Source organism: Cavia porcellus, unplaced genomic scaffold, assembly GCF_034190915.1.
Source record: "Cavia porcellus strain 051 isolate PalLab524CR breed Dunkin Hartley unplaced genomic scaffold, mCavPor4.1 scaffold_34, whole genome shotgun sequence".
NCBI lineage: Eukaryota > Metazoa > Chordata > Mammalia > Rodentia > Caviidae > Cavia > Cavia porcellus.
This window is the reverse complement of record NW_026947517.1, coordinates 7455987-7744344: the sequence shown is the minus strand read 5'-3', so window position 1 is coordinate 7744344 and position 288358 is coordinate 7455987. Positions and strand designations below refer to the sequence as shown.

General features: G+C 40.7%; 1 protein-coding gene across 1 annotated transcript; it reads right to left on the bottom strand.

Annotated features, from left to right (window-relative positions):
- Positions 1–80077: 80077 nt before the first annotated feature.
- Positions 80078–270640, bottom strand: LOC134474652 (zinc finger protein 709-like; the record flags this gene model as incomplete). The annotated part of the gene is made up of 3 exons (XM_063243157.1): positions 80078–82115; positions 267764–267773; positions 270130–270640. Coding segments are annotated over 3 exons (942 nt in total), but the record flags the coding sequence as incomplete, so codon positions are not given.
- Between the last annotated feature and the right edge of the window lie 17718 nt (positions 270641–288358).

Genomic DNA, 288358 nt, shown 5'->3' with positions numbered 1-288358 from the left:
AGAAGAAAAAGGAACCACCTAACTCTGCTCAAAACAACTGCTTCTAAAGATACTTTAAGAAATTCTGTTAGCTGTAAACCAGCAATATGATCCATTAATTTCACATCTAAGAACTTTTTCCTTTAAAAAAAAGTTCTGTATACACTTAAGCCCATGTATAAGAATGGCTGTGGCAGCTTGCTTTCAAGGGTTGATCCAGAAACAGAACAAATGGCCATCAGCAGATGAGTGACTGCTGCATGAACAATTCACACTTGGTTGGTTCAGCCCCATAATAGCATGTGGTGGCAGCAAAGGGGGAGCCCTGCAAGGAGACACTGCTTGAAGGAGACCAACCAAATAGCTTTGCAACTGAACAGGCTCAGCGCCATCACCTCTAGGAAAGGCAAACTACGCAGCAGGGACACAAAGCCCATGGTCGGTTTGGGATGGGAGGACAGGAAGTGACAGCAGTGGCTAAGAAACAAGTTCCTCAGTAGTGATGGGCATGTGTCCTTCATCAGCCCAGGGTGGTGATGTCCACGGCCCTGCAAAGCCTCCCCTTGCACTCACCACCTGCTCTCCCCCTCACAGGATGTCAATTATGGAGCACTCCAGTGTGTGGCTGAGTTGAACATCTAAGGATGAATAAGTAATCATTCATAGACACATGAGAGTAAAACTTGCAATGAATCCTGCTCCTCTAGACCCACAGGGGCTATAACATAAAACATTCAAGGAACATTATTATGGATATTCTGGGAACATCTCCATGCTCACTTTTGGAATTGAAATGAAACTAACATAATCCCAGGAAACAAAGTCACTGTGTGACAGATCTGAAAGTGAAGGCACTGAGTCCCTCATCCTCAGAGACAATGGACCCTTTGGATGGAAATGTGTACTTGGCAACCAGCCTGCCACATCTGAAGTATCTACAGGTTTGTTGCATTAAAATCTTCAAAGTACAGCAAAGTCTAAAACCACACACAGTTTTCTAGTTCTTTAACTTGCTGTTTCTAAGGAGGACACAGATTTGTTCCATAACAAAAAGAAAGGGGGCATCAGAGAGGGAGGCCCAACTGTGCACCTCAGTGTATGACCTCACTTCTTTAATGACAGGTCCAAACAGAACGCTGAAGGCTCAGGTCACCAGACACCTTGGTCTGGCAAAGACAGACCTTCACAGACAGTTGGCTGTAGAGAGTGAACAGGGAACATGTTGTGCTGTTTTTGCAGGACTTGAGGTCCCCTGCATCAGGGGACCACGTGGGAAAGACTGAAAAAATGGTTCACTCATCCCAGAGGCTTCAGGATGATTGCTGGGAAATGTCCAGCTGACAAGGGCAGCTCACTGTCCCCATCCCTCAGGCTCCCAGAGACAAGAGGGAGCCCAGGACAGCTGTCGCTAGGCTCAGTCACCAGCCACTCAGAGACACCGAGAACAGCACAGGTACATTCAGGCCTGGCCACCACTGTGAGTCCCCCTGCATAACACCTGCCCTCGGGCATCAGTGTGCGGGCTTCTGAGGGCAGATACTTCTAGGCAGGAGCAGGGGCTGGGAAGCTGTGAGCCAGGGCCACTGTCACATTCCCACCCAGGACAGGGCTGGCAGGAGGAAAAGGGAAGTGCCCACATTTATCCACAGTCTCCAGTCATCTCCTGTCCACTTGGGTAGAATATGGGACACAGGAAAATAAAATTGATCTGGAGCTGCTTGCTGGGCCCTGGGTGCCATGGTCCTGCCCCAGACGCTAGGAGGAACTACAGGTGCTGGCTCGGGTGCAAGGTGTGTGGGCAGAAAGGACTGTAGAGACCCACAAATGAAAGAGAGGATCTTGGGGTCAGATTACCATTTCAGCACCGTCCTCCAAGGCTCAGCAAACACTAGGCCCATGGTCCTGCTTCCAAGGAGTCTGGACTGCAGGTCCTCAACTGCCATATCCTCTCTACTCAGCCTCTACCTTATCACAGGCAAACTACCTTGTTCACAAATCGGTGGGAGCAGGAGAATGGGGACATAGGCACAAAGTGACTCCATTTCTTTCATGATTTAGTTCTGCCACTGCACTTCATTGTCAGTTCTGGGGCTCAGTCCATGGACCATTAGCTGGCGTCTTTCTACTCTTACACAATGTGACCTCACCAGAGATGTGCTCACCTCAAATGTCAGGTCCATGCTATTCTATTCATTCTCTGGCACTTGTCTCAGAGAATTTTTCCATGCAGCTCAGTTCCTAATGCAGGAGATTCTGGGGTAAATGAATTCCAGAAGAGGGCAGTGAACACAGCTGCTCTCCTTCCATGGCTATGGAGGAGGAACTTCCTTCCTTCCTGTGGACTTTTTATCAGAAACCTGGGGAACATTCTGTGGGGCCTCATTAATGGACACGGATATCCAGAATGAGCCTCCTTTTCTCACCTCTAAAATGGGAGGCTGTCTTAGGACTCATAGGTTTTGTTCCTGCATAGAGCTCTATTCAGCCTCTCTTTTATCAAGGTGATCTGAGCATGCTAGAATTCCTTAGTGTCCCTTGTGAAATGTAACTGTTAATATGAGATCCCTTTTCTGCTGGGCCCCCCCTAACCCCTGTACCATGAGCCTCTGTGGACCATTTGGAGTGTGGGTTATGCTTCAACCCCAAACCCTGCTGAGAAACCATGCGCAGGACACCAATTCCATGTTTCCCCAATATCTCATCACAGATTGGAAGTCAGCCTGCAGAAAACCTGGCAGAGGTCTGTACAGCAAGCACGATACAGGCAGATGGGCCTCACAGCCTGATGGAGCCTCTGGAGCCAGGTTTCCTGAACAGCTGTTCCAGGACTGGACTCTCCTCCCTGGACTCCTCTAGGGCCAAAATCTCCACCCCACATGCCCCGATGCTGGGAAGATTAGTTCTTACCTTAGCAGTCCTATGGGACATGGTCACCTGCAGATTCAGGTCCTGACCATGTGCACAGCCTCTCTCAGCTTCAGTTTTGAGTGCTGAACTCTGGGGTGATGAGTGGATCGAGACTGCAGGGTCAAAGAAGGTGAAATGGGGGCTCCACAGGAAGTGGTTAGCTGTGTCCTTGGCCCCATGAAGACTGCTTCAGAGGCAGTGCTGATTTCCAAGGATGACTTTCCAACCTCTCATTGACCCCTACTTAGGAGAAGCTGCTCTGTTCATTGGAAAAGTGATTGGAGAGTCACTCTACGGGGTTCAGGGTATGTTCAGAACAAGAAATCTTGGCTATGGCAAAGTATTCATGGCTGTCAGATGTCATGGAAGAGCAGGTAGGTGTCATCAACCCACAAAGGTACATGAAGACACACTGTGTGCAGATACTTTTCTGAATATTGATCATGATCCAGTAATCAGAGCAGGTGCAACCACTTCCAGTTGAGTTTCAATGTTCTTTGGAGGCCACAAAGTCAACCTTGGCAGCAGAACAGGTTTGTCTCACATCAAGGAAACTGTTTTGTTTCCCAGCTTTCCTAGATGTGGGTACAGACAATGGATGAGGAGTTCTACAGAGGCAAAGAGAACTGGGCAACACATTGCTGCCTGAGCTAGAGACTGCAGAGTGGAAGGACAGATATGGACTGACCCCTCAGTTCTCAGATGTTCATGGAACAGGATTCCTGAGCTCTTTAGTGCAAAGACACAGCAGATATCAGTCTCTGCCTTCCCCAAGCTGAGCTGCACTGGGGAGGGGCAGGGAGGGGCTGTGTCAGGCTTCCCTGAGAAAGGCAGACGTGTGATACAATTAACCAACATATCCTTCCCATTCAGCCTCTCATGGCTCCTTGGGCCAACACTGCCCCCACTTTGGGTGGAAGAGGAAGTAGTTGGACACTGTATAGACTGGGCACAAGGCCCATGCACCCTTCACTATGGGTGAGCTGCACATGAAGTGTGAGAGGAAAGGCCAGGCCTCTCACTCTGCTCCCTACCTCTCAGCCCCAGGTCCACCTCTTTTGTGCTTGACTCTGCACTGCAACTCTGCACTCATGGGATCACCAGGGTGAGCTTCTCTGGAACAGCTGTCCTGGGCTTCTCTGGAATGAATTGGAGCCTCCTGAGGCCACCAAGCCTGAGTCCAAAGGTAAGGAGCCCAGTGGTGTGGTGGTGGGCTTTGGGGGAGGAGATGGGTCTTGGAACTCAGCAAACCACACAGATGCTGGGTGTCCCAGGAGCATGAGACACTCAGCAGTCAGTGTGGGGATGCAGTCTGGGAGGCTTTACTGGGGTTGTGTTGGTGCACATGGCTGCCTCTGCCAAGCAGTGGGACAGTTTTGCCCCGAGAAGTTCATGGACAGTTGGTGATCTTTTCTCCTCCTGAAACTAACAGGGGCAGTCTCAGCCCATGCAGAAGATGAACCTTCAGAGCTCATGCCAGCTCCACATGCAGCTCCCTCACCTGTTCTGACCCCACAGCAAGAGCAGGCACCAGGATTCCCTTGGTCACCAGCTGCAGAGCAGGAGCTCCTGGTGGCTCCCCAGCAGGAGTCATCCCTTCAGCTCTACCTGCAGGCAGCTCTTGACCCACACCTGCCATTCCCCTCTCTTCCAGATTTACCTATTATTGTGTTCACTGCTACCCTTATTTCCCAGAGATATGCCAGTGATACAAACAATATAAATAAAATTTAAGATTTCAGTGTTGTTTAAAATAATCACCTTGGTTCATTCCATGCATGCTCACTGTTGTGCAAATTTCACCACTGCCCATTTCCACCACATTTTTGTCAATATTGTAAACATAGCAGTTTTGTTTTCTTTCCCCTCCTGCTGTATCCCAGCCACTATTCATCTTATGTCCTCCGAATTTACCTCTGCTATATTTTTCACATCAATGCATTCAAGTTTCTCTTCAACCAGAGGATGCTGTATGTGACTGCTTATTATTGTTTTTTGTTACAATCATAAGGTTAGATAAATGTCCTTGATTAGTCTTTCACATATTCAATTAATTAACCAATATTTTCTTGGACCAGAATTACAGTTAAATATACAACACAATGTGAGTGAATAATAAAAGAAACAATATAGTGACTGTTGTTCTATTCAGGAACAGTGGCCAATCTCCCAGGTGCTCTTCCTCTTATCTCATTTTAGGGTCAGGCCAGGTGTTTAAGTCATTAGGTGGGGAGTGTGTGTATGGAACAGCTCCTTACGGATTACATGTAGGAGCTGGGTACACAGTACTGTCATTTTCTATCCCATAAGAAACAGTCAACTGTTGTCCTAGCAGTGATGTTTCTAAGTCTCAGTTATAGCAGCTGGATTAGCACCTGTTCCTGTCCATGGGATCTGAAGATACGCAGTGTCTGGGCACAGATCTCCATGGTGGCCTCTGACAAATGCAGCTCTACCAGCTCCTGTATTTCCATGAAGACAGCGCATCCCCGTGACATCTCAGCAGACAACTGAACAGCATGGCACCACTCTGTCTCTGCTTCTTACAGATGGATGAACATTCTCTACATTTTGATGGCATTTCTGTTACTAATACAAAATCTCAGAACATTCTGAACACTGGGGGAAGTTTGGTTCAATATTCCCTCATGGAAGTTGTAGCATTGTTTTGAATCAGCTTCTTTATAGGTGTACAAATTTCCTATTTTTACAGGAGGATGTATTGAGGGCCTTCTAACAGAGCTACATTCCATCCCTTTTTACTTTTTGATTCTTAAATTTGACACTTGGTCTCACTGTCCACCTAAATTGCTGACTTCTAGCTCCAGTGTGTGACCCTCTTGCCCTAGTCTGGCAGAGTATAGGAATTACAGAGTCTCCACACCTCAACCAGATTCACTAGGCATTTAAAAAAAAAAACACTAAATCTACTGCTGTGGTCTGGCAACCATCAGAACGTGGTTGATTCATCTCTCTCTCTCTAACTTGTACCCAGGGGTCATTCTATGAGATGTTAATAACTTTCTGTACTTGTGTCAAATGAGTGACCTTTCTTTCAGGGCCACCCATCCTTTGTGTCTGACACAGGCTCTGCACTGAGCTCCCTACCACACTGGACTCTTAGAGTCAGACACCGCACATGATTTGCCAACATTCATCAAGGTGAGTTGGGAAGGTGATACACAATAAACCTCTCACAGTGATCCCTGCTCCCGCTCCATTCCCAAATAGTATGCACAAGGGGTAGGGGCTTCAGACTGCTCCTGTGCTGAGTCTGTGCCCACCAACACTGTTGGAACCATCTCATCAATGTCCTCGCACAGCCTGAGTTCATGACTTCAACCAGCCTGCCCTGGGCTCCCTCCACAAAGCACACAAACACCGTCCATTTGCCAAATCCTGCAAGCTCCCAAATTTGTGTCACTATAAAAAAGGATAATACAGGTTGAGCAGAGCTTTATGCTGGCAATGGCTGGGGGCTGAAAATGGGTGCTCAATGCAAGCAAACATGGTAACAGTTACTGGTTGATATATTGCAACATAATGTACCAGGCAGGGCCTAGTTTGCACTTGGCACATTAAATGGACCATGTGTCGATCATCAATGTAATCAGTATGTACTGTAAATAGGCACTAATAAGAATATATTATAAATTATAAACAAAATGCACAGAAAAGAGACCCACTTCTGACATATGAGAAAAAAAGAGCAACTAATGAAAAATTAATTTCACAGGAAACAGACGCTCTACCTGACTGGCAAGGAGTCCTTCAGGCAGAAGCAAGCTCCAGAACAAAGCACCAGCTGTCCTCAAACTGAGCCCTCACTAATGGAGTTTGAAGGGCCAATCTTCCTGTCACAGGAACATGCACTTTTATACTTTTCTCTCTCCATAACCTTACAGAGACACATAGAGATCTCACTTTGTCCTGACTGCCCAAGATCCCCAGAAGCAGCTCACTCTTGGGGAGGCAAGTGAACCCACACTGCCAATAGCTGTTGATGATTAAGTCATGGAACAGAAACTGAAAAACAGACACAGGCAAATCTTCTGGAGGAGCCCTCAGTCTGGCCCCCAAGCCCTGCCTTGGTAGCTTTTCCAGACCCCTGATTTCTAGCAAAGTGATCAAAACTGCTGTCTCCTCTCTGGCCTCAGGATACAGCCTCAAATGTGGCTCTGACAGAGACAGTCAACTGAGCCCCCTGCCCCTCTGTAACTGCTGTCTCCAGGAGAAAGCCCTTGGTCCTTCTCCACCTCCCTCCCTAGTTCTCTCCCATTGAGGTTCCATGTCTGAGCTACTGCCAGGCAGTCTGGGTGGAGATGCTTAACAAGGCCTTCAATATACATTATCCGGCACTGTCACATCTACACAGCCTCCCAGTAAATGGTCGTGGGAAGGAAAGAAGAGGTAAAAAGCAACAGCTGACAGGAAGGACCCCTGCTCTCTACTTTATGACCCCAGAATCAATGTGGTGGTGAATGAAATACATGGGGTTCTCTCCCCACTCTGCAGCCACTCAAAACAGCCAGCCCATTGTTGATTGCACAGATACTTGCCTTACCCACCACACTCATCTAAAGCCTCACTGAACACCTGGACCCAGGTCCTAGGTGCTGTGACTGTGTAGCCAGAGGGCAGGAAGGTGAGAACACAGTGGCAGTCTGGCAACTAGCTGGCCAGACAAAAAGCACTCATTCCATTGTTCTAGACCAGCACACCTGAGGGAGAGCCAGTGGGACAGAGGCAAATTCCATGTGTGCATTTTACACAGGTGGGCCTTGAGCCCATCTCCTGTCCAGGTGCTATACATCCCAGAGACACGCCACTAACATGCTGACTATACTGCCAGGTCTTATAACACAGTCAGCTGGTCTTGGGACAGGACAGAGATGCATGGCCCCAGTGTGTAGGAATTTGTCCTCAGATACAGTTGGGCTGGGGCTCCCTTAACTGCTTTTCAATGTGTGGTCCAGATCTGAAGGCCCTGCTTCATGATCTGGTTCACCCAGCCTTTGTCCTTGGCCTGATTCCATTTTTGCCCACGCCCTGAGTCATTTTAAAGGTACTGTGTCTACTTAGATTCAACCAGACAGCAGCATCTGCATTTGTTTCCCCATGTATCCAGGTCTCTCATGCATCACACAGGGACTCACACCTTAGGTCACCTCTGGGGTGCTCCATAGTCAGAGGTCTCCAAATTGCTACTCATGGTGCTCAGCTCCCACATGGCACCACACACGCGGAATTGGATTTTTCCTTGTTGTCCAGCACGGATCCTGTGCTTCAGCTTGCCATGTGCCACTGTACCAGTTCAAGTGATTCCCCTCAGTCTCAGGAAGTAAAGGAGGTGACATTCCCAGTTACTTGGCTGCCATGTGTCAAAGTGGGGCCAAGAGATGCTATTGCCTGTGTCTTTAGCCCAGGAATGACTCCTCTCAGACTATGAACAGAGCAGCAAGCTGGGGAACCACACATCTGCTGCTTAGAGAACCATATTCCAGTCCAGGTCAGAACACCTGAGACACTCAGTGACCTGCAGGGCACAGGGCTGGGATGGAATTGATGCAAATGTACATTGCAGGGCTTAGGAAATGACACCAGGGCAAAAGAATGAAACTCAGTCTCTTCTATATAAGTGTGCCCACCAGGGATTTGGGCTTTAGGATGTGATGAGTGCCTGGGGACAGGGAACAGGGCCTGTGTGTTGGTTGGTTATTGAAGTTCCCTGTGTCTGGGGCATGAGATTTTCTCAGAGTTGGGGAGGTAAAGTGGTATTTTGGCAGGTGAGATCGCCATGGAGAAGAAACAACATGCAACCATCATTAGCAGCATCAGTAAACAAGCATCTTTATTATCCAACCCATATATATCAGCCATTGTCAGGCATTACATTCTTGTGTACTGTCACAAACCTGAGCGCATGCATGGTTGTCTATGCTAACTATTGCTTATATAACTGTGACAATGGTGTGCTAATGCTAAATGTCGGGGACATGTCCTTACAGGTCCTCCAGCCCTCTGGGTTTGAAGCAATGTGAATGTTTCCCACATCCCACACCCTCAAACATTGGGAAATTGTGCTTATTGTAAGTGTCACATCGGGTGGACTCATGCACACAAAGACCATGGGAGCAATAAAGGTAACTGCTTAATACTACTAATGCAACCACAGTGCAGCTTATGGCCATCCAGAGCCAGGTGGATCCCAAGGATTCTTAGTACTTGATGAGTAGGTCCTACTGTTCCCCTAGGCAGAGAACTCCACACCCATTTCTTGCAAGGCTTCGTGCTTCTGCCCCTGGTGATGAGGGATATCCATTTCACATTCTACATGCAAGAGGGTCCAAGTACCTCCTTCAGCTGCAAAGCTGAAGGTTAGCAAAGCAAGGGTCATGTGGTTTAGCATTTCAGAAATTTTTCTATGAGCAACATCAAAGCCTGGCAGGTGAAGTTTAGGGCCTTGGTCCTGCGTTACCAAGAGTTTCAAGCTGGAGGGCTGGGTCTATAACCCTTGGTCCTGGTAGCAACCCAGCCACCAGATAAAACAACCAGGCATCCTGTAGAATATTGCGGCACCTGTTGAGGATGGTGGCACCTATAGTACAGTGTCCCAATAGTGTCCTAGATATGTGGAAATCCCCAGGTACAGTGTCCTGGTCAGTGTCTGATATTTATAGGCAGCTCATGGCCCATATTCATAGGAAAGCTCATTGACCTATTAGGCTTCTACAGTTAGCCAATCAATGGACACCAGCCTGGTGAGTGATTGCCACCCCAAGTGTTTCTATCATTTATCAATGATATGTGGCTGCACAGCTCAAGTGGTACCTACTCCACAGTGGCGTGCCCCAAGTCTGTATTTACCTGTTGAATACAGAGGGGTTGCATCCAGTTATGCTCCTTGGTTCCCAACCCCAGCCATTGTGCATAAGAGGCCCCAGTCCCTGTGGTGTAACCATGCCCTCTGAATCAGCACCTTGATGGCCTGGTATCTCTGATCACAGGCTGCTGCCATCAACCAGTTTATCAAAGTCTGCTTATCTGTTCACAGACTGTCCTGTGCACATTCTGTAGAACTTGTCACTTAGTGGCATTGCTGACTGGGGTAGCCTTTGGGACACCTCCTGTGAACTCAACCTTGTGTTATTAGGCCCATTGTCCTATACCTGTAACAGCCATACTGGGACAGTTTCACTCAACTTTTGCTTCAATTGTTTCACCAGTTTCCATGTTTCATGGCCATGTAGACTGCATACATGTGTTACAGGTAGAGATGGGCGGTCCTTAGAGTGCCCCTCCTTGGGCTGGGGGTTCCTCATCTTGCAGCTTCTGTCAAGTAGTAGGCCTCTCAGGCAATATCAAGGAACTCACATAGGGATTGTTCAGGTCATAGGGCCTTAACCTCAGGAGGAGGCGGTGCTCCCTGGGTCATGCAGTGTGACTTCTGTAGGAGCCAGCTATGATTCCAAGTCCTCCATGGCATTTGCATGTCTATCATTTCTAAGACCTTCAACATGTCCCAGAGTGTCAGATGGATCACTTTCCAGTCTCAAGTGCCTCCAACACCACCAAAAAGATGCCTATGGTTGACAGCAGGAGCCCAGATGAATCCTGTCTACAACCCACAGGGTTTTCCCTTGTGAGGTGCTGTTTATAGAGTCTCCAAGGGGACACTCCCTCCATCTTGCCCACTATGGCACTCATCTGGGCTGTGAGGCTGAAGGGTGTTTTCCAGGTGAGGTCCCCAGAGATCACAAAGCAGGCAAAGCCCACAGTAGCAACACAGCAGGTAAGTATCATTATTGTTTGCCCCATATTACTGGCCATTACCAGGCATTCTTTCCTGTGCAGGGCCTTCTCTGCTCATCTGAGAGCTCAATACCTCTGCTCAGGTCTCAGATGGTGCCCACTTTGGCTAAACACACAGCCATCTAGATGGCCAGGACTCTAATTTCTACTAAGGTGCCCTGTCTGTGTTCTCCTTGTACTCAGCCCAGATGTCTGCCACACAGGGTCCTTCTCATGATGCCATCTCAGCTGACATGGCAGCACCTTCTGACCTAAACCCTAGATCAATCAGCTATTTAATGTACCTGAATTTGTGAAACACTGCATTCTGGCACCCAGTCTTCAAAGCGAGGGTAAACTAGGTTTGCCATCTTGATTGCGTTCTGGAGACCATGAAGTATGTGTACCATGCTCCTTTGTTTTTCTTTGGTTTTCTTTCCTCACATTCCCTGAATGATGTTTGAGGATTTCTTCCCTCACATGCACACCACACTCACCAGGCCCTCTGTGCGAAACCATTTGTGGTATACAGCAGCATGAATCTGAGATCATTAGGCTGCATAATATATATGCAGGTTTTCTATCTCATTTTACTCTGTGTGGTTGTAGGAAATAATCCCAGTTTTACCCAACATATAGAGATCTACAAAATCTATTTCAGCCATACTTAGATATGTATGGTATAATGCTGAGGTCATAAAACAGGTAGCCAGTTTCTAAGAGCAACTGAAAAGAGATTTGGAGAAATTGTTTATATTCGAGGAACAGTAATGAAAGATTTCACCAAGAAGCTAGCCCTCCCTGGAATCCAGCACTATGTGTGGGACACCACCACCAGGGGCACAGCAAGACCATGAGTCACCACCATTTGCAGACTGTGGGGAAAGAGAACAAGAAATCACCAGGAAGCAAACCTTCCCTGTAAACAAGTGCTGTGCACAGGGCGCTGCCACCATAGGGGATAAAGGAGCAGACCTTCAGATCCCATGGTTTCCCCATGAGTCAATGCCACTCATGGACTGTGGGGGAAGAGAAAAAGAATTCACCAAGAAGCAAGTCCTCTGGGCAAAACTTTCCATGTGCAAGTATCTGCCACCAGTGAGGAGATAGCCAGACTTCCGTCTCTTCTGGCATGTGTGATGAGAAACAAGAAGAGCCAGCCACTCCACAACCACCACCACCAGTAAGGGACTGGCCAATCTGGAGAAACACAGGCTGTGATGAGATCTAATGAGGTGAATTGCATTTGGATCCCTGTTGTGTTTGGTGTTTCACTGACTTTGCAGGTGTAGGGCCAGAGGTCTGATTATCTACTCAGAGGATAAGGATACGCAGTGTGGCATCTATGGGGCCTCTCCTTGTGAAAGTGGTACCATAGTTAAATTCCATATTCTCATGTATTGAAGCCCTGTATGATTTCCATTATTTTGTTTGGTTGGGTTTTATTTTATTTCATTTTGTTGGATTTTCTTACATTGGAAGGCATGGGCAGCTATTTCAAAAATAACAAGATACATTATGGTAGCCTTTTTGGATTTATTCTTGCCTTGTTTTGAAGTCCTTTATTGCACTCTTTGTTTTGTTTTTATTGGTTCTATTCTTCTCTGTTTGATTTTTACCATGTCTGAAGGTATCTGCAGCTATTTGGAAGATAAGAAGCATTAAGGCAACTTAATTGATTTCCTATTGTTTTGAAGTCTTGTGTCACTTACACTAGTTTGTTCTCATTGCCTTTATTCTGCTTTATCTTGCTTGGTATTATTCTCTTCAAAATAAAATCTAAATATTTTTAAAAAGAAACAGTTATGATAGGTGAAAGGACAAAACATGGTACTACACATATGTGGAAATTGACTTTCTTGAAAATTCCACAGCATTTCAGTGGAAGAAGAGCAGCTTCCGTGATAAGTGTATCTGTACACATGTCAGATGTGTGTATGGTCCATAGAGAGCCACATACAAAGGAGGTTTTTTACCCTTATCTCTTACCATATCAGGATTAACTGAAAAATGAGAAAGGATCAAGGAACAGAACCAAAACATAAGTCTACGGTAATGATTATGGTTTAGATGTAAATTTTCACTCAAAGGCCCTTGTGTGTAGAGGGTGAATTTATCATAGGGGTTCTATGTTTCTCCATGGGTTTATCCCATGGAGAGTTCCCCAGATGGAGTTGTTAATGTCACTCTTTTGGGAGGTGGGTTGGGGGTTGAGGAGGGAAAATGAGTATCACCCTCCCTCCTGGTGCCTCACGTCCTACCTTGCTTCTGTGCCATTAGGTCAACAGCTTTCCATCTCTACCACTTCTACTAGGTAGTGCCTGCCCTGGAGTCAAACCTGGACTAACACCACTGACAGCCCATACAAACCTTCTGACTTTTAGTTGTGGAATTGGGTATCATACCCCAAGAATGTGTAAATAACAAATACACATTACTATGGGAACAAATTGGGTTACTCCAGGGATAGGTAGAAAATTCCAATGAGCAACACTGTAAACATGATCCATAACAGAACAAAAAAAAAATGATAAATTAGGTTTCATTGAAATTATGAAATGCTCCATAAAAGGCTTGTTACAAGACTAAAAAGACAGCTTGAGATATAGCTTGGTGGCACAAGCACCTGCCTGACAAGTGCGAGGTCCGGAGATTGATTCCTGATATAAAAATAAAATAAAATAAAATAAAAGGCCAATTGATAGAATGACATAAAATATTTGGATGATGTATCTGAGAAACACTTCCTTATATGCCATAAAAGAATAGAAAACACAACAGTAGTCAATTTCAAATTATGGAAAACACAGGCAAGAGAATTGGAGAAAATATTTCACCCAGGAACACAACTAGACTAAAAATAAACTCAGACATGATTCCTATCATTCTCAGTTACCAAGTGAGTGAATGTTCATCCCACAAGGAGATACCAGTGATTATCTTGGAAGAGCACTGAATAGCAGACTTTATCTTTTAGGTCAAAACACACTGGTGTTGGTGAGGAAGTGCAGGAAGGAGACTCCTTCTGCCTTGCTAGTGGTACATTCACTTCAGACATCATTTTATCAGTTAATTTATGAGTAACACATTTGTGTAGCTTACTATTCTGTGCATCCACTGCTCTCTACTTAATACAGAGAATTTTACAAGATAGTCACATCAACTTTGTTCCCAATAACTGAGAACTGAAATATAAATACCAAATATCAGCTGAAAGAAAAAACAAACTACAAATGTGCTGTGCATAAGGAATCCAGGAGACTTTGTTGAAGCTGCTACCGTAACAGCTTACTGAACTGAGCTATAGACTCAGTGGAGACATCACTGTAGCAGGATCTGCTCTGAGGCTCTGTCCCTTGCTTATAAGCAAGACTCAGGACAAATGCCTGGTGTCTCCTCTGCCTGTTTTCCTTTTTGTCACTCAAGGCTCCTTGACTCTCATCAGAGAAGCTGCAGAGATAGCAGTGACATCTCAAAGCCAGAGATCCAGAGAGTGATAAAAACCAACCAACCAAACAAACAAACAAAATGAAAGACAAAAATTCAGAATACAGGAAAGAACACAAGAGGGAACCAGCAGGAGGTTGGTGACAGTTATTTATGTGTGGACCTTAGAGGTCACATCACATGCCATCTGCCATATTCTGTTGGTGAAGCCTGAGGGGTTGGGGAGAAAGTTCCGGGTAGAGCACTTGCTTACTGTGCTTGGGGCCCTGGGCTCTCTTTCAGCACTGCTAATGCTAATTAATAATAATAATAATAATAATAATAATAATAATAATTGAGATCCATACTTAAAGGAACAAGGCAAGTTTTACTCAGAATGTGGCCATCAGAAGTCGAGCTCTCAGCTATTGAGCAAGAGCCCAAGTCATGGCTGTGGTGACTCACACAGGTGTAAATCTAGAAACAATGCCAGTAGATTTGGGAGTGCATCTCCATCCACAGTGCTTGCTGTGTAAGGTCCTGACTCAAGGCCACAACAACAATGCATAAAAGAAATTGTGATGCTTAGGGAACATAAGGATGGCTGAACTGATGAACTTCCACCCCTTCATGATACCTCCAGGAAAACAGGTCCAGAAGGTGATTGTCATTTCCACCACCACACAGCAGGAGCCAGGTCTGCATGCAATGTATTCACCTCCATACCAGCCCTATCTGGATTTCACCTCTGGTGCACATGACACCAGCCCACAGGTTTTACGAACATCATCTAACACCACTGATGAAGTCCTTAGCAAGCAGATGCCAGGATGACCTCTGTAGTGCCGGGGACATCCTCGGAAGGTCCTGAGAAGAATGGTATTTTGTCTAGACTTATAGAGTAAATCCGAGTGTAAAGTGAGGTCTAAAGCCAGGTCTTCTCCACAGAGCTGGGACCCTGGCTCTACTGTTGTTTTTTTTCTTTACTCATGGGCAAATTTTGCCTCCTGCCAAAGGCCAGTCACTTGGATGAAGCTGTGCTGTTTTTTTGTGAAGCCCACTCCATGGGCTTCTATGGTACCCCAAGCAGGAATCTCTTGGGGAAATCAGAGGGCCTGCTCCACACAGACATCATAAAGGGAGATGATTGTTGCCTTTAATCATCAATTTTGCAGGCAATGACCATGATGCAATGACCAGTGCAGAAATAACCACTGCTCTCTTGTGATTTCATGTTATTCAGGCCACACAATCACCCTGGAGATCACACCATGTACTATCCTCATTAGAGTGAATGTGCCTAAGTTTGTGGCCTCTGTGCATGTGAACATATAATAGGGAAAAGGGGTTCCCTGGAAGGTACACAGAATGGGGTGATGCATCAGTATATGAATTGAAGATGGAGGAAAGTTAGGCAGGATGCACTCCCTCTGTCCACTCACTTCTCAGATAGTTATAGCAGCACCCTGTAGAGTAGCCATGAGTAGAGTAACACTGCAGACTCCAGTCTCTTTCTCACAGAGACAACATGCAATGAGGGCTCAAAAGGGAGATATGCTTCAGGCTTCCCTGAATAGTGGAGGGCAGGAGGTCACAGCACTATCCAGAGACTTCTGTAAGCAGGTGAGGGCTGCCTGGACCAGTCTTAAAGAAGACAAAGAAAATGCTGGGGCTGGGCTCTCTGCAGTTGGAACAGGAGTCTGGTTTCCAGCTCCACAGGATTTCCGGGTGGGCAGTTGAGAGGCAGGCTAGACCTGCACTGCTTACTTCTGTCCTCCATGGAACAGACCCTTCCTTTTTGTCTCCTAGCAGGTGCTGCTGAGAGACATGGGACACCCTGCTCAAAGTATCCTGGCTGTGTCAGACCAATCTGAGCTCACTGAAGCTGAGAACGACAGTGCCCTGAGTCTGTGGGTCTCTGGGGAGGGCACAGGGCACTTTACACAGAGAAAGACCCCCAGACTTGGGGCCTCCGGCAACTCTGAAGCATGTAGAAATGAGTGGGGGTGGGGCAGAATGGGAAGCTTTGCTGGGCTGGATTTTTGCACAGTTGTCTCAGAAAGGGCCTGGGACCTTTTGGGGCCTGCAAGGAACAAGGATAGTTGGTGATCTTTTCTCCTTTTGCTGATGCAGGGTTGGTACCTGACTGAGCTCACATTCTCCTTGCAGGTCTTGTGCCAGCTCCACCTCCAGTGACCTCACATGCTCTAGGATCAATGTGAAAACTATGGCCAGGTACCCTGTCATCATGAATTCTAGAGCTGCGGCTGCTGCTGGCTTCACAGTAGATATTCTGAGCTCCAACTCCAAATTTTAAGATAATATTAATCAAAACATAAGATTTCCCTAGTTTCAACACGTTCAGTTCAGTAGCACCTAAACACATCATCAATTTGTAGAATCTTCACATTTGTCAAGTTCCAGCTTTCTGCTCAGTGTTGAACCCATCCATACTCCTGTACTCTCCTGCTAGTCCCCACCTACCTCTGACCTTTCTCTCACTGTGATATGCTACTCTGGGTCTTTCATGTAACTGCATCAGATTCTGTTTGGCCAAATGTTACTGGAGGAGACTGGCGGCTATTGCCCTTTGTTAGAAGGAAAAACCCCAGATAGACAAAGTCTACAGGGAAAATGTAGAGAGCATTGTGGATCTACTCATCTTTCTATGTTGGAAAAGATTTTCCCTAATTTCAGTGATAGAAGGGAAATAGGCAGGGCTGATTCTGCTTTAAAAACTGAAGCAAGATTAATGTAGAAACCACAACAGAAAATCTTTCCTTAAAGGAGTATGCAGATATATGGTTTGTATTACAGGTATAAAAGAGGTCTCATGTGTCTATTTTGTGAGACATATGACAAACTAATGTAATTCAAAAAAGAATCACCACACATGATCCACAAATGCAGAAAACACCCAGACTCCTAATGCTGATTTATGCAAGCATACATTCCATGGGTATTCTGTGTGCCTATCCTAGGACTGGTTTTAAGGCAGGTGCTAAACAGCACTTCAGAGATCAAGGGGGCAGAACAGAGTGATGTCCCTCAGTTCCCATCAGAACTCTACACAGGGGTCCCTGGACCTGGCAAGGCTAAGACCAGAGGTTTGTCCCACACAAAGAGCTACATAGCTTTTCAAGATTTCTTTTAAAGACTATCGTTGTTGAATGGCTGTGTCAATCTGAGACATTTAGAAGATTAAATAAATGGGTTTAACAGCTCTACACCCAAGGATGAAGAAGACCCACCCTAGGGTGGCTCATCATCTGGAGGCATAAAAAGGAAGGAGGAAAGACAAATGCATTCCATTCTTGGGAGAAGCTCCATTCTTCACCTTTGGATTGGAGGTTGTCTCCTGGCTTCCAGTACAGACTCTTCAGCTTTCCACCATAGACTCTTCAGCCTTTCATCTTAGAGCCTTTGGCCTTCTGTCAAAGACCCATCACCCTACAGGTATGGACTTGCATGAGACGCTGGGGTGAACCCCAGAATTTGGATTGAATCCTTCAGCCTCCAGTGTGTAAACACCTTCTGCAAGCTTCCTCATCTGACTGTGGCTGACCATCTTAAGCCAATCTTGTTACTTCTTTTACATCTGTATATCTTGTGTTATACTGGTTTTCTCTAGTAAAACCCTAACTAACACAGATATAGCTAGCTAGGAGTGGGGACATTTGCTGTGACTATACCTGACCATGTTTTTGCGAGGCTTTGGAAATGGCTCATGGGTAGAGTTTGGAAAGGGTGGGACATGTCGCTGGATTCATAAAGCTGGAGCAGCTTAGGCTGTTCTGTAGATGAGATTCTGGTCAGAGGTCAGGAGACCAGAAGGCTGATAGAAAGCCTGATGCTAAAGACCAGGCTTGAGAAGTTTCCTCTGAGAAAGACTAGACTGGTTCTTGGACTCCACACAGTGAATGTTCTGGCTTAGCACAAAGTTTGTCTGCATTTTGCTCATGCGCAGTGACTTTGCCTGAGAAAGGGCAATGAACTGATTAATCTGGAAAAGGAAATTTCAAAGCAGTCAAATGGAAATTTGAGGCTGTGGCATGGCTATTGTTGGGGCTTTCAGGCAGCTTTATGCTGCAAATCAAGAGCAAATAGCTGAGCAGGATAATATACAATTCTGTGAATTTGATCAGAAGGAAAATTCTAGGAAAGCTATGGATTGTAAAGACAGGTTTGAGACTTTGATTGCTGAGGAGAAATAGAGAGATAAGAGAGATGGCCATGGGAAGCATAAGGTCCACAGCCTTTGCAGCTTCAAAACTACAAAAGCGAATTTGCTTAGAGGAGAAAGCTGAAGAGCACCATGCTCCAAAATGGCAACAGAGGTCATATGAGGTTCCAGAATGGTGGCAACATAGAGAAGCTTTTCTTCAAAATCAGATTCACAGAGCTCAATGATCCAAGCAATCAACCCCTACAGACAAGAGAGAGAAAAGGCTGGCTACTGCTCCAGCTGGCAGCAAACCTTGGCAGCAGCATCCACCTGGTGATGATTTTATGTGCAAGGAAAATGTACAAATTCTGAGGTAAAATGCCTTCCACCTCCATTGCAAAGGGCCTGCGAGGCCAAGCAGTGTGTCCCTGAGAGGGCAGTTCATAAAGATGTAATGGTGAAGCCAAATGTACAGTGGAGAGCCTAAAAGTTTGCAAAATCCAGGGGAGTGTATCATCCAAGGAAAGCTGCAAGAACTGAGCAGAGAGGGTATAAGAGAGAAGCTTCAGGAGCTGATATCCCGGGAAGTGCCATGGGGGTGAAATCATCCAAACCTTTTGGAGCTTGAAGTCAGATTGCTTCAAATGCTGACCATGACACTCTAGGACTTAATGTTTGCCCTGCTGGATGTTGGACTTGCTTTGTTTCCAATGCTTTATATTGCCCTGCTTGTAACATTTTGAATGGTAATGTTTATGTTGTGCCTTTGTATTTCAGAAATGTTTAACCTTGTTTTGTTTGTACAAGGGGTTACAGTTAAGAGTTTGCCATAGATCTTGGAGGAGAATTGGGACCTGGACTTTTCAGCAATGCTGAAACTGATAGGACTTTGCCAAGTCTTAGAGATGGACCAAATGCTTTTTGTATAAAGGATGTACATGAGTCCTGAGGTCCAGGGGTGGAATGGTTTATGTCTGTGGCACCCAGGCCTCATGCATTTATATTATGCATTTGTGATTGGTTCATTGTTTAGCACTTGAGTTAGGGTGTAAGTGCTACACTGGTCTAGGGTTGGAGACAGGATATGATGTAATGGCAGGAAGAAGGCCTGTCTTGCTCATTTGTCTGTTTTCTCCTTGATGTTTGCAGCCACCATGAACTGCGGCCCCACCATTTCAGCCTGCCTTGGAGCCAATGAAGTATGGACTGAAACCTCCAAAAATCATAAGAAATAAACAATTCCTTTCCCAACTTTTGGCATCAGGTATGTTTTCTAAGCAAACAGTAAAAAGTAGCTAAGACAGCCCTGCATCCAATTCCCAGAATTCTGTTAAGGAAAAACAAACAAACAAACAAAAAACAAAAAACCTTGGAGCAATGTGAGGGGCTGCAGAATACCATTGCCTGGTCTTTCTGAAGAGCTGTGTGCCCCAAGTAGCTTGAACCTTCACACCTTTCTTGGGCACTTTGACTTTAAAAATGATCAGTTCCATGAGGGATGGGGAAAGAAGGATGTTCACCCAAGAATAGAAAATCTCAGTCATGGAGGAGTTGAAATTTTCAATTCTCTACTAAACTGCATGATGATTACATTTAATAAGAAGGACAGCTTTCAAAACTGCTAAACAATGGGATTTGTACTCCCAGTCACTGTGGTAGAATTTGTAGATTAGAAAGGTGGTAGATATATTAGATTGCGTCTTTCTACAAAGGAGCCATAGATCAAAAGTACATTTTATCACATAAACAAACATAACTATTGTGAATTTCTAAGTAAAGATAGCCTGTACCTGTACTCTCAGCACTCTGGGAGGCTAAGGAAGGAGGATCACAAGTTTAATCCCAACCTGGGGAATTGAGTAAATTATTTAGACCATGTTCCAAAAATTAAAAAAACAAATTTAAAACAAAAACAAAAAACAAATTTTAAAAGTGCATGGCTATATAGCTCATGCAGATATATACAATGCAGTTTCATAGTATATAAAGTTATATAAAGTTTTATAAAGTATACTATAGTATATATAGTATACTATACTTTCATAGTATATAAACTGCATAGTATGAAAACTTTAATCTATTCATAAGAGTTTTCATATTTTCTTTATTAATATCTACTTAAAATAAGAAAAGAGGAAAAAGGGGTTGTTTGTTTTGTTCTGAGACAAGGTCTTGCTATGTAATGCAGGCTGACTTTGAACTCAAAATACATTTCAGGCTAGCCTCCAACTCTCTGTTATCTTCCTGTCTAACCCTCCGAAGTGCTGGGATTACAGGCATGCACTACCATACCTTGCAAGAAAGTGGTTTTATTAAAAATTTTTATTGTAAAGAGGATAAAATGAAATTGAATAATCAAAAAAGAGTCAATCAAAACAAAAGGATGAACATGGTACATGACTTACAAACAAAATCTAGCAGTAGGATGTGTGGCCTGTCTCTCAGTCTGCACAGAAAATGACTCAACACTTGCTGAACTCCAAATTTGTCCAGATAATTGAGCAAATACCTATATTTTGAAAGATGTCTACTGTAAACATGACTTGTTTAAGAACCAATTCATATCAAGTACCAGGGAAAAAACAAAAAAATTTGATTTAGTATTTCCAATTTCTGGAATTTATCCAAAGAAAAAAAGATATATGTACAATGCAGTTTTTCTAAGAGGAACTAGATTTGTGCATATGGTCAGTAACAGGATAACTAAGTACAAGTCTACCTATGCGTATAATATAAATGTTCAACACTATGCAAATATATAAATGATATGAGCAGAACAGGGTAGTAATGGTTAGACACAGTCGAATATGGGCAAATGGGTATTCTGAGCAGGGTTCAACAATGTGGGTCAATTATTTTTATTTCTGGATTTAAATTTTTTAAACACTGTGATCACACTTTGCCTTGTCAAAGTCCCATGCTTCATTCAGTCTTCTCCCAAAACCTAAACACCCAAGTGGCACCAATATTAAAAGAAGCAGAAACCCCTTATCAATGGAAGGGACTTGAGCCAAAGCATGTGCAGGTAGAATAATAATTGCTATCTTACTGTAACATCTGGGTCCTCTCTCAATCTCTCAGGGAGGAGCTCCGAGTGGAATGAAATCATCGTTTTGGAGGTAAATGTCCATGGCTCAGCATGGCCAGCCTCACTGACAGCAGAGGCCAGGTGAGACCCAGAGCCGCCCCACCTCAGGTCCCACAACAGAGCTGGGCTCCCAGCAGCGCCTGGTGGGGGCCAGGGATCCAAGGCCATGACCCGAGTCTTGCCATGCAGACCCCCGACAGAGAGGAGGGAGGAAGGGAGAGTGGCCCTGAGGACCCAAGGCCAGGTAGCCCCAGCGCCATGCCTGCTGCCTCCCAGGGCCCCGGACCCTGTGCACCCTGCCTGGACACCCTGCAAGGGGTATTTCCCCGGTAACATTGGGGCCACCGGGCCGTTTCGCCACTTGCCACCGGCTCTCACCCACCTATCTGGCCCAGACCCCAGCCCTGGCCCTGCAGCCTAGGCAACCTAAAGAAGAGCGCTCAGGTCTCCAGAAAGCATGGCTAGCACTAAAATAGCGACTCCGTGCACAAGACTGGCACCCACTGAGAAGCAAGGTAGATGCAGGGCAGGACTGAGCTGGGATGTGGAGGCTTGTGGCTCAGGACTGTCAGCGGGCGGGAGCGGGTTGGTCCAGGTGGAGTGTAATCTTCCTTTAAGGTCAGGGGGTGGGGCCAGAAGCTGGGAACCAGCAGGTGTACAGCCCTCCTGTGAGGCAAGAATGAGGCAGTGGGCGTGGCAGTGGGGGTTTAAAGTTCCCCTGAGGCAGGGTGTGGCTGCAGGTGGAGGTCTCTGATGGGGCTCCTGGGAGACTCTGAGCCCTAGGCCCACTATGAGAGGAAGCAGAGGAGTGGACTGAGTCTGAGGCTTGGAATTTATAGATGTCTGGACTCAAATCTTCCTGGGGTTGACACCTTACCACACTGCTTCCCTAATTGGAGCCTCAATTTCCACTATTATTATTCTACTCTTATTTTGCTTTGAAATATTGTGGGGTTTTTTCCATTAAAAAATAAACCGTGATGAATGGCAATACTCTCTTGGCACTGCTGTGAAGATCCATTGAAAACCTGCAGAACTCTCCCCATGTTTCCTGGAGTATACCAAGTGCTCTTTTACTATTGTTAATTGCCCTGTTACCCTTCTGTTATTACAGAGAAATGAATGCTTTTGGTAAAGACCTCTGATTTCTTTATATCTTAAAAGTATGTTTACATGTTAATATAACATACTAACAAGCCTATGTAGCACATACTCGAGTCAGGCCAGGGCCTCTCTGAGGTGATTCACATATGTTAATTCCTACAAGAGTGTGAGTTAGGAATTATCTTCCTTTTCATAGCTGTGTGAGCCTAGACACCAACATTTAATACCTTTTCCAGTGACAAAGCAGTGTACAGAATTTTAAGCCAGTGGGCCTGGCACCAACACCTCCATTAACTAACCCATACATACTACAGCAACACTGCAGTTCTGCTTTGAATTTTTCACATGGGTGAGGCATGAAATTGTTCATGGGAGGCTGCACAGGTAGCTAGAGGCATTTTCTGTCAGGGTTCACTAGAGAATCATGTAACTTGTGTACATAAGGAGTTGTGTACATAATTTGTGTACATAAAGGATACTTGTGTAACTTGTGTACATAAAGGGTACATAAAGGATTTACAAAGGACGCTTAAGATGGCCATCTGCAGAGTCAGGTGGGGAACTAAAAAGGGCCAGGTGCTCATTGGAGATGCAAAAGATCCACTCACAAGTCTGAGGCCTGGAGCTCACTGCAGAGCCCCGAGAGAGTCTCTGGCAGGAAGCAGAAGAATCTGTGCTAGGATCCTGGAAATGACACCTAAAGTGATGGCAAGGACTCAAACTCTTCTGAAGAGGCAGAAGCCAGACTTTCTCCTTTCCCTTTTTACTGATTCCAGGATGCAGGCCACACCACACACAGGGAAGGTCTTCCATCTTCAGCGAGACAGTAATCTACACACAAATTCAAAACTGGGTTGAACCAATAAGATAGGTGTTCTTTGTTTGTTGGTTTTTGGTTTTTTGAGACTGGGTTTTGCTATGGAGTTAAGGCTGGCCTTGAACTCACTGTGTTGCCTAAGCTAGTCTCAAATGCAGATTTTCTTGCTTTAGCCTCCCAAGTGCTGAGTTTTCAGGTATACCACACCACACCTTGTTCCTTCTTCCTTTGAATACACTGATTGAATCATTCTTGCCATTTTCTTCCGAATCAATTCTGCAAATCCTCTTATAAGGTTCTTTAGTTTGCTGTTGTGGCTGCCTCACTGTCTTTAATCAGTTCAAACTATTTACCTTTCATGTTCACTTTGATTTGGGGGAAGAATCAGAAGTCACAAGAGTCCAGATCTGGTGAAACAGGTAGATGAGGACACACCATGTTATGGATTAAGAACTGGTGGTCAGCTTAACACCAGCTGGATTACATCAGCATGGCATTGAGAGAAGATGCTCAACCTGAGGAAAGTTGCCAGGATAAATTGGTGGAGAAGAAGGGAGATGTTGAGGGTTGAGGCATTAAGGAGCCATTGTGGGTTCTCCTAGGAGTTGCTGTCTGAGCTTTTGATTCTCCTGGAAAAGCTTTCATCCTCACATCGAGGATTGCTTCCTGACTCCGGAGGGGAAGATATGTGTTGCTTGGTCTCAAGGATGAACCCCGCATGCTACTTCCTGACTTTGCTTGTCCTTGGAGGAGCTGGGGGCCTCAGTGTCACTGAGGAATGCTGTTGTGCCTTTCAGGATAGAAATGGTCTTTGTTGTGAGTGTGACTTCTCGGCTCCAGCATAGAACCCTCATCCCACTAGCACAGCTCCTTCATCCTGCTGGCATAGACTTTCTGGCTTCCAATGGTGACCCTTGGGTCTTTTCAGCATGGATTCATAAAAGAGACTGGCATGAGTCCTTCTTGTGGGCTCTGGGCCTCCAGTTAGATTCATGGGATGCATTGTCCTGAGCTCTGGGTTTTTATCTGGACTCATGTGGTACAAGTGCTGTGGGGTTTAGGCTCTTGACTAAATCTATGTCTTTGGTGTTGTGGATAGATTTCCTGCATTTTCCTGTGTTAAATTCTGGTGACCATTATAAAAATATTATAAATTTCATGTCTTAATCCTAGTTGTTCTCTGTGTACAACCCCTGACTACACAATACAATGCATTTATGAGCCTTCCTTTCCATTGGATGGCACTCAGCAGCAGAACTCACTATATTTTATCTCAATTTGTAAAGACACTCCCACAACAGGACTTAGAAAACTGCTTTCAAAATTGCCAGAACAAATGGAGAAGTGTGTTTGAAGCAAGGAGGTGCATTTAATTTAAATTATTGTTAAGTAGGAGTTTTAAAGGAAGATTAATGGGCATGTACCTTTTATTTTAGTTAATTTAACAAGTTTAAATATTAGCTGAATATTTTGATCAGTCCTTGTGCTTCTTACATGAGGTTGTTAATTAAACATCTGCATATACACGGCCCCTTATACAAAATGATTGTGACAAGATGTGTTTGGAATTTCTGATTTTTTTATTGGAGGAATTGCATAGATTTCATAAGCTGTCTTGAGGATGTGACCCAAGTCTAAACATGAAATTTATTTATAGTTCATATATACTTCATACTCATAGCATGAAGATAATTTTATACAATATTTTCAATAATTTTGTGTTTGACACATGTAGTGTGTTGTTTCTTTGGTGTGAGACTCTGAAAATGTAGAAAAGGACAAAAATATAATAGATATTGTGAACATTATCTAATGAGATGGGGAATTAGGGATAGAGGAGGGAGAAAGAAAAAAAGAGACAAGAAAAAGAATAATGAGAAAAGGAGAAAATAAAGCTTTCATAAATAAGGAGAAGAAAGGACTTGAAGGAAAGTTAAGGGATTGGAGAAAAAAAGATTCATATCATGTATGGTACAAATTTCCCATGATTAAAATATCATTATTTACACCTAAAATGTGCCAATAATCTTAATTAAAAAAACATTTTTTATCTGAAAAAAATTTCTTGTTGAGGCATTTCCCACTTTTATCACTACATCAGTACTCAAAAGGCTTGGACATTGAAGCATTTCAGACTTCCCATTTCAGATTAGGAATGCTCAGCCTATACTTGGAAAGTGATTTGATAAATATCCCCTCTACCTTAGTAGACTGTAAGTTTCATGGTGAGTGTATGAGAGTAGGCTCTTTGACTGTACTGGTGTCATGGTTTATCTCAGTGCCCCACCCAAGCCTCATGCAATCATGGATGCGGCCAAATCCAGTATTTCTGATTGCTTCATTGTCTAGGGCTCAGATTGGTGGTATGTCTGCTATACCTGCCCAAGGGTGGAGCCAGCATACAGTATACCTGAGGGAAGAAGATGTGTCTTTCACTTTTGCTGTTCATGCTTGTTGTTTGCAGGCCGCATAAACTGCTGCTTCTAAGCCATGTCATTTTGCATTAGATCCAGCTGAATATGGACTGAAACTTCCAACCTGTAAGAAATAAACCTTTCCTTCTTTCATGCTGGGTGTCAGTTATTTTGTCTGAACAACCAGTGAAAAGTAACTAAGACAACTGGTAATCAGTGTGTCTCAGTACCCAACTCAGTGCCTGGCACAAGAATGGTGAGCTCTTGTTGACAGAAAGAAAATAAGCAATAGCACACAATTATAGGTTTGTATCACACAGATTTTCACTACTTCCAAGGCTCTGCAGTGAAATGAGGTCTCATCAGTATTCCTCTCTGTTGGCACTAAGCTTGTCATTTCTTTTGCTTTATTATAGCAAATAATGCTCATCTATACAGTTTTCATTTACCCTATGATCTTAGAAATCAATTGTAAGCCGTTATACAATCTTATGCCGGGCATGTAACTCAGGACCTCCTTCATGCTAAGCAAGTCCTCTACCTCAAGATACATTCCAGCCCTCCCTTTTTTTATTGCTGGAGTTTAGGCCATGGGTATGTACCGTGGTGGATGTCCAGCCCAAATGACTCACCAGGGAACTGCAGTTTTAGCCGTAAGCTGACTGAAGTTTCATGACAGTCTACTGTAATCAAGAACTACCCAACTGAGCCTAGTCAAACCAGAAAATTGAGTAATAATTATAAAATTTTGCAATAAGGCACTGAGTTTGGGAATGCTTTGTTATACAACAATGGCTAATGAGCAAGAAAGGAGCAAGATAGGCACTATTCACAATAACCAAGGCAAGCAATCAGTCTAGGTATCTGTCTGCAGGAGAATGGGCATAGCAAACATGGCATGAACTTTTGCACACATGCGCACACACACATATACACACACACACATCCTGTTCAACCATAAAGTAGAATGAAATCTGGTCATATGCAGAAAAATTCAAGGAAGTGGAAGATATCATGATAAACAAAATAATTCAGACACAGACAATTATTGCATGTTTTCTCTCATATGTGGAAAATAGAAAAAAAGTAGAAGAGGGGCTACACAGGCCTGAGAGAACAGTTAAGAGAGAGGCAGATGGTAGGAGAGGGGCTGATGAACTTGATCAATGCACTGTATGTGCATAAATGAAAATATCATAGTGAATCTCCTTACTCTGTAAAACTAGTATTTGTCTATAATTAAATTTTTTAAAACAGAAAGGAGATGGAACAAATTTTAAAGCATGTGGGCAGTTACATGCTAATGCAGACTTTGCTTAGTAATCCCTTGCCCCTTTGGGGGTTTGCACGATATAGGAGAGCCTAGATTGCTGGGAAAACATCACTGGCCATATTCAAGGCTCAGACTCTTGCATGTGGAACATGAATCAAGAGGCCCAAGGCTAAGTATCTTGCTATCATTGACAAAAGGTTTTTTATTTTCCCCCAAGCAATGCATTGGATCAGAGTCATTCCCTGACTTCAGATGCCAGGGAGGTGGCTATCTGACACCTGGAACAGCATCTGCATTCTGACTCTACTATTGCAAAAATGATCTTGAACAGATTCTGTCACTTTTCTATACTTAGTTTTCTCACTTAAAAGTGATCATTAATTTTAGCAGCTGTGTAGAGACTGGAGATGAGAAATAGCATTTCCATGGTGTTCATGAGTTGGAAGTGGCCAGAGGAAACTGTTGTGAAGCTGTTGTTAAGCCTTGAATCTCTGGCTATCCAAGAAGAACAAGGTTCTTCCCTAGAAAGAAGAACAAGGTTTTTCCCTAAGGATAACAGGAAAACAATGGCTTGTCCTGCAGTGGGAGGCAGCAGAGGCCCAAAACAGCTCACCTTGCAAGGGGGGTTTTGAACATTTAATCATTGAATCCTTTCCCCATCCTCTAATTTTTATTTTTCTGTTTGCCCCTCAATCATTGTTTTGGTAATTATGATAATATTTACACATTTCCAAAGGTCCAACAATCAAGGAGGAAAAATTAGAAATATTTGTTCTTTTTGTATGTAGAGAAGTAACTATCATTGGTACATTTTTAGCCTCCCTTTTCCTCTTAACTATTTATTGTAGACATGGTTCCAGGGTGATTAATTTAGGACTACAGCATTTTAACAGGGATCAGTGAAATAGGAATCAGGATTCTACCAGGCATTAAGAACAGCAGCACCAAAATGGAGTCAGGATGTCCAAAATGGAGCCTGCTGATTTGTGACACTCCAGGGATCTTACAAAAACATCTGATGACTGTGCTTCAGTTGTTCAGGAACTTTCCAGAATATGACCAGGCAGGCCATTGGCTGAAGGGTACATGGGCTATGCATGGGCACTGTGTGAGTACATTTTGGCCTATTATGGGGACTCAAGGAAGATTTTCTTGGATGAGTTCCCAAGGTTAGACAATGTACATGTTCAAGACAACAGCAACAGTGGTAGCCAGTATGGAGCAGAGCAGAGAACCCCTGTTTATGTTGTAGAATTGTTACACAGGTTGTTATATCATATTTACATTCTTGTGTAGTGCTGTAAAGCAGGCCATGGGAGTTCACCTGTGCTAAGTCATGGTTACATAACTGTATCCCACTTTGTGCCTGTGCAGACAAGCATGGTCATGACCACAGTTGTCTTTACATGTCCCTGAAATGTGAAGTAGTTGGAGTGGCTCCCGACAACATGCATAGATTGAACCCTGAAAAGTAGTTGGTTTTCCATTGGGCAGCTCTTTTCTATTCCTATTAAAACTTCTAGACAGAGACTCCCTCATGGGTATCCTACTCAGAACCCTCTCCTTGCTGGTAGGAACTTTACTCCCTTGTCTTTATATCTATCAGATATAAAGGTGGAGGAGGCTAAGGGGTAAACTGCTTGTTAGGTTCCCTGAGACAGCAGGGAGGCAGACATCAGTACAGCAGCAGCAGGCAGCAAGCAGAGAGAACATCTGTGTCTTTATCATCCAGCCACTGTATATATTGTTATGTTTACAGTATTGCATGCTCGCTTCCCAGTGGTGCCACTGGCTGATGACCAAGCTTCTACCACAAGGATCTATTTGGGACAATTACAATCCAAACCACCACACACACAAACAAAAAAAAGCATTCCTCATGTATGTGTCTCTCATGGCCCAACAGTTGTGTCTGACTCACATGGCCTGCACTTTCTTCCCCTCAGTGGAACACTGCCTTTATTACAGCAGAGAAAATAGAAATGTACTAATTATTCAGTGATAACTACAAAAAAAAGTCCAAGGAAAGAGTACATGGTGTTGTACTCTAAGAAAATAGCTTCGTTTTATGTGTATTATAGCAAATCTGTAAAGTGGCTTAATAAATGTGTTTTTTATCCTTTTTCCCTAACTGATATGTTAAGTGACCTAATTGATATGTTGAGCAATACTCTCCTCTGTAAAGAACTGCAAGAATCTCACCTAATTGAGATGTTAACCAGAGCGGCCCTCTACAAACAAGAAAAGTGGTGCTAAAACAAGCTAACTAAGGTTGTTAATCACTGTTAGGCACCTCTGTTCTTCACTAAAGAGCTAAAGAAGACTAGGAGACCCACTAATTTACACATTGTTTGAAGTAACTTGTTTATATGCAGGGAGATTTGCATATGAGTTTAACCTTTTTACCTAACCTTAGTTACTTTTCCCACAAGATAGATACCCACCGTTTTCCTGTTCTGTAGTGCACCTTATTGCCTCCCCCACCACCTATCTGGGCCATAAAGAATTTGGGTTTCTGGTGACCTCTCCCCGACCTGGTGATGATATGTCATAAAATGAGCCTGCCCCAATTTTAAGAACTACTTAGCTTAAAAGAAATTACCGGGTAATACTATGGCCCAAACCCCGATTGGTGCTTTCCTTTTGTTCTGTATGTATCAAATGAGTTAGATATCAGATCTTTGTTTGTTTGTTTTTTTTAACACATCTTGGATTTTATTACTCCTTAGTGCTTATTACTTTCTTTGGGGGGGGGAAGAATACAGTCAAATATGGCAAAACAAAGCTGTCAGTCAATACCAAGGATAGACATAGCACATGGTGTAGAACAGAGTACAAGTTTATCAACAATGGTTATCAACGTTGTCCCTTGTTTCCTTAAGAAGAATTGTCTATCTTATTAGATATTATAAAGTTGGACAAAACAGTAGAGAACAAGACCAATAAAACTTAGGCATTGCAAACATTACAGGACTTCCAAAGAAGACAATAGTCAAACCAGAATGGGTATCTTAGTGAATCTTATTGTCTTCAAAGTAGTTGCCTATGTCTTCAAACTTGATACTATCATATAGAATGGAACAGAGTCTAATCAGTCAAAACAAGATCGTGGGAGTACTACAGGACTTCAAAACAAGTTAATAGGAAATCGAAAAGAGTTACTATTTATATATCCTAATTTTTTGAATTTTTCTTTAATTAAGACAAACATAAGAAATGACTAAATAATTTTTTTGAAACAATAAGGGGGAGATTGAGATAAAACAGGACATAACAATATAACAATAGAGGTCACAGCATGACTGTTTCAATAACCTAGTACTTCACCACCTTATAACCTGACTTAATAGTAGTTACCATAGTGTCTTTTTCCTTGAAATATTTGGGTAAAACTTCATATACTCCAGCTTCAAATATTTTCATATCAAGAAGCCCAGAATAAAGCCTTTCTAATTAATGAGTGAAAAATTTATAAGGCTTCAAGGCCACCTAATGTGGAATCATGATTACCACATATTTTTATATATTTGAATCATTACTTACATTAGGGAAACTATTCGGTATTCACACATGCGAGATTGATTTATTTCACTTATGAGTATGGTCTCAAGCTGCGCCCATTTATTGATAAATCTCTCAATGTGATCCTTCTTTATAGCTGAATAATACTCCATTGTATAGAAATACCACAACTTTTTTATCCATTCCTCAGTTGATGGGCACTTGGGTTGTTTCCAAGATCTGGCGATTACAAATTGTGCTGCTATAAACATAGGTGCACATATATCACTGTGGTATGATGCTTTCAGTTCTTCTGGGAATATGCCTATAAGTGGAATAGCTGGAATAAATGGGATTTCCAGTCCCAACTTTTTGAGAAATCTCCAGACAGATCTCCACAAAGGCTGTACCAGTCTACATTCCCACAAGCAGTGCAGGAGAGTTCCTTTTTCCCCACAGCCTCTCCAGCATTTGTTGTCGGTTTTCTTGATCCTGGCCATTCTTTCAGGAGTGAGATGGTATCTCAGTGTGGTTTTAATTTGCATTTCTCTAATGACCAATGATGATGAGCATTTTTTCATGTATTTATTTGCCATTTGCATTTCTTCATCTGAGAATTGCATATTCATCTCAGATGCCCATTTTTGGATTGGATCTTTGAATTTCGGAGGTCTGAGTTTCTTTAATTCTTTGTATGTTTTAGACAAGAGGCCCTTGTCTGAGAGAGAGTTCACTAAAATCTTTTCCCAGTTTGTGGGTTTTCTTTTCACTATGCTGGAGATTTCTTTTGACATGCAGAAACTTTTTAATAAGAAGTGGTCCCAGTTATTGATTCTGGGAAGTATTTCCCGTGCGGTTTGAGTCCTGTTCATGAATTCTTTACCTACTCCTATGTCTCCAAGGTTTCTACCTATTTTGTCTTCCAATAGATTTAGTGTTTCTGTTTTAATATTCAGATCTTTGACCCATTTAGATTTTAATTTAGTACATGGTGATAGACATGGGTCTAGCTTTAGTTTTCGGCAAATGGAGAGCCAGTTTTTCCAGCACCATTTATTAAAGAGACTGTCGTTCTTCCAGTGAACCTGCTTGGCTCCTTTATCAAAAATAAGGTGGTTGAGTGTGTTCGTAGTTGTGGTTGTATCTTCTAATCTATTCCACTGATCTTCAGCTCTGTTTTGATTCCAATACCATGTTGATTTTACTACTGTTGCTTTGTAGTATAACTTCAAGTCAGGGATTGTGATGCCTCCTGCTTTGTCTTTGCTGCTTAGAATTGCCTTTGCGATTCTAGGTCTCTTCTGGTTCCAGATGAAATTTAGGAGTGATTTCTCTAGATCTATAAGGTATGTTGATGGTATTTCTGTTGGGATTGCATTGAATCTGTATAACAGTTTTGGGAGAATGGCCATTTTCACAATGTTTGTTCTTCCTATCCATGAGCAAGGGATGTCTTTCCATTTTCTGAGATCATCTTCAATTTCCTTTTTCAGTGTATTATAATTTTCACTGTATAAGTCTTTCACTTCTTTCGTAAGAGTAATTCCTAAATATTTCATTTTTTTGCTTGCTAATGTGAATAGTCCAGTTTCTCTTATTTCCCTCTCTGTAATTTTGTTGTTCGTGTATAGGAATGCTATTGATTTCTGAGTATTGATTTTGTATCCAGCCACATTACTGAATTTATTTATTGTATCTAAGAGTATTTCAATGGAGTTTAGGGGGTCTTCTATGTAGAGTATCATGTCATCTGCAAACAATGATAATTTAACTTCTTCTTTTCCTATCTTTACCCCTTTTATTTCTCTTTCTTGCCTAATTGCTCTGGCTAGTACTTCCAGTACTATATTAAATAGGAGTGGTGATAAAGGACATCCTTGTCTTGTACCCGATTTTAAAGTAAAGGCTTTCAATTTTTGGCCATTTAGTATGATGCTGGCTGTTGGTGTGTCATAAATGGCCTTTATTATATTGAGGTAAAGACCATTTATTCCAATTTTCTGTAAAGTTCTTATCATGAATAAGTGTTGGACCTTATCGAAGGCTTTTTCTGCATCTATAGAGATGATCATGTGATTCTTATTTTTGGCTTTATTGATATGGTGGATTACATTTATTGATTTGTGTATGTTGAACCATCCTTGCATTCCTGGGATGAATCCCACCTGGTCATGGTGTATAATCTTCTTGATGATTTGCTGGATCCTATTTGCCAATATTTTATTGAGGATTTTTGCATCTGTGTTCATTAGGGAGATCGGTCTATAGTTCTCTTTTATAGTTGGGTCTTTCTCAGGTTTTGGTACTAGAGTAATATTTGCTTCCAGGAATGACTTAGGAAGGATTGCTTCCCTTTCAATTTCATTGAATAGTTTGAGGAGTGTCGGCATTAGGTCTTCTTTATATTTCTTGTAGAATTCTGCAGTGAATCCATCTGGGCCTGGGCTCTTCTTGGTGGGCAAGGACCCAATTACATTCTCAATTTCATTAGCAGAGATTGGGTTATTCAACAGTTTTATATCCTCTTGATCTAGCTTTGGTACTTCATATGCTTCTAAGAATCTGTCTATTTCTTTTGTGTTATCAATCTTTTGAGAGTAGAGGTTTTCGAAATAGGTATTGATGATCCTCTGTATTTCTATTGGGTCTGTAATGATTTCTCCTTTTTCATTTCTTATTGCATGAATTTGAGCTTTTTCTTTCCTTTTTTTAATAAGGTTGGCTAGGGGCTTATCGATTTTATTTATTCTTTCAAAGAACCAACTGTTTGATTCGTTGATTCTTTGGATTGTTTTCTTAGTCTCTATTGCATTGATTTCTGCTCTGATTTTTATAATTTCCTCTCTTCTTTTGGCTTTGGGCTTGACTTGCTCTTCTTTTTCTAGCTGTTTGAGGTGTAGCATCAAGTTATTTATTTGTATTCGTTCTGTTTTCCTGATGTGGGAACTCAGTGCAATAAATTTTCCTCTCAGAACGGCTTTCATTGCATCCCACAGATTCCGGTAAGTTGTATCTGCATTTTCATTTTCTTTTAGGTATTGTTTAATTTCTTCTTTAATTTCTTCTGTGACCCACTGATTACTCAAGAGTGTGTTATTTAGTTTCCATGTGTTTGCGGAATTTTTGCAGTATCCTTTGTCATTAATTTCTAATTTCAGAGCGCTATGATCCGATAATATGCAAGGGATGATTTCAACTCTTTTGCATTTGCTTAAATATGTTCTGTGAGCTAATATATGGTCTATTTTAGAAAATGATCCATGTACTGCTGAGAAGAATGTGTATTCTGATGTTGTTGGGTGGAACATTCTGTATATGTCTATCAAACCCATTTGTTCACAGGTGTGATTCAGTTCTGTTATTTCTTTGCTCATTTTCTGTCTGGTTGATCTGTCCCTTGGTGTCAGTGGTGTATTAAGGTCTCCTGTTACAATTGTGTTACTGATAATTTGAGTTTTCATTTCTGTTAATAATTGTTTTATATAACTGGGTGCTCTGGAGTTTGGTGCGTATATATTTAAGATAGTTATCTCTTCCTCTTGGAGTTTTCCCCTTACGAGTATGTAGTGACCTTCTTTGTCCTTTATGGTCATTGTTGGTTTAAAGTTCACGTTGTCTGCAAACAGAATGGCTACTCCTGCCTTTTTTTGGATTCCTGCTGCATGAAGAATTGTTTTCCATCCTTTGACTTTCAGTCTGTGAGTATCTTTCTGGGTTAGATGGGTTTCCTGTAAACAGCATATGGTTGGATTTTGTTTCTTGATCCATTCTGCTAGTCTGTTTCTTTTGATTGGTGCATTGAGACCATTTACATTAATGGTTATTACTGTTAAATGCTGGTTAATTGTAGGAATGTTATCTCTCTGCTGTTGCATCTTTATCTTTTGGTTCTGATTAATTATTTGCTTTGCTTAGTGGTTTTTTCCTTTGTGTATCTAAACTGTCTTTCAATATTTTTTGCAGGGTTGGTTTGGTGTTCATGAAGTTCTTCAGCTGTTCTTTGTCATGGAAGTATCGTATTGCACCATCTATTTTGAATGATAGTTTTGCAGGATATATCAGTCTTGGTTGGAAATCATTTTGCTTTAGGATCTGGAATACTTCACTCCATGCTCTTCTTGACTTTATCGTTTGTTCTGAGAAGTCTGCTGTGATTCTGATAGGTTTTCCTTTATAAGTGATTTGTCTTTTCTCTCTGACAGCTTTTAATAATCTATTCTTGTGTTGGATTTCTGGGATGGTGACTATTATATGTCTGGGTGTAGTTTTATTTTGGTTATGACTGTTTGGAGTTCTATATGCTTCACTGATCCTGATGTCAGTTTCTGATCTCATGCTTGGGAAATTTTCAGCTATTACTTCTCTAAATATCCTCCTGACATCCTTCATGTTGTCTCCCTCTCTTTCATTAATCCCTATCATTCTTATGTTATTCTTCTTTGCATCGTCTTGCAGTTGTTGAATTGTTGTTTCCTGGTTCCTTGTTATTTTCAAAAGATCTTTCCTTTCCTGTTCACTAGCTGCAATCCTGTCTTCAAGGTCTGAAATTCTATCTTCACTTTCATTAAGGCGGTTTTTACAACTTTCAGTGGAGTTTTTTATTTCTTGTATATCTCTGTGCATCTGCATTATGTATTCTGTTTGTTTCTTATATTGCTCGTCTAGGGATTCTATCTTTTTGTTTAGTTCCTCCAATTTTTTATCTGTGTTTTCTTTAGATATATTTAGAATCTCTTTCATTTCTTTTATCATTTCTTCTTTTATCTGGGAGATTATTTCGAGTTTGAATTTCTTTAAAGCTTCCTGGAGTTGCTTGTCAATTTCAGTGGCTATTGTGTCCGATATATGAGGTGGTTGGGATATATTTTCTTCTATATACATCGCTCTTAGGGTTTCTTGAGATGGGCTGGAGGTTTGAGGTTGTAATTTGGTCTTTCGTTTTGTCATTTTCCTATATTTCTGTGTTTCAAGTGTTATTTGAAAGCTTCTTCAGGATCTGTTGAAAATCCCCTTCTATGTTTGGAGCTACTGGGACTCTGGCGCCGCGCTACTCCAAGCCATTAGGCCTACAGAACCAGTGGCCCTCCTCTGCCTGCTCAGAACTCCACAGTTCCAGACAAGCTGGGCCTCAGGGACACTGTGCGCCCACCTGCCCCTTGGAAGCTCCACAGTTCTTCAATCGCAGCCGGGTTAGGGTACTCACCACAGGCCGTGGTGCTTCAGGAACCTGTGGACCCTCCCTGGTTGCAGAGATATCCACAGTCCTCCAGACATGCAGAGAGGCCAGTGAGGGCACCCCAGATCTGCCCAGCTCCTCCTCTGCAGACCTATGGCCAGGCGCGGCAGCTAAACAGGCTGGGCTAGGCTGGTAGTGTGGGCCAGCCCACCTATCGGGAGCTCAGCAGGTCTCCAAATGAAGCCGGGAATGGGGAGGCTGATGTGGAAGCCTCAAACCCACCTCTCTCCTTCACTGCACCTGGAAGCCTGAGGGAACTCCAGCAGTCTGGGCGCAGAAATCCAGAGTCCTCCAGACACGCAGAGAGGCCAGTGAGGGCACCCCAGATCTGCCCAGCTCCTCCTCTGCAGACCTATGGCCAGGCGCGGCAGCTAAACAGGCTGGGCTAGGCTGGTAGTGTGGGCCAGCCCACCTATCGGGAGCTCAGCAGGTCTCCAAATGAAGCCGGGAATGGGGAGGCTGATGTGGAAGCCTCAAACCCACCTCTCTCCTTCACTGCACCTGGAAGCCTGAGGGAACTCCAGCAGTCTGGGCGCAGAAATCCAGAGTCCTCCAGACATGCAGAGAGGCCAGTGAGGGCACCCCAGATCTGCCCAGCTCCTCCTCTGCTGATATCAGATCTTTGTAAAACTTAAGTTCCATTGTCTCATAACTCATGACCCCTTTGCACTCTCTAGCGAAGACAAGCTGTCCTGGGATAATTAACTCTCCACTTTCTTCTCCAAATATTGCTGCAGACGTGCCACTCTGAGATAATGTCAGTCTGCAGGATGGGAGTAATTTGAGCAACAACAGGAACTCCCGAGATTGTCAGAGCTAAGTGGACAGCAATACAGTTTCCAGATGCAGGTCAACAGGTTTAATGGCCTTGCAGGTCCCCCCCCCCACTTTCCCTTACTTTAAAAAACCCCTTTCCCCAGTCTTGGACGCGCAGTCTTTGGGTCGATCCGAGAGAGACTGTGCTGCCAGAACTGGCTCATTAAAGCCTTTGCTACTTAAATTTTTGGACTCTTGTTTCCTTGGGTTTTATACCGGGGCCCGAGTTATAACACATGGGAAACAGTGTTGCAATTCAGGTGCACCCTCTCAAGGCAGCCCCATAAGGCAGATGCAGTGAAGTCTGTTGTTCCCTGAGTCACACATACATCTGACAGTTAGTTATCCAGGATCTTCTTGGGTGAGAGGTGTTGGAGGAGGATGTGAAAGCTTCAGTTGTTCTCTAAGTCTAGGGAACATTCTGAAGTTTCACCTTCAGTGGGTTTGCATACTCTCCAGGAGCCATTTCCTGACATATTTCAGAAAGTCTTAGCATTCCTGACTTCATCTTATTTTCTTTTACAGCACTGACTCTTAAAGCTTCTAGTGGGTAGTGACATTTGTCATTTGCATTTGTGTCTGACAACTATTCTCTCCTTGCCCAAACCCTAGTCAGGATTCTTTGGTCCCTTGACAGGGACTCAGGTGTGTCCACAAAGAGGTGGGGACCTCCACTCATCCAAGGCCTGGTGCAGAGGTTCCTGTCTTCTCATGGAGGAAAATTGCTATGTATCCCTGTGAGAGGCTAAGGGAAATTTAGTAAACAGACTCAAAGAGGCAAACAGTCAGAAGTCAGTGTGGGTGCTCAGAGAATGAGGTACATTATGGTCCAGGGCTGGGGGCTTCTATGTTCTAGGGGATGGAAATCTGTGAAATTTGTGAGTTTATAGAAAGCAGGGGCTCAACTTTGAGGTGACAGGCAATGGCCCATTTTCTAGGTAAAAGCCAAAAGAAGCCCAAGTTTAAGGCTTTATTTTATCATTAAGATACTGGATTTTTTTTTTCAGTGAGTTTCTGGGAAGGGAAAAAAGACATTGTAAATTTGGATACATTTGTATCCTGAAGCTGGGATTTCCCAGGCACCATTTTTGGCTCTACCTGGCCTTCACATTTACAAGTCCTTTGAAAATATCTTAGCAAAGCAGTGGTGCTGTGCCAGCAGAATTCCTCTGAGACTCCAGGTTCTGCATTCTTACCTTAAACACAATGCATTTGTAAGACTTCCTCCAGAACAAACACTCATATGGCCTAGCATAACACAAAATCTCTGGGGTGACCAAAAGTTAATCTAGTTTAAGTTAATCTGTTATCCACCTCTGGGTCAAATGGGATCAGCAATCCTAGGTTTTAAGGAATCTCCACACTGGTTTCCATAGTGGATGCATCAGTCTACCCTCCTAACAGCAGTGGAGAAGGTTCCTTTTTCCCACACAGCCCCTCTAGCATTTCTTATTGGTTGAATTCTTAACATAGACATTTTTTAAAGGATGAAGTGGAATATCAGTGTTGTTTTAATTTTTCACCTATATTTATTTCATCTTCCTCACTCTGAGTTCATATCTGCATTGTCTAATTTTATCAAGTGCCTTGCTAAGGCAGTTGGCCACAAGCATCCATCCCTGATATCTGATCACCCTTAACATTCGATTGGCTCCTCATTCCTCCACCATCACAAAGCTCATGCCTGTTCAGCCTGGCTTGTCCTCTGCAATCATCCCATTAGGCTGGTTCAGGAAGCAGCTCCCTTCCATCTGCTGCTCACTCTTAGTGTTGTCAGATCCCTTGACCTGAACCTGCCCTGCAGTTGTGCATCCCTAATTTTCCTAGCTGCATGTGGAGTTCTCTGTCCTCCACTGTTGTACCCCTCACAGTGGCACCTGCCTCTCTCAGGATGGTCCCCATTTTGTGAGAAATTTCTTGACAACCAAAACAGGGCCCAAAGTGGTGGCACAGAAGACTGTGGCAACTTCCTGAATGAACTAATTCAAGAAAAGCCCTGGGTGCAGCTGCCTACTGTTTGGTGTTTTGTTGTTCTGTCTCCACCCCAGGACAATTTTTATTGAGATCAGCAGACTCTCAGTTACAGAATTAAGACTGCATATGTTTAGAGCATAGGAAAATGACAGGTGCTCTCTGTCACACAGTGAACTTCTAAAAGTTAAACAAAGTGGTAAAAGATTTCAACGTCTCTTTAAAGTTGATCATGGTACTTAATGCTTGATCTACATCTATTGGAATTTATTAAATAAGCATTTTGTTACTGCATAAATCAGATACAATTGTATTGGTTGATAACTATATATATATATACATATATATATATATATATATATATATATATATAGTCATTAACACTGTATCCTAAATTTATTAGATTTCTAGAGATGTGTGTTAAAAATCTAAATTTTGCTTTGAGTGTCAAATGCAAGTAAATGTATGCAACTTTTTATATGGCATTGAAATTAATTATTCCTAACTTCACAATATATTAAATACATTTCTTGGTGGAGTTCCAAGCAAACAGCCAGGTGCACCCTGTCCCTGGAGCCCAGCCTGTTTGGGACCCTCGCACTGTCTGGGTGCACTGGAATGGCTGGGCGGCTCTAGGGCACCTGCATCCATGTCCCCATGTGCCTGGAGGACTGATGATTTCTAAACAAGAAGGTAAGCATCACCAGTTCCACAGGCCCTGTGTGCTGAGGTAAGTGCCTCGTGCACTCTGCCACAGCCCAGCTTGTTCAGGACCCTTGAGCCTTCCAGGTTCAGTGAAACAACTTGGCATGTCAGAGGTGCCTACACCCACCTCCCCATTCCGGCTGCACTCAGAGAACTTGGAGTTCCAAGCAATCAGAGAGCCTCACACTGTCCCTGGAACCCAGCCTGTTGGGACCCTCGCACTGTCTGGGTACAGTGGAAGAGCTGGGCAGGTCTGGGGCACCTGCATCCACGTCCCTATGTGTCTGGAGGACTGTGGATTTCTAAGCAAGCAGGTGAGCATCACCAGTTCCAGAGATCCTGCATCCTGGGGTAAGTGCCCCATGCACTCTCCCAAAGCCAAGCTTGTTCGGGGCCCTTGAGCCTTCTGGGTGCAGTGAAACAACTAGGTGGGTGAGAGGTGCCTACATCCACCTCCCCATTCCAGCTGTGCTTGGAGAACTGTGGAGTTCCAAGAAAGCAGGTGGGTGCCCACTCTCCCCAGAGCCCAGCTTGTTTGGGACTGCAGAGTTCTAAGCAAGGAGGCGAGCACCATGGTTTGCAGAGGCCCAGTGGCCTGGGGGAACTGGGTGCAAGAGCCCCAGGAGCTGCGAACGTAAAAGTGGATTTCCAACAGAACCTAAGGAAGCTTTTGAATAACAATTGAAGCACAATAATATAGGAAAATAACAAAACGAAAGACCAAATTACAACCTCAAACCTCCAGCCCTCTCAAGGAACCCTAGGAGTGATGTATATAGAAGAGAATATATGACATACACCTCAAATATTGGACATAATAGCTACTGAACTAAACAAGCAACTCTGGGAATCTTTAAAGGAATTCAAACTCGAAATAATCTCTCAGGTAAAAGAAGAAATGATAAAGGAAATGAAAGAGATGCTGAACATATCTAAAGAAAACACAGTTAAAAAATTGGAGGAACTAAACAAAAAGATAGAATCCCTAGAAGAGCAATATAAGAAACAAACAGAATGCATAAAGCAGATGCACAGAGATATACAGGAATTCAAAAATTCCATTGAAAGCTGTAAAAACTGCACCAATGAAAGTGAAATAGAATTTCAGACATTGAAGACAGGATTGCAGCTATTGAACAGGAAAGGATGGATCTTTTAAAAATAATAAAGAATCAGGAAATAACAATTCAACAACTGCAAGATGATGCAAAGAAAAACAACATAAGATTGATAGGGATTAATAAAAAATAAGGGGACCACATAAAGGACGTCAGGAGAATATTCAGAGAAGTAATAGCTGAAAATTTCCCAAGCATAAGATCAGAAACCGACATCAGGTTCAGTGAAGCATATAGAACTCCAAATAGTCATAACCAAAATAAAACTACACCCAGACATATAATAATCACCATCCCAGAAATCCAACACAAGAATAGAGTATAAAAAGCTGTCTGTGGGGGTTTTTCAAAAATGGTGGCTTGCTAGGGGATTGAGCAGAGAGTTTGTCTGAAGAAATCATATTAAATGCTGGAATATGACAACATGGAGAGGGCCAGATGAATGGAAAACGATTCTTTTTAACCAAGACAGCATGGCTGGTGGATTTAAGGTCATGCTGAGACTGCAATGGCTGATAACAGGAGTCTGCAAATCCCGTGCCTTTAATGCAGCAAACTAACCAGTGGACCCAAGAGGAAAAGCTGTATTGGCTTTTGGTGACTGCTGGAAATTGAGACCCGGGACCCTGCGAAGCAGCCAAGGCTGTCCGGCTGCACTGGAGGAGATTGTGGGAAGCTCCGGAGTTCTGAAGCTGGGCACCATGCAGTTTTCTGACCATTCCATGCTGTGTTGGGAACTCAGTGAAGGCAAGTAGCATAGTGTGCAGTAGACTCAAGAAGGAGACCTGCACTGAGTCCTGGTGATTATTGGGGACTGGGTCCTGTGGCTGCTGTGGCTGGCTGGAAGACATCTTGAAATTGGGCCGAGCCCACCACCACAGCTACATAAATGACATGGAGAGTCTGGTGGAAGACATCTTGGAGTTGGGCAGAGTGCACGGCTCAGGGACATCAGACAGTCTCCCCTGGTGTAGAGAGATCTGGTGAAGGACATCTTGAAAGCAGGTAGAGCCCATCACCGTATCGGTGTCAGTGACATAGAGAGAACCAGTGGAGGACATCTTGGAATTGGGCAGACCCGCAGCTGCAGTGACATTACATAGTCACTCCTGCACAGAGAGTTCTGGAAGAGGGCAGCTGAGATTTGGGCAGAGCCCTGTGCCACAGTGACATTACCAGCTGCTTCTGGCACAGAGAGAATTGGCAGGACCTGCTGCGGCTGAACCAAGCCTCTGGTTGGGACCCAATAAGCAGATACAAAATAGTCACAATTCTGTGACACCCAGAAAGTACAGCCTAATCTGCAGATTAACTGGCACAGAGGCTGGAGGCTAGCCTGTACCATCCCTGCATCCCTGCCTACCCCAGATAACAGCAAATTGGGGAAGACAGCAAAAACTCAAGTCAACACACTTCTGAGAGGCCCTAAGCAATATGAAGAGGGCCCCAGAACACTCCAGTCTGAAAGAAAACAGAAACATGACAAGAGATAGAAATAAAAAAAAAATCTCCAGCTGCCCAACATGAGAAAATAAGTCCAGGAGAAGTAAATACTGAAGAGAACAAGCACAGTAACCATCCAATACTGGACACAGTATCGGCCAAAATAAAAAAAAATACCTCCATGACTGCATAGATGAATTTAAAGTGGTACGCTTGATCCAAGTGAGGCAAGATATAAAGAAAGTAATTGAAGAAATGACAAGCCCCGCCCAAGAGAACACAGATGGAAGAACTGAGGAAATCAGAAAAGAAAGAGATACTTCTGAAAAAGAGTTTAAACATAACTTAGAATACATGAAACAGATCCAAAGAGATTACCAGGAAACTAAAATCTCCATTGAACACTGGCAAAATGCCTGGGCTGGAACCAACGTCAGGCTTTTGAAACTTGAAGAGAGATTGTGAAAGAAAAGACCTCTGAAAAATAACCAGGAACCAGAAAGAAACAATTCAAAGGCTAGAAGATGACAAAGGGATACATAACTTAAGAATAAAGAACATGAGTGAGGAAGCAGGAGCAACCAAAAATGAAATACAAAGAATATTCACAAATACATTAAAGCAAAATTTCCCATGTATAGCAAAAAGAAATGATATGAAGATAAAAGAGGCATACAGAACACCAGATACCTACAACCAAAACAGATCTACACCCAGACACATCATAATCAAGATTCCAGAAATCCACCAAAAGAACTGAATATTAAAAGCAACCAGAGAAAAAAAGCAGATTACCTACAATGGGAAAATTATCAAAATAACAATAGACTTATCAACACAAACTCTTAAATCAAGAAGGGAATGGGGAGAAATATTTCAAGACCTAAAAGAAAATAATATGCAACCAAGACTCATATAACCATAAAAACTCTCTCTCAAAATTAATGGAGAAATAAGATGCTTCCAAGACAAGGAGGAACTGTGGGAGTTCATGGCCACCAACCCAACCCTACAGACGGTGCTGAAGGACATTCCAGAGAAAGAGAAGAAGGGATACCAGCATTCCAGCAACAGTGGCAGAAAGGCCTCAATGAATGGGGCAGACAGTGGAAAGAGGGAGTAAGGTGGACAAATTATAGCAGTAAAGTGGAGTAGGAGACATGAGGCAGAGAAAGTAAGCTATAGGCTTTAGAATAGATAGCTTTGATACACTATAAAAAAGGCAGAGGTCATTGTTAATAGTGTATCAGGATTTAAAAGTCACAGTAGTCTTATCGCCTTGTTTAGTTTTAATTTAATTTGTTCTGCTCTGTCCACTCATATTGGATTTGAGGTCACAGACATCTGACCCAAAAATAGCAGGTTATAGCATGGTAACTATCCTTAATTTCCTATTAACTTGAGCTGAAATCCTGTACTATTTATATTGTCTTACTATGACTGATCTTATTTGAATTCAATTCATAAGACCATAGTTTTGCCTTAGCTGATTTTATTTGAATTTGATATGCTTGATAGTATCAACCCTAAAAGTAGAGGAAACTACTTGGAAGATGACCTTTTGTAAAAGATATGCATACCAGTGTTAATTATTAACAGCTCTCAAGTCCTACAATTTTTTCAAAGTTGTGTTATTACAAAAATAGCTAGGTAATACTACGTTCAACTATATTAAACCCAATGATGTGGACAAGACTATGGAAAAATAACAAAAGAAAGCATAGTAACTATGGTAGATCACCTAATATTGTGGTCTTAGGTGTCTTTTTCACTGCATGTTTTTCTGGGAATTTGTTATGCTATCGTGTTATGATCTGTTTTCCCCTATAATACAGGTAGGATAGATATACATGTAGAAATTCACACATGAGAAGATTTTTTAAAAAAAACTATTTATGGGAACAGATTATATAATGCAATATGCAATTAACAGATACTCTGAAGAAGAAGAGACACTAAGAAACCCAATGCTAATTTTGTTATGCTATAAAATTTAGCAATACTATTATTCACTAATCAGAGGGATATTGGTCTAGTCTCTTAAGTTCAATATCAGCATATGTAAAGATAAGGACAGCTACTATGAAGAGAATGAGAAATGTGATGATTGTTATTATTGTCTTATCCTATGTCAGATCTTGAAGGCCTAAAAAGCCTTTATCATCCTGTAATGATTTGATTAGTTGTATAATATGCAGTATGTATTTAATGTGTGTGAAGATGAGGACAACTATTTGGAAGAAACTAGAGACAATTATATAGACAGTGAAGATCTACAGTGCAATTGCTTTGAAATCTGTTCTTTAAATTGTTTTTTTAAACTGTTTTGTTCTGTTTTGATATGTTTAAACTTACCTTCTTTAAGATATAAAACAAGTGTATAGGACTGATAAACATATTACTAAGTTTTTGTTAGATCATTGAACAGAACTTTTAGCAGTGTCACTATTTGAATGTCATTTCACATGCTTTAATTTTGTAACCTGAAGAGCTATTTCTAAGATGACAATATGTAACTTATCAACTGGCGATTTCTCACCATTTATTTTTATGTAATTCTGTATTATTTCTACCCTTTTTATCTCCATGTATTTTTTTTTGTTTCTTACACTTTAAATAAAGAAAAAAAAAGCTTTCAGAGAGAAAAGACAGATCACTTATAAAGGAAAACCTATTAGAATCAAAGAAGACTTCTCAGCACAAACAATAGTCAAGAAGAGCATGGAGTGAAGTATTGAAGATCCTAAAGGAAACTGATTTCCAATCTAGACTGATGTACCAAGCAAAACTATCATTCAAAATCGATGGTGAAATAAAATACTTTCATGACAAAGAACAGCTAAAGAACTTCAGGAACACCAAGCCAACCCTGCAAAAAATATTGAAAGACAGTTTAGATACACAAAGGAAAAAAAAAAACACTAAGCAAAGCAGATAATTAAATAAAACAGAAAGATAAAAATGCAACAGCAGAAAGATAATATGCCAACAGAAAGCCAACATATAACAGTTATAATCATTAATGTAAATCATCTCAATGCACCAATTAAAAAAAAACAGACTGGCAAAATGGATCAAGAAACAAAATCCAACCATATGCTTTTTACAGGAAACCCATCAAACCCAGAAGGATACTCACAGACTGAAAGTCAAAGGATGGAAAACAATACTTCACAAAATAGGAATCAAAAAAAAAAAAAAAAAAAAAAAAGAAAAGAAAGAAAGAAAAAAGCAGTAGTAGCCATTCTGTTTGCAGACAATGTGAACTTTAAACCAACAATGATCAGAAAATTCAAAGAACGTCACTACATAGTAATTAGGGGAAAACTCCAAGGGGAAGAGATAACTATCTTAAATATATACGCACCAAATTCCAGAGCACCCAGTTATATAAAACAACTATTAACAGAAATGAAAAATCAAATTATCAGTAAACACAATTGTAAACGGAGATATTAACACCAACGGACAGGTCACCCAGACAGAAAATCAGCAAAGAAATAACAGAACCGAATCATACTGTAAACAAATGGACTTCATAGACATATACAGAATGTTCCACCCAACAACATCAGAATACACATTCTTTTTAGCAGTACATGGGTCATTCTCTAAAATAGACCATATATTAGATCACAGAACATATTTAAATAATTGCAAAAGAGTTGAAATCATCCCTCGCATGTTATTGGATCATGGCGCTTTCAGATTAGAAATTAATGATAAAAGATACAGCAACAATCCCACAAACACACTGAAATCACTGCAGACTCTATAGAAACACAGAAGATCATCAACACCTATTTTGAAAACCTCTACACTCAAAGATTTGATAACACAGAAGAAATAGATTCCTAGAAACATATGAAGTACAAAAGCTAGATCAAGAGGATTTAAAACTGCTGTATAAACCAATCTCTATTAATGAAATTGAAAATGTAATTAAGTCCTTACCTACAAAGAAGAGTGTAGGCCCAGAAGGACTCAGTGCAGAATTCTACAAGAAATACAAAAAGACTTAATGCCGACACTCCTCAAACTTTTCAATGAAATTGAAAGGGAAACAATCCTTCCTAAGTCATTCCTGGTAGCAAATATTACTCTAGTACTAAAACTTGAGAAAGACCCAACTAAAAAAGACAACTATTCACCAATCTCTGTAATGAACATAATGCAAACATCCTCAATAAAATATTGTCAAATAGGATGCAGCAAATCATCAAGATTATAAACCATGACCAAGTGGGATTCATCCCAAGCATGCAGGGATGGTTCAACATAAGTAAATCAATAAATATAATCCACCTTATCAATAAGCCAAAAGTAAGAATCACATGATCATTTCTACAGATGCAGAAAAAGCATTCAATAAGTTCCAACATTAATTCATTATAAGAACTTTACAGGAAATTGGAACAGATGGTCTCTACCTCAATATAATAAAGGCCATCTATGACAAACCAACAGCCAGTATCATACTAAATAGCCAAAAATTTAAGGCCTTTAGCTTAAAACCAGACACAAGACAAAGATGTCCTTTATCTCCACTCCTACTTAATATAGTACTGGAAATACTAGGCAGAGCGATTAGACAGGAGAGAGAAATAAAAGGGGTAAAGATAGGAAAAGAAGAAGTTAAACTATCATTGTTTGCAGATGATATGATACTCTACAGAGAAGACTCCCTAAACTCCATTGAAAGATCAATAAACTCAGTAATGTAGTGGGATGCAAAATCAATACTCAGAAATTAATAGCATTCCTATTCACTAGCAACAAATTCACAGAGAGATAAATAAGTGAACCCACAATCTTCACACTAGCAACCAAAAAAATGAAACATTTACGGATTACTCTTATGAAAGAAGTGAAAGACCTATACAGAGAAAATTATAATACACTGAAAAAAGAAATTGAAGATGATCTCAGAAAATGGAAAGACATCCCTTGCTCATGGAGAGGAAGAATAAATACTGTGAAAATGGCCACTCTCCCAAATCTCTTATACAGATTCAATGCAATTCCAATAAAAATACCATCAACATACCTCATAGATCTAGAGAAATAACTCCTAAAATTCATCTGAAGTGAGAAGAGACCTAGAATAGCAAAGACAGTTCTAAGCAACAAAGGCAAGGCAGAAGACATGGCAATCCATGACTTGAAGTTATACTACAAAGCAACCTTAGTAAAATCAACATGGTACTGGAATCAAAACAGAGCCAAAGATCAATGGGATAGATTACAAGATACAACCACAACTACAAACACATTCAACCACCTTATCTTTGATAAAGGACCAAGAAGGTTCACTGGAAGAATGGCAGTCTCTTTAATAAATGGTGGTGAAAAACTGGCTCCGCATTTGCCGAAAACTTAAACTAGACCCATGCCTATCACCATGTACTAAAATAAAATCTAAATCGATAAAAGATCTGAATATTAAAACAGAAACACTAAATGTATTGGAATACAAATTGGGTAGAAACCTTGAAGACATAGGGGTAGGTAGAGGATTCATGAACGGGACTCAAACTGCACAGGAAATACTTCCCAGAATCAATATCTTGGGACCCCTCTCATTAAAAAGTTTCTGCATGTCAAAAGAAATCTCCAGCATAGTGAAAAGAAAACCCATAAACTGGGAAATGATCTTAGTAGACTCCCCATCAGACAAGGTACTTTTGTCTAAAATATATAAGAATTTTAAAAATGCAGACCTCCAAAATTCAAAGATCCAATACAAAAATGGTCAACTGAGATGAATACACACTTCCAGATTAACAAATACAAATGTCAAATAAATATATGAAAAAATGTTCATCATCATTAGTGGTTAGCAAAATGCAAATTAAAACCACATTGAGATTCCATCTCACTCCTGAAAGAATGGCCAGGATCAAGAAAACCAACAACAACAAATGCTGGAGAGGCTGTGGGGTAAAAGGAACTCCCCTGCACTGTCGGTGGGAGTGTAGACTGGTACAACCTTTGGGGAGGTCAGTCTGGAGATTTCTCAAAAAGCTGGGATTGGAAGTTCCGATTTGTCCAGCTATTCCATTTCTAGGCATATTCCCAGAAGAACTGAAAGCATTATACCACAGTGATGTATGCGCACGTATGTTTATAGCAGCACAATTTGTAATCACCAGATCTTGGAAACAACCCAAATGTCCATCAACTGAGTAATAGATAAAAATGTTGTGGTATTTTTATACACAGAATACTACTCACCTATAAAGAAGGATCACATTGAGATATTTATAAATAAGTGGACGCAGCTTGAGACCATACTCGTAAGTGAAATATATCAAACTCGCATGTGTGAATACAGAATAGTTTCCCTAGTGTAAGAAATGATCCAAATATATAAAAGTATGTGGTAAACTTGATTCCCCATTATGTGGTCTTGAAGCCTTATAAAGTTTTCACTCATTAATTGGAATGGGTTAATTTTGGGCTGCTTGATATTATTGCATGTGAACAGCTATTTAGAAGAAAACAAGACTTCATAATAGGTAGTACTGATTTAATATCATCTTGTTTTGAAGCCCCATCAAACTTGATCTTCTGTCTCCATTTGTTTTATCATGTTGTATCTTTCTAGATTTTATTATGTGATAAAATAAACAAAAATTTTTATAGGCAAAGAGGTAATATAGAAACCATTGTTCGTTTTCTGTTAGCTGGTTCTAAATACCCTGTGATACTTTCATCCACTTGAATTGTTTCACACTGTCTTACGTTTGATGCTATAGTATACAAAGTTACATTCAAATATTTCAAGGAAAAAGACACTATGGTAACTACTATTAAGTTGGGTTATTTGGTGGTGAAGCACTAGGTTGCTGAAATTGTCATGCTTTGATCTGGGTTATTATGTTATTATGTCCTCTTTTATCTCAATCTCCCCCTTATTCATTAAAATTTTTTATTATTATTATTATTTTTAATTAAGGGGAAAAATCAACAAAATTAGCAGGATATATTACAGTAAATTTTTTGATTTCCTATTAACATGATTTGAAGTCCTGTATTACACCCACTATCTTGTTTTGACTGATTAGACTCTGTTCCATTCTGTTGGATAGTAACAAGTTTGAGGGGATAGGCAATTACTTTGAAGATAATAAGAGTCCTATGATGCTCATTATGGTTTGACTATTATCTTCTTTTGAAGTCCTGTAATCTTAACAATGTTTGGGTTTTATTGGTCTTGTTCTGTACTGTTTTGTTCAACTTTATTATACATGATGATATAGGCAGTTCTTTTTAAGGAAGCCAGAGGCATTATGATAACCATTGTTGATAACCTTGTACTCTGTTTTTACATCATGTGCTATGTCTATCTTTGGCTTTGACTGACAGCTTTGTTTTGTCATATATGGTTATATTATCTTCCCAAAAAATGTAATAAGAACTATGTGAGTTGTAAATTTTGTTTTAAAAAAGAGAGGAAAAATGCTCTAAAGGATACAACTTCAAGTGTATTTAGGTGTGTTAGGACAGATGATCATATTACTAAGTTTTTGTTGGATCATTAAACACAACTGTTTGCAGTCTCACTGTTTGAATGTCCCCTTTGCATGCTTTGATCCTGTGACTTGAGCAACTATTTCTAAGGTGACAATGTGTAATCTATTACCTGATGATTTCTTACTGTTTTTATTTGTAGTTCCGTATTACTTGTACCCTTACACTGTTTTGTTTTTTATTTTTTTTCCTTTTAAATAAAATTAAATATTTTTTTAAAAAATTTAAAAATAAATAAATACATTTCTTTTCCCAAGGGTGTAGGGTTTTATAAGATATAGGATGTGCGAAAGACATCTTATCATATTGATGACTCTAAACTACAGTCGTAGGTGAGATCTGGGGTACATAGGAGAGATGGCGATCAGAGGGCAGTGACTAAATTGATGACTTTGTCCCACTCCATTTATGTGCACATATGGCTTTCTTTCTGAGAGATGCTGTGTGCAGAAGGTCCCTAAAGTGATGTTTGCACAGTGACAGGGCTTGGTTGGTTGGCTGGCTTTGTTTTCTGCAAAAAGTATTAACCAGCATCCCTATTACCCAGCCCAGCTGCACCAGGAGCCCTCTCTAGTCCAGCGTTGTAGTTCACAGAATGGCCATGAGGTGGCGGAGGAGCAGCGAGTCAACTTTGACAAGTTTTGTAGGAAGGTTGCAGGGAAAGTGAAGCTTTGGTAACAAGCAATAATAAAGGAAAATGCTGAATTCAATGAATTTTCATAAATGAAATGAACATTCACCTTTTATGCTCTTTTCTGGCTGCTTCTCCTCTCCTCCCCCCAAGATAAATCCTATCCAGAGATTAGTTTGTCCTGTTTTTATCAGTTATACATATGCATGTGCATTTATATCCATGTATGTGCTCTTACAGTTTGTGTTTTTTGAGGGTCTGACTTTTTCATTTATCTTTATGTTTGCGAGATTTGCACACTGACTCATTCACAAAGCCATTACATTATGACCTGCTTCATGTAGTTGTAGATGTCTTTCTTCTCATGGCTCTGTGTTTCTCACCTTCATTTGTTCCTTCTCCTGGCTGGTCTCTTCTACTCATAGGTTGATTGACATCGTGAACTTTATAGTAAGACTCTGTCTCAAAAAGACAAAAAACCATTAAATCAATGAAAGCACTGGGGATTGCATTTGTTACTGTGGATCATCTTATGCTTTTGGGCCACTGTTTTCAGCTTTGAATTATATTAAATCTGATACATGAAACAGACCAACAGATGACTTGAGTATTGCATGTGTTGCTCTGAAATGAATGCATTATGAGCCAACCTTTGACAAACTATCAGTGTGCATGCAACAGCAAAGATAACATTAATTGTGTGAAAGCATACCAAATGCAAACCTTCACTTTTCAATACAAGGTTGTATCCTTGAAAGCTTTGTGATTGTGTTTTTCTCAAAAACTCATCATTGACAAAATATGTCAATGGATGAGTACTTTTTTCTAAACTAAAACTTCAGTTCAGCATTCAGATCTAGTTGCAGTGTAGGCAGTACAGTAAATAAGTGGGTTTTGGGTTGCAGTTTGAGCCCTTGGTCTCTAAAACGTTCCTCATAACTGATCCAGGAGCCCTGAGGGGCGAGGATTCCATCCCCAGCTCTCTTGTGTGGCCTCTGGCACTTACTTGGGTCCCAGGCATGTCCAGGGCATTCAAACAGGGTCTGATTCCTCCAGCTCACACAAGGCAGACCCCAGCATAAACATCAGTTCCCTGGAAACTGTTTGAGTCAGCAACTAAGTTTGGGACACAGCCAGTCAGAGCTCTTCTGACCTTGTAGCGGCAACAGCTGATAATTCTAGCTCTTTCCCCTAAATCATAGAAAGTGAAGCATTCACACACTCACCCTCCAAAGGCCAGCTTTGTGGGGCATCTGGGCTTCACTGAGGAGTGTGGAGCTTCAAGGTGTGGGTCACCAGGCTACTGGTTTCCATGGTGTAGAAGGGGACAGTCCCTAAAGAGTTCACTTCACTGCAGAACTGACCCTAACTGGTATATGGCTTGGGCCCAGTCCCTCTTTGTTCCTACTGCCCCATGGACCACACAAACCCATCAAGTACTGTGTAGTCTGAGGCTCCCCCAGACCAAGGATCAGTACCAGCAGCTTGATTAGATTCTGTGACTGCTCCTCAGCCCACAGGATCTCAGTGAAAAACCCAAGCCTCATGTCCTGTTGGTGGAGAATTATCCAGTGATTCAACAATTCTAAATATGCTTATACAGCCTAACAGAAAACAGGAGCTCAAGATATTTGAGATATTTGCATTCTCATGTCACAATAGGATTATTCCTAAGAGCTAAAACATGTAAACAACCCCCAAAGTGTGGATGAACAAAAGGTGGTACGTATAGACCCTGCAATATTATGTTAAGTGAAATAAAACAGAGAGAAAAGGAAAATGTTAATGATTCCAAATATGTGATGGCCCAGAAGAGTTCAATTCATGGAGACCACAGTAGAATGGTGTTTCCAGGAGCTGAAGGAAGGGAAATGATCCTATTGTTGGGAGGGTTCACAGTTTCAATTCGCAAATAGAGATTTGGAGCAGGATCGTGCTGATTATTGCACAAGTTAAATGTTCTTAACTCACTGAACTGGTCACTGACAAAATTAGTGGATTTTGTGTTTTGCATATTTTAACTTTTTTTTTATTTAAAGAGAAAAAATAAAGGGAATAAAATTTTTAAAAAGCAGTAAAAGGGTACACACAATACAGAATTTCAAGGAAAAAATACAGTAAGATATCACTAGTTAATAGGTTACATATTGTCATCTTTAAAAGATTTGTCCAAATTATAAAATTATAGATAGTAGATAGGAGATGATAAACTGGACAGAAGAGATGAGTGGATTCAGGGACAATTTTGTGACACCCTGTTCACTTTTTGAGGAGTAATACTTTCCTGGGTCCTGATAACATACATCCCATATATCACTCAAAGGACAGATCTTAGAGTTAAACTTCCTATCTCTAGACCATGCACATCTGATTCTTCACCTACACTCAGTAACATCACTGATGGCTTCATTCTAAGGAGGGGGAGGAGAAGAAGCATTTGGGAAAGGTGTCCATGACCAGTGATGTCCTCAGAAGGCTGCCACTCTACAGGTCTGTAGTGGCGGTAGGGAGACTCCTCATCTGCTCTTCTTTCTTTATTAAGGCAAAATTCAATCTAAAATTCAGCATCTGTCCTGGAGCACACAGCTCAGTGGCATTTCTTGCACTCAGGGCTGTAAGACTCTCAGCATGACTGGTAAAGAACACCTTCACCATCCCCAGTGATAACCTAGGTTTATTAAACTGTCATACTCCATTCCCCACGCTCAGCCATGGACCACTGTTGTGCTTTCTAGGATTTTCCTGTTCTGCATATTTATAAAAATGGAAGTATAAAAATAAGTAAATATTTACTTTTGACAATAATTTAATTTTATTAGTCACCAAAGTTCTAAATCATGAAGAAAACATTTAACAGTATGTTTGTACACAGCTCATTTAAATGGGTAAAAAAATTGAAAACTATTCCCACAACTGACCTGAAAGTACGGGTGAAATTATGGTAAACTCAATAAAAGCTGTGTAGGTTGAAGCACATATGTAAACATAAAAACAATTTTCTTGGTCAAGGATTCCCATTAGTAGGACGCAGAATCCAAGACAGACAATTGGGAAAAGGAAAAGTTTAATCTGGCTTATGGTTTCTGGAGATTCATTCCTGCCTGCTTCCAAGGCAGGGACACCACAGCAGGAGGGTGATGGAGCAAAGCTGCTCAGTCCATGGTGACCAGGAAGCAGAGAGGAGGGACAGTGCCAGGAAGGAAGGGGCCGGAGACCAGATGGAGTGCCTAGGGTGACTCCTCCATGACCCGTACAGGTGAGCCCAGAAGTACACTTTACTAATCCCTGGACAGTTCTCAAACCCATCAGGTTGACAATGCAGATTAACCATCACAGAAGTTTTGTGATATTAAAATTATAGAGGATTTACATACATGCATACATACAGTGTTTTTACACCTTTAAAATTTTATCCAAAGTCCAAAAATGTTGAGTTTTATGTAATAGAAATAACCTTTCCTTAGGTAAATTTTATGAAAAACCTCAAAAGGACTGAAAAACATAAGAACAGGTTTTTAAAATACTCACAGGAATAGCCAGAAATCTTAATTCTGCTTTGAACAACTACTCTGAAAGACAAACATTCAAGGCATGAAATATTCAACTTCACACTAAGTACCTTCCCCGGGGAAATGAGTGCTACAGCTATACAAGCACAAGAATGAGTGGAAGTAAAAACTGGAAAAAATACATAGGGACTCAGCTGATTGACACATAAATCCACATTATGTGATGTGATGGCTCAGCCACTGACCAGGAGCAGCACTTGGGAAACCTAACATGGTTATGAGGATTGAAAAAACTCTACCATCTCCCCCCAAACAAAACAAAAGCACTCTGTATACTGGGCGGTTACAGACTTGTCATCTCTAGAAAATACAAAGTGTTTCCCAGAGACAAAAAAGCAGATGTATTGCTTAGGACAGAAGGAAGTAAATGTAAGGATCCATAAGGAAAATTTGAACATGATGTACACATCACCATTGGGTGATGGTTTTCAAGGAGATCATGTATGTCAAGATTCCTAGGGCATGTTTTGTTTATCAGTTTTATATTTGTTTTGCTTTGGGTATTTAGGAACCAAATTCAGGAACCTGTGCTTGCAAGAGAGCACTTTGTAGCTGAGCTATATCCCTGGCCCATGGTAAGATTCATCTAATTTTATACTTTAAACCAGAAAGTTCATTGTATGTCAATTATAATGAAATAAAATTGCTTTTAAAACACTTCTCATCTGAACTACCCACCCTAGATTTTGTTTATTGATAGCTTTACTTACAATCAATTTTGTTTATTAATAAATTTATTTCTAAGCAGTTTTGTTTATTTATGTATTTGTTCATAAGAAGTTTTGTTTATTTATAGATTTATTTATTTTTGTCAGTGTTAGGGATTGAATCCAGTGCCTTGGTCCTTTTATCATAATTTATTTGCAGACAGGGTCTTGCTAAGTTGCTAAGTTGTTTAGGTTGGTCTTGAATTTCATCACATTTATTAGCATTTTTGTATACTGAAATATAACAAAGATAACTAGATTAGTCTCAATTAAATCAACAAATACAAGTTAACAAACAATAGCTGGATGTGATGGTACATGCCTGTAATCCCAGCACTTAGTAGGCTGAGATAGGAGGACTGTTGTATTTTCTGGGCCAATCTAGTTTACATAGTGAGTTGAAGGCCAGTCTGAACTACATGATGAGAGTATCAAAAAATAAATTAATAAAATAAAATAAATAAGATAAAAACCTGGACTAAGGCAAGTTATTATATCCTACTCCAGAGCATGGGCATCTTCAGAGGATTTACTTTAGATGGTGTTATGGTATGTATCTGGGTGTCTCACCAAAAGCCTCAAGAAGTCACAGAGGCAGCTAAACTTAGCATCCATGACTGGTTCATTGTTTAGTGCTGTGATTAATGATGAAACTATTTCACCTTCCCAGGGTTTGAATTACCAGAGTAAAGGAGGTCTCACAAGTCCATTTTGTGAGAGAAATGAGAAAGTCTTGAAATTCACAAGGAAATCACCAGCTGTGGCCAACAGGTGCAGAAAACACTCAGCCGACTAAAGCTAATTCATGCAGGGGCAAATCACTGAGATGTGCTGTGTACCCATTCAATGGCACGTTTTAAGACAGGAGCTGAACAGTGGAGAGAACATGGGGGGCACAGCAGAGTCCTGTCCCGCAGCTCTCATCAAAGCTATATTTAGATCCATCCCTAGACCTCATAGGACTAAGAAGAGAGAGTTCTCCAACACTCAATGCTGCAAATATTTTCAAAATTTCTTTTCAAGAGTTTGATTCACAGTACTGTTTGAAGAAGGAAGGAACTGGGACCCTCCCTAGCCTCCACATAGAGCATGTACATGAGAGCTGTTTGGAGGATGCTGCCCATGGCTGTTGGAGAGAACTGTGCCCTGGGCGGTAGAGGTGCAGGTCTAGGTGTGAAAAGCTCATGGCACAGCAAGGTTTTCCAAGGGTCAGCCAGTGCCCTGGGAGTCTACACTGCAAACCAGTGCTTTCCAAACCAGGGCCAGCACTGGGAAAGGGCATTTGGATGGCAGAGTGGCCAGTCAGCTGAGGGTCAGCCCTGCCAGACACAGCTGAGCAAAGCATATCACTCTGGAGCTGAACCTCCAGCAGGTCCACCTCACTTCCTGCTTCAGGTATGTCAGCAAGGACTTCTCGCAGAAGCACAGCAACACAATTGAGGTTTGCTCAGACTAAAACGTTTAGCTTCCTTTGAAGACATGACTGAAAATGCACGTCTGAGAAAAACAAGGCTGAGAACAGCATTATATATGTTGTATAAATAAACTGACCCTTTACAAGTCATGAAAATAATGCCCATGAATGGGTCTGCTACGGCAGAGGTGTGACATCACATGCATGCAGGTTTCACAACTGCAAAAGAAAAAACTCCAAATAAATACTACATGTACATGGCTTCCCTTTGGCACTGCACTACAGGAAGGAAAATCCCAGCAGCAATCTAGATTTTCTGAGGCACCTCAGTAAACCCAGGGCAAAACCCTCCAGATGATTCTATCAGGCAACTGTGAAGGCTCAGCAGCTCTGCTCACTCCTTGAAGCTGCTGCTGGTTGACAATTTTGAGGTGTTTCTATCAGCATAAGCCATCTCCGCCTCTCTCAGCTCATGGCTGCCATGATGTGAATCAGACTATGTTTACATAAAGTCCCATCATGATTTCAGGATGGGTAGCAAGTTTTGGTTTACTGGAGACTATGTTTCAAGTTTATTCATAATAAAGCTTACACAATGCATTTAGCCAGCTGGTGGAAATGAGATTGTTTGAAGTAAATGCAGGAAACTCATTTGTCAGTGGCAGATTCAGTTGGTACTGCAGCCCATATTTTGTGGGTCAACAGGCATGAGTCAGGATTTGCTGTACAAAATGCTGAAAGGCACAGAAATGTCCCCAAGTTCAGTTTCTCCTTTGCTTCCCTCATTCTACCAAGCTGGCAAGTACATTCTGAGCATTCAGGCACATAGGGTTTGAGCTACAGTAGAAATCTGTAAAAACTTCTGTCAAATGAGTAGTGAAGAGACAAGGAAATTTTTTTTTGCAAAATGCAGTTCTAAATATATGCTTAAATAAACAGAAACCACAAAAAGAGGAGAAGAAAAAGAAATGTAATGACAATGCTGTGCTTTGTTTCAATGCCACAGTCTCAGAAAGGAGAGAAGCAAAATTTGCAGCCTGGAAGGGCCACTGTATCAGTGGTCTACCTCCCCTGAGGGCTAAAGGGTATGCCCAGCTCACTAAGCCAGATGAATGCAGGGCAGCACCTGCATCCTGGTGGAGGCTGAGACCAGGACCCCATAACTGAGGCCCCTGGGGCTGAGATGGCAGAGTCTTTGCTGCATCCTGGCTGCTTTGCATTCCCATGCCTGCAAAGCTGCAGCATGGATGCGGAGGGGGAAAGGGGTATAAGGCAGGCGGTGCTGGGCTCCTCTGCATGCTGCACCCTCCCTGCTCTGCATGAAAGCAGGAAGGTTCAGGACCTCTTTCGGGAAAAATAGACTCTGAAGAAAAACTCTTGCTGCCCTCTGGCAGTAGCAGGCACAGGAGAGCATGATGGCTTCTAAGGTAGGGAGGGCAGCAACACACACAACATTGGGATCCTGATGGCTTTATGAGTTGGAGTTTTTAAAAGTTAGTCATTAATGATGTGTTGGATTGCTGAATATCAAGCCTCCTTATTTTGTATCTACAGTTGTACTTGAAGTGTATGTATTGTGCATAATTTTCATTATATATAATGAAATTAAATCATCCATCTTCATATACCTATTCAAGACATTAGCCACTATTAAATATTAACTGAATTGAATAAAAGGAATATTGAATAGAATACTATAAATAATGAAATGGAGTGGAAAACAGAAAAAAATGCCACAAATGCATCGTTCCCAGGATCAGAGGGCTGCCCTGCAGGAGGTTCTCTTTCCTGTCCTTGCCTGTGATTTGGGTCTGTGTCTCTTCACTGCTGGGTGGAGAGGGGCCAGAACATGAGCTCTTCTATCATCTCGGGACATGGCCAAGAAATTGGCCTTCTTTCAACATTTTCAGTGGTCTAAGACAAAGCTATCTTTCAGCATTTTATGTGATTATAATTTTATAATTGACTCAACAGCTCTGCTCTGACACATTCATGGATTCTATCTATCCACACTCATAACTGAGGAAGAAGGGATTACAGGTGTCTGTCAATCTCATTTTATTTTAATGAGGCATTCGAAGTGGAATTTCAGGTTAAATATATGTCAACTGAATTTCCTGGTCTTAGAATTCACACTAGAACTAAGCACAGATTTGGAGCCTGGAAGGGGAAGCACCAGGATGCTCAGGTCTCTGTGGATTTCTGAAGTTTGGGGAAGATGGATCAGGCAGAGTTGGAGGACACCAGGGTATCTAGTAGGGAATCATGGGCAAGAAAGGCCCTGGTACAGGCCTCCTGATCCATCAGTCAGCTTCTCAGCAAAGCAGCACACACTGTACACCGGATAAGAGCGGGCTGGTGTGGCCATGCTGCCAGAGCTCCTCCCTGATGGCCTGAGACCCCCTGTCTCACTCAGGAAAGCTCTGTATGAGAAGGTCAGCCTGTTACAGAGCCTACCTTGACTGAATGTCTTCCACCCAGGTGAGATCTCAACTGCCGCATGTGGTATCACCACAACTGTGGAGCAGGACAGGTATTTACAGGGAGCAAATGAGGAGGTGGGGACACTCCTGAAGCAGGTAAGTGTAACAATACTAAAATAAGACACATGGCCCTAGCCTGCCCCAGTGTCCTCCAGGAGTAACTGCACCCTGAAATTATGTGCATTAAAGGACTTAATAATTTAACAGATTACTCACAAAAATATATACTGTAGGGGAAATTTGAAGATACAAAAGTAAATGGCTATGTCCCTAAGTAAAATGAGACATGACCCTTAATGTGTACATGATCTCCTTTGGTCTCCTGGACCTACACCCCCTGGAGAAAACACACCATTTGACAGAGCAATAACAAACACAGGCAATGGATCAATAATCATAACTGCTTAATAACAACAACAAATGCCAGGATACAAGAACTACCCTGCTGAGTTGTATGAAGTGTATAATAAAGAATGAATACTGGATCTGGCCATGTTGGGACTTAGGCAGCAGAACAAGAAAACAATTCTCAGCCCTTCCTGGCAAGCACCCCTGGAGGGATCCAGGAGGAGAACCAGTCACCATCTCCAGTGAGCCTACTGGTGCATGGACTGAGAACCATACATCCCATTTTCTCATCCCCTGGTGAGCAACAGGAGGCAGAGTTCTGAGCATCTCTTGGGCATATGACTGTGTGCAATATAGAAAATATAGGGAATTCCCTTGTATCTTCTGTTTGAAAACAAATGTTGTCTTTAATCTTCTGCTTTGTTATGATTAATGGTTTTGCTCTATTCAATATTCTCTTTTGCTGGTTTTAAAGTGTTCTTTTTTGGTTTGACTGTGCTATAATTTATTGACTGGAAATTTATTGTGAAGATAACAAGATATACTGTGGTACCTCTTACTTGTTATCATGGTACCCTGCTGTGAAGCTTTGTACCAACTTCACTGCATTGACTTTATTTGCTTTGTTCTGTCTTGTTCTTTTGTATTTTACTACATTCAAAATAAAATTCTGAAAAGAATAAATACTAATCATTTTTCACATCTTGCAAGGGAAGGGAACTACCCTCAACTCCTTTTAGATGATGAAGTCACCCTGATAACAAAGCTTGACCATAATGCATTAAATAATAGTAATACTCTAATGGCCAATATTCTTAATTAACATAAACAAAAAATATTCAACTAAATGCTCATCAGCTAAATTCACCAGCATATGCAAAAGTTAAACACCACAATAAACACTGGGTTCACTCTCAGTGGTACTAGAATGGTTCCACTTGCACAAATCATTCAGTGTCACTTGCCACATTCACAGCATGAGGCACAGCTGACCCCTCAAGAGATTTGGAAAAATCACTTTGAGAAATTCAAAAGCTCACCATCCTTTCATGATAGGAACCATTCACACACCATGTGTAGGAGGAAGGAATCTCAACACAGCAAAGAGCATAAATGACAAGCCCATCACTGACATCCTGCTCAGAGACTGACAAGCTGTAAGCTTTGCTTCTTGGGTCCTCTCCTCCCCTATCCTCTCCTTTCTTCTTCTCCCTTCCCTTCCTCCCTCCCCTCCACTTTACTTCACTTCCATTTTGTTTAGTTTTTTTCTTTTTCTTTTTCATTTTTGGTCAAAGTCTTCCTGTGTATCTCTGGTTTGAGATGAACTCAGAGTGTGTGGCAGGCTTGTCTGGAACTCCCAGGAATCCTGCTGCCTCCAACTCCTGAGTGCAGGCATTGCAGGTATTTTCACCATTCTTTGCACAGTCAATTTTTTAACAACACTATGATGAAACCAGGTCTGGTGGTGTGGCTTGTAATGCCAGTGGTCTGGAAGGCTGAGGCAGTACCATCACAAATTTAAGGACAGCCTCAGCAATGCAGCCACTTATCAAGAAACTGGAAGAAAATAATAAGAATTTTAAACATGGAAAGCCATGGAGCTAAGTGCAGACCTCAGTATTCAGTCCAGAGAAACTGAATGCAAAACAAAAAAACTTGGAAAGTCTGATGGTAGAGAAAATAATATTTTACACTGTCCTGGCTTCTGGAGGGCAGTGTCCCCCAAGTAGCTTTAGCTTTCACACCTTTCTTGGGTTTTGACTTGAACCAACCATCAAAATCCATGAGGGATTAAAAAAAAAAACAAAAACAAAAAAACAGAATGTGCTTCAAGGACACCAAGCCTCAGTTCCAGTGCAGAAGGCATTTGCAGTGATATTCTGAAGTGCATGATGACTACAGTTACAAAGCAGAGAATCTACCAACAGTGTTAATGGGATTATCAGTCCTACTCACTGTGAAAGACACTGCCAGTGAGGAAGCTGGTAGATAGTTAACTAGATCCACTCTTTCTGCAAAGTGTGATCTAAAGATCAAAGCCAATTATTTCATTCTATGAATGCACAAAATTACTGCTGATTACCGATTCAGGATAATGAACACCTGCAAGCCTAGCACTCTGGGAGGGGGATGGAGATTGAATAAGGAAAGTTTTAAGCCTGACCTGGGAAACTCACAATCTTAGTGAGATCATGCTTTAAAATTTATAAAAATATTAACAAATGTTACTAATGTATGAAAATATAGATCGTTAAGAAATCATTGTGCACAACACATTAGATAATATTATTCTTTTATTCTTATTCTGTATAATTTTTTTATCCTTTTATAAACTTAAAATAGCATCTTTGATGTGGTCCTTAATAATACGTACTTGAGTTACATTAAAATAAGACAAGAAAGATTTTTAAAAAGAAGTAATGTAACCCTTTTCTCAAATCTGACTTTTGTATATAAATTTAGTACAAAAATAAGAAGAACCATTAAATTCTCTTCATACCAAGCTCTCCAAATCCTGAGAAGGTATATTCAGTAGCATATCTATATTCATTTCATTTAAAAGGTCAAAAAATTGAAACAGTTCAACTTCTTGGCAGTAGATCAGTGTCTACTTGATGGTAAACCTAATACTCGGTGTGCTGACTAAAGTACATATGTAAGAAAAATTCACAAAGATTAGATTTGTCCATTTATAGATGATTTTTGTCTCTTTTTAAACCTTTTTAAATGTATTTTTATTTTGATTGATTTATTTATTTTTGAGAAAGGGTTTTGCTATGAAGTTCAAACTGCCTTGAACTCTCGTTGTAGCCCAGGCTGACCTTATCTCACAGCAATCTTGCTGCCTCAGCCTTGTAAATTCTAGCATTACAGACTTTTACTACTGAACCTGGCTCTCATTTCCTTTTTAAATTTTCTCCAAAATACAATTACCCAGAATTATGTGATATTCTCATATTTTATCATGTGAGTTACACAAAATGAAATCAGAAAGCACTGAAAATACACTGAAGGAGATTCAAAGTCCTCATGAACACAAAACATAGTGTAACATAACATAACATAACATAACATAATATAGTATAGTATAGTATAAAAGAATACAACAAAACAAAGCAAAACAAAATAAGAAAACAGGGATGGAGGTTTAATTCTGCAGTATAAGTGCCCACTCAGCAAACATGAGGTCCTAAGTTCAATCCCCAATACAAAAAAGCAAACAACCACCTAACTCTGATTATTAAAAATGCTTCCAAGGGTACCTTAACAGTTTGCAAGTTAACCATACACAAGCCAAATAATCTGGCAATTTCACATCTAAGAATTTTTCTTAAAATAAAAGTCTACTCAAGACCATGTATAAGAAGATCTGTGGCAGCTGGCATTCAAGGGCCAACCTGGAAACAGAACAAATGAGATCAGCTGATGGGTGAGAGATGCATGAAGAAGTCACACTTCTTTGGTTCAGCCACATGAGAGTGTGTGGTAGCACCAACACCAATAAGGAGCAGCACAGGGGAAGCCCAGCACAGAGATGTTGCTTGAAGGAGACCAACCAAGAGCACCTAAACTAAACAGGCTCAGTGCCATCACCTCTAGGAAAGGCACACTACCCAGCAGGGACACAAAGCCCATGGTCTGTTTGGGATGGGAGGACAGGAAGTGAAAGCAGTGTCTAGGAGACAAGTTCCCCAGTGGTGATGCCCATGTGTCCTTCATCATCATGAGGTGATGATGTCCACAGCCTTGCAAAGCCTCCTCTTGCACTCACCACCTGCTTTCCCTTCTCACATGATGTCAGAGTACAGAGCACTATAGTGTGTGGCTGAGGAAAACATCTAAGGATGAAAAGTGATCATTCATAGGCACATGAGAGGAAAACATGCTATGAATCCTCCTCCCCTGGACACATGGGTCTTATAACATGAAACATTTCATATCCTTCAAGGAAAATTATAATGGGTCTTCTGGGAACATCTCTATGCTCCTTAATGAAATTGAAATGAAACTAACATAAGCCCAGAAAAGACAATCAAAATAAAATTTGTGAAATCTCTCAGTGATGACACTGTGCACCTCATCTTCAAGGGAAAGATCTTTTGGATGGAAAAGTGTGTTTGGCACCCTGCCTGCCACTTTTGAAGCATCTACATGTTTATTGCACTAAAATCTTCAAAGTGCAGAAAAGTCTAAAAACACACATATTTTATAAGGAGGACAAATATGAGCTCACAATAAAAACAAAGGAGACATCATATGGGGAGTATCAATTGTGTATCGCAGCACATGAACTCACTTCCTTGGCAACAAGTCAAAACAGAACTCTGAAGGCTCTGGTCACCAGGCACCTTAGTCGGGTGACAGTTGGCCTTCATATACCGTAGGCTTGAGAGAGGGAATAGAGAACATGCTGTGCTGCTTTCCCAGGCATCACAGCCCTAGCATCAAGACCCCGTGTCATTGAACCACGTGGGAAAGTATGAAAGGATGGTTCACTTGGCCCAGTGGTGTCAGCAAGCTCACCTGGAAACACCCACCCATCATGGGCAGCTCAGGCCAGGACTCACCAGCCCCTGGCCAGAGGCTCCCAGAGACAAGAGAGAGCCCAGGAGAGGTGTCCTTAGGCTCAACCATCAGCCACTTAGAGACACTGAGTCCAGGACAAGTTCAGATACGGGGAAGGAAAGTTCTTACATGAGCAGCCCTGTGGAACTTGGCCACTTGTGCATTCAAGTCATGGCCATGTGCAAACAACTCAGCCTCGGTTTACAACACTGAATGGTGGGGTGCTGAATGGATCCAGAGTGCAGGGTCACTGAGGAGGAAATGGGGGCTCCATGACAAGGGGATAGCTGTGGCCTTAGCCCACTGCAGAGGCTATGCTGATTCCCAGGGATGACCTTCCACACCCCTCACTGATCCACACTTGGTGAAAGCTGTTCTGTTCATTGGAAAGGAGATTGGAGAGTCACTCTAGGTGGTTTGGGGTATGCTCAGGGCAGGAATTTTTTGGGATGGAAAAGTGTTCATGGCCCACAGGTATCATTGGAAAGTGGGTGGCTGTCATCAAGTCACCAATACACATCAGGACACCCTGTGTGAAGACACTTTTCTGGGTATTGTCCATGGTCCTGTAAGCAGAACAGGTGCAGCCACTGCCCTTTTGAGTTTTGATGTACTTTGGAGGCCACAAAATCAGCATTGGCAGCAGAACAGACATTGTTCACCTCAAGGCAGTTTTTCTGGGTCCTAGCCCTCTCTAGATGTTGGTACAGACCATGCAGGAGGAGTTCTACAGAGGCAAAGAGAAATGGGCAACAGGGTCAGGAAGGAGACAAGGCTTGCATCTCTTTCAACATACAGTACTCGAAGACCTGGCCATAGAATTTAATCAAGAATAAGAAAGCAAAGCCTTCCAAATCAGAAAGGAAGAATTAAGTTTTCCTGAGGGTGCAGCATTGTATGTAAGAAATTTAAACTCCATTGACAACCTTATAGAACAAATTCACAAATCACTTAAATTGCAGGATATCCGAGCAATATGCCCTAATCAGTTCATTACTATGTACTACAAGCAAACTGTAGACTCAAATACAAAGAACACAATTCATTTCACAAATCATCAAAAAGAACTAATGATTAGGATAAATTTAAGCAAACTCACCTCCTCTTGGAAAATTGTAGAAATTAATGCAATAAGTAGAAGAGCACTAATAGAAGAAAAGCCATACTGTGATGAGGGATGGGAAGAATTCATGTTATAATGTACATGCTACCCAGAGCAACCAGGAGTTTCAGTGCCATTCCTGTCAAAGTATCAGTGCCATTTTCCTAGAAATATAAAAAAAATATGAAAATTCACAAAGAAGTCCAAAGAGTCATCCTATAGCCACAAAAAGAACATTAAAAATAGAGGCATCAAAATAATAGTCTCCAGGTATTAAAAAGTAACAGCAGTCAAAAGAGTTTTACACTGGAAGAAAATGACCACAGACTAAAACATCTAGCACAGATGCAATCCAAGGCACATATTCACTAGGGATTTTATTTTCTTTCTTCTTTCCTTTCTTTTCTTTCCATTTCTTTCCTCTCCTTTCCTTTCCTTTCCTTTCCTTTCCTTTCCTTTCCTTACCTTTCCTTACCTTTCTTTTCTTTTCTTCCCTATTCTTTTCTTTTCCTATTCAGGGTCTCCCTGTATCATTGTAGCCTGAACTGAACTCAGAGTGTGTTGCAGGCTTGTCTGGAACTCCCAGGAACCCTGCTGCCTCAGCCACTTCAGTGCAGGCATTGCAGGCATTTCCAAGATTCCTTGCTCAGCCAATAAGTTTTTAATAACACTATGATGTGACCGGGTCTAGTGGTGTGGCTTATAATCAAAGCAGTCTGGAAGGCTGAGTCAGGAGCATTACAAATTCAAGGTGAGTCTCAGCAATTTAGCCATTTTTAAGAACCTGCTTCAAAACAAGAAAAGTGTTAAAAGGTGAAGACAAAGAAGCCAATGTAAAGCTCTGTATTTAAAAAAAAAAAAACTTTGCAACTGACACCAGGAGGGTAAATAATTTTTTACACTGGCCTGTCCTTCTGGAGGGGAGTGTGCCTCAAGTAGCTTTAACCTTCCCACCTTTCTTGTGATTAGACTTCAAACAATCATCAAATTCCATGAGGGATCAAAGAAAAAAAGAATGTGCTTCAAAAACACCAATCTTCAGTTCCAGTGCACAAGGCATTTGGAGTGATCTTCTGAAGCACATGCTGACCACAGTTAGAAAAGCAGAAAATCTACTAACAGTATTAATGGGATTTTCAGTCCTACTCACTGTGAAAGAAGCTGGAGGCTAGGAAGATAGCAGACAGCTTAACTATAGTGACTGTTTCTACAAAGTGTCTGAAGTCCAAAGCCGAACATTTTATTCCATGAATACACAACATTGCTACAAATTGCCAATTCAGGATAATATACACCTACACTCTGGGAGGGGGAGGAAGGATGAGGGCACATTTAAGCCTAGCCTGGGACTCTTAGAAAATTAGTAAGATGATGTCTTAAAATTTGTACAAAACCAAAGCGTTTACATATGTATGAAAATGTTGATCATTAAGAAATCTCAGAAGTCACTGAGCAAGGAACATTAACCACTATTAATCTATACTTACTTTATCATTTTATAGATGTAAAAAGTGTATCTTTATATGATTCTTATTATTATTTCAAAATAAAATTAGTAATCCATCGCTCAAATTCTGGTTCTAAATACAAATTTAGGACAGAAAAACAAAACAGAATGATCAAAATCTCTTCAACTACCCAAATCCTAAGAGGTTATATTCAGCAGCATATCTGCAGTCATCTAAGTAAAAAGCATTAAGGAATTGAAAGACTACAAACACCAGGAAGCTCATCAATGTCTCCATGATGGTAAACCTTATGCTAGGTGTGCTGACTAAACTACACATGCAAAAGAGTCTCACAAAGATTTGATTTCTCACTAGAAAGGTGATTTTTGACTTTTCATTTTATCATATTTTTTTATCTCTTTCTTCTTTCCTTTTTTCTTCAGACAGGGTTTTTTCATGCAGTTCAGTCTGGACTTGATCTTCCCTTGTACCCCAGGATAATCTCAAACTCACCGCAATCTTCCTGCCTGAGCCTTTGGAGTCCTGGAATTACAGGTGTGCACCAACATCCCTGATTGTGTTTTCTTTTTTTAATTTTCTCCAAAACAAAAGTGCTCAGAGTTATGTGATATTCTCAAAGTTCATCAGGTTGGTTACACAAAATCAAATCAGAAAGTACTGAAAACACCCTGAAGGAGTTTCAAATCCTCACCAACATATAGCATAATATAACATAACAGAGCATAGCATAGTATAGCATAATAACACAAAACAAAATAAAAAAGGAACCACATAATTCTGCTTTAAACATCTGCTTCCAAAGATACAGTAAGAATTTCTAAGTTATCCATACATCAGCAATATGATATATTTTCTTTGAAATAAATGTCAGTGTCCACTCAAATGCTTGTGTATGAATTGGTGTGGCATCTTGCTTTCGAGGTCCAATCCAGAAACATAACAAATGGCCATCACAAGATGTGTGACAGGTGCATGAAAAGTCACATTTGCTTGGTTCAGCCCCATAATAGTGGGTGGTGGCAGCACAAGAAGAGCCAAGCATAGAAACATTGTTTCAAGGAGACCAATCAAAGAGTAATACAACTGAAAAGGCTCAGTGCCATCACCTCTAGGAAAGGGAAACTACCCATCAGGAACACAAAGCCCATGGTCTGATTGGGATGGGAGGAAAGGAAGTGATAGCAGCAGCTAAAAAACAAGTTGTCAGGAGCTATGCACATGTATCCTTCATCAGTACGAGGTGATGATGTCACCTCCCCTTGTACTCACTACCTGCTGTTCCCCCTCACAGGAAGTCAGAGTGTGGAGCACTACACTGTATGGCTGAGTTAAACATCTAAGGATGAAAAAAATAATCATTCATAAGCACGTGAGAGTAAAACTGGCTATGAATCCTCCTCCCCTGAACATATGGTGGTTATACCATGAGACCTTCACATTCTTTAGTAAAATTATTATGGGTATTCTGCTCCCTAATGGAACTGAAATGAAACTGACATAAGCCCAGGAAAGGAAGTCATCCTAACATTTGACAAATCTTTAGCAGAAGACAATGAGTCCTTCATCCTCGAAAACAATGGACCCTTTGGATGGAAATTTGTGTTTCACACCCAGCCTGACACATCTGAAGCATCTACATGTTTGCTGCATTAAAATCTTCAAAGTGAAGCAAAGTCTAAAAGTATACACAGTTTTCTAGCATTTTAACTTGTTGTTTCTAAGGAGGACATAGATTTGTTCCACAACAAAAAGAAAGGTGATATCACAGAAGAAGGCCAAACTGTGGACCCCAGTGCATGTCTTCAGTTCCTTGAAGACAGGTCCAAACAGAACCTTGAAGGATCAGGTCACCAGGCACCTTGGTCTGGTGACAGTTGGTCTTCTCAGACAGTTGGCTCCAGAGAGTGAACAGGGAGCATGTTATGCTGCTTTCCCAGGACATGAGACCCCAGCCTCAGGATCCCACATAGGTAGACCATGTGGGAATGACTGAAAAAATGGTTCACTCATCCCAGAGCCTTCAGGATGATTGCTGGCAAATGCCAAATGACAAGGGCATTAAAGGACAGGGCTCACTGTCCCCAGCCTTCTAGCACCCAGAGACAGGAGGGAGCCTAGGACAGTTGTCACTAGACTCAGCCACCAGCCACTCAGACTCACAGATTCCAGCAGAGGTACATTAAAGCCTGGCCACCACTGTGAGTCCCCCTACACAATTCCTGACCTAAGTCAACAGTGTGACTGGGTCTGATGACATGCCCTGAGGACAGATCTTCCTGGGCAGGTGCAGGTCCTTAGAAGCTGTGAGGCTCGGCCACTGTCAGGTTCCCACCCAAGACAGGGCTGGTGGAGCAGAAGTGCAGCATCCCTTTTTAATCCACAGTTTACAGATGAATCTTCTATCTTCCTGGGTAGAAATATGGGACAGAGCTGTCTGTGGTACAGAAATATAAGATTATCTGGGTTCACAAAGTGAAACCTCTGTTGTCTCAGAGCCTCAGAGCCTCTGGCTTCCTGCCAGAAGCTGTGCTCTGCCTCAGAAAAGTGGTATATAGGACACCAATCAGGAGGCGGTCACCAGGCTATGTGTTCCATGGCCTTGCAGCAGACTCTGGGACTCACAACAGGTGCTGGCATGCTCAGGCATAAAGTGTGTGAGCAGAAAGGACTATAGAGACCCACAGATGACAGAGAGTATCTTCAGTCAGTGCTACACTCTACTTAACTGTGAGCATTTGCATGAAACTCTAGCCAGGGTTATTGACCCTCTGATTATCCATGGAAATTTTAAAAATCTTTTCTAAGGAAAGTAGAAAAAGAAACAGTTATGTACACCTAAGTTTCACTGCAGTACACTGACAGCTCTGAACCCAGCAGACAATGTCATGAGGCTGGTGACATGCACATCACCACCTCAATAAGGCCGAAGTTTCTACAAATGCTGGAGGTAAAATATGGAAATACTTTAACAACAAAAAACAGTTGAAATAAAATATTCTGAAAATGCACTTAATATACCAAATCTAAACTAGGCCTGGTGGCTCTTTCATGAAGCCCAGTACTTGAGACACTGAGGAAGGAGAATTGTTTGACACCACTCTGGGTTATAATGTGACCTCAAAGCCAGCCTGAACTTCATAGCAACATGCTTCCACAAAAAGATAAATATATCAAATCTAATGAATGTAATAGTGTACTAGTGATGGCCTTGTGATATTAGTATGACTATCATATTTATACTGACCTGTAGTCTACTAGGAAAACCTAAGATACAGCCCACTTCACAATAAAATATGACATCATTTATCAAATGGAGTACACTAGTGAGTATTTGTTGTTTGTCATTGGTATTTGGTGGTGATGGAGCAGTGCTTGCTGCTGCTCTCCACAGAAAAATGACTATTGCTGCAGTAACAGGAATCTGCATGGATCACTGCAATATGTCCTTAACTCTTTGAGGAAGAGACCCACTAAAGGAAGCACTGCACTAATGAGAATTACTAATTTTAGTCGTTTGAATATTTTAAACCTGACTTCAGTAGTAGTTGAACTACTTACCTACATTTTCACCAAAAAGATTAAATAGTTCCTTTTCTCCTGTAGTCCCATGAATGTTCTTTAGACCTTTTGGTTATTTGTTCTCTCTGCAATGAGATGATGTCCCTATTTGCATTTCTCTGTTGTGCAAAAATGCTCAATAGTTCTCCAAGTATTTCTTGGCAATTTGTACATATTCTGAAAAATGTGTGTTCCTTTCCTGTTCCTATTGGTTTTACATGTTAGCTGTCAGGGAGTAATAGGCAAAATTTCTCTCTTTCTGTAGTTTATTTCTTCATCCTTTAGGTTTGACTTTTTGTGGCTTCTATGTTTATGCAGGAGGATTAAAATCTTACAAAGTCCTTTTTGCTTGTTTTGTCACCCTATCTTATTTTCTACACAAAACTGAAGCAATAGCATTAAGAAAAAAACGTTTTTAATACCTCTTCATTCAGAACATGGAATGTCTGGCTCTTTAGTGTTTCACTATGTTTTACTCTAATAGAGGCATATATGAGACTGCTGCACAAATTACCACAAAAAGTACATTTCTTGAGTGATAGAAAAATCACAATTTGCAGTAGTGATTCTTTTATCCTATCATACATTTGTATTCTTGACTTCAACTTACTTGTTTCCTTAAACTTCAAATGCAGGGATAAAAATAACTGCTTCACCCTTTGCTAAATCATTTAGCCATTGCCTCCCAAAGTCAGCTTGAAAGCCATGATCTTAAAATCTCATTCTCTCCTGATGCTGGAACTAAAGAAATCACCGTTAGCCAATCTTTACAGTAACTCCTTACCAATGCAATAATTTAATTACAAAATGATCAAAAATTGCATACTTTTTGCTAGTTTTTATAAAATAACAAAGAATATAAAAGTGACAATTTTACTGTATTCAATACAAGAATTAATGGGTTAAATTGACAATTGCCCCAATGATGCTCAGGATGGTCACTACATAAACAAATGTGCTTCCCAAGTGATTCTCGGGCATAACTGCTAGGTGGCCAAGTGATAAAAGGACAACTACTGATGTTTAATTGTGAGCATTAAAAAATGTTGATGCCGGGGAAGAAAGGGAGGAGATCTAAAGCATTAAGCTACATCTGCAGAACTTGAAGATATATTTTGAGACAAGGTCACACTAATTGTGTAGGTTGGACTCAACTTCCTCTTCTACTAATTTAAGTCCCCTGAGATGCTAGGATCGCAAGCATGAATCAACAGGGCCTGCAAGATTTACTTCATGGTAAAATGAGAAAGTGCATGTACTCAGGATATATGTCTTATAGATTCAGTATTCTATATTAGTTGTAGTACAAACTCCAAATTTTCCCATTGATGGTAAGCAGAAATGTGCTTACCATCTAGCCACATGCTTTAGTGCACAGAGGCTGAAAATGCACTTCACAGTGTCTTTTACTTTGTGAAGTATATCAAGTTCTTCAGGTACAAAATAGACATAGATTTAGTGGTGATTACACAACAGGTGAGTAATTTATTTTCCCAAGGATAATTGAGACTTGGGCAAGCTATCTTCACTGGATTAGGGGTATTTAATGCAATGTATACTTGTATTTTCATGACACCACAGTTTTTAACAACATAATTCTATTGGAACCTAAGCATATTTTGTATTCAACAACACTGCATTAAACACTTTACAAATTTTATGAATGTTAAAATGGAAGTGAAAACCACAGGCCACAGGAAACCAACTGGGACTCATGGCCCAGTGTATGTGTTGAAAGATAATCACCACAAACATGAGACCCTGGTTCTTATAAATAAAGAGCTATCTGTATAAATTCACAAGTCAGTAAAACAGAACACAATCTGAATCTTAATTTAGCAAGTTTACTTTTTATTGTGTTGACAGCTCAAAATTTAAGTTTCCCTTCATGCCATTACTTCAGTGTTTTAGGAAAAAGCAGTTATAATTACAAAATATTTAATGCATTCACAGCATCAAGGAATAAAATAAAGGCATCTACATGATACATCCAATAACAACCTTTTCCCCCAAAACAACTCCACATTTAAGAAAAATTGATTTCAAAGTATGGTTACTCATAAATCATGCCAAATTTTATAATTTCTGGAGATATTACTATATTTTGTGGTGTGCTATTGGAGACAAGTTATGGTTCTGTCACTATGGAGCAATCAGAAATTCACAGTAGTATAGTTTACATTTGGTACATGTGGGGAAACCTTACTAGCAAAGTAAAGATGTAATATAAACATAAAGGTAAAATTCTGATGGTTAGAAAAACAAAGGTTTACTTAAATGACAAATATTGGCTCCACTGAAAAAGAAAATCAGCCAACACAGTGTACGTGGTATGATACCCAGTGATGTTAGGAAATCAGCAGGTATCTCGTCACAACATGGAAAACATAACATTCATTAATGTACAAGTTATACGAAAAGAACACAACTTTGTAAAAAAATCATGCACCAAGCCACTATAAATGTATATCTTAATGCCAAATATTGCATCAACTTCAGAAACATCATTTATGAAAGAGAAAATGACGCGTGTGCATCAAAAGATTAAAGCAAATACCGTGTTAAAATTACAATTCAGCAAAAAATAAGAAACTAGACTAACATCACTCTGCACAGTGAATAATAGTATTGCTCGATTTTATATCGTAATGCTACAGAATTAGCATTGGGTTTCTTAGTGTCTTTTCTTCTTCAGAGTATCTGTTCATCATATGGTGCATTATATTATTTGTTCAAAAAAAAAGGTGAGAAATGCATCCCAGGTGTGAATCTCTATGTGTATATCTATCCTTTCTGTATTATGGGGAAAAAACAGATCGAAACAAGACAACAAACCAAATTCATAGAAAATCATGATATGAAAAAGACATATAAGACCATAATATTAGGTGATGTACAGTACTTACTATGCTTTCTCTTGTTGTTTTCAATAGAATTGTCCACATCATCAGGCACTATACAGTTAAGCATAACATTACATAGCTACTTTTATAAAAACACTACTTTGAAGACATTGTAGGATGTGAGAGATGTTAAGAATCAAACCTGGGGTAGATCCCATGGTTTCCTGCCGGGACCAGCAAGTTGGGTTGAGGCACGGAATCCCATCCCAGTCTGGGAGAACTCCCCTACTCACTGGAGGACTAGCCTGGGGTTTCCTGCCAGGACAAGCGAGTCAGGCCTAGGCATGGAGTCCTGTCCATCTGGGGGAACTCCCTTCCTCACCTGGGGATCAGCTCATAGTTTCCTGCTGGGACCAGTGAGTCAGGACCAGTAAGTGGGGCCACAACATGGAATCCTGTCCCAGTCTGGGGGAACTCTCTTGCTTGCCTGGGGACCAGCCTGCAGTTCCCTGCTAGGACCAAAGAGTGGCGCCAAGGCACAGAATCCCGTCCCAGTCTGGGGGAACAGTCTTCCTCACCTGGGCCCCAACCTATGGTTTTCTGCCATGTCCAGTGAGTGGGGCCGTGACATGGAATCCCGTGCCATTCTTAAGAACTCTCTTCCTTGCCTGGGGACCAGCCTGAGATTTCCTGCCATGACCAGCGACTTGGGTTGAGGCACAGAATCCCTTCCCAGTCTGTGGGAACTCTCTCCATCACTTGGAACAACACTTGCAGCTCAAAAATACAGGAAAATGACAAAATGAAAGATCAAAATGCAGTCTCAAACATCCAGCCCATTCCAAGAAAGTCTAGGAGCCATGTGCATGGAAGAAAACACATCCCACATACCTGAAGTACCTGAAATAATAGAACTGAAATAAAGAAGCAGCTCTGGGAACCCTTAAAGGAATTCAAACTAGAAATAATCTCTCAGGTAAAAGAAGAAATGATAAAAGAAATGCAGGAGATGCTGAACATATCTAAAGAAAACACAGTTAAAAAACTGGAGGAACTAAACAAAAAGATAGAATCCCTGGATGAACACTATAAGGAACAAACAGAATACATAAAGCAGATAAAAAGAGATATACAAGAAATAAAAAAACTCCATTGAGAGTTGTAAAAAGTGCCTCAATGAATGTGAAGATAGAATCTCAGACCTCAAAGACAAGATGCAGCCTGTGAACAGGAAAGGGAAGATCTTTTCAAAATAACAAGAAATCAGGAAATAACAATTGAACACCTGCAAGATGATGCATAGGGATAAATGAAAAAGAAGGGGACAACATAAATGATGTTAAGAGGATATTTAGAGAAGTGATAGCTGAAAATTTCCCAAACACGAGATTGGAAAGTGATATCAAGATCAATGAAGCATATAGAACTCCAAATAGCCATAACCAAAATAAATCTACACCCAGACATATAACAATGACCATCACAGAAATCGAGCAAAAGAATAGAATATTAAAAGCTGTCAGAGAGAAGAGACAGATCACCTATAAAGGAAAACCTATCAGAATCACAGTAGACTTCTCAGCACAAAAAATAAAGTCAAGAAGGGCATGGAGTCAAGTATTTCAGATTCTAAAGGAAAATGATTTCCAACCTAGGCTGATGTACCCTCCAGAATTGTCCTTCAAAATTGATGGAGAAATCAGATACTTCCATGACAAAGAACAGCTAAAAATTTCATGATCACTAAGTCAAACCTGCAAAGAATACTGAAAAAAGTCTAGATACATTTAGGAAAAAACCACTAAACAAAGCAGAAAATTAAACACAGCAGAGAAATAAAGATGCAACAGCAGAAACATAACATGTCAAAAATAAACCAATATATAACAGTTCTAACCATTAATGTAAATGGTCTCCATGCACCAATTAAAAGAAACAGACTGGCAGAATGGATCAAAAAACAAAATCCAGAGGCTGAGGATTTAGCTCAGCGGCATAAGCATCTGCCTTGCAAGCAGGCAGTCGTGAGTTCAATCCGCGGTACCGGAAAAAAAGAAAAGAATGTCTAACCATATGCTGTCTACAAGAAACCCATCTAACCCAAAAGGATACTCACAGACTGAAAGTCGAAGGATAGAAAACAATACTCCATGCAACAGGAATCCAAAAAAAAAAAAAAAAAAAAAAAGCAGGGATAGCTATTCAGTTTGCAGACAATATGAACTTCAAGCCAGTAATGATCAGAAGGGATAAAGGAGGTCACTACATACTGATTAGATGAAAACTCCAAGAGGAAGGGATTATTATCTTAAATATATATGAACCAAACTCCAGAGCACACAGTTATATAAAATAAGTACTAACAGAAATGAAAAACCTAATTAGCAGTAACACAATTGTAACAGGAGACCTTAACACAGTTGACACCAATGGAAAGATCAACTGGACAGAAAATCAACAAAGAAATAAAAGAACTGAATCTCATCTTTGAACAAATGGACTTAATAGACATATACTGAGTATTCACCCAAGAACAGAATATACATTCTTCTCAGCAGTACCTGGATCATTCTCTAAAAATAGACCATATATTAATTCATAGAACATATGTAAAATGCAAAAGTGTTGAAATTATCCCTTGCATGCCATCAGACCATAGCACTATGAAATTAGAAATTAACGATAAATGATACTGAAAAAATCCCACAAACACATGGAAACTGAATAACACACTCTTGTGTAATCAGTGGGTCACACAGGAAATTAAGAAAAAATTAAACAATACCCACAGAGAAACGGAAACACAAATGCAACTTACTGGAATCTGAGGGATGCAATGAAAGCTGTTCTCAGAGGAAAATTTATTGCACTGAGTTCCCACATTAGGAAAACAGAATGAATACAAATAAATAACCTGATGTTACACCTCAAACATCTAGAAAAAGAAGAGCAAGTCAAGCCAAAGCCAAAAGAAGAGAAGAAATTATGAAAATCAGGGCATAAATCAATGCAATAGAGACTACAAAAACAATCCAAAATATCAACGAATCAAAGAGCTGGTTCTTTGAAAGAATAAATAGAATTGACAAGCCCCTAGCCAACCTTATTTCAGAAAGGGAAGAAAAAGCTCAAATTCATGCAATAAAGAATGAAAGACATGAAATTACTACAGACCCTATAGAAATACAGAAGATCATAAACACCTATTTCGGAAACCTCTACTCTGAAAGGTTTGATAACACAGAGGAAATAGATTCCTAGAAGCATACAAAGTACCAAAGCTAGGTAATGAAGATGTAAAACTACTGAATAACCCAATTTCTATTAATGAAATTGAAAATGAAATTAAATCTTTACCTAGAAAGAAGAGCCCAGGCCCAGATGGAGTCACTGAAGAATTCTACAAGAAATAAAAAGAAGACCTTATGCCAACACTCCTCAAAATCTTCAATGAAATTGAAAGGGAAGCAATTCTTCCTAAATCATTCCTAGAAGCAAATATTACTCTAGTACCAAAACCAGAGAAGGACTCAACTGAAAAAGAGAACTACAGTGCAGTCTCGCTAATGAACACAGATGCATAAACCCTCAATAAAATATTGGCAAACAGGATGTAGCAAATCATCAAGATCATACACCACAACCAAGTGGGAATCATTCCAGGCATGCAGGGATGGTTTAATATATGTAAATCAATAAATGCAATACACTATATCAATGGAGCCAAAAGTAAGAATCACATGATCATTTCTATAGATGCAGAAAAAGTTTGATAAGGTCCAACATTAACTTATGATAAGAACCTTACAGAAAATTGGAATAGATGGTCTTTACCTCAATGTAATTAAGGCTGCCTATGACAAACCAACAGTCAATATCATACTAAGTGGTGAAAAATTGAAGGCCTTTACTTTAAAATCAGGCACAATACAAGGATGTCCCTTATCACAATGCCTATTTAATATAGTACTGGAAATACTGGCCAGAGCAATTAGACAAGAGAGAGAAATAAAAGGCATAAATATAGGAAAAGAAGAAGTTAAATTACCATTATTTGCAAATGACATGATATTCTACATAGAATATCCCCAAAACTCCATTGAAAGACTCCTAGATATAATACATAAATTCAGTAATGTAGCTGGATACAAAATCAATACTCAAAAATCGTACACTAACAGCAAAGTCACAGAGAGAGAAATAAGGGAAACCACACCCTTCACACTAGCAACCAAAATAAATGAAATATTTAGGAATTATTCTCATGAAAGAATTAAAAGGTATATACAGGGAAAATTATAACACCTTGAAAGAGGAATCTAAAGATGATCTCAGAAAATGGAAAGACATTCTTTGCTCGTGGATAGGAAGAATAAATATTGTGAAAATGACCATTCTCCCAAAAATTTTATACAGATTCAATGCAATCCCGATTTTTTAAAAAGCCTTCAACATACCTCATTGAACTCGAGAAATCACCCCTAAAATTCATCTGGAGTGAGAAGAAACCTAGAATAGTAAGGACAGATAAAAGTAGCAAAGGCAAGCCAGGAGGTATCACAATCCCTGACTTGAAGTTATACTACAAAGCAACAGTAGTAAAATCAACATGGTACTGGAACCAAAACAGAGCCAAAGATCAGTGAAATGGTTTAGAAGATACAACAAAAACTACAAACACACTCAACCACCTTATCTTTGATAAAGAGGCCAAACATGTTCACTGGAAGACAGTCTCTTTAATAAATAGTGGTGAAAAACTGGCTCTCCATATGCCAAAACATAAAAGTAAAAACCATGCCTATCACTATGTACTAAAATAAAATCTAAATGGATCAAAAATCTAAATATTAAAACAGAAACACTAAATCTCTTGGAAGACAAATTGGGAAAAAACCTTGAAGACATAGGAGTAGGTAGAGAATTCACGAACAGGACTCAAACCAAATGGGAAATACTTCCCAGAGTCAACAATTGGGATGGCCTCTTATTAAAAATTTTCTGCACATCAAAAGAAATCTCCAGCATAGTGAATAAAAAACCCACAAACTGGGAAAAAAATCTTAGTGATCTGCCCCTCAGACAAAGGACTTCTGTCTAAAACATGTAAAGAATTAAAAGAAAATCAGACCTCCAAAATTCAAAGACCCAATCCAAAAATGGGCATCTGAGATGAGTAAGCAATTTTCAGATGAAGAAATACAAATGGCAAATAAATACATGAAAAAATTTTCACCATCAATGGTCATTAGAGAAATGCAAATTAAAACCACACTGAGATTTCATCTCATTCCTGAAAGAATGGCCAAGATTAACAAAACCAACAACAACAAATGCTCGAGAGGCTGTATGGTAAAAGCAACTCTCCTGCACTGTTGGTGGGAGTGTAGACTAGTGCAACCATTGTCAAGGTCAGCCTGGAGATTATTCAGAAAGCTGGGACTGGAAGTACCTTTTGAACCAGCTATTCCATTTCTATGCATATTCCCAGAAGAACTAAAAGCATCATACCGAAGTGATATATGTGCACCCATGTTTATAGCAGCACAATTTTTAATAGCCAGATCTTGGAAACAACCTAAGTGTCCATCAACTGAGAAATGGATTAAAAGCTGTGGTATTTTTATACAATGGAGTACTACTCAGCTATAAAGAATGATCACATTGAGATATATATAAATGGATGCAGCTTGAGACCATACTCATAGGTGAAATAAAGCAAAGTCACATGTATAAATACCGAATATTTTCCTTAGTGTAATAAGTGATAAGAATACATAGAAGTATGTGGTAATCATGATTCCCAATCACATTGGTTTGAATCCATATAATGTTTTCACTCATTAAGTGCAATGGTTTTAACGTGGGTTCTTCGATTTTAGTATCAGTGATAGTACGAATAGCTATTCTGAAGAAAACAACACATCATAAAAGCTAGGGCTGATTTAATATCATCTTGTTTTGAAGTCCCATCAAGCTGTTGTACATGTTTCCACTGGTTTTAACATGTTGTATCTTACTATATTTTACTATATGTGATAGTATAAACAAAATTTTATGGGCAAAGAAATAATATAGAAACCATTTTTCATTTTCTGTTAACTGGTTCTAAATAGCCTGTAATTCTTTCATTCTCTTGAATGGCTTCACACTGTCTTAATATGTTTGATGCTACAGTGTACAAATTTATACTCAAATAATTCAAGGAAAGAGGCACTATGGTGACTAATATTATGTTAGATTATTTGTGGCTGAAACACAATAATGCTTAAATTGTTCAGTTCTGACCTGTGTTGTTCTATTACAATGTCCTCTTTTATCTCAATCTCCACTCTTTTTCAAATATTAATCTGCTTACTTAACTTTTTTCAATTAAGGGAAAACTAGATTAAAAAATTGTGGGATATATTATAGTAACTTTTTTTGTTTTCCTATTAACCTGTTCTGAACCCCACTATTGCTCTCCCCATTTTTTGTCTGATTTTACTGTATTCTATATTGTTTGTTAGTATCAAGTTTGAGGTATAGGCAAGCACTTTGAAGGCAATAAGATTTACTATCATGCCCATTATGGTTTGACTGTTATCTTCTTTTGAAATCCTGTAAGTTCTCCAGTGTAGGTTTTATTGGTCTTGTTTTGCACAGTTTTGATGAATTCTATTATACCTGATGAGATAGGCAACTCTTCTTAAAAATAGCAAGAAGCACAATGGTAACCATTTTTGATAACCTGATATTCTACTTTTGCATCGTGTACTATGCCTATCCTTCTGTTCTAACTGAATCTGTTTTGTTTAGTCATGTTAGGTTTTATTCTCTTCAAAAAAAGTAATTAGAACTGTGGGAGTAAAAAAACACAAAAAGTGTAATTTTTATTGTAAAAAACAGAGGAAAGGAAGGTGGTATCAGGGATATAACTGCATGTTTGTGTGTGTAGGATGGAAAGCCATATTATTGAGCTTTTGTTGAATCATTGAATGGAACTGTCTGCAATCTCACTGTATGAATGTCTACTTTATATGCTTTAATTGTATAATTTGGACAACTGTTTCTAAGATGAAAATATGTAACCTATTAACTAGTGATTTCTTACTGTATTATTTCTCTTGAAATTCTGTATTATTTATACATTTTTTCTGCTTTGTTTTTTATTTCCTTTCTTTTTTCTCTTTAAATAAAAACATAATCAAACCTGGAATGGATATCTTTTATTAATTTATTTTTTGTTACTGGAGGTCAAACTCATGACTTCACATTTGCCAGGTAGGATCTTAAGCCACTGAGCTAAATCCCCAGCCCCCCAAAGTACATCTTTTGCATCCTGTCACCTTCAGATTAGTTGGCTCTACTCTTGGACTTAATATCAGCAAGCACACCAAATGTGAATAAAATCGGTCAAGGCCAAATAGCATTCAAACAAACCAGCTTCAAAGAAGAGTAGTCATAGAAGACAATGTAAGTAATACAGGGTTTCAGTTTAAGTTAACCGGTAATTAAAGATAGTTACCATGGTATAACCTGCTATTTTTCCATTATCTCTCTGTGCCCTCAAATCTAATATGAGTAGACAGGCTGGAACAAAATATAATCAAACTAACCAGAGCAATAAGACTACTGTAGCTTTTACAACCTGATACACTTTTAACAATTCCCTCTGCCTTCTTTTTTTAGGCAATTCCTCACCTTTCTCCTTCTCAGAAGGCTATTATTTACTGTTCAGAGTGATATTAGTCTAGTCTCTTATGTTCAATTTCAGCATACATAAAGATAAAGACAGCTACTACGAAGAGAATGAGAGACATTATTGTAGTCATTATCGACTTCTCCAAAATCTGTCTTGAAGATCGAAAAAGCCTACATCATCCTGTAATTATTTGATTAGTTCTATAACTTTCAGTATATATTCAATGCATTCTAAATGGGAGCAACTATTTGGAAGAAAACTAGAGACAGTAAGATAGACAGTAAACATCTCCAGTGGACGTGCTTTGAAATCTGTGTTTCCTTAACTTGTTTTCTTATGAACTGTTCTGTTCTGTTTTGTCATGTTTAATCTTACCCTCTTTAAGAAAAGAAAAAAAAAACAAGTGTGTAGGACAGTAAGCATATTAATAAGTCTTTGTTGGATCATTGAGGTGAACTGTTCACAGTGTCATTATTTGAATAGCACTTTGTATGCTTTATTTTGTAACATGAACAACTACTTCGAAGATGAAAATATGTAACTAATCAACTAGTGATTTATTATTATTTTTCTGAAATTCTGTATCATTTCTACATTTATTCTGTTTTTTCTCTTTAAATGAACATTACAATTTATCACAAAATATAAAAATTCAATTTTAAAGACAAAATATTAAGTACATAGACACTATCCATGCTTGAAAGTTAGCAGCCCATTTCAGTTTACCATGCTTAATTATAAGATGCCATGTTGAAGCACAAAGACATTTTAAAAAATCTAAAGAGGTACAAGTGGTTAACTGAAAACCATACAACATGTGCACTTGAGGAGAGCTCCACCTCAGATTTGTCATTTCTGGAAAATTTGTGAAGAAATATTGACATCAAACTTCTGTATTGGTTATTTCTTTGGTCTCCTTGGGATTTTTAAAGTAAACTTAAATCTAAATTGTCTGAAGAGTGACACTTTTTCTATGTATTTAACAACAAACATGGATTGCCATATTTCTCACATTGTTAATCCACATAGGATCTCTGCCCAGTGAGCTCTTTCATATATGTAACAATGATCATGTGTGCTGAGAGGATTCCCATAGCACATAGGATTTATCTCTTGTGTGAGTTTCTTCATATATTTCACTTACAATCTGGCTGCTAAAAGTGTCTCCACTTGCTTACATAGCCAGTGATTCTTCCCAGTGTGAATTCTTTCATCTGTTTTGCAGTGACTGTATGCGGTAAAACTTTGCTACGTTGTTATATACACAGGGTTTCTCACCAGTGTGAAGTAATTGATGTATTTTACAGTATCCATGAGTGGTGAAAGCTTTCCCACATTCTTCACATACACAGACTTTCTCAACAGTGTAAATTTTATAATGTATGGGACAATGAGCATTTCTGCTGAAACCTTTCGGACATTCCTTACATATATAAGTTTTCTGCCCAGTGTGAAAATTTTCATGCATTATGTAATAAATACATGTGCTCAAACCATTCTCATGATGCTTATATACACTGGTTTTATCTTGAGTGTGAACTTTCATGTTGTTTACAATGTCCATGTAGGGTAAAAACTTTCCCACATTGCTTATACATATGGTTTCTCTCCAGTGTGAATTATTTCATGTTCCTTACAATTTCCAGAATTGGTAAAATATTTTCCACATTGCTTACATATATAGGGTTTCTCTCCAGTGTGAATTCTTTCATGTTTCTTACAATCTCCCCATGTGTTAAAAGCTTTCCCACATTCCTTACATACATATGATCTCTCTCCATTGTGAATTCTTTCATGTTGCTTACAATATGCACGTGTGTTAAAAGCTTTCCCACATTGCTTACATACATATGGTTTCTCTCCAGTGTGAATTCTTTCATGTTGCTTACAATGTCCAGATTTGGTGAAACCTTTCCCACATTCCTTACATGTATAAGTTTTCTGCCCAGTGTGAAATTTTTCATGCATTATGCAATATGTACATGTGCTCAAAAAATTTTCATGATGCTTATATACACATACACTGGTTTTATCTAGTGTGAACTTTCATGTTGCTTACAATGTCCATGTTGGGTAAAAACTTTCCCACATTGCTTACATATATAGGGTTTCTCTCCAGTGTGAATTCTTTCATGTTTCTTAAAATCTCCCTGTGTGTTAAAAGCTTTCCCACATTGCTTACATGCATAGGGTTTCTCTCCAGTGTGAATTCTTTCATGTTTTTTACAATCTGCCTGTGTGTTAAAAGCTTTCCTACATTGCTTACATACATAAGGTTTCTCTCCAGTGTGAATTCTTACATGAACCTTACAATATGTACGTGTGTTAAAAGCTTTCCCACATTGCTCACATACATATGATTTCTCTCCAGTGTAAATTCTTTCATGTTGCTTACAATATCCAGATGTGGTGAAACCTTTTCCACATTGCTGGCATACATAAGGTTTCTCTCCACTGCAATATTTTTTATGGATCTGAACATTGTGGTGTGTTTCTGTTTCTTTCACATTCACATTACCTTCTGCAGTACAAAGGAATACTTCTTTACACTGATTCCAAGATGTATGTCCATAGGATTTCTCTAGCTTTTCATTTCTGTAAAGAAAAATATCACATATAGGATTGATAACCTAATTACTTAGTTTTTATTGGAGAGTTGAACAAAACTCTCTGCAGTCTCACTATTTGAATCACTACTTCATATGTTTCACTTTTGTATTTCATTAACTATTTCTATGAGCAGCATACATAATCATTGTCTTTAGATTTCTTACTGTTTATTTTCACTTTGAAAGTGGTATTATTTCTACTTATTTTGTTTTTGTGTGTGTGTGTTTCCTTATATTAAATAAAAAAAGAAAAATTCACAGTGAAATGGGTCTCAGTTTAATGACTGCATTAATGTCAAGTTCTCTTTTTAATGGCTGGTAAGAAATACTGACCATGAAGCAACAGAATGGCCTTGTAAGATATGTTGAAAACAACCATTCCCAAAAGACTGGTACACATTTGGAAATCATAAAATGTGGTACCTTTTGAAATGCAGAATATTTAGCTTCACTTTGGGCATGGGTACATATGTGTGTCACATACAGATCATTCTGATATGATTCCCCATCACAATCTCCCTTCTGTCCTTAACCTGAAGTTCCCTTTTCCATATGGTTCATCCTACTTTTCTCTATTAACTCTCTTTCATTTCATTCCACAATTTATATTTTGGTTTCGCATCTAAAAGGAACCCTGTGACCTTTTAGGTTTTATAACTGAGCTATTTCACCGAATTGATGGGAGAAAGCCCCATCGATTTCTTATGGCAAATGACATTATATTATTTATTTTTTGACATTATTTAACACATTTTTTTCTTTTCCATGCTGGAAATGAACAAAAGCTATTAGCATAAAATCTATAGCTTTTTAAAATCTGTTTTAAGAGATTTTCACTTATCATTAAGCTGTGAAGTTTGAACTTGAATTTGCTATTCTGCAAAATCTGATTCCGTGTGTGCTGGATTTACAAGAATGCACAACCACAGAGAGTCTATTAACATTTTCCTTTTCCACAAATCCAGTGCTAGATAGGTAAGATTCTTCAAGGCCTGATCTATTATAACTTGATCTGCTTTGTATATGAGTAAGCATGTATCAGTATTTTATGCAGATTTTGAAATTTTAAAAATATATCCAGGACAAGTATGGTGGGAACAACTTCTAAAGATAACTGCATCCTGATCTTCAGAATGAATGCACTTAACATTCCACCAGCCTACTTAGAATTTTAATCAGAATGGCTGATTCTCTAGAGCATGGCTTGGAAACACAAGCACTCCATTTTATTTCAAATTCTATTGCAAACTTAGCAATTTTTATAAAATGAATGTGTTGTATTCAAATGTATATATGGGTAGAAAAACTGAAGGGAGAATGTCATAACTCAAAGTGTTTGCCTTTCGTACACATCTATATGCAATGATATACATTTTCATGATTTAATTCACTCATTATACATACCGTAGCTTATACATTTTTGGAGAATATTACTGACAGTAAATTGAATGGTACCTCATTTCTTTAGTTGTCACTTTTCTGCTGACTCACTAATAACTCAGGAACATTCCTTCTCCTTGTGAGTGCGGATTACCTTAAGCATCTCCAGTAAATCTTGCATTGTTTTTCAGCTTCCTGGATATCCCCAAGTCCTCCTGAATTGTAGACATAGAAATACAAGCGCTCATTAGAATAATACATACAAATTAATAGATTTTCTTTAGATTTATGATATAATGTGTCCGGGTCTGAGCTACTTTTAAAAATATTTTCACATTGATTTTAATGCAACAGCACTGATGAGCAACATACAACATGCTGACAGCATGAGTGACAAAAGCATTTCATTCTTACCTGTTGCAGTCATGTTCCTAAAGGTTTCACCCATCACATCTCTGTAAAGGTTCTTTTGGGATGGACTCAGCAAAGTCCACTCCTCATTGCTGAAGTTCACAACCACATCCTCAAGGGTCACCACCTCCTAAAGGATCATACATATATTTCTCACATGAAGGTTGAGACACCAGGTGTGTGATATCTTAAATTCTCTCCTACAAATCTGAATCAAAAGCAAAGTGTGGTGGTATATATCTATAATGCCAGCACTCAAAAGGCTGAGGCAGGATGGTTTCAATGAGTTCAGGGCAATTCTAGGCTTCATAGGGTGTTCAAATCCAGCTGATATACATACAGAAAGCTTGTCTCAATAAAACAAAACAAAACTAAACAAATACAACCAAACAAAACAGCTGAATGAAGACTGATTTCTTCAAATTTAAATCCATGTCTTGGTCATTGATTTTGTGAATATACATATTTTTGAAGATAGCAGATTTGATGATAGATTGCAACTCACTGCTAATGTAACAGTGAAATAGGAGCACTGATTCTTGTGCTGAGTCACTGCAATATTCCCTGTGTACTGTCTCTAAAGCAGAGCTCACAGTGAGAAGCCTGCAGGACCAGCATCCTCAAAGCACAGGGACAGATAAATATCCCATCAATCAACTGGGAAGCCAAGCAAGCACCTCCCTTCCCTGGTAAGTGGTGGCAATGTAGCAGACTGTGGCCCATCCAGGGTGCAAATCAGCAGAAGCTCCTGAGATCCATGCCATGCTGGAATTTAGGACACTTGGAAGGCAAGCAAGCACCACTTCTCCCTGGTAAGCAGTGGCGGTCTGGCAGAATGTGGCCCATCCAGGGGAGAACCAGCAGCAGCTCCTGAGATCCACGCTGTTGGGAGCCGCGTCTGTGATAGTTCGCCTTACTCGGCGGACGTGCGGCCTGTGGTAAAGAGCAAAGCCTGAGGTAGATTACCCCTCCCATCGAATATGTTAGTTTCCTGCTTACCGCGTAAACAACCCGCTCAACAATATAGTCTGCCTGGCAACTGATGATGTTAGCCAATCAGCTTGCCTTGCTTACTTTAACATGATTGGACACTGTACCCGTATATATACCGGTGCCACCCCTGGGAGGAAGTAGAAGCCAGGTAGAAGCCCGGAAGTGAAAGCCCAAAAGGAGCCGCGGAGAGCGGACCGATAGAGGCTTCGGAGTGAAGCCCAAAGGGAGCCGCGGGGAGCGGACCAGAGGAGGCTTCAGCTGGGAGCGGCCCCAGGGCAGGCTGTACGGAGAAGGAAAATAAAAAAAAAAAAGGTTGTCCACTACCAGACTTTGTCGTGTGTCCTTCCTGCCGGCCAGAAGCGACATCGACATTTGGTGGCCCGTACGGGGACTGATCACCCCCGAGACGTGGAAGTGGACAACGCTCCAGTACAGAGCTGCGAGACAGGTGAGTTGGGGATAAGCCTGGGCTCTGGGTGGCGCGCACCTACAGGGCTTTTAGACTCCCCTCAGGCTCACGCATAAGTGGCGGATTCCTTGGGCCTCACGCGGTGAGTAACATATTAAAAAATGGGAAACATGCTAGGTAGCAACACTAAGAGCGAGGGTGGTTGTGGAGAAAGCTCTCAAGAGCTTACAAAAGTACGCAGGGTATCTGAGCAGGCCCAGTCAGGGAGCTCCCGAGAGGGGTCCGTCAAGGGGAACAAGGATGCTAAGGAGGAGGACGGGGCTCTAGCCTCGGAGTCGTCTGACTCCGAGGACGAGGGAAAGTTGAATGGCAAGGGGGCCAAAGAGACCAGCTGTCAGGAGCCTAAGTCGCTCAATAAGGAGTCGCAGGGTTCTTTTCCAGCGTTGCGCCGCGAATTGCGCTCTGCTCAACCTGGTCTGCGGAGGAGTAGAGAGCTCCTGAGCGCTCCCCGGCGCGAGAGGGAGGCGATCCCTCGCCACGAGGCGGCCGCCCGGGAGCTCCCTCCCCTTTCACCAGAACAGGAAGTGATGCACGAGCCCCCATTTTCCGCCCAATCACGGCCGCCGTCTTATGCTCCGCCGCCGGCGGATCGGTATTTTTACAGGCGGCTTTGGCAGGGGGGATGCTTGTCTCATGAGGTACATCCACCTGGGATAGATAGTGACCCCTACGGGATATTTCCTGTACAAGTAGCTATGGGCCAGGGACGCAATGTATGGGAGCCTTTTGAGATAAAGCAGATTAGAGAACTTAAAAATGCAGTTACAACCTTTGGGCCGACTGCGCCTTACACCATTGCCATGCTGGAGAATCTGTCTTCTGGGCCCCTCACCCCCGCGGACTGGATTCAGCTGGCAAAGGCGTGTCTGCCCTCGGGTAGTTACCTGGATTGGCGAGCCTGGTATGCAGAGTTCTCTGCAGAGCAGGCTGAGAAAAACGCCAATCGAGGAAACCCGGGGTGGAACAAAGAAATGCTTATGGGAGAAGGTCGGCACGCTGATGATCAGACTCGGTTCCCCGGCGCTGTCTATGAACAAATCAATGCCATAGGGCTCCGCGCCTGGAAGCAAGTAAGTGGTGCCGGAACAGCCTCCTTGTGTCTTTCAAAAATAATTCAGGGTACCACAGAGCCATTTGTTGACTTTGTGGCCCGAATGCAAGATGCTGCCGATAAGATATTTTCTGATCCGGGAGTGGCTCGACCGCTGGTAAGGCAGCTGATTTTCGAGCAACGTACAAAGGAGTGCAAGGCAGCGATAGCTCCTCATAAGAACAAGGACCTCAACGCCTGGATTAGGATATGCAGAGAGATAGGGGGGCCGCTCTCCAACTCGGGAGTGGCTGCTCTCCTGGCCGCGGCTGTACAGCAGAGGGGACCTCGCGGGTAAGGAGGGGAATGTAAGGCTAAAGGGTGTTTTGCCTGCGGGGAGCCAGGACACATTAAACGTCACTGCCCAAACAATGCAGATGCTAGGCCTCGTCCTAGGAATGAAGAACCATATGTTTGTGGGCGATGCAAGAAGGGATCACACAAAGCTGAGGAGTGTAGGTCGGTCTTTGATGCTCAGGGCAACTGTATTTGTGGACAAGATGCTAGAGAGCCAAAAAACGGCCAGAGGGGGCCCCCTTCACAGGCGGGCCCCCGCCCCAGAGACAGGACAGCTCAGGGTGGCAGCCTTCAACAAGGGCCACCCCTGGGTCAGCAGGTGTGGACCTCAGTGTCGCCTCAGGACTTATATTAGTGCCTGATATGGGTGTTCAAGTGGTTGAAACCACCTTTAAGGAACCGTTACCCAAAAATTCCGGGGGTCTGGTGATCGGGAGATCCTCCACGGCCCTTCGGGGTCTCACAGTAGTCCCGGGGGTCATAGACTCAGACTACACAGGACTTATTAAAATTATGGTTCAATCTCTTGTGGGTACTATGGTAATCAATAAGGGAGACAAGATAGCGCAGCTCTTGCTGCTCCCCAGTCTCCACAAAAGATTTCCCTCAAAGCAGAAAATTAGAGAAAGTCAAGGTTTCGGTTCCTCAGGGGAAGTCTTTGAGGGACTCCATATGACACTTGGTAAAAGGCCCATGCTCTCACTTAAGGTCAATGGCAAGAATATAACAGGGCTCCTAGACACAGGAGCTGACCGTTCCATTATCTCCAGAAAGGATTGGCCTTCCAACTGGCCCACCAACACTGCAGATAACACGCTGCAGGGCCTGGGGATGGTGTCAGCTCCTCAGGTTAGTGCTTCAACCCTGCTCTGGTGCGATGAGGAGGGTCATCAGGGCCATTTCCAACCATTTGTGTTGCAGTTGCCAGTGTCTCTATGGGGAAGGGACATCCTCACTCAGATGGATGTCACGCTTACGTCAAACTGCTCCCCCCAGGCTAAGGATATACTCAGGAACCAGGGATATACCCCCGGCAAAGGCTTGGGCAATGCCCTGCAGGGTCGGACATCCCCAATACCAGTAGAGAACAAAAAAGGTAGGCAAGGATTGGGTTTTTCTTAGGGGCCGCTGAAGAAGCTCTCCTACCCACTTCGATCAAAATCACCTGGAAATCAAATGATCCGGTTTGGGTACCTCAGTGGCCCCTGCCTAAGGAGAAGCTATTAACCTTGTCAGAAATAGTCAGTACACAACTTAGATTAGGACATATTAAGCCGTCAACCTCCCCATGGAACACCCCCATTTTTATAATTAAGAAAAAGTCTGGCAAGTGGAGGCTGCTCCATGATCTAAGGGCGGTCAACACGCAGATGCAGTCCCTGGGGGCGGTCCAGAGGGGGCTGCCAGCTCTCTCAGCCATCCCTCAGTCCTGGCCAGTTTATGTTATAGATCTTAGAGACTGTTTCTTCTCAATCCCCCTGCATCCAGAGGACACTCATAGGTTCGCCTTTACTTTACCCAACACTAGCAAACCATTTCCATGTTTCCAGAGCAGATGCACGAGATATCGTGCGACTATGTGACTCCTGTGCCACATACAAACCTGCCATACCGATGGGAGTAAACCCTCGAGGTTTGATCCCTGGTGATGTTTGGCAGATGGACATCACACATATACAGGAGTTTGGGACTCTTAAATATGTTCATGTTTCCACAGACACCTGTTCTCACGTCATATTTGCAACAGCAGAAACAGGTGAAAAAGTGTCTAATGTGATCAATCATTGCCTGGCAGCTTGGGCCGCATGGGGCAAACCAAAAATATTAAAAACTGATAATGGACCAGCCTATATAGGCAAAGCTTTCAATGAGTTCTGTAAAATGATGGAGGTTCAATTAAAACATGGTATCCCATATAATCCCCAAGGTCAAGGAATCATTGAGAGGGCTCATAGAAGCCTCAAAGAAATTTTACAAAAACAAAAAGGGGGAGTAGGCCAAGGCCTGGCCCCAAAGGCACGATTATCCATGGCACTATTCACACACAATTTTTTAAATTTAAATAATGATAATCGCTCCCCAGCTGTGGAGCACTGCAACCCTTCCCCCAACCATAAAGGGTGGGTGAAGTGGAAAGATGTCCTGACATGACAATGGATGGGCCCGGATCCAGTGGTCAGCTGGAACCGAGGCGCGGTTTGTGTTTTCCCACAGGAACCGGGACGAGAACCACTGTGGATACCGGAGAGACTGACACGGGCAACAAAGCCCTTGACTGAAGATCAGACCTGCCCTACCGGAGATCCATCACAGACCAACCAACAAGATGAATAGAAATAGCGGTAGCCCGAAATGGACAAGAAGATCCTCAGGCATATGCATGGCTTGCTCGATTGGCCCACGACCGAGTCTAGATATGGCGGGCATCCCTCATTCTCCTCCATAAGGTGACAATACACAGCAGGGTAGGTGAGTCAATGACGGGTAAGAGCGTGCCTCCCCAGCACGACTCGACCTAAGCCAGGCCCTACCCCATCCTGCACGTAAGCCGCTGGACTGTTAGATGCTGCCCAGGTCTAAATTTCTCTCCGAGGGGATTTCTTTACGGAGAGGAAATGAGTGCAAGCTTGTGTGCATCCAGGTTCCGTCCAGTTTGTGCCTGGCCCTAGAAAAAGGACGAGGGCCTCAGGGCCTTGGCAGACCATGGCACGGCCGACCAGGGTCTAAGCCAAGGACCTACGGTGGGCCTACGCATAGGGCATAAGCCTCTGCACCCAGTCCAGGAAGGGCTACGATGCACACATTCATAAAAAATAAAATAGGGGGAGATGTTGGGAGCCGCGTCTGTGATAGTTCGCCTTACTCGGCGGACGTGCGGCCTGTGGTAAAGAGCAAAGCCTGAGGTAGATTACCCCTCCCATCGAATATGTTAGTTTCCTGCTTACCGCGTAAACAACCCGCTCAACAATATAGTCTGCCTGGCAACTGATGATGTTAGCCAATCAGCTTGCCTTGCTTACTTTAACATGATTGGACACTGTACCCGTATATATACCGGTGCCACCCCTGGGAGGAAGTAGAAGCCAGGTAGAAGCCCGAAAGTGAAAGCCCAAAAGGAGCCGCGGAGAGCGGACCGATAGAGGCTTCGGAGTGAAGCCCAAAGGGAACCGCGGGGAGCGGACCAGAGGAGGCTTCAGCTGGGAGCGGCCCCAGGGCAGGCTGTACGGAGAAGGAAAATAAAAAAAAAAAGGTTGTCCACTACCAGACTTTGTCGTGTGTCCTTCCTGCCGGCCAGAAGCGACATCGACACCACGCCATGTGGGAACTTAGGAAGCTGTGAAACCAAACAACCGGCGTGTCTCCCTACTAAGCAATAGTGAACCTACTGGATGCACGGCCTAGAATCAAACATCCCACTTCCCTACCCCTCTTCTCCTGTCACCCCCCCCCTCCATTAGCAAATGGGAACCAGAAATCTGAGCATCTCCTGGGAAGCTGACCATAACAAATATGGGGGACTTATTTCTACTATCTCTTTGAAGGCAAATATTTTTATTACTGTTTTGGTCTATTCTGATTAATGGTATTGCTCTATTCAATATTTTGTTTTGATAAGTACTATAATGTTCTGTATTTCATCTCATTTTGATATATGTGTTTGAAAGAACAACTATTATAAAGATAATAAAATATACTGTGATACCTATTACTGTTATCCCACTAACATGTGAAGTTGTGTACCAATTTCACTGTACGATCGCAGTTGGCCTTATTCCGCATTGTTCTGTTGTATTTTACTACTTTCAAAATCTAAAAAAAGAAAAAAAATCTCATCAGTCACTTCGATAAGCTACAGATAATGTCTCTTCAAATCTCATTTAGGCCAGTGTGTACTTTGTTCTTAATATACTTCAGCAGCATTTTGAAACATGAATTTGGTTTCATAGAACAAAACATAAATAACACCCAATATGGTATACAAATAATAACTCAAATGTTAGTGGAAAATGCTGTTTTTAAAAAATAAGTATATAAAATGGAACCAGGCCCAAGCTATAATTTATAGCTCACTGTCACCAAGCGATCACTTTCAATTCAGATATAAGAAATGTATCTTGGGAAGTGGGTGAAGGAGTTCTTCCTTGAATTTGTGGCTATCCTAAGTTACAGAGCTGTCAAAAATAGAGAACACTAAATCTATTGGAAGACAAATTGGGTAGAAACCTTGGAGACATAGGAGTAGGTAGAGAATTCATGAACAGGACTCAAACTGCATGGGAAATACTTCCCAGAATCAATAATTGGGACCACTTCTTATTAAAAAGTCTCTGCATGTCAAAAAAAATCTCCAGCATAGTGAAAAGAAAACCCACAAACTGGGAAAAGATTTTAGTGAACCTTCTCTCAGACAAGGAAATCTTGTCTAAAACATATAAAGAATTAAAAAAAAAAACTCAGACCTCCAAAATTCAAAGATCCAATCCAAAAATGGGCATCTGAGATGAATACGCAATTCTCAGATGAAGAAATGCAAATGGCAAATAAATACATGAAAAAATGCTCATCATCATTGGTCATTAGAGAAATGCAAATTAAAACCACACTGAGATACCATCTCACTCCTGAAAGAATGGCCAGGATCAAGAAAACCAACAACAACAAATGCTGGAAAGGCTGTGGGGAAAAAGGAACTCTCCTGCACTGTTGGTGGGAGTGTAGACTGGTACAGCCTTTGTGGAGGTCTGTCTGGAGGTTTCTCAAAAAGTTGGGATTGAAAATCCCATTTATTCCAGCTATTCCACTTCTAGGCATATTCCCAGAAGAACTGAAAGCATCATACCACAGGGATATATGTGCACCTCTGTTTATAGAAGCACAATTTGTAATCGCCAGATCTTGGAAACAACCCAAGTGTCCATCAACTGAGGAATGGATAAAAAAGTTGTGGTATTTCTATACAATGGAGTATTATTCAGGTATAAAGAAGGATCACATTGAGATATTTATCAATAAATGGGCACAGCTTGAGACCATACTCATAAGTGAAATAAATCAATCTCGCATGTATGAATACCGAATAGTTTCCCTAATGTAAGTAATGATTCAAATATATAAAAATATGTGATAATCATGATTCCCCATTATGTGGCCTTAAAGCCTTATAAAATTTTCACTTATTAATTAGAAAGTCTTTATTCTGGGCTTCTTGATATGGAAACATTTGAAGCTATAGTATATGAAGTTTTATCCAAATATTTTAAGGAAAAAGGCAGACACTATGGTAACTACTATTCTTTAAAAAAATTATTTAGCTATTTCTTATGTTTATTTTAATTAAGGGAAAAATTTAAAAAAATTAGGATATATAATAGTAACTCTTTTCGATCTCCTATTAACTTGTTTTGAAGTCCTGTAATACTCCCACAATCTTGTTTTGACTGATTAGACTCTGTTCCATTCTGTGCAATAGTAGCAAGTCTGAGGGTATAGGCAACTAATTTGAAGGCAATAAGATTCAAAAAGATGCCCATTCTGGTTTGACTATTGTCTCCTTTGGAAGTCCTGTAATGTTCACAATGCCTAAGTTTTATTGGTCTTGTTCTCTACTGTTTTGTCCAACTTTATAATATCTAATGAGATAGACAATTCCTTTTAAGGAAACAAGAGACAACGTTGATAACCATTGTTAATAACCTTGTACTCTGTTCTACATCAAGTGCTATGTCTATCCTTGGTTTTGACTTACAGCTTTGTTTTGCCATATTTGACTTTATTCTCTCCCCCCCAAAAAAGTAATAAGAACTAAGGTGTAATAAAATCCAAAATGTGTAAATTTTGTTGTAAAAAAGAGAGGAAGGAAAAAAAAAGAGCTCTAACGGATATAACAGCAAGTTTGTTTAGGGGTGTTAAATAGCTGACTATATTAATGTTTTTGGAATATTGAACACAGCTGTTTGTAGTCTCTCTGTTTGAATGTCTACTTTGTATTCTTTGATACTGTGATTTGAGCAACTATTTCCAAGATGATAATATGTAATCTATTAACAGGTGATTTCTTACTGTTATGTGTTTTTTGTAGTTCTGTATTATGTGTAACCTTACACTGCTTTGTTTTGTTTTGTGTTTTTCTCTTTTTCCTCTTAAATAAAAAAAAAAAAAAGAAAATAGAGAAACCCTGACAGAGACACCCCACAGACAAAGTGTAAGCATAAGAGACCTTTGGTTTGTTTTTAAAAATTATAACCATACAATATGCAAAAATTCCAACAATATTCAACACGTTCTGAGAAACAATGTGGATATTTTCCATACAACAAAGAAAATGCTTTCATAGTTGGGTATTTATCTCAGTGGCATGAACACCTGCCTGGAAAGCATAGGTCATGAGTTCAATCCTTGGTACAAAAAAAATCCAAATTTTACTTTCATGACACTAGGGCATAATTAGAGATAATCAAAATTAGATCTCAAGTATGGAACACAAAATTCATGGGTTGACAGGGATGTGCAATACTGATTGTTGCCAGAGCTGGTGTTGATCACCTCAAGGAAGCAATCAGAACCCAACTTTAACTTCATACTTACTTGAAGAACTACCTGAGTTTCAGTGAAGACCCTCTCTGTTGTATGTCCTGCTATAGGCTTCCAGCATCCTGTCAGTCACTTGTATATCCTTTCCATGCTCCTCTGATCCATTCTAAGCAGAAAACCCTTCATGCCTAACTATTGATATCACTGCAAAATTTCTGTTTAGAGCTTCTCCTTTACACCACTTAGTAAAGTCCATTGCAGAGCATTTCCATATTTAAACTGTCTATGACCAACCAAGCCACTAAATCAGCTCTTAATTCAGAGATGACACCCCTATTCCTTTCCTTTCAGAAGGATATCACATGTATATGTCCATGCAAATGCCTAAATTTAAGAATTTTTCGATGAGAATTTAACAGGTAGCCCTTTCTGGAATTTGTCTTTCACAAATTTTTACCCTGTGCTTGATAACACTTTCATATTTGCTTCATTTTTCTCAAACTTCAAAACTCTATGGCTGTTCTCACAAACCTAGTCTGTCAGCAAAGATGCCACCTAAATAATTAAGAATGCTTAGAAATTATTTTGCACTGATCTGTATAATACACAGGAGTTCACCAGTTGTTTGGGAAACCTTTCTCCACTGAGGCACACTACTATACATCTATGAATTCTCAGGACCTTTGCCACTACCTGTCATGAGGATGGAAATATGAGAACATACTATAAATTGAGGAGATCACTATAAATACAAAAAAGCCCAAGTTTAAGTTGAGTCATTGTGGCTATGAGGTCCTGCATTACAGACATTAATAAACTCTGAACATTCCAGATCTGCTACTCTGAGGAAAGAGAGCATAGGCCTAGCTCATTACTGCTCTACAAGCTACAAAAATCATCATAGTCAGGGTCTTCCCAAGCCCCTTCCAATGCCTAAGATTGTGCAGTTACCAGGCCAGCAGTGAATTTCAAAGATGATACTTGAGTCTGCTGCTGTCATAGTGAAGCCAGGATACTGGGGACCCCAAATCTTGCCAACAGCAAGAGGCAAAAGTACAGTGAATGACCCATGGGCAATGCTGGAGGACCTCAGGAGCTGAAGCTAACTAAATACCTGAGGCTCCAGACACCACAACTACTCCTAAATACTTCTAACTGGTTTCACCCAATCCACCCTATCTCTGGGCTCCCATCCACAACCTCACCATTCCATGGCTCCAGGATCTCTCAGGTTCTTTGCTAATCAGGCCACAGGACCTCAAAAGTACTAAATGAGATCCAGCAAGCGTTTTTCTACTAGTATTGTACTCAGAACAGATAAATCATGATGAGACACCAGAAGAGACAGAAGTCACAGCCAGCAATGGCCCGCCTGATTGGACGTTCATATAGCCTGCCCCTTCATCACTGATTGACTCCTGCCCTACTGCTGTCTTTCTGAGTCAAGAATAAACAGGGAAAGGAACCCCTCCCTGCAAGAGAGGATCCCAAATGATAGACTGTAGTGCAGAGACTTCTGGAGCTGCCATTCTTCTGCAGAGGTGAACTCAGCTGGACAGAGGAGTGTTTGTATTGAAGAGCTTTACCTCACACTTTTAATTTTCAAATCCATTTTATTTCAAAGAAAAAAGAACACATCAACTAAAATTAAATTTCAAAACATGTGAATCAGGGGCAACACTGGTATATACATTGCACATTGTCATTGCAGATCATTCACCCAGAGCCCAACACATCTGTAATCAATTTTCCAAACAGTACTGTTACAGGCACCTGAGTCATTTAAATACTATTGGCATGAGACAGGGCTAGGTCCCCCAAGGAGCTCATTCAGGAGACCAGATAGCTTGCAACTATGGGCAAGACTGACACCTCCTGCTATGGGTCAAGTCTGAAGACAAAGGATAAGCAAATTCATCCATATCCTAAGGATTGATATTCTAAATAGTTCCCTAAGACTCTGAGGAAGTCAGGTGTCACCATTCAAAGAAATGTGTCCTTATCCTAAAGATTGACATTCTAAATAATTCCTCTCATCCTGATGACCTCAGTAGTTACCTTCCCAAACCCCTAAGGGAAGAGTCACAGCTGCCTAAGAATGCCTGCTTCCTATGTGACTCCCTTCTCCCTTTGTTCCCAATTTAACCAACTTTACATGAATTTATAATCTTATTGGCTGCCTTAGCTCTGTCCCATCTTATGCCCATCTGCATTGTGAGTTCCTAGTTTTCCCCACCTTAAACTCATTTCACCACATGATTTTACTCTATAAAGGTCCCTAGAAAGGACAGTGTTTGGCAACCTGCTCAGGACTCCATCTCTCTCTCAGGCAGCTTTTTTTTTTCTCTCAATAAGTATATTCTTCTCTTAATCTCTGTTGTTCCTAAAATTCATTCTTTGACTTTAAAGAACAAAAAACTCATATAAGACATAGTAGACCAGGAGATTCATTCTGCTATAGCAATATTAGTATAAACTTTTCTCTTTCTTGAAGTCAGAGAAAACAGTAGTAGTTTGTATTATACAATGTTGAACTCACCTTGACAGGGATACTTGCACTGAAGGCCTTTATCCCTGCCTTTAAGTGCTGCATCTTTTTCTGAAAGTGAACTGATCTGTAATTTTGGTTATAGTATCAACAATGCATTAAGGAATTGATTCAATATATTTCTTATGAATGGTTTACTACCAGCTGTGGAGGAAGACAGATAGCAAAAATTCTTTGTTTTGATTTCTTCCTTCAAACTGAAGGATGTACTTGAAAGAGATTTGCCCTAGAAACAATTACTGGACTTCATGGTGGTAGTTCAAGGTAGAAGAAGGTGAAATCAGGGATGCTTACTCATATGGACACTTCCTCTTTTTTCCTTGATTACAACTTCCTCTTTCTTTCCCAGGGGCCTAAAGAAAATTCCCATCAGCTCCTTGAATGACATCAATGTCCCCTCCAAGCACCACATCCAGTCAAAAGTCACATATACCCCATAACCCCAAAGTCAGTCAGAAAAAAAAAAGCCAAACTCTTGGTGGCTGTGGGCTCCTCTCCACATTCTTTAAATAAATACCAGTTTTACATTTCTTATATTCTGCTTCTCTACTGTGCTAATTTACCTTCTCAGTAATCTCAGTAATCTAACCCACTTTAAACCTATCTCATCACATGATTTTATTCTATAAAGTCCCTAAAAAGACAAAGTCCTTTGCTACAGGCTCAAACCCCCCCCTGTTTCTCTCAAACAGAAGCTTTCTGATAGGATTTTTGTTGTAATAAAGAAGAGACTATAAAGTCAAAGTGGCCTTTATTCTTAGAACATGGAAAGAACCCCATGACCACTGGGGAGCTGGCTTTTTCTTCTGGTAATATATGGGGGCATACATATAGATTTTGACTTGGGTGGTGCTTGAAGGTAGCATTGCTGATATGCAAGTAGCTGATTGAGATTCTTTTCTGGCCACAGGTAGGCCTTTATTCTTAGAACGTGGAGAGAACCCCATAACCACTGGGGAGCTGGCTTTTTCTTCTGGAAATATATGGGGGCATACATATAGATTTTGACTTGGGTGGTGCTTGAAGGTGGCATTGCTGATATGCAAGTAGCTGATTGAGATTCTTTTCTGGCCACAGGTACTTTGAATAGGGGAGAGGAAAGTGACTTCAAGGTAAAAGTCCCCTGGTTCCACCTCCCTCTTCCAAAATGTCCTATTTAGAGCCAAATATTTTCACTTTCCTTCTCTCAGTAAATATATTCTGCTCTTCAACTTTGTTGTTCCTAAAATTCATTCTTGCATTCTTGCAAACTCATACCAGACATAGAAAGTCAGGAATTTCATTCCACTTTCTCACGGTATGGCTGCTTGTATTTCTAACTAACTCAGCTGCCTGTAACTTTAAGAATTGTTTATCAATTTGACTTGGAGTAATAGTAGCAAATAAAATGTTCTTAATGGATATAGGGAAATATGTCATTAAATTGAAAAAGTGATTATCACAGTTTTTCTACCTAGTATCAGCCAACATTTTCAACTTTCAAGTATGTGGGAAAACAAAAAATAAAAACAGCTCAGAAAATAGCAACCTATAGGGGACAGTACATCATTCACTGTAATTGTCATGTTATCTGCAGGTATTTTGCAGACCACAAAAGAAACATTGAACCTATTAATTAACAAGTATCCATTTCAATAAATGTGCTCATAGCACTGCATCATTGACAACTGTGAATTTTTTTTTGTATGAGGGATTGAACTCATGACCTTGTGCTCTCCATTCAGCTCCTTGTATCACTGAGCTCAATCCCCAGCTCCAACAAATTTAGATACTAAATATGACTACTAACAATGTTTAATTTGCCATTGACATATTTAGTTATAAATTTTGTAAATCTACATTTTCACAAATGAAATTATTTTCTTTCCTTGCAGTTTAAATTACTTTTTTTTTTTAAGTACCAAGGATCAAAGTTACAACCTAGCACTTTCCAGGCAGGCATTTCTGCCTGCTGAGCTAAATCCCTGGCCTGTATTAATGAATATTTTTAAATGTATACATATCACTTTATTCATTCAAATACAATTGTGATTTTAGCAAAGGATGTCCATGTAGACAGAAATTGATATACACTCAGAGAGAGACTGGAACCTTAAAGAGTCAATGTAAAAAACTAAATACAACAATCACTGCTACAGGCACAGCTGAAGAAAGCCAGACCTGAAGGTGAAGATGCAGTGACCAGGTCTACATGCTCCTGAAGAGAAAAACAACAGCTTGAAATGTACTACAGTTACCACCACCTCCTCCAGGAATTCCTGATAGGCATCAATTACCATACTCAATGACCAGAACAACTGGACTATTGTTCCCAGAAAATGCCTTGGCTCTTTCCACATACCTTTTCTGGCTGACTTGTTCCCCTGCTGAATAATATTAGTTAAGCAGCTATAAGCTTATAGGTTGATTGTAGTTTGAGACCCACACTGTACCCACATTGTGACTTTCCTGTATAAATGACCCTGACAATAATTCTGTGGCCAAAACACGAAGGACAACTCCTGAAAATTCAGGGCTATTCTTCTCTCTTTTTTTCTAAGAAAATTTCTGAACTTCTTTTGGTTTGTGACTTCCTTTCTCAATGTTGTGAGACATTAAACTTTGTGCATTTGACATCAAACAGGGCAGAATTATATTTCTCTTATTTCAATTTAAATATGAAATGTCTGCTAAAGGCAATGTTCCAAAGCCTGGAGTTCAAGCTCCTTGTTTGCCATAAGCTTAACATTTCCATGAGCTTTTAGAAGTCCTCAGTCTAGTGAACTGCAATTGTATTGGAGGAAGGAGGTCACTGTTGTGCTATAGCACAATAGGTGCCATTCCTAAATCTGTGTTTGTCACTGTCTCCTGGATGCCACTACATGGATTTCTTTCCTCTGCATCATCATTCAATAATTCCCATCCACTTTCACTCAGCTCTATTATTGTTTTTTTTTAATAGTCTTTCTGTCTCCTTGGTTGTTTATTTTTTTCATTTTAGTTTTTTGATTTAAAGACATGATCTCACTTTGCAGTCTGAGCCAACCTTGCACTCACTATGTAGGTTAGCCTGTCCTTGAATACATGGCCATTGTACTGTTTCAACTTCTTCATTGCTTGGGAAAAGAGGTGGGCATTATAGCACATGGTGTTTGTCTTTTTTCTCCTCTCCTTTTCACAATTATTCTTTCATTTCAGTGGCACTGTCATTTAACCCTGGTGTTTGCTTGTGTCAGTAAAGGTTTCTGTAGCTTGAGATGAGTTTGTGAACAACAATATAGGAAGCCAAGCAACCCAATTGAGAAATGTGGAATTTCATTAGCTGGTCTAAGGACCACTTGTATACAGACCCCCACCTCCATTTCAAGATCTAAACAACAGGCTTTGAACTGGAAAGTTAGAGATGTTTTAAAAGATACAATCACAAAAAGATCTGTTGGAAATCATTTAGCTAGAATCTTATAATAATTTTTGGATGACAACTGTATTCTGCATCTGTTGTTAAACAGGTTGATTTTTTCTTTGGGTACAGCTCATTTTGCTTTTCTCCTGGGACTTCTACCCTGAGTGATTTTCCATTTTTCTGGGTGAAATACAGGGCACTAGTTAAATGCAAAGCTCAAGATGGCATCTATTATGACAAGCTACAACACAGCTAAGTTACAAGCCTCAATATTTTCTAGGGTAAAAACACACATATCTATAATCCCAGCACTCAAGTGGCTGACACAGGAGTGCTGCTTTGAGGTCAGGGCAATTCTGCACTCCATAAGGGGTTCAAATCTTGCTGAAATACATAGAGAAAACAAAACTAAATTAAACAAATAAAACTAAACAAACAGACTGATTTCTTTGAATCTTAGTTCCATATCTTGAGGATTAATTTTTTGTATATACACATTTTTTGAGACAGCAAATTTGATGCTATATTGCAACTCACAGCTAATGTAACAGCCAAATGGGAGCACTGATTCTTATGCTGAGTCACTGCAAGAATCACTGTGCATGTCTGTAATGTAGAGCTCATAGTGAGAGCCTGCAAGACCAGCATCCATAAAGCACAGAGGCAGACAAATATCTCATCAATCACTTTGATGTACTACAAATGATATCTCTTCAAATCTCAGTTAGGCCACTGACTCCTTTGTTCTTAATATATTTAAGCATCATTTTGATATTTGAATTTGGTTTCACAGAACAAAACATAAATAATATCAAATATGGTACATAAATAATAACTCAAATGTTCATGGAAAATTGCTGTATGTAAAAAAACTTATAAACAATGAAACCAGGTGCAAGCTTCAAATTATAGCTCAGTGTCAACAAGTGATCACTTTCCATTCACATATAAGAAATATATCTTGGGAGGCTAATGCAGGAGAAAAGCCTTGAGTTTGGGGCTAGCCTAAGTTACAGAGCTGTCTGAAATAGAGAAACCCTGACTGAGACACCCCACAGAAAATGTGAAACTTGAAAAGTGACTGTAAAACACACCTTTGGTTTGCTTCAAAAAATTATACCCATACAATATAGAAAAATTCCACAATATTCAACATTTTCTGAGGAACAAGGTTGATATCATCCATAATATACAGAAAGCAATTTCACAGCTGTGTAGTTAGCTCAGCAGCGTGAAAGCCTAACTGGCAAGCTTGAGATCATGAGTTTGATCCTTGGTACAAAAAAAATTCAAATTTCACCTTCATGATACTGGGTCATAACTTGAGATAATCAAAACTAGATCTCAAGTGAAGAACACAGAATTCATGGCTTGACCGGGATGTGGAATACTAATTGTTACCAGATTGTTATTCACCTCAAGGAAGATATCATAAGAGAACTTTAACTGCATGCTTACCCTAAGAACTACCTGAGTTTCAGTGAAGACCCTCTCTGTTGTATGTCCTGCTATTTGCACACTGTGTCCTGCTGGTCACTTCCACATACTTTCCATGCTCATCTGATCCGCCCTAAGCAGAAAACCCTTCATGCCTTAACTATTGATATCCCTGCACAATTTCAATTTAGGGCATCTCCTTTACATGACTTAGTAAAGTCCATTGCAGAGCATTTCAATATTTAAACAATGTATATGATCAATCAAGCTATTAAATAAGCTCTTAATTCAGAGATGACAACCATATTCCTTTCCATTCAGAAGGACATCATGTGTATATATGTTCATGCAAATGACTACATTTAGGAATTTATCGTGAGAATTTAACAGGCAGCCCTTTCTGGAATTTGTCCTTAGTGAGCACTCTTTACCCTGCCATTGATGACACTTTTATATCTGCTTCATTTTTCTCAAAATTCAAACTTCTATGGCTGTTCTCACAAAGATAGTCTATGAGCACATGTGTCACATAAAGTATGTTCAGAAATTCTTTGCACTGTTATTTATATTACACAGGAGTTCACCCCATGTTTGGAAAGTGTTCCTCCACTGAAGCACATCACTACACATCTCTCAATTGTCATGATTTTGTCAACACCTGTCATGAGGTTGGAAATGAGAGAACATACCATAAATTTAGGTAATCCCTATAAATACAAAAAAGTACAAGTTTAAGGAGTGCCGTTGTGGATATGAGGCCCCGCATTACATTACATACATTTATAAACTTTAGAACATCAAGATTGCTGATCCCTGGAATTAGAGCAGAGACCAAGCTCAGTACTGTTGCTCCAGCTACAAAATGCATCAGAGTCAGGGGCTTCCCAAGCTCCTTCCTCTGCTCCCTATGGTGGAGGTGCCAGAGCAGTAGAAAATTTCAAAGATGATACTCCAGTCTGTTGCTGTCATAGTTAATTCAGTGTTCTGGGGACACAGAATCATCCTTGCTCCCAGCAGGAGAAAAAAGGGAAAGTGGATGACCCAAGGCCAATGCTTGAAGACCTCTGGAGCTGAAGCTAACTAAATACCGGAGTCTACAGAAACCAGAACTGCTTCTAACCACTTGTAACCGGTTTCTCCCAATTCCACCCTATTTCTGGGCTCCCATCCAAAGCCTCACCATTCCGTAGCTAGAGGGTCTCCTAGGTTCTTTGCTAATCAGGCCACAGGACTTTGAAACCAGTAAATGAGATCCAGCAAGCATTCTGCTCCCAGTTTTGTGTTCCAAACAGGTTAACAATGTCTACACACCGGAAGAGACCTCCTGCCACGGCTCACCTGATTGGACATTTCATATAGCCCGCCTCTTCATCACTGATTGGCTGCTGCTCTACTGTTCTCCTTCTGAGTCAAAAATAAACAGGGAAAGGAACTCCTTCCTGCAAGAGAGGATCCCAAATGATAGACAGTAGTCAGAGACTTCTGTAGCTGGTTGTCTTCAATAGTATTGATCTCAGCTACACAGAGGAATATGTGTACCAAATTACCTTACCTCAGCTTTTCACTTCCAAATCCATTTCATTTCAAGGATAAAAAGAAAAAAATGAACTAAAACTAAATTTCAAAACATGTGAATCAGGGGGCAACACTGGTATATATATTGCACACTGTTATCCCGGATCATTCACCCAGAGCGCTAGACATCTGCATTCAATTTTCCTAAAACTACTGTTATGTGGAGCTGAGTTAGTTAATTATGATTAGCAATGAGACAGGGCTAGGTCCTCTGAGGAGCCCATGCAGAAACCCAGATACATTGCAACTATGGAAAAGATGGACAACTCCTGCTATGGAAGATCAACAAATTCATCCATATCCTAAGGACTGATATTCTAAATAGTTCCCTAGCACTCTGAGGAAGTCAGGAGTCACCATTCAAAGAAATGTATCCTTATCCTAAAGACTGACATTCTAAATAGTTCCTATCATCCTGATGAATAAGGAATTACCCTCCCAAAACCCTAAGGGAAGGTTCAGTGCTGCCTAAGAATGCCTGCTTTCTGTGTGACTCCCTTTCCCCTTTGTTCCCAATTTAATCAACTTTACCTGAACTATTAATCTTATTGGCTACCATAGCTCTGTCCCATCTTATTCCCATCTGCATGGCGAGTTCCCAGTTTTCCCAACCTTCCACCCAACTCACCACCTGATTTTACTCTATAAAAGTCCTTGGAAAAGACAGTCTTTGCCAACCCAGTCAGGACGCATTTGCTCTCTCTCACACAGCTTTCTTTCTCCCAATAATTATATTATCTTGACTTCTATTTTTTCTAAAATTCATTTTTTGACTTCAGAGAACACAAACTCAAACCAGACATAGTAGACCTGAGTTTCATTAATCTATAGCAATAACAGTGTAAATTTTTCTCTTTCTTGAAGTCAGAGAAATCAGTAGAAGATTGTAATCCTAAATGTTGATCTCACCCCTTAAGGGACATTTGTATTGAAGGGCTTTACCCCTGCCTTTTAGTGCTGCTTCTGTTTTCTGAAAGTGAACTGATCTGTAGTTTTGTTTATGCAATCTACATTGCATTAAGGAAATGACTGGATACTTTCCTTGTGAATTGTTTACCACTAACCATGGGAGAAGACACATAGCAAAAATTCTTTATTTTCATTTCTTAATTTAAACTTAAAGGATGTACTTTAAAGAGTTTTGCCCTAGAATAAATTACAGGACATCATGGAGGTAGTTCATCAGCGTGAAATGTCAAGTCTGGGATGCTTACCTATATGGCTACTTCCTCTTTTTCCCCTGAATACAACTTCCTCATTCCTTTCCCAGGGGCCAAAAGAAAATTCCAATCAGCTCCTTACATGATATCAGTGTCAGTGCCAGCACCACCAAATTTCAAATATACCCTATAATCCCATAATCAGTCAGAAAAAAAGGCAAACCATTGGTGGCTTTAGGCTCCTCTCCACATTCTTTAAATAGAAAGGACACTTCTACTTTTTCTTATATTCTGTGAAAGGGTTTTGGCCCAGATAGGACTTTGTAGCCAGGAAAGCATCAACCAGAAGCAGGAAGCCTATCTCCCTGCCTCTAGGAATTTAACTATGATGCCATCTTCCCGCCCCTGGAAATTTACCTATAGCGCCATACCTCGGACCAATGGGCTACCTGTGCATCCCCAATGCCCTCCTTCGGTTCCACCCCAAACCAAGTCTACTTACATACCCCAACCCATGTGTCTGCCAGAGAGATCACTGGACTCCAGAGGTGGGGGGTGCCAGTCATCTCTCTCCATGTTCTCAGAATAAAGACCTGTTTTTGTTTTATACTTCTCATCTTTTGGAAATATTTTTCATCTTTTGGAAATAATCCTATCATTGTGCTTCTCTATTGGGCCACAAAATCATAATAGTACTGATTCGTGTCCATGTATGAAGCTAATTTACCTCCTCAGTAATTCACATGCTCTATTCCATGAGTATCCAATGGAAATTAATGCAGTGGACTTTTGCTTACTCTATCAGTGTCAATACAGTGAGTTTACTCCTAAGATAAAAATAAATCTTCATACAAGTTTCAAAACAGAATTATGCATCAAATTATAGCCAAGGTCCTAGAGGCCTACAGACAGCTTTCAGTAATATAATAGAAGTCTTCTAGAAACTGAAAAAATACACATTTTATCTAATTAAAAATTGTTCAAGCAGACAATAGTGTAGAAATTTTTCTGGACAGTTATAGGTGAACCTTCTCTTTGGTAAGATATAACCTAGTGCCATGGCAAAGTCAATGTCTTGATGAATAATACAATCAAAACAATTATTTTACACTTATAATGACTGTTGTATACAATTTTAGATGTTGCCAGGACTATAATCACGGTGAGTTGTATTAATCACTTGAAACTGCAGGAAAAGGAACAAATTTCAGATATTATAAAGGTATAGTCATGTTAATTTGGCTCATGTTAATGGTATAGGGGAATGAAACACCTTACCTACTATATATCCGGTATGAGTTTGTGTTCCCTAAAATTGAAGAATGAATTTTAGGAATGATGGAGTTTAAGAGTGGAATATATTTATTGGGAGAAGGAAATCTTTTGTCTGAGAGACAGGAAGGGTCTCAGTTGGTTGCCAAAGACTGTCTTTTTGTGGAACTTGTTTAGAGTTCAATCATGAGGTTAGACGGGTCCAGGGGAGGGGAAAAATGGGAGAGTTACTGTTATGTAAAATGCCTGCTTTCTATGACCTTGCTTCCCCATTTGTCTGCAGTGTAAATGATTTTGCCTGACTATTAATTATATTGGCTAAACATAGTTCTGTCCAAAGTTATGCTCATCTGCCTTGTGAGTTCCCAATTTTCCCCACCTTAAACCCATCTCACCCCATGATTTTATTCTATAAAGTCCCTAGAAGATACAGAGTCCTTGACAACCCACTTATGACCCCTCCTGTTCTCTCAGACAGAAGCTTTCTGATAGGCTTTTCACTGTGGTAAAGGATAGAATATAAAGTAAAAATGGCCTTTATTCTAAGAAGGTAGAGAGTACCACATGACCACTGGACATCTGCCTTTTTCTGCTGGATACATGGTGAGGGGGTTCATATCTACTTTTTGACTGTGGTGGTGCTTAAAGGTGGCATTGCTGATGTGCCAGTAGCTGATTGGGACTCTTTGCATGCCATAGGTAAGTTGCCTAAGGGAGAGGTAAGTGACCTCAGGGTAAATGTCCCATGGCCTGCTTCCCACTGCTATAATATCCTATCTAGAGCAAAAATCTTTCACTTTTTTCTCTCAATAGTTATATTGTGCTCTTCAACTACATTGTTCCTAAAATTCATTCTTCTATTTTATAGAACACAAACTCCTACCAGACACAGTAGGCCAGGAGGTTCATTCCATTATATCACTATCTGACTGCCTATATTTCTAACTAACACAACTGCCTGTGACATTAAGAATTATTTATTTATTTCACTTAGCATAATTGTAGCAAATAAAATGTACTTAATGGATGTAGTGAAATATCCGATAAAATTGAAAAATTATTATCACAGTTTCTCTATTATCACCAATCATTTTCATCTTTCAACTATGTGGGGAAAAATAAAAGCAGTTCTCAGCAAATAGCAATGGTATAGTGCACAGCATATTATTCACTGTAGTTACCATGTTATTTGTAGGTTTCATAGATGACAAAAGAAACATTGAGCTTTTTAATAAACAACTATCAATTTCAATAGTTGTGCTCATAGCACTACATGGTGGTTGACAACTGTAGATTTTTCTTTGGTACCAGGGATTGAACTCCTGACCTTGTGCTTGCTAGGCAGGTGCTTTGACCACTGAGCTCAATACAGAGCCCAACATCTTTAGATTCTAAATATGACTGTTACCAATGTTTAATTTGCCATTGACATATTTAATTAAAAATCTTATTAATCTACATCTTCAATGAATTTATTTTCTTTCATTGCAGTTTAAAACACTTTCTTTTTAGGTACCAGGGATCAAACTCACAACCTAGCACTTCTCAGGCAGGTGCTTTTGCCTGCTGAGCTAAATCCCAGGCCCCCATTAAATAATATTTTATTAAATGTATAAACATTACTTTATCCATTGAATAGTGTTGTTATTTTACTAGAGGAGGCCAAAGTAGAGAGGAATTGATATACAGTCAGAGAGGAAATGGAACCTCAAAGGAGTCAGTGTAAAAACCTAAACACAACAATCCCTGCTAGAGGTACAACTGAAGAAAGCCAAAAGATGAAGATGTAGTGACCATGTCTACATGCCTCCTGAAGAGAAAAAACAACAGCTTGAAATGTACTACAGTTACCACCACCTCCTCCAGGAAGTCCAGAGAGGCATCGTTACCATACTCAATAACCAGAACAATTGGACTATTGTTCCCAAAAAATCGCTTGGCTTTTTCAACATAATTTTTCTGGTTGACTTCTTCCAAGGTTCAATAATATTAGTTAAGCCACTACAAGTTTTTAGGTCTATTGTAGTTTGAGACCCACATTGTACCCACATAATGACTTTCCTGTAAAAATGACCCCTGACAATAGGTCTGTGCCTTAAACACCGAAGAACATTCCTGAAAATCCAGGATTATTCTCTCTTTTTTCACAGAAAACTTTCTGAACTTCTTTTGTTTTGTGACTTCATTCCTCAATGTTGTGAGTCAACCAACTTGCTGCATTTAACATTAAACAGGGTAGGATTATATTTGTCCTATTCCAATCTGAATATGAAATATCTGCTAAAGGCCATGTTCCAAAGTCTTTGTGTGAAGCTACTTGCTCGCTCTGAGTTTAAGATTTCCATGAGCTTTTGGACCTCTTCATTCTAGCAAATTGCAGATTTATTGGAGAAAGGAGGTCACTGTTGTGCTGTAGCACTATAGGCACCATTTCTAACTCTATATTTCTCTCTGCTGCCCAAATGCAACTACATGGACAGATTTCCTCTGCAATATCATTCCATAATTGCCAATTTAGGTCCGCTTTCATTCAGCTCTATTGTTTTTGTTTTCCTTTGATAGTCTTTCTCTCTCCCTTGGTTTTTTACATTTTTCATATTTATTTTTGTTTTTAAAGACGTAGTCTCACCTTGTAGTTTTGGCTGGCCTTTCACTTTCACTGTGTAGGTTAGATTGTCCTTGAATACATGACCATTCTGCTGTTTTAGCCTGTTTAATGCTGTTTAAAAGAGGTGGGCATCATAATACATGGTGTTTGTCATTTTCTTCCCTCCTTTTCACTATTATTCTTTCATTTCAGGGGCACTGACATTTAATCCAGATGTTTGCTTTTGTCAGTAAATCTTTCTGCATCTTGAGGTTAGTTTGTGAACAACAGGATAGGAATTCAAGCATCCAAAGTATAAATTTGAAATTTAAATACCTGAACCACTTTTATATAGACACCCCTCCCCATTTCAGAATCAAAATAAGTGGCCCTGAAGTGGAAAGTTAAGCATTTTTAAAAGAGAGAATCACAAAAGACATCCTGTTTGGAAACAATTTAGCTAGAATCTTAAATGAATTTTTATTTGACACCTGTATCCTGCTTCTTTTTTTAGCAGGTTACTTTTTTTCTTTGGGTACAGCTCCTTTTGCTTTTCTCATGGGACTTATATCATGAGTGATTTTTAATTTCCCTGGGTCAAATACAGATCACGAGAGAGATGCAGGGTGCAAGATGGCATATTTTGTTCCAAGCTACAAAACAGCTGAGCTACAGTGCCAAGCCTCAATATTTTCAAGGGTAAAAAGTAAACAATGTTTGAATATTTCATAATTTGTGATGTTCATCCTTATAATAAAATGTGATCTATAGTCAGGACAAGCTAAGCTAACCAGTTCTCTCATTGCTTTCCACTGGTCTTTTTCTCCTCATCCTTAAATACAAGACTCTCTGAGTTCTTAATACTAATGCTCACATTTGATTCATATTCCTACCTGTGACATCTCCTGTTTCTGCATTAGTCTAGCCAGGCATCCCTGGCCCATAAGAGATAGAAACACATCTTGTGATTCCCTCACTCCAATGATGTTATGTGTTAAACACTTTTCCTTAAAGGGAATGGCAGTTAATGAATGCATGTGTATCTCATGACTGTTTCTTCATGTTTCAAATAACACCAGTAATTCTTTCAAGCGTTAGGTGCACACCTGTAATTGCAGGATTTAAGAGACTGAAGTAGGACAATCAGTTTGAATTTACTGGACTAAGAAGTGAGTCCACAGTCAGCCTGAACTGCATAGGGAAACCCTGCCTCAAACAAACAGAAAAAAATATCATATTATTGTGGATGTCCTTGGAAAGAAGAAATCAACAGTTTGAAACTCTTAGGATCTTACCTATTAGGTTTCATCTGGTGAGTATAAGAGACCAGTAAAACTTTCAAGGATATGGAGAAAACTAAAAACATCCTATTGCAAACTGTCATATAGATGTAATGCATTGCTCAACAAAATAACATTAGGATAGCTCACAAATGTAGAGAAAACATTTCTAAAATTCATTTGGAAACAGAAATGCTCTAGATCACCAAAGACATTGTGGGGCCACAAAGGCAAGTCTGGCAGCATCACAATTCCTGACTTGCTATAATACTAGATAGCTACTGTCAGAAAATCAGCATAGTTCTGGCAGAAAAACAGACCTGAGAATCATCCAAAAAGACTAGAAAATGCAAATAGAACTACAAACACATTCTGCTACTTTCTCTTTGATAAAAGAGCCAAATAGTTTCAATGGAAGAGAAATAGCCTCTTCAATAAATTGTGCTGAAGAAAATGACTTTCCTCATACTAAAGACTTAAACTGGACACATGTCTATCACCATGAAATAAATATAAGTCCAAGTAGATGAAAGATTTAAATATTAAAGCAGAAACACTAATGAGGCTTTGTGAACAAAATACACATTTTAAAGAATCAACCACTGGGACCCCATCTTATTAAAAATATTTGTACATCAAAAGAAATCACTAATAGTGTGAAAACACAATGCACAGAATGGGCAAGGGATATTTTTCTATTTTCTGATAATCTCTTCAATATCTTTTCCCAATGTACTATAATTTTCCATATGTAAGTCCTTTACTTTCTTTGTTAGGTTCTTTCCAAGTATTTCATTTTCTTACTGGCTATTGCAAAGTGTCTGGTTTCTGTAACTTTTCTCTTGGTGAGTTTTTTGATTGTATACAGAAATGCTATTGATTTTTGATTGTCAACTTTGTCTCCATTATAGAATTTGGTTATTAATTCTAGGACTGTTTTGGTGGAGTTTTTGGAATCTTCTATTTAGAATATCATATCATCTCTGAATAATGATAGATTAACTACTTTCTATTATATACTTATTCTTATTTCTCTCTTTTGTCTAATTGTTCTGCCTAATTTTTCCCAAACTATATTGAATAGGAGTGGTCATACTAGTCATCTGTGTCCTTTTCACAACTGTAGAATGAAAGTTTTCAGTTATTCTCCATTTAGTATGATGTTGGATTTTCTTTGTCATTGTCTGATTTTTTTTTTTGTCTTTTTCTTTTTTATCGGTGCTGGTGATTGAACTCAGGACCACACAATTGCAAGGCATTTGCTTATGCCACTGCACTAAATCCCCAGCCCTGTCATTGTTTGATTTTATCAGCTTGAGGTAAAGGTCATCTGTAAGTATTTACTGTAAAGTTTTTATCACAAATGAGTGCTTGACTTTATCAAAAGCTTATTGTGCATTTATTGAGATGATCACCATGTGACTTTTGTTTTTGCCTGTGTTGATATGACATTTAAATTTGTTGATTTGCATATGCTGAAACATCACTGCCTTCCTGGGATGAATCAAAGTTGTTCAGGTTTTAAAATCTTGATGATTTGCTACATTCACTTTGCTAGTATCTTGTTAAGGATTTTTGTATCTATGTTCATTAGGAAAACTGTCCTATAGTTTTCTTTTTCTGGTTGGGTCTTTCTCTGGTGTTAGTATCAGGGTAATTCTTGCCTCCAGGAGTCAGTTAGGGAGAACAGCTTCTCTTTCAGAATCATTAAACAGCAATGGCCTTAAATGTTTTTCTACATTTATTGTAGAATTCAGCAGTAAATCCATCAGGAACTAGACTTTTTTTATGTTGGTCATTTGCTTTTCTGTTGTCATAGTTTTTCTTTTTTTTTTTTAATGTGCTCGTGAGACAGGCTCTCATTATTCAGGCCAGGATGGCCTTGAGCTCACTTTGTAGCCTTGTTTAGTCTCGAACTCACAACAATCCTTGAACCTCAGCCTCCCAAATTCTGGGATTACAGCAATGCACCACCATGCCCAGCAGCTGATACATTTTTAATCAGATCTTCATTCTCATTAACTGACACTGTTTTTTCTAGAATTTTTATATCTTCTTGAATCAGATTTCACATTTCATATGTATCTAGAAATCAGTGCATTTCTATATTTTCTAACCTGTGAAAGTATAAACTTTTCAAGTAGATATTGATGCTCTTCTGAATTTTCACAGGGTCTGTAGTTATTTTATTCTTCTGATTCCTCAATGCATGGTTTTCAGTCTTTATTTTTTTCTTTTATGATATGGTTGTCCAAGGGTTTATCAATTTTGTTTATTCTTTCAGTGAACCACCTCTTTGATTCATTAATTCTTTGAATTTTTTCTTTGCATGAATTTCTTGCATGGTCTTATAATTTCCTCCCTTGTATGGGATTTGTGTTTGTCTTGCTATTCTTCTTCTGGAAGATTGAGATGCAACATTTCATTATTTGTTTGGGTTCTTTCTATTTCCTGATGTGAGATTTGACTACTATAAGTTTCCCTCTTTGGACTGCTTTCATTGAATCCCATAAGGTACAGGATTTTGCATCTATATGCTTGTTAGGTTGTAGGTATTTTTAAGTTTCTTCCTTTATTTCACCTGTCACCCACTGGTTGTTTAGGAGAGTTCTGTTTAATTTCCATATACTTATGAAGTTTTTCCAACTTCTTTTACCATTATTTCCCAATTTAAATGCCTGCTTAAGAATACTAGCCTTAGGCTGCAAACTCAATCAAGTAATACAAGGATTAAGTTGTTTTTATACTTCCATTGCTATTAACTCAGCATGTCCTCTAAGCTAGTCAGATGGTTGGTGGTGGGAGGAGGTGACTGTGGTGCTCTGCTCCCAGCCAATGCAGTGGTTAGCTCACAGGAAGTGTAAGTTATTTTCTTGCTTTTCTTCTAAGAACCAGAATAGCTTCCACAGAATCACAACATGGACACATTGGCTACTTTCCTCTACTATTCCCCACATGACTTCCACCAACTCACAGGAAGGGCAGATTAGCTTTCTATTTCTCCTCTCAGGTCTGGAATGGCTCAGGATTGTTAATTTTGTCATCAGCATGACTTAGTGGAGACATATCATAAAACCTGCATATTTATGTGTGTGTCCTACAGAAAATAATTCATATGTAGGTCATTGATTGGATTGGAAATGTCTTGAGTAAAGTTGTGTCATGTGAGAGGATTTGGCATTGGTGAACCAAAAAAATACAGTGGAATAGAACAGCATCTGTATACTTAAATTGTCTTAAACAGGTTTGATACTTGGTCCTGTCATCATCCAACAATACCAGATTTCAGTGCTGAGTCTTTAAAACAGATACATATTATGTTTCATGTTGGGGTGTTTTCTTAGACACCAAGACACCAAAAATGGGTAGCAAAAAGGCGATAAGAAATGAGAAATACAGCATGGTCTTCAGGGCTGCAGGAGGAGAGAGATCCTTGGCAGAACTCATCACTCTTCTAGGCAGCTGGCCAACTCATGCTGGCAGGAGTTGAGTGGACAATGGAGGAAACCAGATAAGGATCTTGGGAGAGGCTCAAGACTCACTCAGAGCAACAGATAATGCCAACTATCCCACAGAAAGTATCTAGGAGGCCTCAGCTGTGGCCTATCATGCCCCCTGAGGCATCTCTTCATTCTCAGTTCAATCATGCCTGTGCCACATCACAGCCCTGCATGAGTATTCAGCTTCAATGGCTCCAACATATCCCTCCTTTTTGTTTGGTTGATACACAGATGGGTGACCAGCATAAATGGAGAGGCTGTGTTAGAGCTCCCACCACTGCACAGTCCATAGGTTCATAATGGTAGTCAGTTACCAGTATAGCCAGCAAATGTCAGAGGCTGTGGGTGATCCAAGATTCACCCACAGACAATATTTTACATTGCACTGTACCTCCAGAGGCCAGACTTTTCTGCAGAAGATTTAAGACCAAGCTAACATAAGGACTGCACTAAGGACAATTGGTTCATTACTTCCTATCAAGGCCAGTTAGGCCTACTCAAGAACACTCTTATTACCATGCATATCTCCTCATATCTCTTCTGTCAGTGTCAGCCACCTGGAAGAGTTAGGGCCATTGCTTAACCACATTGATTTCTGGGAAAGCTTAGGAGATTTTTCTGGTGACTCATGACTCTCCTTAGGCACACCTTGCATGAAAGTTCACTTTCCTTTGTGGTCTCTTCATCTTCCTGATCAGAATAGTAGGTACTCACTGAGTATCTTTTGATAGGCCAAGCAGGCCAAGCAGAATTTCTTTTACATCTAGGGTCTCCTGCAAGCTTTAAGTGCTGGGGCCAAAATATTGGCTATCCATTTAGCCCATCTGTGTCTCTCATTTTTGGTCTCTAAACCTTAGCTGTTGGACATCCAGAAGAAAAGATTGATAAGAACACAGAATATTAGAGGCACTAAGCTTATTTGAGAGTATAATGAGCTTGTTCAATGATTGCTTGTCCAGTGGCATTATAGGGGATACAAGTTACATGAGAAACATTCCATGTGGAACAAAAGGAAGCAAAAGCCTGTGAGGTATAGGCTGGACCATTGTCAGTTTTAAGGAAGGAAGATACACCCATGACTGCAAATATAGTCAGGAGATGTTGAACTACATGTCAGGTATATTCACTGTGCAGTGGTGAAGCCCAAATAAAACTAGAAATTGTATCAACAGAAATATGAAGAAATGAAAAAGAAATCAAGGAACAGTGTGTGGCATGCTTACCAAGGGTCACTGGAACAGAGGCCATGAGAGTTGACAGCAACACAGGGAAAATGGTGAGCCATGGCAGCACAATGGAAACCAGTGGAAATAAAAGCTTTAGCTTCAGAAGTTGGAATGTGAAACAATTTATGCAAGGAACAAGCTTATTGTTGAAAAAAGGCATCGCTTTGCTTAATGTTATCAAAAAGATGGTAGACTATAGAGTAAACCCAAGGCCAGACTGAACTGCATAGGGATAACCTGCCTCAAAAAGGCCAAAGAAAAGGACTGGGGGCTGTAGAGTATCTGCAATCCTTGATCAGAAATAGCATTATCTTGTAAAAAGCCAGGTAGGTGTAAATGACTACATATATGTAAAGGAAAAAAGAGCAGCATTGTGAGGGCAAAGAAGAATCTGTAGATGTGAAAAAAGACACTAAGTGTGAGTCCATTGCCACAGGAGAGATAAAAACAGAAGATAACTTAGTTGAAAACAGAAGAAATAAAACAGAAGAAAACTAGCTCACTTCTTAAAATCCGTGCTCCCAGTGCTGGAACACCTGTTCACCTCCAGCACTCCATGCCCTCAGGACATTTCCCAGATGTTCTGTGCACCTTGAGCACTCCTGTAAGGGCAGTTTTGCTTTCTGCTTTACAGATATGAACAATCACAAGCTCAGCAACTTTCAGCACCTTCTTACAAGCCGACTGGACAAACAGGCAACTGATATGTGGACAGACTGACAAATATAAAATCAGAGTAAACTTGAGCATATCACTAATCACGCCAAATTATAATACCTTCTTATGAATTTAGAATTTCCAAGTACAAATAAACCAACTAGCAAAGATCTGGTACAAAAGGATCCAAGGCTTGATTCAGAGAGAGATGAAATTGTGGAATTATGTTGAGCAGCCTGTGGTACCAACTCATTCCATGCTGGGAAAACACAACAAGCAGAAATCCACACAAACAATAACATAGAAGCATCCCATCTTACCCAGTTCAGTAGGGGCACCTGACCCCGCCTACATGGCTCTTGGGGTGTTTTATATAATATAAAATGCTTTGTTAGAGGGATACCCTCATGAAAATGCATTTGAATCAGAGAAGAAGAAAGCCTTGTAGGGAAAGACAAGTAACAGAAAGTAAATAGCACCATGGACAGAATAGTAAAACTTGTGCAGGAAGAGCATTTTTCTCCTTTAATTGTTTCAAGAGAAGAGATTTGAGTGAATAATGATCTTTTTCAATGATAGTGTAGTCACTGGGATTAGAGGGGATACAAGTTACATAACAAATTTGCTATGTGGAACAACAGAAAGCAAAAGGCTGTGAGGTGTAGGCTGGACCATTGTCAGTTTAAAAAAGGAAGATATACCCTTGACAGCTAATGCAGCCAGGAGGTGTTGAATTACATGCAGGGCAGATTCATCATGCAGTGCTGAAGCACAAATAAAAACAGAAAATATATCAACAAAAATTTGAAGAAATGAAAAAGTTTTAAGGAGGAACACTGTGTGTAGCATGTTACCATGAGTCATTGGAGCAGAGGCCACAAGAGTTGACAGCATCACAGTGAAAAGGGTGAGGCATGGCAGCACAATGGAAACCAGTGGAAATAAAAGCTCTAGCTGCACAAGGTGGAATGTGAAACAGTTTGTGCAAGGAACAAGCTGATTGCTGAAAAAAGGTGGGGCTTTCTTTAGTGTTATCAAATGAGGATAGACTACAAATTAAACTCAAGGTCAGCCTGAACTGCATATAGAGACACTGTGTCAAAAAGTCCCTGCCCAAAAAAAGAGTTAACATAATATTCAGTGTTTGATAATAAGTAATAGCATTATCATATCAAACAACAGGTAGGGCTTAATGACTACCTACATGTCAAAGAAAGAGAGGGGCATGGGGAAGGCAAAGAGGAGCCCGTAGATGCAAAAATGAGACATTAAGAATGAGTCCATTGCTGCAAGAGAGATAACAGAAGATCAGTGTGGATAGCATTATGTACATAAAAAGAGGCAGTAACTAAGTTAAGGACTTGGTATGAAAAAAATTTGCAAAGCAAGGATAACACAGAGAGCTCACTGCATCGACAAGAGGTGTGTGGTAGTGAACCCAGGTGTTTCCAAGTATTATAAAAACATATGTTACAGCTTCATGATGGGGGGGTCCCATCAGTAAAGACAGTGAGGGCACTATTTAAAGTGGTGCTAAACAAAAAAGTTTGAAGAGAAAAGGGAACTAGGGTAAATAGAGACAAAAAGTGATCATGGGGCATATCAATAAAAATGGAACCAACATAGACAGCCAAAGTCCCTTGCAGAGGACTGCATATAGAGACACTGTGTCAAAAAGTCCCTGCCCAAAAAAAGAGGTAAAGCCAGACATGGTAAGTGGTAAGTGGTTTTGTTTTACTCCACTCACCTGGCAATACTTTGTAACATATGTTTTTATAATACTTGGAAACACCTGGGTTCACTACCACACACCTCTTGTCGATGCAGTGAGCTCTCTGTGTTATCCTTGCTTTGCAAATTTTTTTCAATAAGGAAAAGCCAGCCTTGGTAAGTGGTAAGAAGGTAATGATTAAATCAATTCCAAGGCCTATAGGTATTCCAGTACATCCTCAAGAGATGAGAGGAAATAGCATTGACAATGGGAAATAAAGTATTGCCAGGTGAGTGGAATAAAACAAAACCATCAGCTCCAGTGTGTAGCAATCCTGAAAAGAAAAGGTTGTCAATAGTTAAACAGAGGCTTCAGCATTCCTCTCCCAGGGGAATAGCAGGAGCCACCACAGTAGAGCCAAATGCTTGATTTCCATGAGTAACATCACAAGTTTTAGAATGAGACAAGGCAAGACAATTAGCTGGGTTACACATTCAAAAATATTAGTTGAATGGGTAAGAGAGATCACAGTTGAAGCAACAATATGCCTGCATAACCATCATCAATGAGGCCAAGGATAACAAAAGTGCCTCTTTTTTGATGCAGGTGAACAAGAAAGAACTGGAGAGCTGTCCTAGGAGGTAAAGGATTATGAAAAGAAGTAAGAACCTTCTAAAACATACCAGAGAATTCCAAGCTAGTGTCAGGTTTCATAGAAACATCTTTTAAAGCATTTTTGTATCCTTGGTTTGCATTTTTGTATGTTAACTGCTTTAACAAGACAGAGGCTACTGTCTTGTTATCCACCTGGCATTCAATAGCTTTATTTAATCTTCTATAAAGGCAAGGCAAGGTTCAGTGTCCTACTGTTTAATAGTACTAAAAATCCTTGTGTGTCCACTGCTTCAGAGATTCTTTTTTAAGCTTTCAAAGCAATTTGAAGATAATAGCCTGAGGGTGGCAATGAACTTGTTGACAAATGTCTGAAAAATCTCTCTCCCCTCATAATTCAGCAGCTCCTATAGGAATATAGCAATCAAAATTAATAATAGCTTGCATGTCCTCAGCACCAGAACGTTCTTAAGCCACAACTGATGTTGGGCTGGAGTGATAATAGTACGCACTGAGACTTTCCAGTCCAAAAGGATCATTTCACAATCATGAAGGATACCCTCAATAATGCCAATTACAAAAGTACTTTTAAATCCATATTCCTTGACAGCCATTTTAAACTCTTGATCTTTCTTGTTTTTGTTTTTTTTTTGGAATGTGGGATTGAACTCACAAACTTGAGTGTGTCAGGCAGCTACTTAGGCCACTGAGATTACCCCCTGCTCCTTTTAACTCTTTAAATAGAGTACTGCAAACTTTCAAAGTGGGGCTGTTTTCCTATTGATACCAAACAGGTCAAGCAATTAATTTGCCATATTATTTACCTTCTTGGGCCATCTTTTGCTTGGGAGGTCAAACAGGTGAAGAGTTGGCCAGGTGTTTTACAAGGTTTGTATATTTTGTTTTTTTTTAGCTTTTTTTTTTTTTTTCCTTTTTATCGGTACCAGGGATCGAACTCACGACCGCCTGCTTGTAAGGCAGGTGCTTATGCCGCTGAGCTAAATCCCCAGCCCCCAAGGTTTGTATATTTTGGAGGCAGCAGCAAGAGGAGGTGAGAAGCAGCACAAGTGAGGCATCCAGGAAAACTTGGAAGTGAACCGTGTGTTGTTCCATGTGCCTGCCTGCCAAATGTCACCACATCCCAGCAAAGATACCAAGTGTGCAAGACAGAGAACAGAGCTCAAGGTTCCTCAATGCAGCAGTTTACATATGTTTTTCCTGATCTGACATAATGACCACACCAACCTCAGAATAACAGAATGATCATGAATTTCCCACAAGAGGTGCACCAAACTATCCTTGAAAATCACATGGCCTGACTTCCTAAGGAAGTACAGTTCTGCATTATGTTTCTGTTGCACTTTAGACACAGAATTCTCCATGATTTAATGGATGAAGGGATTTTTTTCAAAGAAAATGAAAGGATTTTCCAAAGAAAGTGAAATAGACATGCTCTGGGGGTTGTTTCCACTCCAGGAATTCAGCAAAAGTAAGTTACACTCTACATCAGACATCTCCATTGTAGAGTCACATTCAGGCACCAAGATTTTGGAGTCCATTCCTGGATCCACAGCCCTCAAACAGGTTCATGGGAAAGGCCCAAAACAATGAAACAAGTGACACAATCTTTAGGGCTGCAGGAGAAGTAAAATTCTTGGCAGAGCTCATAAGTCTGCTAGCCACCTGGCTGAATGATGCTGGGTAGCAAGTATTTAATCAGAACCAGAAAGGAGTTTAGTGGACAATGGAGGAAACCTGAGCAGAATCTTGAAAGGGGTTCAAGGATCCCTCAGAGCAACAAATGATGCTAATTTATGTAAAATATCTTGCCCTATCTTTCCCCCTGTAATGTCTCCTCATTCTCAGTTCAGTCATGCCCAGGCCACGCCACAGGCTTGCATGTGTATTCAGCTTCAATGGCTCCAACATTTTTGCATATAATTGCATCAATCACCAGTGCACATCACTCCGGTCTCATTCATCACTGCCACTTTCTCTCACTCACAGATGTGGCCTTTCAGTTTTACTGAATGCTGATAGACATTTGCCCTATCTCATCACATTTATGCTTAGTCACCATGCTCCACAGAAGAGAATTTGTCAGTCTGAGCTATCAGATGCTGAGGACAGAGTAACACTTTTTTTTTGATCAATACTATTTCTCAGCGTGCATAATATTTTTAGACCAAGTGAGTATGAAAGTCACAGTGGTGATAATAAGGAAAAATTAAAAGTGCAAGATGCTGTAAGAAAATGAGAAAAAGCAGTGTGAAACTCACTAGTGCAAATGAAGAGTAAAATTGCATTTTACCTAGAGTTGCTTGAATAACACAAATAGCTTACCCAGACAATGTAAAAATAGCATTGATTGCAGAAGCAGTACTTTGAAGCAAAGACATGTGGATCTCCTGTCCATAGAGACATGGCATTGTTACACACTGTTTAAATGTAAACTAAAAAGGAGAAGAGAAGCTCTGTGCTTGTAAAACTCTAGTAACATGTTGCAGAACCACTTAGGTTCAAGGCCAATTCTAGATGGAACAGGGGGAACCTATAGTTAAATTTCCATGAGTTCATATATGTCTATAGAGCTGTAATAATTGATTATTGGGAACTCAGATTGTGCATCCTGCATTTTTTTCACATCAGCAAAATCAGTAAAAGATGTGGGAGACTTGAAAATTGTATTTTTTCCGAACAGAACAATTTAAGCAACACAGTATTTCACAAGACAACCCCATATATCAGTAGCTACCATAATTCCTCTTTCCTTGAAATAGTTGAGTATACTTTCATATACAATAGTATCAAACATAACAAAATAGTATAAAACCATTAAAAAGAATGAAATTATTACAGGACATTCAAAACCAAACAACACCAAATGGAAAATTGTTATCATATTATCTCATTATTTGTTGGGCTCAGCATACCATACCCCACCCGGGACTAAGGACCATGCCAGCTTCTGCAATGCGCTACGTCCCTCTCCAAATTAGCCACCCCGTACTCACTTCGTATTCACCACAGCTGAGTATATTAGCCAGAGCCCACGTCTCATTCCAGCCCTTCCTCCTCATGGCAGCCCTCGTGGCAGCCTGATTGGCTACAGTCAGGTATATAAGCCAGAACCCGCAACAATAAAGTTGGCAGTTCCTGTTACCCACCTGAAGCGTCGCCTGTCTCATTGGGGGGCTGCGCTGGTCAATTATTCATAAAAGATTTGTTTATACTCTCACACATAATAAAATCCAATTAGATAAAACATGATGTAACCAATGGAAACAGAAGAACAGAAGCATGGCAGCACTTCAAAGCAAGATGATATTAAATTAGCAGTGGCTATGGGAATGTCTTGTTTTCTTAAATATAGCTGTTCATACAATCACAAATAATAAGATCAAACAACCAAGGATAAAATTATTACAACTAATGAATGGGAACATTGTAAGTCTCCAAGCAATGTAATGGGGATTCATGATTACCATAAACTCTTATGTACTCTTACCAGTTCTTACACTAGGGAGAGTATACAGTATTTATATGTGTGAGTTTGATTTATTTCTCATATGAGTAAGGTCTCAAGTTGCATTCATTTATTTATAAATATCTCAATGTGATCCTTCTTTATAGCTGAGTAGTACTCCATTGAATTAAAATATCACAGATTTTTATCCATTCCTCAGTATACAGACTGATAGGCTGTTTCCAAGATCTGGCTGCTATAAAATTTGAGCTGCTATAAAAATGGGTGTACTTATATCACTGAGGTATGATGCTTTCAGTTCTTCTGTGAATATGCCTAGAAGTGGAATAGCTGGATCAAGTAGGACTTCTTATCCCAGTTTTTTGAGAAATCTCCATACTGATCCCGTAATGGTTTCACCAGTCTAAACTCCAACGAACAGTGCGGGAGAGTTCCATTTTCTCCACAGCCTCTCCAGCATTTGTCGTTGGTAGCTTTCTTGATCCTGGCCATTCTTTCTGGAGTGAGATGGAATCTCAGTGTGGCTTTAATTTGCATTTCTCTAAAGAGTAATCATGATGAACATTTTTTCATGTATTTATTTGCCATTTGTATTTCTTCATCTGAGAATTGTGTATTCATCTCAAATGCTATTTTTGGATTAGCTATTTGAATTTTGGGAGTCTGGTTTTTAAAAATTCTTTATATGTTTTAGACAGAAACCCTTTGTCTGAGGGATGGTTCACTAAGATTTTTTCCCAGTTTGTGGTTTGTTTTTTTCACTATGCTGGAGATTTCTTTTGACATGCACAAACATTTTAATAATATGTGATCCCAGTTGTTGATTCTGGGAAATATTTCCCATGTGGTTTGATTCCTGTTCATGAATTCTCTACCTACTCCTATGTCTTCAAGAATTGTACCCTGTTTGTCTTCCAACAGATTTAGTGTTTCTGTTATAATATTCATATCTTTGATCCACATACATTTTAGTTTAATACATGGTGATAGGCATGGGCCTATTTTTAGTTTTTGGCCTATGGTGAGCCAGTTTTTCAAGCACAATTCATTAAAGAGACTGTAGTTCTTCCAGTGAACATGTTTGGCCCCTTTATCAAAAATAAGATGGTTGAGTTTATTTATAGTTGTGGTCATATCTTTTAATTTATTCCATTGATCTTCAGATATGTTTTTATTCCAATACCATGTTGATTTTATTATAATTGCTTAGCAGTATAAGTTAGACTCAGAGCTTGTGATGCCTCTTGCCTTTCCTTTGCTGCTTAGAATTGTCTTTGCTATTCTAGGTCTCTTCTGGTTCCAGAATCATTTTATGAGTGATTTCTCTAGATCTATGAGGTATGTTGATGCTATGTTCATTGGGATTACAGTGAATCTGTATAACAGTTTTGAGAGAAAGGCCATTTTCACAATACATAGTCTTACTATGCATGAACAAGTGATGTCTTTCCATTTTCTGAGATTCTCATTGGTGTATTTTTCAGAATATTAATTTTCCTTATGTAGATTTTTTTAATCTTTCATGAGATTAATTCCAAAGTATTTCATTTTTGGGGTTGGTAGTGTGAAGGGTATGGCTTCTCCTATTTCTCTCTCAATAATTTTGTTGTTAGTGTATAGGAATGCTATTGATTTTTGAGTATTGACTTTGTATCCAGCTACTTTGCTCAATTTATTGTATCTAGGAGACTTCCAATGGAATTTTGAGGGTCTTCTAGGTAGAGTTTCATGTTATCTGCAAATAATAGTAATTTAACTTCCTCTTTTTCCTGTCTTTACCCCTTTAATTTCTGTCTATTATCTCATTGCTCTGGCTAGTATTTCCAGTACTATTTTGAATAGGATCAGTAATGAGGGGCATCTTTGTCCTGTGCCTTATTTTAAGGTAAAGGCCTTCAGCTTTTGACCATTTAATATGATGCTGGCTGTTGGTTTGTCATACATGACCTTTATCATATTGAGGTAAAGATCATCTATTCCAATTTTCTGTAAGGTTCTTTTCATGAATGGAAGTTGCACCTTATGAAAAGCTTCTTCCGCATCAACAGAAATGCCCATGTGATTCTTACCTTTGGTTTTATTGATATGGTAGATTACATTGATTGATTTACATATGGTGAAACATCCCTGCATGCCTGGGATGAATTGCACTTGGTTGTGGTGTATCATCTTGGTGATTTGCTGCATCCTGTTTGCCAATATTTTTTTGAGGATTTTTGCATCTGTGTTCATTAGGGAGATTGGCCTGTAGTTCTGTTTTTTAGTTGGGTCTTTCTCAGGTTTTGAAACTAGAATAATATTTGCTTCCAGGAATGATTAAGGAAGAATTGCTTTCTTTTTGATTTAATTGAAGTGTTTGAGGGATGCTGGCATTAAATTTCTTCGTATTTCATGTAGAATTCCACGGTGAATGCATCTGGGCCTGGGCTCTTCTTTGTACATAAGGAGAATTATTATATTTTCAATTTCATTAATAGAGATTGAGTTATTCAGTAGTTTTACATCTTCTTGATCAAGCTTTGGTGCTTTATATGTTTCTAGGAATCTGTCCATTGCTTCTGTGTTATTAAACCAATGAGAGTAGACAATTTTAAAATAGGTGTTGATGATCTTCTGTATTTCCCAAGAGTCCTTCGTGATTTTCTCATTTGCATTCCTTCTTTCATGAATTTGAGCTTTTTCTTCCCTTTTTTAAATAGGGTAGGTGAGGTGCTTATCAAATTTATTTATTCTTTCTCAGAACCAACTATTTCATTCATTGATTCTTTGGATTGTGGTCTTAGTCTCTATAGCATCAATTTCTGCTCTAATTTTTATAATTTCCTCACTTCTTTTGACTTTGGGCTTCACTTGCTCTTGTCTTTCTAGATATTTGAGGTGTACCATCAGGTTGTTTATTTGTATTCACTAGGTTGTGGGAAGTCAGTGCAATAAATTTTCCTCTAAGGACTGCTTTATTGCATCCCACACATTCCAGTATGTTGTATCTGTATTTTTGTTTGCTTTTAGGTATTGTTTAATTTGTTCTTTAATTTCCCCTGTGACCCATGGATTGCTCAAGAGTATGTTATTCAATTTCCATGTGTTTGTGTAATTTTTGCAGTTTCTTCTATCATTAGTTACTAGATTTATGCCACTATGACCTTATAATATGCATGAGGTAATTTCAACTTTTTGCATTTATTTAAAAATGTTCTGTGGCCTAGTATTTGATCTATGTTAGAGAGTATCCCATGTAATACTGAGAAGAATATGTATTCTGATGTTGTGAGGAACACTCTGTATATGTCCATCAGGTCCATTAGTTTACAGGTGTGATTCAGTTTTGTTATTTCTTTGCTGACTTATGTCTGGTTGATGTGTCTCTTGGTGTCCATGGTGTGTTAAGTTCTCCTGTTAGAATTGTGTTATGGCTTATTTGATTTTTCATTTCTATATATACTTGCTTTCGATAACTTTGTGTTCTGGAATTTGGTGCATATATATTTAAAATAGTTATCTCTTCCTCTTGAATTTCCCCTTAACCAGTATATAGTTACTTCTTTATGTCTTAGAATCATTCCTGGTTTGAAGTTGACATTGTCTGCAAACAAAATAGCTACCCTTGTTTTTTTTTTTTTTTTTTTTTTCACTTTCTGTTGCATGATGCATTGTTTTCCATCCTTTGATTTTCTGTCTGTGAGTTTCATTTTGGGTTAGATGGGTTTCTTATAGACTGCATGTGATTGGCCATTGTTTCTTGATCCATTCTACCAGTCTGTTTCTTTTAATTGGTGAATTGAGCCCACTCACATTAATGTTTACAACTGTTATATATTGGTTTACTGTTGACATGTTATCTTTCCATACTGGTTAATTGTCTGACTTGCTTAGTAGTTTTATTCTATGAGTATCGAAACTGTCTTTCAGTATTCTTTGCAGGTTTGGCTTGGGTTCATAAATTTCTTTAGATGTTCTTTGTCATGAAAGTTAAAGATGTAACAGCAGGATATAACATGTCAATAGACTTGCAAATTAATTGTAAATATAAAATGACTTCATCTGTGAGTGCATCCTTTTTTGGCAATTCAGGTTCACTGAGGCCAGACAGTATAGGCTACAAAGGCTAGGCTCAGGTGACAGAAAGCACCATGTACGTTCCTAACCCATGTGCTTCTTGATCATGCAACACAGAATGTAATATCTTAATATCCTTAGAGACTCTACAACAGTCTTCAAAACCAAGCTATTGGTATAGCTGCGCTTCTCCACATGAGAAATGTGGCATGGGACATTAGCTAAGTAAAGAACTTCGTCATGTCTGAAAAATGTCGCCTCTTACCCTTCCCATCTGTTGTAGCCAGGGTTTGCAAGGAAAGAGTTTTAATATGCAACTTATAGTTGATAAGATTATATTAAAATGTTTACTCCCAAAAAGTCAGATTTAGAGAGGTGTAGACCTGTCCACATACTAGACACCTAAAAAATCCAGCTGAGAATCTGAATCCTATGACAATATACTTCTTACGTTCTGCTGAACACCTAGAGCCCATGGCAAGGACCACCACAAGTTTACCTGGAGACCTAGAGGCACTGTCAGTGTCTCCTGCAAGTCTCTATCAAGGTTGTGTACTAGGAAGAGTCAAAGTTCAGTGTTGGAAGCTACAAAGTCTGTGCACTTGGGTGCAGCATGTGTGCCATCAGGCTGAGTGATCATACTGGAGCCAAGACAAAAAGCTCAAGTTGAGGGCCAGAGATCTGCAAAAGAAAACAGTAGCCATGCACAGTACTAATGATGTCCTGAGGTCCTCCTCCTCTGATGATGATGATGTCTGTGTTCATATCTGGAAAACTGTGATACCAGCTTCTCCATGAGAATCAACAGCCCAGCACATTCCCCTCCATTTCTCCTTTGATGGTGTTTGCAACAACCCTTCAATGGATGCTCAATGCCCAAAACCATGGTGCCACAGTTCACAAGTTGACATTACTAAGTGGGCCACACCACCAAATCATTTCCTTAGATACTTAAATTCCAAAACAGACTTTATGGGTGCTGAGGATTGATCTCAGTGGCATAAGCATCTGCTTAGCAAGCTCAAGGTCATGAGTTTGATCCTCTGTACAAAAAAAAAAGCACATTGTATAACTCCATGTCTTAAAGTAGTCATCTGGTCTACCGCACATAAACAACAGTGAGAAAACCTGAGAATCACTCAAATGTAATAATCAGAAGCACATACATCCAGAGAGTTGTCTTCTCATGTGCCTTGACAAACCTCTCATGAGAACTATGTGGTCTCTTTCCTGTGTGTGTGTGCTACACTGCTTAACTGTGGGCATTTGCATCAAACTGTAGACAAGGTTATTGATTGTATAAGGCAATTTTAAAATCTTTTTGAAGGAAAGTAAAAGAACAAACAGTTACATACATTTTTACACATAAGTCTCACTGCAGTACACTGACAGCACTGAACCCAGGAGAGCATGCCATGAGGCTGGTGGTATGCACATCGCCACCTCAATAAGGTTGCAGTGGTTATAGATGCTGGAGGTAAAAAGTGGAAATAATGTAACAACCAAAACAGTTGAAATAAAAAAAACACTGAATATGCATTTAACATTCCAAATCTAAACTGGGCCTGATGGCATGTGTGTGTAAGCCAAGTACTTGAGAGGCTGAGGCAGGTGAATTGTTTGAGACCACTCTGGGTTATAAAGTGATCTCAAAGCCAACCTGAACTTCATAGGAAGATGTTACCTCCAAAAGAAAAACAGTTCAAATCTAATAAACATAGTGTAATAGTAAGCGCCTTGTTACATTAGTATGACTATCATGCTTATTGCACTATGAAAACCTAACTTAGAGCCCATTTCATAGTAAAATATCATATCATTTACTAAGTAGAGTACACTGATGAATATTTGTTTTTCATCACTGGCATTTGGTGGTGATGGAGCAGTGCTTGCTGCTGCTCTCCACAGAAAAGTGACTATTGCTGCAGTAAACAGGAATATGCATGAATCACTGCAATGGGTCCTTAGATCTTTGACTATGAGACCCAATAAAGGAAGCACTGCACTTAGTGGACTCACTATGTTTAATCATTTGAATACTTTGAACACTGACTTCAGTAGTGGTTGAAGTACTTGCTTACATTTCCACCAACAAAGTTATACAGTTTCTTTTCTCCTGCTGTCTCATGAGTGTTCTTTTGATCTTGTGGTGATTTGTCTCTGCAATGAGATGGTGTACTGATTTGCATTTCTCTATTGTGCATAAATGCTCAATAGTTCTTCAGGTATTTCTTGACAATTTGTATCTGTTCTGAAAAGTGTGAATTCATTTCACATTTCTATGGGATTTACATGTTAGCTGTCAGGGAGTAACATGCAATCTTCTCCTATCCTATAGATTATTTCTTCATCCTTTTTAAATTTGATTGGGTTTTTTTTTTTGTTGTTTTGTTTTTTGGCTTCTTCATTTGTGCATGAGTATTAAAATTTTATATAATTCTTTTTGCTTATTTTGTTACCCTATCTTATTTTCTATAAAAAGCACCAGCAATAGCATTGAGTAAAAAAGTTTTGTTAATGCCTCTACATTCAGAACATAGAATGCCTGGCTCATTCATGTTTCACTATGTTTTACTCTAATACAGGCATATTTAAGACTGCTGCACAAATTACCATGGAAAGCACATTTCCTGAGCCAAAGAATCTTGATTTGCAGTTTGCTTCAGTTATCCCATCTTACATTTATATTCTTGACCTAAACTTACCTGTTTCCTTAAACTTCAAATGCAGGTATAAAAACAACTGCCACACATTCTGCTAGATCATATAGCAAAATTGCCTCCCAAAGTCAGCTTCAAAGCCATGATCATCTGATCTCATCCTCTACTGATGCTGGGACTAAAGGAATCAGACTTAGCCTAGGGTTTTATACGTAAGTCCTTACCAGTGCAATTATTTAAATAAAAGATAATCAATAATTGTATACTTTTTGTTAGTTTTTATCAAATAACAAGAAATATAAAAGTGATTATTGTAATGTATTCAATATAAGAATCAACTGGTTCAAATGACAACTGCCCCAGTGACGCTCAGAATAGTCAGTGCATAAACAAATGTGCTTTCCAAGGGATGTTAGGAGATACTCCTGAGTGGCCCAGTGATAAAAGTATGATCGTAAAGATTCATACATATATTTCTCAAAGGAAGGTTGAGACTTAAGGCCTGGGATATCTTAAATTCTCTCATAAAAATCTGAATCAAAAGCAGAGTTGGTGCATATCTATTATCCCAGCACTCAAGAGGCTGAGTGAGTAGGGTGTTGTGAAGTCAAAGAAATTGTAGCACCATACAGGTTTCAAATCCAGTTGATGTACATAGTGAAAGCCTGTCTCAATAAAATAAAACTAAACTAAACAAAGTAAAACCAAACATCACAGCTGAATGGAGACTGAATTCTACAAAGGGTAATACTATGCCTTGGTAATTTTATGTATAGACAAATTTTTGAAAAAGCAATTTGGATGCTGGATTGCAACTCACAGCCAAATAGGAGCACTGATTTTTGTGCTGAATCACTGCAAGAGTCCCTGCTCACTGTCTCTAAAGCAGAGCTCACAGTGGGAGCCTGCAGGACCAGCATCCACAAAGCAAAGGGGTAGACAAATATCACATGAATCACTTTGATAAACTACAGATGATATCTCTTCAAATCTCATTTAGGTCACTAAGTCCTTTGTTCTTAATATACTTAAGCAGCATTTTGAAATTTGAATTTAGTTTCATACAACAAAACATAAATAACATCAAATATGGTACATTAATAATAACTCAAATGATAATGGAAAACTCTGTATGTAAACAATGTATAAACATTGAAACAAGGCACACATTGCAAATTGTAGCTAAATGTCACAAAGTGATCACCTTTCACTCAGAAATAAGAAATATATCTTGGGAGGCTGATGCAAGAGAACTGTCTTGAGTTGGATTTACAGAGCTGTCTGAAATAGAGAGAAAGACCCTGGCTGTAACTGAGTTACAGTTACAGAGCTGTCTGAAATAGACTGACTGCAAAACCCCACAAAAAATGATACTTGGAAATTGACTGCATAAAGCACCATTGGTTTGCTTTAAAAATTATATCCATACAATATAATAACATTCCAAGTACTTTCAACATGTTCTGAGGAAGAATGTTGATTCTTTCCATAATATACAGAAAACACATTCATGTTTGCGTATTTATCTCAGTGGCATAAACACCTGCTTGGTAAGCATGAGGTAATGAGTTTGATCCCTGGTACAAAAAAATAACAGATTCAAATTCCTACTTCATGACACTGGCACATAATTAGAGAAAATCAAAATTAGGACTGGAGATTTAGCTCAGCGGCATAAGCACCTCCCTTGCAAGCAGACAGTTATGAGTTCGATCCCTGGTACCGATAAAAAGGAAAAAGACCAAAAAAAAAAAAAATCAAAATTAGATCTCAATTATGGAACACAGAATTCATGTGTTAACAAGTATGTAGAATACTGATTATTGACAGAGCTGGTGTTATTCATCTCAAGTAAGAAATAAGAAGCCAGCTTTAACTTCATGCTTACTCTAAGAACTACTTGACTTTCAGTAAAGATCCTCTCAGTTGTAAATCCTGCTATTGACTCTCTGTATCATGCCAATCACTTGCACATCCTTTCCATGCTGTTCTGATCCACACTACACAGAAAACCCTTCATGCCTAACTATGCATATACTTGCAGCACAACTTCTATTTAGGGATTCTATTTTATACCACTTAGTAAAGTCCATTGCAGAGAATTTCTATATATAAACAATGTGTATTATCAGCCAAGCATTTAAATTGGGTGTTAATTCAGAGATGACACCCATATTCATTTCCATCCAGAAGGATATCATGTGCATGTGTCCATGCAAATGCATAAGTTTTGGCATTTTCCAATGAGGGTTTAACAAGCAGGTGATTCTGGAATTTGTCCTTAGCAAGCATATGTTACCCTGCCCTTGATAACATTTTCATATCTGCTTCATTTTTCTCAGAATTCAAAAATCCATGGCTGTTCTCACAAAGTCTGTGAGCAGACGTGTCACCTAAATAATTATTTTCAAAATTCTTTTGCATTGTCCTGCATGATATACAGGAGTTTACCAGGTGTTTGGGAAGCCTTCCTCCACTGAGGCACATCACTACACATCTTTGAATACTAAGTACCTTTGCCAACACCTGTGATGAAGATGGAAACACAAGAACATACTACAAATTTAGGAGATCACTCTAAGTACAAAAAAGCACAAGTTTAAGGAGAGCATTTTTGTCCATGAGGCCCTGTATCACAGACATTTATAAACATCGGACCCTCCAGGTCTGCTTCTCACAGCAATGAGGGCAGAGACCTTCCTCAGTACTTTTGTAGCAGCTACAAAATGCATCAGAGTCAGGGTGTCCCCAAGCTCCTTCCCTCACTGAGCTTGTGGAGGTGCCAATGCAGCAGAGAATTTCAAAATGATACTGGAATCTGCTGCTGTCAAAGAGAAGATAGAGTCACTCTTGCCACCAGAAAGAGGCAACGTGCACAATTGATGACCCACAGCCAATGCTGGAGGACCTCAGGATCTGAAGCTAACTAAATACCTGAGGATTGGGACACCGGAACTGCTTCTAACCACTTGTAACTGGTTGAGCCCATTTGCTCCCTATTTCTGGGCTTCTATCCACAACCTCAGTATTCTGTGGCTTGAAGATCTCCCAGGTTCTTTCCTAATCAGGCTACATGACATTGAAACCACTAAATGAGATCCAGCAAACATTCTGCTCCAGTACTGTGCTCACAACAGGTCAATAATGCCGTGATACAGGAAAGACCTTGGTGACTGCCTGCCATGGCCCACCTGGTTGGACAGTTCATATAGCCCACTTCTTCATCAATGATTGAGTCTTGCTCTATTGCCCTCCTTGTGAGTCAAGAATAAGCAGGGAAGGAACCCCTCCCTGCAAGAGAGGATCCCAAATGATAGACTGTAGTGCAGACTTCTGGAGCTGGCTGTCTTCTACAGTGCTGATATCCACAGAGGAGTGCTTGTACCAAAGAGATTTACCTCAGACTTTTTATTTCCAAATCCATTTGATTTCAAGGATAAAAAGAAAAAGTAAAACTAAATTTCAAATCATGTCAATCAGGGACAACAATTGTAAATACATTGCACACTGTCATCCCCAGATCATCATTCAGAGCACAAGACATTTTTATTCAATTTTCTGAACAATACTGAGCTGAGTTAGTCAAATAATGTTGGCAGTGAGACAGGCCTTGGTCCTCCAAGGAGCCCATGCATAAGTCCAGATACCTTGCAACTATGGGGAAGATAGACACTTCCTGCTAGGGGTCAGACTTCAGGAAAAAGTTTAAGCAAATGTATTCATATTGTAAAGATTGATTTGAAATACTTACCTAGCACTCTGAGGAAGTCAGCAGTCACCATTCAAATAAATGTATCCCTATCCTAAAGCCTGATATTCTAAATAATTCCTATCATCCTGGTGAAGTCATGAGTCATCTTCTGAACCCAAAAAGTGAAGGGTCACTACTGCATAAGAATGTCTGCTTTCTATGTGACTCCCTTCCCCATTTGATCCCAACTTAATCAAATTACCTGCACTATTAATCTTATTGGCTCCCATATTTCTTTCTATTTTTTTTTTTTGGTCTTTTTCCTTTTTATAGGTACCAGAGATCGAATTTAACAACACAAACTTCTTATGCTCATCTGTCTTGTGAGTTCTGAGTATTCCCACGTTAAATTCATCTAACCAAATGATTTTACTCTATAAAAGTCCCTAGAAAAGACAGTCTTTGGCAACCAGCTCAGGACCCCTTCTCTCTCTCAGACAGCTTTCTTTCTCCCAATAAATATATTCTACTCTTAAATTCTGTTGTTCCTAAAATTTATGCTTTAATTTTAGAGAGGACAAACTCACACCGGACATAGTAGATCAGGAGTTTCTTTCCTCTGTAGCAACACCATTATAAATTTTTCTCTTTAGTGAACTCAGATAAATGAGTAGTAGTTTGTGTTCTGTAATGTTGATCTCACCTCTTCAAGGATACTCTCATTGAAGACCTTTATGCCTTCATTTAAGTGCTGCTTCTGTTTTCTGAAAGTAAACTGATCTGTAATTTTGGTTATGGTATCTACAATTTATTAAGGATATGAATCAAAATATTTCTTGTGAATGATTTACCACCAGCCTTGGAGGAAGACACATAGCAAAACTTCTTTATTTTTGTTTTGTCATTCAAACTGAGGGATGTACTTGAAAGAATTTTGCCCTAGAATGAGTTACAGGACGTCCTGCTGGTAGTTCAACATGGTGGAAGGACCAATCAGGGATGCTAACCATATGGCCACTTCCTCTTTTTCCCTGATTACAACTTCCTCATTCCTTTCCCAGGGGCCTGAAGAAAATTCCAATCAACTCCGCACATGTGGGGCTGCAAGGAGTGGGAGAAATGTCTGTTCCAATCTCCACATACAGGTAAAAGTCACATATACCCCTAACCCCATAGTCAGTCAAAAAAGAACTTGGTTTTGGGGGGCTCTTCCTCACATTCCTTAAATAGAAAAGCCACTTTTACTTTTTCTAATATTCTGCTTCTCTATTGCACCAGAAAATGCTAACAATACTGATTCTTGTCTATGTTTGTAGCTAATTTACTCCTCAGTAATTCATATGATCAATGCCAAGAATATCTAATTGAAATGAATGTAGGAGACTGTTGATTCACCCCATCAGTGTCAATGCAGTGAGTTTTATCCTAAGGTAAAAATAAATCTTCATATAAACTTCAATGCAGAAAAAGCATCAAAATATAAACAGAGTCCTACAGGCATACAGACTTCTTTCAATAACATAATAGAAGCCTTCTAGAAAAAGGAAAAAAAATACACAGTTTATGTGTCTTAAAATTGTTGAAGCAGCCAGTAATGTAGAAATTGTTCTGAACAATTTTAGGTGAACCTTCACTTTTATGTGAGGTAACCTACTTTGTGGCAATATCTAGTTCTTGCTAAATTATACACTCAAACCAATTATTTTACACTTATAATGACTGATGTATATAACTTTATACATTGCCAGGAATACAACCACTGTGACTTGTATTGATCAATTAAAACTGCAAGAAAAGTGAAAAGCATTCAGACAGATCATAAATATTTTTATGTTAATTTGGCTCATGTTAATGATAGAGGAGAATGAAACTCCTGACCTACTATATGTCTGGTATGACCTTGTGTTCTCTAAAATAGAAGAATAAAGTTCAGGAATGATGGAGTATAAGAATGGATTATATTTATTGAGAGAAAGAAAGCTTCTGTCTGAGAGACAGAAGGGGTCCTGAGTGGGTTGCCAAAGACTCTGTATTTAGAGAGTAATAACGGAGGTTAGATGGGTCAAAAGAGGAGAAGAATGGGAATTTGTAAGATGAACATAAGGCAGGATAGAGCTGTGTTCAACTAATAGGGTCAACTGCTCAGGTAAAATTCATTCAATTAGGAACAAATGGGGGAGCATGTCCCATAATAAGTGGGCTTGCTTAACAGCAGGGACTCTTCATGTAGGGGACTGGGATGATGACTCTTGACTTCTTCAGGGTGATATAGAACTATTTGGACTATTGGTCCTTAGCACTTGGTTGTATTTCTGTTGGCTTTTGTCTTGAGATTTGGCCCAGAGCAGGAGGTGATTGTCTCTTCCAAGGCTATAAGCAATCTGAATTTATCCTCTTGCTCCTTTTGAAGAGACCAAAAAAGCTCGTTGCATCTGCTGCTTCCCCTCCCCTTCTCCCTTCAAATCCAACTAGGTTAAGTTTTAACTTCCTAAAGGCCATAAAACAAAGGCCGGAGGTAATAGCTCCTGACATCCTGGGTCTTCCCTATCCAGAAGCCCCATCACAAATTGTGTTAATTACATCAGTTTGTATTAGATTGTACATTCTTCACAAAAATAGCTTCGTTTATATCATAGTAATACCTGTAACTTTGTATTGTATCATAGTAATACCTGTAACTGTAAATGTGTGTCTTCCTTTTCCCCTGGGCAAAAGATTGATATGTTAATCAATGCTCTCTTCTGTAAAGAACTGTAAAATCTTACCCAATTGATATGCTAACCATGGTTGCCCTCTACAAATAGAAAGGTTGTGGTGCTAAAGTAAGGTAATTATGTCAGGAAACTCAGAGATAAAGTCTGCTGACTATGCTAATCAAGATTGGGAAGTATGTCAGAACCAAGCCACATAGGAGCTAGGTGACCTAAAAATAAGCTGTGCAAAACAAGACAGTTAATCAACTCTGACCCACTGGTCGCCCCTCGTGATCTGACCAATCACAAATGGACAAATCACCAACTGTTCTGCTCTAACTGCTATGATTGGCTTCTGTAACAATGCTTGCTTTGTGGTTTTCATCCTTAAAAACACCAGCCTTGCCCCAACTCAGGGTTCTCCGTTTCCACCTGTTTGGAGGACCCCGTGTACACGGAATAATAAAAACCCCTTTTGTTTTTACATGAGAGCGAGGCCCTTGGAGTCTTCCTCGCGACACCGGTCTAACATTTTGGAGGCCCCAGTGAGATCAAACTGAGATCAGACCTCCTCGCAGAGGGAAACCCCAACGGCACCTCTCTGGGGTAAGTAGTACGGCCGATTTTTGTTTACTTTCATTTTGGATCGATCCGCCGTTTCCTTTCGCCCCAGGCCGAACTCCGGCTCTACTTCAGGGGCAAATTCTGTTCTTGGGCGATCGGGGGACGCCCCACACGGTTTTCCGTGACTCACCGTCTGCGATAGGATTTTCCTATCGATCTGGGGAATTTCATTCCCAATCTGTGGTCCGTCTGGGCCAATCTGGGGAATTTCATTCCCAATCTGTGGTCCGTCTGGGCCAATCTGGGGAATTTCATTCCCAATCTGTGGTCCGTCCGGGCCAATCCGGAGGCACCCCCTAAGGTGACTCCTTTGGTGTGAAACTAACACGTGAGAGTGAGGTGGCCGGCCTGTTTGTCCTGTGTGTTGTGACTGTTGTGAACGGTTATTTGTTGTGTCGTGCGTACGCTAACCACTCTTTGTCTTCAGAACATCATGGGACAAACGACATCGTCCCCATTGTCCCTCAGCCTCGACCATTGGTCGGAGGTTCGAGAGAGGGCTCACAATCTCTCCTTACAGGTTAAAAAAGTAAATGGCAGACTTTCTGCTCATCTGAGTGGCCCACGTTCTCCGTGGGTTGGCCACCGGAGGGGACTTTCCACCTTCCCCTCATCTTAGCAGTTAACATCATCTTCCGCCCCGGACGAAAGGGCCACCCCGACCGGATCGCCTACATCTTGGTATGGCAGGACCTCAGGGAGGAGCCCCCACCGTGGGTAAAACTCTTCCTTCCTCCACCCTCTCCTTGGTTGCCTGTTTAAACTTGTTACTAACTTAGGGGCTTGTTGCCCATTTCTGTTGTAGGATCCATATGGCTTATTAGATTAAAGGTTCATGATAAGAAAAATTATTTCCTTTAGCTGACCAAACTGTGCAAGAAGCTCCCTTCGTTTGTGTCTTTAATGTTGTGGCGCCTTGTTTAATATGTAAGACTTCAATTGATTGCTTGCAACCTCGGCATGCCTTTTAAAAGGAGTATTTTTTCTATCTGGTGAAAATGTAAACATGTGCACATATATATGTATATCTATGGTTGTTAAGAGTCATGTCAACTTTGCCAAGTAAAAACCAGGTGGTACTATATTTGAGCCAGTTAAAAGGTTACAGTTTTGCTTTTAAAATACAGCATTTTTATGTGGTAAAAAGACATAAAATAAGTATGTTTTGGACTACTAGAAGGTGACTCCAAGGGTTTTGTTGAGAGCTTTGATGTGTCTGAGAAGTGAGAAAAAAGGTAATTGACTGGTAATAGTAAAAAGAGGGACAAAGAGAGTGGTCTTCAAGTAAAGGTGTCTGGCTATGCCAGAATATGGAAAAAGATTAAACCTTAGTTTGAGAGGTATTATTGTAAGTTGTAGAAGGCTCAAGAGGATGTGAATTTTATTTGTCTTGGTTTATAGTACTACAAATAACAGGATTGACAAGAAGTAAATATGTTCAGAATTTGACAGTATTAGATCAGTTTTGGTAGAAGTATTCATAAGATTGTACTTTACTGCAAAATGTTTCCATTAAAATGAGATTATAGGTGATATTAGAAATAAGATACAAGTTCTTGCATGTACTGTGAACATCTGGGAGATTATGCAGCACAATTTTGTTACCTATGAAAAAGCCCTTTTTGTTAAGAATATAATTTTAGTAAAATGATGGCCTGCCACGTGACACCCTTGGACAAAAAGCAGTGTGCCATCCAGATGAAGCTGGCTCTCTGATCCGGAATGCCAAAACCATGTTCTCCTTTTGTGCCACCCTGACTGGACATCCAGAGGTAAGGAGGTTTCCCAGTATCACCAGTTGTTCTCTTTGTAACTCAGTTGGCCCCACATGTTAGACAAAAATTTCAAAGGTTTGAGAGGTTTAAGGAAATGCCCCTCAGCCAGTTAATAGAGGTAGCACAAAAAGGTCTTTGAGAACTAAAAAATTTACAAAAAGATAGCCAAGGTGTTAAAATTGCTCTATGAAAAAAACTTAAAAAACAGACGAGAGTTTCTGGGGGCAATTGGATACTGTAGGCTAAATTTTACTGAAAAGCTTGCCTCTATATGACTCCCATAAGGGAGAAACTCAAAATTCGCTGAACTGGACTGATAAATGTAAACAGGCCTTCCAGCAGCTCAAGCGGGCCTTGACAGAGGCCCCAGCCCTGGGACTCCCTGATGTTACCAAGCCTTTCATCCTGTTCATAGATAAACTCAGGGACATTGCCAAAGGAGTCCTAACTCAGGACATTGGCCCTTGAAAGAGGCCTATAGCCTACCTCACCAAAAGACTTGATCCAGTAACAGGAGTATGGCCCCCTGCCTTAAAATACTAGCTACTGTGACAATGTTACTTAAGGAGACAAAGAAACTCGCTTTAGGCAAGTGATTTCTGTGGTAACCTCTCACAGTTTAGAGACTCTTATCAAAACCCCTCCTGAAAAAAGGCTCTCAAATGCCAGAATTCTATTGTCAAGCCCTGCTTCTAGACCCAGAGTCAATGATATTCAAGACTTCTTCAGCTTTAAACCCAGCCACCCTTATGCCTGATGATGATCCGGAGGAACAAAGGACACCTCTCCATGAGTGTGCTGACATCCTCGAACTGCAGCAGAACCTACAGGCTGATCTTACTGACCAGCTTTTGGGAAATGCCGACAACTGTTCGATAGAAGCAGCTTCATCTAAAACGGCAAACGAGTGGCCGAGGCAACAGTGACCACCGAAAAGGAGGTACTCTGGGTTAAGCGGGTAGAGCCTAACACTTCTGCCCAAAAGGCGGAGCTTATTGCTTTGACTGAGAGGCTAAAACTAGCCACGGAAAAGAGGGTAAACATTTTTTACTGAAGATATCCCTTTGCTACTGTACATATACATGGAGCCATCTAAAAATGCTCCACAGATTCTAGATTTGCTGGCAGCTGTCTGGCTGCCTCAATGGGTTGCTATTCCTTACAAGGCTCACCCAACCGGAGATGACACTGTCACCTTAGGAAACAGTTTGGCAGATCAAGCCACTTGAAAAATAGCAACCACATCAGAGGGGTCAACCAAGAAAGTAACTGCTCTGACACTAGTCCTCTGACCTTGTCAGAACCAGTCTACACAAAGAAAGACCTAGAGTTGGCATCTCAACTTGGAATAAAGTCTCCCACCCCAAGGGGATAATACCAGTTACCTGATATACAAGTACGGTTACTGGAGACACTAGGGCAGGAGCTGTTATACCGGGCTCACCAGACTACTCGTTTAGAAAAAAAACTAAACTTGTGGATTTGTCCAGAACTCAGTATTTTATTCCAAAACTCTACAAACTGACCACCTCTTCGAGCTCTAGATGCCCACAGTGCTTGTTAGTCAACTCAGCCAAGAGCTCTGCGCTGGAGACCACCCAACATCAAGGAATTGTTCCAGGAAAACATGGAAAAGTAGACTTCATGGACATGGTAAAACTTAATTTACAGGGACACCGCTATCTCTTGGTATTAATAAACACTTTTACTGGCTGGGTAGAGGCTTTCCCTACTAAGTCTGAGTCAGCCTTAGTGGTAATTAAAAGGCTATTGCATGAGATCATACCTTGATTTGGCCTCCCACTATCAATGGGGTCCGATAATGGCCTGGCTTTCATAGCCTGGGTCACCCAAAAGTTAGCCCAGGCATTAAAGAATAATTAAAACTCCACTGTGCCTATCAGCCACAAAGCTCAGGACAAATAGAACATATAAACCAAAGTCTCAAGGACCTTTTAGCTAAGCTGTCTTCAAAAACTGGCTATAATTGGATGAGCCTTCTTCCCTTTGCACTGTTAAGAGCTAGATATACCCCATATGTTTTTGAATTTCCCCCTTTAAAGCCATGTTTGGGAGGCCCCCGCCATTGGTTCCAAGATTGTCAGAAGACAAATTAGCTAAAATTACTAATCGAGATCTTAAGTCCCTGCAGACACTCCAACCTGTGTTGGCCTGAATCCACCAGCTGTTTAGACAAAAACACTTGGACCTGCCTTCAGAGACCAAGGCCTCAAGGACTCCAGTCTTGGTTCGATGTCACCACCGTGACTCCCTTGAACCCCGCTGAGAAGGACCTTTCACCGTGGTGCTCAGTACCCTCACTGCCATCAAGGTAGCAGGAAAAACTGCGCAGATTCACTACACTCATGTAAAGCCACTGGAAACAGCAGACAACGAGGGACATACTCAGTGGACTACACAACAGACTGGTAACCCTTAAAGTTAAAAATTGACTAAAACATAGTTAGATTATGCTGGTTATAAACTGTCTTAGCTTGCTTGTTTTGATTTTAATAACATTGATGCCGACCTTGCACGGCGGCTTTGGTCCCCCTGTAAGCAAAAAACAATTGTTAAAGATCTTTGTATGGGAGCCCCCTTTAGAAAATGTAAAACGGAATTCTCCCCTATCTCCTTCCCTTGATAAGACAATTATTGACCTTAATCCTAATCCTAGCCATTGCCCTTTGCCTCATTAACTGGATTACCCAATTCATAAGGGGACAAGTCTCTCAGGTCAAAGTAATGGTCATACGTCACCAATATGAACCCCTAGCTACAACAAACCTCTAAGATTAGAGGTCATCCAAAAAAAAAGGGGGGGGGGATGAAGAGACCAAAAAAGCTCGTTCCATCTGCTGCTTCCCCTCCTCTTCTCCCTTCAAATCCAATTAGGTTAAGTATTAACTTCCTAAAGGCCATAAAACAAAGGCCTGAGGTAATAGCTCCTGACATCCTGGGTCTTCCCTATCCAGAAGCCCCATCACAAATTGTGTTAATTACATCAGATTGTATTAGATTGTACATTCTTCACAAAAATAGCTTCATTTATATCATAGTAATACCTGTAACTTTGTATTGTATCATAGTAATACCTGTAACTGTAAATGTGTGTCTTCCTTTTCCCCTGGGCAAAAGATTGATATGTTAATCAATGCTCTCTTCTGTAAAGAATTGTAAAATCTTACCCAATTGATATGCTAACCATTGTTGCCCTCTACAAATAGAAAGGTTGTGGTGCTAAAGTAAGGTAATTATGTCAGGAAACTCAGAGATAAAGTCTGCTGACTATGCTAATCAAGATTGGCAAGTATGTCAGAACCAAGCCACACAGGAGCTAGGTGACCTAAAAATAAGCTGTGCAAAACAAGACAGTTAATCAACTCTGACCCACTGGTCGCCCCTCGTGATCTGACCAATCACAAATGGACAAATCACCAACTGTTCTGCTCTAACTGCTATGATTGGCTTCTGTAACAATGCTTGCTTTGTGGTTTTCATCCTTAAAAACACCAGCCTTGCAACAACTCAGGGTTCTCCATTTCCACCTGTTTGGAGGACCCCGTGTACACGGAATAATAAAAACCCCTTTTGTTTTTACATGAGAGCGAGGCCCTTGGAGTCTTCCTCGCGACACCGGTCTAACACTTTGAGGTCCCAGGCCTGTTGTTACAGGCAGTTGAGTTAGATAGTAATATATAGGCAGTGAGACAGGAGTAGGTCTTAGAAATGGCCAATGCAAAAACCCAGATACCTTGCAACCATGGGGGAGATGGATACCTCTTGTTTTGGGTCAGGCCTCAAGACCAAACACCAAGCAAATGCATCCCTATCCCAAGGGCTGAGCCAGTGCTGACAGACAGGCTTGGACTGGCTCTGACCTGGCTGCTGCCCCAGTCTCAGCCCCACTGCTGGTCTCATTGTTTTGTTGCCCCTGCATCATAGAACCTTTTTTTCTAGAAAATATCTGGTGGGTCCTAGCACAAGGAATCCAAAGGTAATTTATATTTATTTCTTAACTGTAGCTGTTAAACATCCAGAAGATTAATACCATACAGTGCAGGACAAGCAGTAAACTTAATACAGAACACTAAATGGAACTGTTATTTTCTATTAACCATGGGTGTTTTAACATTTGAGCACTGAAGAAATGTGTGACATATTTTGGACTGCTCACTATTACATTACATACATTTGTGTTAAAAATTATTATTTGGGGGCTGGGGATTTAGCTCAGCGGCATAAGCGCCTGCCTTGAAAGCAGGCAGTCGTGAGTTCGATCCCTGGTACCGATAAAAAACGAAAAAGACAAAAAAAAAATTATTATTTGACTGGTGACCTTGTATTGTTCTGATCTAAATCACCAGGCTGGAACACAAGAAAAAGGCATAAGACATCAAATATGAAAGAAAATATTTGTCTTCATGAACAATCGCAATTTTATATTTGAAGGCATGAATATACCATCAGATCAGCAAAATGAATTGTCTTAGTAATACGAACTTTACTTGAGCTTTCTCCCATAGGACTATAGGGTATATTTGGACCTCCAATCAGTGAACCTGACCTGGTTACAGTTACCTGGTTGTTTATGTGTAAATACCATATAGTGTTCCTAGTGTGAGAAATGCTAAGAGTACATAAGAGTTCGTGGTAATCCTGCTTCCCCATTACATTGCTTTGGAGCCTTATAATATTCCCATTCATTACTCAGAATGGTTTCATCCTGGGTTGTTTGATTTTATTCAGAACTAAATAACACAAAATGAACAATGGTTACTGTATTATCTATGATTATTTGAACAGCTATTTTGAAGAAAACAAGACATTATAATTGCTAGTGCTGATTTAATATCATCTTGTTTTGAAGTGCTAACATGCTTTTAGTCTTTTCTTTCCTTGGTTCTATCTTGTTGTATCTAATTGGATTGTATTTTGTGTGGTAGTATAAACAAATATTTTATGGACAATGAGATAATATAGTAACCATTGTTCATTTTGTGTTATTTGGTTCTGAATTATCTGTAATAATTTCATGCTCTTTAATGATTTTATAATATTTTTTATGTTTGATACTATTGTGTATGAAAATATACTCAACTACTTCAAGGAAAGAGACACTAAGGTAGCTACTGATATGTCAGGTTGTATTGTGTGAAATACTGTTTTGCTTAAACTGTTGTGCTCCAATCACATTTGTTAAGTGCTCTTTTATTTTAACCTCTTTAAAATTAAAATAAATTTTTAAAAAAGTTACCAGGTGCCACATTCTTGTCTATCACTTGAAGTGCTGTCTAATTTTGCCTCACCCCAATGGATTTTGTTTAACCAATTTTAGCATCATTTTGACCAGCTGGCAACTTAGGTGGAACCATGTCTTTTAAATCTGTTACCCAAATAAACCTTTATTACATAATCTGAAAATATAAATGCTGAGGAAAAAGTTGTCGAGCTCAAATAAAAAGAAAAAGCTGCTAACAGAGCAGACAATTGGACAAATGGACAACAGATATATATGAACTGACAATCATCTTATAAAATTAGAATGCCCTCAAACATATTTGGCCACCTTGAACTATAATAGAGTGAACCTTCTTATAGATCAATTAATAGAGATCTCATGAAATAAGAATAACTGAAAAGGAACCTAATTGATGGTTAACCTGAGGTAGCTCAGAAAGTTAAAAAGAAGGAACACAAATATTAGTTAATCTTTTAGGCCCAGCCTGTTCCCAAAGCAGCAGTAGAAATGAGCCCAGCAGATGCATGTGCATAATCAACATGGCTTCTGGCAACCATGTGGCCTTCCAGAAGGCTGCAATCCCTGAGACCGAGTATGGTGGGCAGGCAAAGAAAATGGCAATGCAGGCGAAGAAGAAAAAGAACCCTCAGACAGGACTGACAGCAAGAGCAGGGGGATTGAAAAGTCAGAGCCTTGTGAGAAATGCTAGGGGAAGGATTAGAGACCCTAGGGGAAGGATTGGAGACCCTAGGGGGAGGATTGGAGACCCTTGGGAGTGATGAAGGAGGAGAGGATGCCACAGGGGGGTATAGAAAGCTTTGGTTGAGAAAGCTGCGGGATTTGGTATGAGAGATATGGGGAGAAGCTGTAAAGACAGGAGCCACATCAGATGTGAGGGGAAGGGAGAGATCCTGGTGGAGCAGAGCGAGCCAGGAGTACTTGGGCCATCACAGAAGACAGAGTGAGAGAAAACCACGTCCTTAAAGTGAAGAAGGCCTAAAGATGAAGGGTTTTTGCCAAGTTGTCACAATTGTGGCAAAAGCATAAATGAAAGATCAGCTTTTTGGTTGTAGCTTTTTAGAGGCCAAAAGCCCCAAGGTTCTGAACCAGGCAGCAAGAGGTGTGTTTTCTTGAGGGCAGGAAGTGGTCCCCATGACCGAATTATAAGGGAGCTGAGAGAACAATTTCACCTCAGGAACTAAGAGCTGTAGCTCCCCCAAGGAACATGGAAGCTGTCCTTGGTCACACACAACATAAGAGATCATAATGTATTATGAAAGTGTGACAGGCAAAGTCCCAACACCCATTCTTCTTGGCAGGTAACCAAAGAGAGCAGGGCAGGGTCCCAGGACATAAAAATCTCAGTGTTACCTCCAGATATAAGGAGTGTAGAAATTAGTAACCCTTTTCAGGGATGGCAGGATGGGTTTTCTGTCACAAGCTTGCTAAGGAACAGAAACAAACAAACAAACAAAAAACCCAGACCGTGTCTCACCCATGTTCAGTGAGTAAGGCTGCTGTTGTATGCAGATTAGCAGTGGCAAGCAAACTGTCCCAGAGGAAGAAACAGGTGGTTTTAAGGCAGAGGAACTCAAAATGGGAGGGATTCCCAGGAGACACTCAATCTGCCTTAGTGGTCACGGAACCAAATGATAGGTTTTGGCATGGTAAAAGAGAGAATACACAGTAAAAATATCATGTGTGGGCATACATATAGTTTTCCATTGGGGTGGTGCTTAAGGGCGGCATTGCTGATGTGCAAGTAGCTGATTAGGACTCTTTTCATGCCAGAGGTAAGTTGCATAGCAGAGGGGAAAGAGACCCCTGGTCCCACCTCCCAGTGCTGAAATATCCCATCTAGAGCAAAATCCTCTCAATTTCTTTCTCTCAAAAAATATATTTTGCTCTTACCTCCATTGTTCTTAATTATTCATTCCTCAATTTTAGAAATCCTTAACTCATACCCAATATAGTAGGTCAGGAGTTTCATTCCCCTATATCACTGTGTGACTGCCTATATTTCTAACTAACTCATGTGCCTATAAATTTAAGAATCATTTATCAATGTTTCTTAGAATAATTGTAGCAAATAAAATGTACTTAATGGATATAGTGACATATATGATTAAAATGAAAAAATAATTATCACAGTTTCTCTACCTAGCATCACCAAACATTTTCAGCATTCAAGTATGTGGAAAAATAAAAACTAAAAACAACTCTCACCATAGTATACCCATAGTATAGAGGACAGTATAACATTCACTGTATTTACCATGTTATCTATAGATATTGTGTAGACCACAAAAAAAAATTGGGCCTTTGAATGAACAACTATCAATTTTAATAATTATGCTCATAGCACTACATGGTTGAGAATTGTAGAATTTTTTTTTTTTGGTACTAGAGATTGAACTCATGACCTTGTGCTTGTCTGGCTGGTCCTTGTACCACTGAGCTCAATCCCCAGCCTGAACAACTTTAGATTCTAAATATGACTATTACCACTGTTTAATTTACCATTGACAGATTTAATTGAAAATTTGTTCATCTACATCTTCACAAATGAAATTATTTTCTTTTTTTGCAGTTTAAATCACTTTTTTATAGATACTGGGGATCAAACTCACAACCTGGCACTTGCCAGGCAGGTACTTCTGTCTGCTGAGGTAAAACACAGGGCCCCATTAAATAATATTTTATTAAACATATACATATCACTTTATCCATTTAAATAGTATTGTGATTTTACTACAGGAGGCCAAGGTAGACAGAAATTGATATACAATCACAGAGGAAATGAAACCTCAAAGGAGTCAATGTAAAAAACTAAATACAACAATCACTACTAGAGGCACAGCTGAAGAAAGCCAGACCTGAAGGTGAAGATGCAGTGACCATGTCTACCTGCCTCCTGAAGAGAAACACAAAAGCTTGAAATGTACTACAGTTACCACCACCTTCCCCAGGAAGTCCAGATAAGCATGTATTACCATACTCATTGACCAGAACAACTGGCCTATTGTTTCCAGAAAATGCCTTGGCTCTTTCTGCATACCTTTTTTGAATAATATTAGTTAAGCAGCTACGCGCTTATAGGTAGATTGTAGTGTGAAACCCACACTGTACTCACATTCTGACTTTGCTATATAAATGACCCCTGACAATAGATCTGTGGCCTAAACACTGAAGACCCCTCCTGCAAAGGCAGGGCTATTCTGTCTTTTTTTCCAAGAAAACTTTTTGAACTTGTTTTGTTTTGTGACTTCATTCTTCAATATTGTGAGCCAACCAACTTGCTGCATTTGCCATCCAAGTCGGTAAGATTATATTTCTCCTATTTCAATTTGAATGTGAAATATCTGCTAAAGGCCATGATCCAAAGCCTTGATGTCAAGCTGCTTGTTTGTTCTGAGTTTGACATTTCCATGAGATTTTGGACCTCCTGTCTAGTAAACTACAGATGTATTGGAAAAAGGAGGTCACTATTGTGATGTAGGACAATAGATCCCATTCATAACTGTATTTTTCACTGCCTCCTGGGTAACACTTCATGACCAGCTTTCCTCTGCCACATCATTCCATAATTTCCATTTTAGTTAAATCAACTTTCATTCAGCTCTGTAATTTTTGGTTTCTTTTAAAGGTCTTTCTCTGTTCTTCAGTTTTAATATTTTTCATTTTTGTTTTTTGTTTTTAAAGACATAGTCCCACTGTGTAGTTCTGGCTGACCTTGCACTCACTATGTAGGGTAGTCTGCCCTTGAATACATGGCCATTCTCCTGTTTCAGCCTCTTTAATGCTGGGTAAAGAGGTGGGTATCATAACAGATGGTGTTTGTCTTTTTTCTTCCCTCCTTTTCACTATTATTCTTTCATTAAGGTGACACTGTATTTAATCCAGGTGCTTGCTTGTGTCAGTAAACCTTTCTGGAGCTTGAGGTCAGTTTCTGAACAACAATATAGGAATCCACACAGACAAAGGATAATTTTGGAATTTAAATAGCTGTGCTCAGAACCACTTCAATACAGACTCACTTCACCCTTTCAAAATGTAAACAAGTGATCCTGGACTGGAAAGGTAAGAGTTTTTAAAAGAGAGAATCACAAAGAACACCCTATTGGAAAAAATGTAGCTAGAATATTATGTAAATTTTTGGCTGACACCTGTATCCTGTTTTTTTGTTGAGCAGGTTAATTTTTTTTCTTTGGGTACATCTCATTTTGCTTTTCTCATTAGACTTATACACTGAGTCATTTTCCATTTACCTGGGTCAAATACAAGGCACTAGTTAAATGTAGGGCTCAAGATGGCATGATTTATGCCAAGCTACAACTTAGCTTGGATACAGTGCCAAGCCTTAATATTTTCTAGGTTAAAACACACATAATATTTGACTATTTCAATATTTGTGACATTCAGCATTATAATAAAGCCTGATCTAGAGTCATTCATGACTCTCATTATTTTCCACTGGTCTTTTTCCCCATCTTCCATAAATACTTTCCGAGTTCATAATATTGGTGCTCAAATTTGACACATATTCCTAGCTGTGATGTATCCCATTTTTGCAGTAGTGTAGTCTGTTATCCTCAGACCATAAGAGATAGAAACATGTCTTCTGATTCCCTATACTCCAGTGGTATTATGTGTTAATTTGGACTCTTAGAATCATACCTTTTAGGATACATCAGGTGAGTACAAAAACCAGTAAGGCTACTTTTAAGGATATAGAAAACTAAAAAAAAAAAAAAAAAAAAAATCATAATGCAAACTCCTATACAGATTTAATGTAATGCCCATCCAAATACTATTAGTATAGCTCACAAATATAGAGAAAACTTTTCTAAAATTCATTTGGAAATAGAAAAGATCTAGAATACCAAAGACATTCCTAGGCAACAAAGGCAAGTCAGGAGGCATCACAATTCTTCACTTGCTATAATACTAGAAATCTGCTGTCACAAAATCAACAGAGTACTGGCAGAAAAACAGACCGGATAATCTATCAAAAAGACTAGAAGATGGAGACACAACTACAAACACATTTTGCTACCTTGTCTTTGATAAAGGAGCCAAATATGTTCACTGGAAGTGAGATAGCCTCTTCAATAATGCTGAAGAAAATGACTTTCCCCATACTGAAGACTTAAACTGGGTCCATGCCTATCACCATGAAATAGACAAAAGTCAAAGTATCTTGGAGATCTAAATATTACAACAGAAACACTAATGAGGCTTCAAAAACAAAACACAAATTTTGAAGAATCAACTTCAAAGAATCAACCACTGGGATCCCATCATATTAAATAAATATTTGTGCATCAAAAGAAATCACTAACACAGTGAAGACATTGCACAGTTTGGGCAAGGGATATATTTCCATTTTCTGATAATCTCTTCAGTATTCTTTTACAAAGTATGTAATTTGCAATATGTAAGTCCTTGACTTTCTTTGTTAGGTTAATTCCAAGCATTTCACTTTGTTGGAGGCTATTATAAAGGGGGTGGTTTCTGTAACTTCTCTCTTAGTGAGTTGATTGTGTACAGGAATGCTCTTGATTTTTTATTGTCAACTTTGTCTTCAGCTACATTATTGAACTCGGTTAAGTGTAGAAGTCTTTTGGTGGAGTAATTGACATCTTCTACATAGAATATCATGTCATCTGTGAATAATGACAATTTACCTACTTTCTGTTATATATAAGAATAATTTGTCTTTTAAGTCTAATTGTTCTGCCTAATGTTTCCAGAGCTATATTGAATAGGAGTGGTGATAGGAATCATCCTTTTCTTGTTCTTAATTGCATATGAAAGTTTTTAGTTTTTCACCATTTAGTATGATGCTGGGTATATTTTTGTCTTTGCTTGTTTTATCAGATTGAGGTAAAGACTCTCTATTGTTACAAATTGCAGTATTTTATTACAAATCAGTGCTTGATTTCATCAAAAGATTATTGTGCATTTATTGAGATGATCACCATGTGACTTTTGTTTTTGCCTGTGTTGATATGACATTTAAATTTGTTGATTTGCATGTATTGAAACATCCCTGCCTTCCTGGGATGAATCCAAGTTGATCAGGTTTCTAAATCTTCTTGATGATTTGCTGCATTCACTTTGCTAGTGTCTTCTTAAGGAATTTTGCATCTATGTTCATTAGGAAAACTTGCTTATAGTTTTCTTTTTCTGGTTGTGTCTTTCTCTGGTATTAGTATCAGTGTAATGCTGGCCTCCAGGAAAGAGATAGGGAGACCCACTTCTCTTTCAATTTCATTAAAGAGTAGGGGCCTTCAATTTTCTATATATTTTTTTGTAAAATTCAGCAGTAAATCCATGAAGACCTAGACTTCTATATGTTGGTCACTTGCCTTTTTGTTGTCATTGTTTTGCTTCATTTTAATGTGTTTTGCAGATTATCTTATTTTGCACTGGAGTGGCCTTGAGCTCACATTGTAACCCTGGTTAGTTTCAAACTCACAACAATCCTTCTAACTCAGCCTCAAAAGTTCTGGATTACAGGCATGCACCACCCGGCCAGTACTTGATAAAATTTAACTAGATCTTCAGTCTCATTAACAGATACTGCATTTCTGGAATTTTTATATCTTCTTGAGTCAGTTTTGGCAATTCATATGTATCTAGGAATTGATTCATTTCTATATTATGCAACCTAGGGAAGCATAAGTTTTTGAAGTACATATTGATGGTCCTAATTTTCACAGGATCTGTAGTTATCTTACTGTTTTCATTCCTCAATGAATGGTTTAAGTGGTTCTTTTCTTCTTTTGATGTGGTTGGCTAAGAGTTTATCAATTTTATTTATTCTTTCAATGAGCAAACTCTTTGATTCATTAAAACTTTTTATTGTTTTTATATTCTGCACTGCATTACTTTCTTCTCTGATAATTATAGTTTCCTCCCTTTTATTGGCTTGGGGTTTATCATGCCATTTTTTTCTGGAAGTGTGAGGCACAACAGTATATTTTTATTTATGCTCTTTCTATTTCCTGAAGTGAGATTTGAGTACTATAAATTTCCCGCTTTGAACTGCTTTAATTGAATCCCATGAGAACCAAGATTTGCATCTATATTTTTGTTGTGTTGTAGATTCTTTCAGGTTTCTTCCTTTATTTCATCTGTGACATATTGATTGTTTGGCAGAGTATTACTTAATTTCCATATATTTATGAAGTTTTTGTACCTTCTTTCACAATTATTTCCCAACTGTATTGCACTATGGTCAGGTAACATGCATGGGGTAACTTCAGTTTCTTTGCATTTACTTCAGCATGTTCTGTGGACTAGTTTATATGGCATGTTTTACAGAACCTCCCCTGCACAGCTGAGAAGAATGTTTATTCGAATATGTTGGGTCACATACTTGGTAAATATCTCTTCAGTTCATTTTTTCACAGATTCAGTGCTATTTTCATATTTCTTTGCTGATTATTAGTCTAGTTCATCTATTTGCAATAATGGGTATTGAAGTCTCTTGGGTCAATTGTATTATTCTTTGTTGAATTATTTTCAGGTCTTTTAACAATTGCTTATATTGTTGTGTGCTCCTGTATTAGATGCACACATATTTAGGATTGTTATCTTATCCTTTTAAAAACTTTCCATTAACATGTCTGCAGTGAGGCTCTTTATCTTTTTGGTCCTTCTTGGTTTGAAGTTCATATTGTCTGCAAAGAGAATAGCTACTCATGCTTTTTTCTGAGCCTCTGTTGTATGGAAGATTGTTTTCTGTCCTTTGACTTTCAGTCTCTGAATTTCTTTTTGAATTAAACATTTTTTTCTGTATACAGCATATTTTTGTATCTTGTTTCTTGATCCATTTCACCCATCTATTTCTTTTGGTTAATGAGCTGTGACCATTAACAATGATATGTATTGGTTTGTCTTTGTTGTAATATTGTTCTGCTGTTGATTCTCTGCTTTCTCCTCTGTTTAATTACTTGTCTTGCCTAGTTGTTTCTGGGTTTTTCTTGGAATTCTGTCCATTTCTACCTCTCTCTAGTATGACTTTCATTACTTTTTCTACGGTCAGGTTTGTAGTCATATATTTCTCCAGTTGTTCTTTGTCATGGAAGTATCTTATGTGTCCATTAATTTTGAAAGTTTTGCATGATATATCAATCTGGATTGGATGTTCTTTCCTTTCAGGGCTTGTACTTCTGTCCAACTTCAAGAGTTGTTCTTCTGTTTCAACTACAGCTTTCTTCTTTACTAGGATATTTGTGTTGAGAAGACTGAGGTAGGTTCATGAACAAAAATAAAGGAATCAAAGCATACAATGTGATAAATATGGAAGTTGATTAATAGAGCTCAGGACTACTCATATAGATTACCTGCCAATTTCAGAGTCCAAACAAGTGGCTGAACTGGAGACTTACAAAGCTTTTAAACAGAGAACCACAAAGTGACATCCTATTGGAAACAATTGAACTAGAATCGTACATTAATTTTTAGTTTACACCTGTTATCATGTTTCTTTTGTTGAACAGGGCAATTTTTCTCCAGGTGATGCAGCTCATTCTGCTTTTCTCACCGTACTTGTACTCTGAGTCATTTTCCATTCTCTTGGGTTAAATATAGGCCACCAGTTAAAAGCAGGGCTCAAGATGATGTCAGTTATGCCAAGCTACAACAAAGACTGCTAAGAATTTGATGTGCTTTCAATTATAAGTGATCTGTGACTTTTCCTTAACAGCATTTTATACTGTGTTCTTGTGCTGTATTTCTGGAATCTTGAATATTATGTATCTTGGTGTAGTTTTATTTTGGTTATGTCTGTTTGGAGTTCTATATGCTTCACTTATTTGTATGGCAAGTTCTTTAATCATGCTTGGGAAGTTTTATTCCATTATTTTGTGAAGTTTTTTTTATGGTATTTGTGTTGTCTCCAGCTTTCTCATTGACCCCAATCAATCTCATGCAATTCTTCTTTGATGCATTTTGTATCTGTTGGATTGATCTCTCATAGTCCCTTGATACTTTTAAGATAGCATTGTTTTCATGACAACTAGCTACAATTTTGTCTTCAAGATCTGAAATTCTAAATCTGACTTTTGTTCAGTGTGTGCATGTAATTTTAATCTCTTGATAGGTTTTATATACCTTTCATATAGCATTGAACTTGTTGAACTTTTGTTTGAATCTCTTTCATGTATTCCATTTCTTCCTTATGTTGGGCAACCATTGTTTTTCTATGTTCATCTATTATTTTATTTGTGTGTTCTCTAATATATTTGACTTAAAGTATGTTTTTGTATCTGAAATATTTTCTCTGTAAACCTTTCCACTTTTTTTTCAATTCTGGGTGATCAATGCAAACAATTTTGAGAACAGTCTCTACTTGATTGGTTGTACTGTAATGCACCACATAGGATCTAATATGCATTCTGCATAATAAATAAACCATGTGCCTATCATCAGTATAATCAACATACACTGCAAAGAAGTGTATATTGCATCAGACAAGGGGTCTTTCAGGCAAATGCATGCTCAAGAACAAAGCATCAACTGTCTTCAAGTTAAGGCCTCACTAATGGAGTTTCTAGGACCAATCTTTCTATCATAGGAACATGCACATTTATACTTTGCTGTATACACAACCTAACAGAGATACATGGAGATCTCACTATGTGCTGACTGCCCCAGATCCCCAGAAGCAGCCCACTCTTTTGGAGACAAGTAAATCCACACTGACAATATCTGGTGATGACTGAGTCATGGAACAGAAAGCAAAAACAAAAAGCAGGCAAATCTTCTGGAGGAGCCCTCAGTATGGCTCCAATGTCTTTCCTTTGTAGCTCTGTTCAGATCACTGATTCTAGCAAAGTGCTCAAAACTGCTGTCTCCTCTCTGACCACAGGCTACAGGCTCAGAAGTGGATGTAACAGTGACAGCTGAAGGTTTCCCCTGCCACTCTGTAGCTGCTGTCTTGGAGAACAAAGCCACTTGTCCTCCTCCACCTCCCTCCCTGCCTCTCCCACCCAGCTTTGAAGGCTGAGCTGCTACCAGACACTCTGTGTGGAGACGCTTAGCAGGGCCTTGAACATATACTTATCTGGCACATAACTTCTGAGTAACTGATCATGGGAAGGAAAGTTATAGTAAAAAGTGACATCTGAGTGGCAGGAATCTTGCTCTGTACATCATGAACCCAGCAACAATGTGGTGGGGATCAAAACACATAGGGTTCTTGCCACACTCCACAGCCTTTCACAACACAGCAGCCCTATTGCTGGTGGCACAGGTGCTTGCTTCACACCAGCACACTGGCCTACAACCTCACTGTGCAGCTGGACTTGAGATATCAATTGTGTTGTGATTCAGGTGAGAACACAATGGAAGCCTGGCAACTAGGTGACCAAAACAAAATAAGAATTGATGGTGGCCATATCCTGAGGCTGGTCACTGAGACAAAGTCACATTGTACACAAGTGAGCATTCTGCCTGTCTCCTGTCCGGGTGCAGTCCAGCTCCTGAGGGGCCCACAGCCATGCCATTAGAAGGCTGACCACACTGCCACACCTTATAATACCTTCTATTGCTCTTAGGACAGGACCGAAATGCATGAGCCCAGGGGGCAAGAATTTGCACGCAGACACATTTGGGCTGGGGCACACTTATTTGCCTTTATTCCAAAGTGTAGCACATATCTGAGGGTCCTGCTTCATGGTCTGGTGCACCCAGCATTTTTTCCCTGTGCAGATACAATTCTGCCCATATTATATGAGCCATTTCAAAGATACTGTATCTACCTGGATTCTGCCAGACAGGAGCACCTGCATTTGTCTCCCCACATATCCAGGAACACATGCATCACACAGGGACCCAAACCTTAGGTCAGGTCCTGGGTTGCTCCACAACCAGATTGATCTTGATCCCCCAGTTCTGACCACCATGTCCTGAGGAGAACTCTAGAGCTTAGAGCCAAGAATAGAATTAATGGTAGCCTCAGTCCCTCATTGTGAATCAGGGACAACACATTTTGATTCTAATTTGTTGTGGGTGACAGCAAGTCAGCCATACCTGTGGGTACTAGCTGCTCTCTTCTGGGGAAGTGCAGAGCAGCTCCCAGTCCAGCCAGGGCTAGCACAAGCCCAGATGTGTGCTCTTGAGAGGAGAAGTGTGTATAAGAGGAGGATGGAGGGATACCTGGGGAAAGAGAGAATGGAAGCTGGAAGAAGAAGGCTAAGAAGTCCCTGAGCTACACAATGGTTGGCACTTCATTTTTTCACCCACCATACCATTTGGCTGATAGCATCAAACTGCACCAGCTATATTTTGGGCAGCTACACATGCAGAGTCTCCTCTTGTGGTTCCACTGAAATGTTCAGAGAAGACAGGGGTGGACAAGGAAGGCTCTGCATAGAAAAAGTCAAGCAGTCACACAATCTGTGTTGTGCAAATTCACTGCCAGAGAGAGCCAATGCCCACTGCCACCCTGATCCAGAAATAGCAGGCCAGGAACTCCCTTGTTCAATGCAAGAGGCCCATCCCGATGCCCTCACAGTCACTGGGGTCCACACATCAGAGAAGGGCTGCCCACCTCTGTGGTTTCCACAGAACCTGCTCCTGCCCTTGTTTTGTTCCCTCCCTCGTGGTGCTCAGCTCCCACATGGTGCCACACAGAGGGGCCTGGATTTTTCCATGCTACCTGGCACTGATCCTGTGCTTCAGCTTGCTGTGCCACAATACCAGTTCAAGTGACTCCCCTCAGGCTCAGGGAGTAAGGGAGGCCACACTACCAGTTATATTGCTGTCATGTGTGAAAGTGGGGCCAAGAGATGCTATTGCCCTGGACTTTCAGCCCGGGAATGATGCCCATCAGAAGGTGGTCACAGCAGCAAGCAGGGGAACGGCACATCTGCTGCTTGGAGAACCATGTTCCAGTCCAGGTCAGGACACCTGAGACCCTCAGTAACCTGTGCGGCACAGGGCAAGATGGAAGTGAGGCAAATGTCATCACAGGGCTTAGGAAATGATGCCAGGGAAGAAGAATGAAACTCAGTCTCCTCTCAAAAGGTGTACTCACCAGGGATATGGGCTTTAGTTAGTCATTAATGCCATGGATCAGGGCACAAGGTGTTTGGGTTTGTTCACTGTGTCTGAGGTATGACAGTCCTTGCAGGCACTTGGTAACAATGACCAAAGAGGATGAAGTTGCCTCAAGTTACAATTCAGTCAAGAACAACCTCCAACCCTCCCAGTTTACTGGTGGCCCAGGAGGAGACATTCCCAAAGCACTTAGCTGCTATGCAGGAGGGGATAGGGTTAAGCATGCATTCTTTGGGAAGGTGAAGGTTAAGGAAAATACTACTAGTAACTGCAACCACACCTTTAAATTGTTTACTTATTTCAGATGACATCCTCAAGGTAATGAGAACCACAGAAGTCTCTGCTTTAGGCTGAGGACTTCGCTCAGCAGCTTCAGCACCTGCTTAGAAAATGCAACATTGCGAGTTTCATCCATGCTACTGAAAAAACCAAAACAAAAAATGAGAAATTACTTTAAACCAACCAAAAGAGCACACACACACACACACACACACACTTTTGTAAGTCATCTAGAGTAAACAGTTTTTGTTACAATCACCCTATGAAACTTGCACAGTTGTGCACAGTGGAAATTCCCATACTGTAGGAATGTGAGACAGGAACATCAGAAGTTCAAGCCTAGGCTGAAGAATATGGAAAGTCAAAAAAATGGAGAGAGAATGAGACAGAGACAGAGACAGAGTTAGAAAGAGCAAGGAAGGAAGCAAGACTCATAAGGCCATGAGTTCAATCCCCAGTGTATGAGAGAGAGAGGGAGAGAAAGAGAGAGAGAGAGAGGGAGAGAAAGAGAGAGAGAGAAAGGGAGAGAGAGAGAGAGAGAGAGAGAGAGAGAGAGAGAAGTTAAACAGAAAAAAGCTATGCACACATTATAATACCCAAATCTCTATTCAGAAGTATTTTAATCCACCATTTGTTTAGTTTAGTTTTGTCTTTTTGAAACAAGGTTTCACTTTGCAGTTCAGGCTAGAGGAGCTCACTGTGTAACCTAGGTTCGTCTCAAACTTTCAAGAATCCTGACTCAGCCTCTTGAGTGCTGGGCTTGCAGGTGTGCAACCACCATGCACTGCTTCCACTATTTTTTAAAACACAGGCTTCAGAAAGGTTTGCTGGAGGGAGACACAAAATGCACTCAAGTGTGGAATGTGGGTGCTCAAAGAGATGAGGTACCTAATCCACCAGTTTTGATGCACAGTGCACAATGCAGCATGATCTATGATGTTATTCCAGGAGAACAAGAAAGTATCTCCCTCTAGAGGTGAGGACCAGTCCTCCCCACATGGGTGTGATAGGTCTCCCCAGTACAATCCAGCTGCCCTTGTGTTGGGGAGGCAGTTTTGACAGTTACCCCAGGAACTCTCTTCAATTGCCAATAGTCATGAATCTGTCTTCACTCTGCTATTCTCTGGCAGTGTATACTTTTGGCATTGAACACTGCAGGGTGCACCCCCAATGCTGTTCCTTTAGTAGTTAGGAAACAGTGTCAGCAAAACAAAGGGGCCAGAGATATGGACTACTGAACATCTATCACAATTGTCAAGACTCTTTTGAGAGATGAGCCTCCCATAATCCTGCCTCTTGGGCTGGGAACAATGAACCAACCAGGTTGATGGCTGGGTGCAAGGAAGGCAACTGGCAGCCTGAATTTCTGAAGATGCAGGCAGATGACAACCAATGATGATTGTGCTCTCAGTCAAATATTTACCAGTCAGGAGGTCATTTAGCCACTAGTCCATGAAATTAGTGCCCTCTGGAAGAGCAGGGGGTGGGATGCAGCTGCCTCCCTTGTCTGTGGCCTGAGGCTCACAGAACAGAAAGGGAGGTTCCCCGGCATCTGCCAGGTCTCTCTGCCTGTCCATGGGAGCCTGGCAGGAAGTGAAAGTGTGCAGAGTAACCTCCCTGGGCACACACTCTACCTCCCTCCCAAACCTTGACCACATACTGGAATCCACAGTATCTTGTGCCTGGGACCCACCACACCCTGCCTGACATGGGGTTCATGCTCCAGGTGACAGAATATGGTCCCCTAGGGTATGGTTCTCACTGAGCACAGCTTCCATAGATGCCTCTGCCTTTTGGGGACCAGGTTCACCCCTTCCCTGTTGGAACCTTTATTAAGTGCTGCTCTGTTATTCTGAGACTGTGAGGCAGCTTCCCCACAGACAGTCATGGCCCTGGCCATGACCAAGTGCTAGGTCACAGGTTTGAGCAGCCATAGAGAGCATGGCTTGAGAGGATCACGTGCAGTGTCTTGGTTGCTGACCCCAACACTCTATTCTGTGCCCCCAGGAGGAGGGGAGCTTCTTTCCTGTGTAGACAGAGCCTTGTGGTGGGGAAGAAGCCACTGCCCAGCTCCTGGCTGCAGACCGCATCATGGTGTTCTCTTTTGCTCTGCATAGCTCCCATGGAGCATGAAGCTCACTCTCTGAATGGACTTTTCCTACTAATAATTAGCCCCAAACACATCAGGAGTCTGACTTTGACAGAAGCTTACTTTTTGGAGCTGAGCAGCCCTGAGCATGGATATTTTGGTGTGGGATTTCATCAGCCCAGGTTCCACATGATTTCACAGGTCAAAGGCCCAGTCTCAAAGAGCACAAGGCTTAATAGGTGGCCTGTGAGACACAAGGTCAAGTGCAGGTCTCTAATTACAAAGGGCCAGCACTCCTCCTTTGGGTATCAGATGCGTGGTCTATACAGGAAATGTTTTACACTCAGCTGAATTCAGCAATGTGAGCAAGAATTCCTGAGGCTGAGAGCATGGGAACATATATAGCAGGCTGAGTCTCTTGTGTGTTGTCTTAGTTACTTTTCTCTTGCTGGTGAGGCAAAATAACAGACACCCAAATTTAAAAAGGGGAGGGTGTTTTAGTTCACAGTTTGGAGAGGTTTCAGTCCATTACCTGCTGGCTTCAAGGCAGAGTGGGACATGGCAGAGGGCAACAGTCCATGGCAGTGGAAAACAGTAAAAACAACAGGTGAGGAGGGGAGAGGAAGTCTCCTTCCATCCCTTACAATGTAAGCAGGTACCAACCCTAGGGCAGGTGTTCCACAAACACCCTTAATCTCAGCATTAGACCATGAATCCATCACAAACTTAGTTTCAGCCACTTTTGAAAAAAACATTCTCCTGTGACTAGATGAGGCTTTGGGGGTACAACCAGACACAAAATGTAATATGTGCAATATGTACTACCAGCGAGAGATGGTACAGCCTTCTGACCTGGCTCTAATGCAGAAACTTCAATCCAGAACCTAGGGACTCACTGCTTAATTTCTAAAGAACCTTCCTGTGTACATAAGAAGCTCTGTTACCCAAGTGCTCACTCAGGTGGCCATGAGTACCCAGCAGGAAACAGGAATAGAGGTGGGGTTTTTTTCAGGCCTCAGGTGCAAAGCAGAGGCCAGGCAACCCAGGTAGAGGGAGATTCACTAGGGCTCTGAGGAAGGCCACCTGGGGGCTGATAAGTGAGCCTGAGCTGGTCTAGGGTTTGGGGAACCACAGGGTGAGAATAAATTCTAGATTGGGAGGGGAAGGTGGGTGAGATCAGCTTCCAGAAGGACCCAGCCTGGCTTCCCCACCAGGCCAGCAAGCCCCAGGTGCTATCTGAAAGGCTGCCATGGGGAACTGTACTAAAGGACGTGGTTCATCACATGGCTGGTAGCTTCTGTGCTGTCACTAGAAAGGTGAATCCTTTCCCACTTAGGCAATCCCCAAACAGACAAAGTGAGACCTCCTGGTTTTCTGTCCTGGCTGGTGGTGGCTTTGAGGGCTTCCTGGATCATAAATGCTGGTAAACACCCCTTAGTGACTATCTGCTCTGTGGGCCTGGGTGTCCCTATCATCCCTACCACGGGGGAGCAGGGTTATGAGACAGGGCATGGCCTCTCCCAGCTCACTGTGCAGGGCAGACCCTGCAGCTCTATGTGCAGCCTGTGCTTCCAGAAGCTGTCATGTCTCTCTGGGCTATACTCAGAACTCTGGGAGGCTTTAGGGGAGTCCTGATGGCCCCATTCTCTGCTTGTCTGAGATCTCAGAAGCTTCTTGCACACTACTAGTCACTGCACCAACAGTGCTGCCCCAGACATCAGCCTGGAGCTAGTCCCTGCAGGGCTGCAGTCCACATACCTGTACCACAGTGGGGCCTTGCAATAACAACAGATGCCAGCAGGGAGAGAGAGTGAGCTAAGGGGATTCTGTAATGAGGCCCAAAGAGGACAGGGAATATTCAGGGACAGATTAGGTTTTCAGCACTTCCCTCAAGGGTGTGTAAACAGCAGGCCTGTGGTCATGTCCCCAAAGGAAACTGGGGTCTAATTCTTCAACTATCACCTCCTCTCTGCTCAGCCAACTCAGCCAGGTGCCAGGTCACTGTCCACACATTAGTGGGAGCCTCAGAATAGGGACATGGACACTAAGTCACTTCACCTCCTGTCATGATTTACTTCTGCTGTTTTAGTTCACTGTAATGCCTCGGCCCATTTATCCCTATGGCACTGGTGTGACTGTGCTTCTACCCTGTCCCCAGCTCTGACACATCATCACATCAGCAGGGGTGCACTCACCCAAAACCTAGGCCCTTGCTACTTTGTCCATGTCTCAGGGAAATTATCCAGCCCCTCAGGTCAGAGGTTGAGGCCCCACTAGGCTAAATGACATTGTACCAGGAGAGAGTGAACACAGCCACTCAGCCTTTCATGGCTAAGGAAACTGGACCCAATTTCTTCAGAAGCACCACAGGGAAGTACTCTGTTTGTCATCATATACAGGTCTGCACTCCCACACCCAGGACAATCCTGTTTTCTCATCTCCAGAATGGGTGGTTGTCACAGGACACGTGGGATGATACTCTTCATATAGGAAGCTAATGACTTATTTGCTCACAACTGATCTGAAAATGCTATTATTTCTAACTTCTCCTTAACCTTTGAATATCACTACAGCTTCCAGCACTCACTGTGGGGCATGGCTGGGCCACTAACTCCAGGCTTCCCACTGTCTCATCACAGACTGGAAATCTATCAGTGGAGAACCTGGCAGTGGTCTGCACAGTGAGGGTGACACAGGCAAAAGGGCTGCACAGCCTGATGGAACCCCTGGAGCAGGACTTTCTGCACAGCTGCCCTATCCACAGCTCTTCCTTCCCAGGTCCCTCAAGAGCCAACATTTCCTCCCCACAGGCCCCGATGGTGAAAAGGTGAGTTTGCTCTCTCAGGTACACAATGTGACTCAGCCACCTAGAGCTGAGTCTTTGAAATGTGGTTATATCTCTCGCCTCAGTTCACTGAGAATTGAGAATTGCACCCAGTAGCAGTACAATTCTCAGAACAGTGAATTGCAGCTGAGGCCACTCTTACAGTGTCTGTATGGAACAAAATGGGGTTTCCAGGCAATTGCTGACCCCAGCCAAGGCTCTGTGGAAGGCCTGCATGAGTAGCCATGTTTATTCTCCATTGAGCTGCTCTCTCCATGGTAAAGGTTTGTTTCTCCTGTGCTGATCCCTGCACTGAATAAATATTCTCTTCATTGTAGAGGAGATTGGAGAGCTGCTCTATGGGCTTTGGGATGTATTATTCAGCACCACATTCTCTGGGGACTGGCAGAGGCATCAGGCACTTTTAGACATCAGGGCAGGAACCAGTTGGTACCATGAGTACGTGAATATACATAAAGCTACACCATACACAGACACTTTTCCAGGCACTGACCATGATCCAATGACCAGGAAATATGTATATACTCCCTTCCTGACCCTCCACACTAGTGGGGGCTACCCTGAATGGCAGATCATGTATGACTGACATTATGGTACATGAGACCCCCTCTTGGCTTCCCTAGACAAGGATGCACAACAGTGGAAGAGGAGCCCAGAGGAAGCACAGAGTGCTGGGTGGCAAGTCACTGTGCAATCTAACAAATGAGGAAAGGTGGAACAGGACACATCCCTCTGTCCCCTCACTTCTCACATGTTTATGGAAGACAACCCCTTTACCATAGCAGACATTTTCCATCCCCAATGAAGGCAACATGCCACTGGGGAGCACTAGACAGATGTGTGTACTGCTTCCCTGAAGAAGGGAGAGATGGTCACCCCAGTGTCCACAGACTCTCCCATGGAGTCATCTGTCAGTCTCTCAGGGCTGTATGGGCCAGCACTGCTTCACCGGTGGTGGAGATAGAGTGAACTCGGCTCTCCACTGCTGGAGCAGCAGGCAGGTGTCAAGCTCGGCAGGTTGCCTTGGGTGAGCAGTTTGGGAGGGAGGACCAGACCTCACACTCAGCTCCCCGCACCTGTCTCCTCCAGAACCACAGCCCTGCTTCTTAGCCCTCAGCAGCAGCTGCAAACCCACATGGACCCTCCAATGCAACTCCACTTCTCTGAGCTGGAGCACTGTGAACCCACTGAGGCAGAAACAAGGGTGAGAAGGACTGGGTATAGGCTTGAGGGTATGTGAGGTGGACAAAGCTAAGGGACCACCTTGCATCTCTGAGACACAACAGTCAGTGGGTGGATGCAGTGTGGAAAACTTCCTGATAGTGGATTTTTGCACAGAGCTGTCTCTGACAGGCACTGGGAAGTTTGTTTGCTCTGCAATGAACATGGGAAATTGATGATCTTTCCTCCTTTTGTTGTTGAAGGGTAGGCTGGACACCACGCTCAAGGACCAGCTGAAGAGTTTGTACCTGATTCATCTCCAGTGACTTCAACAGCTCTGGGACCATGGGAAGAGGCAGCACCAGGAAGCCCATCTGTCAGCTCAGACATATGATTAAAAGGGGCTCCACAGCCAGTGTCAGCTCCTCAACTCCACTGAGGCCAGCTCTTTCTGAAAACCTGACTATCCTATCTGCTCCACTATTTTTTCCATTTTCTTGCACCTACCTCTATACTCTTTTTAAATATTATGGCATGAATTAATTTTAAACAAATTATAGGATTTCATTTGTTTTAATTAAAATCCTCAGGGAAGTGGCACTATCACATTCTCAATGTGTACAGGCTTCATTTAAGCCCAGTTCCAGAATGTTTTCCCCAACTTCATTCCCATTCGGACACCATTCCCTCTCTTCCCTGCCATCCCAGCCATCACTGATCTTTCTGCCTCTGTGATTTATTACCCCATATTTTCACATCAGTGCATTACAGCTCTGTTTGGCCAAGCAGTACTGGAAGAGATTAACTGATATTTGTCTTTGATAAAGGGGACTATCCTAGATAGACTATAGGATATAAGTAAAAATTCAATACATTCATCTTTGAGGTTGGAATTACCTTTCCATTTGTTTTGTGAGATATGAGATGAACTCTTACAATTCAAAAGGGGATCTGCTCATATGGCCAACAAGTGTATAAAATACACAGTATCCCACTGGAGATACATTCAGGGACACATCACTGAGATGTGCTGTGTCCCCATTTGACTTCAGGTTTTAAGGCAGGTGGGGAAGTGCAGTGGGGAGAAAATGGAGGGGCAGAGCAGAGCCCTTTCCCTCAGCTCCCATCAGACCTCTACACAGGTCCCTGGACATCGTTTAGCTAAGCATAGAGGTTTCTTCCACACAGAGAGCTACACAACAACAACACAAAAAATAAAGAAAAAGCTGCATAATTTCTTAACATTCCTTTCAAGATTGTTGCTCACAGCACTGTTAGAATCAGAAAGGAACTGGGACCCTCCCTACCCTGCAGGTAGATGGTGTGGGCACCACTGTGGGCCATGGGAACCAGGGGAAGCTGCAGGGATGCTGAGCTCAGTCTCTCTGTGCCCACAGGGAAAGAGGCCAAGGAATCTGGTCATGAAATAACCATGGAAGCAAGATGGATGTGTGTGAGGAAGGTCTCAGTTTTTACAATGAAACACCTCTGACATCCATGTGCATACACACAGAGACGAGTGTGAGGCAGAGTGACAGATGAGAGTGAGGCAGAGCCTGGGAGACTTGCCCATCACTTAATGAAGTGGAGCTCCAGAGGATGGAAAATGTGAACGCTCTTCTTGGTTTTACTCTCAAAGCCCTTTATTGTACAATGACATCTTTAGGTGGGGAAGTGGCACAGGGAAGTAACAGGAACCTGGAGAAATAGATAAATATACCAAGATTTTCTTTTTTCTTTTTCTAAATATGGCATTTACAATAAGAGAGAATATATTAATGACATACAGATAGTTCTCCAGTAGCAGAGTCATCCATGGGCTTGTCATTAGCAGACTCAGAAGACAGAGGGGTGAGGGAAGGGAAGGGAGGTCCATACAAAGGGGGAAATGGGGTTTAACCTTAGTTGAAAAAAATGTCACCTGAGACTCCTTACTTAAATCAAAGAGAGATGCCACCACTTCCCAGTGTGTAGGGGGGAGGGCGGGGATGCAGCACAGAGTACAAGGCTGGGTTGGAAGAAGACCAGGGCTCAGCTGTGGGAGAGGGGATCACAGTATCCCTACAGGGCCACTATGTCTCTGCTTTTCTTCTGCAGTTAAAAACTAACAAGAAAACAACACAACTACCAGGTGAGAAGAGTTTCTGAAAAAGGAGCCACCAGAGACATGAACAATAGAAGCATGGTAAATTTTTAAAAAGTATTTACATGTCAGCTGTTTGGACATTGGCTAGTTCTGTAGGAAAGGTGGGAAGCCGTGTACCACTCAGCTGCTCCACAGATATGAATGGTCTTACTGTAGGTTCCCCTCATTAAAAATCCTTCAGTGTAGAAATATGAGGACTTAAGCTGAATACAGTCACTGAGATAATGGCATTGACACAGGGTGAGACAATGTCTCCTCTTCTCCTGGAAAGGAAGAGAACTTGAAGACTGTCATTAGCAGCTCTGGGAATGTCTACCAGCCTCAGTACTCCTACAATGAGGTGTCAGGGTGGCCCCTCCCACAAGTCACAGACCACGGGTAAGGTGGAAGTAAGAGAGTGTGTGGAGCCTGCTGTGCACAGTTGCTGGAGAGAACCCTGCCCTGGCACCATGCTCTCAGACTACGGATTGCACTATGTGTTTACATAAAATCCCATCATGATTTCAGGATGGGTGGCAGTCTCTTGTCTACTGGAAATTATTTTTTAAGTTTGGGCATATAAAATGTTAGACAATGTGCTTAGCCATTGAGAAGAAATGACATTATTTGGAAAAACCTAGGAAACACAATTTCCAGTGGCAGATTCAAGCTACTGAAGCCCATATTTTGGGGATAAAAAGACATGAGTCAGGGTTTGCTGTACAGGATGCTGGGAGGCACAGAAATGTGCCCAAGTTCACTTTCTGCTTCGCTTCACTCATTCTACCAAGCTGCAGAGTAGATCCTGAGCATCCAAGAACTTAAGGTTTGAACTGCAGTAGAAATCTGTAAAACTTCAGGCAAGTGGAGAGTAAAAACAAAAGAAAAGCTTTTTTGGCAAAATGCAGTTTTAAATATATGGTTAAATAAATTTTAAAAAACCCAAAAATGGAAAAGAACAAAGAAGAAGAAAAGGTAATGTTAATGCTGTGTTTTGTTCCAATGCTGCAGCCATAGTCAGAAAGGAGAGGAGTGAAATTTGCAGACTGGAAGGGTCACTGTGGTGAACGCACTTGGCCTAGGAGGCTGAGGGTGTGTAGACCCACTATGCGAGCAACACCCAGGCAGTATCAGGCACCTGGTGGGGCGGACTTAGGACTGATGTGGCAGAGTCTTGGCTGCATCCTGGCAGCTCTGCCTTGTGTCCCTGCAGGGCTGCAGCATGGATGTGGTGGGGGAGAGGAGTGTAAAGCAGGCAGTGCTGGGCTCCTCTGCACACTGCACACTCTGTGTTCAGCCTGGCAGCAGGAAGATTCAGGTCCTCCTCACTGGTAAAAGAGATTCTGAGGAAAAACACTTGTTGTCCTCTGAGAGTTATTGGCACAGGTGAACAGGTGCTTTCTAGGGTAGGAGGGCAGCGCCACCCCACCATGGAAGGGCTCCGCATGTGTTAAGGTTTTAAAAATTAGTCATAAATGATGTGTTGTTTTTCTGAATAACAAAACTCCTTATTTTATATATCTATAAGGTGATGTTTGAAGTTTCTGTACTGTGCATATCCTTCATTTTACATAAATGAAAATTAAGTCATCCATTTTCACTCATCTGTTTGAGAAATTACATACTATTTTTTTCTTTACTAGGTTGGGTACAAAAGAAGAAATAGTGAGTTGGACACTAGCAATAATTCAATAGAAATTAAAAATTGAAAAACCACAAAAGCATCCCTCCGAGGATGAGTGGTCTGCCACTGACCAGCTCCTCTCTCCTGTCCTCGCCTGCTGTGCTGGCCTGTGTGTCTCTTCACTGCTGGGTGGAGAGACGGCCAGGCCACAAGCTCTCTGTCATCTCAAGTAAGACTGGGGACATGGCCTAGGACATGGCCTTCTTTCAGCATTTTCAGGGCCTGTACGTTTATAATTCACTCAGCAGGTGTGCTGTCATAGGTTCATGGCTTCTAACTTTTCACACCTTAACTGAATAAGAATAGAATATGGGATACTGTAAATCTCACTTTTTGTTATGAAGACTTAGCAGTGGATGTTCCAGGAAAAATATATACATGTTGAATTTCATAGTGACAGATTTCACACCTGAAGTCTCCACATTGAGTTGGAGCCTGGAAGAGCAAGTCTAGGGGGTGCTCAGATCCCTGTGGAGATCTGATGTCAGTGGAAAATGGTCCAGGCAGATGTAGAGGACACCATGGCACCAGGGGCAAGAAAGGCCCAGGTCCAGGCCTCCTGATCCACAAGTCAGCTTTTCAGCAAAACAACATACACTGCACACTGGACAGAAGAGGGCTGGTGTGGCCCTGCTCCCAGAACTCCTTCCTGAAGGCCCTAGGCCCCTTGGCTGACTCAGGGAAGCACTGTATGAGAAGGTCAGCCTGTTACAGAGCCCACCTTGACTGAATGTCTTCCACCCAGGTGCAGATTTCAACTGCCGCATGTGGACTCATCACAGCTATGGAGCAGGACAGGTGTTTACAGGGAGCAGATTAGAAGATGGGGACACTGCAGGCAGGCCAGAGTATGAAGCCTGAAATAAGATACAGGCACCTGACCAACTCCAGTTTCCTTCAGCAGTAAACTCCCGCCAAGAACAGTATGCATTAAAGACTAAGTAACTGAAAGGAGTTACTGACAAAAATATACATAATACAAAAGTAAATGGCTGCATCCCTAAATAAAATGAGATGTGACCCTTAATGGGAATGTGGTCTCTTTTGGTGTCACTGACCCACACCCATAAGGAACAAACACAATGATGAACAGAGCAAAAATTAATATAGGTGATGGGTCAACAATCAAAACTCATTAATAACAACTACAAAACCAGGATAAGACAAATGACCCTGTGAATTTTTTCAAGTGTATAATAAAAAATAAATAATAATCATTTTTGGATTCTTCCAGGAAATTGAGGGGAAAAATCTAACACCAACTTCTTTTAGATGACAACTCACCCTGAGAATGAAGCCAGACAATAATGTATTGAAAAATAAAATAAAATAAAATAAAATAAATGAAAGCACCCTACTGACCAATATTCCTAATGAACATAAGCAAAATTGTTCAGCTAAATACTTGTCAGCTAAATTTGCCAGCACATCCACAAGTTAAGTACCACAATCAACACTCAGCTAAGTATCAGTGATGCAGGAACTGTCCCACTGTAAAAACCACTCCGTGTCACTTGTCACTCTCACAGAATGAGACAGAAGTAACCTCTCAATAGATTTCAAAAAATAGCTTTGAAAAATACTGAGTTTCAACATTTTCTCATTGTAAGAACTACCCACACACCATGTATAGGAAGAATAGACCTCAGCACATCCAAGATCATGCATGAGAAGCCCATCCCAGACATTGTGCTCAGAGGCTGATGAGCTACAAAATTTTCTTCATAGATCAGGAACCAGACAAGGCTTACAATGCCTTTCAATGCAGTACTCCAAGTCCTATCCCTAGAATTTACTCAAGAATAAGATATCAAATGCTTCCATACTAGAAAGGAAGAATTAAGCATGGTCCCTGTTTCCTGAGGACACAGCCTTTCATATAAGAAGCTTATATCTCACTCAAAACCTTTTATAAAAATTCACAAGTCATATAGGGTGCAGGGTACAAGATCCACATGTCTTAAACAATTCATATATATGTGATTCAAACAAACTGCAGCCTCAAATACAAAGAACACAATTCACTTCATAATTCATCAAATACAATTAACACTTAGGATAAATTTTTGAAACTCACCTGCTGTTTAAAATTTGTAGAAATTGATGCAATCAGTGAAATAGCAGTAACAGAAGAAAACACATAGCATGATGGTGGATAGGAAGAATTCATGTTGTTATAATATATGTGCATCCCAGAGCAACCAGCCATTTCAAAGCATTCCTGTGAAAATACCACTGATATTTTCCTAGAAATCAAAAAAATCAATATGAATATTCACAAAGAAGTACAACATCCTCTAGCCATGTAAAGAACATTAAACTTAGAAGTACCAAAATCCCTGGTGTCAAGGTATATTTTAAAGTGACAGCAGTCCAAAAGGTCTTATACTGCAATAGGACCTCAGATTAAAATGACTAGCCCAGATACAAAAGAACTCATACAATCACCAGGAATTTGTTATTGTGTCTTCCCTCCATTCCTGTCCTTGCATATATTTTCCTTTTCTTTTTCTGGTCAGGGACTCCTTCTGTCTCTCTGGCCTAAGCTGAACTCAGAGTGTGTTGCAGGCTTGTCTGGAACTCCCAGGAATCCTGCTGCCTCAGTTTCTTGAATGCAGACATGACAGGCATTTTCACCATTCCCTGCACAGCCAATCAGGTTTGAAGAGCACCATGATGAAACCACATCTGGTGGTTTGGCTTGTAACTTACCACTCTGGAAGACTAAAACAGGAACATCATAAATTCAAGGAGAGACTTACCAACTTAGCAACTTATTAAGAAACTCCTCAAAAAAGGAAGACTTTTAATAGTGGAAGGTAATGGAATTAAATACAAAACCTCTGTATTGAATTCTAGAAAATAAGTGTAAAACCAAAAAGTATACCAAGCCTCAGTCCCCCAGCAGAAGGCATCGGGAGTGATCTCCTGAATCCCAGGCTGACCACTGTTACAGTTAAAAAGCAGTGACTCTACTAATATCGTTAATAGGATTTTGAGTCTTGCTCACTATGAAAGAAACTGTGGATTAGGAAGGTAGGAGATAGCTTAACTAGATGAATTCTTTCTACAAAGAGTCTAAGGATCAAAGCCAAGTATTTTATTCCATGAATACACAAAATTATTGCCAATTGTCAACTCAGGATAATGCACACCTGTAATTCCAGCCCTCTGGGAGTGAGAGGAAGGATGAGGAAGGGTTTAACTCTAGCCTGGGAAACTCGGAGAACTGGTGAGACCATGGCTTAAAATCTTTTTTAAAAACTTACAAAAGTATGAAATTATTGATCATTAAGAAATCCTGGAAATCACTGTGCAGGGTACTTTAACCACTGTTATTCTACAATTATTTTTATCTTTACATAGACTTAAAAAGAGTACCTTTTATATGGTCCTTATTTTTATTTTAAAAAACAGCAATTGCTTGATCACCTTGTGATTCTAAATAAAAATTTAGGAGATGAAAAAAAGCAATGATAATATTCTCTTACTACTGAGCTACCCAAATCCTAAGAAGGTATATTCATTAGCATATCTGCAGTCATCTCATAAAACAATCAAAAAAATTGAAACAATGCAAACCTGGTAACACATCAGTGTCTACATAATGCTAAACCTTATGCTAGGTGTGCTGACTAAAGTACACTTGCGAGAAAAACTCACATATATTTTTATTCTGAATTCACAGGCAATATTTGACTTTGTATTTTTAATTGTTTTTTTCTTCTTTCTTTCTCTCTTTCTTTCTTTCATTCTTTGTTTGAGACAGGTTTCTGCTATGCAGTTGAGGCTGGTCTTGATCTTCCCTTGTAGCCCTGGATGACCTCAAACTTACAACAATCCCCCTGCCTCAAGCTCTGAGTACTGGAATGACAGGTGTGTACCAACATCACTGACTGTGTTTTCCTTTTTAAATTTTCTCCAAAAAATACTTACTCAGAGATATGTGATATTCTTATATTTTCTCAGGTTGATTATACAAAATCAAATCAGAAACCACAGAAAATACAGTTTCAAAATCCTCACCAACATATAACATGTTGTAAAATAACATAGCATAGCACAGTATACCATTATAAAACACATCAAAATAAAATGAAAAGCAACCACCTAACTCTGCTAAACAACTGCTTCCAATGATACTTTAAGAATTTCTAAGTTACCATAAACCAGCAATATGATCCAGTAATTTCACATTTAAGTAGTTTTTCTTTAAAATAAAAGTCTGCATTGACTCAAGCCCATGTAAAACAATGGCTATAGCAGCTCATTTTCATGAGTTGACCCAGAAACAGAAGAAATGGCCATCAGCAGATGGGTGAGAGGTGCATGAACAAGTCAGCTGGTTTCATTCAGCCCCCCAATGGCGTATGGTGATTACATACTGGGAGCCCAGCATGGAGACACTGCTTGAAGGAGACCAACCAAAGAGCACTGAGCCTGATCAGCCTCAGGGCCATCACCTCTAGGAAAGGCAAAATACCCAGCAGGGACACAAAGCCCATGGTCTATTTGGGATGGGAGGACAGGAAGTTATACCAGTTGCTATGAGACAAGTTCCCCAGGAGGCATGTGCATGTGTCTTTCCTCAGCACAGGGTGATGATGTCCATGGGCTTGGAAAGACACCCCTTGCAATCAACACCTGCTGACCCCTCCACAGGACGTCAGAGGGTAGAGCACTACAGTGTGTGGCTGAGTTAAATATCTAAGGATAAGTAATCATTCATATGCACATGAGAGTAAAACTTGCTAGGAATCCTCCCCTGGACATATGGGGGTAATAACATGAAACGTTTACATCCTTTGGGAAAATTATTATGGGTATTCTGGAAACTTCTCCATACTCTCGAATGGAACTGAAATGAAACTAACATAAAGCCAGGAAAGAATCTCATCCTAAAATTTGACAGATCTCTAAGTGAAACCTAATTCTCAATGAAAAGAACTTTTGGATGGAAATGTGCACTTGGCATCCAACCTGCCATATCTGAAGCATCTACATGTTTGTTGTATTAAAAATTTCAAAGTGAAGAAAAGTGTAAAACCACACCCAATTTTCTAGTTTTTCACTTTCCATTTCTAAGGAACACAATAAAAAGAAAGGGGGCACCAGAGGAGGCAGGGCAGCTATGGACCCCAGCACATGACACAACTACCTTGGCAACAGGTCTAAACAGAACTCTGAAGGCTCTGGTCGTCAGGTACCTTGTTCTGGCAACAGCTGACCTTCACAGGCAGTTGGTTCAAGAGAGTGACCAGTGAATATACTGTGCTGCTTTCCAAGGCCTTGAAGCCCCAACCTCAAGATCCCGCATGGGAAAACCACATGGGAATGAGGGAAAGGATGGTTCACTGGGCCAAGATGCTTCAGGATGCTTACCACAAACTGTACAAATGTCAAGGGCAGCATAGGCTTCCCAAGAGACCAGAGATAAGAGGGATACCAGGACAGGTGTCCCTAGGCTCGGCCACCTGCCACTCAGAGACACCAAGTACAGGACAGGTACATTAAGGCCTGGCCACCTCTGTGAGTTCTCCTAAACATTTCCCATTCTGAATCATCAGTGAAAGGGCTCTGAGGACAGACACCAAGGGCAGATGCTCTGCAGAAGGGGCAGCTGCTGGGACACATGAGCCTGTGCTCCTGTCATGTTCCCACCCAGGACAAGGCAGCCTCGAGGAGAAGGGCAGACCTCATGTTTATCCACAGCCTCCAGAGTCATCTCTTGTCCTCCTGGGTAGATGTCTGGTACAGATCTATCTGTCTGTAAGGAACATAAGGTTATCTGGGTTCACAAAGTGAAATCTGTCTTGTCTGAGTCTCAGGCTTCCTGTTGGTGGCTGGGCACTGCCCTACCTGAGCTGCATACAGGACATTGGCATGGAGATGGACCCTGGAACCTGTGTGCCACATCCCTGATCCAGACATGGTACCCACAGTGGCAACATATATCGGCTCCGGTGCAGGGTGTGTGAGAAGGGACTGTATGGAGACTCACAGATGACTGAGAGGAACTTTGTATCAGATCAACCCTTCCAGCACCTCCCTCCAGGGCCTTCCAAACACTGGGCCCATGGTCCTGCTCCAAAGGATTCTTCACTCCAAGTGCTCAACTACCACACACTCTCAACTCTGTCTCTACCTTGTCACAGGCAAGGTCACTGTACACATATCAGTGGGAGCAGGAGAAAGGGGACAGATGAATGTCATTTCATTTCTTGTAAGGATTGAATTCTGCCATTGCACCTTATTGTCAGTCCTGGGCGTGCTGTCCAAGGACAAATAGTGAGCTGTCTTTCCACCACTGTCTCCAGCTCTTACACAGCATCACCTCGCTAGAGATGTGCTCACCTCAAATGTCAGTCCACTCTGTCCATTTCTCTGGCACTTGTCTCATGGGAGTTTTCAGGCTCTGCAATTATTATTGCAGGAGCCTCTGGGCAAAATGAGCACAAGAAGACATCAGTGAACACAGCTGCTCAGCGTTCCATGGCAATGGAAGAGGAACTTAATTCCTTCCTGGGAACTTTTCATCAGAAAACTGAGAATATTCTGTGGTGTCTCATTAATGAACTTGGACACCCAGAATGAGCCTCTTTTTCTCATCTCTAAAATGGGGGCCAATCTTAGGACTCATAGGTTTTGTTCATGCATAAACTTCTTTTCAACCTCTCTATCGAGGTGATCTGAGCATACTAATATTCCTAAGTGTCCCTTGTGAAATGTAACTTTCAATATGAGAATCCCTTTTTTGCAAGGACCATCCTGTGAGCCCATTACCAGGAGGCTCTGTGAACCAATTGGAGTGTGGGCTTTGCTTCATCCCCAAACCCTCCTGAGAAGCCACATGCAGGACACCAATTCCTTATCCACCCACAGTCTCACCACATTCTGAGAAGTCAGCCAGAAGAGAGCCTGGCAGAGGTCTATACAGGAAGCATGGTGCAGGTAGATGGGCCTCACAGCCTGAAGGACTCTATGGAGCTGGCCTTCTGGATAGATCCCCCAGATCTATCCAGATCCCTGGACTCCTCCAAGGATCACATCTCTATCCCACAAGCACCAAGGCTGAAAAGGGGAGTTCTTACCTTAGCAGCCCAGTGTAACTTGGCCACCTTTGGATTCAGGTCCTGGCCATATGCAAGGGCCTCAATCAACCTTAGGTTACAATGCTGAATGGGGGGGTTCTAAGTGGATTAAGACATTAGGGTCACTAAGGATGAAATGGGGGCTCCATGCCAAATGTGGCCTTGGCCCTATGAAGACCTACTCTGAAGGCTGTGATGATTCTGATGGATGATCTTCCATCTCACTCACTGACCAATACTTGGTGGATGCAGTTCTGTTCATTGGAAAGGAGATTAGAGAGTCAATTTGTGGTTTCGGGGTTTGTTCAACACAGGAAATCTTAAGAACAGCAAATTTTCCATGGCTGTCAGATGTCATGGAAGAGCAGACAGATATCATCAACCCACAAATGTACATGAAGACACACTGTGTGCAGACACTTTTCTGGGCATTGACCATGATCCTATAAGCAGAGCCAGTGCAACCACTGCCGTTTTGAGTTTTGATGTTCTTTGGAGGCCACAGAGTCACCCTTGGCAGCAGAACAGATATTGCTCACCTCAACGCCATTATTCTGGTCCCCAGCCCTCCCTAGATGTGGGGACAGACCATAAACAAGGAGTTATACAGAGGCTAAGAGAACTGGGCAATGCATCACTGCCTGAGCTAGAGACTGCAGCGACACAGGACAGACACTGATTGATCCCTCACTTCTCAGATATATATGGAGAGGCAGCCCTGAGCCCTTGAGTGCAAAGACAGGGAAGATTCCACTCTCTGTGCTCACCACACTGAATTGCACTGGGGATGGGCAAGGAGAAACTGTGTCAGGATTCCCTGTACAAAGCAGAGGTATGATTCAATTGAGCAAGAACTCCCACCAACTGAGACTTCTGTCAGCCTCTAAGAGCTCCTTGGGCTCTAACTGCCCAATTATGGGTGAGTGAGTATGGGGATGGATGCTGTACAGACTGAACAGGAGGCCCATGCACCCTTCTCTACAAGTGAGCTGTGCAGACATTGTGGCAGGAAAGGCCAGTCCTCTCACTCTGCTAGCTCCCTGTCTCCCCAAGTCTTCTGTGCTTGATGCCCCCTTGGAAATTTATGCCCATGTGGATCCCCAGGCTGAGCTTCTACTGGAACAGCTGGAGCCTCCTGAACCACCAGGGACTGAGCCCTAAAATAATTAGCCCTGGAGTGTGGGATGTTGGCTTGTGGGAGGTGATGGCCTTGGAACTCAACAAAGTGCCCATATGCTTGGTGACCCAGGAGCGTGACACACTCAGGAGTCAATGTGTGCATACAGTCAGGGAGGCTTTTCTGGGGATGTATTGGTGCACATGGCTGCCTGGACAGGCAGTTGGAAGGTTTTGCTCAGGAAGCCCATGGACAGTTGGCGATCTTTTCACTTCCTTTTTTTTTTTTTTGTCTTTTTCCCTTTTTATCAGTACGAGGGGATCTTTTCACTTCCTGCAACTACAGAGCCAGATTCACTCCATGCAGAAGTTGATCTTGCAGACTTTGTGTCAGCTTCACCTGCAACTCCCTCACCAGCTGTGATCCCAGAGCAAGAGCCAGCACCTGGATTCCTTTCTCCAGTAGCTGGAGATCTAAGCCTCCTCATGCCTCAAATCAGGAGTCATCTCTTGAGGTCTACATGTGGGCAGCTCTTGACCCACACCTTCCATTCTCCTCTTTTCCAGATTTACTTATTGCTGTATTCACTGCTACACTTATTTACCAGAGATATGTTAGTGATAGAAAAAACATAAATAGAATTTAAGATTTTAGTGTTGTTTAAAATAATCAGCTTGCTGGCGTTCAGTGCATTCTCAATTTGAAGCTAATTTCCCCAAGGTCCACTTCCAGAATATATTCTTCAAATGTTTACACAATGATGTTTTCTTTTCTTTCCCATCTTGCACCATCCCAGCCACCACAGATTGTATATTCTCATAATTAACCTATATTACATTTCCCACATCAGTGCCATAAAGTTCAATTTGGCCAGAGAATGCTGGTAGTGACTTTCTAGGGTTAGAGTTAGCTTCAGGGTTTGGCTAGACTTTTAAGGTTAGGGTTGGGATAAGCTCCCAAATATTGTATCATTACCCATTGTATTGGTCATAAAGAAAGGACAATCAAGACAAAGCAGCACCTTGTGTTGCCAATGTGTTAGTCCTGAGATGTGTGCTCAATGCACAAAACTTTGAGAACAGTCACTGGTTGTTGGATTGTACCACTGTGCACAAGATGGGGCCTAATTTCCATTCCATGCATCACATTTGCAATGGACCTATCACCAATGTAATCAGCATACACAGTATATAGGTACTAATAAAAATATACAATAATCTGTAAACAAAACAAAAAGCAAGAAAATCTATTCTGACATGTGAGCAAAAAGAGCAACTGATGAAAAACCTCACACAGGGAGGACACACTCTAACTGGCCAGCAGTGGGTCCTTCATGCAGATGCAAACCTGTAGAGCAAAGCATCAGCTGTCCTCAATCTACATCCTCGCTAATGGAATTTCTGGGGCTAACCTTCCTATCAGGAATATGCACTTTTATACTTTTGTCTATGCACTACCTAACAGAGACACATAGAGGACTCACTGTGTGCTCAGTACCAGAGATCTACAGAAGCAGCTCAATCTTGGGGAGACAAGTGAACCTACACTGCCAACAGCTGGTGTTGACTGAGTCATGGAACAGAAAGTGAAAACCCAACACAGGAAAGTCTTCTGGAGGAGCCCTCTGTCTAGCTTCCAAGTCCTGCCTTTGTAAGTTTGTTCAGACCCCTGATTTCTAGCAAAGTGGTCAAAACTGTTATCTCCTTTCTAGCCTCAGAATACAGGCTCAAAAGTGGATCTAACAGTGACAGCTGTAGGTGACCCTTGCCCCTCTGTAACTGCTGTCTTTGAGGAGAAAGCCCCTTTTCTTCCTCCTCCTTCCTTCCCTGTCTCTCCCACTAAGTTTTGAATGCTGAACTGCTGCCCAGCAGTCTGGGAAGAGATGCTCAGCAGGGCCTTCAATACACTTTTATCAACATACTTTTATATGTGACATACTGTGTCACATACAGACAGCTTTCCAGTAAATTATCGTGAGACGGAAAGATGTAGTAAAAGGTGACAGTTAGTTGGAAGGAACCCTGCTTTATACACCAAGATACCCACATCAATGTGGTGGGGAAGGAAATGTATGGGATTCTTGCCCCACTCCCTGGCCACTCAAAACTCAGCTGCCCCATTGCTGATTACACCCCACCACACTTGACTAAATTCTCATGTACACCAGGACTTGAACACTAGGTATTTCCCTCATGATCCAATGAGCAGGAAAGTGAGAACACAGCAGTGCCTGGCAACTAGCTGGCCAGATGGAAAAAGAGATGACAATGGCCATGACCACCTTACCTGAAGGTCGGTAACTGAGAGGTATATTATGCACAGGTGAGCCTTGGGCCATCTCCTTTCCAGGTGCTGTCCACTCCTGAGGGGCCCAGAGATATACCAATAACAGGGTGATGACAATTCCAGGCCTTATAACATGGTCATTTGGTCTTGGGACAGAACAGAGATGTACTGTAACAGTTGGGAAGAATTTGTCCCCAGACACAGTTGGGCTTGGGCACCCTTATTTCCCTTCCTTCCAATGTGTGGTCCAGATCTCAGGGTCCTGCTTCAAGGTCTGGTGCACACAGCTTTTGTTCCATGGCCAGATCCAATTCTGCTCATCCTACAGGAGCTATTTCAAAGTTACTGTTCCTACTTGGATTGTGCCAGACAGGAGCATCTGTACTTGTCTCCCCACATATCCAGATACACATGCATCACACGGCAACTCACAGTTTAGATCAGCTCCTCAGATGCTCCACAGATTAGAGTTTCCAGATTGATTTTGAGACCTCTATTCTAAGCACCATGTCCTGAGTACTTCTAGAGCTGGGAGCCAACATTAAGGGCTCCTAGAAACCTCAATCCTAGGCCTTGGACCAAGCACAACACAGGTTGGATTAAGCTTGTTCTAGGTGATAATACCTGTGGGAACAGGATTCTCTTTTGGACAAAAAAGGATGGGAGGAGCATAAAGCAGCTCCTACGCCATCCAGGGCTAGCACAAGCCCAGCTGTGCTCTTAGGAGGAGAACAGAGTATAGAAGGAGGAGGGAGGGATGTGTGAGAAATGAGGGAATGGAAGAAGGAAGAAGATTAGAAAAAGGCCCCAAATTAGTGATGGACACCTGACTTTGTTACCCACCATAAGTTTTGGGTGACAGCAGACATCACTGACACTGGATTTTGGGCAGCTACACATGTATTGCCTCCTCCTGTAACTCCATTCAAACATCCAGTGAAGATTGAAGTGGACAAGGAAGGCCCTAGGTCTCCTTGCTGAGACTCTAGATACAGAGTCTCATAGGGGAATGACAAAAGAATGACCTCGTGGGAGGATGTCCTGGGCATGTGGCAGTGGTACACACTCTGTGTTGCCCAATGTGGCTGCCAGACATAGCCAGTGTCCACTGCCACCCTAACCCAATACCCCCATGCAGGGATATCCCTAGCTATTCAAGAGGGCCATCCCTATACCCTGACAGACACTGGGGTCCACACATATCTGAGAAGGGCTGCCCAACTCTATGGGTTCCATAGCACCTGCTCCTGCCCTTGTTTCTGCTCTCTCTCATAGCACTCAGCTACAACGTGGTGCCACATATTAAGAACAGATGGCTTGCAGAGTACATGGGGAGCTGCCTTCAGGGGGATTTGTGCTGGACATGGGTTCTCCCTACTATGCATTAATGCTGTGCCTGGTTTTAACACACTATGATACACAGGAAAAATGAGTCTCCATGTGTTCAGGAATCAAGGGAGGCTAAGATATGCTGGCAAGTAGCTCCACCCGTGTGAGAAAGGGGCCAATGGACCCTATTGTCCTGGCCTACAGCCTGGGACTGACTCACCTAAGACCATGGTCCAACCAAACTGCTCGAGAACTGCACGTCTGCTGCTAGGGGAACTGTGTTCCACTTCCAGGTCAGAAAATTTGGGAATATTAATGCCCTGTGGGGTACAGGGGAGGGATGGAAGTGGAGCAAATGTCCATCACTGGGAATCTTAGGAAGTGATCACCAAGATACAGGCATAAACCTCAGTCTACATTCTTAAGCTGTATCCCAACAGAGAATTGGGCTTTTGGATGTGATGATTGGCTTGGAACAGAGCACATGAAGTTTAGTTTTGTGGGGTATTAAATTGCCCTGTGTCTGTGGTATGATATTTTCTCAGAGTTAGGGAGGTGAGTCGATATTTTAGTGGGTAAGATCCCCAGGGAGAAGAAACTACACAGAGCCAACATTAGCAACAGTAGTAAGCAAGCATTTTTATTATCCAGCCTGTATATATCAGCCATCCTCAGGCATTATTTCTTGTATTCTGTCATAAACCTGAGCACATTCATGGCTGTCTGTGTTAACTCGTGCTTATATAAATATGTCCATGGTGTGCACAGGCCAATCGGTTGGGTGAGGTCCATACAGGTCCTCATACCCTTTGATATTGAAACAATATGCAGTGGTTTTTCTCATTCCACCAACTCAAAAATCAGGGAAAATGTGCTTATTGTAAGTGACTCATAGGGTGGACTCACATATGCAAAGAACATGACAACAGTAAATGTACAGCACAGTACCACTAATCCCATCGCAGTGCAGGTTATGGCCATACAAAGCTAGGTGGATCCCAAGGATTCCCACCACTGCATGAGCAGGTCCTGCTTCAAGGAATCAAAGGCACAAAACTCCAGGTCCATTTCTTTTATTTCGTTTTTTAAATTTTTTATGTAAAGAAAGAAAACAAAATTAAAAGAAACAATACAAAGAGCAAAAAGCATAGAATATAGAATTCAAAAAAAATAACATCATAAAATCACTAGTTGATACATTACATATTGTTGTCTTAAGAATAGTTGTTAAAGTTACAAAAACAAAGCATTAAAAAGCCGCTGAACACTGAAACATTGACAGTGCAAGCCTTCCTGTTCAATGATCTAACAGAAATTTAGTAATATGGTCATCTATCTTACATACTATACATACCGTTATATCCTTTAGAGTACTTTTCTTACTATCTTTTTTGTAATATCTATTAAACTTTCTTGGGTCCCATTACTTTGTCAGTTTTTATTATTTTTTACACTAGAGAGACAATGTGACATTTTCTAATGTGAGTCTTTTTTTTTTTTTTCCGGTACCGGGGATCGAACTCACAACTGCCTGCTTGCAAGGCAGGTACTTATGCCACTGAGCTAAATCCCATGCCCCCTAATGTGAGTCTTACTTATTTTACTAATGAGGATATTCTCAAGTTACCTTCATTTACCTATAAAGACCTCAAGATCATTCTTTTCTATAGCTGAGTAGCATTCCATTGTGTAAAAATACAATTTTTTCATCCACTTGCAGTTGATGGGCAGTTTGGCTGTTTCCAAGATTTAGCTATCACAACGGTGCTGCACACATGGGTGTGCATACATCACTGTAACATGATATTTTCAGTTTTTCTGGAAAAATACTCAGGAGTGGAATAGCTGGATTAAATGCAACTTCCATCCTAGTTTTTTGAGGAATTTCCACATTGATTTTGATAGTGCTTTCACCAGTCTGCATTCCCACTAACAGTGGAGAAGTTCCTTTTTCTCTTCATGCTCGCCAACATTTGTTTCAGTTTATTTTTTGATGGCAGCTATTCTCCCCAGAGTCAGATGAAACCTCAGTGATGTCTTTATTTGCATTTATCAAATGACCAGTTATGGTGAACATTTCTTCTTATATTTGTTTGCCATTTGTATATCTTCATCTTAGAACTGTGTGCTCATCTCTGATGCTCATTTTTGGGAAGGGTCTTTAATGTTTTTCAGTTCTTTATATGTTCTGCATTTAAGTTCTGTTTCTTATATCCAGATGCTTTCTCAGTCTGTGAGTTTTTTTTTTTTCACTTGTCTGATTTCTTTTGAAGTATAAAAACTTTTGGTAATGTGAGATATCAGTTGTTGATTCTTTGAAATATTTTTCATGCACTTTGCATTTTATCCATGAATTCTCTGTCTACTCCTATGTCTCCAACATTTCTATCTGCCTTGTCCTCCAATAGATTTTTGTTTCTTTTTTAATATTTAGATCCTTGATCCACTTGGACTTAAGTTTAGTGTATGGAGATAGTTATGGGTGTAGTTTCAGTCTTTGGCATGTAAAGTCAATGTTTCAAACATCATTCATTAAAGAGGCTATCTTTTTCCAGTGAACATGTTTAGCCCCTTTGACAAATATAAGGTGGGTCTGTGTCTTTGTAGCCAGTGTTTACATCTTCTAATCTGTTCCATTGATTCTTGGCTCTCTTTCTCTGCCAGTACCATGCTGATTTTATTACTGTGGCTTTGTAATATAGTTTCACATCAGGAATTGAGATGCTTCCTGTCTTGCTCTTGTTGCCCAGAATCATCTTTGTTATTCTAGATTTCTGTTATCAGATGAAATTTTAGGAATATTTTCTCTAGATCTGTAAAGTATATTAATGATGTTTTGAATGGATTGCATTGAATCTGTGTAACAGTTTTGGAAGTATGTCCATTTTCTCAATGTTGGTTCTTCCTAACCAAGAGGAAGAAATATCTTTCCATTTTCCAAAATTCTCTTGAATCTCCATTTTCAGAGTCACCATATAGGCCTTTTACATTCTTAGTTAAGTTGATTCCTAAGTATTTCATTTTTTAGATGCTACTATGAAAGGCTATATTTCCATAATTTTTCTCTCATGAAGTTTTTTGTTTGTGTGTAGGAATGCTATTGATTTTTGAGTGTTGACTTTGTATCCAACTATGCTGCTGAACTTGTTTATTACCTCTGGTAGTCTTTCAATGGAGTTTTTGGTGTCTTCTATGCAGAGTATCATGTTGTCTTCAATAATAATAATTTAACTTCTTCTTTTCCTACTTTTATTCGTTTTATTTCTGACTTGTGTCTGATTGCTCTGGCTAGTATTTCCAGAAGTATATTGAATGGCAGTCGTGATAGTGGACATCCTTTCTTGTTCCTGATTTTACTGTGAAGCCTTTCAGTTTTGTCCATTTAGTATAAAATTGGCTATAGGTTTGTCATAGATGGTCTTTATGAAATTGAGGTACATAGCGTCTATTCTAAGTTATTGTAGGGCATTATCATGAACAGGTTTTGTATAAATTTATTTTCCATTTGTATATCTTCATCTGAGAACTGTGTGCTCACCTCTGATGCTCATTTTTGGAAAGGATCTTTGAATTTGGGGGCTTTTCAGTTCTTTATAGGTTCTGCATTTAAGTCCTGTGTCTTATATCCAGATTCTTTCTGACACTGTGGGTTTTTTTTTTCACTTTGCTTGATATATATTTAAGCACAAAAACTTTTTAATAAAATGAGATCCCAGTTGTTGATTCTTTGAAGTATTTCTCATGTGTTTGTTTTTTATTCATGAATTCTCTGCCTACTCCTATGTCTCCAATATTTCTACCTACCTTGTCCTCCAGTAGATTTTGTTTCTTTTTTGATATTAAGATCCTTGATCCACTTTGACTTTAGTTTAGTGTATGGTCATAGGTATGATTCTAGTTTCAGTCATTGGTATGTAATGTCAATTTTTCTAACACCACTTATTAAACAGGCTATCTTTTTCAAGTGAACATGGTTAGCCTCTTTGACAAATGTAAGGTTGCTCTGTGTCTTTGTAGTATTGTTTGCATCTTCTAATCTGTTCCATTGATCCTCGGCTCTATTTCTCTGCTAGTACCATGCTGATTTTATTACTGTGGCTTTGTAGTATAGTTTCAAGTCAGGAATTGAGATGCCTCCTGTCTTTCGATTGTTGCCCAGAAATGATGAATTTCAGAAATATTTTCCCTAGATATGAAGGTATGTTATTGATATTTTGATTGGGATTGCATTGAATCTATATAGCAGTTTTGGGAGTATGGCCATTTTCACAATATTGGCACTTACTAATCAAGAGCAAGAAATATCCTTCTATTTTCCAATAGCCTCTTGAATCTCCATTATCAGAGTAGTATAATTTTCAGCATACAAGACTTTTACATTCTTAGGTTGATTTCTAATTATTTCATTTTTTTAGATGCTATTGTGAAAGGCTACATTTTTGTAATTTCTCTCTCATCGAGTTTTTTTGTGTGTGTGTACAGGGATGTTACTGATTTGTGAATGTTGACTCTGTATCCAGCTATTCTGCTAAATTAGTTTAATTTGTTTGTTACCTCTAGTAGTCTTTCAATTGAGTTTTTGGGGTCTTCTACATAGAGTATCATGTCATCTGAAAATAATGATAATTTAACTTCTTCTTTCCCTATTTTTATTCCTTTTATTTCTCTCTCTTGTCTGATTGCTCTGGCTAATATTTCCAGAATTATATTGACTAGGAGTGGTGATAGTGGACATCATTGTCTTTTTCCTGATTTTAGTGTGAAACCTTTCAGTTTTTGTCCATTTAGTATAACATTGGCTGTAGGTTTGCAATAAATGGTCTTTATGACATAGCATCTATTCTGAGTACTGTTGGGTTTTTATCATGAACAGCTGTTGTATGTTATCAGAAGCTTTTTCTGCATGCATTACAATGATTACCAATTTTTAGTTTTGGCTCTGTTGATGTGGTGTATTACATTCATTGACTTGTGTATGTGGAACCATCCCTGCATTCCTGGAATAAATCATTCTTGGTTATGTTGTATAATCTTCTTGATGATTTGATACATTCTATTTGCCTATATTTTATTGAGAATCTTTGCATCAATGTTTATTAGTGGGATTAGTCTATAGTTCTGCTATTGAGTTGGATCACTCTCTGGTTTTGATATCAGAGTGACACTTGCTTCCAACAATGAGTTAGGGAGGACTGCTTCTTTTTCAATTTCATTGAAGAGTTTCAGGAGTATTGGAGTCAGATCTTCTCTGAATTTCTTATGGAATTCATCCCTGAATCCAGCAGGATCTGGGCTTTGCTTTGTTGGTAAGTTTTTAATCATGTTTTTGATTAAACTAGCTGATATTGGGTTATTCAAAATTGGTATATATTCTTGATTGAGCATTGATAGATCACATGTTTCTAGAAATCTATTTCTTCTGTTTTCCACCCTATGTGAGTAGAGATGTTCAAAGTAGGTGATCATGATGTTTAAATTTCCATGGAACATATAGTAATTTCTCTTTTTAGTCCTTATTGTGTGTTTTTTTTTCTTGATAAGCTTGGCTAGAGTTTTATCAATTTTACTCTCTCAGAAAACTAGTTCACTGATTCATTTATTCTTTATACTGTTCTTTTGGTTTCAACTTCATAAATTTCTTCTCTAATCTTTAGAAATTCCACTCTTCTATGAAAGTTGGGTTTGATTTTCTCATCGTTTTCTAGAAGCTTGAGATGTAGCATTAGGTTATTTATTTGTGTTCATTCCATTTTCTTGATGTGACTACTTATTACTATATATTTCCCACTTAGGACTGCTTTGTGTCCTATAGGTTGTGGTATGTTATTCTGCATTTTTATTGTATTATAAGTATTGTTTTATTTCTTGTTTAATTTCATCTGTAACACACTGGTTGTTGAGGTTGTTACTTAATTTCCATGTATTTATCCAGGTTTTGCAGACTTTTAGCCACTGATTTCCAATTTTAATGCACTGTGGTCCCATAATACAAATGGGATAATTTCTCTCCATTTGCATTTACTTAAAAGTATTTTATAGGATAATATATGGTCTATTTTGGAGAATATCCCATGTAGAGCTGAGAAGAATGTATGTTTTGATGTGGTTGACTGCAATACTATGTAAAAATCCACTAAGTCCATTCACTCACAGGTCTGATTCAGTTCTGTTATTTCTTTGCTGACTTTTGTCTAGTTGATCTATCTCTTTGTGACAGTGGGGTGTTAAAGTCTCCTGTTGCAATTGTGTTCTTGTTTGTTTAGTTTTTCTTGTCCATTAGGATTTGTCTTACATAGTTGGGTGCTCCTATATTTGGTGCATTTATACTTATAATTGTTAGTTCTTCCTGCTGTATTTTTCCATATACAAGTTTGCAATGGCTTTCATTAACTCTTTTAATCATTTTACGTATGAACTTCACTTTGTCTGCAAACATAATAGCTACCCCTGATCTTTTCTGGTTTCCTGTTGCATGGAAACTATTTTCCAAGCTTTGATTTTTAATCTGAGTTTCTTTTTGAGTCAGATGTGTTTCTTTTATTCAGCATACTTTGGGATTATATTTCTTGATCCATTATTTCAATCTGTTTCTTTTGATGGGTGAGTTGAGCCCATTTACATTTATGGATATCACTGAGATGTACCGACTTGACTTTTGCGATATTGTGCTCCTGTTTTTGGCTTCCTGCTTTCCTACATTGTTTAATTTTCTGTCCAGCCTGGTGGTTTCTTTCTGTTGTTCTGGAGATTGTGGTCATTTTTATCTCTATCTAGCATGTGTTTCAGTATTCTTTCTAGGATTGGTTTGGTGGACATGAATTTCTTCAGTTATTCTTTATCATGGAAATACCTTGTTTCTCCATTAAATTTAAATAAAAGTTTTTGTGGATACGTCAGTCTGGGTTGAAAGTTGTTTTCTTGTATGGCATGAAATACTTCACACCAAGCTGATCCTTAGGCTGAGTATTTGTGCTGAATATTCTGCTGCGATTCTAATAGGCTTTCCTTAATAGATGAGTTGTGTCTTTTTCCCCAGCTTTCAATATTCTGTTTCTATGCTCTGTCTCAGATCTAAATTATTACATATCTGGGTGTAGATTTATGTTGGTTGTGACTGTTTGACAGTCTGTATGCATCACATTTTTGTATATCAGACTTTACTGCCTTTGGGAAATTTACTACTATTACTTCTCTGAATAGTTTATTTAGGTCAGCATCAACTCCTGTACCTTCACTGATGTCTATTACTGTTATGTTTCTCTTCACATCATCTTGAAGCTACTGAATTGTTATTTCATGTTGTTCTGTTTTTAGAAGTTCTACCCTATCATGTACACTATGTATGACACTGTCCTCAATCTATCCTCAGCTTCTTTTAAATAGCTTTACCAGCTTTCAAGAGTTTTTTGTCTTGGATATCTCCTTGCACTTGTTTCATGGATTCTGCTTATTTTCTACACTATTCATTCAAAGTTTCAATCATTTTCCCATGCTCTTCTGCTTTTTAAGTCTATTTCTTCTCTAGCTATGTTGTGCATCTAGTTTAATAAGGTTAGGGTTTCTGTCTTTACATGGGGCATTCTTTCTCATTTGATTTCTGCTATAGCTTCATGGATTTCTCTCTTTACTTCAGTTGCTATCTTTCCAGGATTTCTGGTATATGACGTTTAAGATGCTCTATTTCAGTGTTACTTGTTCCTGATTGACTAGATGTTTGAGATTGCATTTTGCCAATTCATCTTGTCATTTTCATCCTTTGGGTACATATTTGGTCTTCCAATCCCAACACAGTGTGAATTTTAGGGTCATGCTGTGTGGTTGATGGTTGTGCAATTGCTGGGTATCAAAATGAAGATGAGAGCCAGTCACCTGAATTCTTCACACAGGGCCTGTTTTGTGAGTTCTATATTCTTCCTGGACTAACTAGCCTAAAAGAATAGATCTAGGAAAACTCTTAGTTCCTGCTATTGCTATGTCTTCAGGTTGTTGCAAGTCACCAGATCTCCCTGTCTATAGTGTTTGTGTCAGCTGAGGCCCTATTGTGTCACTGGGTGTTTTATAAGCTCTTTTAATTTTCTCCAAGCTAGGGGAGGCCTTGTTGGTGCACTGCTCAACTTGTCTGATGTTCTCTGTGTGGAGTGTTACTCACTGTCTTGCCAGGTTTGCCAATGGCTTGTAGTTGGAGGGAGCTTCGTTTCTGCTCCTATTTAGCCACTGCAGACCTCTATTTTAGGGGTACACTCACCACACTGACTGGAGACTGCTGACAGCTTCTGTTTGTGTGAGGGGTTCCTGAGTCTCTCATCAAGCCAGCATGGTAATCCACTATAGTCCAAGTTTTAGGAGAAAGGGTCAGAGACAAAGGTCAACTGTAGTACTAGGCCCAGGAGGTGGGGGAGTTTCTGACTTTATTGGCCTGAGTGGCAGTCCAGCATGTCCTTGGTTGCTGGGTTGTGGGGCAGACCCGTGGTGGCAGTCCAGAAGTCTAGGGTGAACATCCATTTATTTTAAGGCCTCTTGTTCCTATCTTTATTGGTCAGAGATATAAATGTCATATTCTAATGAAAGATGGCACAAGTACCTTGTTGGGTTGTGGTTCCCAAATCAAGGCTCATGTGGTTTTGCAAAACCACCTTTCACATTTGAGAAGTTTCATCCATGAGCATCACCAAGCCTAGCAATTAAACTTAATGGTGTAGGCCCTGCATTAACAAGGATTTAGGTCCATGATTTTTGTCGTTGGTAGCAACACAGCCATTAGAGCAAACCACTAGGCCATCTGTACAATATGGTTGCACCTATAGAACAGATTCACAATATTGCAGTGTGTCCATTATAATAGGTTTGATGGTGTCCTGGATACATGGGAATACCCAGGTGGTGTCCTGGTCAGTGTAGGATAGTTATGGTCAGCCCTAGCTGACACAGACTTAAGAGGCTTCCACAGTAAGCCAATCAGTGGGTACCACCCTAATGAGCTTGTTGCCACCCCAAATGTCTGCATCATTTTTCAGTGATACACAGTTACACAGGTGAAGTCATATCCACACCACAATGGGGTGATCCAATGCTGCATTTACCTGTTGAATAAAAGTGGGGCTGCATCCAGTTATGCTCCTTAGTTCACTGTTATCCAACCCCAGGCACTGTACATAACAGGCCCCAGTCCCTGTGGTGCGGTCATGCTCTCCATATCAGCACTTGCTGGTCTGGCATCTCTGATCCCAGCTGCTGCTGTCAACAAGTAATCAAAGTATGCTTATCTGCTCACAGGTAGTTCTTTTCACATTCTGTAGAACTTGTCACATAGAGGCAGTGCTGGCTGGAATAAATTTGGCACATCTTCTGTGGGCTCATCTTTATGTTATCAGCCCCATTTTCCCATAGCTATAACACCCATGTTGGGACAGTTTCACTCACATTTTAACTCAACTGTCTTGCCAGCTCCCATATTCCAGGGCTATACAGATTGTATATGTGTATCATGGATAGAGAGGAGCAGTCCCTCAAGTCCCCCTCCTTGGCCTAGGGGCTCCTCCACCTCCACCTTCTGTCAAGTAGCAGGTCTGAGGGAACTCACAGAGACTTTCCTGGTCATGGGGCCTTAACCTCAGAAGTAGGCGGAACTCCCTGGGTCATGAAGTGTGACTTCAGCAGGAGCCTGCAGTGATTTGAAGGCCTCTGTGGGATCCACATGTCTATCACTTCTGAAGGCCTTCAACATGCCCTTGGGAGTCATATGGACCCTTCCCAGTCTGTTCATGTCTCTTAACATTATCATTAATCAGATAAGTGAATATTCATCTCACAAGGAAAAACCCTGCTCATGTATTGAAGAGCACTAAGAGCTGACTTTGTTTTTTAGGTCAAAGTATACTGGTACTGGTGAGGAAGGAGACTCCTTTTGCATTGCTAGTGGTATATTCATTTTAGAAATCATTTTGGTAGTTAATTTAAGAGTAACACATCTGACTACCTTAACATTTTGTGCATCCAGTCCTCTCTATGTCATGAAGAGAATTTCACAAGATATTCACATCAGGTTTGTTTTCAATAACTGAAAACTCAATGTGAATGTACAATAACATCTAAATGAATAAAGAAACCAGAGCAAGCCATGAATTGAAATTCTAATAAAAAATATAAAAACATTGTACAGGAACCTCAGAAAGATTGATTGGTGAAAGAAGGCAGAGAGGACAAATTTTGTCCAGTCATTACATACATTTTCAAAATATTAAAAGATACAAGGCAGGTCAGTCTGTGCCTATCTGATACATGAGATAATACTCTGTTCTATCAAGAGTTGCTATGGATCAGGAATCCAGGAGGCTTTTCTGTGGCTGCAACCATAGTAGCTTGGTGCACAGAGCTATGTACTCAGTGAACATGCCACTAGGGAAGAATTTGCCCTCAAGCTTTGTCCTTTGTCAACAGGAAGGACTCAGGACAAAAGCCTAATGTCTCCTCTGTGTGTTTTCCTTTTTTTCACTCAAGGTTCATCAGCCTCTCCTCAGGGAAGCTATAGAGATAGCAGTGACTTCTTTGAAGGCAGAGATCCAGAGAGGGACCAAAAAAAAATACTGGGGAGAACAAAGGAAAATATCAGATTTGTCACAGTTATTTTGTGTGAGCCTTACTAGTACCATCAAATAACCTCTGCCATATTCAGTTATTTAAGAGTGAGTCAGGAATTGGGGAGAGAGCTCATGATACAATACTTGCTTACCATGCATGAGGCCCTGGGCTCAATTTCAGCAGTGCTAATGCAAAATTAAAATAATAATATTAATAATAAGCCACAAAAAGTTAGGACCATAATATAGGGAACAGGCTAATCAGGATATGGCCATCACAAGATGAACTTTCAGCTACTGAGTAGTAGCACAGGCCACAGGCTTGGTGGCTCACACAGGTGTGAATATAGGAGCTATGGACTTAGATATGGGGATGTAGCTACACCCAAAGTGCTTGCTCAGCCTGTGTGAGGTCCTGATTAGAGTCCACAGCACCAATACATAGAAGAAATTGAGATGCTTAGGGAAAATAAGGATGGCTGAATCAATGCATTTCCACACCCTCATGAAGCCACCAGGGAAACATGTCCAGGAGGTGAGTCTCATTTTTACCACCACACAGCAGGAGCAAGCATTGTGTGCACTGTGTTCCACCTCCATCCTACCCTTTCCTGGATTTCACTTCTAATTCTCTGCTCTAGGTATATGTGACACCAGCCCACAGATCTTACAAATGTCATCTCACACCACTGATAATGTTCCCAGGTGGCAGATGCCAGGATGAGCTCCATAGAGCACACTAACACATTGGGAAGGTCCTGAGAGACATGGTGTCTTGTCTAGGTTGACATAGGAAACCAGAAAAACAAGTTCTATCCAAATCCCTGACTTTTGCCTCAGATGTGAGACACTTCCTGCACGGCTGTTTTTTCTTAGCCTTGGGAAAGTGTTGCCTCCGGCCAAGGATCCATCACTTGTGTGAAGAAGTTGTTGTTTATTGTGAAGGACAATGGAGAGTCATTCCATGGGATTCCCTATTATCTACAGCAGGAATTTTGGTGAGATATCATGGTCCAAAGAAATCATGCAGGAAGCTCTTGGGTGCATTTAATTATTAATTTACTAGGCTCTGACAGATGTAATGACCAGATTAAACATAAACACTGTTGTCTTGTGCTTTAATGTTGTACAGGCCACCCAGTCACTCTGGAGAGAACACCATGTAATACCCACATTACTGTGAATGTGCCTAACTTTCTGGCCTCTGTACATGTGAACACATAATAGTGTAAGGGGATTTCCCCTAAGGCACACAGAATGCGGTGATGCATCATTATATAAACTGAAGATGGAGGAAAGGCAGGCAGAACCCACACTCTCTGTCCACTCACTTTGCATGTATATATAGTACAGCAGCTCTGTAGAGTGACCACGAGTAGAGTAACACTGCAGACACCACTCTTGCTCAGAGACAACAGACCACAAGGATTGGAAAGGGAGGTTTATGTTAGGCTTACCTGAAGAAGGGAGGACAGGTTGTCACAGCATTATTAGGGACTTCTGTCAGCATGTGAGGACCACCTGGGCCAGCACTACCCCATTCAAGGCAAAGAAAAGTCTGGGGCAGTGTTCTGCAACTGCAGCAGTAGGTTGATGTCCAAATCTATAAGATGCCCAGTTGAATTGGACCAACCTGAGCTCACTGAAAATGAGAACTGCAGTCGAAGGGTTTGGCCTGGGTCTGTGGGCCTCTGGGGAGTGCATGGGACACTTTACACAGACAAAGACTCCAAGATTTGGGGCATCCTGCAACACTGAGACATGCAGAAGTGAGTGGGTCAAAGAAGAATGGGAAGCTTTCCTGGGGTGGATTTTTACACAGGACTGTCTGTGACAGGCACTGGGAAGTTCTAGGGCCTGCAAAGGAACAAGGATAGTTGGTGATTTTTCTCCTTCTGCTGTCACAGGGTAGTAGCTAAGTGAGCTCAAGCCCCACATGCAGAGTTTATGCTACATGCAACTCCAGTGACCTCACCAGCTTTGGGATAAAAGTAAAAACTAAGGCCAGGCTGCCTTGAGGAATTCTAGAGCTGAGGCTTTTACTGGCTCCACAGCAAGCATCCTGAGCTCCAGTTAAGGCCAATCCTGCAAAGCACCTGCCTTTCCTTACCCCTCTCCTTGTACATCTTATATTATTTTCAGTTTACATTTTTACTCTTAAGTCTCTAATTCTTCTAGACATTAAATTCTAGTACAATTTACCTTAAAAGTTAAGATACCATTAGTTTCACTATGTTCAGTTCAGTAGCATATAAGTACATCATCTATTTGTACAATTTCCACATCTGTTGATTTCCAGCTCTCTGCTCAGTACTGGAATTACCCATACCCATGTTCTCTCCTGCAATACCCCACCCACCTCTGACCTTTTTCTCACTGTGATTTAGTACTCTGGGTCTTTAATAATCATTTATCAGACTCTGTTCAGTCAAATTTTACTGAAAGACAGTGGCTGATGTTGCTCTTTGATAGAAGACAAAATCCCAGGTAGACAATTCTGTCAGGAAAATGTAGAGAGCATTTTGTATCTACTCATCTTTTCATGTTGGAAAAGTGTTCTCATGACTTCAATGCCAGAAGGGAGCTAGAGAGGTTTGATTCATTGCATTTGAAAAACAGAAAAAAGAATAATGTAGAAACTACAACAAGAAACCTTTCCTTACAAGCCATAGTCAGACAGATAGTTTGTGATACAGGTGTAAAAGAGGTGTCATGAGTCTATTCTGTGAGAGACGAAAAATTCTTATAAATCAAAAGAGAATCACCACAGGTGGCCAACAAGGGCAGAAAACACTGAGCCTCCAAAGCTGATTCATGCAGGCACACATCCCTGATATGTGCTATGTCTCCATTTGATGGCAGGTTTCAAGGCAGGTGCTGAACAACACTTGGGAGAACAAGAGGGGCAGAGCAGAGCCTCTTTTGGCAGCTCCCATCAGAGCACTACACAAGTGTCCCTGGAACTGGGAGGATTAGAAATAGAGGTTTATGACTTACAGAGAGCTGCAAAACTTTGTAAGATTTCTTTTCAGGAGTTTGATTCACAGCTTTTTGAAGCAGGAAGGAACTGGGACCATCCCTATCTTCCACATAAAGGGTGTTGGGCATCAGTGTGGGCCACAGGAAGCAGGGAAAGCTGGGGGGATGCTGAGGTTGTTCTCTCTGGGTCCACAGGAAAAGAAGGAATGGAATCTGATTGTGAAATAATACATGAATGCAAGAACAAGGATCTCAGTTTTCAAAGTGAAATGTGTTTGACATTTTGGGGTTCTGTCCTATATCTTGGATCTCCCAAACTAGTTTATGGTGGAGGTTAAATAAAAAGTGAGAAATTATATGATTTGTAGGGCTCCACTGTGAGGGTACAGACAAAGGATTCTCTGTGTCAGTCCATTTATATTAGGACCAAGGACAAAGGGCAGAGAAACTGAGGAAAGTACAAGCAATGAGCAGGACCTTGGGAGTCACTTCAAGGATGTCTCCAAGTAATGAATCAAGTCAATTCAGTAGCACTGTCTTATCATGAAGACATGGTAGAAGTGAGATTGTAGGAGTAATCTTTGCAGCTGCAGTCTCTAACAACATAATTGTGGTTGGAGCCAGACTGTCCACAGCTGTGGCCTTATTTTACCTTTTGAGGTATCTCTGGCCTCACAAGCCACTACAGGCCTCAGTCAGGACCTGTGATTCATAGAGGTTCACTTACTATGAATCAGCTCCCGTCTCCAGGCAAGGGGCCTGGGCCTAGGACAGATTCACAGCTAAACATAGAAAGCCAATTAGTAAAATTTAAATCCTGCTCAGAGCCGCTTCACCTCCTAGTAGATTCCAATATGACATCAAGGTGCATCCACACATAGACATGTAAGAATCTATGTCCAAGATGGTGTCTCAGCACTGTAGTTCCTTGTGGTGACCCTGGCTCAAAATAAAAAAGAATTTTAAAAACAGAAGTTAGTCTAGTTCAGTGCAAGGCCCTTGTCACAGTTTATGTCTGTGGCCCCCAGGCCTCATGCATTTATATTATGCATTTTTGACTGGTTCATTGTTTATCCCTTGGACTGGGGGTGTGAGTGCTACACTGACCTAGGGGTGGAGCCAGGATGTGATGTAATGGCAGAAAGAAGGCCTGTCTTGCTCTTTTGCCTGTTTCCTCCTTGCTGTTTGCAGCAGCCATAAATTGTGGCCCCACCATGCCAGCCTGCCTTGGAGCCAACTAAGTATGGACTGATATGTCCAAAAACTGTAAAAAATAAACCTTTCATTTGCCAACTTTTGGCATCAGGTATGTTGTCTCTGCAACCAGGAAAAAGTAATGAAGCCAGCCCTGCATTCAATTCCCAGAACTGAGTTAAACAAAAAAAAAATAAAAAATAAAAACTGGGAGCATGTGAGGTGCTACAGGGTACCACTGCCTGGTCGTTCTGAAGAGCAGTGTGCCCCAAGTACCTTCACACCTTTCTTGGGCACTCTGATTTTTAATATGATCAATTCCACGAGGGACGGGAAAAGGAAGATGTTCACCTAAGAATACAAAATCTCAGGCATGGTGGAGAACAAATTTTCAACTCTCTACTAAACTGCATGGTGACTACAGTTAATAAGAAGGACAACTTTCAAAACTACTAAACATTGAGATTTGCAGTCCCAGTCACTGTGAAAGAATTTGTAGGTTGGGAAGGTGGTAGATACATTAACTAGGTTGATTCTTACTACAAAGGAGCCATAGATCAAAGGCACATTTTATCCCATAAACTTATATAATGATTGCTAATTTCTAAGTAAGGGTAGCCTGTAGATTCCCAGCAATCTGGGAGGTTAAGGAAGGAAGACCACAAATTTAAATCCAACCTGGGGAATTGAGTGAATTATTTAGATCCTGTCTCAAAACTTAAAAAACTTTTTTTAAAAAAAATTGCACAGCCATATAGCTCCTGTAGAAATCCCCAGGATAATGGAACATAGTATATAAACTGCATAGCATGAAAACTGCATAGTATGAAACTACTACGTTGTTTCCTATTATATAGTTATATAAAGTATATTATAGTTTCATAGTATATAAATTGCATGGTATGAAAACTTTAATCTATTTATAAAAGTGTTTTCATATTTTCTTTATTAGTATCTACTTATGCTACATTAAAATAAGAAAAGATGAAAAAGGGGTAGTTTTGTTCTGAGACAAGGTCCTTCTATGTACTGCAGCTTGACCTTGAACTCATCAAGTATTTCAGACTAGCCTGGCATTCCCTGTGATGCCCCTGTCTAACTCTCTAGAGTGCTACAATTACAGGCATGAACCACCATGCCCAGCAAGAAAATGTTTTTTTTTTAATTTTTTATTTTAAAGAGAATAAAACCAAATGAAACAAAACAGAATAGTTAATTAAAACAAAAACATGAACATGTTACATGACTTAAAACAAAATCCTACAGTAGGTTGTATGGCCTGCCTCTCAGCCTGCACAGAAAATGACTCAACATCTCGCTGAACTCCAAATTTTCCAAGATAATTGGACAAATACCTAGATTTTGAAAGATGTAAACATGGCTTATTTAGGCACCAGTTCATGTCAAGTGTCAGGGAAAGAACAGAGAACTCTGAATTAGTATTTTCAAATTCTGGAATTTATCCCAAGAAAAAATGATATATGCTCAATGCCATTTTTCTAAGAGGAACTAGACTTTTGTACATGGTCAATAACAGGATAACTAAATAAACCTCTACCTATGCATATAATATAAATATTCAACACTATGCAAATACATAAATCACATGAGCAGAACTGGGTAGTAGTGGTTAGATACAGCCAAATATGGGCAAGATGGATATTCTCTAGCAGGGTTCAACAATGTGTGTGAATTATTTTTATTTGTGGATTTAAATTTTTAAACCCTACTGATCACACTTTCCCTTGTTGTCAAAGCCCCTTGCTGCTTTCAGTCTCCTTATGTTTACAAAACATAAACAACCAAGTGGCACCAATATTAAAAGACGCAGAAACACCTTATCAATGGAAGGGACTTGAGCCAAAGCATGCACAGGTAGAATAATAACTGCTATTTTACTGTAATATCTCAGTCCTCTCTCAGTCTCTGCAGGGAGGAGCTCGGAATGGAATGAAATCTTTGTTTTGGGGGTAAATGTCCCCAGCTCAACACAGCCAGGCTCAGTGACAGCAGAGGCCATGTGAGACCTGAGCCACCTCCAGCAGGTCCTACACTAGGGCTGGGCTCCCAGCAGCGCCTGGCGGGGGCCAGGGACTCGGGCCGCACGCCAGTCCTGGCTGTGCGGACCCCTGAAGGAGAGGAGGGAGGAAGGGAGAGAGGGGCCTTGCGGGCTGAGGCCGGGTCGTCCCCAGAGCTGCACCCGCCCCCCTTGGCCCACGACCCCGCCGGCAGGACTCCCCGCCGAGGCACCTGCGCCCGCTAACCTCGGGGCCACCGGGCCGCGCCGCCTCTCACAGCCGGCTCCCGCCCGCTTACCTGGCCCAGACCCCAGCCCCCACCCCGCCACAGGCTAGGCCGCTGAAGAAAGAGTGTTCAGGTCTCCAGAGGGCTTCTCTAGCGGCAAAATGGCGACTCCGTGCACAAGACAGGCATCCACTGCGAAGGCGAGGCCAGGAACCGGCGCAGGACCGAGTGGGATGTGCAGGCACAAGGCGAGGGACAGTCCGTGGGCGCGGCCCTCGCAGGTTGGGCCAGGTGGAGTGTAATCTTCACTTGAGGCCAGTGGTGGGGCTCAGGGGCTTGGTAGGCGGGCAAGGGACGTGGCCAGAAAGTTGGGACCCAATAGGTATGTAGTCCTCCTGTGGGGGAGAATGAGGAAGGGGGCGTGGCTTTGGGGGTTGGGTCAGGCTGAAGCGAGGTGTGGTTGCAGGTCTCTGATGAGGCTTGTGGGAGACTCTGAACCCCAGGCCTACTATGACAGGAAGCAGAGCAGTGGACTGAGTCTGAGGCTTGGAATTTAATGGATGTCTGGACTCAAATCTTCCCAGGCCTGACATCTTAGGCACACTGCTTCTCTTCTGGGAGCCTCAGTTTCCACTATTGTTATTCTCCTATTATTTCGCTTTGAAATATTGTGGTGTTTTTCCATTAAAAAAACAAACCGTTATTAAAGGCAATACTCATCTCTTGGCACTGCTGTGAAGATCCAAAGAAGAGATCTTCCCATGGTTCCTAGCATATAGGAAGTGCTCAAATACAATTGTTATTTGTGTTGTTGTCCTTTTATTACAGAGAAATGAGTGCTTTCGGTATCCATTGGTATCCATCGTCTGATTTCTTTATATCTTAAAAGTATCTTTATATGGGGGTTGGGGATTTAGCTCAGTGGCATAAGCACCTGCCTTGCAAGTAGGCGGTAGTGAGTTCGATCCCGGTACCGATTAAAAAAAAGTATCTTTACATGTTAATATAACGTATTAATAAGCATATGTAGCACTTATAGGTGTCAGGCCAGGGCCCCTTTGAGACGCTTTACATATGTTAATTCTTACAAGTGTGAGTTAGGAATTATCTTCATTTTCATAGCTGTGTGAGCCTAGACACCAACATTAAATACCTTTTCCAATAACAAAGCAGTGGACAGAATTTTAACCCAATGGGCCCAACACCAACATCTCTGTTAACTAACCCATAATTAGCACAGCACCACTGCAGTTCTGCTTTGGATTTTTCACATGAGTGAGGCATGAAATTGTTCAGAGGAGGTTGCACAGGTATCTAGAGGCATTTTGTGTCAGGGTGCACTAGAGGATCAGGTTTAATTTGTGTGTGACAGATAAGGATTTACAAAGAAGGCTTAGGAAGGCCATCTGCAGGGTCAGTTGGAGAAGAACGCAAAAGTGCCAGGTGCTCATTGGAGATGCAAAAGATCAACACATAAGTCTAAGACCTGGAGCTCACAGCAGAGTCCTGGGAGAGTCTCTGGCAGGAAGCAGAAGAATCTGTGCCAGGATCTTGGAAATGACACCTAAGTTGATGCCAAGGACTCAAACTCTTCTGAAGAGGCAGAAGCCAGACTTTCTCCTTTCCCTGTTTACTGCCTCCAGGATGCAGGACTGTTGGTTGCCCACCACACACAGGGAAGGTCTTCCATCTTCAGTGAGTCAGTAATTTACACACAAGCACAAAACTGTGATAAAACAATCACCTAGGTGTTCTTTGCTTGTTGGCTGTTAGTTTTTTGAGACAGGATTTTCTTTGGAGTTCAGGCTGGCCTTGAACTCACTGTGTTGCTCAAGCTAGTCTCAAACTCAGATTTTCCACCCTCAGCCTCCCAAGTTCTGAGTTTACAGGTATGCACCACCATACCCAGTTCCTCCTTCATTTGAATGCACTTATTCCATCATTCTTGCCATTTTCTTCTGAATCAATTCTGCAAGTCCTCTTATAAGGATCTTTAGTTTTGCTGTTGTGGCTGCCTCAATATTTGAAGCAGTTCAAACTATTTACCTTTCCTGATCATTTTGATTTTGGAGAAGAGTCAGAAGTCACAGGGTTCAGATCTGGTGAATCAGGTGGATAAGGACACACCATAATGTATTTATGAAACATTCTTCCCACTGGATGGCTCAGCAGCAGTACTCACTATATTTTTATCTCAATTTGTAAAGACACTCGCAAAAGAGGACTTCCAAACTGCTCCAAAAATGCAAGAACAAACGGAGAAGTGTGTTTGAAGCAAGGAGGTGTATTTTATTTAATTTATTTTCAGAATGTGTTTTTAAGGAGGATTAATGAGTATGTATCTCTTATTGTAATAAATTTAAAGAATTTGAATGTTAGCTGTATATTTTCATTAGCCCTTGTACTTCTTCCTTGAGGTTATTAATTAAACATCTGCATATTCAGTGTCATTTATACAAAAAGATTGGGACAAGAAGTGTTTTGAATTTCTGATCTTTTTATTTATTGGAGAACTTGCATAGACATAATAAGTTGTCTTTAGGATGTTACCCAAGTATAACATGAAATTTATTTATAGTTCATATATACTTCATACTCAGAGCCTGAAGATAATTTTATACAATATTTGTATTAATTTTGTGGTTAACATGTGTATTGTGTTGTTTCTCTGGTGTGGGAAACTGAAAATGTAGATAAGGACTAAAATAAAATAGATATTTGAACATTTTCTAATGAGATGGGGAATTATGGATGGAGGAGGGAGAAAGGAAGAAGGGAAATGAAAAAAAAATGATGAGAAAAGAAGGAAACAATTCTTCCATAAATAAGGAGGTGAAGGGAGTTGAAGGAAAGGTAGGGGAATGGAGAAAATAAGATTCATATCATGTATGGTACAAATTTCCCATGATTAACATGATCATTATTTAGATCTAAAATGTACCAATAATCTTAATTAAATAACATTTTGTGTTTGAAACAGTATTTCTTTTTGTGGAATTTCTCAATTTGGCACTACATCAGTAGTCAAAAGTTTTGGATTTTGAAGCATTTCAGACTTCAGATTTCAGATTAGGAATTTTCAGCCTATACTTGGATAGTGATTTGATAAATATCCCCCTATCTCAGTAGACCATAAGCTTCATGCTGAGAGTATGAGAGCAGTCTCTTTGCCTCTACTGGTGTCATAGTTTATGTCAGTGCCCCTCCCAAGCATCATATGATAATGAATGTGGCCAAATCCAGTAATTCTGATTGGTTCATTGTCTAGCACTCAGATTGGTGGTATGAGTGCGACACCTGCACAGGAATGGAGCCAGCATACAGTGTACCAGAGGGAAGAAGGCGTGTCTCGCTCTTTTGCTGTTCATGCTTGCTGTTTGCAGCCACGATTAACTGCTTCCTCTCAACAATGTCACTTTGCCTTGGAGCCAACTGAGTAGGGACTGAAACCTCTGACCTGTAAGAAATAAACTTTTCCTTCTTGCATGTTGGGTGTCAGGTATTTTATCTCAACATCCAGTGAAAAGTAACTCACACAACTGGTAATCAGTGTTTCTCAATACCCAATTCAATGCCTGACACAAGAATGGTGTGCTCTTGTTGACAGAAAGAAAACCAGCAGTAGCACAAAATTATAGATTTGTATCACACAGAATTTCACTCCTTCCAAGGCTCTGCAGTGAAATGAGGTCTCATCAGTTTTCCTCTCTGTAGGCACTAAGCTTGTCATTTCTTTTGCTTTATTATAGCAAATAATGCTCCTCTATCCATGTTCCATTCTCCTTATGGTCTGAAAAATCAATTGTAAGCTGTTATACAATCTCATCCTGGGCATGGAAGCCAGGACCTCCTGCATGCTAGGCAAGTGCTCTACCCTCAAGATACGTTCCAGTCCTTCCTTTCTTATTGCTGGACTTTAGGCCATGGGAATGTACTGCAGTTTTAGCCCCAAGCTGACTCAAGTTATTTGACAGGACACTGTAATCAATAACTACCCAACTGAGCCCAGTAAAACCAGAAAATTGAGTGCCAATTATAAAATTTTGCAATAAGGCACTGAGTTTGAGAACGCTTTGTTATACAACAATGGCTAATGAGCAAGATAGGAGCAAGAGAGGCGCTATTCACAATAACCAAGGCAAGCAATCAGTCTAGGCATGTGTCAGCAAGAGAATGGGCAAAGCAAATGTGGCATGCACATGTGCACACATGCACACACACACACACACACACACACACACACACACACACACCCTATTCAACCATAAAGAAAAATGAAATCCAGTCATATGCAGAAAAATTCAGGGAAGTGGAGGATATCATGTTAAACAAAATAATTCTGACAGACAAATACTGCGTGTTTTCTCTCATATGTGAAAACTAAAAAGTAAAGTAGAAGAGGGGCTACACAGGCCTGGGAGGAGAGTTAGGAGAGAGTGAGAAGATAGGAGAGGGCTTGACAAACTTGACCAACACACAGTATATGCATATATGAAAATATCATAATGAATCCCCTTACTCTATAACACTAGTATGCATCAATAATTATAATGTGTAAAAAGGAAAAGAGATGGAACAAATTTTAAAGCATATGGGCAGGTACATGCTAATGCATACATTGCTTAAACCCTTGCTAATGCCATGCACCTGGCGGGCTTGCAGATAATAGGAGTGCACTGATTGCAGGGAAAACATCATTGGCCATATTCAAGGCTCAGACACTTGCATGTGGAACATGAATCAAGAGGCCCAAGGCTAAGAAGCTCACTATCATTTGATAGAAGGTCCCCTCCCACCAAGTCATGTACTATAGCAAAAAGATCCCCTGCCTTCATATGGCAGGGAGGTAGCTGCCAGACACCAGGAACAGGGTCTGCATGCTGACTCTCCATTTGTAGAAATGACCTTGAAGAGATCTGGTCACTTTTCCACACTTAGTTTTCTCACTTACAAATGATCACTTATGTTAGCAGCAGTATAGAGAATGGAGATGAGAAACAGCATTTCCACGTGTTCATGAGTTAGAGGTGGCCCGAGGAAACTGTTTTGCAGCATCTTCTTCAGCCTTGCATCTCTGGCCATCAAGGATGAAGAACAAGGCTCTTGTGTTTCCCTAAGGAAAACAAGAGGACAATGGGTGGTCCTGCAGTAGGAGTCATCAGAGTCCTAAATCAGGTCACCATGCTGGGGAGCTTTGAAGTTTCATCATTGAATCTTCTAATTTTTCTTTTTTTGTTTGTCTCTCAATCATTGTTTTGGTAATTATGGTAATATTTACATATTTCAAAAAGTAAAACATACAAGGAGAAAAATTAGAAATATTTGCTCTTTTCCTATGTAGAGAGGTAACTATCTTTGGTACATTTTTTAGCCTCTCTTTTCCTGTCAATGATTTATTGTAGATGTGGTTCCAGAGTGATTAATTTACATTTACATCATGGTAACAGGAATCAGTAAAATAGGAATTAGGATTCTGCCAGGCATTAAGGGCAGCAGCCCCAAAATGGGGTCAGGAAGTCCAAAATGGAGCCTGCTGAGTTGTGACCTTCCAGGGACCTTACAAAAACATCTGCGGACTGTCCTGCAGTTTTTTGGGACCTGTCCAGAGCATGAACATGCAGGACCTTGGCTGAAGGGTACATGGACTGTGCATGGGCACTGTGTGAACACTTGTTGGCCTGTTTTGTGGACTCAACGAAGATTTTGTTGGGTGAGGTCACAAAATTAGAGAATGTACATGTTGAAGACATCAGCAACAGTGGTAGGCAGAGTGGAACAGAGCAGAAAACCACCGTTCTTGATGTATAATTCTTACACAGGTTGTTATCTCATGTTTACATTCTTGTGTAGTGCTCTAACCTGTTCATGGGAGTTCATCTGTGCTAAGTCATGGTTACATAACTGTACCACCACTGTGTGCCTGTGCAGACAAGCAGGGTCATGTACTCAGTTGTCTTTAGATGTCCCTGAACTGTGAAGCAGTCTGAGTGGCTCCCCACAACACTACATAGATTGAACCCTGAAAAGTAAGTAGTCTTACATAGGGTAGCTCTTTTCTAAACCCATTAACAACTTCTAGATAAAGACTCCCTCATGGGTATCCTACTCAGAACCCACTCCTTGCTGGTGAGAATTTTACTCCCTTGCCTTTATATCTATGAGAGAGGAGGAGGCTAAGGGGTAAATTGCTTGTGAAGTCACCAAAGACAGCAGGGAGGCAGACCTCAGTACATCAGCAGCAGCAGGCAGCAGGCAGGGAGAGTTGTGTCTTTATCATCCAGCCTCTGTATATGTTGTTATGTTTACATTCTTGCATGCTGGCCTCCCAGTGGTGCCACAGGCTGATGACCAAACCTCTATCACAAGGACAGCTGAGGGACAATTACATTCCAAAGCCTCACACACACAAACAAGAAGCATTTCTCATGTGTGCATCACTCAGGGGCCAATAGTGGTGTCCCAATCATGTTGCCTGCACTTCCTTCCACTCAGTGGGACACTGCACTTCTTACAGCAGAGGAAAAAGAAGTTTTACTAATTATTCAATATCAACTACAAAAAATAGATGTCTAAAGAAATGGTACATGGGAAACCATGTTGCAATTCTGGTGCACCCCCTCAAGGCAGCCCCATAAAACAAATGCCGTGAAGTTTGATTTAGAGGATTCCCAGAGTTATTTTCAGAGACAGCTCCATGATTACACAGACTTCTGAGTCACATGTGCATCTGACTGTTAGTTAACAAGGATGTTCCTGGGTGAGAAGTGTTGGAGGAAGAGGTGAAGATGTTCATTTGTTCTCTAAGTGTAGGGAACATCCTTCAGTTTCACCTTCAGCGGGTTTGCATACTGTCCTGTAGCCATTTCCTGACTTACCTCAGAAAGTCTTAGCTTTCCTGATTTTGTTTTATTGTCTTTCATAGCCCTGGCTCTTAAGGCTTCTAATGGGTAGTGACATGTGTCACTTCCATTCGTATCTCATGACTATTCTCTCCTTGCCCCAACCCTAGTCAGGATCCTCTGGTCACCTGACAGTGTCTGAGAAGTCTCCACAAAGAGGAGATGGGGAACATCCACTCATCCTGGGCCTGGTGCAGAGGTTCAAGGCTTGTCATGGAGAATTGCTATGTGTCCATATGAGAGCCTCAGGTAAATTTAGTAAGCAGATTTAAAGATGCAGGCAATCAGAACAGATTGCAGGTGCTCAGAGAATGAGGCCCATTATGGTCTAGGGCTGGGCAGCTTCTGTGTTATGGGGGATGGAAATCTGTGGAATTTGTGAATCTATAGAAGGCAGGGCCTCAAGTTACAGGCAACAGGCAATGGCCCATTTTCTAGGTAAAAGGCAAAAGAAGGCCCTGTTTAAGGCCTTATTTTATCTTTAAGACAGTGGATTTTTTTTTCAGTGAATTTCTTGGAAGGAAAAAAAAGACATTGTAACTTTGGATACATTTGTATCCTGAAGCTGGGATTTCCCAGGAACCATCTCTGGCTATACCTGGCCTTCACATTTACCAGTCCTCTGGACACATCTTCGCAAACCAAATTGTGCTGTCCCAGCAGCATTCCATTGAGACTCCGGGTTCTGCATTCTTTACCTTAAACACAATGCATTTGTAAAACTTCCTCCAGAACAAACACTCATATATCTTAGTATAGCACAAAGTCCCTAAGCTGACCAGAAGTTAATCACGTTTAATTTAATCTGTTATCCATATCTGGGTCAAATGGGACCAGCAATCCTTTTTTTTGAGGAATCTCCACACTGATTTCCACAGTTGGATGCACCAGTCTGTGCCTCCACCAGCAGTGGAGAAGCTTCCTTTTTGCCCACAACACCTCTAGCATTTCTTATTGGTTGATTTCTTGACATAAACATTTGTTTCAGGGTGAGGTGGAATCTCAGTGTTGTTTTAATTTTTCACCTATATTTATTTCACACTTCTCACTCTCAGTTCATTTTTGGCTTCTGTGTTCATATCTGCATTGTCCAATTTTAGCAAGTGTCCTGCTAAGGCAGTTGGCCACAAGCCTCCATCCCTGATGTCTGATCACCCTTAACATCCGATTGACTCCTCATCCTCCACCATCACGCAGCTCATGCCTGTTCAGCCTGGCTTGCCCTCTGCAAGCATCCCATTAGGCTGTCAGGAAAAAGCTCCCTTCCATCTGCTGCTCACTCTTAGTGTTGTCAGCTCCCTGACCTGACCCTGGCCTGCAGCTGTCCATCCCTAATTTTCCTAGGGGCATGTAGAGTTCTCTGTCCTCCACTGGTGAACCCCTCACAGTGGCACCTGCCTCTTTCAGGAAGGTCCCTATATTGTGAGCAACTTCTTGACAACACAAACGGGGTCCAAAGTGGTGGCACAGAAGACTGTGGCAACTTCCTGAATGAATTAAGTCAAGAAAAGCCCTGGGCTTAGCTGCTTACTGCTTCCATGGTTGGTTGTACTGTCCCTGTCCCTGGACAATTTTTGTCGAGATCAGGAGAATCTCAGGTACAGAGTTAAGACTGCACATGTTTAGAGCATACAAAAATAACAAGTGCTCTCTGTCACACAGTGTACATCTAAAGGTTAAACAGCAGTAAAAGATTTCAACATCTCTTTAAAGTTGGTCATGGTACTTAAAGTTTGGTCTAAATCTACAGGAATTTATGAAATAAGCATTTTGTTATTGCATAAATAACATAATCGTATTGGTTTATAACTATAATATATATATATGTATATATATATATATATATATACATATATATACATATATATATATATATATATATATATATATATGGTCATTAATGTTCTATCCTAAATTTATTAGATTTCTACAGATGTCTGTTAGAAAATCTAAATTTTGCCTGAAGTGTAAAATCTAAGTAAATGTACACAAAGTTTTTATATGGCAATGAAATTAATTATTGCTAACCTCACGGTATATCAAATACATTTCTTTTATCAAGGATGTAGGGTTTTATATGATATAGCATGTGAGAAAGACATTTTATCATATTGATGACTCTAAACTACAGTCGTAGGTGAGATCTGAGGTACATAGGAGAGATGGCAACCAGAGGAAGGTGATTAGGTTGATGACTTTGTCCCACTCCATTTGTGTGCACATGCGGGCTTGGGTCAGAGAGATGCTGTTTGCACAAGGTCCCTAAAGTGATGTTTGCACGGTGACAGGGCTTGGTTGGTTGGCTGGCTTTGTCCTCTGCAAAAAGTATTAACCAGCATCCTTCTCACTCAGCCCAGCTGCACCAGGAGCCCTCTCTAGTCCAGCATTGTAGTTCACAGAATGGCCAGGAGGTGGCGGTGGAGCAGCGAGTCAACTTTGACAAGTTTTGTAGGAAGGCAGCAAGGAAAGTGAAGCTTTGGTAACAAGGAAAGTAAAGGAAAATGTTGAATTCAATGAGTTTTCATAAATGAAATGAACATTCACCTTTCATGCTCTTTTCTGGCTGCTTCTCCTCTCCTCCCCCAAGATAAATCCTATACATAGATTAGTTTGTCCTGTTTTTATCAGTTATACATATGCATGCTCATTTATATCCATGTATGGGCTCTTACAGTTTGTGTTTTTTGAGGGTCTGACTTTTTTATTTATCTTTATGTTTGTGAGATTTACACACTGACTCATTCACAAAGCCATTACATTTATGACCTGCTTCATGTAGTTGTAGATGTCTTTCTTTTCATGGCTCCGTGTTTCTCACCTTCATTTGTTCCTTCTCCTGGCTGCTCTCTTTTCCTCACAGGTTGATTGCCATCTTGAACTGTATAGTGAGACTCTGTCTCAAAAGGACAAAAAACCATTAAATCAATGAAAGCACTGGGGATTGCATTTGTTACTGTGGATCATCTTATGCTTTTGGGCCACTGTTTTCAGCTTTGAATTATATTAAATCTGATACATGAAACAGACCAACAGATGGATTGAGTATTTCATGTGTTGCTCTGAAACAAATGCAGTGTGAGCCAACCTTTGACAAACTATCAGTGTGCATGCAACAGCCAAGATAACATTAATTGTGTGAAAGCATACCAAATGCAAACCTTCAGTTTTCAGTAAAAGGTTGTATCATTGAAAGCTTTGTGATTGTGTTTTTCTCTCAAGCAAAATATGTCAATGGATGAGCAGTTTTTTCTAAACTAACACTTCAGTTCAGTATTCAGATCTAGTTGCAGTGTAGGCAGTGAAATAAATAAGTGGGTTTTGGCTTGCAGTATGGGCCCTTGTTCTCTAAAAGGTTTCCTCTAACTGATCCAGGAGACTTGAATGGTGAGGATTCCATGCCCAAGTCTCCTGTCTGGCCTCTGGCACTCACTGGGGACCCAGGCATGGACAGGGCATTCAAACAGGATCTGCTTCCTCAGCTCACGCAAGGCAGATCCCAGCCTGAGCATCAGTTCACTGGAAACTGTGAGAGTCAGCAACTAAGTTTGGAACACAGCCAATCAGAGTTTTGCTGAACTTGTAGGAGCAACACCTGATTCATCTAGCTTTTTCCCCCAAAAACACAGAAAGTGGAGCATCCACACATTCACTCTGCAAAGTGTCAGCTTTGTGGGGCATCTGGGCGTCACTGGGGAGTGGGGAGCTGCAAGGTGTGGATCACTAGGCTACTGTTTTCCATGGTGTAGAAGGGGAAATTCTCCAAAGAGTTCACATCACTGCAGAACTGACCCTAAATTGGGTGTGGCTTGGATCCAGTCCCTCTTTGTTCCTACTGCCTCATGTGCCACACAAACCCATCAGGTGGAGTGTATTCTGAGGCTTCCCAGACCAAGGATCAGGAACAGCAGCTTGATTAAATTCTGTGACTGCTCCCTGGCCCAGAGGATCTCAGTGAGAAACCCAAACCACATGTCCTGTTGATGGGGTTGTAAAATGGACTGACTGTTGTAGAGAACAACATAGCCATCCTCTCCAAATTCTATAGAATTGTTCTATGATTCAACAATTCTAAATATGTTTATACAGCTTAACAGAAATCAGGAGCTCAGACAGATATATGCATTCCCATGTACACAATAGGATTGCTCCTAAGAGCCAAAACATGGGGAAAATAACCCAAATGGTGGTTGAACAAAAGGTGCTATGTATATATCCTGCAATATTATGTTAAGGGAAATAAAACAGAGAGAAAAGGAAATGTTATATGATTCCAAATATGTCATGGCCCAGAAGAGTCAATTTTATGCAGACAGACAGTATAATGGTATTTCTAGGAGTTGAAGGTTGTGAAATGATGCTATTGTTGGGAGGGTTCACAGTTTCTGTTCAGAAACAGAGTTTTGGAGCAGGACAGTGCTGATAATTGCACAAGGTAAATGTTCTTAACTCACTGACAAAATTAGTGGATTTTGTGTTGTGCATATTTTAACATATTGTCAATAGTATATAGGAGATGATAAATTGGACAGAAGAGATGAGTGAATTCAGGGACAATTTTTTGACACCCTGTTCTCATTTTGAGATGTAATACTCTCCCGGTTCCTGATCATAACACACATCCCATATATCCCTCAAAAGACAGAACTTCCAGTTAAAACTTCCCATTCCTGACTGTGCACATCAGATTCTTCACCTACACTCAGTAACATATCTTTGATGGCTTCATTCAAAGCAGAGGGAGGAAAAGAAGCATTTGCGAAAGATCTCCATGACCAGTGATGTCCTCAGGAGGCTCCCACTCTTCAGGTCTGTAGTGGGGTTAGGGCCACTCTCATCTGCTCTTCTTTCTTTATTAAGGCAAAATTCAATCTAAAATTCAGCATCTGTCCTGGAGCACACAGCTCAGAGGCAATTCATGCACTCAGATCTGTGAGACCCTCACCATGCCTGGTAAAGAATACCTTCACCATCCCAGGTGGTAACCTAGGTTCATTAAACTGTCATTCTCCATTCTGCACGCTCAGCCATGAGCCACTATTGTGCTTCCTAAGGATTTGCCTGTTCTGGATATTTATACAAATGGAAGCAAAAAAATAAGTAAATATTTACTTTTGACAAAAATTTAATTTTGTTAATCAGAAGAGTTCTAAATCATGAATAAGACATTTAACAGTATGTTTGTACACAGCTCATTATTTAAATGCATAAAAAATTGAAAACAAGTCCCACATCTGACCTGTAAGTAAGTGTGAAATTATGGTAAATTCTATAAAAGCTGTGTAGGTTGAAGCACATATGTAAAAAAAAAAAAAAAAAAAAAAAAAAAAAAAAAAAAAAAAAAAAAAAAAAAAAACAATTGTCTTGGTCAAGGTTTCCCATTACTAGGACACAGAATCCAAGACCCACAACTTGGAAGAGAAGATGTTTAATCTAGCTTATGGTTTCAGTGGAGTCCATCCTGCCTGGTTTTAACATATTTTAGACAATAGATAGGATATGATAAAGAGGACAGAAGAGATGAGTAGATTCAGGGACATTTCTGTGACTCTCTGTTGACTTTTTGATGAGTAGTGTGCTCCCGGGTCCTGATCATAACACACATCCCATATACCACTCAAAGGACAAAATTTTCAGTTGAAGCCTCCAGTGTCCTGACTGTGCACACTTGTTTTTTCACCTACACTCAGTAACACATCTCTGATCCCTTCATTGTTGGCAGAGGAGGCAGAAGAAGAAGCATTTGGGAAATGTTTCCATGACCAGTTCTGTCCTCAGGGGGCTCCCACTCTACAGGTGTGTAGTCAGGGGTAGGGAGACTCCACATCTGTGGTATTTTCTTTATTAAGGTAAAAGTTAATCTAAAATTCAGCATCTGTCCTGGAGCACACAGCTCAGTGGCATTTCATGCACTCAGGGCTGTGAGACCCTCACCATGCCTGTTAAAGAACACTTCAACCATCCCCAGTGGTAACCTAGGTTCATTAATCTGTCATTCTCCATTGTCCACACTCATCCACAGACCACTACCATGCTTTCTAAGGTTTTGCCTGTTCTGGGTATTTATATAAATGGAATTATAAAAATAAGTAAATATTTACATTTTAGAATAATACAATTCCATTAGTCACAAAATCTCTAAATCAGGAAAGAATACATTTAACAGCATATTTGTGAATATCTCATTTAAAAGGGTAAAAAAATTGAAAACAATTCCAGCATCTGAGCAGAAATTAAGGGTGAAATTATGATAAATTCTATAAATGCTCTGTAGGTTGAAGCACATATGTAAACATAAAAACAATTGTTTTGGTCAAACTTTCCCATTAGTAGGACACAGAATTCAAGACCCACAGCTGAGAAGAGGAGAAGTTTAACCTGGCTTATGGTTTTGGGGAGTCAGTCCTGCCTGGTTCCAAGGCAGTGACACCACAGCAGGAGGGTGTGATGGAGCAAAGCTGCACAGCTCATGGTGGCCAGGAAGGAGAATGGAGGCACAATGCCAGAGAGGAAGGGGCCAGAAACCAGATGGAGTACCTAGCATCATTCCTCTATGACCCATGCATATGAGCCCAGAAGTACACTCTACTAATCCCTTGGACAGTTTTCAAGCCCATCAAGTTGACCATGAATATTGATCATCACATAGCAGAAATTTTGTGATATTAAAATTATACATGATTTACATATGTGCATATATACAGTATTTTGAGGTTATTTCCACCTTTCAAATTCTAACCAAAGTCAAAAAATGGTGAATTTTGTGTAATAGAAATAACCTTTCCTTAGGTAAATTTTATAAAATCAACCCAAAAAGACTGAAAAACATAAGAGCAGGGTTTCAAAATACTCACAGGAAGAGCCAGAAATCTTAATTCTGTTGTGAAGAACTACTCTGAAAGACAGTTAAACATTCAAGGCATGGAATATTCAACTTCACACTAAGTATCTTCCCCAGGGAAATGAGTGCTACAGCTATACAAACACAAGAATGACTGCAGCAAACTTATTTTTAAGACTAAAACTGGAAACAACACACAAGGCCTCAGCTGATGGATGCATGAGGATTTGTGGTTCATTCACACAGTGGGATGTGATGGCTCGGCCACTGACAGGGAGCAGCACATGGGAAACCTCACATGGTTATGAGGATTGAAAAAACTCTATTAGCTCCCCCCCAAACAAAAACGAAACACTCTGTATAGTGGGTGGTTAGAGACCTGTCACCTCTAGAAAATACAAAGTGATTCACAGAGACAAAAAGCAGGTGCATTGCTTAAGATAGAAGGAAGCAATTGTAAGGAGCCATAAGGAAAATTTGGACATGACTTATTCATCACCACTGGGTGATGGTTTTCAAGGGGTTCATGTAGGGCAAGAGTCCTAGGGGATGTTTTGTTTGTTTTTCAGTTTTAGTTTTGTTTTGTTTTTGGTATTTAGGAACCAAATTCAGAAACCTGTTGTTGCAAGGGAGCACTTTGGCGCTGAGCTATATCACTGGCCCATGTCAAGATTCTTCTAATTTTGTACTTTAAACCTGAAAGATCACTATATTTGTATGTCAAATATAGTGAAATAAAATTGCTTTTAAAACACTTCTCATCTGAGCTACCCACCATAGATTTTGTTTACTGATAGATTTACTTACAAGCAATTTTGTTTATTTATAAATTTATTTCTAAGCAGATTTGTTTATATATAGATTTATTTATTTTTGGCTGTGCTGGGGTTTGAATCCAATGCCTTGGTCCTTTTATCATAATTTATTTCCAGAGAGGGCCTTACTAGGTTGTTAAGTTGTTTAGGTTGGTCTTGAATTTTATCACATTTATTAGCATTTTTGTATACTGAAATATAACAAGGATAATTAAATTGTGTAGTCTCAAGTAAATCAATAAATACAACTTAACAAAAAATAGCTGGATGTTACAGAACATGACTGTAATACCAGCATTAGGAGGCTGAGAAAGGGGGATTGTTGCAAGTTCTAGGCCAAACTAGTTTACATAGTGAATTGAAGGCCAGTATTAACTACACGATGAGAGTCTCAAAAAATAAATTAATAAAATAAAATGAATAAGATAAAGACATGGACTAAGGCAAGTTATTATCTTCTAGTCCAGAGCATGGGCATCTTCAGAGGATTTACTGTAGAAGGTGTTATGGTGGGGCTGGGGAGTTAGCTCAGCGGCCTAAGCGCCTGTTTGCAAGCAGGCAGTTGTGAGTTCGATCACCAGTAGTGATAAAAATTAAAAAGACAATAAATAAATAAATAAATAAATAAAATAAAAAGAAGGTGTTATGGTTTGCCTCATGAAGTGCCCCCCAAAAGCCTCATGAAGTCACAGAGGCAGCTAAACCTAGCACCATTGCATGGTTCATTGTTTGGTGCTGGGATTGATGATGAAAGTGTTTCACCATCCTGGAGTTTGAATTACTGGAGTAAAAGAGGTCTTATGAGCCCATTTTGTGAGAGAAGTGAGAAAGTCTTGTAATTAAAAAGGAAATCACCACCTGTTGACAACAGGTGCAGAAAACACCCAGCCTCCTAAAGATGATTCATGCAGGTACAAATCAATGAGATGTGCTGTGTCCCCATCAAATGGCACATTTTAAGGCAGGAGCTGAACAGGACTGAAGAGAACATGGGTGGCAGAGCTGAGTCCTGTCCTGCAGCTCCTATCATAGCTATATGTAGACCTGTCCCTAGACCTCATAGGACTAAGAAGAGAGATTTCTCCATCACAGACTGCTGCAAAAGATTGCAAGATTTCTTTTCAAGTGTTTTATTCACAGTACTGTTTGAAGCAGGAAGGAGCTGTGCCCCTCCATAGCCTCCACGTAGAGGATGCACAGGATAGCTGTTTGGAGGAGGCTGCCCATGGCTGTTGGAGAGAACTGTGCCCTGGTCCATAGAGGTGCAGGTCTAGGTGTGAAAAACTCATGGCACAGGAAGGTTTGCCAAGGGTCAGCTAGTGCCCTAGTAGTCTACACTGAAAACCAGTGCTTCCCAAAACCAGGGCCAGCACTGGACAAGGGCATTTGGATGCCAGGGTGGCCAATCAGGTGAGGGTTAGCCCTGCCTGACACAGCTGAGGAAAGTGTATCACTCTGAAGCTGAACCTCCAGCAGGTCCACCTCACTTCCTGCTTCAGGTCTGTCAGCAAGTACTTCACACAGAAGCAAAGCAACACAACTGAACTTTGCTCAGACTAAATCATTTAGCTTTATTTGAAGAAATGATTGAAAATGCACAAGTCTGAGAAAAACAAGGCTGAGAATAGCATTCTGCATGTTGCATAAATAAATTGAACCTTTACAAGTCATGAAAATTATGCCCATGGTTGGGTCTGCTATGGCAGAGGTGTGAAATCACATGCATGCAGGTTTTACAATTGCAAAAGAAAAACTACAAATAAATGCTACATGTACATGATTTCCCTTTGGCACTGCACTACAGGAAGGGAAATCCCAGCAGCAATCTAAATTTACTGAGCAACCTCAGTAAATCCAGGGCAAAACCCACCAGATGATTCTATCACACAACTGTGAAGCCTCAATATCTCTGCTCCCTGCTTGATGATGCTGCTGGTTGACAATTTGGAGGTGTTTCTATCTGCATAAGCCATTGCTGCCTCTCTCAGCTCATGGATGCCAGGATGTGGATCAGACTTTGTTTACATAAAATCCCATCATGATTTCAGGATGGGTGGCAGCGTCTTGTTTATTGGAAATTATTTTTCAAGTTAAGGCATAATAAACCTTACACAATTGCTTAGCCAGTTGAGGGGAAGTCAGATTGTTTGAAGTAAATGCAGGACACTTATTTGTCAGTGGGAGATTCAGTTGCCACTGAAGCCTGTATATTTGTAGGTAACATGTATGAGTCAGAGTTTGCTGTACAAAGTTCAGTTTCTGCTTTGATTCCCTCATTCTACAAAGTTGTAGAGTGGATTCACAGTATTAAAGCACATAGAGTTTGAACTACAGTAGAAATCTGTAAAAACTTCTGTCAACTGAGGAGTGAAAAGACAAGGAAATGTTTTTTTTTTTTTTTTGGTAAAATGCAGTTCTAAATATATGCTTAAATAAATAGAGAAACCAGAAAAAAAAGGAGAAGAAAAAGAAATGTAATGACAATGCTGTTCTTTTTTCCAGCGCCATGACCTCAGTCAGAAAGAGAAACTCAAAATTTGCAGATTGGAAGGGTCACTGTTTCAGTAGTCTTCCTTTTCTGAAGGCTAGAGGGTGTGCCCAGCCCACTAAGCGAGATTAATGCAGGGCAGTACTTGAATCTTGGTTGAGGCTGAGACCAGGACCCCGTAACTGCAGCCCCTGGGGCTGAGGCGGCAGAATCTTTGCTGCATCCTGGCTGCTATGCCTTCCAGTACCTGCAGGGCTACATCATGGATGTGGTGGGGGAAAGGGGTATAATGCAGGCTGTTCTGGGCTCCTCTGCATGCTGCACACTCCCTGCACTACCTGAAAGCAGGAAGGTTCAGGATTTCCTTCCAGGAAAAATAGACTCTGAAAAAAACTCTTGCTGTCCTCTGGCAGTTGCAGGCACAGGTGAGCACGATGGCTTCTAAGGTAGCAGCACACACCACAGTGGGACCCTCATGGCTTTATGTGTTGGAATTTTTAAAAGTTGGTCGTGGATGATGTGTTGGCTTGCTGAATATCAAATCTCCTTATTTTGTGTGTGTGTGTGTGTGTGTGTGTGTGTGTGTGTATATATATATATATATATATATATATATATATATATATAGTTGTATTCAAAGTGTCTGTATTGTGCATAACTTTCAATATGTATAATGAAATTAAATCATCCATTTTCACATACCCATTCAAAAAATTAGCCACTATTAAATATTCACTGAATTGAATAAAAGGAATATTGAATAGAACAACATAAATAATGTAATGGAATGGAAAATAGAAAAAACTCCACCAAGGCCCAAGATCAATGGGCTGCCCTCCAGGTGGTCCTCTCTTTTATTCTGGCCTGCAATTTGGGTCTTTCTTGGTTCACTGCTGGGTAGAGAGAGCCCACCCCATGAGCACTTCTATCATCTCAGGTAGGATTGGGGACATGGACAAGGAATTGGATTTCTTTCCACATTTTCAGCGGCTAGGACAAGTCTATCTTTCAGCATTTTCTGTGACTGTAATTTTATAATTGACTCAGCAGCTCTGCTGTGACACATTCATGGTTTCTTTTTTTTAAAATTTTATTTAAAAGGAAAAAGAGAAAAACACAAAACAAAACAAAGTGGTGTAAGGGTACATGTAATACAGAACTACAAAAAAAAAAGTAAGAAATCACCTGTTAATAGAATACATATTATCATCTTTGAAATAGTTGCTCAAATCACAGTATCAAAGAATACAAACTGGACATTCAAACAGTAAGACTGCAAACAGCTGTGTTCAATGATTCAAAAACATTAATATAGTCAGATATTTAACACTCCTAAACACACTTGCTCTTGTATCTTTTAGAGCACTTTTTTCCTTCTCTTTTTTATAACAAAATTTACACATTTGGGGTTTTATTATTCCTTAGTTCTTATTACTTTTTCTGGGGAGGGGAGAGAATAAAGTCAAATATGGCAAAACAAAGCTGTCTGTCAAAACCAAGGATAGACATAGCACATGATGTTAAAACAGAGTACAAGGTTATCAACAATGGTGACCATAATGTCTCTTGTTTCCTTAAAAAGAATTGTATATCTCATTAGGTATTATAACATTGAACAAAACAGTAGAGAACAAGACCAATAAAACTTGCCTCAGACTCCTGAGTGCAGGCATCACAGGCATTTTCAACATTCCTTGCTCAGCCAAGGAGTTTTTAAGAGCACTATGATGAAACCAGGTCTGGTGGTGTGCTTGTAATGCTAGCAATCTGGAAGGCTGAGACAGCAACACCACAAATTTAAAGACAGCCTCAGCAATATAGCCACTCATCAAGAACCTGGATGAAAATTAAAAGAATTTTAAAGGTGAAAGGTCATGGAGCTAAGTGCAAACTTCAGTATTAAATCTGTAGAAGTTGAATGCAAAACAAAAAAAACTTGGAAAGCCTGATGGTAGAGAAAATAATATTTTACACTCTCCTGGCGTTCTGGAGGTCCCTGTTACCCAAGTCGCTTTAACTTTCACACCTTTCTTGGGGTTTGAATTCAAACAATCATCAAAATTCATGAGGGATAAAAAATATAGAATGTGCTTCAAGGACACCAAGCTTCAGTTCCAGTGCAGAAGGCATTTGCATGCATATTCTGAAGTGCATGATGACCACAGTTACAAAGCAGAAAATCTACCAACAGTGTTAATGGGATTTTCAGTCCTACTCACTGTGAAAGAAACTGCCAGTCAGGAAGGTGGTAGATAGCTTATCTAGATCCACTCTTTCTGCAAAGTGTCTAAAGATCAAAGCCAATTATTACATTGTATGAATGCACAAAATTACTGCTGATTACCAACTCATGATAATGCACACTTGCAATCCTAGCATTCCGGGATGGGAGGGGGACTGAATAAGGAAGGAAAGGTTTAACCCTGACCTGGGAAACTCACAATCTTAGTGAGACCGTGCTTTGAAATTTGTAAAAACATTAACAAATTTTACAAATGTAAGAAAATATAGATCATTAAAAAATCCAAGAGATCATTGTGCACAATACATTATCTAATGTTATTCTCTCATTATTATATTGTATAATATTTATCCTTTTATAGACTTAAAATAGCATATTTTATATGTTATTTTTAGTAATAGTATATTAATTAGTAATATTTAGTAATAAATACATGAATTACATTAAAATAAGACAGGGAAGTTTTTAAAAAAAAACCAGTAATGTAACCCTTTGCTCAAATGCTACTTCCATATATAAATTTAGTTCAAAAATGAAAAGAACCATCAAATTCTCTTCATACTAAGCTCTCCAAATCCTGAGAGGGTACATTTAGTAGCATATCTACACTCATCTCAGTTAAAAGGTCAAACAAATTGAAACAGTTCAACTTCTTGGCAGTAGATCAATATCTACCAGATGGTAAACCTAATGCTCAGTGTGCTGATTAAAGTACATATGTAAGAAAAATTCACAAAGATTTGATTTGTCAATTGACAGATGATTTTTGTCTCTTTTTTAACCTTTTAAAATGTATTTTCCTTTTGATTTATTTTTTATTTTTGAGACAGCATTGTTCTATTAAGTTCAGACTGCCTTGAACTCACGTTGTGGCCCAGGCTGACCTCAATTCACAGCAATCTTGCTATCTCAGCCTTGTAACTTCTGGCATTACAGATGTTTACTACCAAACCTGGCTCTCATTTCCTTTTTAAATTATCTCCAAAATAAAATTACTCAGGATAATGTGATATTCTCATAGTTTATCAGGTGAGTTATGCATGAAATCAGAAAGGACTGAAAATACACTGAAAGAAATTCAAAATACTGACCAACAGAAAACATAGTGTAACATAACATAACATAACATAACATAACATAACATAACATAACAACATAATATATCAAAATATAGCATTAAAAACACAACAAAATAAAGTAAAACAAAATAAGAAGACAGGGATAGAGGTTTATTTCAGCAGTGTAAGTGCACACTTGGTCATAAGTTCAATCCCCAGTACCAAACTGAAAACAAACACCTAACTCTGATTTAAAAAAAAAAAAATGCTTCCAAGCGTACCTTAACAATTTTTAATTTAACCATACACAGGATTTATAATCTGGCAATTTCACATCTAAGTATTCTTCTTTGAAATAAAAGTCTGTGTCCACTCAAGACCATGCATAAGAATGGCTATGGCAGCTGGCTTTCCAGGTCCAACCCAGAAACAGAACAAATGGTATCAGCAGATGGGTGACAGATGCATGAACAAGCCACACTTGGTTGGTTCAGCCTCACGAGATTGTGTGGTGGATCCACCAACAATAAGAAGCAGCACAGGGGGAGCCCAGTACAGAGATGCTGCTTGAAGGACACCAACCAAGAGCATTGAGACTGAACAGGCTCAGAGCCATCACCGCTAGGAAAGGCAAACTACCCAGCAGGGACACAAAACCCATGGTATTTTTGGGATTGGAGCACAGGAAGTGAAAGCAGTGGCTAGGAGACAGGTTCCCTAATAGTGATGTTCATGTGTCCTTCATTGGCACGGGGTGATGATGTCCACAGCCTTGCAAAGCCTCCCCTTGCACTCACCACCTGCTGTCTTTCCTCACACAATGTCAGAGTACAGAGCACTATAGTGTGGGGCTGAGGGAAACATCTAAGGATGAATAAGTGATCACTCATAGGCATGTGAATGTAAAACTTGCTTTGAATCCTCCTCCCCTGGACACTTGGGTGTTATAACATGAAACATTTCATATCCTTCAAGGAAAATTATAGTGGGAATTCTGGGAACATCTCCATGTTCCTTAATGAAATTGACATAAAAATAAAATAAGCCCACAAAACACATTCAAAATAAAATTTGTGAAATCTCTACATGAAGACACTGTGCACCTCATCCTCAAGGGAAAGGATCTTTTGGATGGAAAAGAGTGTTTGGCACCCTGCCTGCCACATCTGAAACATCTACATGTTTGTTGCATTAAAATCTTCAAAGTGCAGAAATGTCTAAAAACACACATATATTTCTAGTTTTTAACTTGCTATTTCTGAGGACAAATATGAGCTCACAATAAAAATAAAGGAGGCATCAGAGGGAGAGGATCAACTGTGGACGCCAGCACATTACCTCACTTCCTTGGTGACAGGTCCAAACAGAACTCAGAAGGCTTTGTTCACCAGGCACCTCATTCTGGTAACAGTTGGCCATCACAGACCATTGGTTTAAGAGAGTGAATAGGGAACATGCTGTGCTGCTTTCCCAGGCCTCACAGCTCAAGTATCAGGACCCTGTGTCATTAACTACATAGGAAAATATGACAGGATGGGTTACTTGGCCCAGATGCTTCAGAAAACTCACCTGTAAACACCCAACCATCATGGGCAGCTCAGGCCAGGACTCACCAGCCCCAGGCCAGAGGCTCCCAGAGACAAGAGGGAGCCCAGGACAGTTATCCCTAGGCTTAACCACCAGCCACTCACAGACACTGAGTCCAGGAAAAGATCAGATACTGGGAAGGTAAGTTCTTACCTGAGCAGCCCTTTGGAATTTAGCCACCTGTGCATTCAAGTCGTGGCCATGAGCAAGCAGCTGAACCTCAGTTTACAACACTGAAAGAGGGGTGCTGAGTGGGTGCAGAGTGCAGGGTAACTGAGGAGGAAATGGGGGCTCCATGGGAAGGGGACAGCTGTTGCCTTAGCCCCATGAAGACCAGAGGGTATGCTGATTCCCAGGGATGACCTTCCACCCCTTCCCCACTGATCCACACTTGTGGAAAGCTGTTCTATTCATTGGAAAGGAGATCGGAGAGTCACTCGAGGGGGTTCAGAGTGTGCTTAGGACAGGAATTCTTGGGGATGGCAAAGTGTCCATGGCCCACAGGTATCATTGGAAAGTGGGTGGATATCATCAAGCCACAAATACACATGAATAGACCTTGTGTGAACATACTTTTTCGGGTATTGTCCATGGTCCTGTAAGTAGAACAGGTAAAAACACTGCCCTTTTGAGTTTTAATGTTCTTTGAAGGTCACAAGTCAACACTGGCAGTAGAACAGACATTGTTCACCTCAAAACAGTTTTTCTGGGTCCCAGGCCTCCCTAGATGTGGGTACAGACCATGCAGGAGGAGTTGTACAGAGGCAAAGAGAACTAGGCAAGAGATGTTTGCCTGACCTAGACACAGAAAAGCAGTACAGACACTGATGACCCCTCACTTCTCAGAAATTCATGGAACACCAGCCCTGAGCCCTTGAGTGCAAAAACATGGCAGATATCAGTCTTTGGCTTTGTTGAGCTGACCTGTATGTGGGAAGGGCAGAGAGACACTGTGTCAGGCTTCCCTGAGGAAGGGAGTGGTGTCATACCACTAAGCAAGGACTGCCTCCTATGGAGCATTCTGTCAACCTCTCAGGGGCCCCAAGGCCCACAGTTCCACACTGTAGTTGGGAGACAGTGGGAGCAGATCCTGCCCTTGCTGGGCTAGAGGTCCATGTGCCCTCCCAAGGTTACCTATGTAGGTAGTGTGTGATGAGAGGCAAGACCTCTCACTCTGCTGACTCCCTGTCTGCCCCAGGTCCACATCTCCTGTCCTTGACTCCTCACTGGAGCTGAACTCCAAGGTGGATCCCCAGGCCAAGCTTCTCATGGACCATCTGGAGCCTCCTAAGATCCTGGAGCCTAAGTCACAGGGTAAGGAGCCCTGGGATGTGGACTGTGGCCTTTAGGGTAGGGAATGTTTTAGGGAATTCAGCAATGTGTCCAGGTGATGGGAGACCCAGGAACATGAGCCACTCAGCAGTCATTTTTGGGATGCAGTCTGGGAGGCTTTACTGGGGCTGTGTTCATGCACACAGCTGCCTCTGAGAGGCAGTGGCAAGGTTTGGTCCTGAGAAGTCCCTGAAAAGTCAGTGATGTTTTCTCCTCTTGCAACTGCGGAGGCAATTCCAGTGCATGCTGAAGTTGCACCCACAGAATTCATGCCAGCTCCATCTGCAGCTCCCTCACCAGCTCTGGCCCCAGAGCAAGATATAGCACCTGGATTCAGGTGCTGGGGGCCCCCCAGCAGGAGTCATCTCTTGAGTTCTACCTGCAGGGAACCCTTGACCCACACCTGCCATTCCACTCTCTTACAGATTTACTTATCAGTGCATTCATTGCTACCCTTATTTCCCAGAGGTATGGCAGTGATGGAACTAATATAAATAAAGTTTAAGATTTCAGTCATCTTTAAAATAATCATCCTGGTAGCATTTTGTGTATTCTCAATGTTTTGAAAATTTCAACACTGTCTACTTCCAGAACATTTTCCTCCTCAATTTTGTACAGAAAGGTGTTTTCTTTTTTTCACCATCCTTCTCCATCCCAGCCACCACTCATCTTATGTCCTCATAATTTACCGCTGCTACATTTTCCACATCAATGCTATCAAGTTTGTCTTCAGCCAGAGGATGCTGGATGCTGCTTTTTAATGTTGCTTTTTTGTGAGAAGGCAGAATCTTAAGCTAATGTCCTTGGTGAGTCAATCACAGATTTGGTAAATTATCCAGTATTCTTTTCTGGGGCAAGAAATACATATTGTGGTTAAATACACAATGCAATATGAGTGAATGGTATTGGACATAGTGGCTGTTGTTCCATTCAGTAACAGTGGCCTCCCTCCTACTCTTTCGGTCTCATTTTAGGGTTACCCTGAGTGTTTTAACTGTTGGGTGGGGAGTGTGTCTCAGGGAACAGCTCCTCAGGGATTGCATCTAGGATGTGGAGACAGAGTCCTGTCAGGCTCTATCCCATAGGAAGCATCCACCTTTGTAAATCTCATTTTGTGTGTTAGATTCTTAGCAGTGGAGTTTTTCAGTCATGGTCATAGAAGCTTGGGTAGGACCAGTTCCTGTCCATGGGTCTGCATATACAGTGTCTATGCACAGAGCTTCATGGTGACCTCTGGCAAATGCAGCTCTACAAGCTGTGGTGTTCCCATGGGGACACTGCATCCCCATAACATCTTAGCAGACAGCACAACAGCATGACATGGCCTCACCTCTGCTTCTTGAAGATGAATAAAAATTGCCTACAACTTGACTCATTTTCTGTTACAAATTACTGAATCTCACATCAATTTGGACAATCATGGCTTAAGATTCCTAGGTGAAATTTGTTCCATATTGCACCAAGGAAGTTGTAGAATCCTCTTGATTGAGCTTCTTCACAAGGTAATAAGTTTTGTTTTTATATAGAAGAGTTGAACTGAGGGCCTTCCCACAGAGCGACATCCCCAGCCCATTTTAGTTTTTGAAATTTAAATTTGACACGGAGTCTCACTGTGCACCTAAGTTGTTTAGTCTAGGTTCAAATATGTGACCCTCTTGCCCTAGTCTGGTAGAGCATGGGGATTACAGAGACTCAAACCTCAACCGTTTTCACTAGGAGTTTTTAAAAATCCAACTGCAAATCTACTGCTATTGTCTGGCTGACCACATATAGAACATTGTTGATTGCAATCTCTCTCCAGGTTGTACACAGGGGTCATTCTATGAGATGTCAATAACTTTCTGCACTTGAGGTTAAAATACCAATACATAGAAGCAATTGCACTGCTTAAGGAACATAAGGATGGCCAAACTGATGAACTTCTGTCTCCTCATGATGCAACCAGGGAAACATGTCCAGAGGTGAGTGTCATTTCCATGACCAGGCAGGAGGAACCAGCCCAGCGTGCACTGTATTCACCTCCATCCCAACCCTTTCTGGATTTCTCCTCTATTTCTATACACTATGCACCTGGGATACCAGCTGCCAATTTTCACAAATGTCATCTCACCCCTCTGATGATGTCCCTTGCAAGCAGATGACAGTATAACCTGTATAGTGCATGATGTTTTACCTAGATTTACAGAGGAAGTCAGAAGGAGTAGTTGGGTCTAACACAGGTCTTTTTCCTCAGAAATGGCACCCTGGCTACACTGCTGTTTTTTCTTTCCTATGCGGATGCTTTGCCTCCTACCAAGGAGCCCTTGCCTCAGTGAAGCTGTTCTCTTCACTGAGAAGGACACCACAGAGCCATTCCATGGGCTTCTATGGTATGCAGAGCAGTAATCTCTGGGGGATACCAGAGGACTCAGGTCCACACAGACATCTGGAAGGAGCTGGAGCGTGCTCTAAATCATGAGTGTACCAGGCACTGACCATGATGTAATGCCAAGAGCAGATGCAACTACTGCTCTCCTGTGCTTCCATTTTGTCCAGGCACACAATCAACTTGGACCAAATACTACCAATATTATAGACTACGTTCCTGGCCTCTGTACATGGGGACAAAAAAATAGAGGAGGGATGTCATGGGAAGGCACACAGAATGGAGTGATGCCTCACTATATGAACTGAAGATGAACAAAAGGCAGGCAGGACACACTCCATCTGCACTTCTCAGATAGTTAGAGAGCAGCACCCTGTAGAGTACACATAAGTAGAGTAACCCTGAATACACCACTCTCTTTATCACAGAGGCAACATGCCATGAGGTCGGGAAAGGGAGATGCATTTCAGGCTTCCTGAAGAATGGAGGACAGGTGGTCACAGCACTGTCCAGGGACTTCCATTAGCACATGAGGGCTGCCTGGGTCAGCATTGCCCCATTTAGGGCACAGTGATGGCTGGGGCTGGGCTCTCTGTAGCTGGAACAAGAGGCTGGTGTCAAACTCCACAGGATGCTTTGGGAGGGCAGTTTGGGAGGGAGGCCGGACCTGTAGTGCTGCTTACAATGGTCCTCCCTAGGACCAGTGCTTCCTTTACTGACTCCTGGAAGGTGCTGCTTACCAAGTTGGGACACCCAGTCCAAACTAAACTGAGTCTTTTGGAAAAACGTGAACTCACTGAAGATAAGAACTACAGTAAGCAAGGTTTGGCCTTGTTCTATTATTCTCTGGAGGGCATGTGTAACTTTACATACAGAAAGACTCTCAAATTTGGAGCCTCCTGCAGTAATGAGGCATGCACAAGTGAGTGGGGTGAGGCAGAACAGGAAGCTTTTCTGGGGTGGATTTATGCACAGAATTGTCTTTGAGAGGCCTTGGGAGGCTTTGGGGCCTGCAAGGATCAAGGACATTTGGTGATTTTTATCCCTCCTCTGAGGCATGGCTGGTACCAGACTGAGCTCAAGTCCTTCTTGCTGAGCTTGTGCAAGCTCAGCCTCCAGTGACCTCACCAGCTCTGTTATCAATGTGAAAGCTATGCCCAGTACAGTACCAGGACTTCATGAATTTCAGAGCTGGTGCTGTTGCTGTCACCATGGTAGACATCCTGAGCTCTGCATAGGGCCAAGTCCTGCAAAGTATTGCCTTTCTCTTCCCTCCCCTTGTACCCCTTGTATTTCTTTCAGTTTGCATTTCTACTCTTATATAATTCTTCTAAACATTACGTTCTAAGTTAATTTAAATTAACAGTTAAGATTTTATTAGTTTCAACATGTTCAACTCAGTAGCCCTGTCATAAGCGCATCGCCAATTTATACAATATTCACATCTGTCGAGTTTCAGCTTTCTGCTGTTTTGGACCCATCCATAGGCCTGTACTCTCCTGCTTGTCCCCATGTGCTTCTAACATTTCTCTCGATGTGATTAGCTACTCTGAATCTTTCATATCAGTGCATCAGATTCTATTTGGCCAAACATTACTGGAGGAGACTGGCTGCTATTGCTCTTTGAGATAAGAGAAAACTCTAGACAGACAAAGTCTACAGGGAAAATGTAGAGGCCATTGTGTATATACTTATCTTTTCACGTTGGAAAAGCTTTCCCATGATTTCAGTGACAGAATGTAGATCGAAAGTTCTGATTACATGGCATTTGAAAAACAGAAACATGACTAATGTAGAGACCACAGCAGGAAACTTTTCTGTACAACCAATATTCAGATAGATGATTGTTATTACAGGTGTAAAAGATGTCTCAAGAGTCTACTTTGTGAGAGAAGTGACAAATTCTTGTAACTCAAAGGCAATCACCACACATGGCCAACAAGTACAGAAAATGTTGAGCCTCCCAAAGCTGAAGCAGGCAGGGGACAGATCCCTGAGATGTGCTGTGTCCCCATTCGATGGCAGGTTCTAAGGCAGATGCTTAACAGCACACATGAAACTATGGGGTGCGGAGCAGAACCTTGACATGCAGCTCCCATCAGAGCTATACACTGGTGTCCCTGGAGCATGCAGGGCTAAGAACAGAGATTTCTCCCAGAGAGAAACTTGCACAGCTTTTCAAGATTTCTGTTCAAGAGTTTGATTCACAGTACTGTTTGAAGGAGGAAGGAACTGGGACCCTACCTAGCCTCCACATAGAGGGTGCACAGGAGAGCTACCTGGAGGATGCTGTGCATGGTTGCTGGAACTAACTGGCCCCAGGGCCACAGAGGTGAAGGTCTAGGAACCAACAACCTCATGGCAGCACAAGGCTTTCCAAGAGCCAGCCAGTGCACAAGGAGTCTCTACTGCAATCCAATGCTTCCCAAAACCAAGACCAGCTTGGGGAAAGGACATTTGGATGTCAGGGTAGCCAGGCAACTAATGAGCAGCCCTTCCTGGGACAGCTGTGCAAAGCATGTCCCTCTGTGGATAACAATCCAGCAGGTCCAACTCACTGCCTTTTTCAGGTCTGGCAGCAAGGAAGTCTCACAGAAGCACAGCAACACAGTTGAAGTTTTCTCAAACTAAATTGTTTAGCTTCCTTTGAAGAAATAATTGAAAATGTACAGGTCTGGAGAAACAAGGCTGAGAAAAGTGCTCTGCATGTTGTGTAAATAAACTAGCCCTTGACAAGACATGGGAATAATGCCCATGAATGGGTCTGCAATGGCAGAGGCATAAAATCTCACGCATTCAGATTCCATAAGTGCAAAAGAAAATGGCAAATAAATGATACATGTACATGATTTTACTTTGGAATGATAACCCCTGCCACAACCTGGATTTACCAAGCCACATCAGTAAACCCAGGGAAAAACCTACCACACCATTCCATCACCCAGAAGCGAAGGCTCAGCAGCTCTGCTCCCTGCTTGTTGCAGCTGCTGGTTGACTATTTCTAGGTGTTTCTATCTGCACAAGCCATCTGCCCCTCTCTCAGCTCATGACTGCCAGGGTGTGGGCTGGACTATATGTTTACATAAAATCTCATTATGATTTCAGGATGGGTAGCAGCCTCTTGTCTACTGGAACTTATTTTTCAAGTTTGGGCATAAGAAATCTTAGACAATGTGCGTATCCACTTGAGGGGAAATGAGATTGTTTGAAATAAATGTAGAAAACTCATTTTGTCCTGGCAGGTTCAGTTGGTACTGAAGCCTATATTTTGGAGGTAAAAACACATGCATCAAGGTTTTTTTTCAAGGTGCTAGGAGGCAAAGAAAATATCCCCAAATTCAGTTTCTACTTTGTTTCCCCCATACTACGAAGCTGCAGATTGAACATTGAAGCACATGGGTTTGAAGTGCTGTAAAATTTTGTAAAAACTTCAGTTGATTGGGGCATGAAAAGACAAATAAAGTTTTTTTGCAAAATGCAATTTTAAATATATGTTTAAATAAATAAAATGAAACCACTAAAAAAAGAACAAAAAGAAAAGGTAATGACAATTTTGTTATTGTTCCAATGCCAAAGCCTCAGTCAAAATTTGCAGACTGGAAGGGTCAGTGTGGTCAGTGATCTTTGTGTATGTGGGGCTGAGAGTGTGCCCCACCCACTCTGCCAGCTGAACACATGGCAGCAACTGAAGCCTGGTGGAGGCTGAGGCCAGGACTCAGGAACTGAGGACCCTGGGGCTGAGGAGGCAGAGTCTTGGCTGCACCCTGGCAGGGCTGCAGCATGGATACAGTGGGGGAAAGGGGTGTAAGGCAGGCAGTGCTGGGCTCCTCTGCATGCTGCTCACTCCCTGAGCTGCCTGGAAGCAGGATGATTCAGGACTTCCTTGCTGGAAAAACAAACACTGAACCAAATCTCTTGCTGTCCTCTGGCAGTAGCAGGCACAGATGCGCATAGTGGCTTCTAGGGTGGCTTCTAGCACCACTGCACCATGGAAGGGCTCTGCATGACCTCATGTGTTAGAGATAGTGATAAACAGAGTTTTGCCTTTCTGAATATCAAGACTCCTTACACACACACATACACACACACACACACACACACACACACACACACACACAGATAGATACTCGAAGTATGTACTGTGAATTTCATTATATATAATGTAATTAAATCATCCATTTTCACTTACCTATTCAAGAAATTAGCCACTATTTGTTGTTTACTAAACTGAATAGAAGTAATATTGAATAGAGCACTATAATTAATTCAATGGTATAAGAAAATGGACAAAAAAGATATAGGCATACCCCCTGGATCATGGTCTGCCATCGATGAGACCCTCTCTCTTGTCCTTACCTGCTGCATGGGCCCCTGTGTCTTCACTGCTGGGTACAGACAGGGCCAGGCCATAAACTCTCTGTCATCTCAGGTAACACCGGTGACATGGCCTGAGACATGGCCTTCTTGCTGCATTTTCAGTGGCTGTAATTTTATAATTGACACAGCAGCTCTGCTGTGGTACATTCAGTGGTTTCTAACTATTCACAGCTAAGCTGAGTAAGAAGAGAATATGGGTGTTTTCAGTCTCATTCTTTATAATGAAGTCTTAGATGTTGAATTTCCATGTTAAATATATACAGGTTGAGTTTCATAGTCACAGATTTCACACCTGAAGTTTCTACATATAGTGGCAGCCTGGAAGAGGAAGCCCAAAGCTGTGCAGATCTCTGTTGAGATCTGAAGGTGGGGAATATGGACCAGGCAGAGGTGCTGGACACCATGATTCCTAGCAGGAACTATGTCAAGAAAGGCCCAGATTCAGGCCTGCTGATCTATGAGTGAGCTTCTCAGCAAAGCAGCACAGCTTGCAGGCTGGACAGGAGATGCCTGGAATGGCTCTGCTGCCAGAGCTCCTCCCTGCAGGCTTGAGGCCCCCTATTTCCCTCATGGGACCTTTGTTCAAGAAGGTCATCCTGTTGAAGAGCCCAATTTGACTGGATGTCTTCCACTCAGGTGCAGATCTCAACTGCCGCATGTGGACCCACCACAGCTGTGCAGCAGGACAGTTATTCACAGGGAGCAGTTCAGAAAGTGGAAACACTGCAGACTGGTGAAGATATGGAGCCTGAAATAAGACACGGGCTCATAACTGCTACAGTTTCCTTCAGTAGAAGCAACATGATGAGAATATTTTGCTTAAAAGACTAAATAACAGAAAGTAGTTACTCACAAGAATATACACTGTAGGGTTAGTTTGAGGACACCAAAGAAAATGGCTGCATCCCTAAGTAAAATGAAATATGACCCTTAATGGATGTGTGGTTTCCTTTGATGTCACTGACCCACAGACATCAGGGACAGACACACTGATGAACAGAGCAAAAATTAGAATCAAAAATCAATATCCAAAAACCAAAACAAACACTTGGAAAGTAGGACTACAGGGAAAATAATGCTTTACAGTGGCCTGGCCTTCTGGAGTGCAGTGTGCCCCAAGAAGCTTTAACTTTCACAACATTCTGGGGGTCTGAATTCAAACAACAATCGAATTCTAGGAAGGATCAAATAAAAAGCTAATGTGTTTCAAGGACACCAAGCCTCAGTCCCAGTGCAGAAGGCAATTAGGGTGAAGCACATGCTGACCACAGTTTAAAAGCAGAGAATCCAAAACTGTTAATGTCACTTTCAGTCTTACTCTCTGCGAAAGAAACTGCAGACTAGGAAAGTAGCAGATAGCTTAACTAGATCAACTCTTTTTGCAAAGTGTCTAAAAACCGAAGCTGAACATTTTATTCCATGAATACACAACATTGCTATCAATTGCCAAGGCAGGATAATATACACCTGTAATCCCAGCACTCTGGGAGGGTGAGAAAGAATGAGGAAAGATTTAAGCCTAGCCTGGGAAACTTAGAAAATTAGTGAGACCATGTGTTAAATTTTGTAAATAATTTTACAAATGTATGAAAATATTCATCATTTAGAAATTCCAGAAATCCCAGTGCAAGGTACGTTAACCAATATTAATCTATAATCAATTTTACCATTTTAGACACTAAAAAGAGTATCTTTATATGATTCTTATTATTTCAAAAATGATAGTTATCCCTTGATCAAATTCTTGTTCAAAATATAAATTTAGGACAGAAAAAATAAGAATGATCAAATTCTCTTCATACTGAGCTACTCATATCCTAAGAGGGTATATTCAGTAGCATATCTGCACTCATTTCAGTAAAAACATTAAAAATTAAAACAATGCAAACACCAGGCAGAACATCAATGCTTACATGATGGTAAATCTTATGCTAGTTGTGTTGACTAAACACATATTCAAGAAAACCTCACAAAGATTTGAATTCCCAATTGACAGGTGACTTTTGACTTTTCATTTTTATGTTATTTCATCTTTCTTTCTTTCTTACTTTTTGTTTTTAGAAAGGGTTTCGCTATGCAGTTCAGGCTGGTCTTCATCTTGTCTTGTAGCCCAGGATGACCTCAAACTCACTACAATCACCCTGCCTCAACCTTCTAAGTACTGGGATGATAGGTGTGCACCAACATCCCTGACTGGGTTTTCCTTTTTAAATTTTCTCCAAAGCAAAATTAGTCAGATTATGTTATATTCTTATATTTTCTCAGGTTGATTATTCAAAGTCAAATCAGAAAGCACTGAAAACATGCTGAAGGAGTTTCAAAATCCTAACCAATCATAACATAGTGGAACATAACATAGCATGGCATAGTATAGCATAATAAAACAAAACAAAACAAAAACCAACCAACTAACTCTGCTTTAATCAACTGCTTCCAAAGATACTTTAAGAATTTCTAAGGTAGCCATACAACAGAAATATGATCCAGTAATTTCAAATAGAAGTACTTTTCTTTGAAATAAAAGCATATATACACACAAGAACATGAATAAAAATGCTTTCAAGAATCAAGCCATAAACAGAACAAATCCCCATCAGCCCATAGGTGACACATGCATGAACAAGTCACAGTTGTTTGGTTCAGCCCCATAATAGCAGGTAGTGAGAGCACAGGGGGACCCCAGCACGGAGACACTGCTTGAAGTATACCAAGCAATGAGCATTGCCACTAAACAGGCTCAGCACCATCACATACAGGAAAGGCAAACTACCCAGGAGGGACACAAAGCTCATGGTATGTTTGGCATGGGAGGACAGGAAGTGATAGCAGCTGCTGGGAGACAAGTTCCCCAGGAGTGACACGAATGTGTCCTTCATCCACACGGGGCAATGATGTTCATGGCCTTGCAAAGCCTTCCCTTGCTCTCACCACCTGCTGTCCCCCCTCACAGGCTGTCAGAGTATGGAGCACTACAGTGTGTGGCTGAGGTAATCATCCAAGGACTCATAAGTAATCATTCATAGGCATGTGAAAGCAAGACTTGCTAGGAATCCTCCTTCCCTGGACTGTGGAGTTTTAACATGAAACATTCACATCCTTCAAGGAAAAATATTACGGGCAATCTGGGAACGTCTCCATGCTCCCTAATGGAATTGAAATGAAACTAACACATGCCCAGGAAAGCAAGTCACCTGAAAATGTGACAGATCTCTAAGTGAAGACACTGAACACCTCATCTTCAGAGACAAGGGACCCTTTGGATGGAATTGTGTGCTTGGCACCACACCTGACACATCTGAAGCATCTACATGTTTGCTGCATTTAAATTTTCAAAGTGTAGCAAAGTGTAAAACCACACTCAGTTTTCCAGTTTTCACCTGCTGTTTCTAAGGAGAACAGATTTATTCTACAATAAAAACAAATTGGGCATTAGAGTTGGCAGCCCAGCTATGGACCCTAGGATATGACCTCATTTGCTTGGCAACAGATCTAAACAGAACTCTGAAGGATCTGGTCACCAAGCACTATGGTCTGGTTACAGTTGGCCTTAACAGGCACTTGGCTAGAGAGAGTGATCAGTCAATATGTTATGCTGCTTTCCCAGGCCTCAAAACCCCAGCCTCAGGACATGCCGTGGGAAAACTACCTGGGAACAAGTGAGAGGATGGTTCATTCAGCCCAGATACTTCTGGATGCTCACCGGGAACTGCTCAACCATCAAAGGCAGCACAGGACAGGATTCACCAGGCCTAGCTCCCAGGCACCCAGACAGAAGAGGGAGCCTAGGCCAGATGTCCCTAGGCTCTGCCACCAGCCACTCAGAGACACAGACTCTAGGACAAGGCTATTTAGGCCTGGCCTCCACTGTAAGTCTGCATAAACAATTCCCTCCCTAGGTCATCAGTGTGAGGGGGTCTGAGGACAGGCACTGAGGGCAGATGCTCCTGGGCAGGGTCAGGGAAACTGAGCCTGGGCCACTGTCACGTTCACATTCCCATCTAGGACAGGGCTGGCAGGAGGAGAAGGGAAGTGGCCATGTTTATCCACAGCCTGCAGAGTCAACTCCTCTCCTCCTGGGTAGAAGTCTGGGACAGTGCTTTTTGTCTCTGAGGAACATAAGTTTATGTTGTTTAACAAAGTGAATCCTCTGGTTTCACAGAGCCTCAGGCTTTCTCCAGGCTTCGGGGCTCTGGCTCAACAGAGCTGTACACAGGACATGGGCATGGAGTTGGCAACTGGGCCCTGTGTGACATGTCCCTGCTCCCGACATGGTACCCACAATAACAATAGATATCTGCTCTGGTGCAGGGTGTGTCAGCAGAAGGGACTGTATAGTGGGCCATAGACTACTGAGGGGAATTTAGGGTCAGATTAACCTTTTAAGCACATCCATCCAGGACTTTTCAAACACTGCGCCTGTGGTCCTGCTCTCAAGGAATCTAGATTCCAAGTGCTCAAATAACATATACTCTTTACTCAGCTTCTACCTTGTCACAGGCAAGGTCATTGTACACACATTGGTGGGAGAAGGCAAAATGGGACACAAACACAAAGTCACTTCATTTCTTGGCATGACTGAATTCTGCCATTGCATCTCATTTTCAGCCCTAGGCCTGGTATCCATGGACCATTAGCTGGCTGCCTCTCCACCCTATCCCCAGCTCTTACACATCATCAACTCACCACAGAAGTACTTACCTCAAATATCAGTCCACTCTGTCCATTTCTCTGGCACTTGTCTTACAGGAATTTTTCAGGCACCGCAGTTCCTATCATAGGAGCCTCAGGGCTAAATGAGCACAAGAAAAGAGCAGTGAACACAGCTGCTCACCTTCCATGGCTATGGAAGGGTAACTTAATTCCTTCCTGTGGACATGCTATCAGGAACCTGGGGAACATTCTGTGGGGCCTCATTAATGGATCTGGACATCTAGAATGATCCTCCATTTTCTCATTTCTAAAACTGGAGGCTGTTTTAAGACTCATAGATTTTGTTAATGCATAGACTTCTATTCTGCCTCTCCTCTATCAAGGTGATGTGAGCATGGTAGTATTCCTTAGTGAGCCATGTAGCACAAGCCTCTGTGGGCCATTTGAAGTATGGACTTTGCTTCAGCTCCAACCCTTCTGAGAAGTCATGTGCATAACCCAATTCCATGTCTCCCCACTGTCTCATCACAGATCGGAAGTCAGCCAGCAGAGCGCCTGGCAGATGTCTGTATAGCAAGCGAGGTGCAGGCAGATGGACCTCACAGCCTGAAGGAGACTTCAGACTTAGCCTTCTTGGACAACTGCCCCAGGTCCGACCATTCTTCTCTGGCTTCCTCCAAGGCTGACATCTCAGCCCTGCAGGCACCAAATCTGTGAAGGTGAGTTCTTAACTTAGCAGCCCAGTGAGACTTGGCCACCTGCAGATTCAGGTCCTGGCCATGTGAAAGTTCATCACTCAATCTCAGTTTAAAATGCTGATCAATGAGGTACTGAGTGGATTGAGAACTCAGGGACACTGAGGATGAAATGGGGGCTTCATGCAAAGTGGTTAGCTGTGGCCTTGGCCTTATGAAGACCTACAGTAGAGCCTGTGCTGATTCCCATGAATGATCTTCCATCCCCTTTACTGAAAAACACTTGGGGAAAGCTTTCTATTCTTTGGAAAGGAGATTAGAGAGTCACTATATGGGCCTCAGGGTTTGTTCAACACAGGAAACCCTGAGTACAGCAAAGAATCCATGACTGTCACATATCATGAAAGAGCAAATAGGTTTAATTATGCTACAAATACACATGAAGACACACTGTGTGCAGACACATTTCTGGGTATTGGCCATGACCTTGTAAGCAGAGCAGATTCAACTCCTGCCCTTTTGAGTTACAATGTTCTTTGGAGGCCACAGAGTCACCATTTGCAGCCGAACAGATATTGCTCACCTAAAAGTAATTTTTTTCTGGACCCCAGGCCTCCCTTGGTGTGGGTACAGACCATGCATAAGTGGGTACAGCAATGGATCACTGCCTAAGCTAGAGACTGCAGAGAGGCAAGACAGATACCGACTGACCTCTCGCTTCTCAGATATCCATGGAGCAGCGGCCCTGATCCCTTGAGTGCAATGACACGGCATATAGCAGTCACTGCCTTCACTATGTTGACTGCACTGGTGAGGGGCAAGGAGACAATGTGTCAGAAAGTACAAGTGTGATACATCTATGCAAGGTCTCCCTCTCACAGAGACTTCTTTCAGCCTCTAAGGACTCCTTGGGTCCAAAGTGCCCCACTGTGGGTGGGAGAGGCTGTGGCTGGATGCTGTACAGACTGGGCAGAAGGCCTACACCCTCCCCACAGATGAGTTGCCCAGGTATATCAGGCCTCTCACTCAGCTGGCTCCCTTCTGCCCCAGGTCCACATCTTCTGTGATTGACTCTTCCCTGGAAATGTACTTTCATGTAGATCCCCAGGCTAAGCTTCTTCAGGAGCAGCTAGAGCTTTCTGACTGTCCCAGGCCTAAGCTTCAGATTTTGTGGGCTTGTGGGGAGGGGATATGCCTTGGAACTCAGCAAAGTGCCCAAATGCTGTGTGACCCAGGAGCATGAGATCCTCAGCAGTCATTGTGGGGATGTAGTCTGGGAGGCTTTGCTGGGGCTGAGCTGGTGCACACAGCTGCCTCTGACAGGCAGTGGGAAGGTTTTGCCCAAGAAATCCATGGACAGTTGGTGATATTTTCTCTTCCTGAAATTACAGGGCCAGTTTCAGTCCATGCATTAGTTGCACCTCCTGACCTTGTGCCAGCTCCACCTGCAGCTCCCTCACCAGCTCTGGCCCCATAGCAAGAGCCAGCACCTGGGTTCCCTTGTCCATCAGCTGCAGAGCTGGACCTCCTGGGTGCTCCACAGCAGGAGTCATCTCTTGAGTTTTCCCTTTGGGCAGCTCTTGACCCACACGTGCCATTCCCCTCTCTTCCAGTTTTATTAATAATTGGATTCATGATTTGTTAGTGATAGAACAAAATAAATAAAATTTAACATTTTAATGAAGTTTAAAGTAATCAGCTTCCTGGCATTTAGTGTATTCTCAATGTTGTGTGGGTTTCCCCACTGTGCAATTCCAGAATGTTCTTCAAATTTTTACACAATGTTTTTTTTTTTACTTTCCCCTGCTGCTCCACTCCAGCCACCAGTGATCTTATGTCCTTATAATTAACTTATGTTACATTTCCCACATCAATGCCATCAAGTTTTCTTTGCCCAGAGAATGCTGGTAGTGACTTTTTAGGGTTAGTTAGATTTAGGGTTCTGGTTAGAGTTAGGGTTAGGGCTGGACTAAACTCCCAAATATTGCATCATACCCACTGCAATGATCATAAAGAAAAAAAAAATGAGACAAAGCAGTGCTTTGTGCTGGCAATGGCTTGGCCCTGAGCTAGGTTTTCAATGCCCTCAAAATTGAGAACAGTCACGAGTTGATGGACTGCACTATTGTGCACAAGTTATGGCCTAACTTCCATTCTATGCATCACATGTGCTATGGACCTACCAAAAACATAATCAGTGCACACTGTAAATAAGTAGTAATAAAAATATGATAATTTATAAGCAAAACACACAGCAAGAAAATCCACTTCTGATATGTGGGAATAAAAGCACAACTGATGAAAATCCTCATGCAGGAAGGACACACTCTACCTGGCCAGCACTGAGTCCTTCATGCACAGGCAAACCTGAAGATCAAAGCATCAGCTGTCCTCAAACAAAGACCTCACTAATGGAATTTTGGGGCCAACCTGACTATCATGGGAACTGCACTTTTATACTTTGCTCTATGCAAAACCTAACAGAGACACATGGAAATCTCACTGTGTGCTGACTACCCAAGATCCCCAGAAGCAGCTCAGTTGGGAAGACACGTGAACCCACACTGCCAACAGCTGGTGACGACTAAGTCATGGAACAGAAAGTGAAAACAAAATGCAGGCAAATCTTCTGGAGGAGCCCTCAGTTGGGCTCCCAATCCAGCCTTTGTAGCTCTGCTCAGACTCCTGATTTCTAGCAAAGTGATAAAAATAACTGTCTCTTCTCTGGCCTCAGGATACAGGCTCAGAAGAAGGTGTAACACTTACAGCTGAAGGTGCCCCCTGTCCTTCTATATTTTCTGTCTTGGCAGAGAAAGCCCCTTGTCTTCCTCTACTTTCCTCCCCTGCCTGCCCAATGGAGGTTTGAAGGCTGAGCTGCTGCCAAGTGGGCTGGGTGGAGATGGCTAGCAGGGTATTCAACATACATTTTATCAGCATATTTTATATGTGACATGATAAGAACAGGTGCCTTGCAGAGTACATAAGGAGCTGATTTCAGTAGGGGTTGTGATGGGCATGGGTTCTCCCTACCACACATTAATACTGTGCCTGGTTTTAACACACTGTGAACCACAAGAAAAGTGAGTCCCCATGGGCTCAGGAATCAAGGGAGGCTAAGATATTGTGGTAGGTAACTCCACTGTGTGACAGTGGGGTCAACAGATAACACTGTCCTTGGATTTCAGCCTTGGGATTGACTCATCTGAGCCCATTGTCTGACCAGTCTGCTTGAAGGCTGCACATCTGCTGCTTGGGTAGCTACGTTCCAGGTCAAGGTTGTAACATTTTAGAACTTTAATGCTCTGTGCATACAGAGGAGGGATGGAAGTGAGGCAGATGTTTGTCACAGTGCTTAGGAATTGATCTTCAAGGTGCAGGCTTGAAACTTGTTCTCTTTTCTAAAGCTGTACCCCAAAAGAGATTTGGGCTTTAGGATGTTATGTGTGCCTCGGAACAGGGGACAGAGGCTTTAGTTTTGTGGGGTATTAAAGTTCCCTGTGTCAGTGGTATGAGATTTTCTCAGAGATAGGGTGGTGCATGGATATTTTCGTGGGTAAAAGGAGAAGAAACCACACAGAGCCAACATTATCAACAGCAATAAACAAGCATCTTTATTATCGAGCCTGGATATATCATCCATCATTAGGCACTATATTCTTGCATACTGTCACAAACCTTAGCACATCCATGGCTGTCTATGCTAAGTTCTGCTTATAGACTTGTGTCCATTCTGTGCATATGGTATTCATTTGGGTCAGTTCCATACAGTCCTCAAAGCCTTTGGGGTTGAAACAATGTGAGTGGTTTCCCACCTCCCACCACCTCAAAGATCAAGGAAAATATGCTTATTGTAAGTGACCCATATGGTGGACTCATGCACACAAAGACCACAACCACAAGAAATGTAAAGCATAATACCACTAATTCAACCACAGTGCAGCTTATGGCCACACAGAGTGAACTGGATCCCAAGGATTCTACCCACTGCATGTGCAGGTCTTGCTGCAAGGCCTGGAGGGCAGTGAACTCCACATCCATTGCTTTTAATTTTTTTATTAAAAGAAACAATAGAAAGGTAGCATACAGATCTCAAAAAATTAACATCATAAAATCACTAGTTGATACATTACATATTGTCATTCTAAAAATAATTGTTAAAGTTACAAAAAAAGCATAAAAAGTGGCTAAACACTCAAACATTTACAGTGAAAACTCTTCTTATCAATGATTAACAGAAATTTAGTAATATGGACATCTATATTACACACACTACATATCATTATAACCTTTAGAGCACTTTCCTTTCTCCTTTACAATATCTATTATACTTTTTGGATCATATTACTTTGTCATTTTTAATATGTTTTACACCATAGACACAATGTGATATTTACTACTGTGAGTGTTCTTTATTTCACTTGTGAGGATATTCTCAAGTTGCCTCCATTTAACTATAAAGAACTCAAGATCCTTTTCTATATCTGAGTAGTAGTAAAAATGTATAAAAATACATTTTTCATCCACTCTGCAGCTGATGACCATTTTGGTAGTTTTCAAGACTTAGCTATCACTTATTGTGCTGCTATGAACATGGGTGCACATATATCACTGTTACATGACATTTTCAGTTTTTCTGTGAAAGTAGCCAGGAAAGAAATAACTGGATTGAATGGAACTTCCAATCCTAGTTTTTTGAGGAATCTCAATACTGATTTCCACAGTGGTTGCACCAGTCTGCACTCCCATCAAATCATCAAGAAGGTTCTACACCATGACAAAGTGCGATTTACCCCAGGAACACAGGGGTAATTCTTGATGTTCCTTTTCCCCGCAGTCTCACCGACATTTGTTATCAGTTGATTTCTTGATGGCAGCCATTTTTCTGAAGTGAGAAGAAATCTCAATGCTGTCTTAATGTGCATTTCTCAAATGATCATTAATGGTGAACATTTTTTCATATATTTATTTGCCATTTGTATATCTTCATCTGAGAACTGTGTGTTTATTTTTGATGCCCATTTGTGGAGATGGTCTTCGAATCTGGGGGGCTTGATGTTTTTCAGTTCTTTATATGTTCTGGATATAAGTCCTTGTTTGAGTGGCTGTTTGCTAAAATTCTTTCACATTTTGTGAGTTTACGTTCCACTTAGTTGTTGATTTCTTTTGAAGTGAAAAGTGTTTTAATAATATGAGATCCCGGTTGTTGATTCTTTGAAATATTTCCTATGTGGTTTGCATTTTATTCACAAATTCTCTGCCAACCCCAATGTCCCCAAGATTTCTACCTACTTTGTTCTCCAGGTGATTTAGTGTTTCTTTTTTAATATTTAGATCCTTGATCTGTTTGGATTTTAGTTTAGTGTATGATGATAAACATGAGTGTAGTTTCAGTGTTTAGAATTTGGAAAGCCAATTTTTCCAAAACTATTTATTATGGAGGCTATCTTTCTTCTAGGGAACATATTTAGCCCATTTGTCAAATGTAAGGTTGCTGGTCGTGTTTGCATCTTCTAATTTATTCCATTGATCCTCAGGTCTCTGCGAGTACTATGTTGATTTTTATTACTGTGACTCTGTAGTATAGTTTTAAGTTAGGAATTGAGATCCCTCCTGTCTTGCCTTTGTTACCCAAAATGACCTTTGCTATTCTACATTTCTTCTGTGTCCAGATGAATTGTAGGAATATTTTCTCTCGATCTACAAGGTATGTTAATGGTATTTTGATTGGGATTGAACTGAATCTGTGTAGCAGTTTTGGGCGGATGGCCATTTTCACAGTGTTGGTTGTTCCTAACCACTATCAAAGAATATCCCTCAATTTTCTAATATCCTCCTCAATCTCTTTTTTTAGAGTAGTATAATTTTCAGCACATAACCCTTTTATATTCTTGGCTAAGTTGACTACTAAGTATTTCATTACTTTAGATGCTATTATGAAAGGTGATATTTTCATAATTTCTCTCTCATGGCTTTTGTGTAGAGGAATGCTATTGATTTTTTTTGAGTGTTCATTTTGTAACCAGCTATGCTACTGAATTTGTTTATTGCCTTTAGTAGTTTTTTAATGGAGTTTTTGGGGTCTTCTATGTGGAGTATCATGTTGTCTGCAAGTGATGATAATTTAGCTTCTTATTTTTATTCCTCTGACTTCACCCTCTTGTCTCATTGCTCTGAGTAATATTTGCAGAACTATATTGAATAGGAGTTGTGATAGTGGACATCTTTGTCTTTTTCCTGATTTTAGTGTGAAGGATTTCAATTTTTGTCCATTTAGTATAACGTTGATGTAGGTTTGTCATCAATGGTCTTTATGAGATTGAGGTAGATACCATCTATTCCAAGTTTCTGTAGGCTTTTCATCATGCACAGGTTTTGGACTTTATCAACAGCTTTTTCTGCCTCTTTTGAAATGATCATGTGATTTTTAGTTTAGGCTCTGCTGATGTGGAGTATTTCATTTATTGACATATTTTGAACCATTCCTGTATTCCCACTTGGTCATGGTGTATAATCTTCTTGCTGATTTGCTGCATTCTATTTGCTAATATTTTATTGAGAATCTCTGCATGAATGTTCATTAGTGAGATTGGTCTTTAGTTCTCCTTATTGGTTGGGTCTTTTTCTGATTTTGTTATCAGAATGATACTTGCCCCCAAGAATGAAGTTAGGGAGGACTGATTCTCTTTCAATTTTATTGGAGAGTTTAAGGAGTATTGAAGTTAGGTCTTCTCTAAACTTTGTATGGAATTCAGCCATGAATTCATCAGAACCTGGGCTTTTGTTTGTTGGTAAGTTTTAAATTGTTTGCAATTTCAGTAGTTGATGCTGGGTTATTCAAAATTGTTTTAGCTTCTTCATTGAGCTTTGATAGTTCATGTTGTTGGATATCTGTCCATTTCCTCTGTGTTTTCCACCCTATGTGAATAGAGATTTTCAGAGTAGGTATTCATGATCTTTTGAATTTCCATGGAATCTGTAGTAATTTCTCTCTTTTCAGTCATTATTGGTTGGATTTTAGTTTTTTCTTTCTTTTTCTTGATAACGCTGGCCAGAGGGATTGTCAATTTTGTTTATTCTCTCAAAAAACCACAGCTGATTCCATAATTTTTTGTAACATTTTTTAGTTTCAATTGCATTAATTTCTTCTCTAATCTTTACAATTTCCTCTCTTCTATCAGTGTTGGGATTGGCTTGCTCCTTTTCTAGAAACTTGGGATGTAGCATTAGGTTATTTAATTGTGTTCATTCCACTTTCTTCATGTGATTATTTATTGTTATATATTTACCTCTGAGGACTGTTCTCATTGCATTCCATAGGTTACAGTATATTGTATCTGTGTTTTCATTGTATTGTAAGTATTGTGTTTTTTTTGCCTTTAATTTCATCTGTAACACACTGGATATTCAGAAAGTTGTTATTTAATTTCCATGTATATGAAGGCTTTGCACTTTTTTGCCACTGATTTCCAATTTTATTGAGATATGGTCTGATACAATGCATGGGATAATTTTGTTGCTTTTGCATTTAGTTAAGCATGCTGTGTCGGTTAATATATGATCTATTTTGGACAAGGTCCCATGTACAGCTAAGAAGAATGTGTATTCTAATATGAATTATGATGTGGTTGGGTGGAAAACTCTGTAAACATCCATCCATCAAGTCCATTTGCTCACAGGTATTATTCAGTGCTGTTATATCTTTGCTGACTTTTTGTCTCATTGATCTATCTCTAACAGTGGGGTGTTAAAGTCTCCTATTGCAATTATATACTTGTGTTTGTGTTTTCATGTCCATTAGTATTTGCCTCATTTAGTTGGGTGCTCCTGTATTTGTTGCATATATATTTGTAATTCTACCTCTTGCCGTTTCTCACTTACACATATATAGTGGCCTTCTTTAACTCCTTTAAACATTTTAGGTTTAAAGTTCACATTTTCTGCAAACAGAATAGCTACCTTGCTTTTTTCTGGGTTCCTGTTTCATGGAAAACTGTTTTCCATCCTTTGTCTTTTAATCTATGAATTTTGAGTAAGATGTGTTTGTTGTATACAGCATATTGTGGGGTCCTGTTTCTTGATCCATTCTGTCAAACTGATTCATTTATAGGTGAGTTATGCCCATTTACCTTCATGGATATCACCGATATGTCCTGGATTGACTTTGCCATGTTGTATTCCTGTTGTTGATTTCCTGCTTTTCTCCCTTGTTCAATTTCTAGCCCAGCCTGGTCATTTCTTTCTGTTGTTCTGGAGATGGTGGTCATTTTTATCTCTATCTAGCATGTCTTTCACTAATCCTTCTAGAGTTGGTTTGGTAGACATAAATTTCTTCAGTTGTTCCTGTTATTGAAGTATCTTGTTTCTCCATTAAATTTGAAAGACACTTTTTCTGGGTATATCAGTCTAGGTTGAAAGTTGTTTTCTGTTAGGGATTGAAATTGTTCACTCCAAGCTTGTCTTAACCTGAATGTCTGTGCTGAAAAGTTTGCCTTAATAGTAATCATAGTCTGCCCTGGACAGATGAGTTCTGTCTTTTTTCTAACAGTTTTAGTATTCTGTTTTTAAGCTGTACATCTGGGATCTTAATTATTATATATTTGACCATAGACTTATGTTTGTTGTGACTCTTTTGCACTTTGTGTGTCTCACTTTTTTTGTATATCAGAATTTTCCTCATGTTTGGAAATTTTTCTGTTATGATTTATGTGAATAGCTTAGTTGTGTCATTTGCATTGACTTCTGCATCTTCACTGATGTCTATTAGTCTTACATTGCTTCTCTTGGCATCATGTTGAAGCTGCTGGATTGTCATTTCATGATGCTTTGCTATTTTTATATGTTCTACACTTTCATGATCACTCCCTGCAATACTGTCCTCAAATTATGAAATTCTATCCTCAGCTTCATTTAAATGGTTTTGCCAGCTTTCAATATATTTTTTTGTTGCTTGGATATCTCTTTGCATATGTTTCATAGATTCTGCTTGTTTTCTACATTGTTCATTCATAGTTTCAATTTACCATGCTCCTGTATTTTTTGTTTTATCTATTTATTCTCTAGCTATGTTGAGAAACTTGTTTACTACAGTTGTTACTTCTACTTCTTTACATGAGACATTGTTTCTAATTTGATTTTCAATATAGCTTCATGGATTTGTTTCTTTACTTCATTTGCTATCTTTTGAAGTTTCTGATTTATGACTTTTAAAGTTCTCTATTTCAATGTCGGTTGGTCTTGCTCCTGATGGACTAGATGTTTGAGATTGCATTTTGCCTTTTCTTTTTGTCATTTTCCCATAGGTATAACACCCATGGTGGGACTGTTTCACTCACATTTTGCTTTAACTCTTTTGGCCACTCCCATATTTCAAAGCTGTCTAGATTGTATACATGTATTATGGGTAGAGAGGAACAGTCCTGTGAGTCTCTCTCCTTTGGGTAGGGGCTCCTCCACCTCCATCATCTGTCAAGTTATAGGCCTGTCATGCAATACCAGGGAACTCTCACAAGAACTGTCCTAGTCATGGGGCCTTAACTTCAGGAGAAGTCAGTACTCCCTGGGTCATGCAGTGTGACTTCCACAGGAGCCAGCTGTGATTCCAAGTCCTGCAGGAGATTCACAAGTCTATCACTGCTAAGGCCTTCAACATGCCCTTGACAGTCACATAAACGCTTTCCAGTTTCTACATGCCTCCTATCATTGTCAATTATCAGGTAAGCGAATATTCATCCCACAAGAGAAACCCTGTTGATGTTTTGAAGAGCACAAAGGAGACTTTCATTTTTGTTCAAAACACACTGGTATTGGTGAAGAAGTGCATGAAGGAAATTTCTTCTGTCTTGCTTGTGGTACATTCATTTCAGATACCATTTTGGCAGTTAATTTCAGATTAACTCATCTGACTATCTTAGGATTCTGTGTGTACAATCCTCTATGTCATGAAGAGAATTTTATAAGATATTAACTTCAACTTTGTTTCCAACAACTGAAAACTGCAATGTGAATATCTAATAACATTTGAATGAATAAACAAACCACAGCAAACCATGAAGTGAGAACCTACTAAATAAAATCCATAGGAAAACACTGTACATAATCTTTAACGATTATGATTGGTGAAAGAAGGCAGAGAGGTCAAATTCTGTCCAGTCATTACATGCAATTTCAAAATATGACAAGACACGTGTGATAGAAGACAGGTCAGTTAATATAAGAGATAAACTCTGTTCTCAGAGTTGCTGTGTATCAGGAATCCAGGAGGCTTTGCTGGGTCTGCTACCATCATATCTCTGTAAATACAGGCTCAGGGGAGATGGCACTAGGGCAAAATTTGCTCTCAGGCTCGGTCTCTTGCTTACAGGCAGGACCCAAGGACAAAGCCTGATTCCTTTTGGACTGTTTTACCTTTTCTCACTCAAAGCTCATCAGCCTCTCCTCTTGCAAGCCTCAGAGACAGCAGTGGCTTCCCCATAGGCAGAGATGCAGAGAGGGAGAAAAATGAATACTAAAATCTGAGAGAGAACATAAGAGGGAAAGAACAGAAGATGCCTAACAGTTATTTTAATGCGTGAACCCTAGTGTTCATGTCACATGATGTCTGCCATTGTCAGTTATTTCAGAGTGAGTCAGGACCTGGGCAGAGAGGTCAGCGCAGAGTACTTGCTTACCATGCATGAGGCCCTGGGCTCAATTTCAGCACTGCTAATGCAAAATACCAACAACAACAACAACAACAACAACAACAATAATAATGATAATAATAATAATAATTCGCTAAGTAAGGCCCACAATGTAGGGAATGGGCTACTTAGCTTTTTGCATCAGAAGGTCAGCTGTCAGCTACTGAGTAGGAGTCAGGTCATGGGAGAGCTAATTCACACAGGTGTGAATGTAGAAACAATGCCAGAAGATTTGGGGGTGCAACTCCATCCATAGTGCTTGCATAGCCTGTGTGAGGTCCTGACTTGAGGCCATAGCACCAGTACATAGCAGAGATTGTGATGCTTAGGGAACATAAAGATGATTGAATTGAAGAACTTCTGCCCCCTCACAATGCCACCAGGGAATGTGTCCAGGGGGTCAGTGTCATTTCTACCACCAGGCAGCACTTTATTCCACATTCATCGCAACCGTTCCTGGATTTAACGTGTAATTCTGTACACTATGTACACAAGACACCATCCAACAGGCATTACAATTGTCATCTCAGCCTGGTGATAATGTCCCTAGAAAGTACATGCCAGGATGACCTCTATAGTACATGGGGAAACTCTGTGAAAGACCTGAGGCATGGTGTCTTGTCTAGGTTTATGTAGGAAGTCAGAAGGATTTGGGTCTAATCCCAGATCTTTCTCCTCAGAGCTGTGATCCTGTCAGCACTGCTGGTTTTTCTTAGCCTTGGGGAAGCCTTGCTTCCTATCATGGATCTGTCACTTGGGTGAAGCTGTTCTCTTCATTGTGAAGTACCCCGGAGAGTCATTCCATGGGCTTCCAAATATCCACAGCAGGAATCTCTGGGGGATACCATAGGACACAGGTTCACACAGACATCATAAAAGGAGCTGGTGAGTGCATTTAACCACCAATTTACTAGGCTATGACCATGATGCAATGATCAGAGCAAATGTAGCCACTGTTCTCTTGTGATTCCATGTTATTCAGGACACAAGTTCCTCTAAAGAACAGATCAGGTACTACCCATATTACTGTGAATGTGCCTAACATCCTGGCCTCTGTATATGTGAACACATAATAGGGGAAGGAGTGTTTCCAGAAGGCACACATAATGGAATGATGCATCACTATATTAACTGAAGATGAAGGAATGGCAGGCAGAACACACTCCCTCTGACTACTCACTTCTCAGATATTTACAGTGCACCAACCCTGTAGAGTAAGCACAAGTAGAGTAACACTGCAGACACCATTCTCTTTCTCACAGAGACAACACCAGGTGGGTGGGAAAGGAAGATGGATTTCATGCTTTCCTAAAGAATGGAGGACAGTTGGTAACAGCACTTTTAGGGACTACTCTCAGCAGGGGAAGGCTTCCTGGGCCAGCACTGTCCCATTCAAGGCAGGCAGACCGCTGGGCTGGGCTCTCTGCAACTGGAGCAGGAAGCTGGTGTCCAATTCTACAAGATGTCCCAGCTGAATTGGACCAACCTGAGCTCACTGAAACTGAGCACTGCTTTCAGAAGATTTTGCCTTTAGCCTGTGGAACTCTGAGGAGTGCATGTGACGCTTGACAAGGAGAAAGACTGCCAGTCTTGGGACCTCATGCATCCCTGAGGCATGCAGAAATGACTTGGTCAAAGCTGAATGAGAAACTTTGCTGTGGTGGATTTGTGCACAGAGTTGTCTGTGACAGGCATTGGGAAGTTCTGGGGCCTGCTAGGAGCAAGGACATTTGGTGATTGTTCTCCTTCTGCTGATGCAGGGCTGGTACCTGACTAACCTCAAGTCCCAACTGCAGAGCTTTGGTCATCTCCACTTCCAGTGACCTCACCAGCTCTGGGATCAAAGTGAAAACTAGGGTCAGGCACCCTGTCTTAAGGAATTCCATAACTGGCACTTTTACTTGTGCCATGAAAGGTGTCTTGAACTCCACTTAGGCCAAGTCCTGCAAAGCACCAGCTTTTCCCTTCCCATCCCCTTATAACCCCTCCCCTTGTAATTCTTTCAGTTTTTATTTTTACTCCTATGTCTATAATTATTCTCAACATCAAATTCTAAGGTAATTTTAATTAAAAGTTAAGATATCATGCATTTCAACATATTCAATTGAGTAGCACGTCATCATGTCGCCAATTTGTACAATTTCCACATCCATTGAGTTCCAGCACTCTGCTCAGTTTTGGACCCTTCCATATCCTTGTACTCTCTTGCTACTCCCCACTCACTCTGACTATTTTGCCCTGTGATTTAGTACTCTGGGTCTTTAATATTCATGTATCAGATTATGTTTGGCCAAATATTCCTAGAGGAGACTGGCTGCTATTGCTCTTCAATAGAAGAGAAAATCCCAGGTAGACCAAAGTGTACAGATAAAATGTGAAGACTATTGTTTATCTACTCATCTTTTCGTGTTGGAAAAGTTTACCCATGATTTCAGTGGTACACGGGAGAGAGAAAGATCTGATTGTTTACATTTAAAAAACAGAACCAAGAATAATGTAGAATCCACAATAAGAAATCTCTGCTTACAAGCAGCAGGCAGATAAATAGTTGGTATTAGAGGTGACAAAGAGGTGTTATGAGTTCATTCTGTGAGAGATCAAAAATTCTTGTAATTCAAAAGAGAATCACCACATGTAAACAAAAATAGAAAATGCTGAGCTTCTCAAAGCTGATTCATGCAGGCACACATCCCTGACATCTGCTGTGTCCCCATCTGATGGCAGGTTTTAAGGCAAGTGCTGAAAATCACAGGGGAGAACATGGTGTGCAGAGAAGAGCCCTGTCCAGTAGCTCCCATCACAACTCTACACAGGTGTCCCTGGATCTTGCAGTGCTCAGAATAGAGATTTATCCCTCACAGAGATCCACATAACTTTTCAAGCTTTCGGTTTAAGACTGTGGTTCACAGCAAATTTTGAAGCAGGAGGAAACTGGGAGCCTTCCCACACTCCACATAGAGATTTCAATGCATCAGAGTTGGTCATGAGAACCAGGGGAAGCTGTGGGGATGCAGACCTCAGTCTCTCTGGGCCCACAGGGAAAAAGGAAATGGAATCTGATCACGAAGTAATACACGGATGAGAGTAGGATGCGTGCATGGAGGATCTTGGTTTTGAAAATGAAATGTCTCTGACATCAATGTGTCTTCACACACAGACATGTAAGAATCTATGCCCAAGATTGGTTTCTCAACAGTGCACTTACTTATGCAAACCCTGACTCAAAATAAAAAGGAAATTTAAAAACAGAATTTACTGTAGTTCAGTGCAAGCGCCTGCATTTATTTCCCAGAATTGAGTTAAGGAAAAAAATTGGGAGCAAGCTGAAGGGCTGCAAAGCACCATCACCTGGTCTTTCTGGAGAGCAGTGTGCCCCAAGCAGCTTGAGCCTCCACGTCTTTCTTGGGCACTTTGATTTTAAAGAATGATCAGTTCCATGAGGGATGGGGAAAAGAGGATTTTCATCCAAGAATACAAAGTCTCATTAACAATGGAGAAGAAATTTTCAATGATTACTAAACTGCATGGTGACCACAGTTAAAAAGAAGGATAGCTTTCAAAACTGCTAAACAATGGGATTTGCAGTTGTTGTCACTCTGAAAGTATTTGTAGGTTAGTAAGTCGGTAGACACATTAACTGGATTGATTCTTTCTACAAAGGAGACATACATAAAAAAACACATGTTACCCCCACAAACAATAATTATTGTGAATTACCAAAGGAAGATATCCTATACCTGTACTACCAGCACTCAGGGAGAGTAAGAAAGGAGGACGACAAGTTTAAACCCAACTTGGAAAGCTGAGTAAATTACTTAGAGATTGTCTCAAAAATTAAAAAAAAAAACAAATTTTTAAAGTGCATGAGCATATAGCTCATACAGAAATCCCTGAGATCATTGAACACAGTGTATTAACCACTATTCTGTTATGAAAAAAATTAATCTATTTATAAAAGTGTTTTCATACTTTATTAATATCTACCTCTGCTACATTAAAATAAAAAAGAAAAATTGTTTGTTTGTTTTATTTTCCTTTGAGACAAGGTATTGCTATGTACTGCAGGCTGACCTTGACTCAACAAGTATTTCAGGCTAGCCTTGAACTCCCTGTGATCTTCACATCTAACCCTCCCATTTGCTGGGATTACAGGCATGCACCACCATGCCTTGCAAGAATGTGTTTTTTTTTTAATTGTTAAGAGGATAAAACCAAATGAAATAAAACAGAATAGAGTCAATCAAAAAGGAAGGATAATCAATGCACATCAGTTAAAAATAAAATCCAACAGTAGGGTGTGTGGCCTCTCAGCTGGTATAGAAAATGACTCAACACCTTGCTGAACTCCAAATTTCTCCAGATAATTGGGAAAATACCTAAATTTTTCAAGGTGTCTATTGTTAACATGTCTTGTCTAATAAGCAATTCATATCAAGTACCAGGGAAAGAACACAGAACTTTGATTTACTATTTCAAATGTGGAATTTATCCCAAGAAAAAAAAAGATATATGCGCGATGCAGTTTTTCTAAGAGGAACTAGACTTGTGTACATGGTCAGTAACAGGATAACTAAGTAAAACTCTACCTATATATATAATATAATATTCAACACTACGCAAATACACAAATGATGTGAGCAGAACTGGGGAGTATGGTTAGAGACAGCCGAATACGGACAAGAAGTGTATTCTGCAGCAGGTTCAACAATATGGGTGAATTATTTTTATTTGTGGATTTAAATTTTTAAACTGCTGATCACACTTGCTCATCCCTCAAAGCCCCATGCCACATTCAAACTCCTCACAAAGCTTAAACACCCAAGAGGTGCCAATATTAAAACAAGCAGAAAGCCCTTATCAATGAAATGGACTGGAGACAAAGCATGTGCAGGTAGAATAATAACTGCTGTCTTAATATAACATCTAGGTCCTCTCTCAGTCTCTGCAGGGAGGAGATCCAAGTGGAATAAAATCTTCCTGTTGGGGTAAATGTCCGCTGCTCACTGACAGCAGAGTCCATGTGAGACCCTGAGCCTCTCTGCCCACAGCTCCCACACCAGGGCTGGGCTCTCAAAAGCACCTGGTGGGGGGGGGGGCGCAGCAAGTATCCCGGGCTATGCGCCAGGGTGGACCCCGACAGAGAGGAGGGAGGAAAGGAGAGAGAGCCCTGAAGACCTGAGGCTAGGTCGCTCCAGAGCCGCGCCCGCCGCCTCCCCGAACCCCCAACCAAGGGCACCTGAGCCGCTAAAATCCGGGCCACCGGGCCGCGCCGCCACTCAATACCGGCTGCCGCCCGCCTACCTGGCCCAGACCCCAGTCCCAGCCCAGCCACAGCCTAGGCCGAAAGGAAGGAAGAGTGTTCAGGTCTCCAGAAGGGGTCGCTAGTGGCAAAATGGCCACTCCGTGCATCCACTGTGAAGAGAGGCCGGGGAGGGGCGGGACTGAGTGGGATGTGAAAGCCAGTGGCTAGGGACCGTCCCTGGGCGTGGGGGACCCCCAGGTAGGGCCGGGTGGAGTGTAATCTTCGCTCCAGGCCAGGGGGTGGGGCCAAGCGATGTGAGGGGCGGGGCCAGAAGCTGGGACCCAGGAGGTGCAGAGCCCTCCAGGAGGCCAGAAGGAGGCGGTGGGCGTGGCAGTGGGGGTTAGGGTTTCTCTGACGCTGGGTGTGGCTGCAGGTTGAGCTTCTGGGAGACTGAGCCCCAGGCCTGCTGTGACAGGAATCAGAGGAGTGGACTGAGTCTGAGGCTTGGAATTTATAGATGTCTGTACTCAAATCTTCCAGGGCCTGACACCTTAGGCACACTGCTTCTCTTCTGGGAGCCTCAATTTCCACTATTGTTATTCTATTATTTTGCTTTGAAATATTGTGGGGTTTTTTTTTCTATTAAAAAAAACATACTGTGATGAATGGCAATACTCATCTCTTGGCACTGTTGTGAAGATCCAATGAAAACCCTGCAGAGCTCTTCCCATGGTTCCTACCATACAGCAAGTGCTCAGATGCCATTGTTATTTGCGTTGTTGCCCTTCTTTTATTACAGAGAAATGAGTGCTTTCTGTATCCCTCGTCTGATGTCTTCATAACTTAAAAATATGCTTACATGTTAATATAACATAATAACAAGCATATGTAACACAGGTGTAAGGCTAGGGCCTCTCTGAGGTGCTTTACATATGTTAATTCTTACAAGAGTAGGAGTTAGGAATTATATTTATTATCATAGCTGTGTGAGCCGAGACACCAACATTTAATACCTTTTCTAATGATAAATGAGTGTAAAGAATTATAACCCAGTGAGCCTCATACCAACACCTCCATTAACTAACCCATACTTTGCACAGCACTGCTACAGTTCTGCTTTGGATTTTTCACATGAATGAGGCATGAAATTGTTCATGGGAGGTTTCACAGGTAGCTACAGGCAGTTTGTATCAGGGTTCACTAAAAGGTCAGATTTAATTTGTGTATGTGTGTGTGTATGTGTGTATGTGTCACACATAAACGGTTTATAAAGTAGGATTGAAATGGCCATCTGCAGAGTCACGGGGAGAACTCAAAAGGGCCATGTTCTCCTTCGAGATGCAGAAGAATTGGCTGAAGTTTACATGGGCTGTTCATGGGCACTGTGTGAACACTTGTTGGCCTGCTTTGGGAACTCAAGGAAGATTTTCTTGGGTGAGGTCCCAAGGTCAGAGAATGTACATGTTCAAGACATCAGCAACAGTGGTAGTCAGCGTGGAGCAGAGCAGAGAACCACTGTTGTTGTTGTATAATTCTTACAGTTTGTTATCTCATATTTACTTTCTTATATAGTGCTCTAAGCAGTCCATGGTGGCCAGAAGCAGAGTAGAGGGACAGTGCCAGGGAGGAAGGAGCCACAGACCAGATGAAGTACCTAGCCTCATTCCTCCATGACCCATACAGATGAACCCAGAAATACACTTTACTAATCTCTTGGACAGCTCTGAAGCCCATCAAGTTGACAATGAAGTTAATCATCACATAGCAGAAGTTTTGTGATGTTAAAATTATAGGTGATTTACATATGTGCATATGTACAGTATTTTGGGTATTTTCCACCTTTAAAATTCTATACAAGATCAAAAAATGCTGAATTTTATGTTATAGAAATAAACTTTTCTTAGGTAAATTTTATAAAATGAACTGAAAAATAAATGAACAAGAGTTTTAAAAACAACAGGGTTTAAAAATACTCACAGGAAGATCCAAAAATCTTTACTATCCTTTGAACAACTACTTGAAAGACAGTTAAACAATTTCTGAGTTAAACATGCAAGACTTGAAATAGTCAACTTCACACTAAGTATCTTCCCCTTGGAAATCAGTGCTACAGCTATACAAACACAAGAATGACTACAGCAACGTCATTGCTGAGATCAAAACCTGAAACACCACACAGGGCCTCAGCTGATGGACACATGAGGATCAGTGGTTCATCCACACAATGGGATGTGATGGCTCAGCCATTGACAAGGAGCAGCACTTAGGAAACCTAACATGGCTATGAGGATTGAATAAACCCTACCAGCTCCCCCTAAAACAAAAACAAAAACAAAAACAAAAACAAAACACCCTGCATCCTGTGTGATTATAGACCTGTCACCTCTAGAAAATACCAAGTGTTTTCCAGACACAAAAAGCAGACACATTGTTTAGGATGGAAGGAAGCAATTATAAGGAACCATAAGGAAAATGTGAAGGTGACATATACATCACCACTTTGGTGATATTTTTCAAGGGGCTCATGTATGACAAGGCTCCTAGAGGATTTTTTGTTGGTTTTTAGTTTTAGTTTTGTTTATTTTTGGTACCAGGAACCAAATTCAGGACCCTGTGCTTGCCAGGGACCACTTTGCCACTGAGCTATATCCCTGGCCCATGTCAAGATTCATCCAATTTTGTATTTAAACCTGTTAGTTCATTGGATGTTAATTATAATGAAATAAAATTGCTTTTAAAACTGTTCTCATCTGAGCTACCCACAAAAGGTTTATTTACTTATAGATTTACTAACAAGCAATTGTGTTTATTTATAGATTTATTTCTAAGCAGTTTTGTTCATTTATAGATTATTTTATAAGAAGTTTTGTTTATTTATAGATTTATTTATTATTTTCTGTGCTGAAGATTGAATCCAGTGCCTTGGTCCTTTTATCATAATTTATTCCCATACAGGGCCATGTTAAGTTGCTAAGTTGTTTACATGGGGCTGGAATTTTATTACATTTATTAGCATTTTTATATACTGAAGTGTAATAAAGGTAACTAAATTGAGTAGTCTCAAGTAAATCAATAAATACAGCTTAACAAACAATAGCTGGGTGTGATGGTACGTGCATGTAATCCTGGCACTTAGGAAGCTGAGGCAGGAGGATTGTTGCAAATTCTAGGTCGGCATAATTTACATAGTGATTTGAAGGCCAGCCTGCACTACACAGTAAGAGCATCAAAATGTAAATTAATAAAATAAACTCTGGACTAAGGCAAGGAATTATCTTCTAGTCCAGAGCATGGGCATTTTCAGAGGATTTACTTTAGAAGGTGTTATGGTTTGTATCTGGGTGTCCCCACCAAAGCCTCATGAAGTCACAGAGGCAGCTAAACCTAGCATCTGTGATTGGTTCATTGGTTAGTGCTGTGATTGATGATAAAAATGCTTTACGTTCTTGGAGGATTTGAATTACCAGAGTAAAAGAGGTCTCACCTGTCCATTTTGTGAGAGAAGTGAGAAAGTCTTGTAATTCGAAAGGAAAGCACCACCTGTAGCCAACAGGTGCAGAAAACATTCAGCCTCCCAAAGTTGATTCATGCAAGCACAAATCACTGAGATGTGCTGTGTCCCCGTCCAATGGCACATTTTAAGGCAGGAACTGAACAGCACTGGAGAGAACAGGGGGGGGGGGCAGAGCAGAGTCCTGTTTGGCAGCTCTCATCACAGCTATATATGGAACCATCCTTAGACATCACAGTACTAAGAAAAGAGCTTTCTGCAACACAGAATGCTACAAAAATTTTCAAGATTTCTTTTCAAGTGTTTGATTCACAGTACCGTTTGAAACAGGAAGGAACTGGGACCCTCCCTAGCCTTCATGTTGAGCATGCACAGGAGAGCTGTTTGGAGAGTGCCAGTATGATTGTTGGAGGGAACTATTCCCAGGGCCAAAGAGATGTAGGTCTAGAGGTGAAAAACTCATAGCACAGCAAGGTTTTTCATGGGCTAACCAGTGCACTGAGAGTCTCAATTGCAAACCAGTGCTTCCTGACACCAGGGATAACACCAAGCAAGGGCATTTGGATGCCAGAGTGGCCAGTCTGGTGAGGGGCAGCCCTGCCTGACACAGCTGAGCAGAGTATCCCTCTGGTGCTGAACCCCCAGCAGGTCCACCTCACTTCCTGCTTCAGGTCTGTCAGCAAGTACGTCACACAGAAGCACGGCAACACATTTGAAGTTTTCTCAAACTAAATCATTTAGCTTACTTTTGAAGAAATTATTGAAAATGCACAAGTCTGAGAAATACAAGACTGAGAACAGCATTCTGCATGTTGTGTAAATAAACTGACCCTTGACAAGTCATGGAAATAATGCTTGTCGGTGAGTCTGCAATGGCAGAGGTGTGAAACCTCATGCATGCAGGTTTCACAATTGCAAAAGAATAACTCCAAATAAATGCTACATGGACATGACTTCCCTTTGGCACTGCACTACAGCAACCTAGATTTACTGAGCCACCTCTGTAAACCCAAGGCAAAACCCACCAAATTATTCCATCACCCATATGTGAGGGTTCAGCAGCTCTGCTCCCTGCTTGATGCTGCTGCTGGTTGACAATTTCAAAGTGTTTCTATCTGCACAAGCCATCTCTGCCCCCTTAGTTCATGATTGCCTAAGTGTGGATCAGACTATGTCTTTACATACAACACCACCATGATTTCAGGATGGGTAGCAGTCTCTTGTTTATGGGAAATTATTTTTTGAGTTTGGGTGTAATAATCCTTAGACCATGTGCTTAGCAAGTTGAGGGGAAATGAGATTGTTTGAAGTAAATGTAGGAAACTCATTTGTCAGTGGCAGATTCACTTGGTATTGAAGCCCACATGTTATGGGTAAAAAGGCATGAGTCAGGGATTGCTGTACAAAATGCTGGAAGGCACAGCAGTGTCCCCAAGTTCAGTTTCTGCTTTGCTTCCCTCATTCTACCAAGCTTGAGAGTGTATTCTCAGCATTCAAGCACATAGGGCTTGAACTACAGTAGAAATCTGTAAAAACTTCTGCTATCTGGGGAGTGAAAAGACAAAGAAATGTTTTTTTGGCAAAATGCAGTTCTAAATATATGCTTTAAAAAACAAAGAAGCCAGAAAAAATAACAACAAAGAGAAATGTAATGACAATATTGTGTTTTGTTCCAATGCCACTGCCTCAGTCGCAAAGACAGGAGCAAAATTTGCAGAGTAGAAGGGTCACTGAAGACAGTGGCCTTCGTGGTCTTGTTCACCAGAGGTGCAGATTGGGTGCCCTGCCCACTAAGCCAGATGAATTCAGGATAGCACCTGAATCCAGGTGGAGGCTGAGACCAGGACCCAGGAACTGATGCCCCTGGGGCTGAGGAATCAGAGTTTTTGCTGCATCCTGGCTGCTCTGCCTTCCCTTGTCTGCAGGCTCCAGATGGATGAGGTGGGGGAAAAGGGTGTAAGGCAGGCAGTGCTAGGCTCCTGGGCAAGCTGCACATTCCTTGGGCTGCCTGAAAGCAGGAAGATGTAGGACTTCCTTGCTGGAAAAATAGACACTGAAGCAAATCTCTTGTTGTCCTATGTCAGTAGCAGGCACAGGTCAGCATGGTGGCTTTTATGGTAGGAAGGGCAGGGACAACCACCACAGCAGGATCCTCATGGCTTTATGTGTTAGAATTTTTAGAAGTAGTCGTGAGCGATGTGTTGGCTTGCTGAATACCAAGCCTCCTTATTTTATATTTACAGTGATATTTGAAGTGTCTGTATTGTGCATAACTTTCAATATATATAATGAAATTAAATCATCCATTTTCACATACCTATTCAAGAAATTAGCCACAATTAAATACTAACTTATTTGAATAAAATGAATATTGAAAACAACACTACAAATAATGCAATGGACTGGAAAAATGGAAAATAAAAAACACCAAAAAGGCTTCCTCCCAGGTTCAGTGCTCTGCTCTCCAGGAGCTCCTCTCTTCTGTTCTCACCTGCTATTCAAGCCTCTTCATTGCTGAGTGGAGAGAGGGCCAGGCTACAAACTCTTCTATCATCTCAGGTAGGATCCAGGACATGGCCTAGGACATGGCCTTCTTTCAGCATTTTCTGTGACTATAATTGTATAATTGACTGAGCAGCTCTGCTATGGTACATTCATGGTTTCTAACTATCAACACTCAGAACTGAATAAGAAGAGATCGCAGGTATCTCTCAGTCTCATTTTTTATAATGAGTCTGTAGAAGTGGAATTTCCAGGTTAAATGTATATAAATTGAATTTCTTGATCATAAAATTCACACTAAAACTCACCATAGAGTTGGAGCCTGGAAGGGCAAGCCTAGGGCTCCTCAGATCTCTGTGGAAATTCAAATAAGAGGAAGATGGACGATACCAATGTGGACGATACCATGGCATCTAGTAGTGTACCATGAGCAAGAAAGTCTCAGGTCCAGGACTCCTGGTCTACCAGTCAGCTTCTCAGCAAACAGCATACACTGCATGCTGAAAAAGAGAGGGCTGTTGTGGCCCTGCTATCCAAGCTCCTCCCTGCAGTCCTGAGGCCCCATGTCTCACTCAGGGGAACTCTGTACAAGAAGATCAGCATGTTTGAGAGCCTACCTTAGCCGAATAACTTCCACCAAGTGAGATCTCAACTGCCACATGTGAATTCACCACAGCTGTGGAGCAAGACATTTGTTTTTAGGCAGCCAGTCAGGAGGTGGGAACACTGCAGGCAGGTAGTGGTACAAAGCCTAAATAAGCGACCTGGACCTAGCCTTGCCCCAGTGTCCTCCAGAAGTAACTGCACCCTGCAACAGTGTGCTTTATAAAACTAAATAACTTAACAGATTACTCACAAAAATATATACTGTAGGGGTAGTTTGAAGATACAAAAGTAAATTGCTACATCCCTAAGTAATATGTGACATGATCCTTAATCTGTACATGATCTCCTATGTTGTCCCTGACCCCCAACCTCAGAAGAAAACACATCATTTGACATAGCATTATCAAACACAGGCAATGAGTCAACAATCATAACTGCTTAATAACAACAACAACAAATTCCAGGATATGATAAATGTCCTGATGATTTGTATGAAGTGTTTAGTAAAGCATAAATACTGGATCTGGCCATGTTGGGAATTAGGAAGCTGAAAGAAAACAATTCTCCTGCCTCCCTGGCCAGCACCCCTGGTGCAATCTAGGAGGAGAACCAGTCAGCATCTCCCGTGAGCCTACTGGTGCATGGAATGAGAGCCATACATCTCATTTACCCACCCTTGATTAGCAAGGAGAGGCAGAATTCTGAGCATCTCTTGGGAAGATGACTGTGCAATATAGAAAATATGGGGGATTTCTTTCTATCTTGTGCTTGAAAACAAACGTTGTCTTTAATTTTTACTGTGTTCTGATTATTTGTTCTATTCAATATTATCTTTTGACTGGTTTTAATATGTTCTGTGTTTGTTTGGATTTCACTATAACTAATTGAATGGAAACCAATTGTGAAGATAATGAGATATACTATGGTACCTATTACTGTTATCATGGACCCTGCTGTGAAGTTCTGTACCAATTTCACTGCATTGTCTCAATTTTCTTTGTTCTGTTTGCTCTGTTGTATTTTACTATCTTCAAAATAAAATTTGAAAAAGAATAAATACTAATTATTTTCATGTCTTTCAAGGGGAGGGAACCACCACCAATTCCTTTTAGATGACAAAGTCACCCTGATAATGAAACAAGACCATAATGCATTAAAAAATGGTAATGCTCTAGTGGCTGATATTCTTAATGAACACACAAAAATATTCAACAAATGCGCATCAGCTAAATACACCAGCACATGAAAATTTTAAATACCACAATGAACACTGGGTTCACCCTCAGTGGTGCCAGAATGGTTCCACTTGCACAAATCATTCAGTGTCACTTGCCACATTCACAGCATGAGGCACAGCTACCCCCTCAAGAGATTTGGAAAAATCACTTGGAGAAATACAAAAGTTCACCATCCTTTCTTGATAAAAACCATTCATACACCATGTGCAGGAGGAATGAATCTCAGCACAGCAAAGTACATACATGACAAGCCCAGCACTGACATCATGCTCAGAGACTGACAAGCTGCAAGATTTGCTTCTCAGGTCAGGAACAAGACCAAGCTTTGGACTCTTTTCAACACACTACTTCAAGTCCTAGTCCTAGAATTTAGTCAACAATAAGAACCCAAAAGTTTACCAAATCAGAAAGGAAGAATTAAGAGATGTCTATGTTTCCTGAGGACACAACATTTCATATAAGAAACTTAAAACTCCACTGAAAAACTTGTAGAACAAATGGACAAAGAACTTCATTTTCAAGGTACAAAATCCACATGTCATAATCAATTCATATATATGTGCTTCAAACAAACTGTAGCCCCAAATACAAGGAACACAATTCATTTCATAATTCATCCAAAAGAATTAATACTCATGTAAAATTTAAACCAAACTCACCTGTTCTTGGAAAATTATAGAAATTGAAGCAATGAGTAAAGTGGCACGAAGAGAAGAAAAGACAGATTGTGATGGTGGATGGGAAGAATTCATGTTGTTATAATGTACATGCTACCCAGAGCAACCCGGTGTTTAAATGCCATTCCTGTCAAAATATAAGTTCCATTTTGGCACTGATAGAAAAAACAAAATGATAATGCACAGGGAAGGACAAAGACTCATCCTATAGCCATCGAAAAAACAAAGTTAGAGGCAACAAAAAACATAGTTTTCTGGTATATAATAAAGTGACAACAGTCAAAAGGGTCCTATACTGCAAGAACTGGACCACAGATTAAAAAGGCCAGCCCAGTAGAGAAAAACTCATACAGTCATCAGGAATTTTGTTTTGTTTCTCCTTTTCCTTCCCTTCCCTCCTCTCCCCCTCCCCCTCTGCTTTCCTTCATTTCCCTTTCCTTTAGTTTTCTTTCTTTGTCTTTTTCAGTTTTTGGTCAAGTTCATCCCGTGTAGCCCTGGCCTAAGCTGAACTCAGAGTGTGTTGCAGGCTTGTCTGGAACTCCCAGGAGTCCTGCTGCCTCAGTCTCCTGAGTGCAGGCATTGCAGGCATTTTCAACATTCCATGCTCAGCCAATGAGTTTTTAACAACACTATGATGAAACCAGGTCTGGTGGAGTGTCTTGTAATGCTAGCAGTCTGGAAGGCTGAGGCAGCAACATCACAAATTTAAGGAGAGCCTCAGCAATGCAGCCACTTATCCAGAGCCTGGATGAAAATAAAAAGAATTTTATATGTGGAAGGCCATGGAGCTAAGTGCAAATCTCAGTATTCAATCTGTAGAAACTGAATGCAAAACAAAAAAACTTGGGAAGTTCAGCAGTAGAAAAAACAGTATTTTACACTGTCCTGGCTTTCTGGAGGGCAGTGTGCCCCAAGTGGCATTAGCTTTCACACTTTTCATGTGGTTTGACTTCAAAAAATCATCAAAATCCATGAGGGATAAAAAAATAAACAGAAATTGCTTCAAGGACATCAAGTCTCAGTCCCAGTGCTGAAGGCATTTGCAGTGATATTCTGAAGGACATGATGACCACATTGACAAAACAGAGAATCTACAAACAGTGTTAATGGGATTTTCAATCTTACTTACTTTTTAAAAACTTCCATTTAGGAGGTTGATATATATAACTTAACTAGATCCACTCTTTCTGCAAAGTGTCTAAAGATCAAAGCTAAATATTTCATTCTATATGTACAAAATTACTGCTGATTACCAACTCAAGATAATGTACATTTGCAATCCTAGCACTCTGGGAGAGGGAGGGAGATTGAAAAAGGAAAGGTTTAAGCCTCACCTGGGAAAGTCACAATCTTAGTGAGATCATGCCTTAACATTTGTAAAAAGATTCACAAATTTTACAAATGTATGAAAATATAGATCATTAAGAAATCATTGTGCACAATACAGTAGCCAATGTTATTCTCTCATTATTCTTCTTTATTTTATTCTTTTACAGACTTAACAATACCATTTTTTATGTGGACCTTATTAATGTGTACGTGAGTTACATTAAAATAAGACAAGAAAGTCTTTCCAAAAAACAGTAATCCTATGCTCAAATCCTACTTCCATATATAAAGTTAGTACTAAAATAAAAGGACCATCAAATTCTCTTTATACTATGCTCTCCAAATCCTAAGGGTGTATATTCAGTAGCATATCTACATTCATTTCAGTTAAAAGGTCAAAAAAATTGAAACAGTTCAACTTCTTGGCAGTAGATCAATGTCTACCTCATGGTAAACGTAATGCTCAGTGTGCTGACTAATGTACATATGTAAGAAAAAGTCATCAAGATTTGATTTGTTGATTTATAGGTGATTTTTGTGTCTTTTTAAATCTTTTTATAATGTATTATTTATTTCAATTTATTTATTTATTTTTGAGACAGGATTTTTCTATGAAGTTTAGGCTTTCATTGAAATCACATTGTAGCACAGGCTGACATCAACAACAGCAATCTTACTGCCTCAGCCTTGTAACTTCTGGAATTAGAGATGTTTACTACCAAACCTGGCTCTCATTTAGTTTTTAAATTTTTTCCAAAATTATATTACCCAGGATTATGTGATATTTCATAGTTTATCAGGTGAGTTATACAAAATGAAATCAGAAAGCACTAAAAATGCACTGAAGGAGACACAAAATCCTCACCAACACTAAACATAGTGTAACATAACATAACATAACATAACATAACATAACATAACATATTATAGCATAAAAACACAACAAAACAAAGCAAAACAAAATAAGAAAACAGGGTGGGAGATTTAGTTCAGCAGTATAAGTGCCCACTTGGCAAACCTGAGGTCATAAGTTCAATCCTCAGTACCTAAAAGAAAAAACCACCTAACTCTGATTTTAAAAAATGCTTGCAAGTGTACCTTAACAGTTTGTAAGCTAATCATACATAAGACATATAATCTGGCAATTTCACATCTAAATACTTTTTCTTTGAAATAAAAGTCTATGTCCACTCAAGACCATGTATAAGAATGGCTGTGGCAGCTGGCTTTCCAGGGCCAACCCAGAAACAGAACAAATGGGATCAGTAGATGGGTGACAGATGCTTGAACAAGTTGCAGTTGGCGGGTTCAGCCCAATGAGAGTGTGTGGTGGCTCCACTACCAATAAGCAGCAGTATGTGGAGAGCCCAGCACAGAGATACTGCTTGAAAGAGACCAACCAAGAGCATTGAAAGTGAACAGGCTCAGCACCATCACCTCTAGGAAAGGCAAACTACCCAGCAGGGACACAAAGGCCATGGTCTGTTTGGGATGGGAGAACAGGAAGTGAAAACAGTGACTAGGAGACAAATTCCCCAGGAGGGATGCCCACGTGTCCTCATCAGCACGGGGTGATGATGTCCACGGCCTTGCAAAGTCTCCCCATGCCCTCAACACCTGCTGCCCCTCCTCAAAGAGGTCAGAGTACAGAGCACTACAGTGTGTGGCTGAGGTAAACATGAGTAAAACTTGCTATGAATCCTCCTTTCCTGGACACATGGATGTTATAACATGAAACATTTCATATCCTTCAAGTAAAATTATTATGGGCATTATGGGAAAATCTCCATGCTCCTTAGTGATAATGAAAAGAAACTAACATAAGTCCAGAAAAGATAGTCAAAATAAAATTTGAGAAATCTCTAAATGAAGAAACTGTGCACCTCATCCTCAAGGGAAAGGATCTTTTGGAAGGAAAAGTCTAATAACACACACATTTTGCTAGTTTTGTAATTTGCTGTTTCTAAGAAGGACACATATTAGCTCACAATAAAACAAAGGAGGCATCAGAGGGGCAACCTCAACTGTGGACCCCAGCACATGACCTCACTTCCTTGGTGATATGTCCAAACAGAACTCTGAATACTCTGGTCACCATGCACTGTGGTCTGGTGATAGTTTGCCTTCATAGATGGCTGGCTCTAAAGAGTGAACAAGGAACATGCTACGCTGCTTTCCCAGGGCTAGTGGCCCCAGCATCAGGACCCCGTGTCAGGGAAGCACGTGGGAACATATGGAAAGGATGGTTCACTTGGTCCAGATGCTTCAGGAAGCTCAACTGGAAACACCCAGCTGTCAGCAGCTCAGGCCAGGACTCATTGGCACACAGAGGTGCCCAGAGGCACCCAGAGACAAGAGGAAGTGCAGAACACATATTCCTAGTCTCAACCACCAGCCACTCAGAGACAATGAGTCCAGGACTAGTTCAGATACAGGGAAGTTAAGTTCTCACCTGAGAAGCCCCATGAGATTTGGTCCCCTGTGTATTCAAGTTCTGGCCATGTGCAAGCACCTCAGTCTCGGTTTACAACACTGAACTGTGGGGTGCTGAGTGGATCCAGAGTGCAGGGTCACTGAGGATGTAATGGGGACTCCATGGCAAGAGATTAGCTGTGGCCTTGGCCCCATGAAGACCTGCTAAGGAGGCTGTCCTGATTCCCAGGGATGACCTTCCACCCACTTCACTGACACACACACATTGGGAAAACAGTTCTGTTCTTTGGAAAGGAGATTGGAGTGTCACTCTAGGGATTTCAAGGTATGCTCAGGGCAGGAATTCTTAGGAATTAGCAAAGTGTCCATGGCCCACAGGTATCACTGGAAAATGGATGGGTGTCATCAAGCCAAAATATACATGAAGACACCCTGTGTGAAGACACTTTTCTTAGTATTGTCCATGATCTTGTAAGCAGAACAGGTGCAACCACTGCCCTTTTGAGTTTTGATGTTCTTTGAAGGCCACAGCATCAGAATTGGCAGCAGAACAGAAATTGTTCACCTCAAGGAAGTCTTTCTGTGTCCGACGCCAACCTTAGAAGTGGTTACAGACCATGTAAGGAGGAGTTCTACCGAGACCAAGAAAACTGGGCAGATCTTTGCCTGAACTAGACACTGCAGAAAGGTGGGATAGACATCGATGACTCCTCACTTCTCAGATATTCATGGAGCACCAGCCCTGAGCCCTTGAGTGTAAAGACATGTCAGATATCAGTCTTTGCCTTTGTAGAGCTGACCTTCAGTGGGGAAGGGCAGGGAGAAACTGTCATGCTTCCCTAAAGAAGGGAGTGGCGTCATACCCGTAAGCAAGGACTGTCTCCAAAGGAGCATTCTGTCAGCCTCTCAGGGATCCCAAGGACCGCACTGCCACCACTGTAGTTGGAAGAGGGTGGGAGCAGACACTGAACTTGCTGGGCTAGAGACCCATGTGCCTCTCCCTAAGGTAACCTGTATTGGTAATGTTAGAAGAGAGGCCAGACCTCTTGCTTTGCTACCTCCCTGTTTGCTCCAGGTCCACATCTCCTGTCCTTGAATCCTCACTGGAGCTGAACTCCAAGGTGGTTTCCCAGGCCAAGCTTCTCATGGACTAGCTTGAGCCTCCTAAGTCCCTGGTGCCTAAGTCACAGGGTAAGGATCCCTGGGATGTGGGTTGTGGCTTTGAGAGGAGGAATGTGCTAGGGAACTCAGCAATGTGCCCAGATGATGGGAGACACAGGAACATGATCACCTCAGCAGTCAATGTGGGGATGCAGTCTGGGAGGCTTTCATGGGGCTGTATTACACACAGCTGCCTCTGACAGGCAGTGGGAAGGTTTGGCCCTGAGAAGTCCCTGGAGGGTCAGTGATGTTTCCTTCCCCTGCAAATGCAGAGGCAATTCCAGTGCATTCTGAATTTGCACCCGCAGTGCTCATGCCAGCTCCACCTACAGCTCCCTCACCAGCTGTGGCCTCACAGCAAGAGCAGGCACATGTTTTCCTTTCTTCACCAGCTGCAGAGCTGGATCTCCTGGTGGCTCCCCAGCAGGAGTCATCTCTTTACCTCTACCTGTAGGCAGCTCTTGACCCACACCTGCCATTCCCCTCTCTTCCAGATTTACATATCATTCTATTTATTATTATTCTATTCTGGGATGCAGTGAAAGAATTATTGTAAATGAAATTTAAGGGTTTATTCTTGTTTCAGTTGACGAGGTTGGTACGATTTAGTGCATATTGTGAAACCTTCACCATTGTCCTCTTCCAGAGCATTTTCATCAGCTCACTACGCAAATATATTTTCTTTTTATTTTCCTTCCTACTATATCCTGGCCACCACTCATCCTATGTCCTTGTAATTTACCTTTCCTAACTTTTCCACATCACTGCAGTTGTGTTTCTCCTCTTCCTTACCCTGCTGTAAGTAACTGTTTAATCTCGCCATGTCTGAGAAGGGAAAATCCAGACAGATTGCATTAATTTGTCATGCATGTATTCATGGACTCTTGGCGGGGCATAGAAAAAGAATTCAGGAATTTTTTGTAATTCTTAGGATTCTTTGTTTTGTTAGTTATGTTCCTGGCTTTATAGCCATATACATATCAAAACTGCTCCATGTTTAATTACATGTAGGTCATTTCATATCCATTTCATATGAAAGAGACTAACACACTTTCTTTTGTTACAGAGCAGCACCATGGGAGTGTCACACCCATGTTTATTCTTTAGATATTTCCAATGATAAATTATTAATTTTAATTTATGAGTGCTTAACATGAAAATAATCACAAAAGTAAAGTATTGTAGTTGTAATACAACCATTAAAATGTGACGCACTGTGTGTTGCAAGGAAAGTCTATAACCCAGTATAGAAAGTGCAGTGTCACAGGCAGCATGTCCATTGAATTCCCCTGTGGTTTATCTCCATGCAATGTCATGAATATGGCTGCCTATGTCCTCTTCTCTGGACAGAGTAAATTTACAGAAAGTCTGGCTCAGCATGTCACCACCTATAAGTTTTAGTTCTTACCCAGTAGTTCAGTCAAAGAACAAAACACATGAACACAGCCCAATTAAGAATGGGCTGTGTTCATAAAAAAAGAAACATAATGGTCAACGAGGCAAGCAAGCTGGAGAAATGAGCACTGGGAAACAGCAGAGGCATCAATCCCAGGTAGTAAAAACCAGCCCAGAACTCGAATCCACCAGGCTCCTGACCAGGCTGGGGTAGATGGTGGGGACTCAAGAGCTCTCCATGACTCCTCAGGGGCTGGGGTGTGGTCTTCAATCACAGATCTGCTGTGTCATGGTGTAAACCCCTGCAGCCTTCACAGAAGCCAGCTGATTGGTTGCTCCAAGCTATAAATGCTCCAGGCTGAAGTCATTCCCCCAAGTCCTGGCTGCACTGTGCTGCCATTGGGGGCTGGGCAGCAGGAGAGTTTAGATCACTGATTCAGCAGCCACTGGGTTTCCCACAAGGAAATAGCTGAGCACGTGGGTGCCCCAGTTTGAGCTAAGGTGTAGGTCCTGAGTTCGATGGATGATAGAAAGTTTTCCCATGGTCTTTGAACCAATTAGGCCTATAATGTGTCACAGGCTTGGGGCAAGGCATCAGTGAGAGTGAGTGGTGAGTTCTAAGTCCAGGCCTTGACCTGCCCAAAGGACTACATGTGACAATGACAATGTGAGGTAACCCAAAGATGATGGCCTTAGTAGGGATGGTATCAAATTACAGGCATGTGTAGGTAGGGACAATGCCCAGGTGAAGAGAACCCCATGTGACACTCTAGTGCCTCACCTCCAAGCATGCTAGAATCTCCACAGTAAAGGACTATGTGTGTTATTCCCTTCCCAATGGACATTTCAGCACCAGTGCCCAGAGAGGGACAATGCCAGGCCCAAGGCACAGGACATGGGCAGAGTGAAGAGGATGGGGGAGAAGTCCAAAAGAGAAAAACCTCTTAGCACAGGACCCATCTCACTCCCATAGGCATTAGAAAAGCAGCCTCCAAGCTCCTGGGACCTGATCCTAAACATATGGGACTGATTTCAAGCAGCATCCCAAGGGATATACACAAACACATGCACACACACACACACACACACACACACACACACACACACACACACACACACACAAACACACAGTGATTCCATGGGCACCCACTGGGTAGCTCAAAGGAAAAGTTATATGATTCATTCAATCTACATGCCTCAAATTTTTACCATATTCCTGGGCTGAACTAGGCTGGCACCAACACAGAACAGGACAATATGTCACTGGCCACCCAGAAGCTGGAAGGCTGGAGGAGAGGGATAAATCACTGCAGATTGTAGTGGAAGAGAAGACCCAGGGCTATATCCCAATAAAGCAAGGGCACACAGAGGTCAAGGTCACTACATGGGGGCATCTGAACAGCCTCACTGAGATGGAACTGATGCCTGAACCTGAGACATGCAGGCCCTAATGCTGTAAAGAGTTGAGTCTGTGTGGCAGAATAGAGGACCAACCATTTAGAGATTCAAAGTCAATTTTTTTAGTCAAGAAAGAGATGAGAAGCGAGAACAAAAGGCCTGGTGAGAATAAGGGAGGGGAGGAGTGGGCGAGGGACAGGGGTGGGGGCAGAACCTCACATCTGCTATAGTGCACCAGTGACCACTGATGATTGCATGGCTGCAAACTTAGGTACAACATGTAAACTTCAGTTCTCTCAGGTTCTACGGGTCAGGAATTCAGAAGGCACTGCTGCAGGATCCACCATAGTTTCTCCTGACCAGGCTGCAGGCTCAGTGGAAACACTGCTGTGGCAGAATCTGTTCTCAGGCTCTCTCTCTTGCTAACAGGCAGAAACTCAGTTAGGATGGAGGTCTGATGTCTCGTCTGCCTGTTAACCTTTTTCTCTGCAAAGAATCAGCCTCTCCTCAGGGAAAATACAGAGATAGAGATTTAGAGAGGAAGACAGAATGAAACAGAGAAGAAGGAAGGAAGAACAGAGGAGGGAGAGAGCAGGAGGTTGGTAACAGTCATTTTATGTGTGAACCTTGATAGTCACATCCCATTACATCTGCCATGTTGTGTTATTAAGAACAAGTAAGGAATTGGGGAGAGAGCTCAAGACAGAGCACTTGCCTACCATGCGTGAGGACCTGGGCTCAATTTCAGCCTGGCTAATACAAACCAGAACAAACCACGCTCAAGGCATAGGCTACTCAGGATGTGGCCATCAGAAGGTGAGCTGTCAGCAGTTGAGCACGCTGGCCATGGGTGTGGTGACTCACACAGGTGTGAATGTAGGCAGAGTGCTGGTAGATTTTGAGGGTGCATCTGCATCCATAGTGCTTGCTTAGCCTGTGTGAAGTCCTGACTTGAGGCCACAACACCAATACATAGAAGAAATTGAGATGCTTAGGGAATATAATGATGGCTGATCTGATGAACTTCTGCCCCCTCATGATGCCACCAGGGAAACATGTCCAGGAGGTGAGTGTAATCTCCACCACCATACAGCAGGAACCAGGCCTGTGTGCACTGTGTTCACCTCCCTTCCACCCCTTCATGGAAGTGACCTCTAATTCTGTATACTGTGTACACATGACACCAGCCCACAAGGTTTAAAAGTGTCATCTCTCACCTCTGATGATGTCCCTAGGAAGCAGATGCCATAGTTCTGGGGGACACACTGGAAAGGAACTGAGAGGCATTGTGTCTTGTCTAAGTCGACAAGGGAAGTAGGAAGGAGGAGTTGGGTCTAAAACTAGGTCTCCTCAGACCGGGGACCTTGGATTCTTTGTGGTTTTTCCTTTCCCATGGGAAAGCTTTGCCTCTTGCCAAGGATCCATCACATGGGTGGAGCTGTTGTCTTCACTCTGAAGGACAGTGGGCAGTCATTCCATGTGCTTCCATGGTATCCAGAGCAAGAATCTCTGGGTGATGCCAGATGATCCAGTTCCACACAGACATCATGGAGGGAGCTGGTGGGTGCCTTAAATCATCAGTGTACCAGGCACTGACCATGATGCAGTGACCAGAGCAGATGCAAACACTGGTCTCTTGTGCTTCCATATTGTGAAGGCCACACAGTCACCCTGTAGAACTGACCAGGTACTACCCACCTTACTCTGAGTGTCCCTAATTCTTGGCCTCTGTACACATGGACATAAAATAGGGGAAGGGGAAACCCATGAAGGCACACAGAATGGGGTGATGCATCCATATATGAACTGAAGGTGGAGGAAAGGCAGGCAGGAAGCACTCCCACTATCCACTCACTTTTCAGATAGTTATAGAGCAGCACCCTGTTGAATCCCCATGATTAAAGTAACACTGCAGACTCCATCCTCTTTCTCACAGAGGCAATATGCCACAAGGGTGGTAAAAGGAGTTGCATTTCAGGCTCCCTGAAGAGTGGAGGACAGGTGATCATAGCACTGTCCAGGGAACTCTGTTCAGCAAGTGAGGGCTGATTATGGTTAGGGCACAGGATACACTGGGAGGGCAGTTTGGGAGGGAGGCCAGACCTGTAGTGCTGCTTACAACTGTCCTCCTCAGGATCAGAGTTTCCCTTCTTGGCTCCTGGCAGGTGATGCTGAGGAAGGTGGGACAACCAGCCCAACCAAATATGATTGAGTTGGACCAAGCCTAGCTCACTGAAAATGAGAACTACAGTGAGAAGGAATTGGCCTGGGTCTGTTGGTTTCTGAGGAGGACATGGGACACTTTAGAGGGAGAAAGACTGTCAGACTTGGGGCCTCCTGCAACACAGAGGCATGCAGAAGTGAGTGGAGTGAGGCAAAATAGGAAGGTTGCCTGGGGTGCACTAGTGCACAGAGCTGTCCCTGACAGGCCGTGGGAGGCTATGGGGCTTGCAAGGAGCAAGGACAGTTGGGGATTTTTCTAAGGCAGGGCTGGTACCGGACTGAGCTCAAGGTCTCCTTGTAGATCTTGTGCCAGCCTCACCTCCAATGACCTCACCAGCTCTGGGATCAACCTGAAAATCAAGGTCAGATACTCAGTCTGGTGGAATTGCAAGGCAGATCTGTCACTGATTCCATGGCAGGTGTCCTCAGCTCAACTTAGGGCTCAAGTCTTGCAAAGTACTGGCCCTTCATTTCCCCTTCACTTTGCCTCTTCGATTTCTCTCAGTTTTCATTTCTACTCTTAAATCTATAGTTCTTTGAAACATTAAATTCTAAGATAATTTAATTTTAAGTTAAGATTTCATTAGTTTCCACATGTTCAGTTGAGTCACAGGCAAGCACATTGTCAATTGGCACAATCTAAATCTGTATATCTGTCTAGTTCCAGCTTTCTGCTCAGTATTGGAGCACACATCCATATCCCTGGTCTCTCCTGCTAGTCCCCACCCCCACTGACCTTTCTCTCACTGTGATTTACTACCCTGGGTTTTTCATATCAGTGCATCAGATTCTGTTTGGCCAAACATTCCTGGAGGAGACTGGATGCTATTGCTGTTTGACAGAAGAGAAAACCACATATAGACAAAGTCTATAGGGAAAATGTAGAGACCATTGTGTATGTACTCATCTTTTCATGTCGGAAAATGTTTTCCATGATTTCAGTGATATAAAGGGAACTACAAACGGCTGATTCATTGCATTTGAAAAACGACAATAATGCAAAAATCACAACAGGAAACCTTTCTTTACAACCAGTAGTCAGATAGATGATTTTTATTACAAGTATGAAAGATGTCTCATGAGTCCATTTTGTGAGGGAAGTGATAAATTCTTCTAACTCAAAGGGAATCACCAGGGCCAACAAGCACACAAAACACTGAGCCTCCTAAACCTGATACATGCAGGCACATATCCCTGAAATGTGCTGTTTCCCCAACCACTGACACATTTTAAGGCAGGTGCTGAACAACAATGGGAAGAACATGGGGTCAGAGCACAGCCCAATCTCCTAGCTCCCATCCAAGCTCTTAACAGCCTTCAGTAGAACTCTTAGGACTAAGAATAGAGTTTTCTCCCACACAGAATGTTGCACAAATATTCAAGAGTTTGATTCACATTACTCTTTGAAGCAGAAATGAACTGGGACCCTTGCTAGCCTCCACGTAGAGTGTGCACAGGAGAGTTGTCTGGAGGATGCTGTTCCCTGCAGTTGGGGGGAACCTTGCCCTGGCCCCAGGGCCACAGAGCTTCAGGGTTAAGGATGACAAACTCATGGCATGACAATGTTTTCCCTGGGCCAGCCAGTGCACTGGGCATCTCCACAGCAATCCAGTGACTCCCAAAGCCAGGGACAGCACTGAGAAAGGGCATTTGGATGCCTGGGTGGCCAGGTGAGGGGCAGCCCTGCCTGACACAGCTGTGCAAAGTGTGTCCCTCTGGATCTAAACCTCCCGCAGATCCTATTTATTGCCTTCATCAGGTTTGGCAGCATGGATGTCACACAGAAGCACAGCAACACACTTGAAGTTTACTCAAACTAAATCGTTTAGCTTCCCTTCAAGAAATGACTGAAAATGCACAAGTCTGGAAAATCAATTCTGAGAACACCACTCTGCGTTTTGTATAAATAAACTGATCCTTTACAAGACATGATGGTAATGCCCGTTGGTGGGTCTGCTACAGCAGAGATGTAGACTCTCAGGAATACAGGTTTTGTAACTGCAATAGAAAAACTGCAAATAAATGATTCATGTGCATGACTTTCTGTTTTTAATGCACTGAAGGAAGGGGGATCGAGGCAGCAACCTATATTTACTGAGCTGCCTCAGTAAACCCAGGGCACAATCCACCACATGATTCCATCACCCAATTGTGAAAGCTCAGCAACTTGGTTCCTGCTTGCTGCTGCTGTTGGTTGATAATTTTGAGGTGTTTGTATCTGTGACAGCCATCTCTGCCTCACTTAACTTCTGTCCCCAGACTATGTGAAGATCAGACTATGTGTTTACAAAAAGTTCCATCATGATTTCAGGACCAGTGGCAGCCTCTCATGTACTGGAAATAATTCTTCACGTTTGGCCATAAGAAACCTGATACAATGTGCTTGAGAAGATTGAGATTGTGTGATATACATGCAGGAAACTCATTTTGTCTGTGGCAGACTCAGCTCCTACTGAAGCCCATATTTTTGAGGGAAAAAGATATGAGTCGGAATGTTGGAAAGCACAGTAACATCCCCAAGTTCAGTTTCTGCTTTGCTTCACTCATTCTACTAAGCTGCAGAATGGATTCTGAGTGTTCAAACACATAGGGTGTGAACTGCAGCAGAAATCTGTAAAAACTTCAGTTAACTTCAGTTAACTGGGGTGTGAAAAGACAAGGAAACTTTTTTTTGGCAAAACACACCTCTAAATAAGTATTTGAAGCATCAAAGAAACCAAGAAGAAGACAAAGATGAAGACGAAGAGGAAGAGGAAGAGGAAGAGGAAGAAGAAAAAGAAGAAGAAGAAGAAGAAGAAGAAGAAGAAGAAGAAGAAGAAGAAGAAGAAGAAGAAGAAGAAGAAGAAGAAGAAGAAGAAGAAATAGAAGGAGGAGGTGGAGGAGGAGGAAAAGAAAGAAAAACAAAAAGTAATGCCAATGTATGGGGTTTTGTCTCCAATGCCTCAGCTTCATTTAGAAAGGAAAGGATCAAAATTTGCAGAATGGAAGGGTCACTGTGGAAATTGGACTTGCCCCAAGGCACTGATGGTGTGTCTGGCCCACTATGAATGTCTAATCCATAGCAGAGCCTGGAGAGTGGTGGAGGCTGAGGCCAGCACCCAGAAGTTGAGGCCCCTGGGGCTGAGGTGGCAGAGTATTTGGTGCACCCTCATGGCTCTGCCTTATAGGGCCTGCAGGGCTGCACCATGGATGCAGTGCTGGAAGTGTGTGTAATTCAGGAGGTGCTGGGCTCCTCTGCATGCTGCACACTCCCTGTTTGACCTGAGCACAGGAAGATTCAAGTCCTCCTTGCTGGAAAAAAGGACTCTGAAGAAGATTCTGGCTGTCCTCTACCAGACACAGATGAACACAGTGACTTCTCAGGTAGGGAGGGCGGGACACCTACCACAGCGGGATCCGCATGGCTTCATGTGTTGGGGGTTTAAAAGTTAGTCATGAATGATGTGTTGCCTTTCTGAATAAAAAGACTCCTTAATTTATATATTTATAAAGTGAAGCTTGAATGTTCTTCTATATGCGTATCCTACATTACATATAAAAGAATATTAAGTCATCCATTTCTACTCGCCTATTCAAGAAAATACCAACTATTTATTCTTAAGTGAATTGAACAGAAGAGAAGTAATATTGAGTGGAGCACTATAAATAATGCAATGGAAAATAAAATGGAAAAACCATAAAGGCATCCCTCCCAGGATGAGAGGTCTGCCATTGACCAGCTCCTTTCTCCTGTCCTCACCTGCTGTGCAGGCCGGTGTCTCTTCACTACTGGGTGGAGAGAGAGCCAGGACACAAGCTCTCTTCAATCTCAGGAAAGATCAGGGACATGGCCTTCTTTCAGCATTTTCAGTGGCTGTAATTTATAATTAATTCAGCAGCTGTGCTGTGGAACATTCATGGTTTCTAACAGTCCACATCTTAACTGATTAAGAAGAGAATATGGTGTCTGTCAATCTCATTTTTATAATGACTCTTAGAAGTTGAATTTCCAGGTTAAATGTATATAAGATGAATTTGAAGGTCACAGACTTTTCACTTGAAACCTCAGCATAGAGTTAGAGCCTGGTAGAGGAAGACTGAGTCTGCTCAGATCTATGTGGAGATCTAAAGTCAGAGAGATGGTCCAGGCAAAGGTGCAGGACACCATGGCTAAAAAAGGCCTGGTCCAGACCGCCTCATCCATCAGTAAGTTCTCAGGAAAGCATCACACATTGTATGCTGCACAGGAGAGAGCTGGAATGGTTCCAGAGGTCCTCCCTACATGCCTGAGGCCCCCTCTCTCACTCAGGGGAGCTCTGTATGAGGTCAGTCTGTTACAGAGCCCAACTTGACTGAATGTTTTCCACCCAGGTGCAGATCTGAACTGCCACATGTGGACTCACCATAGTTATGGAGCAGGACAGGTGTTTACAGGGAGCAGGTCAGGAGATGAGGACACTGCAGGCAGGTCAGGGTATGAAGCCTTAGAGACCAGACCCTCACCAGGCCCAGTTTCCTCCAGCAATAACCAAACCCTGCAAGTGTGTGCATTAAATCTGAGTAACTGAAAGAAGTTACTCACAAAATTATGTATTATAGAGATAGTTTGAAGATACAAAATAAATGGTAGCATCCGTAAGTAAAATGAGATGTGACCCTTAATGGATATGTGGTGTCCATTGATGTCACCGAACCATACACATCAGAAGGAAACAGTCTGATGAACAGAGCAATAAGGAGCACAGGCAATGGGTAAAAATCACAGCTTCTTAATAACAACAACAAACCTAGGATACAAAAAGTGAACTGGTGAATTTTATCCAGTATATAATAAAGAATAAATACTGATTGTTTTTCAATTCTTTGATCAAGTTGAAGGAAAACCCACCACCAACATCTTTTAAGTGACAAAGTTAAAGTTATCCTGAGAATAAAGCCAGACAATAATGTGTTAAAAATAATATAAAAGAAAACACTCTGTTGGCTAATATTCCAAGCAAACATAAACAAAAGTGTTCAGCTAAATGTTTGCAACATTAACTCACCAGCATATTCAAAATTAACCAACATGATCAACACTGGGCTCAATCTCAGTGGTGCAAGTATGGTCCCTCTCTAACAAACTATCTGTTTCCACTGGTTTTAACATGTTGTATCTTACTATATTTTACTATCTGTGATAGTATAAAGAAAAATTTTTATAGGCAAGTAGATAATATAGAAACCATTGTTCGTTTTCTGTTAACTGGTTCTAAATACCCTGTAATTCTTTCATTCTGTTGAATGGCTTCACACTATCTTGATATGCTTGATGCTATCATATACGAAGTTATAATCAAATAATTAAAGGAATGAGGCACTATGGTGACTACTGTTATGTTAGATTATCTGGGAGTGAAACACAATTATGCTTAAATTGTTCCATTCTGACCAGTGTTGTTCTATTACAATGTCCTCTTTTATCTCAATCTACACCCTTTTTTTAAATTAAACTTTTTTATTTTTTTCAATTAAGGGAAAACTAAATTTAAAAATAGCGGGATATATTATAGTAACTATTTGTTTTCCTATTAACCTGATTTGAACCCCAGTATTGCTCTCCACATCTTGTTCTGTCTGATTTTACTATATTCTATTTTGTTTGATAGTATCAAGTTTGAGGGTATATACAACCACTTTGGAGGCAATAAGATTTATTATAATGCCCATTATAGTTTGACTATTATCTTCTTTTAAAATCTTGTAAGGTTTCCAGTGTAGGTTTTATTGGTCTTGTTCTGTACTGTTTTGATCAATTCTATTATACCTGATGATATAGCAACTCTTTTTAAAAATAGCAAGAGGCACATTGGTAACCATTTTTGATCATCTGATATTCTATTTTTGCATCATGTACTATGCCCATCCTTCTGTTCTAACTGTCTCTGTTTTATGTAGTCATGTTAGGATTTATTCTCTTTAAAAAATGTAATAAGAACTGTGGGAGTAAAAAACTCAAAATGTGTAACTGTTATTGTAAAAAAGAGAGGAAAGGAAGGTGGTCTAAGGGATATAACTGCATGCTTGCATGTGTAGGATGGAAAATCATATTACTGAGCTTTTGTTGGATCACTGAACAGAACTTTCTGCAATCTCACTGTATGAATGTCCACTTTATATGCTTTAATTTTGTAATTTGGACAACTGTTTCTAAGATGACTGAAAGGATTTTGGCCCAGATAGGACACTGTAGCCAGGAAAGCCACAACGGGAAGCAGGAATCCCCATCTCCCTTGCCCCTAGGAAGTTACCTGTGACGCCATCTTCCCGCCCCTGGAAATTTACATATGGCGCCAAACCTAGGACCAATGGGCTACCTGTGTATCCCTAATGCCCGCCTTAGGTTCCACCCCAAACCGAGGCTATTTATAGGCTCCCACGCCAAGTGTCCGCTGAGAGATCGCTGGACGCCAGTGGTGGGGGTGCGGGTCATTTCTCTCCATGTTCTCAGAATAAAGGCTGCTTTTTATTTTATATTTTGCATCTTTTGCTAATATTTTTCATCTTTTGGAAATAACCCTAGTAATGACAATATGTAACCTATTAACTAGTGATTTCTTACTGTATTTTTTCTTGAAATTCTGTATTGCTTGTACCCTTTTACTGCTTTGTTGTTTATTTCCTTTCTTCTCTTTAATTACAAAAATAATCAAACCTGGAATGGATATCTTTTATTCATTTATTTACTTTTGGCTCTTGAGATGAAACTCATGGCCTCACACTTGCCAGGCAGGTTCCTTAAGCCACTGAGCTAAATCCCCAGCTCACCAATGGATATCTTTTACATCTTGTCATCTTCAGAGTAGTTGCCTCTGCTCTTGAACTTGATACCAGCAAGCATACCAAATGTGAATAAAATCAGTCAAGGCCAAATAACATTGAAACAATCCAGCTTCAAAGAAGATCAGTCATAGAAGACAATGTAAGTAATATAGGGATTCAGTTTTAGTTAATAGGAAATTAAGGATAATTACCATGGTATAACCTGCTATTTTTCAGTTATCTCTCTGTGCCCTCAAATCTAATATGAGTAGACAGACCAGAACAAAATATAACCAAACTAAACAGAGCAACAAGATTACTGTAGCTTTTAAATCCTGATACACTTTTAACTATGTCCTCTGCCTTCTTTTTTTAGGCAACTTCTCACTTTTCTCCTTCTCAGGATACTATTATTCACTGTTCAGAGTGATATTAGTCTAGTCTCTTGTGTTCCATTTCAGCATACATAAAGATAAAGATAGCTACTACAAAGACAATGAGAGACATTATGGTAGTCATCATCGACTTCCCCAAAATCAGTCTTGAAGATCGAAAAAGCTTGCATCATCCTGTAATTATTTGATTAGTTATATAATATTCAGTATATATTCAATGTGTGTGAGGATGGGAACAACTATTTGGAAGAAAACTAGAGACAGTAAGATAGACAGTGAACATTTCCAGTGGACTTGCTTTGAAATCTGTGTTTCCTTAACTTGTTTCCTTATGAACTGTTTTGCTCTGTTTCGCTATGTTTAATCTTACCCTCTTTAAGAAAAAAAAGTGTGTAGGAAGATAGGCATATTAATAACTTTTTGGTGGAACATTGAGGTGAACCGTGACAGTGTCATTATTTGAATATCACTTTGTATGCTTTAAATTTGTAACTTGAACAACTACTTCTAAGATGACAATATGATACTAATCAACCAGTGATTTCTTATTGTTTATTTTTCTGAAATTCTGTATTATTTCTACACTTTTTGCCTCTTTAAAGAAACAACATTGCAATTCACCAGAAAATACAAAATTTAAGTTTTAAAGATAAAATATTAAGTATGGAGGCACTATCCATACTTGAAAGTGAAAAGCCCATTTCAGTTTAGCATGTTTAGTTACAAGATGCCATGTTGAAGCACAAAAACATCTAGATAAAAAAATCTAGAGAGGTACAAGTGTTTAACTGAAAACCATACAACATGTACACCTAAGGAGAGCCCCACCTCAGATTTGTCATTTCTGGAATATTTGTGAAGAAATATTGACATCTAACTTCTGTATTGATTATTTCTTCAGGTCTCCTTGGGATTTTTAAAGTAAACTTAGATCTAAACTGTCTGAACAGTGATGCTTTTTCTATGTATTTAACAAGAAACATGGATTGCTATGTTTCTCACATTGTTAATCCACATAGGATCTCTGCCCAGTGAGCTCTTTCAGATATGTAACAATGATCATGTGTGCTGAGAGTATTCCCATAGCACATAGGATTTATCTCATGTGTGAGTTTTTTTTTCATGTATTTCACTTACAATCTGGCTGCTGAAAGTGTCTCCACTTGCTTACATAGCCAGTGGTTCTTCCCAGTGTGAAATCTTTCATGTGTTTTGCAATGACTATATGTAGTAAAACCTTTGCCACATTGTTATATACATAGGCTTTCTCACCAGTGTGATGTCATAGATGTATTTTACAAAATCCATGTGTGGTGAAAGCTTTCCCACATTCTTCACAGTTTCTCAACCATGTAAATTTTATAATGTATTGGACAATGAGCATTTCTGCTGAAACTTTTTCTACATTACTTACATATGTAAGTTTTCTGCCCAGTGTGAAGATTTTCATGCATTATCCAATATGTACATTTGCTGAAACAATTCTCATGATGCCTATATACACTGGTTTTATATTGAATGTGAACTTTCATGTTTCTGACAATCTCCCTGTGTTTTAAAAGCTTTCCCACATTGCTTACACGCATATGGTTTCTCTCCAGTGTGAATTCTTTCATGAACCTTACATTGTGCATGTGTGTTAAAAGCTTTCCCACATTGCTTACATACATATGGTTTCTCTACAGTGTGAATTCTTTCATGTTGCTTACAATTTCCCCATGTGTTAAAAGCTTTCCCACATTGCTTACATGCATATGGTTTCTCTCCAGTGTGAATTCTTTCATGTTCCTTACAACGTCCAGGTCTGGTAAAAGCTTTCCCACATCGCTTACATACATATGGTTTCTCTCCAGTGTGAATTCTTTCATGTTGCTTACAACATCCAGGTCTGATAAAAGCTTTCCCACATTGCTTACATACATATGGTTTCTCTCCAGTGTGAATTCTTTCATGTTCCTTACAATGTCCAGGTCTGGTAAAAGCTTTCCCACATTGCTTACATACATACGGTTTCTCTCCTGTGTGAATTCTTTCATGTTGCTTACAACATCCAGGTCTGGTAAAAGCTTTCCCGCATTCCTTACATACATAGGGTTTCTCTCCAGTGTGAATTCTTTCATGATTCTTACAATTTCCCTGTGTTTTAAAATTTTTCCCACATTGCTTACATACATAGCGTTTCTCTCCAGTGTGAATTCTTTCATGAACCTTACATTGTGTATGTGTGTTAAAAGCTTTCCCACATTGCTTACATACATAGGGTTTCTCTCCAGTGTGAATTCTTTCATGTTGCTTACAATGTTTAGAACTGGTGAATACTTTTCCACATTGCAGACACATATATGGTTTCTCTCCAGTGTGAATTCTTTCATGATCCTTACAATTTCCAGGTTGGGTGAAACATTTTCCACATTGCTTACACACATAGGGTTTCTCTCCAGTGTGAATTCTTTCATGAACCTTACAATTTGCATGTGTGTTAAAAGCTTTCCCACATTGCTTACATACATATGGTTTCTCTCCAGTGTGAATTCTTACATGAACCTTACAATATGCACGTGTTTTAAAAACTTTCCCACATTGCTTACATACGTAGGGTTTCCCTCCACTGCAATATTTTTCATGGATCTGAACATCATGTGTTTCTGTTTCTTTCACATTCACATTACCTTCTGCAGTACAAAGGAATACTTCTTTACACTGCTTCCAAGATGTATGTCCATAAGATTTCCCTAGCTTGTCATTTCTGTAAAGAAAAAAAATCACATATAGGATTTATAAGCATATTACTAAGCTTTTCTTGGAGAATTGAACAAAACAGTTTGCAGTCTCACTGTTTGAATCCCCACTTCATATGTTTCACTTTTGTATTTCATAACTATTTCTATGATCAGCATTTGTAATCATCATCTTGCAATTTCTTACTGTTTTTTCACTTTGAATGCAGTATTATTTCTACTTATTTTGTCTTATTTAATCTTTCCTTATATTAAATTTAAAAAAAGAAAAATTCACAGTGAAATTGGTCTCTGTTTAATGACTGCATTAATATCAAGTTCTGTTTTTAATGCCTGCTAAGAAATTCTGAATTTGAAGCAACACAATGGCCTTGTAAGATATGTTGAAAACAACCATTCCCAAAAGACTGGTACACATTTGGAAATCTTAAAAGTTGGTACTTTGAAATGCATAATGTTTAGCTTCGCTTTGGGCATGGGTACATATGTGTATCACATGCAGATTATTCTCATATGTTTCCCCATCACAATCTCCCTTCTGTCCTTAACCTGTAGTTCCCTTTTCCATATGGTCAGTCTTACTTTTCTCTAACAACTCTGTTTCATTTCTTTCCACATTTTGTATTGTGGTTTCTCATCTAAAAGAAAGCCAGTGACCTTTTAGGTTTTATAGCTGAGCTATTTCACTGAATTGATGGGTGAAAGACCCATCTAATTCTTATGGCAAATGACATCATATTATTTATTTTTTGACATTATATAACACATTTTTTTCCATTCTTGCTGGGAATGAACAACATGTATTAGCATAAATCTATAGCTTTTTAAAAATCTATTTTAAGAGATTTTCATAGATCATTAAGCTGTGAAGTTTGATCTTGAAATTGCCATTCTGCAAAATCTGATTCCTAGTGTGCTGGGTTTACAAGAATGCACAATAACAGAGAGTCTATTAACATTTTTCTTCTCCACAAATCCAGTGATAGACAGCTAAGCTTCAAGGCCTGATCTGTTATAATTTGATCTGCTTTGTATATGAGTAAGCATGTATCAGTATTTTATGCAGATTTTGAGATTTTAAAAGTATCCAGGACAAGTATGAGGGGATCAATTTCTAGAGACAACTGCATACTGATATTCAAAATGAGTGCACTATCATTCCAGCAACCTACTAAGAATATTAATCAGAATCACTGATTCTCTAGAGCAATACTTGGAAACATGAGCACTCAGTTTTATTTCAAATTCTATTGCAATCTTAGCAATTGTTAGATAATGAATGTGTTGTATTCACATATATATACGGGTAGAAAAACTGAAGGCAGAATGTCATAACTCAAAGTGCATGCCTTTCGTGCACATCTATATGCAATGTCATACATTTTCATGATTTAATTCTCTCATATATACACTAGCTTATACATCTTTGGAGAATATTACTGACATTAAATTAAATGGTGCCTCATTTCTTTGGTGGTCATTTTTCTGCTGACTCACTAATTACTCAGGAACATTCCCCTCCTTGTGAGTGTGAATTACCTTAAGTATCTCCAGTAAATTTTGCATTCTTTTTCAGCTTCCTGGATATCCCCAAGTCCTCCTGAATTGTAGACATAGAAATACCAGGACTCAGTTGAATAATACATACAAATTAATAGATTTTGTTTAGATTCATGATATAATGTGTCCAGGTCTGAGCTATTTTTAAAAATATTTTCATATTCTTTTTAACAAAACAGCACTAATGAGCAACAAACAATATTCTGACAGCATGAGTGCCAAAAAGATTTCATCCTTACCTATTGCAGCCATGTTCCTAAAGATTTCACCCATCACATCTCTGTAGAGGTTCTTTTGGGATGGACTCAGCAAACTCCACTCCTCATTGCTGAAGTTCACAACCACATCCTCAAAGGTCACCGCCTCCTAAAGGATCATACATATATTTCTCAAAGGAAGGTTGAGACCCCAGGTTTGGGATATCTTAAATTCTCTCCTACAAATCTGAATCAAAAGCAAAGTGCAGTGGTGCATATCTATAATCCCAGCACTCAAAAGGCGAGACAGGAAGGCATCAGTGAGGTCAGGGCAATTCTAGGCACTAGGGTGTTCAAATCCAGCTGATATACATACAGAAAGCTTGTCTCAATAAAACAAAACTAAACTCAACAAATAAAGCCAAACAAAACAGCTGAATGAAGACTGATTTGTTCAAATTTAAATCCATGTCTTGGTCATTAATTTTGTGTCTATACACATTTTTGAAGACAGCCAATTTGACACTAGATTTTAACTCACTGCTAATATAACAGGCAAATAGGAGCACTGATTCTTGTGCTGAGTCATGGCAAGATTCCCTGTGCACATGTCTAAAGCAGAGCTCACAGTGAGAAGCCTGCAGGACCAGCAACCACAAAGCACAGAGGCAGATAAATGTCTCATCAATTGCCTGGGAAGCCAAGCAAGAACCTCCCCTCCCCAGTCAGCGGTGGCAGTCTGGAAAACTGCAGCCCTTCCAGGGAGAGAACCAGCAGCAGCTCCTAAGATCCATTCTATGTTGGAACTTAGGGCACTGTGAAACCAAACAACCAGCCTGTCTCCCTACTAAGCAATAGTGAATCTACTGATGCACCACCTAGAATCAAATATCCCACTTCCCTACCCTTCTTCTCCTGTCACCCCCCGTTAGCAAATGGGAACCAGAAATCTGAGCATCTCCTGGGAAGTAGACCATAGGAAATAAGGGGGACTTCCTTCTACTATCTCTTTGAAGGAAAATGTTTTTTATTATTGTTTCATTCTATTCTGATTAATGGTACTGCTCAATTCAATATTCTGTTTTGATAAGTTCTATAATGTTCTGTATTTCATCTCATTTTGATATATGTGATATGTTCTATAATGTTCTGTATTTCATCTCATTTTGATATATGTGATATGACAAAGATAACAAAATATACTGTGATACCTATTACTGTTATCCCAGTAACCTGTATTGAAGTTGTGTACCAATTTCACTGTGTGATCTTAGTTGACCTTATGCTGCCTTGTTCTGTTCTATTTTACCAATTTCAAAATTAAATAAAAAATATCAGCAATCACTTTGATAGACTATAGATGATGTCTGTTCAAATCTCATTTAGGCCAATGAGTACTTTGTTCTTAATATACTTAAGCAGCATTTTGAAACATGAATATGGTTTCATAGAACAAAACATAAATAACATCAAATATGGTATATAAATAATAACTCAAGTGTTAGTGGAAAACAGCTGCATTTTTAAAATATGTATATAAAATGAAACCAGGCCCAAGCTGTAAATTATACCTCACTGTCACCAAGTGATCACTTTCAATTCAAATATAAGAAATATATCTTGGGAGGCTGGTGAAGGATTTCTTCTTTGAATTTGGGACTATCCTAAGTTACAGAGCTTTCTAAAATAGACAAACCTGATTGAGACACTGAACAGACAAAGTGAAACTTAAGAAGAGACTGCATAAGACAACTTTGGTTTGTTTTAAAAAAAAATTATAGCCATAAAATACAGAAAAATTCCAACAATATTCAACACTTTCTCAGAAACAATGTGGATATCATCCATACTACACAAAAAACTTTTTCATAGTTGTGTATTTAGCTCAGTGGCATGAACACCTGCCTGGAAAGCATAGTTCATGCGTTTGATCCTTGGTACAAAAAAATTAAAATTTCAGCTTCATGACACTGGGGCATAAATAGAGATAATCAAATTAGATCTCAAGTATGGAACACAAAAATTATGGATTGACAGGGATGTGGAATACTGATTGTTTGTTGCCAGAGCTGGTGTTGATCACCTCAATGAAGCAATCAGAACCCAAGTTTACTTCATACTTACTCTAAGAACTACCTGAGTTTCAGTGAAGACCCTCTCTGTTGTATGTCCTGCTATTTGCTGCCTGCATCCTGTCAATCACTTCCACATCTTTTCCACACTCCTCTGATCCATCCTAAGCAGAAAACTCTTCATGCCTAACTATCAATATCACTGCAAAATTTCTATTTAGGGCTTCTCATTTACACCACTTAGATAAGTCCATTGTAGAGAATTTCCATATTTAAACTGTCTATTAACAACCAAGCTACTAAATCAGCTCTTAATTCAGAGGTGACACCCCTATCCCTTTACATTCGGAAGGATATCACATGTATATGTCCATGCAAATGTGTAAATTTTGGCATTTTTCGATGAGAATTTAACAGGTAGCCATTTCTGGAATTTGTCCAAAAAATTTTACCCTGTCCTTGATAACACTTTCATATTTGCTTCATTTTTCTCAGACTTCAAAACTCTATGGCTGTTCTCACAAACCTAGTCTGTGAGTGGAGGTGCCACCTAAATAATTAAGTATGATCAGAAATTATTTTGAACTGATCTGTATAATACACAGGAGTTCACCAGTTGTTTCCGAAGCCTTTCTCTGCTGAGGCACAGTATTACATATCTCTGAATTCTCAGGACCTTTGTCACTACCTGTCATGAGGATGGAAACAGGAGAACATACTATAAATTTAGGAGATCACTATAAATACAAAAAAGCCCAAGTTTAAGTTGAGCCATTGTGGCTATGAGGCCCTGCATTACATACATTAATAAACTCTGGATATTCCAGATCTGCTCCTCTGCAGAAAGAAAGCATAGACCTAGCTCATTACTGCTCTACAAACTACAAAAGCATCATAGTCAGGGTCTTCCCAAGCTCCGCCCAATGACTAAGATGGTGGACTTACCAGGCTAGCAGTGAATTTCAAAGGTGATACTTGAGTCTGCTGCTGTCATAGTGAAGCCAGGGTTCTGGGGACCCCAAATCACCCTTGCCAACAGCAAGAGGCAAAAGGGATAGTGAATGACCCATGGCCAAAGCTGGAGGACCTCAGGAGCTGAAGCTAACAAAATACCTGAGGCTCCAGATACCAGAACTACTCCTAAACACTTGTAACTGGTTTTGCCCAATCCATGCTATTTCTGGGCGCTTATCCACAATCTCACCATTCCATGGCTCCAGGATCTCTCAGGTTCTTTGCCAAACAGGCCACAGAACATCAAAAGTACTAAATGAGATCCAGCAAGCATTTTGCTACTAGTATTGCACTCAGAACAGGTAAATCGTGATGAGACATCAGAAGAGACAGAAGTCACAGCCAGCAATAGCCCATCTGATTGGACAGTTCATATGACCTGCCCCTTCATCATTGATTGACTCCTGCTCTACTGCCCTCCTTCTGAGTCAAGAATCAACAGGGAAAGAAACCCCTTCTTGCAAGAGAGGATCCCAAATAATAGACTGTAGTACAGAGACTTCTGGAGCTGCCGTTCTTCTACAGTGGTGATCTCAGCTTGACCAGAGGAGTGTTTGTACTGAAGAGCTTTACCTCAGGCTTTTAATTTTCAAATCCATTTTATTTCAGTGAAAAAAGAACCCATCAACTAAAATTAAATTTCAAAACATGTCAATCAGGGGGCAACAATGGTATATACATTGCACACTGTCATCCCCAGAACATTCACCCAGTGCTCAAGACATCTGTAATCAATTTTCTAAACAGTGCTCTTACAGGGTCCTGAGTTATTTAAATACTATTGGCATGAGACACAGTTAGGTCCCCCAAGGAGCCCATGCAGGAGACCAGATACCTCGCAACTATGGGGAAGACTGACACCTCATGCTATGGGCCAAGGCTCAAGCCAAATGATAAGCAAATTCATCCATATCCTAAGGACTGATATTCTAAATAGTTCCCTAGCACTTTGAGGAAGTCAGGAGTCACCATTTAAAGAAATGTATCCTTATCCTAAAGACTGACATTCTAAATAGTTCCTATCATCCTAAGGAACTCAGGAGTCACCCTCCCAAACCCCTAAGGGAAGAGACACAGCTGCCTAAGAATGTCTGCTTTCTATGTGACTCCCTTCCCCTTTGTTCCCAATTTAATCAACTTTACATGAACTTATAATCTTATTGGCTACCATAACTCTGTCCCATCTTATGCCCATCTGCATTGTGAGTTCTGATTTCCCCCACCTTAAACTCACTTTACCACATGATTTTACTCTATAAAGGTCCCTAGAATGGACAGTGTTTGGCAACCTGCTCAGGATACCTTCTCTCTCTCAGGCAGCTTTTTTTCTCTCAATAAGTATATTCTTCTCTTAATCTCTGTTGTTCCTAAAATTCATTCTTTGACTTTACAGGACAAAAAACTAATATCAGACATAGTAGACCGGGAGATTCATTCAAGTATAACAATATCAGTATAAACTTTTCTCTTTCTTGAAGTCAGAGAAATCAGTAGTAGTTTGTATCACACATTGTTGATCTCACCATGCCATGGATACTTGCATTGAAGTCTTTAACCCTGCCTTTAAGTGCTGCTTCTTTTTCTGAAACTGAACTGATCTGTAATTTTGGTTATGGTATCGACAATGCATTAAGGAATTGACTCAAAATATTTCTTCTGAATGGTTTACCAACAGCCATGGAGGAAAACAGATAGCAAAAATTCTTTGTTTTGATTTCTTCATTCAAACCAAAGGTTGTACTTGAAAGAGATTTGCCCTAGAAACAATTACTGGACTTCATGGTGGTAGTTCAAGGTGGAAGAATGTGAAATCAGGGATGCTTACTCATAAGGCCACTTCCTCTTTTCTCCTTGAATACAACTTCTTCTTTCTTTCCCAGGGGCCTAAAGAAAATTCCCATCAGCTCCTAGCATGACATCAACGTCCCCTCCAAGCACCACATTCAGTCAAAAGTCACATATACCCCATAACCCCATAGTCAGTGGGGGGGGGGCAAACCCTTGGTGGCTGTGGGCTCCTCTCCACATTCTTTAAATAAAAGGCCACTTTTACATTTCTTATATTCTGCTTCTCTATTGTGCTAATTTACCTTCTTGGTAATCTCAGTAATCTAACCCACTTTAAACCTATCTCATCACATGATTTTATTCTATAAGGTCTCTAGAAAAGACAGAGTCTTTTGCTTACAGGCTCAGAATCCCTCCTGTTTTTCTCAGATAGAAGCTTTCAGATAGGATTTTTGGTGTAGTAAAGAAGAGAATACAAAGTCAAAATGGCCTTTATTCTAAGAATATGGGGAGAACCCCATGACCACTGGGGGTCTGGCTTTTTCTTCTGGAAATATGTGGGCAGCATATATATAGTTTTTGACTTGGGCGGTGCTTAATTAAAGGTGGCATTGCTGATATGCAAGTAGCTGATTGAGATTCTTTTCTGGCCACAGGTAGGTTGAATATGGAAGAGGAAAGCGACTTCAAGGTAAAAGTCCCCTGGTTCCACCTCCCAATTCCAAAATATCCTATTTAGAGCAAAATACTTTCACTTTCTATCTCTCAATAAATATATTCTGCTGTTCCACTCTGTTGTTCCTAAAATTCATTCTTGCACTTTAGAGAACGCAAACTCATACCAGACATAGAAGTTCAGGAATTTCATTCCACTATATCATGGTATGGTTGTCTGTATTTCTAACTAACTCAGCTGCCTGTAACTTTAAGAATTGTTTATCAATTTGACTTGGTGTAATTGTAGCAAATAAAATGTTCTTAATGGATACAGGGAAATATATCACTAAATTGAATAAAATGATTATCACAGTTTTTCTAGCTAGCATCAGCCAACATTTTCAACTTTGAAGTATGTGGGAAAACAAAAATTAAAAACAACTTAGAAAATAGCAATCCTGTAGGGGACAGTACATCATTTACTGTAATTGCCATGTTATCTGCAGGTATTTCATAGACCACAAAGGAAACATTAAGTCTATTAATTAACAAGTATCAGTTTCAATAAATGTGCTCATAGCACTGCATCACTGACAACTGCAAGTATTTTTTTTTTTATGAGGGATTGAACTCATGACCTTGTGCTCTTCAGGCAGCTTCTTGTATCACTGACCTCAATCCCAAGAACCAACAACTTTAGATACTAAATATGACTATTAACAATGTTTAATTTGCCATTGACATATTTAGTTATAAATTTTGTAAACTTACATTTTCACAATTGAAATGATTTTCTTTCCTTGCAGTTTAAATTACTTTTGTTTACAGGTACCAGGGATCAAAGTTACAACCTAGCACTTTCCAGGCGGATGTTTCTGCCTGCTGAGCTTAAAGTCCTGGCCTGTATTAATGAATATTTTAAATGTATAAACATCACTTTATCCATTCAAATACTATTGTGATTTTAGCAAAGGAGGTCAATGTAGACCGAAATTGATATACAATCAGAGAGGAACTGGAACCTTCAAGAGTCAATGCAAAAAACTAAATACAACAATCACTGCTACAGGCACAGCTGAAGAAAGCCAGAACTGAAGATGAAGATGCAGTGACCAGGTCTACATGCTCCTGAAGAGAAAAACAACAGCTTGAAATGTACTACAGTTACCACCACCTCCTCCAGGAAGTCCTGATAGACATCAATTACCATAATCAATGACCAGAACAAATGGACTATTGTTCCCACAAAATGCCTTGGCTGTCCCCACATACCTTTTCTGGCTGACTTGTTCTCCTGATGAATAATATTAGTTAAGCAGCTATAAGCTTATAGGTTGAATGTAGTCTGAGACCCACACTGTACCCACATTGTGACTTTCCTGTATAAATGACCCCTGACAATAGGTCTGTGGCCAAAACACTGAAGACCACTCCTGAAAATTCAAGGCTATTCTTCTCTCTTTTTGTCTAAAAAATTTTTTGAACTTCTTTTGGCTTGTGACTTCCTTTCTCAATGTTGTGAGCCATTAAACTTGGTGCATTTGACATCAAACAGGGCAGGATTATGTTTTTCTTATTTCAATTTAAATATGAAATTCTGCTAAAGGCCATGTTCCAAAGCCTGGATTTCAAGCTGCTTGTTTGCCCTGAGTTTAACATTTCCATGAGCTTTTAGAAGTCCTCAGTGTAGTGAACTGCAAATGTATTGGAGGAAGGAGGTCACTGTTGTGCTGTAGCACATTAGGTGCCATTCCTAAATCTGTGTTTGTCACTGCCTCCTAGATGCTACTACATGGCCTTCCTTCTTCTGCAGCATCATTCAATAAATCCCATTTTGCATAAGTCAACTTTCACTCAGCTCTATAACTGTTTGTTTTTTTTAATAGTATTTCTGTCACCTTGGTTGTTTATGTTTTTCATTTTAGTTTTTTTTTTTTTTTTAATTTAAAGACATAGTCTCACTTAGGTTTTCTGGCCAGCCTACTCACTATGCAGGTTAGCCTGTCTTTGAATACATGGCCATTCTCCTGTTTCAGTCTGTTCGTCACTAGGTAAAAGAGGTGGGCATTATAACACAAGGCAGTTGTCTTTTTTCTCCTCTCCTTTTCACTATTATTCTTTCATTTCAGTGGCAATGTCATTTAATCCTGTTGTTTGCTTGTGTCAGTAAAGGTTTCTGCAGCTTGAGTTGAGTTTGTGAACAACAATATAGGAAGACAAGCAAACCAAGTGAGAAATGTGGAATTTCATTAGCTGGTCTCAGGACCACTTGTATAAAAAACCCCCATACCCATTTCAGGATCTAAAGAAGAGGCTTTAAACTGGAAAGTTACAGATATTTTAAAAGATAGAATCACAAAAAGATCCTGTTGTAAATCATTTAACTGGAATCTTATAATTTTCGGATGACAAACATATTCTGCTTCTTTTGTTGAGCAGGTTAATTTTTTTCTTTGGGTACAGCTCATTTTGCTTTTCTCCAGGATCTTCTACCCTGAGTGATTTTTTCCATTTTTCTGGGTGAAATACAGGGCACTAGTTAAATGCAAAGCTCAAGATGGCATCTATTATGCCTATCTACAACACAGCTAAGTTACAAGCCTCAATATATTCTAGGGTAAAACCACACATATCTATAATCCCAGCACTCAAGAGGCTGATGCAGGATGGCTGCTTTGAGTTTAGGGCAATTCTGTACTCCATAAAGTTTTCAAATCTAGCTGATGTACGTAGAGAAAACCTGTCTCAATAAAACAAACTAAACTAAACAAATAAACCCCACATAACAGCTGAATGGAGACTGATTCTTAAAATCTTAATTCCAAATTTTGGGGAATAATTGCTTGTACATACACATATTTTGAGACAGCAAATTTGATGCTATAATGCTACTCACAGCTAATGTAACAGCCAAATAGGAGCACTGATTCTTATGCTGAGTCACTGCAAGAGTCCCTGTGTGCTGTGTTTGGTGGCTCAAGCCTGTAACCCCAGCACTGGGGAGGCTGAGGTGGGAGGATCCTTGTGAGTTTGAGACCGGCCTGGGCTGCAAAGTGAGCTCAAGGCAGCCTGAACTGCATAGTGAGACCCCATCTCAAAAAAAGACAAAAAAAAAAAAAAAAAAAAAAAAACAAAACCAAAAAAGAGTCGCTGTGCATTGTCTCTAATGCAGAGCTCATAGTGAGAGCCTGCAGGACCAGCATCCTTAAAGCACAGAGGCAGACAAATATCTCATCAATCACTTTGATGTAAGACCAATGATATCTCTTCAAATCTCAATTAGGCCACTGAGTCCTTTGTTCTTAATATACTTAAGCAGCATTTTGATATTTGAATTTGGTTTCACAGAACAAAACATAAATAACATCAAATATGGTACATAAATAATAACTCAAATGTTCATGGAAAACTGCTGTAGGTAAAAAATGTATAAACAATGAAACCAGGTGCAAGCTTCAAATTATAGCTCAGTGTCAACAAGTGATCACTTTCCATTTAAGAAATATATCTTGGGAGGCTGATGCAGGAGAACTGTCTTGAGTTTGGGGCTAGCATAAGTTACAGAGCTGTCTGAAATAGAGAAACCCTCACTGAGATACCCACAGACAATGTGAAATTTGAAGTGACTGCATAAGACACCTTTGGTTTGCTTTAAAAAGTTATAGCCATACAATATAGAAAAATTCCACAATATTCAACATTTTCTGAGGAACAAGGTTGATATCACCTATAACATACAGAAAAACAGTTTCAGAGCTGGGTATTTAGCTAGCAGCATGAAAACCTAACTTGCAAGCTTGAGATCATGACTTCTATCCTTGGTACAAAAGAAGTTCAAATTTCACCTTCATGATACTGGGTCATAATTCAAGATAATCAAAACTAGATCTCAAGTGAACAACACAGAATTCATGTGTTGACAGGGATGTGGAATACTGATTCTTACCAGAGCTTGTGCTATTCACCTCAAGGAAGGTATCATAATTTAACTTTAACTTCATGCTTACCCTAAGAACTACCTGACTTTCAGTGAAGACCCTCTCTGTTTTATGTCCTGCTATTTTCACACTGTGTCCTGCCAGTCACTTCCACATCCTTTCCAAGCTTGTCTGATCCACCCTAAGCAGAAAACCCTTCATGCCTTAACTACTAATATCCCTGTACAATTTCAATTTAGGGCATCTCTTTACATGAATTAGTAAAGTCCATTACAGAGCATTTCCATATTTAAACAATGTATATGATCATCCAAGCTATTAAATCAGCTCTTAATTCAGAGGTGACATCCATATTCCTTTCCATTCAGAAGGAAATCACCTGTATATGTTCATGCAAATGACTAAATTTAGGCATTTTTCAAAGAGAATTTAACAGGCAGCCCTTTCTGGAATTTATCCTTACCAAGCACACTTTACCCTGGCCTTGATGACACTTTTATATCTGCTTCGTTTTTCTCAAAATTCAAACCTCTATGGCTGTTCTCACAAACATAGTCTATGAGCACATGTATCACATGAAGAATGTTCAGAAATTCTTTGCACTGTTATTTATCATACACAGGAGTTCACCAGGTGTTTGGAAAGCCTTCCTCCACTGAAGTATATCACTACACATCTCTGAATTCTCATAATCTTTGCCAACACCTGTCATGGGGTTGGAAATGTGAGAACAGATGATAAACAGGCAATCCCTATAAATACAAAAAAGTACAAGTTTAAGGAGTGCCATTGTGGATATGAGGCCCTGCATTACATATATTTAGAAACTTTAGAACATCAAGATTGCTGATCCCTGGAATGAGAGCAGAGACCAATTTCAGCACTGCTGATCCAGCTACAAAATGCATCAGAGTCAGGGGCTTTCCAAGCTCCTTCCTCTGCTCTCTATGGTGGAGGTGCCAGGGCAGTAGAAAATTTCAAAGATGATACTCCCGTCTGTTGCTATCATAGTTAATTTAGGGTTCTGGGGACACAGAATCATCCTTGCTCCCAGCAGGAGAAAAAAGGGAAAGTTGATGACACAAGGCCAATGCAAGAAGACCTCAGGAGCTGAAGCTAACTAAATACCTGAATCTACAGACACCAGAACTGCTTCTAACCACTTGTAACTGGTTTCGACTAATTCCACCCTATTTCTGGGCTCCCATCCAAAGCCTCACCATTCCGTGGCTAGAGGGTCTCCCAGGTTCTTTGCTAATCAGGCCACAGGACATCGAATGCGTAAATGAGATCCAGCAAGCATTCTGCTCCCAGTTTTGTGTTCCAAACAGGTAAACAATGTCTACACACCGGAAGAGACCTCCTGCCACAGCTCGCCTGATTGGACATTTCATATAGCCCGCCTCTTCATCACTGATTGACTGCTGCTCTACTGCCCTCCTTCTAAGTCAAAAATAAACAGGGAAAGGAACTCCTTCCTGCAAGGGAGGATCCCAAATGATAGACAGTAGTCAGAGACTTCTGTAGCTAGTTGTCTTCAACAGTGTTGATCTCAGCTACACAGAGAAATATGTGTACAAAAGTGCCTTACCTCAGGCTTTTCATTTCCAAATCCATTTCATTTCAAGGATAAAAAGGAAAAATACACTAAAACTAAATTTCAAAACATGTGAATCAGGGGGCAACACTGGTATATACATTTCACACTGTCATCCCCAGATCATTTACCCAGAGCACAAGACATTTGTATTCAGTTTTCCTAAAAATACTGATATGTGGAGCTGTGATAGTTAATTATGATTAGCAATGAGACAGGGCTAGGTCCTCCAAGGAGCCCATCCAGAAACCCAGATACCTTGCAGCTATGGAGAAGATGCAACTCCTGCTCTGGGCTAAGCCTCAAGACAGAAGATCAACTAATTCATCCATATCCTAAGGACTGATATTCTAAATAGTTCTCTAGCACTCTGAGGAAGTCAGGAGTCACCATTCAAAGAAACGTAGCCTTATCCTAAAGACTGACATTCTAAATAGTTCATATATTCCTAATGAAATAAGGAGTCACCCTCCCAAAACCCTAAGTGAAGAGACACAGCTGCCTAACAATGCCTGCTTTCTATGTGACTCCCTTCCCCCTTTGTTCCCAATTTAATCAACTTTACCGAACTATTTATCTTATTGGCTACCATAGCTCTGTCCCATCTTATTCCCATCTGCATTGTGAGTTCCCAGTTCTCCCCACCTTCAACTCATCTCACCACATGATTTTGCTCTATAAAAGTCCTTGGAAAAGACAGTCTTTGCCAACCCAGTTAGGACACATTTGCTCTGCCTCACACAAGCTTTCTTTCTCCCAATAATTATATTATCTTGATTTCTGTTTTTTCTAAAATTAATTTTTTGACTTCAGAGATCACAAACATACCAGACATAGTAGACCTGGAGTTTCATTACCCTATAGCAATAACAGTGTAAATTTTTCTTTCTTTAAGTCAGAGAAATCAGTAGATGATTGTATTCTTAAAAGTTGATCTCATTTCTTAAGGGGCACTTGCATTGAAGGGCTTTATCCCTGCCTTTTAGTGCTGCTTCTGTTTTCTGAAAGTGAATTGATTTGTAGTTTTGTTTATTGTATCCACAATGCATTAAGGAAATGACTGGAAACTTTCCCTGTGAATTGTTTACCACTAACCATGGAAGAAGACAAATAGCAAAAATTCTTTATTTTCATTTCTTAATTTAAACTGAAGGATGTACTTTAAAGAGTTTTGCCCTAGAATAAATTACAGGGCATCATGGTGGTAGTTCATCAGGGTGAAATGTCAAATCAGGGATGCTTACCCATATGGTTACTTCCTCTTTTTTCCCTGAATAAAACTTCCTCATTCCTTTCCTGGGGGCCAAAAGAAAATTCCAATCAGCTCCTTAAATAATATCAGTGTCAGTGCCAGCACCACCAAATTTCATATATACCCTATAATCCCATAATCCTTCAGAAAAAAAAAAAAACACAAACACTTGGTGGCTATAGGCTCCTCTCCACATTCTTTAAACAGAAAGGACACTGCTACTTTTTCTTATATTCTGTGAAATGGTGTATGCCCAGACAGGACACTGTAGCCAGGAAAGCCTCAACTATCTCCCCCACCCCTAGGAATTTACCTGTGACACCATCTTCCCACCCCTAGAAATTTACCTATTGCGCCAAACCTAAGACCAATGGGCTACCTGTGCATTCCTAAAGTCCTCCTTAGGTTCCACCCCGCACTGAGGCTACTTACATACTCCCACCCCACGTGTCCACCAGAGAGATCACTGGACTCCAGTGGTGTGGGGGTGCTGGTCATCTCTCACCATGTTCTCAGAATAAAGGCCTCTGTTTGTTTTATACTTCTCATCTTTTGGAAATATTTTTCATCTTTTGGAAATAATCCTATCATTCTGCTTCTCTATTGGGCCATAAAATCCTAACAGTACTGAATCTTGTCTATGTATGAAGCTAATTTACCTCTTCAGTAATTCACATGCTCTAATCCGTGAGTATCCAATGGAAATTAATGCAGTGGGCTTTTGCTTCACTCTATCAGTGTCAATGCAGTGAGTTTACTCCTAAGATAAAAATAAACCTTCATACAAATTTCAAAACAGAATTGTGCATCAAATTATAGCCAAGGTCCTAGAGGCCTATGGATTGCTTTCAATAATATAATAGAAGCCTTCTACAAACTGAAAAAATACACAGTTTATCTAATTAAAAATTGTTTAAGCAGCCAATAATGTAGAAATTTTTCTAAACAATTACAGGTGAACTTTCTCTTTTATAAGATATAATCTAGTGCCATGGAAAAGTCTAGGTCTTGCTAAATAATACAATCAAAGCAATTATTTTACACTTATAATGACTGTTGTATACAATTTTAGATATTGCCAGGACTATTGTATTAATCCCTTGAAACTGCAGGAAAAGAAACAAATTTCATACATTATAAAAGTATAATCATGTTAATTTGGCTCATGTTATTGGTATAGGGGAATGAAATCCCTTACCTACTATATATTTGGTAAGAGTTTGTGTTCCCTAAAATTGAAGAATGAATTTTAGAAATGATGGAGTTTAAGAGTGGAATATGTTTATTGAGAGAAGGAAATCTTCCATCTGAGAGACAGGAAGGGTCTCAGTAGGTTGCCAAAGACTTTGTCTTTTTGAGGAACTTGTATAGAGTGAAATCATGAGATTAGATGAGTCCAGGGGAGGGGTAAAATGGGAATCTGAAAGTTAAGCATAAGGCAGAGTAGAAATGTGGTCAACCAATAAGGTTAATTGCTCAGGTAAAACTGATTAAATTGGGAGCAAATGGGAGAGCAAGTCATAGTAAGTGGGCAGGTTTAAGAGCAGAGACTCTTCTTGTAGAGGGTTGGAATGGTGACTCTTGTGTTCCTCAGGGTGATCAGAGAACTATTTGGACTGTTGGTTCTTAGCACTAGGTTGTATTTAATTTACCTTTTGTTTTGAGATTTGGCCCACAGCAGGAGGTGATTGTCTCTTCCAGTCCTGCAAGCAATGTGAACTTATTTTCTGGCTCCTTTGAGGGGCAAGCCCTGTTGTTATAGGGAGCTGAGTTAGTTAGAAATATATAGCCAGGGAGACAAGATCAGGTCCTAGATGTAGCCAGCTCAGAAGCCCACATACCTTGCAGCTATGGGGAGACAGATACCTCCTGTTACTGGACAGGCCTCAAGAGAAAATACCAAGCAAATGCATCCATATCCTAAGAACTGATTTTCTAAATAGTTCCCTGTCACCCCGCTGAAGTCAGGAGTCACCCTCCCAGTCCCATAGAGGAGCGTTACTGCTCTGTAAAATGCCTGCTTTCTATGACCTCGCTTCCCCATTTGTCTGCAGTGTAAATGATTTTACCTGAACTGTTAATTATATTGGCTAAACATAGCTCTGTCCAAAGTTTTGCGCACCTGCCTTGTGAGTTCCCAATTTTCCACAACTTAAACCCATCTCACCCCATGATTTTATTCTATAAATTCCCTAGAAGATGCAGAGTACTTGACAAACCACTTATGACCCCACCTGTTCTCTCAGACAGAAGCTTTCTGATAGTTTTTTCACTGTGGTAAAAGAAAGAATATACATTACAATTGGCCTGTATTCTAAGAAGGTGGAGAGTACTGAATGACCACTAGACATCTGTCTTTTTCTGCTGGATACGTGGTGAGGGGGATTATATTTACTTTTTGACTGGGGTGGTGCATAAAGTTGGCATTGCTGATGTGCCAGTAGCTGATTGGGGCTCTTTTCATAACACAGATAAGTTGCCTAAGTGAGGGGTAATTGAGCTCAGGAAAAATGTCCCCTGGCCTGCTTCCCACTGCTGTAATATGCTATCTAAAGCAAAAATCTTACACTTTTTTCTCTCAATAGTTATATTCTGCTCTTCACCTCCATTGTTCCTAAAATTCATTCTTCTATTTTATAGAACACAAACTCCGACCAGACACAATAGGTCAGGAGTTTCATTCCATTATATCACTATCTGACTGCCTATATTTCTAACTAGCACAGATGCCTGTAACATTAAGAATTATTTATTTATTTATTTCACTTAGCATAATTGTAGCAAATAAAATGTACTTAATGGATGTAGTGAAATATCCCATAAAATCAAAAAAAATTATTATCACAAATTCTCTATCATCACCAATCATTTTCATCTTTCAACAATGTGGGGAAAAATAAAAGCAGTGCTCAGCCAATAACAATGATATAGTGCACAGTTTA